The sequence below is a fragment of the Lipophrys pholis genome (assembly GCF_963383615.2).
Source record: "Lipophrys pholis genome assembly, chromosome: 18".
Taxonomy (NCBI): Eukaryota; Metazoa; Chordata; class Actinopteri; order Blenniiformes; family Blenniidae; genus Lipophrys; species Lipophrys pholis.
In genome coordinates, this window is record NC_137646.1 from 13036302 (window position 1) to 13286352 (window position 250051).

The 250051-nt window shown below is 42.3% G+C and overlaps 12 protein-coding genes and 1 long non-coding RNA gene across 24 annotated transcripts; 8 read left to right on the plus strand and 5 right to left on the minus strand.

Moving 5' to 3' along the window:
• The first annotated feature begins 6757 nt into the window (after window positions 1-6757).
• Window positions 6758-26469, plus strand: rbm4.3 (RNA binding motif protein 4.3). Its single transcript, XM_080486689.1, has 11 exons — window positions 6758-6796; window positions 7276-7704; window positions 9276-9854; window positions 15193-15320; window positions 15369-15593; window positions 20542-20843; window positions 21360-21508; window positions 23892-23955; window positions 24831-25249; window positions 25352-26004; window positions 26337-26469. Exons 2-10 carry the CDS (start codon window positions 7296-7298, stop codon window positions 25981-25983), a joined length of 2907 nt encoding a protein of 968 aa, XP_080342815.1. The 5' UTR covers window positions 6758-6796; window positions 7276-7295; the 3' UTR covers window positions 25984-26004; window positions 26337-26469.
• Window positions 14896-16347, minus strand: tifa (TRAF interacting protein with forkhead associated domain). Its single transcript, XM_080486319.1, has 2 exons — window positions 16225-16347; window positions 14896-15651 (listed from the first exon to the last, which is right to left on the minus strand). Exon 2 carries the CDS (start codon window positions 15642-15644, stop codon window positions 15072-15074), a length of 573 nt encoding a protein of 190 aa, XP_080342445.1. The 5' UTR covers window positions 15645-15651; window positions 16225-16347; the 3' UTR covers window positions 14896-15071.
• An 8799-nt stretch (window positions 26470-35268) lies between the features above and the next one.
• Window positions 35269-37855, plus strand: LOC308123942 (uncharacterized protein; the record flags this gene model as incomplete). Its single annotated transcript, XM_080486690.1, has 5 exons — window positions 35269-35365; window positions 35492-35605; window positions 35865-35981; window positions 36439-36552; window positions 37711-37855. The coding sequence occupies exons 1-5, from the start codon at window positions 35283-35285 to the stop codon at window positions 37853-37855; spliced, it is 573 nt and encodes a 190-aa protein (XP_080342816.1). The 5' UTR covers window positions 35269-35282.
• Window positions 37856-38007: 152 nt separating this feature from the next.
• Window positions 38008-45529, plus strand: LOC308123426 (NLR family CARD domain-containing protein 3-like). Its single transcript, XM_080485926.1, has 6 exons — window positions 38008-38114; window positions 38766-40557; window positions 40790-40963; window positions 41971-42144; window positions 42244-42290; window positions 42381-45529. The coding sequence occupies exons 1-6, from the start codon at window positions 38057-38059 to the stop codon at window positions 42962-42964; spliced, it is 2829 nt and encodes a 942-aa protein (XP_080342052.1). The 5' UTR covers window positions 38008-38056; the 3' UTR covers window positions 42965-45529.
• Window positions 45530-63250: 17721 nt separating this feature from the next.
• Window positions 63251-66626, minus strand: LOC308123432. The gene is made up of 3 exons (XR_013936213.1): window positions 66505-66626; window positions 64169-64349; window positions 63251-64036 (listed from the first exon to the last, which is right to left on the minus strand). It is a non-coding gene; the product is annotated as an uncharacterized lncRNA (long non-coding RNA).
• A 685-nt stretch (window positions 66627-67311) lies between these two features.
• LOC308123431 (uncharacterized protein) lies at window positions 67312-75748 on the minus strand. 2 transcript variants are annotated; one of them, XM_080485934.1, is made up of 7 exons: window positions 75643-75748; window positions 74623-74809; window positions 74204-74490; window positions 71975-72240; window positions 70463-70530; window positions 68134-68314; window positions 67312-68001 (listed from the first exon to the last, which is right to left on the minus strand). In XM_080485934.1, exons 2-4 carry the CDS (start codon window positions 74802-74804, stop codon window positions 72191-72193), a joined length of 519 nt encoding a protein of 172 aa, XP_080342060.1. In that variant the 5' UTR covers window positions 74805-74809; window positions 75643-75748; the 3' UTR covers window positions 67312-68001; window positions 68134-68314; window positions 70463-70530; window positions 71975-72190. The 2 variants fall into 2 exon arrangements, with proteins under 2 accessions (XP_080342060.1, XP_080342059.1); XM_080485933.1 differs by having other exon boundaries at window positions 70463-72240.
• A 223-nt stretch (window positions 75749-75971) lies between these two features.
• Window positions 75972-85476, minus strand: LOC308123430 (uncharacterized protein). Its single transcript, XM_080485932.1, has 14 exons — window positions 85458-85476; window positions 82123-82274; window positions 81949-82018; window positions 81779-81855; window positions 81200-81278; window positions 81047-81126; window positions 80806-80875; window positions 80636-80712; window positions 79266-79361; window positions 78747-78850; window positions 78545-78653; window positions 78316-78439; window positions 78205-78231; window positions 75972-77334 (listed from the first exon to the last, which is right to left on the minus strand). The coding sequence occupies exons 2-14, from the start codon at window positions 82234-82236 to the stop codon at window positions 76805-76807; spliced, it is 1557 nt and encodes a 518-aa protein (XP_080342058.1). The 5' UTR covers window positions 82237-82274; window positions 85458-85476; the 3' UTR covers window positions 75972-76804.
• A 9116-nt stretch (window positions 85477-94592) lies between these two features.
• Window positions 94593-99496, minus strand: LOC308123945 (protein translocase subunit SecA-like; the record flags this gene model as incomplete). The annotated part of the gene is made up of 2 exons (XM_080486695.1): window positions 94593-98488; window positions 99427-99496. The coding sequence occupies 2 exons, from the start codon at window positions 99494-99496 to the stop codon at window positions 95427-95429; spliced, it is 3132 nt and encodes a 1043-aa protein (XP_080342821.1). The 3' UTR covers window positions 94593-95426.
• An 11532-nt stretch (window positions 99497-111028) lies between these two features.
• Window positions 111029-126636, plus strand: LOC308123425 (uncharacterized protein). 9 transcript variants are annotated; one of them, XM_080485921.1, is made up of 31 exons: window positions 111029-111246; window positions 111389-111451; window positions 112628-112693; window positions 114289-114342; window positions 114467-115456; window positions 115548-115625; window positions 115711-115803; window positions 115901-115960; window positions 116391-116450; window positions 116543-116578; window positions 116658-116720; window positions 116806-116853; window positions 116930-116995; window positions 117850-117915; window positions 117997-118095; window positions 118348-118407; window positions 119253-119306; window positions 119396-119461; window positions 119548-119601; window positions 119716-119778; window positions 120643-120738; window positions 120826-120897; window positions 120964-121053; window positions 121146-121190; window positions 121280-121354; window positions 121796-121870; window positions 121958-121997; window positions 122077-122134; window positions 123635-123980; window positions 125180-125604; window positions 126265-126629. In XM_080485921.1, the coding sequence occupies exons 1-30, from the start codon at window positions 111229-111231 to the stop codon at window positions 125582-125584; spliced, it is 3459 nt and encodes a 1152-aa protein (XP_080342047.1). In that variant the 5' UTR covers window positions 111029-111228; the 3' UTR covers window positions 125585-125604; window positions 126265-126629. The 9 variants fall into 9 exon arrangements, with proteins under 9 accessions (XP_080342047.1, XP_080342045.1, XP_080342050.1 ...); XM_080485924.1 differs by having other exon boundaries at window positions 111053-111246; window positions 114286-114342; window positions 114467-114605; window positions 114717-115456; window positions 125180-126636; XM_080485925.1 differs by having other exon boundaries at window positions 111068-111246; window positions 114467-114605; window positions 114717-115456; window positions 125180-126636.
• Window positions 126637-128520: 1884 nt separating this feature from the next.
• Window positions 128521-141530, plus strand: LOC308123427 (uncharacterized protein). 2 transcript variants are annotated; one of them, XM_080485927.1, is made up of 23 exons: window positions 128521-128836; window positions 129732-129804; window positions 129890-129949; window positions 130027-130071; window positions 130208-130264; window positions 130336-130395; window positions 131409-131468; window positions 131558-131617; window positions 131714-131773; window positions 132993-133064; window positions 133157-133219; window positions 133303-133371; window positions 134096-134158; window positions 134243-134287; window positions 134573-134644; window positions 135233-135322; window positions 135550-135603; window positions 135757-135789; window positions 137333-137410; window positions 137511-137550; window positions 137625-137670; window positions 139220-139634; window positions 140424-141530. In XM_080485927.1, the coding sequence occupies exons 2-23, from the start codon at window positions 129733-129735 to the stop codon at window positions 140901-140903; spliced, it is 2094 nt and encodes a 697-aa protein (XP_080342053.1). In that variant the 5' UTR covers window positions 128521-128836; window position 129732; the 3' UTR covers window positions 140904-141530. The 2 variants fall into 2 exon arrangements, with proteins under 2 accessions (XP_080342053.1, XP_080342054.1); XM_080485928.1 differs by lacking the exon at window positions 131409-131468 and having other exon boundaries at window positions 128536-128836.
• A 17725-nt stretch (window positions 141531-159255) lies between these two features.
• Window positions 159256-168877, plus strand: LOC308123422 (uncharacterized protein). Its single transcript, XM_080485914.1, has 22 exons — window positions 159256-159371; window positions 159463-159654; window positions 159779-159874; window positions 159982-160126; window positions 160250-160830; window positions 160922-161113; window positions 161238-161333; window positions 161441-161585; window positions 161709-162145; window positions 162237-162428; window positions 162553-162648; window positions 162756-162900; window positions 163024-163583; window positions 163675-163866; window positions 163991-164086; window positions 164194-164338; window positions 164462-164655; window positions 164747-164938; window positions 165063-165158; window positions 165266-165410; window positions 165531-165695; window positions 165804-168877. Exons 1-22 carry the CDS (start codon window positions 159261-159263, stop codon window positions 165845-165847), a joined length of 4257 nt encoding a protein of 1418 aa, XP_080342040.1. The 5' UTR covers window positions 159256-159260; the 3' UTR covers window positions 165848-168877.
• A 1360-nt stretch (window positions 168878-170237) lies between these two features.
• LOC308123428 (uncharacterized protein) lies at window positions 170238-175655 on the plus strand. The gene is made up of 7 exons (XM_080485929.1): window positions 170238-170378; window positions 172515-173650; window positions 173742-173933; window positions 174058-174153; window positions 174262-174406; window positions 174526-174690; window positions 174801-175655. Exons 2-7 carry the CDS (start codon window positions 172517-172519, stop codon window positions 174842-174844), a joined length of 1776 nt encoding a protein of 591 aa, XP_080342055.1. The 5' UTR covers window positions 170238-170378; window positions 172515-172516; the 3' UTR covers window positions 174845-175655.
• A 6428-nt stretch (window positions 175656-182083) lies between these two features.
• Window positions 182084-234641, plus strand: arhgef40 (Rho guanine nucleotide exchange factor (GEF) 40). 2 transcript variants are annotated; one of them, XM_080485912.1, is made up of 27 exons: window positions 182084-182377; window positions 196963-197052; window positions 198020-198127; window positions 202379-202664; window positions 203063-204218; window positions 204404-204642; window positions 204722-204910; window positions 206058-206172; window positions 207759-207852; window positions 207955-208044; window positions 208663-208779; window positions 209598-209696; window positions 209782-209933; window positions 211634-211772; window positions 213033-213152; window positions 213810-214001; window positions 214086-214598; window positions 214772-215142; window positions 215491-215740; window positions 216468-216557; window positions 219521-219727; window positions 222514-222693; window positions 222777-222957; window positions 224218-224328; window positions 228660-228769; window positions 231572-231615; window positions 231753-234641. In XM_080485912.1, exons 1-26 carry the CDS (start codon window positions 182375-182377, stop codon window positions 231596-231598), a joined length of 5229 nt encoding a protein of 1742 aa, XP_080342038.1. In that variant the 5' UTR covers window positions 182084-182374; the 3' UTR covers window positions 231599-231615; window positions 231753-234641. The 2 variants fall into 2 exon arrangements, with proteins under 2 accessions (XP_080342038.1, XP_080342039.1); XM_080485913.1 differs by having other exon boundaries at window positions 219578-219727.
• Window positions 234642-250051: the final 15410 nt, after the last annotated feature.

Sequence of the window (250051 nt, forward strand, 5' to 3'; positions counted from 1 at the left end):
TCGAGACGGCGATGGCTGAGGAGAGCCCACAGTTGGAACCCCTCCGCAAGTGAAGACCAATCAGTCTTCGCTGCCCGACTCAGGCGAGGTGTTCAGGTTAAGGGGTGAAACACCTGAGACCCTGAGATTCTTGCTGATGATGTGGAAGGGTTCCAATAATGTGGATGCTCCAAGAAACACCAGCTTGGAAGAAGATTTGCACCTTTAGTTAGGGTAGTTCCTGCAGTAGCAGCTTGTAGCAAAGCATCTCGGTTTACTTCACCTTCTCATGCATTTTGGATTATTAACTCATGAAAGTTTTACTGTTAAAGGGGTCATATTATCCAGCTTTTCAACACTTTAACATGGTCTGGTTGGTCCAAAAACGTCGTATTCAACATTTATAGCCCTAAATCCAGCTTTTCCTTGATTTTCATCCATTTAGATATTGGATCATAGGAGCTGCTTTCAGAATCTGCTGCGTCTGTGTGAGCTGGACTGGCTCCACCCACACAGGCCCATCTTGGGGAGAGGAGGAAGTACTTCCTCTGGTGGTGCCATGTGCCAGAGCAGAGTTCCCTAATTGTGGGAGGGTCAAAGGGAGGGCCTACCTTGATTGGGCTTGGCTAAACCCCCGTGGACACTATATAGGGTTTGATTTCTGATTGGCTGGTTGGAGCAACACACTTTTTTGAAACTGCAACCATCCAGAGACAGAGAGGACAGACTTTCTTCATTTCTGGGGCGTCACTCCAGGTATGGGGACGATTAGTACTGTTGGGAAACCATCAGTAAGTGAATTTTGGATAATGACAAAGATGTTTCTTTGGAGCAGCCAGATTGTAAAAATACAGATGATCAAGTCAGGAAGTAGCGCAGACACAAATCATTTATGATGGAAGTGGGGCACTCAAGTAGAAGAATGTGGTGGGGGTGTCCTCATCTTAAAGAATTTTCCTGAAACAAAAACAGTGGCGTGTGTACCACGACAAAACATTTTAATGTCTCAAGAACTTTTCAAGTGACGCTGAGCATCAATTCCAGCTTGACGACGTGTCCTGTTCATAAGTGGACTTATTGTCTGCTGAGGCATCCTACTGTTCTTGGAGGATGGCCGCCAGGTCACTGAGGTTTCTCGGTACAGAGTTATCAGCCTCTACACGGCCACGCAGCTGATCCCAGAGGTTTTCTGTGGGATGCAGGTCACTCCATTTCAGTCACCCCATCTCCAGCAGCCGTTCCCTGAGGATGCCACCTCCATGAGCTGGAGCTTTGTCATCCAGGAAGATGAAATGAGACCCGTTGTTCATGCACAAGTATGTACCATTCACAAAGTGCATTACAGTTCTGTAATGACTCGCCACACCTGCTCACGCTGAAACATCGTCCACCGCCAGTCTGCTGACAACAGTGGCTGATGCATAGCGTTCTGCTTTACATCTCCAGCATCGTTGGCGGCCATCATTTCTGCTGAGCATGAATGGACTTTCATCAGAAACCAGCGCACAGACAACATCATGAAGAGCTCATCAGTGTGGAATGTGGCCAAAGGACGTCCACTTCTATGTCTTTCTGTGAGTGTCTCTGGTCAACCTGCTGACGACACTCTGGACTCTTCAGTCTGAGGCCTTCCTGTTTGAGGTCCTCAATGTCGAAGTACTTTTGATCAGTTGTTTGGTGGCATGATGAGGAGGAACTCTTTAAATGCAGATTCTACTTGAACCAGGAACTTTAGTGGTTCATTCATCAAACACCTGTTGTGAATGTTGCCGTTAAGCTGCTTGTTAGAGAACAGCAAGGTGTACAAAAAGTACTGAAACACTGAGCAGGTGGACACGTGCGTTCAGGAGTTTAGAGAAGGTCACGTTAAGTTCTCCTGGAAAGGTCATGGTGTATTTAAGGGTCGTCCTGAAATTTCGCACGAAAGCTGAACATCCCTAACCTTTTGTGAGTATATACTTTATTCCCTGTGGCAGAGTTTATGAAAGCATCAATGAAACACTCATTGAAAAAAAGTGCTGATAATTCTCGTCAAAATCGCACGGCTTGCGGCCGCGTTAAAAACCGAACTGAGCCATTGAAGTTTCCCAAATTATACACTTGGGACACCACCGCAAAGGCAGCTTTTCTATTTTCACATGGAAATGCGAGTAACCCCAACCTCCAAGGCAACTAGAGCAGGAACCTATTCATACTTCTTCATTCTTCCCACACTGGAATCCTGAGAAGTTTCAGCATGGCAACATTGGCACAATGTAATACATGAGATCTAGTAATTTCCTTCGCCAACGAAATGTGTTCGTCTGCATGTATTTATTGATTGGTATGTATGTATGTATGTATTTTACCAACTTTCCACAAAAAATACTCACCCGAATTGCATGACATTTCAGGGATGATTTGTCATTATCTAAGGACCGATCGATTACATTTTATGAGGTTAATGACAAACTGTTTACTGATATATCTCAAAAAACTGCGAAACTATAAAAAAATGTCCCATTCATTTCCGTTCATCTCATCCAGTGATACCTGTAACGTGTTCACCACCTTTTTCAGTAACGAGTATTATAACGCGTCACTATTTTCGAACCAGTAATCAGATTACAGTTACTTCTCGAAGTCACTGCGTGTTACTATTGCAGCGACTCGCTTCATTAAATCACACACACACACACACACACACACACACACACACACACACACACACACACACACACACACACACACACACACACACACACACACACACACACACACACACACACACACACACACAGTGTCTGCACAATCACATAACCCGCCCCTTCTCCACTCTCAGCCAATCACAGGTCAACTCGCTCTAACGGTGCATTCAGGTGACACAAAACAATCGGAACCGACACTACGTCATCGTTAAACCTTATCATTGTATCAGTAACACAACTTCAGAAATGTTACACTATTTTTAGTTAGTTAAAAGATGTACTGGCAGGAAGCCCCTCCTTTTTTCAATCAATCAATCAATCAATCAATCAATCAATCAATCAATCAATCAATCAATCAATCAATCAATCAATCAATCCAAGACTATATTTGTGGGAGGCAATTGAAAGGTTGCATAGAAAAGGCAGTGAAAATAAATAAATAGATAAATAATGCAACAACAGGCAACAGCTATGTCACCTGATAAATAAGTACCAGTAATAGTAAAAATCAGACAATAAAACTGTGAGTCAGATATAAATACAACAAAGAATAAAGGCCTAAGGTTAAAATATGTATCAGCAGGAGGCCAGGCAGGGATAAGCACAGAGTATTTGGAAAAACCAGTTCTCATTTTCATGTTGAGACGGTGGGGAGTGTTGTCGCTGTTGTAAAATTGATTAATGCAATTATTTATAAAGTCGGTAAGGTTTTCCTCTCGCGGCCACACTTTGGGATACACTGTATTTGTTTAGTATTTAAGTACAGTTTGGGTATTAGTGAACAATAACTTGGACCATCGAATGACATGAGTAGCCTGGTTGAGTTCAAGAATCCTCTTTTAATTGATTGTACAAGCCTGAAAAAAATATCACTCATGTTCATATTTTTGACCGTGAAGATAAAATAATGTGGAAGCAAAAGCCATTAGTGTGTGTTACATGGGAAACAAAAAATTCCATATGAATGTCTCACAAAGAGACTGAAGCACTAATCAGGAGAGAAGAAGGGAAATATGACAGTAGTCGTCATACATCTTGGAAAGTAATTTAACAACTGATTAAAGAGGAAGACGGATTGCACATATTTAATCTGAATTAGTGACTCCACATTGGTTTGAGTATGTGAGAGAGTCTGTTTAACATTAGAAGAATTCATTTCCTTATTTTTATGAATAAGTTGGACATAATTGTTTGTTAGAAAAGAAAAAAATTCAAATCGTCTTTACAAAAAGTAAATATTCACTGGATCAGCAAGAAAGTAATATAATAATTGAACAATTACAAAGTCTTCATTCTTTATAGTAATCAAAGACTTTATATCACTTTTTGATGCTGCTTTTTTACTGAAGGTTCCACCTGAGTGTGCAACCCAATTCTGTTGATCCACCCCTGTTATATTGAGAAAAACAAGTATTATGAAGCAACATTAAAAATCTAAACCTTATTATGAATACCACAATTTAAAAAAAACAGGTTGTAGTTGTGTCCTTACTTTTATTGGTCTGTGTCTCCCCCTTATGGACATCTCATCAAAGTGTGTGTGTGTATGTGTGTGTGTGTGTGTGTGTGTGTGTGTGTGTGTGTGTGTGTGTGTGTGTGTGTGTGTGTGTGTGTGTGTGTGTGTGTGTGTGTGTGTGTGTCCATCCATCCATCCATCCATCCATCCATCCATCCATCCATCCATCCATTCATCCAGGTCAAAGATCATTATACAACATAAAATAACATTGTAAATAACGTGTCATTGTGACCAAACATGAAGATTATTCTTTTCCTCCCATGATGATCCTTGTCACTACAGCTGTGAATCTTCCACTTTGCGCTGTCTCCTCTCAGTACATGTCCAAAGCACCTGTGAAGTTCTTCAATCTGTCCATATACAGTGGGGCAAAAAAGTATTTAGTCAGCCACCGATTGTGCAAGTTCTCCCACTTAAAATGATGACAGAGGTCTGTAATTTTAATCATAGGTACACTTCAACTGTGAGAGACAGAATGTGAAAAAAGATCCAGGAATTCACATTGTAGGAATTTTAAAGAATTTATTTGTAAATTATGGTGGAAAATAAGTATTTGGTCACTTCAAACAAGAAAGATCTCTGGCTCTCACAGACCTGTAACTTCTTCTTTAAGAAGCTCTTCTGTCCTCCACTCGTTACCTGTATTAATGGAACCTGTTTGAACTCATTATCTGTATAAAAGACACCTGTCCACAACCTCAAACAGTCAGACTCCAGACTCCAGACTCCAGACTCCAGACTCCAGACTCCAGACTCCAGACTCCAGACTCCACTATGGCCAAGACCAAAGAGCTGTCGAAGGACACCAGGAAAAGAATTGTAGACCTGCACCAGACTGGGAAGAGTGAATCTACAATAGGCAAGCAGCTTGGTGTGAAAAAATCAACTGTGGGAGCAATTATCAGAAAATGGAAGACATACAAGACCACTGATAATCTCCCTCGATCTGGGGCTCCACGCAAGATCTCATCCCGTGGGGTCAAAATGATCATGAGAACGGTGAGCAAAAATCCCAGAACCACACGGGGGGACCTGGTGAATGACCTGCAGAGAGCTGGGACCAAAGTAACAAAGGTTACCATCAGTAACACACTACGCCGACAGGGAATCAAATCCTGCAGTGCCAGACGTGTCCCCCTGCTTAAGCCAGTGCATGTCCAGGCCCGTCTGAAGTTTGCCAGAGAGCACATGGATGATACAGCAGAGGATTGGGAGAATGTCATGTGGTCAGATGAAACCAAAATAGAACTTTTTGGTATAAACACAACTCGTCGTGTTTGGAGGAAGAAGAATACTGAGTTGCATCCCAAGAACACCATACCTACTGTGAAGCATGGGGGTGGAAACATCATGCTTTGGGGCTGTTTTTCTGCTAAGGGGACAGGACGACTGATCCGTGTTAAGGAAAGAATGAATGGGGCCATGTATCGTGAGATTTTGAGCCAAAACTTCCTTCCATCAGTGAGAGCTTTGAAGATGAAACGTGGCTGGGTCTTCCAGCATGACAATGATCCCAAACACACCGCCCGGGCAACGAAGGAGTGGCTCCGTAAGAAGCATTTGAAAGTCCTGGAGTGGCCTAGCCAGTCTCCAGACCTCAACCCCATAGAAAATCTGTGAAGGGAGTTGAAAGTCCGTGTTGCTCGGCGACAGCCCCAAAACATCACTGCTCTCGAGAAGATCTGCATGGAGGAATGGGCCAAAATACCAGCTACTGTGTGTGCAAACCTGGTAAAGACCTATAGTAATCGTTTGACCTCTGTTATTGCCAACAAAGGTTATATTACAAAGTATTGAGTTGAATTTTTGTTATTGACCAAATACTTATTTTCCACCATAATTTACAAATAAAATCCTACAATGTGAATTCCTGGATTTTTTTTCACATTCTGTCTCTCACAGTTGAAGTGTACCTATGATGAAAATTACAGACCTCTGTCATCATTTTAAGTGGGAGAACTTGCACAATCGGTGGCTGACTAAATACTTTTTTGTCCTACTGTATATGAATAAAATTCATAAATTCTATTCTATTCTAAAGGTTTTCGATGATTCTATATTTTGAAAAAAAAAATTTGTATACAGACTGCAACTGTTTTGCACCAACTAATTCCGTCATAAAGTGTGTGGTTCAGTGAAATGATCAGTAGTTTTACTCTGATTGCTTGTTTCTTTTATAATACGGGGAATAAAGCCTATAAAGCATGGAGGGAAAATAATCCTCCTGACCTCCTGACAACATTTAGCGGAAGAAACTGATCACAAAGGAAGACTTCTGTAAAATTACTCAACTTTGCATCCATTACTTATCAATTCAGAAATATGGCATTTGTGCAAATTAGATTCTTCAAATTACTTTTTTTTATTGTAAATACGTCAAATTAAAAAAAGAACGTGTTTTAATCTCAGTAAACATACTTTGTATTACACATGACGCAGCGACAGAAACCTCCGAATTTCTGTTCATTCCATCCAATGACAGCCGGGGATTATTGATTGACACTCCCCTTCACCAATCAAAGTCCAGTGATTATCCAAACCTCGGACCGTCATGGCATCTGACGTCACTCCCGTAGTTTGGACTCTGCTGTTTGCGCCGTTCACAAAGACGGTGAGTATTTATTTTAGGCTTTCGTCGATTTTCACAGCTTTTTCATCACTAGACCAAAACCGCTTCACTGTGGTAGTTTCAGTCACTCCCCCAGAGCAGGATAGGAGTTTCATCTGGCGTCTGATTTAGTCGTAGTGACAGCAGTGGTTGGTGGCTGGTGTTAGCATGCTACTAGCTCACCGACTTGCTGCTCCGCACACCGGAAGTCAAAACAAACTGAAGATTTTACCTGATTTAATTGTGCTTTACGGTGTTTTAGCTACAATAGCTCAACTTTCTTTTTTCACCGAGAGTTTATATATTCATGGTGTTGTTGTGTGACTCTGTTTGGCCGTGTACAGTAGTGTTTATGACGAGCTTTCTATTTCCTGACGCTCACGAGCTCGGGTCCGTCCTGCAGATCAAAGTGCTGGACGACCTTTGGTCTGCTTCTCTATGCCGCATTCTGCTCTGTACTATTCACCTCTTTCCCTTCACAGAGACACACACTGGAGCCAAAATGGTGAAGATCTTCATCGGGAACCTCTCTCAGAACACAGACACGGACGAGATCGAGGCTCTGTTCACCCCGTACGGCACGGTGACCGAGTGCGCGAAATACAAGAATTATGCCTTCGTCCACATGGATGATCGCAAGTCTGCGACCAAGGCGATCAGAGAGCTGCACCTGCACAAGCTGAACGGCAGGCCCATCAACGTGGAGCCCAGCAGGGGGAAGAATCAGGGCCCGGTCAAGCTGCACGTCGCCAACGTGGAGAAGGGCTTCGAGCAGGAGCTCCGGGATCTGTTCGAGGAGTACGGCACCGTCACCGAGTGCTCCATCGTCAAAAACTTTGCCTTCGTGCACATGGCCAACTCTGATGAGGCCATGGATGCCCTGCAGGGTCTGGATAACTCGGAGTTTCAGGGTAAGACTGGGTTTTTCGATCTAACTCAATTAGGAAAAGGTTCTGCAAGATCTTTGTGACTTCCAGTGGTTTTGAGACTTTTGTCAGTAAATATCAAATATGGATCTCTCCAACAATCACCGTTATGGTTGACCTGAACATGCAGTGGTGGAGGCTCTGGACTTACTGTTATAAAACAATATATATTTGACATGCCCCCACGTACCGCTAGAGGGAGCTCCAATTCCTTTCAACCTTGAATCCAGTTAAACGTTTATCAAATATGTTATCTTGAGACTCTTCGAAGAGATGAATTTCAGTTTTGACTCCACATTTTCACCATAGTTAAGATGAGATTAATGGAAAAGTGGAAAACACAAAGGTCTCGTTAGTTTAAGGGCTGATTGGTCAGTAACATGGTTTAGTCCAGCGGTCTCTAACCTGCTGCTCTGGAGCCACACGTGGCCCTTCAGCCGCCCTGGAGTGGCTCCCTGACATTTTCAGAAAATTATTTGTAAATAAATATTTGCTTACATTTTCTATTTTGTTTGCATACCACACTGATTTTCCATAATGGTTTCCATAATTTTTTCCATAATCCAGCCTGAAAACGGCCAAATAAAGTAAAACAGTGATAATAGCTGGAATTGTCCAAAAAATTATAACATAGTAAAAGTGCTCAAATAATAATAATTTAAAAAAAAACCCTGTAAAAATAGTTTAACTAAAATTATTGAAATGGATAGTACTGAGTTTTTTGGGGAAAAGAAAATAGATTGGAGGAAATTGGAAATGGCTCTATTCTAACCACGAGCAAACGCTAAAATAGCCAAGCTGCAAAGCTAAAAAAGAATTCATGAAAAAAAGAGGGGGGGGATGCAAAGAATTTAATAAAATATATCTAAATTGTACCTGACTTTTTCTCCATGCAACCTAAATTTTAGTTTGTTAAAAAAAGTATTTTAAGATGTTTTATTTGGTGGAAAATTGCTAAAACGGCTTTTTGCCATCAAGGTTGCAGACTTACCGCTCTGTTAAAATCTGCTTAACCACATACTGCAATGATATTAGATTAGGTGACTGCAATATTGCATTATTATATTTATTAATGGAGTATTTTGTCATTTAAAGATCCTGAACTAAAGCCGTCTGCAGAGAATAAAGCCGACAAACTGTTAATCAACCAGGCCAGGATAAACTATGTGAAGCGTCGCTCAATAATAAGAGCCTGATTGGTAAACCAGTCCTGACCGGCTGTTGATTGTGACGTTTTTAGACATTATGACGCAAATAATACAATACGAAAGATCATGACTTCAAAAATATTTTATTTTCAAAACATTTCCACAAGGTTGGCAAGAACAATAAGAAATGCAATGAAATATTACAGTTCCGTTGATGTATTAGTCTTGCATTACGCAAGGTTTATTGCCGTGCAGGTCGGGGGTCTGGAGCTGGTTTCAAATTTCAAAAGTTCGTGGTGTTTTGCAGCTGTGGGAAGTTTCTCTCTGCTCCTACAGCTTGGTGGTCTCGGTTCACTTCTGTTGGTATGAAGTTTTTATCCATGTTTGTTTTTTTTCTCTCTCTCTCAGGAAAGCGCATACATGTCCAGGTCTCAAAGAGCCGACCCAAAGGTGAAGCTGAGAACGAGGAATATCCGCCGCCTCCTGGCTTCTATCCTCCTTACTACCCCGGGGAGTACATGGAGCCCCCGTACCAAGGCCACATGTCTGCCTACCCCCCTCCGCCGCCGCCGCCCCCTCCCCCGAGACGAGCGTCCTATTCTGACGCGGGGTACGGCGAGCGGGATCCCTACGGAGTGGTGGACTACTACCAGAAGTACAGAGCCCATCCTTACGGCGCGGCGGCGTACGACGACAGGCGGGTGAGCGCCATCCCCCCTCCCCTGCCTCCCCCTGCAGGGATGTCCAGGGATCACCTCAGACTCGACCCGTACGAGCGGCGCTCGCTCCCGGCGCCTCCAGGTTACATGGTCCGGGACCGGAGCCCCATCAGGAGAGCGCCGCCCCCGCCTGCACCGTCGGCCGGTAACGGCTACTCCTACGAGCGGTCTCGACTCTCGCCAGGATCGAGGGCTCCCATGTACGCCCGTCCCCGGGATTCCTTCACAGAGAGGGTTCCGCCGCCGCCGCCGCTTCCTCGTTACACCGGCTATTAGTCGTCTTCGGGGAAATGCCAGGTGAGAATGAAGGTGGGGAGGTGTCTTGTCCTCATAACTGCAGGAAAACTAAGTGACTGAAAGTATTTGAAGCTCTGAAACGGTGACGTAGAAACTCGCTCTAAATCTCCACAGATCAATATTCAGCCTTCAGACTTTTCTGCTGTAACATCAGACATGAGTCTTGCGCGAAGCCTGAGGCGCTCCTTGACGTTCTGGTGTGCTCTCTTTCCAGGTTTAGAATATGACAAGATCGTCGTCGTCTGCGGATGCACGTGGCGCTATAAGCCCCTCCCCCCCTCTCCCCGCCCCCCCCCCTCTCTCTCTCGTCTATGGCGGATTGCGTTGCGTTCGCCTGAGACTTACTGGAAGATGCTGTTTTGCGGGACAGCCCTTTAAAAACACTCAATTCCACATCTGCCTCTTCTCTTCCTCTGCTTGTGTTACTGCTCGGATCCTTGAGGTGACTGTTAGGAAAGGTCATCGCCGTGTGACGCCGTACAGCGAGCTCCTCGCCGACCTCCAGGCTTTGCATATGGCCTCTGGAAATTTAAATTTCATAACGAGGGAATTCATTTAAATAGAAATATCTGCACATCTTTGTTGTTTGGGGGAATTTTGGGTTCCTCAGCTGCTCCTCAGGTTGTTTTTATTTTAATGATACTGGGAGTGGGCGGCTGTACCGTCGACATTAAATCCTGCGACACATGTTGGCATGACGTAAAACTTCCAGTGTGGTTTTCTTTTTTTTTTTCTTTTTTTTTTTTCACACTTTGTGTTAACTTTTCCTTGCGAAAGTAGTCTGCAGTATCGTTGTGTATGATTTTATTTACTTTACTCCCTGCTTTTTAATAAACAATATATAACCAAACCCAAGCGCTCCTAACTGTCGAGTTCTTCCTGGTTGCGTTGCCAGCCTGACGGACTTCTATCTCTCACAGCAGGTAGACTTTAGGCGCTTTTTGCCCTTCACACGCTTCTCCACAGCTCCGCTAGTTTTCCACCTGGGCGATAGTTCCCCTGCTGGACGACGTGTAATCTCCCCCCCCACCCCACCCCCCCCCAAGTTCTGCGCCCGATTTGCATCCCTGCGGAGCCCCCGGGGTCTTGTGTTCGTCTGAGTCCCGGATGAGTTCGCTTCGCAAGCGGCCGATCTCGAACCGACCGCCGCTGTCGTGAGTTGTCCACCAGTTCCAAGCCGCAAACGTTAAAAGGGGCATGTCTTGTCTTTTTTTTTTTTTTTTATATAAACTTTTAAATGGCGGTTGCTTTCCGACTCAAAAATGAAAACTCACTCCAGCTTTGGTTCTGCTCTTCACCTGCGTCTCCCGGCACATTCCGAGCTCCAGCCATAACCTGTCCTGTGTCGTTTTATTTTTAGCCACACTTTTCCATCGGCGCTCTTCTCCCGGGACACTCACGCCTTGTCGCTGTGCCACATGTTGCATGCTGCTTTTGGGATTCTCAGTATTTGTGCTCCCTGTAGGTTGTTAGGCCCTGTGCAGGAGGCGACGGCTCATGGTAAGTCCTTAAGGCCGCGTCGCGCCTCTCCGTCGCCGCGACGCTGGGGGGGGGGGGTCGTGCTCTGTCGTGGAAGCGTGTGCGATTTGTTTCAAATTGTTAGAAATACAAACCAAGACTTTCCGAGCAGTTTTACTTTCTCCTGTATTAAGAACAAACTGGGAAAGGTAGATGGCGGGATGTAGCAGAGCGGTCTGCGTCGCTTCCACGCGGAGCTACAAACGTTCGGAGATGCGATATTGCCGGCGTGGCGAGACGCAGGGCCTCATGCGGTGGTTCTGTCAGTTTAGGCTTTAGAAGAGGTCGAGCACTTGGAGAAATGAGGTAGATACTGTTTCGGTTTTCTTCAACTTGAATCTACTTGTAGCTCCAGTTTAGTCTTTTGGACTTTATTGGGAAACCATCAAGTCTAAAGTTTGCCTCATGTTTCCCTGAGTAAATTGTAATAAGACCTGATTTAGATCTTTTTTTTAATAGTTTTCCTTGGTGTCTCCGTCCACAGGACCTTTGTTCCTCTCCTGTAGGTGGATTTCTGAAGCGAATCCAAAACTGCTGAGCAGATGTGGTCCGAGCGTCTCGTGCTAGAAGGTAAACCAGGATCAATGTGCTTCGCGAAGCTCCTGATTTTCAAGACGCCTCTCTTGATTGAATTCTCGCTTCTTTTGCAGGCGATGATCGAGGCTCTGGTGAAGCTCGATGCTTGTGAGCTGGAGTGACTCCAGTCCCGGTTCCTGTGTTGTATGACTATACGGAACCTTTTTGCCCGATAGTTTAGCTCGGTGGTGCAGTGGTTGGCGCGCTCACCTCACAGCGAGAAGGTCGTCGGGGTCGAACACCGGCCGGGGACTTTCTGTGTGGAGTTTGCATGTTCTGCCCGTCTATGCGTGGGTTCTCCGGTTTCCTTCCACAGTCCAAAAACATGCCCGGGAGGATGGATCGATCTGGCTCTGTGATCCTCAAACTGTGGCGCTCCCTCTAGTGGAGGGGTCTGGAGCCTGCGGCTCTGTGGGCCCTTCTGTAGTGGCTCCCCGAAGCCTTCACTAAATTACACCTAAGCAAACATTTTGTCTTGTTTTCATTTTATTTACGCACACAGTCGTTCTCAAAAGGACTTTTAGCTCTTGGCTAAACGGGGCTTTTAAAAAAAAAAAAAAAAGGCATCGCGAAAATGGAGAAAAATGGCTAAAAACCCTGCGAAAACAGCTTTTAAAAAAGAAAATCTCTGATACCTAGGGTTTCCATCCATCTTCTCCCGCTTATCCGTTTCCAGGTTGCAGGTTGCAATAAAAAAAAACACAGAAAACGGATTTAAAAGAAGGTTGAAAACTCTAAAATCAGGTACAAAAACAGCTGGAAATGTAATGAAATCTTCATCCCAAATTGTCAAATGACATAAGACATGGTTTAGAGGTCAGACATGGATCGTGGCTTCAGTTAGATTTAATTTGATGGAAAGTGACAAAAAAAAAGATCTTTTTGATCATGTAGGACACAGGGAGCCTGTCATAAATACTTACTTTTATCATTTGAAAATATTGTCAAAATAGTAAAAAAATCTTAGGATAAATTATTTGAAGTAAGTATATACTCAATAATCCCAACGCTGACAGGGTAAATGTCCACTACTGGTTCTCCGAGATCCATATTTTCTCAGGTGGAAGTTGAAGAACCACTGATTGAGCTCCTATGTCCGGTTGTGGATTTAAAACCTGGACAAGATCTTTTTGCATTTCATTACAGTCCGTCTATCTGGAGGGAAGTGAAAGTAGAGTTGGTACTTCAGGGAAAGAAGGCGAACCCACAGTGAACCCAGAGTTCACGTTGGACCACCAGGGATTATTTCTGCAGGCGGGCCCGGGAAACCGCTCAGGATCTATCCAGATGAGCGACAGGAAGGAATAGTGAATTCTGTGTATCAAAATAAAGAATAAAGCCTTTTTCACACTCAATCCCAGCTGCTTTATTTCACACTGTTTTGAGATCCAGTTTTTTTTTTTTTGAGGTAACCAGAGAACTCTGCTCTTTCAGCCCCGAGCCTGATTCACAAATATCAAGTTCAGCCGTCATCGATTCTTTAAAAAGCTTCCAGCCCAGTGTGTCATATGATTTATTATAAACCCAGCTCGGTTATTTTATCTGCAGCTCACTAACAACACAATCAGACCATTGTTCTGACACAGTGGAAGTAGTTTAGATATTACCGCCGCGATGGGAGGTCATGATTCTGTTTTCACTGTGTAATCTGTCATTCTTGGTGAGATAACAGTGTTAGTGTTTCGCTGCCTTACTCCTCACAAAGCGGACACTGTGTTAAGTGAGATATTAGAAGTTGCTTCACTTGAAGAGAAGGCAAAGAAAAGAGAAGTGCCTTTTTTTTTTTTTTTCTTCTTTCTGTTTCCTTTACAAGAAGCCGAGTGCAGGATCCAGTTAGTGAAGGTGAAACCAGGCCTCCTTTAAAAAAACACTCACCTCCTGCTGGACTGTTGGGAAATCATGGGTGTTGGTTGTTTCACCTCATCCTATAAAACTCTTTTTACTGGATGAGTACCCTGCATTGACAGTAATCCAAATGTTTTATGGCGGTTATCACTTATCGTTGGTGATAAGCCACAATAACACGTACATGAAGCTGCACCTCCTGTTCATCAGTCAGTTTGTGTGATTAATCAACACCAGTGTCTTCAGCTAGAACTCTATTTCCTAACCCCGAGAGAAGCATCAGTTATTCAATTATATTTGTGTCGTCTCGCCTTTGCTTTTAGCAGCCCTCAGATTTTATTTTATATATTACAATTTACAGTTAATAAAATAAAACCACTGGTTTTAACAACCAGTGGTTTTAACGCGCCCTGGACCTGGTCATCTCCTACGGCCTGACCACTGGTGTGTCCTCTGTTGTGGACCTGGCTGTGTCTTTTTTAACATTACTAGTTTTAGTCACTTTGTGCAATATAAATAAAGTTTGATTTGATTTGATTAAATATAATCCAGACTTTTTTTTTTCTTGTTTTGAAAGTTTTGTTCGAGATTTTACAATTTCCTGTTTGACAAAAACCTTTGAATTTCAAGTTTTTTAACTTGAAGTTGCACTGAAGTTTGCATTTTGATCTTGTAGTGCCTGCAGTTCAAGTGTGGTTCAGATGGTGGGAGGTACGTGATGGAAGAACACTTTTCCCTTTTGAATTACACTCAAATAGTCTGATGGCTGACCATGGAACTGTCCCGATACTGGATTTACTGCACTGATAACGGCGTTCCATAAACCCGTTTCAGAATGTTAAAATTGATTATCCAAAGATAATCCATTTCTATGGAGTCACCGCCTCTTTAAAAAGTGTCTGTACTCTCACCCTTTAAAGAAAACTTCAAGACTTTGTCATCATACTTTAAGGTGTTATCAGTGTAACCTGAGCTCAGAATGTTGAGAGAAGGTCATCCTGAAAAACCTGTTTCTGCAGTATTCAATCCCCTAATGCATCGTTAGAATGTGGAACAAAAACACCATCAACAAAGAAGGTATAGAAAAAGTTTATTGAACTCGAGTTAAATATATAAAGTAGGAAACATGTTTTAAATACTTGCAAAAGAAAAGTGATCACAGTACAACACAGTGTTTGAGATGCAACACCTAGAAGGTAGAAAATATTCACATTACAGAGTGCAGGTAAAGGGAAGGCAGCAGTCTTCATCATGAGTAGCAGATCAGGGACTCGTCCACCTCCAGGGGTCCGGCTGACGTCAGAGCAGTCGGGTGGCTCGTCTCGCTGACGGGCGTCATGCTCGGCACGCCGGAGGTTGTCTCCCTGGAGGGGGGCACTGCCAGCACCTCGAATTCCACCTCGAAGCTGGCCCGGGCCTCGCCGGGCTCCCGGCGGACCAGGAGCTCGTACTCCCCGAAGCGGACCAGAGCCTTGTCCGGGAGGTCCAGCCGCTCCAGGTAGCCCAGCACCCTGCCGTTCACCGACATGCGGCCCTTCTGGCTCAGGTTCTGGATGCAGAACAGGAGGTCAGGGCTCTCCGGGCGGCGGTAGGCCTGCAGGGCCAGCTGCTTGCGGGACACCCGGGGGTCCAGCAGGACGTAACTGCAGACCTGGGCGTCCCGGCCCAGCCGCAGGGCGTCGTCGGCCGAGTGAGTGGCCCGACGGCCCACGGGGAGCAGACTGAACTGACCCTTAGTGCTCTGCTGGGGGTGGTGGAGCTGGAGGCGCAGGCAGGAGAGGAGGTCCTCCTCCGTCTCCAGGGTTTGACTCACGTTCATCATGAAACACCTGAAGAGGAGAAACACATGAAGAGAAACACATGAGGAGGAGAAACACAATAGGAAAAGAAAAACATGAAGACAAATGCACGAGAAGAAACACATGAAGAGGAGAAACACAAGAGGAGGAGAAACACATGAAGAGGAGAAACACTGGAGGAGAAACACATGAGGAGGAGAAACACCGGAGGAGGAGAAACACATGAGGAGGAGAAACACATGAGGAGGAACACAAGAGGAGGAGAAACACATGAGGAGAAGAAACACAAGAGGAGGAGAAACACATGAGGAGAAGAAACACAAGAGGAGGAGAAACACATGAAGAGGAGAAACACAAGGAGAAACACATGAGGAAGAGAAACACCGGAGGAGGAACACAAGAGGAGGAGAAACACATGAGGAGAAGAAACACAAGAGGAGGAGAAACACAAGAGGAGAAGAAACACCGGAGGAGAAACACATGAGGAGGAGAAACACATGAGGAGGAGAAACACATGAGGAAAAGAAAAACATGAAGACAGATGCTTGGGGAGAAACACACGTGACACACGCCATTAGAAAAACGTTGTTGTTGTTGTCTTACCTGAGGAAAACGGTCTCTGCTTACTCTGCTGGTCCGGAGAAGTAACGGAGGCTGTAAGTAACGGTGCAGCCGGAGAGTAAACAAGGTCTGACTTCCGAGCTTCTTTTTCACTCGTTGCAAAGTTTCGTCACCCTCTCACAAGACCTGATGCATTCATGAACAATCCGGAAAACACATACACGGAGCAGCAGATGAGTAAAAACAGCGGGGGTCGGGAGGAAAACTTCGCTGTACTCGTTTACATTTTAGTGCGTGGAGAAGTTATCAGTCGTAACCGTGGAGGTATCAGTGCTAAGACGTTGAGTCGCTGATCATTTGATTTATTGTCCGTGCCGTAGTATGAGTACCTGAACGCATCACAGTGCAGAAAATTCCCAGTTGATGTAACTGAAAATAAATCAGGAGTCATTGAATACTTTCATTATCTCCTCCACATCCTGAAGGTTCCCCAGCCCGACCGGAAAAACACATGACTGGTGTTAAACCACGAAACAAAGTACGGCTAGTTATTTAATGATCAAAGTTGGACCATTACCAGCATGTAATAGCTTTGTTTTTTTAATTTCATAATCATTAATGGGAGAGTGTGTATCCTCAATTAATGAATATGACAACTATACTATCCACCATACTTAAGTTTGATGAGCAAAATGCAGAAAAACGGGTTTTATTTCAAATAAATGAGGTTCTGATTATATATTAGATTATTGCTCACAGTTATTACATTTTACTACTATTTCAAATATTCTATTACACTGATGAAAAGTAAAAGTCCAATATTATTTCATTATTGTCTATTAGTACATTATTGGTTGTTACAGATCACTGTAGGCCTTTGATTACTTAGGTAAAACATTATTTCCAAGATATTGGAGTTGAGAATATTTGGATGTCTTACTTGTTTATATCTGTGGACAAATCCCCGTTAAAAACAAATGACTGGAGGGCAAAACTATGAAGAACTTAATTAAAACCATTTTTTTTATTACTCGGTGGGGTCAGGGATTTGAAGGGTGGACCCAAACGCAGCAAGTTCCATAAAAACCAGGTTTATTAAAACAAAGTCCAGGGAAGACGAGGAGAGGACCGACAAGGTGACAAGAGGCGAGATATGTTGACGAGGCAATCTGACAAGAACAACAGCGGGAGATGATTTTAAATACACAAGGAAGGGGTGGCCACAAGTGGAACATTGGATAATTGGAAACACGAGGTGAGACACACAGAGGCAGGCAGGTGAAGAGGCCACAGGAGAAGAGGCTGGACTGGAACAGGTCCCTGGGGAACAGGCAAGACGAAGGAAAATAAATTTGAACTGGTGGGTTATGTGTGTTCCTGATGGGTTGTGGGAGTGAGTTCCAGAGGGCGGGGGCGGCTCACAGCAGCACCAGGCCTGGACAACAAAGTGAGAGTTCAAAGTGGGATCGAGGTAACTTCAGGGTTAACTCTGGGTTTTCATACCGAGATAAATCACCATGGTAACTTACACTGAACGGCTAACCCGCTCCGGAGCAGGTCATGTTTTGGATAACATAAAAACTCTGCCTCCTGACCAATCAGATCCTCTTGGAAAAAAGGGTCTGAATCTCAAAACAACTCAATGAAAAATATAAACTAAAGGAAGGGCACTGAGGAAACTCTGCCCAAATAAAGTGAAACAGACAGATCATGTGCTGTCGGTTTATATTGTCTGTAAAATAGCATTGTATATTGAATGTCGAGAATATCCTGCGGCATTCCTTCCTGGCTTTTTCTGCGGCAACGGTATTGCTTTTTCCCTGGATGATGGGTTTGACTTCTTCATATTTAATAGTCTGCTGCTCCATCACATAACGGTTTGGTCAGATTGATCAGATGCTGCGAACTCCGCCCCTTTTAAGTGACCGTGCGCTGATCAAGACGGGAATAGCCTGGGTTGAATTAGCGAGATGATCACCAGCTTTGAACTTTTGCAGTTGCTTAGTGGCTTTTGCTTTTGCGTTGCGGGTTTTGCAAAGAGATGGTGGTGGACTTCAGGAGACCAAGGTGGCAGTGGTGCCCGTCACCGTTAGGGGGCACTGTGTGGACATTGTAAGATAAATGGAGTACAGTTGGACGACCGACTGGACTGAAAACACAGATGCTCTCTGCAGGAAAGCACAGAGACGTCTGTACTTCCTCAGAAGACTGTCGTCCTTCGATATTCTTCACAGAAACTTGAATGTCTCTATGCATCAATTGTTGCATGTCCACAAAATACTTTCTAATCCGATCTGGTAAACGTCTGTAAATAGTCGTAAACGTCTTGAACATCCAAGTCGAGAAAGGCGGGATGGAAACTGTATTTCACTCAATATAAAGAAAATGTGTTATTTTTCAATGCACATTACTTCTAAATTTCGAAATGGAGAGACGCTTTACAAATATTTCGGGAGTTCAGGGGATTTTAGTCTGCTCAGTAATAAAGATGCATATGGAAGCAGGAGACCAGACTGTTACAGTCGGACAGTAGATGGTTAAACCTTCACGCAGGACATAGGAGATTATTCCAAAGACATGGTTTTTTTTTTCTTCATGTTTTTATTCTTTCAAATGCTTGTTATATATGAAAAAACAACAAAACCACCTTGAATAAAAACATTAAAAATAAAACACAAGTTGTTTTCAGCATCTTTGAGGCATTAAGAGTGGCTTAACTTTGCTTCATTGAGTAAATGAGCAAATCATTTCACTCAGGTCGTCCTCGGTAGCTGGAGTTGGAGTATTCAGATTCGGAGGCGTTGGAATAGCCGAGTTGTAATAATAATAGATGGAGGAGTTGGACGGGTCACTGTCTTGTCACGGTTGATCCTCCTCCTCTTACTCGGTGGAGAGCGGCCAGGCGCCCTTCTGCAGAGCTCCTCCTCGGCAGTTTGAGGCGCAGAGCTTCATAAACAAGACAGCAAACAGTGAGTCTGTCCAAACATCATGCCGTTTGTTGAAGAACGACTGCAGGGAAAAAGTTGAAAGAAATACCTGTTGGCACACTCCTCGCTGTCCCTAGGCCGTTTCTTTCCTGAGGGCTTTGCGTCCTGAGCGGACGGCTGCTGGCTGGCAGCAGAGCAACGAGGAGCATCTTCCTCCTTATCGACACCCCAATGGGGACAGATCTCCATCAGCTTGATGGACTGTTGTACACTGGAAGACAACCAATCATTCTGTTCAACAACGCCCTCTGCCTGCACGCTGAGGAGATGAAGCACCAAACACCTGAGAGACTTACTATCTGCTGGAGCTGCTGTCCAGGTGACTGAGCGTCAGGAAAGGATGTTTTAACATATCGGAGGGTTTTATTCTACAATCAGGACTCAGCTTGAGCATCTCAGTCAACAAGTCAAAGAAGGTCCTTCGGTCAAGTTGCTCAGCAGGGACGTCTTCTGGTGGAGTCCCGGTATGATCCTTGCAGGTGCAGAAGTCAACAGAAGTTAGAAAACACTTAAACTTGTTTGGTCAAAACATTAGAAAACATGTTTTTCTCTGAGACATCGCTCACCTCCAAAAGACGATCCCCCCACTTGTTAAAATTCACTGCTGGGTCTTTATCAGGCTTCAACTAAAGAAACAAAGGCAATGCCATGGCTGTGAACACTCAGCTTGAGGAGGCACCAGAGAAATGTTTTTGTTTTTGTTAACGTAAGAGAGGAAAGACTGAGTTGATTCCAGATGATGGTTGTATGAAGGGAGGAAACTACAATCTACTCTGATCCGATACCTTTTTGATGAACGACACCTTCACAGAGCTGGACTCAGTTGAAGTTATTATCCTGAAATATTTTTTCGCGCGACGTCCATGTTCCACCATCACGTCTGGAGGCTGTCCGAGCAGCGATGTGATGAGTTTCACCTGCGGGCAAAACACAATGATGGGTTATATGTTTGAACAGAGGAGAGACTATTTCTTTACATGTTACTGCCGATTTATAAAAGCTCTCATTTCAATATGTTATTTACAACAACGTGTCTTTAGCTTGAAGACACACTGACTACGAGGTAATTAGTATGCCGGGCCACGGGAGGGTGCTCTCTGCAGGGGGGAATCCCACTCGTGGAAGAAAAGTCCCACCTTGGGAGCTGGTCTTAAAAAAGTGATGGATGCAGTGGATCTGTGTCGTGTTAACGGTTCCTCAGACATCGTCGGGTCAGCCCAACAATGGACCCCCTGCAGTTCGCCTCCAGAGCAGGGATTGGTGTAGCGGACGCTGTCGTGGACCTGCTGCATCAGTCCCTGTCTCACCTGGAGAACTCGGGGTGTCTGTGAGGGTCTTGAACTTTGATTTCTCCAGCTTCAACACCGTCTAGCCGTCTCTGCTCGGGGGTAAGATGGAGGGATTGGGCGCCGACAGCGCCCTGACTGCATGGACCATGGACTACCTCACCAACACACCGCGGTGTGTCTCTAATGTGGTAGTCTGCAGTACAGGAGTTCTCCAGGGCACTGTGTTCTCTCCCTTCCTCTTCTCCCTCTACACCTTCGACTTCCGCCACAACACGGACAGCTGCCACCTCCAGTTGTTGACTGATGATACAGCCATTGTTGGCTGTGTATCGACGGAACGATTTGGAGTACAAGGAGGTCATCGCCAACTTGCTGGACTGGTGTGGTCAGAACCACCTCCGGATCAACGCCAGCAAGATGAAGGAGATGGTGATAGACTTCTGAAGGACACACACTCCGGTGAACGTCCAGGGTTTGGACATAGAGACAGTGGACTCCAATAAATACCTGGGTGTTTGCCTCAACAATAAACTCACTTGGACCACCAACACAGGCGCCCTGAACAATAAGGACTCATCTCATCTCATCTCATCTCATCTCACCATATCCGCAAAACTTCTTCCAGGAAACAACATTTTTCTTGTCAGCATCTCTGTTGCGATGCAGCCCAGAGCCCACATGTCAATAGCCTGGTTAAAAGGTATTCCCAGCAGTACTTCTGGAGACCTGAGGACGACACAAACCCACTTTAGTTCACGATGACCTGGTCAGACATGAGCTGGACTAACAAACTGAGACCTGAGCTTACAAAGCTGATGCGGCTGTTCTCCATGTCCAGAACAGAGTGTGATTACTTACATGAAACAAAGAGTCCCGATGGTCTTGCCGGTGTGTCTCTCAGGGTCATTATGAGCCAAACCGAAGTCGATCAGTTTGACTCTGAGCGGCTGCTGGACATGGTCGACCATCATGATGTTGTCAGGCTTGAGGTCGGCGTGAACAAACTCAGCGCGCTTAAGGAAGGAAAGAGCTTCACCGAGCTGAAACAAGGTTCAGAACAACAAGAAAATCACCTGCTTGTCCCACACTTCTTTTTTTTTTTAAACTCATTTCAAAGATGTTTAATACCCTTGCTGCAACACTGTTCTCTGACTCCAAAAGAAGGAAATTTAAGCTTTTTAAAAAAAAAAAATGTAATTTTTTATTTCATTCAAAAGTAAAAACAACATAAAACTAAATTAAAGTCTTTGTTGCAAAACTTCCAGTTCTCATTTTGAACAAAAGGAGCAGAAAAGAAGATTTACTCTTATTAAATTTGCCCCTTAATATCTTCATATTTGCAGATATTTTAAGTATTCTATATACAGTATACACAAAACCAAACATAAAATAACACACAAAAAAAGAAAGATAACCATCATTTTCATGTTTGCCCAAATCAAATATCTAATATTTCATATCATCTCATATATATATATATATATATATATATATATATATATATTTGGAGTGAAAGCTGGGTTTGTTTTTTAAAGATGTCTGTTCCTTTCAAATAATAGTGACTCTCTCTTTTTTTTTTAAAACCTTTCTTGGATGTTCATTGGCAATGTTTTTTATTGGCTTTATAAAAAAGCTGAAGAATATTATAATCAACTATATCATTCAATTTTAGTGTGTTGGATCTCTGTATCTTATATTATATATTGTTTTCAGAGCCCTTTTCAGTAAAATGAACTGTAGCTGTGTATAAGTTTTACAGGTCGAGCCCCAATTTTCCACATAGTAAATGGTATAATGGTATAATCATTGTGTTATATAGAGTGAGTAAAGAAGTTAGATTTACAGACCATTTGACTATATGCAACACTTCGATGGATTTTGCTATTTTTTCCTTTATATAATATATATCTGACTTACATTTGACTTCCTCAGCAATGATGACTCTTAAGAATTAAATTTCTTTAACCCTTTGAATGTCCATCCCATCTATTTTTATTGATTCATCAACGGTGTCTCTTTTGTCATTGAATATTATATATTTTGTTGTTTTTTTAACATTTATTTTGATCAAATGCTATGTGTGCTTCTTTCTCTGCACTATCCTGCTGTACCACTGCAAATTTCTCCACATGCGAGATAAATAAAGGGATATCTTAGAAAAAAAACCAATGTTTTATTTTTTTGGAGTTCTTCATTGTTTCCTGTATCTCTTTCCCCAAGTAAAATAAGGTTGTGTCATCAGCAAATAAAATACTCTGTAATCTATCCAATGCTTTTGTAAAGTCATTCATGTATATTATAAACAATAATGGGTCAAGTATGGAAATTCAGATGGATGATGGATAGAGTTTCTTCTTCAACGCTTTTCTCATTGGATGCTTCTTCATTATAATATTCACAGGTATTTGCAGTATTAAATATAATTTCAGCGACATGTGTATCAATGTCATATATTTTGTCTTCCTGTTCCATGTTGTTTTTTTCTGAATCCATTTCAGTTTTTTGAATTTCTCTGACAATATGACCTTCATTCCTTTCTTTTTTTTCTCAGCAAACAAGGACATTATGTTACTGATCTTAAGTTTAATATTTTGTGAGATCGCTTATGCTTTTTACTTGTACTGCATTTGTTCCTTCTGTCACTCACTGTGAACTAACACACAATAAAGAAAGTCAAACCTGTTGGACAATCGGACGAATCTCCTTCAGTGTAAAATAATTTTCCTTTGTGTATTCTGATAGGCTGATGTCCAGCTTCTCAAACTCCAGGCAGCATAGCCCACCATCCATGAAGGAGTTGCTGAATCGCACAATGTTGAACTCCTCGGCACCCAAACCTGTCAGTATGTGCAGAGCCTTGGCCTAGAATCATAGCAGATCACACAAATCTGATGTCAGACAAAGTGTTTTGGGATGTGATTACAAGTGAAATGTGCAAGACTCTTTTTGTACGGCACCTCCTCAAGCACAGCAACCGAACGCTTGTTTTTATTAATCTTCAAAGCTACAAAGTCATTGGTGGGCTTTTTCTTGCAGAGAGCGACCACCCCGAAGGCTCCACTGCCCAGGATCTCTTCCACGAGATACTCCGAGGTGGAGGAGGAGATTATTCGTCCGATCAGGGGCATGTTGTTGTTTGTCAGACCTAAGAGAAGAGTTCATTGTATGGAAACTGTCACGTTCCGCAGGTGTATTCAGCTGGTTTTTCTTTTTTGTTTGTGTGTGTGGGCGTGTGTGCATAGGTGGAGCGGACGGAGTAAGATGCTCACCTGAAACCGATGAGTGAGGCCAGTGTTTCCAGGCTCTCAATGCCAGATCGTCACGATTACCCCCGTGGTACTTTGACTCGGCCCCTCAAGATTTTTTGTATGACCGTTTGTTTTTCGTGTTCTAAGATACTTGGAGTTATCTGTTTTTCTACTCTCCTGTGCAGTCCCCGTGTGCTCCGCTCTGTCCTGCTCGGGAGATCGCGTCCCGGTCCTCTCCGAGGATTGCCCGTCCGCTGGAAAGATCACCAAAATAAACAATTTTTTCCAATATAACTTCCTCGTCCTGTCGGCGCCTGAATCCTCCACACACCTCACATGACACAAACATCTCGGATCAAAATTAAACTGGAGTTAAAGTTGACCAAGGCTCAACTAGAAAATATTATTACTTAAAAAACAAACATGCTTTAAACTATACATGTTTTCAATCTAAATTCTCACTCTTTTCTTTTTCTTCCTCAGGCCTACACTGCTGTTTGTCAATAAGTTTACACACTGTCACAGTGACCACATTTTTATTCTTGAAGATATTGTAATGCGTCTTCCTGGACGCTCGGGGGCAGTTGTGCTCAGCACGCGTGAATGGTGAAGAAGAAGCAGACTAAGAAGAAGAGGAAGGCGGCATCCGGTTATTTGTAGTCTTTCATTTAGAGAAAATTATCGAGAAAAATCTCGACCAACATCTCCATTGTTTGTCCAGCTGACGGCTTGAAAGAGTAAGTAGATGCACACAGTTTTAAAATCACGCCTGTAAACGTTCTTGCTGGTGCGCTACTGAAATATAGTCTAAGCTTTCCGTTTCTACTGCGTTGCTTTGTTAGCACGCTGATGCTAACTCGGCTAACATCTTTCAGTCGGTAATCTGTAAAACTAATAAGGAATCACTCTGCTTAAGTGACTCCATTGTGATCAGTTGATAGTTGAAGAAGCATTTATATGTGCTAAGTTTGAATATTCTGTTCTATTTGTGGTTAAATTGTTGATCAAGGCTACATTGACTTCGGCCATGCTCAATGAACAGGCCTGTTAAGTTTACAGTCGTTAAAACATGTATTTAAAACATTCTGACGTTTTTCTTTTTCCCTTTCAGTACATTGAAGCAGCTCTGTAGCCATGGTGAAAATCTTTGTGGGCAATCTTCCCCGGGAAGCTGACGAGGAGGAAATCAAGGCTCTCTTCACTCAACATGGTACAGTCACAGAATGTGCCATCATCAAAAATTTCGCCTTCGTCCACATGGATGACCGAAAAGATGCCACCAAAGCCATCAAGAGCCTGCATCTCTTCAAGCTCCACGGCACACCAATCAACGTGGAGGCCAGCCATGGGAAGAACCAGGGATCGATCAAATTACACGTAGCCAATGTAGAGAAGGGTGCCGACGACGAGCTGCGTGCTCTGTTTGAGGAGTACGGCACGGTCACAGAGTGTGCTGTTGTCAAGAATTTTGCTTTTGTTCACATGTCCAACTCCGATGAAGCCATGGATGCCATCAAGGGGCTCGACAACACCGAATTTCAAGGTGTGAACCCGGTCTGGAAGTATTGTCAGAGGAATCTGTGCATAATTTAGTCTTAATTTTGTGTAATTTGACCATGTAATCTGCTTTTGTCTTCAAATTCAGGGAAGCGAATCCATGTGCAGATTTCCAAGAGCCGCCCCAGACATGAGGAAGGGGAAGAATACCTCCCTCCACCTCCTGAACATGGTGGCTACTGGCCCCCACGCTACCCAGGAGAGCGGCCTGAGCCTCCCCCACCCGGCTACATGAGGGGCCGTCTCGGCCACATGCCCCCCGGTTACCCCGCTCCTCCTCTGCCACCCCCTCCCCCTAGGCGATCTGTTTATCCTGAGCGACCCTATGAAGGCGAGCGGGACCGCTATGGCGTGGTAGATTACTATGAGAAGTACCGAGCCCGTCCGTATGGCATGCCCTCCTACGAGGACCAGCGTGTCGGCGCCCCTCCCCCGCCGCCGCCCCCGTCAGCCGTCGTCCGAGATCGTCTCATGAACTCGTCGCTCGACCCGTATGAGCGTCGGCCACTCCCCCCCCCTCCTCCGTCCTCGTACTATGGCCGAGATCGCAGCCCTCTCCGGAGAGCTAGCGCTCCTATGCCCCCCGCCAGTAACGGCTACTCCTACGAGCGCTCCCGACTCTCCCCGGTTTCCCGGGTCCCTGCATACGGAGTTCCACGTGCAAGGGACCCCTACGCCGAACGGCTGCCTCCGCCACCGCCTGCACGCTACGCTTATTAAGCAAGGCCTCAGCATGTGAAGGTGAGAATAGGTCTGAGGTAGACTGAGTTTCATGTTCCCTTGGTGGAGGCAGCTTGTCAACTGTCGCGCTCAATGCAGATCTTTTTGGGAGAAGCAGAGTTTTAAAGAAAGCATGCGTACAAAAATGCTGTTCCAAAAGTAATCTTATTGGTAATGCACGTCGAATCAATGGATCAAATCCAGTTTTAGATGTGACAGGCTGCAGAGTTTGAGCTCTGTCGGTCAAGGTCGTTCCTGGAGCTACAGAATCTGGAGGAAATGGAGGTGGAACAGCGTCCAGTGCATCTCGATTTATAGTTAGTTTATTTGTGTATTTGCTCTTTTCTTTCCAGGATTGTCGTCCCACTGCGTCACCGCTCGCCGCCTCCTGATGTGCGTCACACTATCCTCTTCCTGTCTGCGGCTGAGCGCGTTAACGTACTCCTGCGACGCTCACAGGAGGAAGCGAATTGCCGACGCCCTCGTCTGTTTTTGATTTTATTACTTTGGGACAGTTTTTACTCGCATTTTTTTTTCCTCCTGAGTGTCTTTAGTCTGTCATTGTGCTCTGTAGTGCAAGATAAGCGTTTTTGTTTTATTTTTGACTTTTCCGCTTAAATAATCCTGATGTGTGTAAATTGTAGAATGCTGATCTCGCAGCAGTTTGTAGGCGATCCTTGTGAACTGAATTGTTTGGTATAACTCCAGATCGTTTATGTAAAACGTTTCCACAGCAAAACAAACCTCCATGTTGCGTTCTTGTGAAACTGCTCAAGCGAATGGATCTGTTCAGTATTGTTCAAAGCTTTGCTCGTTGCCCAGCGCTGAATTTCCTCATTAATGCCGTTTGACCTGACCTAAATCCTCCTATCAACTGTTCATGCGTCTATTGTTGACGGAACGCAGCAGACTTGGTAAAATCGCCTCGCTCCTCACTGAAGCCTCTCTGTCATTGTCTAAAATACAACATCTCTCATTGATCGGCGAGCCGAACCCATCGCTCCTCAATGCCAAAACTGAACCTTCTTCGCTGTCTAGCTAAATAATCTAATGTGGGGGAGGGAGGGGAGGGGAGGGGTCACCAGAGGCTGCGGGAGACCTTCAGACTCGACAGGTAAGTGAAGGTCTTTCAGGTCTATTGAATTTTAACATCATGCAGACAGGATATTTCTGTCCAGGCTAGTTAGTCAGTTTGAGTAGGAAACACTTTTCACAGGTCCACATGTGTTCAGTCCAGCTCCAGCTTACTCTTCTGTCTCTTACACACACATTTTGAACACCAGCAGCAATGTTCACGTCAGGATTACTGTTTCTCATGCTTAAGGATGCTTTGTCAGCAGAACGGATCCTTTCATGTCGCGTCCCAAAGGGAAGCGGGTCTCTAGTACCTCACATTCACACCTCCGGCCAGGTTAAAGTCACCGTCTCTCCTCAGGTTGGTGTTAACACCCAATCACACTGAGACAATGAGAAGTGTAGCTTTTGTGTTTCATTATGGAGTAATTGAGCCTTGTTGTTTCATTTGTTATCAAAAACTTATGATGGAATCAGTATTAGGCCACTGGAAAAATAAAAAAAATGTAAAATTCATCCTGCACTTTGAGGAAAAAATTCTAAATTCAATGTTGAGATTCTTTGTTTTTCCATCAGCTTTAGCTCATAAACGCAGTGTAGTTCTCAGTATTCGACTTTGAAGAAACTGCAGCTCCCCGATCCCGCTGGGATTTAGAAAAGTGTTGCTGTTGAAATCAGATGTTCAGAAGCAGTGACCAAACCTGTGTCGTCAGAATTATGGGATTATTTGGGTTAGATTGGACCAGAGGAGGCCTTTCCAGTTTGTATTACATTATTTCGTTTCAAAGTGCACCGTGTTTAAAAAAAAAAAAAAAAAAATCTCTATTTTATTTTGACTTGTTTCTCAAACTGAAGAATATATATTTTTTTTACCTCCTATACTTTTTTCCCTTGAGTGGCGACAATACTTTTCCATACTAATCTAATGTAATGTTAAATTCAAACTATAATTGGCATGAAGTTGAAAGAGGTCAAATAAAAAAAGAAGCAGGTGAGATTTTTCTCCACTTTAAAGTTTTTGAAGTCTGAATATTTAAGTGTTAAAATGAAAGACGTCGATTGAAATGGACACTAAAAGGCTCCTTTAGTTCAAGTTTAAAATATTTTATGTCTGTTTTACATTCAACACATCAAAGTGCGAATCCATCCTGAATCTTCGAAAATGTCATGAAAAATAATCAACTCAGATTCATGTCCTCGGCCGTACGTGAAAGGATCCTCGAAGAATCCACTGCGTCCTTAAGCCGGAGAAACGAGCTCACTATTGAACTGTAGTAGAGAAGTGAGATCAGCGGCGGATGAAAGTGCAGATAGTTTCCACTCCCTTTGCTAACATGAAGCAGCCTGACAGGACAGTCGAATAGCTTCTTTTACACAGGATTTTTGATGGAATGGAAGTAAGTACAATACTTTGAATTGTATTGAAGTTTTTAAAGTTCTGACCTGCATGAATAAAATGTTTAAATCAAAAAAAACAACCTACGACCCCTCTCTTTATTGACCATTTGTCACTTGTAGAAGTTTACATTGCAGCTACAGTTTTTTAGTTCGGCGTGTTGAGTCTTTGATGGTGTAAAAATCACCTTTTATTTTGAACTTAATTTTGCAAATCTGTAGTATTACCAAGCTAATGTTACTCAAGCTTCAGGGTCTCTGCAGCTTCTTACATATTTACTGGAATAAAAAGGCTTTGATAACTATACTACCGCAGTAATGATGAAGGAGCTGCCGTTCTGGAGTGTTATTGTACTCGTGAAAAGTCAAAAGCTTTCCTTGACATGGTCTTTCTATGGACACTCAGGAGAGCTCAGGTTAAAATCTGTCTATCGTGTATGCGTTAGTTTCCATCTCTATTTGACAGAAAATATAAGCAGGCAGCTCCTAAATTATGAATTAATGAAAAAGTTAACTGTTTTGTCATTTATTCCAAATCTTAACTGATAATGGTTAAGAATGAACTAAAATTACATTTTAATACCATTTCTTATATTTACATATTAAGATTTTGCGTGAAAAGGCAAAGGTTATTATAGAAAACTATAAAATATATGGTTTAGAAGTCAAGTAAAAATCTATGTAATTTTACTGTGATTTAGCAGTTATAAACGAAGTACCAAAACAAACCAGCAGGGTATTATTCGTATTACTGTATAGACTGCAACTTCATTTCCTGGTATGGAGGATTCAGCTCCTGCATACAGCTCAGATTATCTGGAGTAAACATGGTTTTTGCCAAGAAGGAAGAGTTTTCTGTGCTTGTTCAGCGTTTTTTCACAAAACTTAAGTCACGTCAACGGAGTCCGCGGCTCTTTGTCGTGTGCAACCCGACTTCCTGTCGCTACAAGCTCCTGTTTCACCCGAACCCCCAAACAGGCAGACGATCTGAAATACACGCCTCGCATATTACACTGACGTCTACACACAGGTGTGTCAAGTTTTTCATGATTTGTAACCTACTGAGTCAAAGAGTCGATAGGACCGAGGGCAGCGCACGTGTGCCATAAAATCACCGACGATTTAAAAACGGATCCTATTTCATCACAATCCCGTCCACAGCGTCGGTCCAGTCCTGGATAAACGCTCTGGAGGTTGGTAAGCTACCACACACGCAACAATTATAGGAACTTCCTCTCAAAACGCTGCAGCTCCAAGTTGGAGCAGCGATCATCTGTCAGAGCGAACCTGCCGGAAGAGGAAACGGAGGCAAGGCACTGTACCTGTACCGCCGGTCCGACGGGAGCTGAGAAAGCCACGTCGGGCGGGAAGACGTTCCGAGAAAGGCGTGAGCTGACCGTCACGAAGCCCGGTTTCCGTCAAATGAACCCATATAATCCAACCTCCGTAGAGTGAAGTTGCGGTTCAGGACGAAGGTCTGGCTTCTTGTGTTTTATCAGAGCAACATGGCTGCCGTCCCAGCGGGCTGGAGGCGCAGCACGATCCCGGGGAAAGGATCGTGTCTCATCTCCCGCTGCTTCCATCCATCACTCCCTCCATCTTAGACACCACTTCATCCTGGCAGGGTCGCAGGGTGCTGCAGCCGATCCCAGCTCACGATGGGCGACGGCCGGACGCACCCTGGACAGGCCTCCGGTCCATCACAGGACAACACACACACACACACACACACGCACGCACGCACGCACGCGCAAACCCCACACAGAAAGGGCCCAGGAGAACTCGAACCCAGACCCTCTCGCCGTGAGCAGGGACAACTAACCACTGCGACACTTCAGTGATTCAAAAAACTTTATTCAAGCACTTGAAAAGCACAACATCATTTCCTTGTCCAGAGTTTTGGAGTCAGAGCAAATGTGACATAAGGAAAAAGGTTTAATAAACAAAAAGCCTCCAAAAAAAAAATATTCACCATTGTAGAGGAGGTTGTGCCAAGCAACATTGTATGAGCACAACAAAACCAGATCTCACTGTCTCTGAAAAAACAAAACAAAAGCCGGACTGGTTCTTCTAACAGTAGAAGCTTAAACCAAAAGTGAACACAGAAGTGGCACCAAACCGATAATGTGTATTCAACTTTTCTGTATAGGCTAGAAATTCAATTCAATTTATTTATTTATCAGGGACAGTGCAATATACATAGAAAGAAATCTGATGTGTTGCACATAGAGTATGTAGCTTGACACTAATTTGCCACTCTCGTCCCTGGAAGGGCTTTTCAGAGGGTAAAAGAGGAAACAACAGTACATACAACACCAAGATACATCAGACAAGCAGAAATACACAGAATACACAGAGTAAATATCTGATTCACAATTACCTGTTGCCATAAACACATTCCCCCCCTCCCTCATTCACTGGGGTAGGACACATTCCCTCCCTCTCTCCTTCCTTCCTTCCCTCATTCACTCCTTCACTACAGTAAAACACAGACCCTGTAGGCATAAAAGCATTTCATAAGTGGGTACATTCTTGTCTTGTTTTCAGCCAGTTTTTTTATACTCTCTCTCACACACACACACACACACACACACACACACACACACACACACACACACACACACACACACACACACACACACACACACACACACAGACACACACACACACACACAAACACACACTACTATTATATATCTACTACTACTATATATCGTCACACCTTCAAAAACAGATGATCTATTCCAATCATGCTTATTAAAGTAAACATGACGTCATAAATAGCAACAACATAAACGCATATGTAGTGCAGGTTTCTTGAATTTCCTAACCTGCTCGTCATTTTCATTTTGGATGCCCTGGAATCAACATAACATGAGAGTAAACAGATTACCTACCAGCTGGAAGGATCCATTACATGCCGACTATGGGGAGCAGTGACGTCATTGCTTACTTTCAGGAGCCATGAAACAATTTGGGGAAGAATGGAGATACTCAACATAAAATGGACGACTGCAGCTCTACAGCTGTTTACAGCTGTTGATCCCTAAACACACGCGCTGACAGACGACATCCTTCAGATGAAGCGCCAATAAAACAAAAATAAATCCAATCCTTCCATTTGCTGTGTATTTCGGGTGTTTCATTGATGAACCAGATAAAAAAAAAAAGTATTAAGTACTGTACCGAAACGCAGCGGACACTTTGACCATATCACAAACCGGATTAGACCGCACGGTTATGTCTAAAACCAATCTACCGAATGAGGGAGAACTTGATTAGATCTGACCGGAGTGATTTTCTGGCAAACAGATTCAAATCACGCGCCAAGCGCAGGCGTGCAGCGCCGCACGCCTGCGCGCACATCTGGGCGGGTGTTTAAACTCCACATCTGACGGGCTGACGGGCTGAAAGGTCGCGCGGAAGAAATAACTCGCCGCAAGTGAAAAACTATAACACGAGAAAATTCTGGAAGCTCAGACTTACCGTGATTAACGTCCCAAAAACACAAAACCACCGGAGATCTGTTAGAAGATGCAGCGCACGCGATCCACTGTCCGGCTGGAACGTGCAGTCGCCACGCCCAGTGAAGTAATAATATTATGGTCTGCATAACCGGAGACAGCACCGTGAGCAACCGCAGCGTGAGCACCTCTAGTCCTTCTCGTACCTTCTGGACAGCGCCACCTCCCGTAGAAAAACAAAACAACAACGAAACTAGTTATAGTCTAATAGACTAGAGAAGAGCGCCCCCCTTTTTCAAAGATGTGGAGCGCATGAAGAAAGAACAAACCTTGCTACTTGATGAAATATGATATTTTGCAGTGGGTGCAAAAATGCAGAAACAACATAAAATTTTCTTTCAATTTTTTTCTATTCTTAACACCACGAGACTTAACCCTTTATATACAGTCACTTTTCCATTAAAAAATATGTTTTTGAGTCAATTAAACCATATTAGATTAATCATATAGGTATTACAAAGTAGTACTTTACTCTTTAAATTGACCGTTAAAAGTTCTAGGTATGTTTTGAGTGAAATCATGACTTATAACAGTATGAATAACTCATCTTTTATTATTGTTTAAAATTAATTTAACAGAATCCAAATGGGAAACATGAAAAATTCTGGATCCAGTTTTAGCTGTTAATGTACATCTCTAATACGTCGTCAGTACCTTTCTGAAGGAAATTCATTACTACACTCTTACAAACACATGTTACTGGCATTTAAATTTCGCGGATCATTGCCGGTTTGTTGACATCTTGTGGTCAGGGAAACTCCGGAAGATTTCCGAGGCATTGAGTCACAAGCTCTCGTCTGAAAACAAATGCACCAGATATATAGTAATATGGGATAACTCAAAAATAAACAAACAATGTAAGAGATTGCACAAAAAGCAGTGCAGGATATCACACTGCCGTTCCTCACTCTGCAGGTTCACTTTTTGCAGTTCCCCAGTAGGTGGCGCTGTCTATAAAAAGCATCAGGGTCTCATTCTTACGGTAGTGTTTTCTCTATTTAGTAGTGTTTTTTGAAATTGTGTTTTCTGTATTTTGTAGAATTTTCTCTAATTAGTTGTGGTTTTTGGATTCGGCAGTGTTTTCTCTATTTTGTAGTGTTTTCTCTAATACGTGTTTTTTGTTGTGTTTTCTGAAGTTTGTATTGTTTTACATTTCCAGGCCACCGTAGGTCCAATGACGACATCATTTCAGCCATTAGAACGCCGATGCCAGATGCTGGTTATCGAAAGGTTCAAGGCCATTTGGTGTCACTGGGCCTTCGTGTTCAGTGGTGGAGGATGGTGGCCTCCATGCATCGAGTCGACGCCGCAGGCTCAGGAGTCCTTTAAAAAAGTTTTATGAATGTTATTTCTACATCTTCTCATCAGCAAGCCCTGTTGTATATACTGGCCACATTTCAGGCCTATTCAAGCCATTTGAGGCTTGAATAGGAATTTCAAATAATATTAAATTATTATTATTAATTATAATTATTATTATTAAATAGGAATTTCGCCTAATGCAAAATGGCGGACTTCCTGTCGGTTTTAGAGTCTGAGGGTGGATCCGAATAATCCCTCCTATCTCCTTTCCTACCTACTTTTCCTCAACCCCAGGAAACAGGAAGCTGTAAAAATAAACTAAAACCAATGAAATAATATAAACACATCAAAATAATCACAACCAAAAATCTAATTTACAACAAAATCAAATAAAATGTTCAAATGTTCAAATAGGATTTTTTTTTTCTTTTTAAAGATTGATTGGCGAAAACCTGGATTGTATTGTGTAATGTGACCCAATTTTTTTTTTTTTTTTTTTTGCCCTCATGTGGCACAGATCTGATCTGCTTTTGGACAATGTAAACAGGAAAAAGATGTGAGAATTCACATGTTTGAGATTGGACACAGGCCTCAAATGCAGAAATAAATCAGATAGATATCGAATGTGTGCCAATGTGATCACCAGGTAACCAGGCTGATCAGATTTTCTCAATATTGTGTCTCTGAGGACATAAAATCTGCAACCATCTAGTTTCTATTGTCACAGTGATGAAATGTGTGGATCCTTTTCATGACTTGAACTCCTGGTCCTCAAAAACCCTGAGCAAAACCCTGCTAGACGCAGATTAGATAATCTGGTTGTGCTGCAGTAAAGAGAGCGTGACGATCCAAAAGGAAGAAAAGTAGAACACTTGAATTTGTTTCCCTTAATTTGAAACTTCCAGATGTTGTAGCTTTAATAAACGATCCTGACGAGTTTACAGGAATTTGTCAGATATGATCTCATAAAAAAAACGGAGTCCAACCCCAAACATTCCAATCACGAGACTGAACCCGAGATTACTTTCACTTTCAGGTGCGCCGTGATGGAGATTGCCTTTTCTTTTTTAAAACTCTGGCTGAAGGTAAATAAACTATTTTCTTTCTTCGCTGTTTTGCCCCTGGTCTCGTCAGTAGTTCTTGCGTTCTCTCACTGCTGAAAGGCTCCCCTGAACTGAACCGCAGCGCCATTACGCATCCGCGCGTCATGGCGAGTCGATGTACCGCGGAAGAAATCTACAGTTACAAGCTTAACGCTTGTTCCTGTCGGCTTCATGGACGCTTTTAATGCTTCAGAGTGCTTAGAAACGATTGTAATGTGGATAGGATGGCGATAACTGCAGGAGTACAGTGAGATTTAATCAGAAAAGCGTTGGCATGAGGGCCCATGATAGTTTTGTGGATGAAATGAACCTGGAATAAGTGTAATTATGAAAAAAGCCTGCACAAAATTCTGATACCTCCCCAAAATAAATAGCTAGATAGATAGATGGATCGATCGATCGATCGATAGATAGATAAAATCTTGCTTGTGGCTTGACAATTTTGAGGATGTTAGTCTTTATTTGAACTTGTGCATTTTCACTGTAACTGTAGTAAAGTGTGAATTACTTAAGATGATAACTATTCTTTCAATGTTTGATGAACAAGTGGGGCGGAGACTTTTCTGGTGGAACCTGCCTCCACCCACACTCAGCTGGGACCCCCCTCCAGTAAACTCTAAGTTGGGTAAAGTGCTAGAAGACACATACATTGATGTTGAATCAGAAGATTACAGTTTGCAAGTTCTCCCTGAGCTGGCCATGGGTTTTCCAGCTCCATCAGTTTTAATGAACCTGTGGAGGAAGCCTGTGTGTGTCACTTCTCCTCCATAGTGCCATCTAAGTTGGCTGGTTGTATAAGTACAGCAAACGGAATAGTGCCAGTCAGCAGACGTTCTTACAGATTCTTTGTTTTTCTTTAACATGTAAACGTGTGAATTAGAGTTGATGTGGATGGGAGGGAATGGATGGCAGTGACGTCACACGGAAGGGGCTTTACCCCACCACAGCCTCTCCATTGGGGGAACAGGAGAGCAAGGCTCAGGGGTGAGCTGGAAGTCTTGGGCTTTGTTTGTATGTGTGTATGGCTCTGTTTCAAGCAGAACAGCAGCAACACACAATGCAATCCACACCTGGAACAGGATAAAATCCTGTTTATTATTTATTTTCCAGGATGAATCATCAGAGAGCAGTTTCTCCTGAGCCCAGCTGTCTGTCCTTCAAGAGCAACCAGTCGAAGCATGACGTTATCGATTTCAAAGGACAGAATCAATCTGTTGATCAGATGTAAGCTATATCAAGAGGGTTACTGGATTTGATTTGTGTCCATAAAGAGAGTTCATATTTAATTTTAAAGAAGCTTTTATGATAAAGATTTTTAACGTGATTAAGAACATCAATCAAAGTCCTTTTGCTTCTTGATATAAAGTCACCTGGTGACCTGGAGGGCTGCAATTTATTATGTACATGCATGAATTAATAGTTGGAAGAAACACTTTTTTTTTTTTTTTTAATTTACATTTCTATTATCTGTGTGTTTTTCCAGAAGTCACCACCAGAGGTCAGACTCTCCTGAGCCCAGCTGTCTGTCCTTCAGGAGCGACCAGTCGAAGCACGACATTATTGATTTCAAAGAAGGACAAATTCAATCTGCTGATCAGATGTGAGCTAAAGACATGTTCTTTCTATCTTTCTTTTTTTTTTGGAGCAGTGGGAATGGTATGGACTAGCTAGAACCAGCAGATGGCGGTAGTGCAACTGCACGGACGCCGACAGCTGTTGAACCCAAGTGAAGAAAAAGAAGAAGGGAAACAGTCATTAGGGACGAAAAGAGTGGTGGGAAACAATGCAGATAAATAGAACCAGCAGATGGCGGTAATGCAACTTTATGGGTGCAAACTGCTGTTGAACCCTGAAGAAGAAGAAGATGTGCGCTAAAACTGATTGCTAGAAGCATCCCAAAGTCTTCAATATGAGCACTTCAAGATGTTATAGAAAGTCAAGAAAGTCCAGTTGCTTCTTGTTATGACATGAGCTGGAAAACCAAATAACTTTTTGAAGACATTTTCTCTCACAATTTTTTTACCTTCATTCATATTTATTGTTTTTCTTCTTCCTAGCGTTAACCACCAGAGGTCAGACTCTCCTGAGCCCAGCTGCCTGTCCTTCAGGAGCGACCAGTCGAAGCACGACATCATTGATTTCAAAGGACAAAATCAATCCGCTGATCAGATGTGAGCTGGACTCGATACGTACAGAAGGAGGATGAAGGCATTTAGACTCAAACTGTTTTGTTTGAAGACACTTTTGGAACTGAAGAACCTTTTTGGATCAGTGGTCAATCATTTTAAAGAGCTTTAATCAAATTGAGTTGACCTTGCGATACTGTTTACAAGTCAACGTTTGCAAGTGAAAACCTTTGTCGCGTTTTCGATGAAATTTGTGAGGAATTTCGACACTAATTGCAATACATTTATTCTACCACCCGAGGCGCACTTTAATTTGTATTTTATGGCTAGTCCGTTCAGGTGATGAGGATTACTACACAGACGTAATGATCATTTCTAGGATTTGAAACAGCTGTTTGGCCTTCAGTCGCGACTGGTCAAAACGTGACGGCGTTAATTTCACCGCTCAAAGTTCATCCCCTCATCAGATGTAAGCTGGTAGAAATGATCATTGCACTTTGACACCTGAGTTGGTTCAACTTCTTATTGACTTTTATTGCTCTTTTGTGAGTGTTTTTTTATTTACTTCCATTGGGTTTATTGCTGATATTTGAAGTGTTTTATGTTTTTGCTTCAGCTCATATTGTTTCGAGCACTTTGAGATTTACTAATGTAAAGTGCAATACAAAACAATTTCATTATTATTATTATTATTATTATTATTATTATTATTATTATTATTATTATTATTATTATTATTATTATTATTATTATGTTTTGACAATCTAAAAATGTATTATTTGAAGTTGTTAAGCAAAATGACCAAGATCATGCAAAGCCACATTCTGTAAGTGTCTGGATGATAACCTGAGCACGATGCAATTGAAATGTGTTTTAGCAGGATCGGTCCTGTTCACCTCAGGATCCCAGCTTCTTGGAAATGTCTTTCTGGTGTCATTATCGAAGGTTTTTAATTTCAGGATTTCACATGTGGTCAATTGGCAATTGATTATCAGTTTTGAAATATTATTTAATAAGAAAATCCAAGCTTTCATAGTATTTTGTTGACAGAGAGGAAGAAAGTATACTCTATTAATTTACCTTGCTGATGTTTTATTGTGTATGGGGTATAGTTGTAGAGCGCTCCGACACTCTTTTTGCCAGTCATATGCCAAAAGTAGAAAGTGACATCTGTGTCTCTTTGTTTCATGACTCCCCGAACAGAGCCAACCAGAAGACGGAACAGAAACCCAGTCCTTTGTCCTCCCAGCAGCAGCCAACAGACTGGAACATCGTATTTAGGGTCTGTTCCCTTCACGGTCCTTCGTATCCTGCACCTTGTAAACCAGTCGAGCGTTGGTCTGTCTGACGCTCGCTTCGTCGTTTGGTGTTTCTGTTCCAGCGACTGGAGGAGGAAATAGTCACTTATGTGAAGAAAGGGCTGACTGACGCGCAGAAGATTCTGAGTCGGGATGATCCCAAACATTTTGAGAGTCAGATGGAGGGTGAGGAGTCGTTGGAGGGTGAGGATGAAGAGCAGAGGGGCTGTCGTGAGGCGTTTCAGAAGATCATGTTGTACCTCCTGAGGAGGATGAAGCAGGGGGAACTGGCCGACACTCTGCAGAGCAGTAAGAAGGCTTCTCCACATGATTGTCAAACACTTGTATAGTTTCTTCTTTCATAGTCGGACCCATTCCTAAAATGTCTGGTGAGCTTGACTGTCGTTTGACTTTCTCACTAAATGTTGTATTTTGCATTTTTACTTAAGAATTAGGATTATAACACTATCACCTACATCACTGTAGGATTTTTAAGGTAATAGTTAAGCAATTCAGTGACCTAATACTGGTATTGGTATCAGTGCACCCTTAATTCAAACCACCCACCGACACTGAAAAAATTAAAAAAGTTGGACCAACTTAACTGAATTTCTTCAAATGCTAACATCCAAATGAATTAAGTTCTTTAAACTTAATCTAATTCATCAACCCAAGTAAGGTTAATGAAGTTAATTATTCATAATCATAATCATAGTTCTTGATTTTCATACAATTCTGGGGAATTTTCCATGATATGATGCATAACACGACAAAAATGGAATTGGCTGCTATGGGTCCACTTTAAAAGTTTAGGTTCCCTCACACAACCTCTGCAGTCTTCAATGGACAGAAATATATTGTTATACACACACATAAACAGATACAGAAAGACCATTTCTTTTCCAGAATCTATATTAACGTATTCGATGATCTTATATGTTGTTGTTTATTTTCACTCAGAACTACCTGCTGTCTTTCAACGCCAACTCAAATCTCAGCTCAAGAAGAAGTTTCAGTGTGTATTTGAGGGAATCGCTCAAGCAGGAAACCCAACTCTTCTGAATGAGATCTACACGGAGCTGTACATCACAGAGGGAGGGACTGGAGAGGTCAATGAGGAGCACGAGATGAGACAGATAGAGAGTGCGGCCAGGAAACAGGCCAGAGCAGAAACAACAATCAGACGGCAAGACATCTTTAGAGGCCCACCTGGGCGGAGTGAACCAGTCAGAACAGTGATGACAAAGGGCGTGGCTGGAATTGGGAAAACAGTCCTGGTGCAGAAATTCACCTTGGACTGGGCAGAGGACAAAACCAACGAAGACATCCGGTTCATCTTTCCATTCAGCTTCAGAGAACTGAATGTTTTGAAGGGGAAACACTTCAGCTTGGTGGAACTTGTCAATCTGTTTTTCGCCGGAGCCAAACAAATTGGAATCTGCAGGTCCGAAGAGTCCAACGTGCTGTTCGTCTTTGACGGTCTGGATGAGTGTCGACTTCCTCTGGACTTTAATAACAATGAGATCTTGACTGACGTTACAGAGTCCACTTCACTGGATGTACTGCTGACAAATCTCATCTGGGGGTCGCTGCTTCCCTCTGCCCGCCTGTGGATCACCACACGGCCTGCAGCAGCCAATCAGATCCCCCCGGAGTGTGTTGACATGGTGACAGAGGTCAGAGGGTTCACTGACCCACAGAAGGAAGAGTACTTCAATAAGAGATTCAAAAATGAGGCGCAGGCCAGTAGGATCATCTCGCATGTGAAGAAGTCCAGAAGCCTCCACATCATGTGCCACATCCCCGTCTTCTCCTGGATCACTGCCACGGTTCTAGATCATGTGTTGAGAAGCGGCGCTGGACAAGAGCTGCCCAAGTCCCTGACTGAGATGTACATCTTCTTCCTGGTGGTCCAATCCAAACGAAAGACGATCAAGTACTACGGAGGGTCTGGGACAGATCAACACTGGAGTCGAGAGAGCAGAAAGATGATCGAGTGTTTGGGAAAGTTAGCATTCGAGCAGCTGCAGAATGGCAACCTGATCTTCTACGACCTCGACCTAATGGAGTGTGGCATTGATATCGAAGCCGCCTCCATTTATTCAGGAATTTTTACACAGATCTTCAAAGAGGAAAAAGGTCTCTTTCAGGAGAAGGTGTTCTGTTTCATCCACCAGAGTGTTCAGGAGTTTCTGGCGGCTCTTTATGTCCATCTGACATTCGTCAACTCTGGTGTCAATCTGCTGGCAGAACAACAGCCAGTTCCCTGGTGGCATAAATATTGGTACAAACCAAATCTCTATTGTCTTCATCAGTTGGCACTGGACAAAGCCGTGCAGAGTCCAAATGGGCACCTGGATTTGTTCCTACGCTTCCTTCTTGGTCTTTCACTGCAGAGCAATCAGGTTCTCCTGCGGGGTCTGAAGGCTGATTGTACTTCCAGGACCGACAAGGAAACAATCCAGTGCATCAAGAAGAAGATCAGTGAGAATTTGTCCACAGAGAAAAACATCAATCTGTTCCACTGTCTGAACGAACTCAACGATCAGTCTCTGATGGAGGAGATCCAACAATCACTGAGCTCAGGAAGTCTGTCCACAGATCAGCTGTCTCCTGCGCAGTGGTCAGCCCTTGTCTTCATCTTACTGACATCAGATGAAGACCTGGAGGTGTTCGACCTGAAAAAATACTCTGCCTCCGAGGACGCTCTTCTGAAGCTGCTGCCAGTCGTCAAAGCCTCCAAAAAAGCTCTGTAAGTATTCAAAACAGTTGGATCTGCATGGATATATTTCCAACTTTAGTTGATCCATCCATCCATTCTTCTATCACCACTTTAAGTTATGGTAGTAGTCCCTGGAGTAAATCACATCTGACATCGGGTGAAGGCCAGTGTACACCCTGGACAGGTCAGATGATAAGAGTGGACGTTGTTTCAATCTTCACATCATCTTAATTGATATATTTTTTTTTTCTTGTCTCTACAGGCTTTCCAACTGTAATCTTTCAGAAAAAAGCTGCGCAGGGTTGTCCTCGGTTCTCAGCTGCCAGTCCTCCAGCCTGAGAGAGCTGGACCTGAGTGACAACGACCTGCTTGATTCTGGAGTGAAGGCGCTCTCTGCGGGGCTGGAGAGTCCACACTGTGTGCTGCAAACTCTCAGGTCGGGATTCTGCAACCGTTTTCATCTGCTTGTCTTTTAAGTCTTACCGTCATGGATAATCATTTACAAATGTGGTCTCTCAGATCATTTTCACTCGGTTGTTTTGAGAGTCCATTTGTGTTCCTCCTGGAACAGTTTATTTCACATTGGTTCTGCCTATGCTCTTCAAATTGATTTAGAAGTGTGTTACTGCAGCTCTTGACAAAAGAAACACTTACTGTCAATGTTATGGATAATGTGTAACACATTATTTTTACACTCCTACCTCTTCGTCAAAATAAATGTATGATTTTGTTTTCATTTCGGAAAACTCTCCCTTTTTAATGTACGGTCACGCATGGGTGTGGTTGGTTTTTTGTAATCATGAACAGTACCAAACGTTAACAATGGGAGTACAGGGACGTTCGTATGGACAGACGACCAAGTTGGATCTGGGTGACTCTGAACCAACAAGTCCCAGGAGAATATGGACTGGGAGTCATGACGCCATTGTTGTTGTTGTCCATCTACTCGCACACGTGTAAAAGAACTATTTACTAAGGCTGTGGTGTGCATGCGCAGTAGCAGCATTGCGTTTTCCCCTCATTGCCACGGAGACGGAGCCAAAGCGTTTTCGAGAAGTTCCACCTTGGGAGCTGTTTTCAAAAAGTTGTGTTTTCAATGTCTCCTTTGCCATATTAACGAACTCCCAAAAACACAACGAAAGTTTTCCGTTTTCACGGTCACTCTTGGAAAGTGGTCAGAATTGCTACTTATCTTCTGCATACCCAGCCAACTGTTAGCATTAGCATTTCCATCCCCCGTAGGAGCAGCTTTTACCAACATAGTATTAGAATAGCAATAGCATGTATATACGTTTATATGCAAAAGACACCACTTCCTCCTTTTAGACTCCTAACTCTGCTATTTGAGAAAATACACATTCCAAGACCAAACTCATATGGTACACTCGATTATTAAAGAAATCACAGTGTTCTTCTGTAACTTGGGTTCTTGTGGGTTAACAGGCTGTCAGGATGTCTGATCACAAAGGAAGGTTTTGCTTCTCTGGACTCAGCTTTGGACTGCAACCCCTCCCACCTGAGAGAGCTGGACCTGAGCTACAATCATCCAGAAGACTCTGCAGAGAAGCTGCTGGTTGGCAGACTGAAGGATCCACACCAGAGGCTGGACACTCTAAGGTAAGGAGAGGAAACTCACATTGAACACCTCAAACAAGAAGGAGGCCATGTTCTTAGAAACGGTCACAGAAATGTTATCTCGTTCATGTTGCTCTGAAGAGTCGACCCTTGTGGAGCCCGCTGGCTGAAACCAGGTCTGAGGAAATGTGAGTTTTCAGTTCGCCTCAAGAAAAACATATCAGCACACTTTTGAGCACCTTCCAACGGCTCCTTCTCTGCCTTGTTCTCTCCGTCAGATACCTGTAAGCTCACCCTGGACACCAACACAGCAAACAGAGCCATCAAAGTGTTGGACGACGGCAGGACGGCGATGTACTTGGAGACAGATCATGCGTATCCTGACCATGCAGACAGGTTCGACTACTGGCCACAGCTGCTTTGTACTGAAGGTCTGACGGGCCGCTGCTACTGGGAGGTGGAATGGAGGCAAGAGGTTCTTGTATCTGTGAGTTACTCAACCATTAGAAGAGAAGGAGACAGAAATGACTGTTTGTTTGGGAGGAACCTCCAGTCCTGGACTCTGATCTGCTCGGGCGACGGTGAATTCTCTGTCTGTCACAATGGAAGAGAGGTCTCCAGCTCTTCCTCGTCCTCCTCCCTATGCCCCCCCCCCTCCGTCTCCAAGAGAGTAGCTGTGTATCTGGACCATCCTGCTGGCACTTTGTCCTTCTACACAGTCACCTCCTACACTCTCATCCACCTCTACACCTTCAACACCACCTTCACCCAGCCTCTCTACCCTGGCTTTGGGTTCTGGCACACCTCCGGTTGGTTTGGTTCGTTGGTGCATCTGTGTTCTGTGAAAGAGGAAGACTTCTAGGTTTGGTTTGTGTTTTAGGCTCCTTGTGGATTCCTACGATGTTTCGTTGATGAGCAGTTTTCAGAAAGCTGAATGAAGACGCAACCTTGGATTTGATGCAAGGGAATATATTCAAGGGAACAGATATCTACTACACTACACACAATTTAAGAACTTAAAAAGTACAACAAATGTATTCAAAACAACTAACTGTGTTATTGGGTCGGCTCCTTAAGGTGACATGAGGCTTTCAGCACGCATGCCCGACTCAGCTCGAAACTTGAAAGAGTCGTTCACCTCCTCTGAATCGGACAGAACGTAGAGGTGACGGTGGAAAAAAACCCCACACATTGTTTGTTTCACAAAGCTTGTAGAAATAGTTTGTGACGCAGTTCAGCTGAGCCTCCAGGTCCTGGATTGGGTGGAAATGGTGCGCATGCGCAACTGAATCAAATGACTCAAATGACTCTGAAAACCGGTTCACTTGGATGAACGACTCAAAAACCCTTGAGGGTCAGTTTAAGGAGTCAGGTTTCTCATCACTAGTCCTTAGATTCATTGTGGTCAGTTTATCTGTCTTTACAGTTCATTTGACTCCCAGGTGTTTTGAAACCTGTTTCTGATTGCTGTAATTATTGGTTTGTGTCTCTTTTAAGAATTTTTGCACATCTCTTTATTTTTTAAAATTTTTGTGTGTGGATATTTTAGCATTTGAATAATGATATCTCTTGCTGTTTTAAGTTGCATTTTGATAGTTTTGAGCCTCATTGCGACTGTTTTGAGGATTTTGTACTTTATTTGGTTTTCGCTGATTGGTTTGTGTTTCTGTATTTAGTTTGAGGTTTTTTTTTGGTGTATTTTCTGCATCTTAGCACTCATTTCATATCTGACATTTTGATGTGACTTTTTGATGTCTCATTAAGATTTATTTAATGTATTTGTTGCCTATTGTGTTAATTTTTAATCCATTGTTGGATGTCTTCAGTATATTTGCTTCTGTTTTTGATCCATCAGTAGACGTGTGTCTCATTGTTTTGAGTTGTGGATTTATTTAATCTTTTGCATGCTGCAGTTGTATTTCATTGAGTCTCATCATTGTATTGTGTCTTTGTGGCCCTTAGTGTTATTATTCAGGAGGAATGAGGGGTACGACGACCATTACCACCAGCAGAGGGAGACAAATAATTCTTCTTTCCAGAAACTGTAGAATCAACTCTCCAAGCTGTTTTCAGTGTTTCACAGTCTTGAAGCTGATTCCAATCATTTCAGTTCACTTTTTTTATATGGTGCCTGAGACAACGTGGCTATCTCACTGCACTTTTACAGTTACAAAGCCAACAATTACAAGCAGATTTGACATTTGAAAGGAAAAAAAATGCAATTTTAACAGGAAGACACCTGCAGAACCAGACTCAGAGGAGGAGACTTCCTGCTGTTCCGGGAGGAGGAAAGAAAGAGGAAGTGAATCACAAACAAACAGTGAGTGAGATTTTCAAGAAGAGGTTTCATCACTGCACCCTTAAAGCCCTGTAGTACACAGCCTGTTATTAGAGATAAATACTACTGATCTAGTATTGATGTGCCTAGGAGGAAATATTCACTTTTGTGTGTTCGAAATGGCAGGCTTTTTACTCTTGTACTCTTTTATAGTGTTATGCTCATGTAACCTTACATTTGACAGGTTTTGCTGGATCATGTGAAAGTCGGGGTGGAACGATTGTGTATGAGCCTTTCGATGGACACAGAAATGACATGAGGAAAGAAGGACTTTGCCCTTCTCACCTTAACACATCTCATCCTTATCGTGTGAAGAGAAACAGACTAATTATTTTTGGAACAAGGCTTAGAGACGTTGGTCCACAGATGGAATTGAAGTAAATATTGATGAATTATTTCCTTAAATTTGGTCCCAGCTTTGTCCCAACAAATATTTCCCATATATTAATTTCTTCCCAGGAGCTGTAAAGCCAGTTAATGTAAATTCAAATGATATCAGGAAGTGGTCTGACAACAGAGGGTTGTGAGGAAAAGCTACCAATCGATCAATGTCGATTCTATAAGTGAGAAGAACATAAAAGTTGTGATTAAAATAACGACTGGGTTCATTCAAGTTCTGCCAAAGACAATTGTCTCTAATACTGAATTAAATGAAGTATTTTTTACGGTCAGTCTCTTCATGTGGATGTTTCATGTTTTCTTATGTCTTTGATGCACATCTGTATTTCTGTGGCAGTGATACAGCGCCACTGTACAAGTACGTATGAAAAGTACAATGTTTTCTGTGGTTCCGTGAGAACAGAAAACTTTTTATGGACAGAAATGTCTCATCTCCAGGTGGACGCTGTCTTTCGTGATCAGTACATTGCACATGTCAAATCCCATTGTTAACTCATTGAGTGCCATTTTGTTTCTCTTCAACACTTTCAGTGATTTCAAAGATTTCATTTAATAAAATGCAGATCTCACGTTGGTATATTTCATGTGGAGCTGGTGCCTTTGTAAACTGTACTAGCGAGAAGCTTGCCTGCTTCTGAAAAATCGCTCTCCCCCCCATTAATAAAAAATCTATACCGCTACCAGGACTTTATACTGAAAAGAAATAAAAGAATAAACAAAAATCTGAGTGTTTTTTTTTTTTTATAATGTCACCTCTACTATGAGATGCAATTTAATAGACTTTTCTTGATGGCTTCTTTTGGAGGGGTTTGTGGGCCAGAAACATCCCCCAGAAAATTTTCTATTTGGTCAAAAAGAAACAAAATCACTGTAAATATTTAGTTTTTAACTCTTATTTTGGGGTTTTTGATTGATTCACTGGGGATTACGTTGTTCCTGACAACAGACCCCACAGCTGAGATCTTGTTAGCAAAGTAGCATTAGTGTTGAAGAATTGCAGTTACTGTGAATTTGTGAGAACGTGCACGCTGGAGGATTCAGGTTTTGCAAAAACAGATTTCATGACTGCACTTGTAACATGTAAACACAGATTGCCAAACCATTTTGTCGTCCATAACGACTTTTGGACCTCAGAGCAGGAGAAGCAGAGTTTGTGTTGCTCAGTCAGCAGGATTCCAACTGTGACTTTCAGCATGTGTGTGAAATAATGAAGCATTAACATCAATGAACTTCACAGCCTTGTTTTATCTCTGGTCTTGGACTGTATGAAATTGGCCTGAGCAGTCCAGCTTTAGATGTTTTGTATAACAGGCATCAGAGTAAATATAATGCAACAACTTTACATTTCATGCTTGTTTCAACTAAACTGGAGAAACTGGAGAAATTTCCTAGAAGAAAATCTGAAAGTAGTTAGAAAGTAGGGATGCACGAGTACAAGTAGAGTACTAACGTCTAGCTACTTGCTGATACTCTGCACCGACACAAGTACTCATTAATGCCATCAAGCTTAAGTCATATTCAATACATAAACGATACTGGTACCGTTATTGGTGCATCCTTATTGAAAGGGAGACATTGTGAATAAAGAATAGTAACTTATTTTGGATTTGATGGTTGTTAAATCCAAATGGTTGAACTGCTACTCCCCTTTGAACTGCTACCTTATGGTGGTGGGGGAGTTTGAGCACCTGAATGATCCTAGGAGCTACGTTGTCGGGTTTCTTTTTTTGCCCCCTAGTAGGGTATCCCAAGGCAAACAGGTCCTTGGTGACAGGTCAGACTAAAAGCAGTTCAAAAAGCCCAGATGGACAAACAACAAAAGAGAAGCGTGATGTCACCCAGTAAGGCTCAGCTGGGGCCTCACCCTGGAGCCAGGCCTGGGGTAGGGGCTCGAATGAGAGCGCCTGGTGGCCGGGCCTTTGCCCGTGGGGCCTGGCCGGGCCCAGCCCGAAGGGACGACGTGGGCCCCTCCTCTTCCTCCTGTGAGCCCACCACCCACAAAGGCTACTGTAGGGGTCGAGTGGAGTGTGGATTGGGTGGCAGGGGCCTCGACGACTCGATCCCCGGACACAGAATCTGGTTTTGGGACATGGAACATGACCTCACTGGGCGGGGGAGAGAAGCCTGAGCTTGTGCGGGAGGTTGAGAGATACCGTCTAGAATAGATACTATGGTCGGGCTCATCTCCACGCACAGCTTGGACTCTGGAACCCAGCTCCTCCACTCTTCCACTCCTCCCTGGTGACTGAACTCCTCACCCTATCTCTGAGGGTGCGCCCAGCCACCCTATGGGGGAAACTCATTTCAGCCGCTTGTATCCGGGATCTCGTTCTTTCGGTCATGACCCAAAGCTCATGACCATAGGTGAGGGTGGGAACGAAGATCGACCGGTAAATCGAGAGCCTCGCCTTTTGGCTTAGCTCCTTCTTCACCACGACGGTCGAATAAGAGCCCCAACTTCAGGCCTGGCTCCAGGGTGGGGCCCCACCTGCACCTTACCGGGCGGCGTCACGCAAAATTCCTTTGTTGTCAACAGCAGTCTGTTACAAACTGCCAAGCACAAGATTTTTCATATGTTTGAAAAGAAGTGTTGTTTTTTCACTCCATATAGCTGTGGCTTAAATCTCCAGTCTTTCCAGGTGTCCTCTGCCCTCTGTGACATGTGAGCCCCTGATCGTGAACATCTCTTCAGCCGATCACAGACGAGGAGGCGGGACTATCCCTGAAAACCTTTGCACCAATGTAAACACGGCGATGCAGGCTGGTCTGATGTCACTGCAGCTCCAAAGTCCTGGAGGATGTGTGTCTCTGCTGCTCAGTAATGGTAGACTCTGATCGGGTTGTTATCGTCCAGGCCCAGCTGGACCAGGCCGCTCTCGGAGGAGAGAGCCCCTTAGTGAGCGAAGAGAGGTCTGGGAGGTCAAAGTTAAAGACAAGAGCAACGCTGACCTCTGACCCTGAGTCCAGGATGTCCAATCTGACCCAAAGAACCATCTCATAACATTGCACAAATGAAATAGAAGAATATCTTAATAAAAGTAACTGTTTAACCCTGTTTTTTAAAGATGAATAAATACAACTGAGTGTGTGTGTCAATATACCTGCACCAAATGAACGATACACTGGCTTTTGACAAGAAACCAGATTTAGATTAGAGTCAAACCTTTATGAAGTTATTGCCTCATCATCACAATTGTAACTCAAATTAAGAGGTTTTCTAGTCACTTGTCAAGAGGCAAAGCACGTTCGAGTGTTCTTATATTTCACAGAAATCAATGTTATGTGATTTGAGATATTCTGATTAAAATGAGACTTCAGATGTGAGTGATTGCGGTGGATTCAGTGACAAAAGGATACATGCTGGTGTCTTTCTTGCGCATCGCTAACCACCTCTTGTTGCTGTTGATGAGGCTCTGCAGCCTCTGGCCGTCCGTCTCCTGTGATTTCTTTGAGGACCACACGCCATGTTCACTTTAACACACACACACGCACACACCCTGAGTGTTAGAGCTGTCACAAGCACAATTTAAACGGCGCATTCTGAATGAAAGATGTATTGGAGGAAGCGGTACCTGACAGGAGTGTAAGAGGAGTAAGTGGGTCTGGTCCTTTCTATGCCGGAGGGGACTGGGTCAATTGATGCTCCTGGGGAGTAGAAATGATTGAAGTAGATGCAACAACGATATCGGAGCTTTGATGATTCAGTGACGCAGCTACCTGGAAATATGCTGCTCCACCGGCTGTTGCTGAGCTGGTCCGAGGCTCTCAGCCCGCCGCTGATAGGCTTGCTGAAGAACGGCGTGGCTGTGGAGTGGCTGTGAGGTGGCCAAGCACAGGACGGCTGTGAGACCCGGACTGCGACTGCAGGAGGAGGACCTGAGGAGCCGGGGCTCAGGCGCCGCATGTTAGGAAGGAGTGGAGCATAAGTGGAGAAGGTAGAGTCTGCGGCTCCCCGCCCCTGAGGCAGCGCCCTCACAGCACCCAGGACGGTGTTGATCTGGTTGGAGATCTGCTGGAGAGAATCGCCCAATTGCCGGACTTCACCGGACTTCACTTGCACCGGACCAGTGGGATGACCCACTGCGGAGAAGATAAACATGTGCAGAGAAAATACAAGACAGCAGGTTAGGATGCCACTTTTCAGCGAGGTCGTACAGAGTTGTGCTGGGGCGGTGAGATAACGATTTACAAGAGAAGAACAAAAACACATTCAAACAAAGTGAAAAATAAAACAAATCAGGAATGGCTCGGTGTGTATCCGTGCGTTGAGTGTTACCTGCAGCGTCTGCTGCATATGGAGACAGACCCTCAGAAAGAGGCTGAAACAACACAGAAATCCAGAGCGACAGTCAATAGCAACATCTTAGTTACACACCAAATATAAAGCAGAAATGCAAAAGTAGACATTTAGTCACTCCTCTGCCTCTTTCTCCTCAATGAGATGAATTTCCATTTCACAGTGAAGTGCTCCTTCACAAGCACAGGCTGAGGTTTCCTCCTCACCTCTTCTGCCATGGAGCTCCCCAGCTGCTGTTGCTGCTCCTCCACACTCCTCAGGAGACGCTTCGCTCTCCTAACGCTCTGCTGCAGCTCCGCCACCTTTCTGGCCTCCTGCCCCAACAGAAGGAGAACAAATGAGCTCCAAACCAAACATATGAGATCGTGGGTCACCTCCTTCTTCCCTACCTGCCGGGGGTTTCTGATCATCTCCTGGGTTATGTCTCCCTGAGAGGAGCCGCTCTGGGCTGCAGCCTGCAGAGCTGCCTGCCTCCCCCGCAGCCGGCTGCTCTCTCTCTCCACCAGCACTTTGCTCTTTTGGATAGTTGCACCATGTGAGGAGACGTAATGCCGAAACCTGACGCATCCAGGAAGAGAGAAGAAGAGAGAGGTTTTTTTTTTGGTAATGCATTGTCAATATAAGCAGATTAAAATGCATTAAATCAAGTGGTTTAAACAATTCAAACAAAAGTCATGAGATGATTAGCTGATGATTACCGACACCAACACTTGCAGCCTGACACAATGTGAGCTCAATTTAGTTTAAGCCTTAAAACCCATGATGAGTAAAATTAATTGTGATTTATTTTATTTTTCCTATACGAGCATATAAATCAGTTGAATGACATCACATTAAGTCAAAAGTGAGAACTAAAGTGGAAAAATGTCATGTTCCAGTTAGTATGTAAAAAGACCCACTATTTGTGGTTGTGATTGAAATACAAAAGTTTTCATTGATGCAGAACGAACGACTACAGCTTTATTGGATGTGTCCAGCGTGCTTTCTTTTTTAAAATGTTTCAATCAACTGCAGGCTAAAATGTGTTTTTACAGAAAACAGAACTGAACTCATTAAAGTGTTTCTGCTGTAATTTCCATGTTACGTCTGTTCTTCAAGAACCAATCACCAATCTGAGGCAAGTAGCAAACTAAAGAACTTCTAAATAACTTGTAAATACAGAAGTTGTGCTTTATGAGCCCTAATAGTGACTCTGAGTGTGAGTCTGTTCTTACTCGTCCAAGCTGCCGTGGCTGTCGGCCACGGGAGAGGAAGGCGACCCGTCCAGGTCCTCCACGTGCAGCGACGGTTCCTTGCGATCACCGGGGGGCGCCGTCTCCTGTTGCTTCCGTTTGTCCAGCTCAGACCTGTGTGAGGAGCTCACTTCTGCAGCTTGATCCAGCGCACTGACAGAACAAGAGCAGAACATTTGTGAATTCCCAAAAACACGGCGAATTGTGCTCCACCTTCAAGCTGCTGCAGCCGATTCCGTACCTGAATTTGCGGCTGAGACGATCGCGTCTCTCCTGCAGCAGGGCTTCCTGGCTCTTCAGCTCTTTCTCTCTCAGCTCCAGCTGATCTGCCAGATCCCTCAGCTCTGACTCCTAAAGAAAAGACATTCATCCTCCCACTTTCTGTGAAAGAGGTGGCTATTTAATGTGTTGGGAAACTTTCTAACCTTGCGCGAGTGTGCCAGCTGAGTCTTCTGGATCTGTGTGTCCAGCTGGAGGCCAAGTTTCTCCAGCTCAAGAGTGTGTGAGGCCTGAAGACGCCCCCTGTCGTCCTGCAGAGCGGACTGCATCTGCTCCCTCTGAGCAGTCTCCTGGAGTACACACACAATTTCACACCATCACCACCAGTGGGAATTAATATCTGGAGCTATTGTCACACCCAACCAGTCCGACAATGTTATTTTTTAACAGGTTTAACACAAAGTAAAACCAAATCCAGCTGGAAAACAAACTCAGAATCTTTGATATTTTATATAGCATTGTATTGAGCCTACAGTTCTCTTAACCAATTCTGATATTTTAATGATCCTGTAAGTATTACAACAAAGGGTTAATGCATCATCTACGTTCCACATTTTACAAAAGTACAAATAAGAGAAAAAAGTTATTTTGTCATACTGCAATATGAAAAACGAGCAATATACATATTCATTCACTGAACAGCGATCAAGTAGTTTTCATTCATGCTCTGCAAAGTATAAATTAAATTTCTTGTCTTAACAACTGTTGAAAAAAACTCTGAGCTTTAAACCTCAATTTTTCAAGTATTCTTACTTTTACGAATTTAATTTAAAATTTGAATTTGTTGTTTTGTTGGTATTGAGGTTGTAATTGTCTGACCTCGTCCAGGTACTTCTCTCTGATGTTGTTCATCTCTCTCCTGTGGTCGTCCTTCAGCTGCTCCAGCTTCCGCTCATGGTCACGCTGCAGCTCCTCACGCACTTCCTGGAGCTCCTCACCCAGCTGGGGGGGGGGGGGGGGGGGGGGGGGGGGTAGGAGAAGCTGGTTAGTGTACAAAGTACCCCCCCCCCCCCCCCCCCCCCCCCCCCCCCACACACACACACACACACAAAAAAAAAACGTTGGATATTCAAACTGAATGCACATGTCGCTGATGTCATTTTGTACATGTGTGCATGTGTGTTCAGGCCGTGGTCTCATCATCAGCTCCCTCCTCCTCTCTGAGCTTTAGACTGCCAAACAAACACTGATGAGCACTAATCCGCTCCAACACCGACAGGACAAACACAAACTGCTGTTGAAGAGTTCTGATGACGTCACAACTTTCCAGGACGGGACGTCACAGGGTTGCGAGTTCACTGGAACAAAACACAGAAAATGTCCAAGATGCCAGGTCACCTCCTGTTTGATGGAGTTGACTTTGTCCTGGCGCTCTTCTTGCAGCCTCCTCCTCTCAGCCTGCAGCTCCTCCTCTGACTCCTCCTTCAGACGTTCCAACCCTCGGCGCTTCTCCTCCTCCAGTCGGCCGCGTGCCGCCGCTCGCTCCTCATCTATGCTGACCTGCAGCTCCTCGACCATGGCTTTGCTTTGCTCCCTGTGCAAACACGTGTCATCACACTCCTTCATTCACTCGGAGCACCTATTTGTTTTAAAAGGTCTTATTTTTCCTGTTGTGATTCTCACCGGATCTGCTGCTGCTGCACCGCTCTCTCTCTCTCGGCAGATCGCTTGAGCTCTTCCAGCTTCTCATCAGACTCCCTGCTCAGCCGGGCTTCCTCCTCTGTCCTCATGAAGAGGAGGTGATGTCGCAGAATCCTGCAGAAACACACACACACACACACACACACACACACACACACACACACACACACACACACACACACACACACACACACACACACACACCATTCAAAATATATACAATGGAATAAATATACTAATAAGCTCACAAAAGCCCCTAAATACGGTGGAATCCTATTGGTTTAGCTCAATTCACTCTTCCACATGAAACCAACTGGACAAAAAGTAAACAATTCATTACGATCAAATAGTTTAGGACAGGGGTCTCCAACCTTTATGACCAAAACAGCCATTTTTGTCACTTTTCACCAAATAAAACCTGTGTAGAGTCTCACCAAAAAAATGCTCAACCTTTAAAAGGACAAAAACACTATTCATAGATTTGTACAGTTTTACCAAATATATTAAACTTGTTAACAGTTTTGTTAAATTTCATAACAATATTTTTTGTCATCTTGCTTCTTTTGTCTTATTTCACGTTTAGTTGTGGCTTGAATCATTTCAGCTATTTTAACTTTTAGGACATTTTTAGCCAGAAGAACATGTGTCTGGTGTACTAATAAAATAAAGAACCATATTACCTGTGTGACAACTAATAAGGAGATCATTTTGGCCATTCTGAACGTAATAAAGCCAACAATGTAATATCTTTCCAATAATAGAATATTATTTACAACAATGATTGAGTGTGTTGCAGAATATCCTCAATGAATGAATGCAACGACTATCCCATGCAATATCCCTATTTTTCACAAGCAAACTCCACATCATTGGCTGTAGTTATGACATTTAGAAAGCATTTTCTTAATGCTACCTCAATCATGTATTTACATGACAGGCAAAATGTTATTTTGATAATGGGGCAAACATGCTATTACACTACTGGCAGGTTATTACATTCTGGGTTTTATTACACTGCAAAATGCCAAAATTATAACATTACTGGTTGTTACGACGTCAAATTTAGCGAACACCTCATGGAGCCACTCCAGCGAGGCTAAAGAGCCACATGTGGCTCCAGAGCTGCAGGTTGCAGACCCCCCGGTTTAGGAGTTTAAAGGAATTTGGGGGCTTATTCAGGTTTACATTATAAATTCAGTGTGATCTAAAGTCTGATGCTCGTCTACGTACCTCAATCTTTCTTCACTCTGCTCCTTCAACCATCTCTCCTCCTGCTCCTCTTCTTTATGCAGCTGCTCCTGGAGAAAATCAATCCTTCTTTCTTCATCTTCCAACATGGACTCCCTCTCTCCTTCCAGCTCTCGTTTAGAATTTCTCTTCACCGGGTAATCGTCACTTTCCAGAGCGATCTCTTCTGAGTGGTAGGAGCCAGAGAACGAGTGCGAAGGGCTGACTCTGTCAAATTCATGGACCAGACGCTTGTCTTCATTTTTGGCCTCAACATGCCTGTAGAGAGCATGGTGACAGTGTGTGACCATCATTGTTGAAAGAACTTTTGAGCTGCTGGAAACATGACGTTTGGTGAATAACGATAACAGGTTCTGAGAATCAGGAAAAGTGTCTGTATGTACTGAACATGTCTGAAACCCCATCTACAAACACTCTCTAAGGGAAGGTTTCTACCATTTAAAGAAGGAAAGGGTCACTGTTGTGCCGGGAAGCGACGCGGCAGCAATACTGTAGTACTCATCAAGAGTTGAAAATGGTGCAGAAGGTAAGCTTTGTGCTTTTCTTTTTGGTGACGCGTTTGCTCAAGATGTTCTGGATACTTCAGGCTGCAGTTCCTATCACACATGCAGCTTTATTTCTCTCCATCGGGTTTAGTGTCTGAGCACCAGGACTGGCTAAGAACATGCTATGAATCTTGTGAGGCCGTGTAGAATAAACAGTGTTCAGTATTTTTTGGATGGGATAAAACGTAATGTAACAATTGGGTTGTTTTTTTCTATAACAGGAATAGAATTATGTGTATTTCTCTAACAAAAGGCCTATTTACAGAGTAGATTCATGTTTTTTCACTGATTCAAATGAATAACAAACCGTTTGTCGGCGTCAGAGTCTGTCTCGTCTTTTTCTTCAGAATTCTCCATCACACTGACACTGTCATACACGTCCTGAAACTCCAGTGATTCCTCTGACAGCTAAAAGACACACAAGCAGAACCGTTACAGGTCAGGCAGATGGAGAATAGTTCAATGAGGGAATGAGTGCACGATGAGTGCACAAGAGAAATGCACACGTATAAAGACACACACAAACAGAACCGGCTGTAGATGAGCTAAATGTCAGATTATATCACCAGTGGCGCAAGGATTTCACAGCATTTTAAGTGATTATCGAGGTCAAAAGTCTCTCTCAAAATGATGAAAATTTGTCATTTCTAATATAATTTTGGTTAAATAAAATGAAAAGTGACAGCATCGCCCTTCCACTGAGCGATTCGCCATGTGGTTATAATGAAATGAGCTCGTTTCAGTCCTTTCTGAAAACTCAGACATAGTATATAAACAGGAAAGTACAACAAAAAGTAATGTTTCACTAAAGTAATGACAGTAAATACGGAACATGTGGAGAATATGATGAGCAGGTGAAGGAAGAGCATTAAATTGAAGTGAGGAAACAATTGTAATTGTAGCAGTGCAGGTTTGAGGGATTGTACTTGTTGAGAAGGCAGTTCAAGGCTCTGGTCACCGGACATAACCAAGTCCTGCAACTCTGGTTCCGTCGTCTCCTCAATAGGGGCCAAACGGCTTCCTTCACTGTCCTACAACCAAACATTCACACAAGGCTGTGAGTCCCACCAAACCAAGCAACATGTTCATATCTGAATATTCTAACGGAATCAAAATGAAGCATTGAGAAGGTTTCCACCTCATACTGCGGGCCTCCTGTGAGCTCCTCCATATCGAAGAGGAGATTCTTCAGCCGTGTATCTGAATCAGTAGAATCGGGCTAAAAAAAACAAATATCCGGTTACATTTATAGACACTCAAGAGGTATTTCATTCTTTAAGCTCCAAGGTGATAAAATAGCCTAATTTTCAGAGCCGGGCAAGCAAGGGAAAACGTTCTCCTTTTGTCTGCGTCCCAGAACACTGAGAGCACCGCTGCCCCGGAGACCCTGAAGCGGTGTGGTTATCATCACGGCACAGTATAGTAGAGAGAATAACAGCTGATGAAGTCATGGGATGTTACCTTGGAGGATGTCCTGATAGGTTCCAGCTTGCGAGGACACCCCCAGAGAGCGGTGGCAGATCCAAAGACGGGGTCCTGTGACGGTGCCTGAGTCTCTCTGATAGGAGGCAATCTGCCAAGTGAGGGCAGTAAGAGTTCCAATGTGGAACTCAGACCCTGGAAGAAAAAGACACACAGTCAGTGAGCCAGGGGGTCAGCTTTAATCTAAGGATCAGCTTTAATCGCCACTTCAATTTTGCTTCTATGTCATTGCTTCTGTTTGTGCGTCATTCTTGGAGTAAACCGGTGAAGACGAGTCGACTGGGAATTACTTTAAATACACTGAGAATCCCTCTCACATTACAAACCAAGATTCAGAATGTTAGTTCGCCGTGTTGGGAGCCGTGGCGGGGTTGGATTAGGCAGCAGGCTCTAGATGCTTTGTTTACTTTTGGTTACATGTGAGATACATTTATAAGCCACGCAGATTAGATCTCTCTATGTGCAACCATTCTCCTGACCTCCCTTCATTTACATTTTGTTGTACTAATTTCATACTATATTAACCATTCGATACACTTTCTTTCTTCAACCCTGCAATATACAATTCCTACAAGCCTTTTTCTGTATTTTTGACGCGTCGTTAACATTGAAACCGAACAGAGGTCCAACTGTGGAGTATAGGTCTTTACTCATAGGTATGGATATTCTTTGTACTACAGGCTAATTTACAGTGGCCCGACAGATTTTATTATATCATAAAACCTTTACACACGCGTCTCATATCAGCTTTAAAAAAAATCGAGTCCCTCCTGATTTTACCCATTAGGCAAGAGAAGTGACAGAAAAGATGAGAACAAAATGAACCATCACTCACTCCAGGTGTCTTGAGTGGCTCCTTCTTCTTCTTCTTCTTCTTCTTTTTCTCTTTCTCTTTCTCTTCTTTCTTTGTCTTCTTTTTCCCCTTCTTCTTGTCTCCTGGGGCCCCGGCGGTGGCAGCCAGCTGGGCGCACTCTCGCTCCTGCTCCACCAAGCGGCGATACCGCTCGTCGACAGGGTGATCATAGGTGGACTCGTCGGTGGAGAAGTTGAAGTAGTAGATGTCTCCTTCCTCACTCTGGCTGTGGTCAGGAGGAGGAGGAGGAGGGGAGGAGCGGTCACGTGAGCAGCGCGAAAAGAAAATACAGTTGATGGTTGGTGTACTTGTGAATTAACTTCTGTCAAATATTTGTGTAGCCAACAGTGACATGTGATTACTTGGACAGTAAAAATGAAATGACGTTTATCAGCTCGGTTCATTGTTTGATACAATGAAGACCACTGATTGGCTATTCAGACTCTGTAACCCTTCATCACTGCTTCATATTAATCTGAATACATCACAGTAAGAAACCAAAAAGTGTCTTGATGTGTTAGTGAGCTGTGAGGGTGTGCAGGAAATGACCACTTCTCTGCGGCTGACGTCTCCATGGACCTGTCCTCATAAGCCATTCAGAAGGTGGGTCTCAACTCACCAAGGACTCCACTCAGGAGGCAGCTGGGTAACAATGCCCTCCCTGGCCAGCCACAGGAGCTCCGGCTCGGTGTCGGGGTCAATGCCGATTTGTTGGGCATACTGCAAGACCTCTGATCAGACAGGCGGCCAAACAACAAGAAAGATAGAAACAAAAACACACAAAAATAACGTAAGAGACTGAGGTCAGATCCAAAACCCAACAACTGATGCTGATGGGATCAGATCATTTTGTCTCAATTTCCCTCCTCGATCTTTCCCCGTGGAAAAATATACATCTGAATGAAGTTTCTGTTCATCTGGATCGTTTTTATTCCAAAAGTAGGAAGTTTCAAAGACCTAAGTGAAGCTGGTCCAACGCCAAGTAACATGGCGATGAAAGCTTCCAGAAATCCTGGACTAAATACATAGAAAAGCATAACTTAAAAAAAACGGACCTAAGGCATCCAGTGTGGGGAAAAAGTAGATGCAATTCAAATAAAATGATTGATCACCTCACTTTGCTGCACACAAATAAGTTTTCTTCATGTGGCTAATGCTTGTACTTAGAGGCATTCAATTCATCACTCCCTTTCGCCACTTCAGTGAAATAGACTCAGCATTCATAAAGCTCTGGAGTAATAGTTATGACAAAGCAATGGCTGGACAGCAAATATGCCAAAACACGGATATCTTAAGCTTAATCTTAAGATCAATATCATATCCTCTTCTTGTGAAGGTGATGCTATTTTCTGGACTTTGCCAACAGCTAGAAAGCAGCACTTCGGGGAGCAGTCATGTGACTTGTTTGTTTTTCCCTTGGTAATGTTGTGAAGTGGGAAATGTGACCTTCCTGACTGGTAATTATCCCAGTTGCAGCTTTGTGGGGGCAGTTAGAAAAAGCATGGTTTGTATCAGCTGGCAAAAATAGGTCCTATCAAAAGGATCATTTCAATGGGTGATGGTTTAATTACAATAAATATTCATTCAAATGGATCCAAATAGATAATTCTCCTTGGGCCTGGAGAGCCTATATCTAATAATATAGTTGCTGCTGCCAATTAAGCATATTGTGCTGATCCCAGCACTATTATTAGTGTCATTACTATTCCAAGATACCTTGCTCAGATGGTAGGCTGTTCTCGTTAAAGATTTCCTCAAGGATCAGCTGGCCTCCGATTTGGGAATCTGCACTCATGGCTGCTGCAGGATCAAGTGAAGAATACAGGTGAGCGACACGAGACACAGTGGAAGCACAGTTTGTCACAGTAGCAGCAATTTAAGTGATTTGCAGTGGTGTAAAGGAACGAAGTGAAACTACTTTGTTACAGTACTTAAGTAGTTTTTCGGAGTATCTGTACTTTACTTGAGTTTTTATATGTATTGCGACTTTCACTTTTACTTGGCTACATTAAAAAGAAAACAAATGATACTTTTACTTCGCTACATTTATACAGGACACCGTCGTTACCTGTTAACGACTGTGAACGACTATTTAGCATTGCAGGACTTGTCTTCAGCCCAGGAAGCCTGAACCCTCGCAATTTTGAAAATCAACTTCTGCTGAAGATGAACAGCAAATTTGTGGATTTTAATTAAGGAAAGGAGGGAGAGAGGGAGCAAGATGTGAAGGGAGTTGAGGGAGGGAGGGAGAGTTGAGCTTAATAAAGCCTGTGAGAGAAAAGAATATTTCTAGCTGTTTTGTCTCTTTGCACTTTTACTTTTGATACTTAAGTACGTTTCATATGACCTACTTTAAGACTTTTACTCAAGTGATTATTTTATGGGTGACTTTTACTTTTACATAAGTAGATTTCAAGCAAGGTATCTGTACTTTTACTCAAGTATGACTTTCAACTAGTTTTTACAGCACTGGTGATTTGTAACGCGCATCAATAGAGAAACGTGACATTAATATTACATTTTGAACCATTGTCATCATCTTCTTGAACCTGTAATCCAAACCAACCTGCAGGGTTAATATTAATAAATGTGAATTACTTCCCATTCACTCCTGCACAGATAAAGAAATTTCCTCAATTAAAGTTGAAACAGAAGGAAAGTATTTGGGGATTGTGATGTCCACAAATGTGTTAAGAAGAAAACAATAACAATATCGTAGTAGAAATGAAAGAATCACTTGGTGGCTGGCTGTGTAGAGATCTTACCATCCTTGGGACAGTACTTTTATCAAAGGCAGATGGTGTTTCTACACTAATTTATCCATGTCAACAAGATTTCCATCAAGTTTTCTGACTTTTATAAACAGATTTTACTTTTCTGGAAAATGATATTTTCCCACAATTTTTCGCCTCACAACTCAACTCTATGGAATAACAGGATGGTAACAATAAATAGAAAATCTATATTCAAGGGAACTTGATGAGGGTATGAGAAGGGTCTATACTTTGTGACTGATTTGCTTGAAGAGAGAGGACATTTCATTGATTTACAAACCTTTATCATTAAGCGTAAATTTAGTTGTTCCTTGTCAGAATTTACCAAAGTATGTAAAGCAATTCCATCACCACTGATTCATTTGATTCAAAACATCTTACAATATTCTAATGTGTTTCCAGTATTACCAGAACTATCTATTGGAGGATGTAATTAAAGACAAACGGATGTAACTACAGGTTTATTAGAGAAGTAGTTAAAACAAAACATGTTTGCCACTGCGAAAGACAAATTTATCAACATTTGACTTTTCATCGGATGCGTTAGAAACAATAAACAATATCAAATCAATTCTTTTGATTTGATCCATACTAAAGAGTTCACAGACCTCCTGTTGCTGTGTGGACAGGTACCAACACCAACTTCACACACTTTATTAAATATAACCTCCTAAACAATGTTGACAACTGCTGGTTCTATCTACCTACATTGTCTCTCATCGCTATCATCATCTATGATGACTTTTTCCCTCATTGTTCTCATGCGCTGTTCCATCGCTAATGACTGTTTCTCTTCTTCTTCACTTGGGTTCAATGGCAATTGGGATCCGTGACGTTGCACTACTGCCATCTGCTGGTTCTAGCTCGTCCGTACCATTTCCACCGCTCCAAAAAACATCAAAGAAGATGAATGGTATGTTCCTCTTGAAACATCAAAGACAAAGTTATTTTATGGGAATTTAGCCCCATTTTGTGATGTCATATATATTAAGCCACACCCTGTCACGAAATATGCAAATTGGGACACGCCCACAACAGAATGTATATATATATTAAAAAGAAAAAAAAAAAAAGCATAATTACTTTCCAGTCTTCTTTGTGTTTTTTTGGCTCAATTTTCCTACAGTTTTCATCCAATTTTCACCATTCTAGTAACAAAACGTGCGACAGGATGCCTTTCTGTATCATTCTAAGCTCTGGAAATAAGATTGTGCTCTGACACATGGCACCACGAGAGGAAGTACTTCCTCCTCTTCCCAAGATGGGCCTGTGTGGGCGGAGCCAGTCCAACTCACGCAGACACAGCAGATTCTGGATGCATCTCCTATGGTCCAATATTCAAAATGGATGAAAATCAACTAAAAGCTGGATTTGGGGCAATAAACTTTAAATATAACATTTTTGGACCAACGAGGCCATGTGAAAGTGTTAAACAGCTGTATAATATGACCCCTTTAAATTAATCCAGGCTCTTCTTTTTGCAAACTGGAGAGGAAAACTCACCCATGTGCAGACAGCTATTAAATGTTCATAAAGGAGTTCTCCTGAATTACTGTACTTATTCGTTCCACAACATTGAAGTAGATTTTATTGCTGAACTGTGTCGGGACAGTCAGTAGCGATTCCTAACCTTTTAAAGAGCTTAGTGTTCATAATTTATAAATAGATAAATCATTGTTTCCTCTGCATTCATGTAGGAGTGGCGGGCCAGTCCGAAGTACAGCAGCCTTCAGTGGGAACACTTTGCATTATAATGGCTACACTACTATACACCGGTACGCCAGATGGCCAGTCCACCCCTGCATACGAAACACACTCTGTTGACTTTAAGTGCATCCAGTTTTTCCCTGCGTGACATCCTGTCAAGCTGTGGGCACTTCTGAGTGTTTCCTCTGACATACGCAGCATGACGGTGCGTTACCCCTCTGGTACGTCGGCCCGTCGTGTTGTGGATGCTGACGTGTTGAGGGAGTTCGCACTATGGTTGTGTCAGCAGCTGCGGCAGTAACTCTGTCCCTTGATGTGAAGCAATAACACCATCTCTATTCTATCACCGCGTCAGTTTTCAGGACATTTGGAATTACCCCCTCGGGCTATAAAAGCAGACAAGAACACTCAGAAGGAGGACGTCAAAACAATCTCCCTCTTATGTCTCTCTTCTCCTCATCAATCTATTAATCCAGTATTTCAAATAAGCATATCATTCTTTATAAATCCTGTCTGCTCCACTGTTCCATTGCAGCTCATTGCTGCATGCAAGTGTTAAAAGACTTCACCAAACCTGCTCTCTTCCTTCACTTGCTGGCTGAGCAGTCACATATGAAGCTTTATCTCACCAGGACCGAAGCAACCTTAGCTTTAATTGACTAATCGCTGCCGGCTCACTCGTATGGAGGCTGGACTTCACGCTAAGATTCTGACCGTTGTGTTTTGTTGTTGTTGTTTTTGTGCTTCACCAAAAACGGGGAACATGAAGAGAATCAGACAAGCTTTCATATTTTCTGAAAGCGTTCTGTCCGAAAGTGATTTTCCTCATCGTGTGACTCGTCCCCGTAAGCTTAAGTCCGGTGGACTCGATCTGTGACATCCACGACATGAATAACTCGGAAGAACAAAGTAAAGACTTGTAGTGTTCTTATCTCGCCTTACACTACCCACGCAGTACACATGTTCTCAGTTGACTGCTTTTTTCCAGGTCCGCATGTTAACTCTCACGAATGTCTTAATCACCCCATGACCTGTACCAAACCGGAAGTGGCATAGACTACACTAACCGTCTACCAATACATCCTTTACAAATAGTGTAACGTCTCTGCAATTGTGTTCTTGTTGCAATGTTAAGGTTCACTGACAATGTTCTGTTTGTTCCTATTCTGTTGTGTTACTTGAACGCACCATTAGAGTGAGTAAGCCTATGTATGTGTGTGTGTGTGTGTGTGTGTGTGTGTGTGTGTGTGTGTGTGTGTGTGCCCGGTTGGAGAAGAAGCAATGAAGGAGCAGTCAGTTATTCTAATAAAGCGACTTTACACACAGACCCGTCTTCCTTTCCAGCGTCCTGCGGGACGCGACAATAGTAACGCACAGTAACTTGGACACGTAACTTTAATCTGATTTCTGGTTCGAACGCATGAGATTACTCGTTACTGAAAAAAGCTGTCACGCGTTACTAAGTAAGATGTTACCGCCGTCCCTGCTGGTCATGGGAGTGTGTCTGCTCAAACGTGTTGAGCGACATCTTAAGAGTTGAGTGGTGATGTGGACTGTTTTATAGGAGGAGTGACATTTGGTAAAGACAGTAGTGATGCATTATAACAAGCACATAAAAGTTAAACGTGAGAAATAAAAAAGGAGAAAAAAATCAAATTCCACTACAAGTGAGACTGGCAGTGAGGTGACGAGTGCATTTCCCTCCCAGAGCCAACTGGACAAGTCAAGGATAATTATTACCTTAGAACTAACAACTTTGCTAAAACCATGTCTATTAATGACATGATCTTAATTAGCTTTGGCGTTGTTGCACGTTAGTCATTGTCCTTACTGATTGGGCCTGAGCGAGGGATTGAACAATGTGTCTCCATGTCTTACCATCAGCTGAAATCTCCACAGCAAGCAGGTTGTGGTCTGATACTGAACTCCTGACGTCAGACCCCTACAGCTGAGGTCTTGTTAGCAAAGTAGCATTAGTGTTGAAGAATTGCAGTTACTGTGAATTTGTGAGAACGTGCACACTGGAGGATTCAGGTTTATGCATAAATAGATTTCATGCTTCACAGCCTTGTTTTATCTCTGGTCTTGGGCTGTATGATGTTGGCCTGAGCAGTCCAGCTTTAAATGTTGTGTATAACAGGCATCAGAGTAAATATGACGCAACTTTAGATTTCATGCTTGTTTCAACTAAACTGGAGAAATTTCCTCTAAGAAAATCTGAGATCTGAACCTTCACAGTTTCTCTCAGTGCAGTCGATGCTGCAAAACACCAATGCATTTAAAATCTTTAGAAATACGGTTTAATTTATAAAAGAGTTTCAGAGATTTATAAATAAAAACAGGGTTCCATCACTGACACTTTTCAAAAATGTATTTTATTGACAGCTGGATATCAACAATACATCACACACAATGAGATGTTAGAAAGTAGGGATGAACCGATTCCACTTTTTAAAGGACGAGTACAAGTAGAGTACTAACCTTTAGCTATTTGCTGATACTGAGTACTTAACAAATGCCATCAAGCCTATTTCATACTTCAAACATAGATTGTTGGTGCATCCTTATTAGAAAGTCAGACATTGTTAATTAAGACAGTAACTTATTTTAGATTTGATTGTTGATAAAAATCACCAAACAATAAAAAGACAGCAAAGCAAATTCTAAGCAAATCTAAATGAACTCAATCAAGTCATGAATATCTCAGAGGTGGCAGGTGTCAAGGGTTGTTATTTGACGAGAATAAAGATTCAGAAATTTGAGAAGAAACAAATTGATGTTAAGGCCATTCTTTTTCAAAGCAAATCGAAGTGAATTTAAGAATTATTTTTAAGGTAAGCAGGGAACCAGAGTTGCTCTTTGGCCTATGTATCTCTGGTAGTGGACGGGAAGGCAGCGGTTTTCAACCTTGTCACAAGCCACAATCACACGCGTCTGTCTCGGACTGACTTGAATGCTGCAGCCGATGTTGCTCTGGGTGGTTCTGACATCATAGACCTTCATGTTTGACCGGCTGATACACAGGTTACCGCCGTTCTCCACCAGCAGGCCAGTGGTGCAGATGCTCTGCACATTCTGGTTGGCCTCCATGAAGGTCTGGGTGGGGGTTCGGCACCACAGCTGCTGCTTCTTCAAATAGCTTCATGAGGAGATCAACAATTAGTTTTGCACACGTTGTCGTGACGAGACACTGAACAAAGACATCAATGTAATCTGTGACTGCCAGCTCCTGCTGGATCAGGCGTTCAAAATGAAACAAAAGTATTTTCACCTTTTCCATGCTGGTAAGGAATTTCTGTCAAAAACAGTTTGGAGAACATGCTTATGGACAAATTGTTTGTAGTTGGACAGCGAGTTTCTGTTGGTGCACGGGTCAGAGGCTGACACATGGATTCCAGCGAGGAAGATCACTACAGTGAAGATGTTGGCCAGCTTGATGATGTTCATTATGTCTACAAAGAAAGAGAGAAATAAGTCAGGACACGGCCTTTACGCATGGAAATATGCATCAACACATATCCCGAATGTTATCTTACAACCAAAACTTTTACGAAGAGCTGAGTCTGTACTCTCCCAGAAAGGATGGCTTTTTTGCACAGGACCAGAATGTATGTGTGGCACCCTGGATAATTCATTAGTTGATATAATGTCCACAATTATTAGCTCATTTGATTTGTTTGGTCCACCATTATCATTTTTCTGATTAATATAATAAAAGGCATTGCGTCACAAGGAAAATTAACTTGCTTTTGTTTAAGTATTTTCATGGTGATCCCCACTTTCGCCGCTCGGGGTCAGTATTCTGCCTTTTTTACTGTAGGAAACTGCTGTTAATTGACAAACGAGGAAGAAAGCCCACGAAGTTAGTCTGTACTGCAGAGGAGTGAGTCAATATTAACAATATTCTGTGTTTCATCTGTATTTACAAGTGAGTAAAGTGGAGAAGCGCCATGTATATTCTTTTCTTCCACCCATCTTTCATTTGTGGTGCCATGTTTCGTGTTCGTCGTCTGTTAATTATAAGAAAAGACGGAAGCGACCGCTAGCATCGGATGCTAATATATGTTCACAACCAGTACTAGTAACCTTATGTAATTGTTTCGTTATACTATTTGTTTTTATGTATCTTCAATGTGTTAAACAGTTGGAAATGTATCGGTAAATATAAGCCACCATTAGCAGTTGTGTTTTTTGTGTTTAATATCTAGTAATATATGTTCAACAGTACTTCTACAATAGTAGTTACAGAAAGGGTGGAAGAAAGCCCAGCTAAATATTCAGTACAACAGTGGAGTGAATCAATACTGACAATATACTGTGCTGCATCTGTATTTACCGACTGAATTTGTTTCAAGTACCTTTATTGGCAGTGGATGGACTCCCTCACCATTGTGTGCAGGTAACATATGTTCCATGTGCCTGCAGAGTCTCAATGTTTTTGTGCTTTTGTTTGAGGTATAATGAAGTATGTGAGTATCAAGAGTGATTGAGGTTTGGATGTGTTACTGCCATAAGCCAATACAAAGAATTTTATGACAGGATGTGATCTGTCCTCTTGTATATTTACATTTCTGATATAATAAATCACTCATTTATCTAAAGAAGTCCTGATTCATAAGATCATGTTCAGTTTTTACTTCTTGAAAGATGTTAATTTCCTCTTTCTTGATAATCGCGCATGAGGAAGTTCACCGCTTCCTGTCCACTGTTTAAATGCTGAGTCCAGTTGTTCTGGTTCAAAATTCCCATCATCAACAATCAATTTAATGAACCCGGTTTCCTTTCTGATTATTAACTGTTTTATCTTCATGTGTAATATTTTTAAGGGGACTGACATGATAGGGTTTAAATTTGCATCATAGGCATTTTTCTCAGAAATATTTATTTCCAGATTTTGATAATAATTTCTGGACACAGACATTTTCTGATGAAAACAGGATTGTGAAAGATTTTTGAAGACATCCAGTGAGAGTTTTAGCCTCTTTTCTTACTATAAGTTGTCTAACAAGATGTCATTTTACTCACTTTCTGCCACATTTTTATCACAGAGGAAAAAACACTGTTGTAGTTAACTATTGGCACTACAACGTGTAATTAATCTTTAACAAAACTGGAGTGTTTAAATTCTCCCCTGTGCAAATATTTTAATGAGTGACTCATGGAGGATTAATAATAGTTTCCTATGTGTACAGACATGTACACTGTACATAATGTAGAAAATGTACACAATGATCCTTAAAGTCATAACAAGACAAAAGTCTCAGGAAGCCTTTAAAAGAAAACAGTTTGCCAGGAAAGTGAAAAGTTGAAGTTTCAGTGGTACTTGACACAAGTGCGAGTAATTCTACTTCAGTAAAGAACTCAGTATTACCATTACTACATTAAATTACCGCAGTGAGATAAACGTCTGAATACATTAATGCACATTTATTGTTTTGACAAAGTTCAAACTATTTGCTAAAGCAGTTAAATTCGTCCAGTAGAATCTACAAAGTGAGTACTTTCACTTTGCAGAGTGCATTTTGTAAACTACACATTCCTACAGAATACGAGCAGAACAAAAAGAGTGTTTCTATGATTATTAGTGAGAATGAAAAACAAACAAACCTGTTAAACCGGAGAGAGTGATGAGGAAGTTGTCTTGGAGGTTTCTTTACATCAAATGTCAAAAACTGCGACACAAACATATTCAAGGAACGTGCAGCCATATGCTGCCCCCTACTGGCAGGACAGTTGTACACGCGTAACACAGCAGCCATGAACAGAATCAACAGAAGGTAAAATAAATAAATAAATAAATAAAAAGAGCCAGTATTTGATGTTGATTTTTTTCGTGATTTGTTTTTAGCCCTATTTTCAATGAATTGTCAAAGAGTTTTTCTTCCTCCAAAGTCAAACTTTCAAACTAAACTACAAGCTCTGAGAGATCCCCTTCAGTCCAAAGAGATCATGTAAACTCCACAACGAAGGGCCCCGAGGGCCATTTGAACCCTCAACCTTCTCACTGTGAGGCGAGAGCACTAACCACTGCTCCACCGTGCGGCCCGTTGATCATGAGACCTCTGAATGCGTCTCGTACTCACGCCAACATACAGCAGGATCGTCTGTCTCCCTCGTCCTCTGACCTCCGTGCCACCGCCTGCACGCAGGTCACCTCAGTGGAGCCTCCATGCTGATGATGGGCTTTACCACAGTGGAGAGCGCGCTGCTGCGGGTCCACTCCTCTGTGTGCCACCGAGCAGCCGTCACACCACAAACCTTGTGTTTCCAGAGCCTGCTTTGATGAGCAGCTTCGGTACCGTCGCTGCCGCAGCGTCAGGATTCACAACACAAACACCAATGAATTTAAAATCTCTGGAAATTAGGCTGCATTTGTAAAGAGTTTGGATAGGAAATAAAAATGGTTCCATGATTCACAAGTTTCAAATATTCCTTTTATTCACAGCAGGATATCAACAATAAATCACACAATGAGATGTTAGAGAGTAGGGATGCACCGATTCCACTTTTTAAAGGACGAGTACAAGTAGAGTACTAACCTTTAGCTACTTGCCGATACAGAGTACTCAACAAATGCCATAAAACTTCATTCATGCTGGTAATGGTGTTGGTGCATCCTTATTGGAAATTGAGAAATTGTTGATAAAGAATACTAACTTATTTTGGAATTGATGATCGATACTAATCACCAATCAGAAAATAAATGAATAGACAGTAAAGTATGTTAATACATTTCTTTTTCAGAGCAAATCTAACTGACCTCAATGAAATCCTGGATTTCTCCGAGGTAAGCAGCGATCACGAGTTGCTCTTTGGCCTATGTATCTCTGGTAGTGGACAGGACGGCAGCAGGAATTATTGGCCTTGATAACCATGTTACAAGCCACAATCACACGCGTCTGTCTCGGTATGACTTGAATTCTGCAGCGGTTGTTGCGCCTCGTGGTTTTCACATCATAGACCTTCATGTTTGACCGGCTGATACACAGGTTACGCCCGTTCTTCACCCGCAGGCCCCTGGTGCAGATGCTCTCCACATTCTGGTTGGCCTCCATGAAGGACTGGGTGGAGGTTCGGCACCACAGCTTCTGCTTCTTCAAATAGCTTCATGAGGAGATCAACAATTAGTTTTGCACACGTTGTCGTGACGAGACACTGAACAAAGACATCAATGTAATCTGTGACTGCCAGCTCCTGCTGGATCAGGCGTTCAAAATGAAACAAAAGTATTTTCACCTTTCCCATGCTGGTAAGGAATTTCTGTCAAAAACAGTTTGGAGAACATGCTTATGGACAAATTGTTTGTAGTTGGACAGCGAGCTTCTGTTGGTGCACGGGTCAGAGGCTGACACATGGATTCCAGCGAGGAAGATCACTACAGTGAAGATGTTTGCTAGCTTGAGGATGTTCATTATGTCTACAAAGAAAGAGGCGAAATAAGTCAGGACACGGCCTTTACGCATAGAAATATACATCAACACATATCCCGAATGTTATCTTACAACCAAAACTTTTACGAAGAGCTGAGTCTGTACTCTCCCAGAAAGGATGGCTTTTTTGCACAGGACCAGAATGTATGTGTGGCACCCTGGATAATTCATTAGTTGATATAATGTCCACAATTATTAGCTCATTTGATTTGTTTGGTCCACCATTATCATTTTTCTGATTAATATAATAAAAGGCATTGCGTCACAAGGAAAATTAACTTGCTTTTGTTTAAGTATTTTCATGGTGATCCCCACTTTCGCCGCTCGGGGTCAGTATTCTGCCTTTTTTACTGTAGGAAACTGCTGTTAATTGACAAACGAGGAAGAAAGCCCACGAAGTTAGTCTGTACTACAGAGGAGTGAGTCAATATTAACAATATTCTGTGTTTCATCTGTATTTACAAGTGAGTAAAGTGGAGAAGCGCCATGTATATTCTTTTCTTCCACCCATCTTTCATTTGTGGTGCCATGTTTCGTGTTCGTCGTCTGTTAATTATAAGAAAAGACGGAAGCGACCGCTAGCATCGGATGCTAATATATGTTCACAACCAGTACTAGTAACCTTATGTAATTGTTTCGTTATACTATTTGTTTTTATGTATCTTCAATGTGTTAAACAGTTGGAAATGTATCGGTAAATATAAGCCACCATTAGCAGTTGTGTTTTTTGTGTTTAATATCTAGTAATATATGTTCAACAGTACTTCTACAATAGTAGTTACAGAAAGGGTGGAAGAAAGCCCAGCTAAATATTCAGTACAACAGTGGAGTGAATCAATACTGACAATATACTGTGCTGCATCTGTATTTACCGACTGAATTTGTTTCAAGTACCTTTATTGGCAGTGGATGGACTCCCTCACCATTGTGTGCAGGTAACATATGTTCCATGTGCCTGCAGAGTCTCAATGTTTTTGTGCTTTTGTTTGAGGTATAATGAAGTATGTGAGTATCAAGAGTGATTGAGGTTTGGATGTGTTACTGCCATAAGCCAATACAAAGAATTTTATGACAGGATGTGATCTGTCCTCTTGTATATTTACAGTTCTGATATAATAAATCACTCATTTATCTAAAGAAGTCCTGATTCATAAGATCATGTTCAGTTTTTACTTCTTGAAAGATGTTAATTTCCTCTTTCTTGATAATCGCGCATGAGGAAGTTCACCGCTTCCTGTCCACTGTTTAAATGCTGAGTCCAGTTGTTCTGGTTCAAAATTCCCATCATCAACAATCAATTTAATGAACCCGGTTTCCTTTCTGATTATTAACTGTTTTATCTTCATGTGTAATATTTTTAAGGGGACTGACATGATAGGGTTTAAATTTGCATCATAGGCATTTTTCTCAGAAATATTTATTTCCAGATTTTGATAATAATTTCTGGACACAGACATTTTCTGATGAAAACAGGATTGTGAAAGATTTTTGAAGACATCCAGTGAGAGTTTTAGCCTCTTTTCTTACTATAAGTTGTCTAACAAGATGTCATTTTACTCACTTTCTGCCACATTTTTATCACAGAGAAAAAAACACTGTTGTAGTTAACTATTGGCACTACAACGTGTAATTAATCTTTAACAAAACTGGAGTGTTTAAATTCTCCCCTGTGCAAATATTTTAATGAGTGACTCATGGAGGATTAACAATAGTTTCCTATGTGTACAGACATGTACACTGTACATAATGTAGAAAATGTACACAATGATCCTTAAAGTCATAACAAGACAAAAGTCTCAGGAAGCCTTTAAAAGAACACAGTTTGCCAGGAAAGTGAAAAGTTGAAGTTTCAGTGGTACTTGACACAAGTACAAGTAGTTCTACCAATACTACATTAAATTACTGCAGTGAGATAAAAACGTCTGCATACATTAATGCACATTTAGAGTCCAAACTTATAAACTATTTGCTAAAGTTAAAACTTCTGAAGAAGCTTTGAGTTCGTCTCTTTGAGTATAATCTACAAAGTCAATATTTTGCAGAGTGGATTTGATCAAGTACACATTCATACAGAATAAATGCCGAACAAAAAGAATATTTCTAGGATTATTAGTGAGTTTGAAAAGCAAACAAACCTGTTAAACCGGAGAGACTGACGAGGAAGTTGTCTCTGATCACTTTGACAACAATCAGCCCCCAACATCTGTAAGACACAAACATTTATACACAGTGTCGGCTGGTGATAAGTATCTTAGGTGGGGCTCTTCATTATTACTCATTCAGCCAATGTTAACTTCATTTGAAGAAAATGCCTTTATAAACCACATGACAACAATCTTCCATTTTTTAGATTGAGAGGCCTCAGTGATGAAAGTTATCGTCCTTTTAAACTGCTCGTGACTCGAGAGCACTAATTAAAAGGACTTTTATTAACACACTCGGAAACCAATACAAGCAGAAGCTTCATTAGTCCCTTTTAGTAAATGAATGTGTTTTGGGGCTGGTTGACTGGAAATGACAGTTAGTCTGAGTTTAGGATAAACAAAAGGTATATCAGGTATATTTTCAAACAACACGTCAGTCACAACATTTTAGAATGCTTTGAAAGAAACCTCAAAAGAACAAAGTGCAAAATAAACTGCTTTTTTAAGCTCTTAGATTTCCAGTTATTAATAAATGTGAGCATGTCTAAACATTTATAAACATTTACAAACCTGGACACGTTTCTGTTTGTTTGTAATTATAAGTAACTCTCCTGAAGAAAGTTGAACCTGACCTGCAGCTTTTCAGCCAAATTTCTCCTTTCAAACCGGTAAATTAGAAGAGATGTGACAGTTAATAATCAGAGATTAATCGCTTGTCGTCTTCATCTCAACATCTCTAGAACACGGGAGAACAGATCAGAACTGACTTTAAGTTAATCACTGAACCAGGGGGGATTTAAACGGCGCCCCAAGACTCGAACATCAAATGCCACTGATCAGTCACTGGTGTTAATCGGTTACTGGTCCGATCGCTACTAAACTGTATAGTTGGCCTGGTTGTTTATGTTGGTGCACTGGTCAGAGGCTGACACTGGGATCTGTCCTCTTGTATTTTTACATTTCTGATATAATAAATCACATAAATCTTATAAATTAACCCCTTCCTCTCCACTGTTTAAATGGTGAGTCCAGTTGTTCTGATTCAAAATTCTCATCATCAACAATCAATTTAATTAACCTGGTTTCCTTTATGGATTTCAACTGTTTTACCTTCATGTGCAATATATCAGATCCGGGAGTTTTAGTAAGAAAGTAGGGATGAACTGATACCACTTTTTAAACGAGTACAAGCATAGTACTAACCTTTCACTGCTTGCAGATACAGAGTACCGATACGAGTACTTATTAAAGGCCTTCGAGCTTAATTCATACTCCATACACAAACGGTACCAAAGAAAAGTCGCTTATTTTAGTTTTGAGGGTCGTTAAAAATCAGTAAACAGTAATTGATTAGAAACAAGTTGATGTTAATACATTTCTCTTTCAACGCAAATCTAAATGAACTCAATCACTTCATGGAATTCTCTAAGGGAAGCAGGGAACACGAGTTGCTTTTTGCCGTCTGTATCTCAGGTAGTGGACGGGACGGCAGCGGTTTACAACCTTGTCACAAACCACGATCACACGCGTCTGTATCAGTCTGACTTGAATGCTGCAGCCGCTGTTCTCATCCGTGGTTATGACATCATAGACGCTCATTTCTGACCGGCTGATACACAGGTTACCGCCGTTTTCCGCCCGCAGGCCCCTGGTGCAGATGCTCTCCACATTCTGGTTTTCCTCCATGAAGGACTGGGTGGGGGTTCGGCTCCACAGATCCTACACTACAGTGAAGGAGATGCCGGCCAGTTTGGTGATGATCATTATGTCTTCACAGAAAGAGAGAAAGAGAACAGGACACGACCTTTATACATTGAAATATACATCAACACATATGATGTTCACAATAATCCTTAAAGCCACAACCATGACAAAAGGTTCAGGAAGCCTTTTAAAAGACACAGTTTAAAAATAATGTCAAAACTATAAGTTTAAATTGTACTTGACACAAGTACATGTACTTCTACTTCAATGAAGAACTGAGTTTTGCCATTATTACATAAAGACATTTTACACAGTGTTCAAACTATTTGCTAAAGTAGTTAAATTCGTCTTGTAGAATCTACAAAGTGAGTACTTTCACTTTGCAGAGTGGATCTTGTGAACTACACATTCCTACAGAGTACGAGCAGAACAAAAAGAGTGTTTCTAAGATTATTAGTGAGTCTGAAAAGAAAAAAACAAGCCTGTTAAACTGGAGAGACTGATGAGGAAGTTGTCTTGGAGCGTTTTCGCTCAACATCTGCAAGGCACCAACACTTGTGGAGGGAATGGCGGCCATGCTGCCCCCTACTGGCAGGACAGGTGTACACGTGTAACACAGCAGCCATGAACAGATTTAATGAAAAGGTTAAAAAAAAATTTGTTGATTTTTTTTTTAAGCCTCATTTTCCATAAAATATCAAATAGTTTTGCTTTCTCTCAAGTTATAGATGAGCTTCCAAATGACTCTACAAGCTGTGAGAGATGTTTCAGCCTGGGCAGAACATTTAAACTCCACAAAGGAAGGCCGTGTCGGGGCATTTGTCGCCGTCCCACCCACACCTTGTTTCCAGAGCCTGCTCTGATGAGCCAGCCTCAGTACAGCCACGGCTGCAGTGTCAGGATTAACAACACAAACACCAATAGATTTAAACTCTTTCGAAATACGGTTGCATTTTTTACAAAGGTTGGATAGATTTATAAATAAAAACAAGAGTTCCATGATTCACAATTCTCAAATATTCATTTTATTCAGTCGTAAATCAACAACAACTGTGACGTAGGCAGGATTCTGTAAAGGGGCGGGATCTGAAGCAACCATGCCAAGTTTTGAGGATTCAATTTTGGGTCGCGAGTCGCGGCCGGCGGTGTGCGGCCCCAGAAGCCGAAGAATCTTCGACCATCAAGAGATGAATTTGGAGGTTATTTTACATTAATCATGGTAACTTATCAGGTCAACTTTTGACTTTTACGTGACACTTTCCGTGGAGTTTGAGGGCTTTGCATCACTTTGTATAATTCCTTTTAATTCATATAATGTGATATGTAATAGGGACCCATTGTCCTTGAATATATAAGCTATATATGTAATATATACCTCTTCGTGCTTTGCACACTTTCCTGCAGCCGAGGTGTGACGAACACAAAGAGTTCAGCAATGCAGAGGTTAGAATGTCAGAGTTGGTCAACATCCTCGTCTAAAGTGCATGGCAGTGCCAGTCCTGCATCCTTAAAGAGTGTGGAGACTCACAATTCCCCCCCTGATAGAGATGGTTTGATCCGTTTAGGTGTTAGATTCACCGGAATGAATATCGTTGGCTTCTTTTTCAGGCCTAGACATTGGAGCTCCTCTAAACACATATACGGTGTTGAAATGTCTAAAAGGATTGTTGAAAAGTTTTTCAAAGTATAAAAACAGATAAGGGTTTGTATATTTCCTGTAAAACACAAGTTCTGCATTTTTACATTAAGTTCATGTTACGTGACGGGTTGTAGCGGGGAGTACAGGTGCAGTATCGGACTGGTACCGTTATCGGTGCATCCTTATTAGACAGTGAGACAGTGTTCATGAAGTGAAGAAACTTATTTTAGATTTGATGGTCGATATAAATCACCAAACAATCAGAAAACAATGAAAATGCAACACAAAGCATTTGATAAGGAACAAGTTGATGTTAATACATTTCTCTTTCAAAGCAAATCAAACTCAGTCAAATCATGGATATGTCTTAGGTAAGCAGGGAACCTTACTCGCTTGTAGGGTTCTGTTTCCCTCGTAGTGAACGGGAAGGCAGCGGTTTCCAACCTTGTCACAAGCCACAATCACATTGATCGATTCTACACTGACGTTGATTCTGCAGCCGTTGTTGTCCTTCGTGGTTCTGACATCATAGACCTTCATCTTTGACCGGCTGATACACAGGTTACCGCTGTTCTTCACCCGCAGGCCGCTGGTGCAGATGCTCTCCACATTCTGGTTGGCCTCCATGAAGGACTGGGTGGAGGTTCGGCACCACAGCTGCTGCTTCTTCAAATAGCTTCATGAGGAGATCAACAATTAGTTTTGCACACGTTGTCGTGACGAGACACTGAACAAAGACATCAATGTAATCTGTGACTGCCAGCTCCTGCTGGATCAGGCGTTCAAAATGAAACAAGAGTATTTTCACCTTTCCCATGCTGGTTCCGAATTTCTGTCGAAATCAGTTTGGAGAACATGCTTATGGACAAATTTGTTGTACTTGGCCAGGCAGGTCTTGGTGGTGCACGGGTCAGAGGCTGACACAGGGATCCTGGCAATGAGGAAGATCACTACAGTGAGGAAGATGTTGGCCAGTTCGGTGATGATCATTATGTCTTCACGGAAAGAGAGAAGGAAAGCAGGACACAACTTTTATCCATGGAAATATACATCAATACATATCCCGAATGTTATCTTACAACCAAAACTTTCACCAAGCGCTGAGTCGGTACTCTCCCAGAAAGGATGGATTTTTTGCACAGGACCAGAATGTATGTGTGGCACCCTGGATAATTCATTAGTTGATATAATGTCCACAATTATTAGCGCATTTGATTTGTTTGGTCCCCCATTATTCTTATTGTGATTAATAGAATCGAAGTTCTAAGTTGTAGCATATTGCTTTACTTGAAATATCGCGATTTATGATGAAAGCAGAGAGAATCTGGACGAACTCATGATAACTGAGCAAAAACTAGAAGATAAATGCACGATTTGTTTGATCAAAACAGATTTGCAATTAAATTAATATAATGTAGACATTAATATTATGACTGAGTGGGACTTTTAGCCTCTTTTCATGCTGTAGGATTTGTAACATGATGCCACATTTTTATTACAGAGGAAAAACACTGGTGGTGTTAACTATGGACACAAAACAATTACCGGTAATTCATCTTTAACACAACCTGAGTGTTTGAATCCTCCATGTGCACATATTTTTAAGCTAAAAGGTTTAACACAGACATGTACACTGTACATATTGTACGCGATGATCCCTGAAGCCATCAAAACGACTGCATACCTTACTGCGCATTTGTAGTACAAAGGGAGCGCTTTCACTTTCACTTTGCTGGGAGCCTTTTGTGATCTACACATTCATACAGAATATATGCAGAACAAAACGAGTGTTTCTATGGTTATTAGTGAGTTTGAAAAGTGAACAAACCTGTTCAATCAAAGAGACTGTGATGAGGAAGATGTCTTGGAGCGTTTCAAGAGTATCGAGCTGCAGACAGCTGCCGCACACACTTGTAAGGTACAAACACTTATACAAGGAATGTGCTGCCCCCTGCTGGCAGCCTTGAACATCCGTTCATCCATCCTCACATTCACACACATGCTTGTGGACTGCGGGAGGAAAACCGGAGAAGAAATCCACTCTCACAAAGGGGGGAGAACATGCAAACTCCACACAGAAAGGCCTGGCTGGTGTTTGAACCCAGAACCGGTGCATTGTCAGCCCTTATTGATAAGAATACACCAAAAGTTTTGTTTGCACAACATCTCATTTATTCTGAAAAATAAAGAATAAGTACAAAAGCAAAGGGAGAGCTGTTATAGGCAACAGAAATGTTGACATTAAAGTGTTTGTCTTAAAAAAAGAACCTTGCTAAATGAAGCACAGACCATCCTCAAATCACACTTTATTCTCACTACTAGTAATATCTCACTCAGTAATGGAGGGTTTTTGTTTTTATTGAATAATGACATTATCTACATGATTTTTTTAAATTGATATTAATTAACAAAGCTCCAGTAATCATGTGTTTTCACATTTTTATGATCGTAGGGATGCACTGATGCATGACATTAACCCTTTAGCAACTGGCTGATACCGAGTACTTTAAGTCTAATTTATACTCCGTACACAAACAATATGCAAAGGATATGCGTTTCCTCAAACCACCTCTGCACAGTCTCTGCTTTGATCTCAATACATTACACATTAAAGGTAACCTAAAATCTGCAATAAACCCATGAAATTAAAACACAATTTACCAAAATTCCCTTGCAATTATTTAGCACCACCCTCAACAGAAAAAAAAACCTAATCTACAAAAAAACCTGTAATTTTTTTTCATGTTAATAAGTGATTCCATGACTATTGTCGAAGAGGCACCAGTGTGTTTTTTTTTATCTTCTTTTCTTTTTTTATAAGACAGTGTATTTACAATAGACATCCTGAGAAATTCAACCACAAAAAAGTCTGACTAAAAGCAGTAACGACAACAAGTCACTCAATCCTGGAGCAGAACAAACATATCAAATGTTTTAAGCCCTTTGAAATTTCACAGCGCGAAGCTGTACTTGTTTAACTCCTCCAGCAGCTACGCAGCACAGATAACCAGAGGATTTTGGTTTTTCTCATTTTGATGATGTGGACTGAAATAGGGACGGATCTCATCGGCGAAGGAGCACTCGGTGAACGAGTAGACGTGAGACTGAGTTGTGACGTCGTAGAAGGACACGAGGCCTTCCTCGTAATCTACAAACACTCCCACTTTCTTCGGTTTCTCCTTCAGGCAGATTCTGACGGGCGGTGCCGTCATGGCCGCGTACTTTTTATCTTCGTAATGCACAGCGACCCAGTAACCGTTATCAGGGTTCAGCACCAACTTGCCCGTACGGTTTGCGCTGCGTCGCGTCACACCAAGGTCCCATCCGGACTTGTTGGCGACCTCCACCTCCCAGTAAGCCCTTCCAGAAATCAGGCTGTTGAGGCCCAGGACACAGCCAAACATGTCGAACCTCTCGGCAGTGTTGGCAACTTCGGTGTTGTTTCCGCTTTGCACTTTCTTCCCGTCGGGAGAAAGAAGGAGGCTCCGATGGGCAGTGGCCGGATCCAGCTTCACATCCACTGCAGGTTGACAATATAAACCCATCAAGGAAAAAAAAGAAATCATGGTTAAGGCTCCATTTACACAACATTTCAAATGAAAACAGAAACGTTTTGGTTTACATGACAATGATTCTCTGAGTCACTGAAATCACAACTTTTCGAAAACGACTCCCAAGGTGAAACTTTATGAAAACACTCAGGCTCTATTCTGCATGAAGACGGCGGAAACGTTGCTACTGTGCATGTGCACATTAACTATAGCAAAAAGTTCTCCTGCAGATGTGCGAGTTGATGGACAACAACAACGCTTGCCTCCAGAGTGTCATGACTCCAAGTCCATATTAACCCGAGACTTGGTAGTTTTATTGTTGACAGTCACCTGTACTGTAATAACTTGGTCATGTGTCCATATGAATATCTATGTACTCCCATTGTTAATGTTTATAGTGTCTTGTTCTCTGTGCGCATGTATGTGTGTGGTTTGTTTGTAAAAACAAACAGCAGCAGGGGAAGAAAGAGGAAAAAAATGGGAAAAACCCTCCACAAAAAACAAACAGCGCCCACTAGTGGCTGGACATGCCTACTACATCGTTTTCAGCATACCTGCTGTTTTCGTGCAAACAGACATAGCTTTCAAAAGGCTTTGTAAATGTAAAAGTTTTCTGAAACAGAAACACACAGTAGCAGGGTTTACGAAGGTTAGCATTTCCCCCAGTTTCCACAGGAGTAGAATCGGTGCATTTTCAAAAAGTGATGTCTGGCTCCCCCGACAAAATCTCCGATCCCAGGTTGGAAGTAACTTCACTACGTAGTATTAATTTGAATTTGTCTCTCTGTAAATATGCAGTTTTGTTTCCGGCTTGCATACATACAAATGTAAACACGCACCTGCAAAGGTCGGAATCCTCCTCAGTTCTGGAGAAACAAAAATTTCAGAAAGATATAAATACGAATGATCCTAAACTTTTGGAGCAACCTGTGGCAAACATGAAAACGCACCAACTAAAGTGAGCTTTTCCAGTTCCTGTTGAATCTCACTCATCATGGTTGAAGTTGCAGCTCTCAGGGTACCGAAGGAGAGCGAAGTATCAATGTTAGTCTCCAGGCTTGTTAGAGAGGAAACCTGCGGGCAAGAGAAGAGTGTCACTAAGAGGAGGCCTGGTTCATTTTACACACAGGAAATGCTGTTTGAAAAGTAGAACTAAACAGTTTTGAGTGTTTCGTTCACCTGGAACCCTGAGTTGTTGTTCAACTCTCCAATGGCCTGCTCCAGTGTAGCAATTTCTCTCTGTAGATTCTGAACAAGACTTTCAGCTTCTCTTTCCACTTCCCTTCTTCTACAAATTAAAGCACGTTCGCATGTTAGTTCGGATAAAATCAAGGCTCGGTAACTGTGCTCTGTCAGTGTTCCTGAGCCACTTTGGACCGACCTGTCCTCCAGCGGTTGAAGCGCTTTCTGACAAGCGTCCCGCACAAGTTTCATCACACTTGAGAACACGTCGTTGATCTGCAGCCATTCGGCATCCAGACAGTTCTGAAAGAAATGATGGATGAGGACGTCATTGGTATGTTTTACCGCCGTGAATCATGTGAGGCGCATGTTTGATTTAACGGTTTGGAGTTGGTTAACTTCATTCAAGGGTACTCATTGAAATACTTACATTAACGTGTATAATTTTTTATATACAAAAATCTCTTAAAAACTGAGCAAACATCACACACATATCAGTAGTATTCTATAATATGTGAAATTTGACTCACTGGAACTGCTCAACACAGGAAAAATTGCTAAATTTACCATGGTCTGTTTTCAAAATAAAGCTGTACATGCCTTGCTCATGGACTCTCATTGCTGATCAGTGGGATTTTAATCGTTGAGCCTCCAGTTTCATAATTTCTTACCTAAGATCAAGAACATCCACAAAGTCATAACGTTCATGGCAGCTCACCCGACAAGCTCTTTCTGATGATCTGACTTCCACCATCCTGTCCTGTCTGACGTCAATCTCCTGCTGTAAATCAGCCTTCATCCTTTCTTGCGTTCCCTTGAAGAAAATACATAAATCCCAGTTAAATACATAACAAGATGATCTAGTAAAGCTGGGGCTTATCAACTGGATCAAGACTTCCATGCTCTCCTGGCTTGCAAACTTTTGTAGTTTTTGATCCCGCTTTTTTTTATTTAATTTTTTATTTACTTTAGTTTTGCCTCTGGTATAAGCTCCATGTAGCTGTCATGTTGGACATTTCTGCTTCATCTGTTTCCTCATTTTATTTTCAAATCTCATGTTTCAGGCTCCTTCACTTCCCCTCCCTGTGTCTGATTGCCGTTCCCTGCCCTGATGTGTTTCACCTGCGCCTGAGTGTGTGATTGTCTTCACCTGGTAACATCAGTTAACATTGGATTTCATTTCTGTGTCATGGGGGCCAGTTTGTCTGTGATCTTTGTTCTCGTCATTTCTAACATTCTGCTCTTGGGAGTCGGTGCACCTACACTCTTTTCTCTCACCATCTGCTGTGTTTGGCATTTTGAGACCTGTGACGTCAGCTGTAAGGCGAGTTTAGATGGAGCGGGTGAAGAAGATCAGTGGTTTACTTTCTTTAGCATTCATTTAAGGGCGTGTTCACTTTCCCCTGTTTGGTCTGGACCAGAGTTCTCTTACGTAAACTCGCCCACAAACCAGAGCAAACAAGCGATCTCTGATCCCCTTCAAAAGCTCGGTCTCACTTCCTTTACAAATTAGCATTCTAGCGGGCGAGGTGAGAAGACGTTGGCATAGTGTGCAATGCATTCTGGGTAGTAAACAATCAAAGCTAACCGCACAAATCAGAAGAAGCAGATAGAGAAATAAAAAGTTGGACAATATCTTGTCGGCAGACATGGAGTAGTGAGGAAGAAGTAGTGAAAAAGGCGCTTATCTGGTCTGATGACTATATATCGGGGTTGTTTGTGGCTACCTAATAGCCATGAGCTAACTAGCCTAAAGCAGAAGGACTTCCAGTTTCAGTCCGGACCAATCAATGAGCTGTGTTTCTTTTTTTACTTCCTCTCTGGTCAGTATTTGTTTTGGGCGACAGCGCCCCCAAACCAGCAGCTGGTGAAATTGAGTGACATTTTCCAGGCGGTTTGATCCGGTCTCAAAAGTAAATGTGAACGCCAGCTGAATCAAAATGAAGGTGTGAAAATTCTCGGCTCCCTTTCCTCCCAAGTGAACTGAGTCAGTTAGACATTATTTGTAACTTGTTCCTTTCAATATCTGGGCTAAATGGGTTCAAGCTCAACAAACAAACATTCAAATGAGTCAGACATTTGCCATACTGTGGTGAAATTAGGATATCCTAGTGTTTTGTCCAAGTTTGTTCCCATCTGTGAAGCCTTCCGTTCAGTTTTAACCCCTGAAGAAAACAAGATTTTTACATTACATTCGATTATTATTGGGAAAAATTGCTTTGTTTGCATGTGAGAAACTGACGAAAGATAATTCTTACGTGCACCCATGAGCTGCGTCCCATCTGGAGTGTTGGTCTGGGGGACGAGGTTTGGAGACCCGAGCACATTCTGTTGGAAAGATTAAAGAAAGAAAATGGATCTTTTACCTACGACAATCTGTAAGAAATGGAAGTGTCTTGCCTTAGTCAATTCACCGTTGTCTATAAAAGTACCTCCTGCTTGACAGCAGTATCTGGCCTGTAGTTTTGATGAAGTGGTTGAATAGGACATTATTTGTACCTGCTGTTCCCAAGTAGAAAAGTCCAGTGCTCGACGAGATTTACTGGTGGTTTGTTGAAAACACTGCGGAGTCTGAAAAACTGCAGAGAAATAATGAATCGCTAAAAGAAGGTAAGCAAGAAATTCATGAAGTAACAAAGGATTGATACATACATGAGTCACTTCTCTCATTCACTGTAGGTTGTGGAGATGGAAGGTTCATTTGTGTGGTGACGGTGGGCGTCAAGGAAGACTGGAAGAGAAATGTTGATTTCGTTAACTACTTGAACTGAGCAATGCATTTCCTCAGTTTCTGTCAACAGCTAATTGTTCCCTTTTCTCTTTTTAAAAAATGGCATCAATAATGTGACTTGCGCTGCACCCAACATTGCATCTAATGATAATAGTTGGTTGGGTTTCTAAGCTCCGCCCCCTCAACTCTGTCTAATTAGCTACATAACAACTACATATTTGTTAGTGTTTCCGACATCGTTTTCAAAATGCTGCCATGTAAAAGCAAAACGTCTCTGTAACAAAAATGCAAAACTGTCGCTTTTTCAATGGAAACATCATGCAAACGGGGCCTGAGACATATTCTAACATCACTGCCTTTCACATCCTCTGCTTTTATAACTGTATTCCCTACTTTGATGTGTGATTTTCAGTTTCAAGGTGCTCATAACAAAGAACTTGTTCCTTTCTATACCTGGGCAAAATGGGTTCAAGTTCAACAAAGTCAGAAATTTGACATACTGTGGTGAAATCAGAATATCCTAGTGTTTTGTCCAAGTTTGTTCCCATCTGTGAAGCCTTCCGTTCAGTTTTAACCCCTGAAGAAAACAAGATTTTTACATTACATTCGATTATTATTGGGAAAAATTGCTTTGTTTGCATGTGAGAAACTGACGAAAGATAATTCTTACGTGCACCCATGAGCTGCGTCACTGCTGGAGTGTTGGTCTGGGGGACGAGGTTTGGAGACCCGAGCACATTCTGTTGGAAAGATTAAAGAAAGAAAATGGATCTTTTACCTACGACAATCTGTAAGAAATGGAAGTGTCTTGCCTTAGTCAATTCATCGTTGTCTATAAAAGTACCTCCTGCTTGACAGCAGTATTTGGCCTGTAGTTTTGATGAATTGGTTGAATATGGTTTTTGCTGAGGGAATCGTCCACCTCCCCGGCCCTCAATCCCTGTAATGCGTACCTCATCAGGTCCTGGGGAATTGTCAGGGCAATGTCCAATGTGTCTGAAAACATTTGGAAGAATCAGTTCATGTTGCTACATATATAAATATATTTCTTTACTAATATCTATGAAGGATCAATGAGTTCACGTTGTCAAGCCACTATCAATAGTCGGGCAGAAGATTGTCATGTCGATGTTAGGTGGCAGTGTGTCTCTTCATTTTGGTTGGTTGTGCTCCACATTGTGTGCAGTAGGAACGTTGTGCATAATTACTTATTATGAAGGCTGCATTACAACAGCCACAGTTGTGTTAGCCATTCCACTCAATACATCATCTTCATCAAGATGAGTGAATCAGGCAATGTGGAAAACTTGCTGGTTTTTGTAGTTATTTCGTGAATTTTTTTTTAAAATCATTAAAGTGTCATTGAAATGATTTGAGGACAATAACATTTTCTAAAATGTATTTTTTTATAGGTATGAATTGAATTTAAAGGTCCCATATTATACCATTTTCCAACAATATCACATAGTTGTCAGAGGTCCAACAACATTGTATTCAAAGTGCATTTCCCCAAATCCAGCCTTGGTCCTGAATTTCACCCAGTCTAATTGTCCTTCTAGTGAATTCAGCGGAGAACAGGCTGTTTCTGTGTCTGTGGAATGAGCTGTGTCTGTGAGCATGTGTCTTGGGGAGAAGAACTTTCCAGTGTTGCAGATTAACGGGTTTCCCTGTTAACTGGTGACCGTTTAGTGTTCCTTGTTGGTGCTAATAACCGATGTTAAAAACCCAACAGAAGTCCACAGCTGTTCTGACAGAACACTATTTATTTACAAACTTAATTTACAATTAAGATTTGAAGTGTTGTACCTTTCACGAGTCTTATTTTGATATATGCTGTTACTAGCAGCAACGATGGATGCTAAAGGATGTCAGTCACCATTCAACAGGGAAACGAGTCAATCCAATTAAAGTGGCACTGTAGAATGGGATTCCGCTGGGTTCTGGTAATCTCCGGATATAAGCCCATAATGTACATAATGATAAATTCATCCGTTGTTTTGTGCTTATTTGTGTTCAGCATATCAATGTTGTTATCAACACAGATAAAAATATCTTTTTCATTGACTTTTGAAAACATTTCTTCCACCCAGTCCTTAAATGCCTCCTGATTTGACCCTGGTGCTCTAAATATACAACTTATTAGCACTTTTTCTTTTCTTTTTAATCACAGATTTCAATTGTTATACATTCTAATAAGTTGTCTATAACAGCTGTCATATTTTCTACTATCTTTTAATTTAAATAATTCCCCACACGTAAAGCCACTCCTCTTCCACTCTTGTTCTTTCTGTTTGTACAATTAAATTCATAACCATTTAGTTGAAAGTCTACTCCTTTCTCATCATTAATCCATGGTTCTGATATTGTGATTTTTTTGGAACGGTTTTATGAATTTGCCTGAATATTCTTTGATGCCACTGTGGTTTGCATAGAGGTTCCTGCTATTGAAGTGAACCACTGATAATTTGCCATAATTTGTGGTTGTATTGTTCATCTGTATAGTAGCAGCAGGTGTCTTTGATATTATAGGAAAAGAATATGTCACGTTCCATATCCATTAGTAGATGGTTGATCTGAAGCTGGTGCTTGTGTCTGTAAGTGTCTTTCTCTGTGCTTTGTTCCTTTACAAGCTGATAAAAGGATTAAAATGGCCAAACCAGCTTACATCATACACAGTTTTGAGTTTTAAGGGTAATACTACAGATGATTTTGCCGGACTTACCAGACTTATGATAGGGTTTACTGATGAAAGGCTCCTCTATTTTGATTGGTGGTCCCGGATATGTAATTCTATGGAAGCCAGTAAATTGTTGATCCTCAGGGATCCTCATTCCTTTCACCGTGCATCCCATCTTCCCCTGGTGAGTTCTCAGGCCATGGTAAGTTGTTATTTTGGACCAACCACAGTGGCAAACCTGAAGACTGTTGTTGAACATGATGATTTCTGTAGAAGACAGAGACTGATGACATGAATGCACCATTTGTTTTGTGAGGCTGCATGAATATGTGAATGAGCTGCCTGTGTGTCTCCTCGGCAGCCGATTGCAAATCTGCAGATTTGAAGCCGTTTCAGAAGAGGATAAAAAGCTGGAGGCACTTTCGCTCACGCTGCACGGCCGCACCTACTGTACTTCTGGTTTGTTCTGTATTTCCATGTCAACACCGCGTGAGTCATTTGCATGGTCACGACAGCCGCAATAATGCGTTCACGATTACTTATGAAACAAACATTTCTGGTTCATGTTCAGGATTCAAGCACTTTAAATTCATTATAGGACTTTTCTCTCTCAGCAATCCACATTTCCGTCCTCTGGCCTGCTTTGAAATGTATTTGTTCCACTTCAATTAGCAGTAGTTAGACATACAGTGACAACATGGATGTCCAGGACTTTGTCATGCTGATTTTCTATTTGAACCACGTAGATATAAAATGACCCAGAAGTTTAAAAAAATAAAAAATAAAAAATACAGACAATTAAATAATCCTGAAATTTGGTGTTCAGACAGTTACATATTTGTGGCTCTTACAAAGTTGTCCAATTCTTTTGGGGACAATGAACAATTTCTTAGAAACGGATCACTTTTTCAACAGCAAGAATACACTCGCAAATGATTTCCACTAAAGTTTGTTTAAAGTCATTGTATTCAAATACAGAACTACAAACACAGCCGGTAAATTGTGCCATCTTTTCGTGCACATATTTTTTAACCTGTCAAGTTCTGTTTGTTCATACAGAAGTAAAAATGTCCTCAACCGTCAGTAACATATCAGTTTTGTCCCCGACTGGAAATGCAAGTGATCTCTTGTTGTGGAAACCTTCCAAGTTTTCCAGATAATGTGGCAAAAGCATTTAGTAACTGGACATTTTCTGATCTTTTTATAGTCACATTTGGCAAAATACTTTCAGGCAACACAACAGCACTGCTAAAATTACTATGAAAAAAAACAAAAACAATGAAATAATGTACACAATGCACACATTATAAAAATGTACTTGTAATATAATAATAATTATTATTATGAATAGTACTATATTATTAGTATTAGTTATTATTATTATTATTATTATTATTATTATTATCATTATGTATACAATGTATCGTTATTATTATTATAAAAACATTTTTGAACAGCCAATAAGTTTGATAAAAAGCATGAAGTTAGAAGGAGCTGCTTACCCGTCTCTCTGCTGACTCGATACTAAACTGTCCTTATCTCTGGGATCCAAACACTCAGTCACAGTTACAGTTTCAGTTTCACTTCATCCAAAACAGGACAGAAACCGAATTGGAAGTTGTTATGGCTTCATTACATTTGAAATGGAAACAGTTACGATGTTATTGGCTGTTATAATCATAACTGGTTGCTCCAGCCTCCCTTCAGGATACTGACATGGTACTGAAAATGACTCAGAGATGATTTTAATACAATGAAACGGAGTCTCCTCTGCTTGGATAGAAGTTCATTATAGGCTTGGTTCCTTATTTCAGTTGCGAGGTGGGGCAGGTTTCACTCAGTTTGTTATACAAGCCTGTACAGAGTGTAGCCTGTGTAATCATCAAGGCAAGGCAGGTTTATTTTTATTGCACTGTTCATACACAAGCCAATTCCAAGTGTGTCACTAAGGCAAAGACATACATCAAACTTGATTAAAATCATAGAAATAAAATAAGATAGCGAGAAAATAAAATAGCATTCAAAAGACAATTAAAAGAGGAATAACAGGAAATCCATGCTTCCTGAACACACTTTGAAGCAGAACCCGAGCCAGAGGGGGGGTGTTGGGAAGGGTGACAAATCGAACCATTTTGGAGACGCGATCAACACTGGTGAGTATTAACAAGTTTCAGATCGGATCCAGGTTGGCCAGTGACAAAGTCCAGGATGATATTAGACCAAGGGTGTTGTGGGACCGGTAACGGATGAGGGGGTATGATAAGGGGGCGCTTGGTACCCGGGTGGCAGAAAAGCGCTTTGGCATGGGCCCAGTGGACCTGCGGTCAGAGAATCTCAGGCACAAAGAGGCAGTTGGTAGAGCAGCCCCCTCTTTCTCACCCTCTACTGCACCTCCCAAGTGACGGCTCCTACAAAAAAGGAAGCAGGTAGAATAGTATCGGGAGCCTGGTCCTCAGGAGTACAGTCAAACAGTCTGCTTTTATGTCTTTGTTTTTACATGGGTGATATAACAGGGTGAAACTGAAGCGATTGAGGGCCCATCTGGCTTGACGGTAGTTCAGTCGTTGAGCCGTGTGCATGTGATCAAGGTTCTTATGGCCAATCCAGACCAGGAAGGGATTCTCCGTGTCCTCCAGCCAGTACCCCCACTCCTCCAGAGCCACCTTCACCGCCAGCAAGTCTCGATCTCCCACCGATCTCCCATGATGGAGTTGCGCTCCGAGGGGGACAGTTTCCGTGAGAGGAAATATTCTGGAAAACGGTGGGTGAAGACAGTGGAGGGAGCTGAAAGGAGCAGCAGTGACTTGGTGAGGAGATTCGTTCAGGTAAGGAAGTTGGATGTGAACAGTCGAAGTTGAAAATACACCTAAAAAAGAGGATATTTCAACAAAAAATACTAAATACTAAATTGGCTTTATGTTGAGATTGTTGTAGTTTTTGGTTTTAATTGTTTGGTTTTTGCAAAAATATGGACATTGTCATCACGTATACTCTGCGTCACTACAAAGAAACTGTTTAAATTAGAAGATTATTTTGTCAGCATTTTACCAGTCTGGCCCACTCAAGAGGAAATTGGGCTGCATGTGATCCTGGAACTGAAATGTGTTTAACCCCCCCCCAGATTTCTATCCTCTTTGAAACTGTTCCATTTCTCATTATGTTGAATATTTGGCTGGTTATAATCTATATTTCTGTTAAAATGTTGAACTGGTTAAAACAGTCCACTTGTTAATCCATACAATTCATTCAGGTCAGCACGGTTGTCGATACTCAAAGTGTAAAGCAACATGTAGTCATGACATGCTGTGGTAAAGACTTTGCTGACAAATATTGTTTATTTGACAGATATGTCAATTGAAAGTGTGTTTATCAGATTAATAAATGAGATACGTTTCATTAATGTTGCAAAAAAGGTTTAATGATATGTTAAGTGAGAAATGAGCTCTGTTTGGCCAAAGTAAATAAATGTTTAATAGGTTAATGAAGAAGCAGTCAATGTACTCTCTGTCTTTATACAGTATATGTATATGTATATGTGTGTGTGTGTGTGTGTGTGTGTGTGTGTGTGTGTGTGTGTGTGTGTGTGTGTATATATATATATATATATATATATATATATATATATATATATATATATATATATATATATATATATATATTGTCAGGTTTAGGCTACGGACATTTATTAAATCTGCAAGAAAGAAGAAGACAACAAGAATGAGCTTTTGATTACTCGAGGAGAAATGGCTAGGAGTGTGCCCAAGTACACCTCCTCCTGCGTTTTTATTCCATTCAACAAAGGGGAGGGTTTACAGGATACATATCATAGAAACAAACATTCTGTGAGCTTTAACAGTTTTATCAACTATGAGTACAATCAAAGGCCATCCCCTGCGCATGGGACCTCGAGAAGGCGGCTGTGTGGATAGCGCGGCTCATCCTGCTTATCAGCCTTGGTTGACCTGCTCAGAACATATGATTAGTGGGCAGCGCCTCAGAGGCGCTGTTTAAGAAAGAACACAAGGAATATAACTGAACTTGAACATGAATATAATTAAGCACGGATATGGCAACTATATATAAAATTACTCTAACATATCCCCCCTGTTTGTCATATCTGTGCCTACATTCTCACATCACTTGTAACCAGCCACTTCAATATTGATTTTCAGCTGCAAGATCATTTTCGCAAGAACACAAATATTTACACTCGGGTTTGTAATGTTTTACTGTTTACTCATAATCTCCAGGGTCTGGGAAAAGGTCGGGCAAGGATGGAAAGTCATCACCCTCGCTAATTTCAGAGTCATGTTCAGCATCCCCCAACAACGGATAAGCCTGCGCCAGGTCCTGTGTCATGGGAGAAATAGCAGTGTTGATTAGGCGGGTGAGGAGGGCGCGTATACATGGGATACAGCAGCAGCCACACAGGGTGAGGATGGCAGTGAAGACAGCAAGGGAGATCAAAACAGACATTACTAGAGCTTTGTATCTCCCAAACATATCAGCCCATCCATCCCACATAGAAGTGTCGATGCCAGAGTGATCGTTCATCCTTTTATTCAAAGTACGAAGACCCTCCAAGGCCCGTGTGAGCGTTCCATCTGCTGCTGTGTTGTTTGGAATAAAGGTACAACATTTGTCCCCAAACATTGAGCACACCCCCCCCCTTCTCCGCCAGCAACATATCCACCGCTATACGTATCTGAAAAGCCATTGTCGATGTTGCTGAAAGCTGCCCATGAACTGCTGAAAAACCCCTTTCTGTCCAATTTCCCAAACGCTGAACATTGTAATTAATATAGTTTATTCTGTCAACATTTTTATTAGGAGTGATAGGAAAAATCATGGAAATGACTGGTATATTCTCGAAGCCTGCTGCAACTTGATCTGCTAGTTTATACTCATCAGGAACACCACGTGGTACACGATTGCATCGATGTATGTTGGATCGGCTTCTCCTCCTTTCCAGCTTCTTTTCTGTCGTCTCACCATCTCCGTCCTGTAAACATCAGTCTGCAACATTCTCTCAGAGATTAGAGTCACATCCAGGGGAAGAACGTCTACTGGAATGAGGGTGCACGGGGTGCAACTACTATTGCGGGGTTGGCTGTTGACACAGGCATTTTGGTACATATGTAGCGATCAGTCCGATTAGTCCCTCTCGCTGTGAATTCAGCGAAGCGGTACCATACATTAGTTTGATACTTATTCTTGAATGAATGAATGCTTTATTTCGGTTAAAAATAAAAAATGAAAACAAAATCATGTTTTTACAAAATAAACAGACAGCAACCGAAAAAGGAATAGGCTGAAGCCTCAAGGCTTATTTGTGCCTATCCTGTACCATCATAGGATTAACTGAATAATTCACAATCAAACATCACTAATACTCCATTACTACTGAAAAATCAAATTCAATCAAATTTCATTGTAACCTTTGATAATTTTAGACTTTAAAGTCTTCTTGAAAACATACATAGAATTACACATCTTTATTTCATCATTAAGTCCATTCCATAATTTTACACCCAAAACTGACTCACATCTGTACCTGATATTAGTTCTTACTTTGTGAGTGTCAAACATTAGCAAACCCCTTAGGTTATAAATCCCCTGCCTTAGTTTAAACAATTTTTGAATACAACCTGGAATTGTCTTATTTACCACTCTAAACATAATTTCTAATGTTTTTGAATATACAATGTCCATAAATTTTATTGTATGTGATCTTATAAACAGCTGATTTGTGGAATCACGATATCCAACTTCATTTATTATCCTAATAGCTCTTTTTTGCAGTTTGATTATTGGATCTAGGTTTGTTTTATATGTATTACCCCAAATGTCAACACAATATGTCATGTACGGCATCACAAGTGAAAAGTACAGCAAATGTAGGCAGTTCTTATTCAGTAAATGTCTTGTTCTGTAAAGAATAGAAATAGATTTAGATCAGTACTTTGCCACCATTTGTTGCTAGATTTAGTTCTAACTACTTTGGTCTCTGGAATGTACATCATGAGGATCCAGGCTAGTGAGAGAAGCACGATTACGGTTGCAGCAGCCATAACATGGTGACGGTTGGGGGTAAATATCATTGCTGCAGAGTCTTGTCCTCTAATCAAACGTTGTGGCTTGAAACAGCTTCTGCTGACCTTCAGGCCTACCCAAACTCTACTCGTCTGAGTCCACCCTATTATCAGACTTTAGCTCACTCGGTTTATCAGGTGGCTCTGCACCAATGATCTTTTTACCGTGGGACAGATGTATCCACGAGGGTCTTTCAGCTATTTTCCTCATATAGTCTGCTAAATTAGCTTCCTCATCTGGTTTCCAATAATTTTTAAAGGTTGGTATTCTGTAAGGTCGTCCAAATAACATTTCATATGGCGTTAAGCCATTCGTACTGGTGATGTTAATGTACATTTTTACCAAATCTAAGCATTTTGTCCACGGTCTATTTGTTTCTTCCATGCACTTCTTTAATCTATTTTTTATTGTTCCATTCATTCGCTCTACTAGACCTGCACTCTGCGGATGATATGAACAATGATTTTTTAGATCTATGTGAACCAAAGTTCCTATATGTTTAATCACTGCATTTACAAAATGTCTAGCATTATCGCTTCTGATTACCTCTGGAATTGTTTATTATTATGTCTTTACATAATCCTTTGGCTACTGTCAAGGAATCTGGTGCCCTTGTCGGAAATAACTATCCATTTAGTGAATGCGTCGATTATCGCTAGGCAGTATTCATAACCTTCACTTTTGTTTAATTCTATGTAATCCATGTGTATTACTTGAAATGGATATTGTGGTTCTGGGAATTTCCCTCTCTTTGGTCTTATGTTCCCTTGCGGATTATGTTTAGCGCATGTTAAACATGTCCTACAAAAATTTTTGAGTAAGAATTAAAGCCATAGGTTGTATATATTTTGTGTATTTGTCCTACCCTCCCTCCTGTTTGAGCCATGTGACATGTGACATGTGACATGGCTCAATATTGCTGCCCATTTGTATAGGTTTTTTGGTAGGATTGGTTTGTTTTCTGGTCAGAAATAGATGCTATCTTTTAGTTTAGCACCTTGTTTTTTTTTTTTCCCAATAATCTTGTTCTATTGGTGGACTTTGTTTTTGCATAGTTCTAAGTAAGTCTTGATCTAAGTGGTCGTGTTTTTGTATTGATGCAGCAAGAATTCTCCCTGTTGCTGCATCTTTTGCTGTTGATATCTTATCAGTGCCTCATCAAATTCTTCCATCACTCTGTCACACTTCTCATTTACTCTGTCTAGTCATGCTTGCTGTCCCTTCATTCCACCTGGATTTGATCTCTTTGTGCAGTTTCTAGCTATGTGACCTAGCTGTCCACAAGTCCAACATCCATCTTCTCTACTTCCTGGTTGTCCTCTGCCCCTGTCTCTTTGTCCTCTGAATGGCTTATGCCCTCTTCCTCTGAACCTTCCCCTGTGGGGCCCTTGGTAAAACACTTCCTCTATCCCTCTGTCATCTTCCTGGTAATATGTTCCTGCAGCTGTCTGCCTGCCTGCTTCTTTAGCTCTCTTCTTTTGCTTTGTAACCTTTTTTGTGCTATTTCCATCCATTCTCTAGTATGATCAAAACCTTCTTTTTTCATCTTTTTAGGATCCTTTTTAGTTTTTTCTTTAATCGCATCTTGTAAAACTGTTATTTTTTGTGTATTGAGGCTCCCGTCGAAGCCGTATTTTGCGATCCAATTATCCAAATGTTTTACATTTTCTTCGCTGCAGCGTTCTACATATTTCCAGTCTTTACAAGTTAATTTATCGCGCGGTTTAGGTTTTTTGGTGTTCCCTTGTCCCATTTTGTTTTTAAATTTGGACGGACCCTACTACCTGGGGTAGTCTATGGTTCCGCTTTGTTACTTCTTCAACAGGGTAGTGGTTAATCTGTAACTGAACGTGGTAATTCTCGCTTCAGCCCTCTCAGGTGGAGAATTCTTGCCTGTGCATCCACGTCAGCCCACTACTTACTTTCCTGTTGTTTTAAATGATGGCTGTAACCTAGTGGTTCACAGGCCACCCACTCATTCAACGTGCACACTTTTATTTTCTTTCTCGCGGATTTTTTGGTAGACGCTCAACCGTGGACTCCGTCGCCCGTTTAACATGAACTATTCTCAGGCGTTCATTACCTCAGCGTCTTTCTATTTTACCTGTTAGAGTCTAGAATTCACAGGGTTTTATTATCCTGCAACCCTCAGTTGCACATTTTTCCTTTTTAACCCAAAACAATGCTCACCCTTCGGAGTCCTTTTCCTCTCGCCGTTGGATGCCGTCAACCTGTGGGTCCCAGCACACGAAATAGTGTCAGTTCCTGGAAAAGGTGCTGGGCCTCACCTAGTGAGGCCCGCCACGGCCGTGGGCTTGCTGGCGACTACCGCGCCCGCTGGGACCACCAGGCGTTGTTGGCATCCGGCTCGAAGGACCAAGTTAATGTCAGGTTTAGGCTACGGACATTTATTAAATCTGCAAGAAAGAAGAAGACAACAAGAATGAGCTTTTGATTACTCGAGGAGAAATGGCTAGGAGTGTGCCCAAGTACACCTCCTATCCACTCTGCTCCCAGGCCATTTCTCCTGCGTTTTTATTCCATTCAACAAAGGGGAGGGTTTACAGGATACATATCATAGAAACAAACATTCTGTGAGCTTTAACAGTTTTATCAACTATGAGTACAATCAAAGGACATCCCCTGCGCATGGGACCTCGAGAAGGCGGCTGTGTGGATAGCGCGGCTCATCCTGCTTATCAGCCTTGGTCAGGTTGACCTGCTCAGAACATATGATTAGTGGGCAGCGCCTCAGAGGCGCTGTTTAAGAAAGAACACAAGGAATATAACTGAACTTGAACATGAATATAATTAAGCACGGATATGGCAACTATATATATATATATATATATATATATATATATATATATATATACATATATGTATATATACTCACTGCGTCCTCTTATTATATCAAATTTTACCAACAAATGTGTGTACCTCAAACACTGTTTTCACATTAATACTCTCCACTGATATACTGTGTCCCGACAAAAGGGCTCAATATCACATATTACCATATCATGGCAGTGTTGTTGTTGTTATGAAATGTCCCTGCTCCGGCCTTTTCTCGGCTTGGCGGCTTGGGTCGGGACCTGGGGCCCTGTGCCCTTTATCCCTCTCTTGTGGGCTCCTCTTGCCTGGGGGGGATTCCTCTCTGCATTCTCCGTCGGGTGCTTTTTGGGCAGGGGCGTGGCTCTCTGGGTTGGTTCGCTGGGGTCTCCCCGGCCCTGGGGGGCTGCCGTCTGCCGGGGTGGCGGTGTCCGGGCCCGATGGCCTCGGACCCCGGGGTGTCGCTACGGGTCCCCCCACAACAGTTCCGGTCACACCCAGTGGACAAGCCACACACACACACACACACACACACACACACACACACACACACACACACACACACACACACACACACTCCTCACGAAAGGTGCTTCTGAAGTTGCTTGTTCTCTGTCATCATTTGCTCAAACTTTAAAAATCATGTTCCTCTTTTGTTGTTTCCTCTTTGTTAATTCATGTTCCTGCTTCGTGTTGCTGTCTAGATAGAGCTGCTCAGGCTGGTTAATCTAAGAAATCATTTTACTGTCTGGATAGAGCTGCTCAGGCTGGTTTAATCCAAAAACAGTTGGAAAGTATTTGGATCAGTGTGATAACTGCAAATAATATATGTAGCACAACAAGGATATTGTATGTTAATCCCCCCCCCTCAACTTCTCTTCTCTCTCTCTTTGTGCGTTCCCCCCCGGTCGTGTACGGCAGCCATGCCAACTTCTGACGGAGGAGGCAACAGGAGGAGACTCCAGGTCTCTCCCTGTTGCAAGACCAAAAAGTGTTCTGACTCCGAGAAGGCTCTCAATCACATCATATTGTTGGCCCAAGCTGCCGAACAGGACAAGGGAAAAAAAATATATAAAAAAATGAAATGTCCCTGACAGTGAAAGTAAATGATCTCTGTATACATGGTACAAACAGTTAATCAAAATGAATTCGGTCCATTATTTACGAGTACGAGTTTGAAACTCTTACTTTAACAGAGAAACTTAAAGTGGTAAACTGTGTGACGCCAGGAGCAAAATCTTTAAAGAATCTTTTGAAATTGTAGCTTTACCGGTGGTCGATTGTTTCAGCTACCGTCTTTGAATCAGTATTACCTGGTTCCAATCCTGTCATTGACCTTTTTTTTTTTCTTCTTTTGATCAGCCAGCTTCAAGGCTCAACATTTGTATGGGATCAGCACCTATATGGTTGTTATAATGTTGTGGCTAAAAGGTTGTGCACACACTTTACTTTGGAATTCAGTGGCGTCACGAGACCTGAATAACAAGCTTGCCCCACCAAGTATTTACATCTAGAAACGGCACTGTACATGGATATATGTTTTCTATGTTCAGACAAGTAGTCAATAAACAAAGCCACAGCTTGAGTTTCCTACTTTGGATTATAATGGAGATATGTATCTTATACATTTTTAAAATCTTATACATTTTTAAAATTTATCAACATGTTTCATAAAAATGTATCACATATTGTTGTGGTTTTTATTTAAACACATGCTATTAGAAATAAATTCTATTGCAGAAAGAAACATGGGAATTATTCATCGTCTTGACAACAAACAATAAAAAGAAAACATACGTTCTGTTGTTTACTCTTCAGAATAATACATGAAAAAAAAAGCCTCTTTTTTTGAACAAGTGATTTGTGGTTTTATTCAAAACTTGCAGTGACGAAACCAAAACAAAGAAAAGTCAAACCCACAATATTTTTGCAAAGTTTCTTACTCCTCCAAACTTGGTCCTTCACAATATAGTAAATGAAAATCATCAGTTATCAAAAAACTGCTGAAAACAAATATTAAAAGTTATTATGCAAATAATATACTAGTTACATGACGGACACTCACTTTGTTTAGTTAAGATCACATCATTCTTTGAAAACATTTTAAGAGGAAATATCTTTTTAAACCAAAAATAACAGGAGATGTGCAGTATTCTTTAATTCCTGGTTGGGAGGAGATGGAGTTCAGTTTTCAAGGGACAAAATATAATCTAAAAACTATGAGACTTTAAGAAAGTTCCAAGAAGCAGGTTTTACTATTGGTGTGACTTGTTTGTTCTGTCTTGTGGTGAACTCAAGTGACACTTTCCCAACTAGAAACCATCTGAGGTTGCGTCTGCATGAGAAGGAGTGATGTAACATTCAATCTCATTTCACAAAAAGAATAGAATACACTTCTGAATTAATTCTGACACTTTAAGAAATAAAACAATTGTCACATCCCACTGAAACTTGGAATGTGATGAATTTCTCAGTACATGGAAATCTTTGACTGACGGTTTCTACTTGTTCGGATTCATTTCCGCTGCTCACGGAATGGCTGCCATTTAATCAGAAATGGCCCTGTGTATCTTTGAGAAAAAGCCGCCCACAGAGAAACTCGTGTCCAAACTATAGACATGAGTCAGGCCCAGAGAGCTGAGGCTCCAGAGGTCATGTAAAATGTCCATTGTAGGATCACTGTTGAGCCGGAGGATCCTCAGGATGTCTCTTGAATGAACTGCGGACAGTGATTCCATTTGATGGACTAGCAAGGGCAGAAGAAACCGTCCTGGAGCCATGGAGTACACCTTTCTCTTCTCCACTTGAACTGTCCCCCCAAAGTCATTGACCCTGTCCAACTTTCTGATAGCCATCTCGACATTTGACTTGAAAAGCAGCAGTACTTCCTTCCTGGCTGCAAGCTGTATGTCAAATCTGCTCACTGCTCTGCCGGAGCGTTTGGATTGTGTGTAGTAAACGTCAGTGACGTCAGTTTGCTCACGGTAGAGCTCAACAGACTTGAACGCGTTTCGCAAATCCTCCAGAGCTTGCATGATGCAGACATGATCCTGTTTCCCATTCTGCTGGGTTAGGTATGCAAATGCACGGTTGTAAAGTGCAATGGCGGCCCATCGGTGGTCCTCTTGTGTGGCTTTTGTGTACATTTCAATGCTTTCTTTGAAATTCTTTTTTTTGCGAAGTTCATTGCCGAAGACAGTGTAGTGGTGCAGGTTGGATGAAGGTGATTGTCTCTGGCTGAGTTTTTGCCTGGCGGAGCTCAGCTCTTCAGCAAGCTTGGCTTTCATGGATTCTATGCAGCCAGAGTCTTTGTAGTCTGTGATCAGCCACATTGCCCAGAATTCATTGAGTGCAGCTAAATCCGAAGGAGCTGGTTTGTTGTTGGCGCTTCGATACAGATCATCGACTACATCCAGATACTGACTGAAGAGCTCCTCCTTGTTCTTTATTTTTAGAACTACACTCTTCAAGTGGGTGGATAGACTTTCAGCTGCTAAGGTGTCCCTGATTTCTTTACCAACTTTAATTTCCGAAACTGAGCTCTCTTTTAAACTGAGCAGCAGCGTCCGTGTAAACAGACTTGGATTTTGTATAGAATTATTTTGATATTGCCTCATTAGTACTGCAAACCTATTCTGAGCAATTGAAGTGAGGTCAATAATATTTCCCAATAGAGACTGTAATTTCATCATCATAAGTGGTAGCTGCAGTAACGGTGACAGATGTTCGATGCAGACGATGAGCTGAGCAGACCCAGGAGATCCCTGCCTCGCAGTGCGGCCGAATGCCTGAGCCTCCACACGGGCGTTTATTGGGAGGAAAGTCTGTACAACAAACAAACCTCCTGCTGCCTTGACTGAGTCTGAAACCTGGAGGTCTGTTCCTCGACCTGCAAGGTTGGTGGCTAGGATGACCTCTCCTGCTTCAAGCTTTTTCTTTAGGGTTGCTTCATTGTCCATGTTGTTGTTTATGTAAAGTTTGTTGCCACTCCCGGTGTTTTTAAGAGCTTTCTTCAGAGCTTCAGCATGATTGATGGTATTACAGATGACCAGTGCAGCTCTTTTACCTCTAAACGATGTGGAGCTGGTTTGTTCAATCACAACGTCACATATGGTTTCAATCCACTCCTCTTCGATGCTTACGATCTTGGCTTCAACTTCAAACAGTTTTCTCCGTCTGAATGAAGGAATCCTACAGGTGTTGATGCCTTTGTAGATTTCCTGCAAAGCTTCAGTGTCTGCCTGTTGGCCAAGAGTCCCAGACATCCCATAGATCTGATTTCCATACATTTGAAGCAAACCAACATTTGACATGTAGTTAGTGATGATAGTCATTGGATTCATCTTGGACCCGTGTTTCATTTCAAGAAACTGATGCAGTCCATTTGCCCATTGTCTGCTGTTTTCAACAACCCCTGTGTTGCTGTAGTCCACAGGAACTATTCCATGTGTCTCTATGACATATTCATCATTCTCTGTCATGGTTTGTGCCTCAAATGCATTTTCAACCCAAACTTTAAGTTGTGAATTCACCAGCTTTGACAGAAAGTTTGGTATGTGACAGGTATGTTTATCATGGCTTAGTTCACATGGTGTGAAGCATATTGATGGTTTGACTTCTTCTTCTGCAGCCTTCAGTACACTGGCTTCATCAGAATACATGTACTGACAGAGGCCGCCGCTGCGTAACAGCAATTGCACTTTTTTCCCTTCACTGTCTTGTTCTGGAGGTCTTTTGTTCAACTCCTCGATTTGGCCATTTTCGTTGCAATGCAAAGAAAACCTGCAAAATGGGAATCTTGTCTCTACGGTCTCAAAGAACTTAGCCAGCTGGGGAACTGTCACATTTTGCAGCTTTTGAGTCACAAGTCTTGAGTCTCTTCGTATTTGATTTGCAGACCCTTTTGCCAGTAGTCCTGTGTCTTCAGCGATTTGAAGAATACTGAACTCATCAAGATGTGGGCTCTGTATGTTCTCAAGCAGAACTTGAGGGAAGAGAAGTTTCTTCCCCACATTTATCTCTGAGTTAATCTTACTGTACTGATTAGCAGTAGCCCATAGAAGTGCCAAGAGTGGGTCTAAATGCTGTAAAGCCGGCATGTCAGTACTCAGATAAACCACATGATGACTTTTGTCAAGCATCAGGGAATCAGCTTCATCCACGATTGCACACTGGAACTTCCTCTGGCCAAATATCTCCATCTTGTGGAAGCGCTGCTTAAGCCAGTCTCCAGCAAACTGCTCCACAGTCCCATAAACAACCGGACACTCGTAGCATTGTTTCAAGTCTCCATCAAGTTTCATGACGTTGCAATCAGCTTTGATTCCCAGTTTTTCAAAAAATGGTTTCCAGTCCTTCAGATCTCTGTTTGCAAGAACTGCTGAACTCGACATGATGTCTACTTTTTCTCCTTTCAGAACCCGAAAAGCTGCAAACATTGCCACTATGCAAGACTTTCCTTCTCCCGTGCCCACTTGAATCAGCCGGCCTGTTTTCGAGAGAGCCAGAAGACACCAGCTCACCAGCTGCGTCAGTCGTGGTGAGTATCCCACTGTTGATTCCACAGCTTTACAGATCTTCTGCAAGACTTTTTTCAGGGGCTTCAACTCTGACCCATCAGCATGGAACGGAAGCTGTTTATCAACTGCAACTGATGATACAACGTATCTCACCTTTTCTAAAAGCTCTTCATCTACTTGATTTAGTGGTTCTTGGCGAATTTCATGAAGAATTTCATCCAGTTGTTTGTCTTTCTCTTCCTCTAAATAATCTTTGAGCTTTTCCTCTGTTACAGTTTGGTCTCGTATCAGATTGAAAAGTGTTTTTCCCGTTTCCAGTCTCCAAGTGGGAGTGATATAATTAATCTCCATCAAGTGCAATATCTTTATCATCCAGTCAGAGAATTGTGACCTGTCATTTGTTGGGGTTGATTTAAAACGATTTTCAAGAGCATCAAACAGGTCAGTGACACCTCTTGGAGTCCATTTGATGTTTGTTACGAGACTCTGCAGTTTCTTGAAGACCTCATCTATTGGGGATGAAAAACTACCTGTCACAAGTCTCTCAAGTAGTCTTTGGAATGTGGGATCTTGGTTTGATTCATCCATATTGTGGGGGAATCTGATCAAAAAGACAAATAGAGATGAATTAGAGATTGTTTCACACAAACTATATTGCTGTGGACAAGTAACACACTCTGACTAGTTTCATCTACCACACTGGTAGAATATTGTTATAATAACCTTTAAATTCACATTTCAAAGTTTTTCTTTGTTGTGGTCACAGTGTATGTAATGAAATTGTCTATATTTTTGCAAGATCAGTTCCTGAAAATGATTACAATCTCAATATATAGTCAATTTTATTGAAACATTCTGGTGCAAAATACAATAGAATGTCAATAAAAAAACTTGTATAAATCCTATAGAACCACCTTGCTTGGTGGGTTTGTGGGACAAGATTAGAGCTCCTTGTGGTCTCTTTGGCCCACGGGCCTTCGGTTCTCTGCTGTCAAGGGAAAGTGAAACCTTCATGTGCGCAGAGTACGCGTGACGCTGAGCTTGCAATTTGCCAGGAAAACCTGTCTGTTGTCCACGTTCGCCAGGTTGTTGCTCATAAAGTTAACAGTTAAATATGTGTCGGTGCACAGTGACGTGTCCGCCCAGTACAGGGTGTCCACTCTTACCGGGTCCACTTGTCAGAGGTTTTACTGTACCAGTAATTGTAAAAATCTGATGATAAAACTGTGAGTCAGATATAAATACAACAAAGAATGTAGGTCACAGATTAGAATATGTATCAGCACGGTGCAGGAGAACAGGCAGTGATCAGCAGAGTTTTTGGAAAAAACAGTTGTCATTTTTATTTTGAGATGGTGTGTGGCGGGGGGGGGGGGGGGGGGGGGGGTGTTGATAGCGACTGAAAGTAACCAAAAAGTTACTTGGAATCTAACTTAGTTACTTTTTAAAGTAGTAATCAGTAATCAGATTACTTTTTCAAGGCAATACTGGATTCGATTAAAAGATGTTAAGGATTATTCCATTGATGCACAGTGTGCATACTACATCTTTTATTAATAACATTAATCTCAGTAACATTTGACTTTTTTTTTCTTATATTAGCACAATAATCATATAAAGAGCTTTCATCACACACATTCCTTACTTGATACAGATGTCATCAACTTCTTTACCATATGGTGTGCACTATGGGAGAGGGTGTCACATTAGCAGGGGGCTGGGTTCAGGTGATGTAAGGGGGAAGTAAAGAGGTGTGTGCAGTGATGTGAGGGTTAAAAAGGGGAAAACAGGAGCGCACAGGGCTGGAATGTTTGGCACCACAGTCAGTTTGTGTTGGATGGATATAGATTGTCAACTCGACTCACTCATTGAGCTTCTCCTTCGCAACTTCCACAGCCAATTAATTTTCACTTAAATCAGTCCTTTAAACATTATTTATTTACTTTTTCAATCAACAAATTTTAAATTTTTTTATTTTACAGCTTTTATCTTAATAGCTAAGTTGAATTATCATATCTTTCTGAATCGGTTTGTTTGACCACATTTGCTTTATTTCCTTGTAAAGCGTGTGTGTGTGTGTGTGTGTGTGTGTGTGTGTGTGTGTGTGTGTGTGTGTGTGTGGGTGTAGTTAGATAGATAGATTCTTATTAGTGTAAATAGTTGTTCTTTTTCTCTTTTTTCTCACACTAACAGTGATTAAAGTGAGTTAACTTATTTTCTTAATCACACTATAAATTCTATTTAAAATATTTAAGCTTGATAATTGTTTTTAGAAATAAATAATAGTATTTTAGATTAGATTTCTTTAAACAGAAACTGCCTTTTACCGTAATTGAAGTAACTTGATCTCTTCAGGTTGGATAGATGTCCAGGACAAATGTTTCCTTCAAATGAAAGGAGAAGAGTAAGAAGATCTCATAAAGAGTAAAGTACAGCGGTAACTTAAATATTTAATTTGTTTCAACACACTCAATGGTATTATTGTGATTATATCACGGCTTTTCAATATGTTTACACAGAAGACAAATTCACAGTACTGTACACTAGTAAACTGAGATGCAACTAAAACACAGGTAAGAGCACATCTTTGAGGTCTGTAGCAAACTACTGAATTTGACTTACCTCTGAACAAGCTGAGGAAACCGAGAGCCGCCCGGTGTCTGAGGAGATCTGAGTCAATCCTACATACAAGGTGCCGTTTTATTCCTTTTACTGTCACGCTTCATGGGAGCACTGCCCAAACCGGGACTTTTCTTGACTTTCACTTTCTATATGTGGCTTAATATTTGATACGGCCTACATGCCATCTAGTAATAATTTATTTAAATGTGTAAATCCACAGAATTTCGGAAAAATAAACTGTCATCAAGTTTCGTCGCCTGAGTTTAGATTCAGGTCCCATTTACACCAGTGTTTTCGAGTGAAAACGTGAAACTTTCGTTGCGTATTTGGTGTGTGTCTGAACAAAAACTTTTTGAAAACGGCTCCCAATGTGGAACTTATCAAAAACACTCTGAATCTCTCTCCATGGACTCGCCATTGTTAATGTTAAAAGTGTATTGTTCTCGGCGCACGTTTGTGTGTGTGTATGTGTGTGTGTGTGTGTGTGTATGTGTGCGTGTGTGAGAGAGAGAGAGAGAGAGAGAGAGAGGTGTACCACCTCACCTGTACTTTCCCAGATAGCTGAGCTGTTTATGCAGGTACCGTCACGCCATGTTATGGTTTGATGTTCACCTTCTTCACAATTGTATGATTTCTTGTAAGAGAAAGATTCTTGAGGAACATCTGAGGATGAATGAAGACCAACAAAGTATCTAATTATGAAATGTTTCGTTTTGACTCAACTCCTCTTTGAAATACAGTCCGAACTTTCAACACTTCATTCTTCCTTCTGTATATTAATCTGTTCTACGGACTTATTCATCATTTACTAAAATTTTGTGTCTTAAATGGTGACGTATACCTTGTTGTAATGGTGATTCATTTTGTCCAGATTTAAAGTGCAAATTCTAATGGATTTCTGTTCTTTATCATGGGTCAAAGGGTTTTTTAAGGCCCGAGCAGAGCTGAGCGAGACCCTATTGGAATGTAAGGTTTATTATTACTGCTGCATTTTTGGTGGTCTAATTATGCTGAAACATTTGTTAAAACAATTTCACACAAGTCAGTGATGTGTAGCATTACATGCTACGTGCAGAGCTGTCTTAAAAACTGGATCATAAGGGGAAAGCAGTTGAAACAACAAGGTTCTAAACATAAAGAGGAGAGACAGGACTGTTGTGGAGCAGCATACGACCTGTGGATTTATGCGGCGCTGTGTAACCTTTAAAGAAAAATAATCTCAGATGCAGAAGATGACTGAGTGCAGGGTTGTCCATGTCTCACTGTGTAAATATCATAGTTGTAATAAAGAATAACAACTGTGAAAGAATTCCATCTTGGCTTATTTCATATAATTAGATTCAAACTATGTTTTCATATACCATGGCCACAAGCTTTGTGATCCCATCCTTGAGATTGGTAGGAATGTGAAGCATACCATAACACACCCCAGAAGAAGTACTCCATTTGTGAATCAATTATGTAACTAATATGTAGACGAGAGATAGATGCCACAAAATTTTTTAAATTGTAATGGATTAAGAAACACAGTACTGTTGTACAATGTTTAAGTAATATTGAATTTGAATGTGTTCAATATACACAGAGATTATCACTTGGCCTTCGCAGTGGAGTAGTGGTTTGCACTCTTGTCTCTTCCTGTTCCTTCAAGGAGTTGAGTTCATGTGAAAATTACATAACATTTAATAATATGATACTATGGCGGCCTTTCTTTATTCTTAAAACCAAATCCATTTACAAGAAATCAGATGACTGAAGAAATGAAAGGAAAACTTCAGCTGGTCTATTTAACCAAAACAACGTGACTTGGCACACAGTGGCACAGGTGTTTTGACAACGCAGCAAAGGTTGAAAAAAGTTGATGAATGTTATCGTTTCTTCAATGTATTAACATTATGAAGCTTTGAATCTGCGTGACTGACAGACACTGAATAATTTACTCAGGCCATTTACACAGAAAAAGCAGAAATTCAGAAAATGATTTATACATTGAAATGTATTAGATGACATATTGGCTGCTTCCAAGTATTAGGCCGTGCAACTTCAGAAAATTAAGTAGTTTGCACAGTTTCTCTAGCGAAAAGGACACAGGTGAATTCTGCAGTACCTGCAGGTACAGTTCTTTCATTTACACATGGAATGTGAAAGTAAAGAAAATTCCCAGATGGGCCCCGATGAAGCTTAACAAAAGTAAGGAATGGAACGGCGCCTCGTGTAAAAGAATTTGAATCAGATAGTTTCCCAGACAGTATTCAGCTCCTCAGCCTTTTCAAAGGTGAGTAAAAGTCAATAGTTTGCTACTTTGTTTTACCCTTACCTGTGTTTTAGTTGCATCTTAATTTATTTGTGTGCAATACTGTGAATTTGTACTGTGTATATATTCTGATTTAATGACATAGTGCAAAGCCGTGATATAGTCATAATAATATCACTGAGTATGTTGAAACAAATTGAATTTTTATTTTTGAAGTCTTCTACTCTCCTCTCCTTTCATTTGAAGGAAACATTTTTACTGGACATCTATCCAACCTGTAGAGATCAAGTTACTTCAATTATGATGAAAGACTGTCTAAAATACTATTGTTATTCTTTATTAATAATGATTTTTAAGCATACATATTTTAAATAGAATTCATAGTGTTTTTGATTTGGAAAATTAGTTAATAAATTTTTTTTTCTGTGGCAGTAGTTTGTTCCGGAGACATCGCAACCATCATATGTAAACTGACAAAAAAGCGAAAAAGAAAAAGTATTTACACTAATAAAGAATTTATCTAACTATACACTCACCCACGTGCACGCATAAGCATTCACATACTGGTTTCTATGTCTTTTGGGGACCACAGTTGCAATTCTCATTTGTGGGGACACCCGTTTTTGAAGGTTCTGAAAGCCTCCAAAAATCAGCTGACACAACAAAAAAGGGGTGTAACATATGCACGCCTTTAAACTTTTAAAAAAATGACTTTTTTTTTTTAAAGACATGTATTCTTTGAGCGATAGCAATACCAACACGGACACCAGACAATTCAATGTGCTTTACAAGTAAATAAAGGAAATACCATACAAATAAACAATTCACAATGGCATACTAAGTAAAAAATAAGTGTAAAATGTTTTTTTAAAGAACCTTAATAAAATAATTATAATAAAATAGGTAAAACCCATAGTTTATTAGAAAGTGTTATCACATAATAATGTTTTAAGGCCTGATTCAGGTGAAGAAATGAATTGGTAAAGAAGTTATTTGGAGCTGTACTTCTTATCAAGTAAGGAATGTGTGCGATTAAATCTCTTTATATGATTCTCGTGCTACTATTATTTCATATATATTAATTGATTTGAATGGGCCAGTGCATATTAAAGAACAGACAACCAGTGCTGTAAATATGCCAGATTTAGCTCAGCGCTAATTTCCATCCGCAGTCCTATGAGGTAAAAACACAGAACTAAGTAAGTACTACAATTCATGTAAGACATAACAAACTCACCACATTACGAAACATATAATATAACACACAGAAGAAAACACACCACATTACAAAATAAATAATTTACCATTTAGAAAACACTACTATGTCTATCCCTCTAGTGCTTTAGTTAAGGTTCCTTTTCATACATTCCAAGTATTACCCTATACTCTCCTCCCTCCCCCCCTCACACTCATGCAAACAGACCTACTCATGTTTAAAAATAAATGTACCTGTGTACTAAAGCACCCCCTAGTGGTCAAAAGTTTGCTGACCAAGAAGACATGCTTTTAGTTGCCTCTTAAATGAGGCATAAGTGGTGCTTTCTCTAACTATCGTTGGCAGAGTGCTCCAATGAGAACAGCCCTCGATTGAAAGCACATTCTGTGCACACCTGGACTTCTGAAACTGCACTTCACAGTCCCCCTCACATGTGGATGGAGTACTAGTGACACTATTTCTTTTTTAATGAATTAATTTAGAGGTGGTGGGGCCAGACCGTTCAACTCTATACTCAAGACAATTAGTTTTAAAGATTTTTAGCTTAAAGAAAATGTTTTTAATGAAATTTTTCCATCAAAGCACATATAGGAAAAGACTGAGACTTTGATCAAATATCTTTATAGCATTTTTTATACAACTGTTCAATTGGCTTAATGCAGTGATGCCATACACTGTGAAGCAGTATTCTATGTGGGAGAATTTCATACAGTGACGTAGACCTTTGCTGCTTCCATTAAGATGAAAGGTCCAATTTGTTTGAAGATTTCTAAGTTCAATTTAATTGTACTTGTGGCCTTTTAAATGTGTTTTTTGAAAATGAAGTTGGACTCCAGCATGACCCAGAAATATTCTAACTGGCTTACCAACTCCAATTCACCTTCCAAGAACACAAACGATCTGCCTTGCGTTGATAGTTCACTATTGTTTTGCTGAACATCATGCAGGCTGTCTTTTTTGAGTTGAGCATGAGAGAATTTTGTTTAAGCCAGTCATGCACTTTGGTCAGGCCATTTGTGAGATGAGCAGCAATTGTCTTAACATCCGCGCCCTGGGTGAACAGCACAGCATCATCCGCATACATTAATATAGTAAGCTCAGTGTAGGCATCCGGTAGGTCATTGATATAAATCAGGAAAAGCAAAAGCCCCAGCATGGAATATAAGAAAAACAAAGTCAAATGTTACTAAAATTAAAGTTATGAATAAAAGATACAGTATGCACACTGTGCATGTATACGATTGTGCCGAATGGCAAAATGACTATAGTTACTATTTTATCATGGTAAATAACACATTTCTCCAAAACAATGTATCTTTAAAGACTGAAATTGATACACAAAGCTGAATGAGATGATGGTTCAATATTTATTTTGGATTTGAAGCTTTTTTCATTGCATGCGCTGATATTTTTGGACAGCACGTTACTACAGTCCTACCTTGATTATCCACATCCACTCTGTGCATCATGTGATAACCGTAGGTAGTCAGGTGCCTCCGGACCTGGTCCCAGATTTTATCCTGGAGGTGTTACAGAGCAGAGCTCCCCAACCTTTTCTGTAGCGCGGACGGTTTTAAAGAACATGATTTTTCCACAGACTGTCTATACTGGAAAAAGTCTGTAATGATGCTTAATGATGTATAAAAAAAACAAAATGGCAGCGTTATGCAGTGGATACTCACCATGACTGACACAGCTGGTGAGCTGGTGTCTTCTGGCTCTCTCTAAAACAGGCTGGCTGATTCAAGTGGGCACGGGAGAGGGAAAGTCTTGCATAGTGGCAATGTTTGCAGCTTTTCGGGTTCTAGAAGGACAAAAAGTAGACATCATGTCGAGTTCAGCAGTTCTTGCAAACAGAGATCTGAAGGACTGGAAACCATTTTTTGAAAAACTGGGAATCAAAGCTGATTGCAACGTCATGAAACTTGAGGGAGACTTGAAACAATGCTACGAGTGTCCGGTTGTTTATGGGACTGTGGAGCAGTTTGCTGGAGACTGGCTTAAGCAGCGCTTCCACAAGATGGAGATATTTGGCCAGAGGAAGTTCCAGTGTGCAATCGTGGATGAAGCTGATTCCCTGATGCTCGACAAAAGTCATCATGTGGTTTATCTGAGTACTGACATGCCGGCTTTACAGCATTTAGACCCACTCTTGGCACTTCTATGGGCTACTGCTAATCAGTACAGTAAGATTAACTCAGAGATAAGTGTGGGGAAGAAACTTCTCTTCCCTCAAGTTCTGCTTGAGAACATACAGAGCCCACATCTTGATGAGTTCAGTATTCTTCAAATCGCTGAAGACACAGGACTACTGGCAAAAGGGTCTGCAAATCAAATACGAAGAGACTCAAGACTTGTGACTCAAAAGCTGCAAAATGTGACAGTTCACCAGCTGGCTAAGTTCTTTGAGACCGTAGAGACAAGATTCCCATTTTGCAGGTTTTCTTTGCATTGCAACGAAAATGGCCAAATCGAGGAGTTGAACAAAAGACCTCCAGAACAAGACAGTGAAGGGAAAAAAGTGCAATTGCTGTCACGCAGCGGCGGCCTCTGTCAGTACATGTATTCTGATGAAGCCAGTGTACTGAAGGCTGCAGAAGAAGAAGTCAAACCATCAATATGCTTCACACCATGTGAACTAAGCCATGATAAACATACCTGTCACATACCAAACTTTCTGTCAAAGCTGGTGAATTCACAACTTAAAGTTTGGGTTGAAAATGCATTTAAGGCACAAAGAATGACAAAGAATGATGAATATGTCATAGAGACAGGTTTGCAGTACTAATGAGGCAATATCAAAATAATTCTATACAAAATCCAAGTCTGTTGACACAGACGCTGCTGCTCAGTTTAAAAGAGAGCTCAGTTTAGGAAATTAAAGTAGGTAAAGAAATCAGGGACACCTGAGCAGCTGAAAGTCTATCCACCTACTTGAAGAGTGTAGTTCTAAAAATAAAGAAGAAGGAGGAGCTCTTCAGTCTGTATCTGGATGTAGTCGTATTTTTTTGGTACACGAGAATTTATTTTTAATAACGTGTTTAATAAAAAAAACAATGACACTAAGTGGTACATTTTTTGAAACACATTGAAAAAACTGTTTAGTTTAGTGTCACAACAGTATCATTCAGGTGGTGTTTTTGGAAAACGTTGAAGCGACATTGTGATACGTTTTGAAAGAATTTATAATATATATGTATCCATTAAAATCCAAAGTTGAAAACTCCAGCTGTGCCTTTGTTTATCGATGAATGATCTGAACATTTCACAATGTGAAATTCAAAGTCCTTCACAGGAAGTTGTAATTGGAAGTTACCCTGGGGAAATTTTAAATGCCCCCAAGGCCAAATTTGAGGGTAAAGCAATGAAATTATCAAAGAACACAGAGGTGTACATCATATTACAGATTTTATTTCTATCCTTGACATCTTACATATTTTATCCCCATGTATTTTACATACTAAATTAACCATGCATCATCCTTTCCATCTTTATTCCCACAGATTAAATCATGCACATCAATTACATATTTCTTTGACAATGGTTTACCTATTTTATCTTCATGGATACTATTATACAGTATTTTTTAAGAAGCATATCAATACACATATTTGTTCGTTCACATACTATTTCACATGCTTTATTTATCATGCATGTTACTTGACATATTTCATTACGTTTATTTTGTATAGTCAAATAAGTTGAACTTGGTAAGAACTCGTAAATTGTAATTACTCAGTCCTTCAAAATCATTTCAAATTCCCCCATGTTATCAGTGTCGCCCATGACAAATACATGGCCACGCCTGTCTGTGTGACTCAGTCATAAAACTACCAAGTCACTGTGAATGTGGACTGGGAGTCATGACGTTTTTTGGAGGCCGCCATTGTTGTTATTGTCCATTTGCGTGTGCATGTGCAGAAGAGGTATTCACTGTGGCCATGGTGCACATGGACAGTAGCAATGTTTTAGAAAATTTGTCTTTTCCTCCATTGAAATGGAGCGTTTCACAGAAGTTGGTTTTTACATGGAGTCGGAGCGTTTTCAAAAAGTTCCATGTCGGGAGCCGTTTTCAAAAAGTTGTCTTTTCAGTGGCTCCGAGCACCGTTGTCATATAAAAATCTAATTTGCGAAATGTTTTTGCTTTTATTTAAAACAGGGCCTTACATTTTCTTCAAACTTATTTTTAGTATTTCCTCTTAAGTAAACCATAATTGCATTAACTAAGTTATGATAACGTGAATATTCTAAGTAAGCAGCACTTAAGCAAATCTGGTTCTGGTTACATTAATATTGTAAGTTCACACAGATTTAAAGCAATGCTTTATGATGAAGTAGAATTTTGTTTTCACTTTATTTATAACTTCCTCTTTAACAAAGTGATTCCAAAAAGTTTGAATTACAACAATAAGAAACAATGAATAAAAACATGGAGTCAATGAACTGAAATGGAATCAGACTTGGATTACATAAAGAAAAATGAAATAAAAATAAAAGACGTTTCTCTATAGTGTTTGTGCACTAGTTGCTTTCACTCTGTTTATTTGCTGTGCAACGTCAGAACAATGAAAACGTTTACTGTTTCAGTCTCTTCTGTTTTGATAAGTTGATTTTATAATAATAATTTATGATAAATAATATATGAACATGATTGAATTATGTTGTTCCCCTCTTTTGTTTTGGGCCAAAAGGGATTTAGAATTTAGTGTTCTTTCAAAATGAGTAAATGAAAATAAACAAATAAATAAATAAATGAATGAATAAATAAATAAATGAATGAATAAATAAATATACAAATAAAAACAATACAATTTATTTTTACACCAACCAAACATGGATGAGGAGATTAAAGTGTGTGTCTTCAATATAAACATGATTGAAAGATTCCTCTGTCATCGTGGGACACTCCGCCCGGTTTGGCCGGGAAGGGCAACCGGTCCGTCCGCATTGAGAGCGCAGTGAGGGGCAAAGGTGAGGTGGCGCATGTCAACCTGGTAGAACCAGAAAACACTGAAACCGCGTCACAAAAGTTCACCTTCACAATAATGGAGAAAGTGATCAATAAAGAAAATAAAACATGTTTGGTTAATCTTTTGTAACCACGACACTTTTAAATGTTGATTAAAGTCAGCTAAGAAAACTACAACCATCTGATCTTTGATTATTGAATAATACCGGTTTTAGCATTATTTATTGTAATTGGTCTGATTTATGTAAACATCACTTGAGATCAAGTACCTTATGATTTGAACTGACAGTGTGAGATGACATCATAGAAGGCAGGCGAAACCTTGGATCTTGTTTACATTGCAGCTATAAAAGACCCAAGACACGTATCAAACTGGAAGCATATCTCGCATTCATGATTGACGTTTACACAACATTTTAGGGTGAAAACTGAAAGATGTCATCGATTTTTGGGCGCTCGGAGCCACTGAAGACGTATCTTTTCGAAAACGGCACTCAAGTTGGAACATTTTGCACATCACAGACATCTTTGTGTAAACGGAACCCGAAGTGGTATAATAGTGTCATCTGAGTGGGACAATTACATCATGTGAAGCCTCCCATCTGGAAAGTGGTATATTCCCAACAACAATTGTATTTAGTGACACATCTCTCAAAATGATTCTGCATTCTGTAATTGCCACTATTTCCACACTGTTTTAAAGTGAAAGACAAATTGGGAAGTTCTTTCACTGCACTAACACCTCAAGAAGAATCAAGAGCAATTAAGTGAATAATAGTGATGAATCAGAGTTAACTGTATCAACTATAAATCACAGTTGGCTTGTGGCTAACTGCTAACTTGGCGCACCTGCACATTCCATTTTAAGACGGGTGTGACCAGTATCCATCCATCCATTTTCTCCTACTTATCCGTGAAATTGCACCGATTAAGAACCTCCCTGCAGGTGGTGAGCCCACAAAAGTGTGACAAGTATGGTGTTTACAAATAAACTTCTTTCACAGTAAAAATTCAATATCAAAACTCAGAAATACAAAGGCCAGGAAAATAACAGGAAATGTCCAGTTGAGTAATTATTGACAGCAGGGAAACTTTTTATTCATTTTATTCATAATTTGATGAATGGAGAAACTATGGCAAGAGATACTTATTCTCATAGTTTTTTTTTTTATGATTTTTTTTTATTTACAGAAGACAAATATGAAAATATTTAGATATTTTTTCCTCATAATAAATATTCTAATGTCAGATTTCGGACTTTTTTTGGGTCCACATCAAAAAGTGTCTTCATTTTATAATTTAATAAAAAAGATATTTTTTTGAGGTGGCTCTTATCTTCTACTGAGCCTTTTTCTGTATTTTCAATTTAAATTAGTTTTAATGTTTCCACATATGTGTTATTATTATTGTTATGGGAAATGTTCTTGTATATTCGGGATACCTAATTTATAAATAATTTAATCATAAATAATCCTAAATTGTTTAAAAAAAAAAAAACACGATACAGTACATTGCCTGTCACCTCACCTCACGTTGCTTGGATTTGGATGAACCCGCAGTGCGCATGCGCACTCCTGGGTTTTATTCTCCTCACGCCCAGCCGGGACGCGCTCAGGTGTGATCACGGGAAACTTAACACAGGTGAATCAATCCGGGAGGTAACTGCAAACGTGAGCGCTTCTGACTGCGGTTTTCGTTTTCATGCACCTGCGCTGGAACTAACGAGACAGATATATTTTTCTGCGTTTTGAAGCGAGTTTTCGGCAGCATGAGGGAAGACGCCATGGTGAGTAATATAATGTGTCTGATCTGACTCTCCTGCTCTCCGACGTTTAACTGTTTTAGCCTTGCGTAATGAAATCACTGATTATTTGTACATTCGAAAGTAGTTTTTTCGCTCCCCCCAATTATTTATTTAATGTTACTAGGAGGATGGTTTGAGGGCAGATCAACATGTGGAGACAGAAACTGCATCTGGGGAGAGAAAATCTGTGAGTACTTTATTTTTATTTTATTTTTTTTAAAACCTTTCATGAATTTTCTCTGCAAACATAAATAATTAGTTGATGTTTAGATGTTGTTTATTTCCCCCCCCCCAAAATAGATCACAAACTGGCTTTGTGGTATGTAGGACAGTGTTTTTCCTTGTTGGCACGCTCATGGCTTTAACTCTCTGACATGTTTTGGTGACGAAGGAACCAGACTGGGTAGAGAAACTCTGCCAAAGTGCATCTATAAACTTTTGTGTTGACACAATGAAAACAATCCGTTCTCGTCACGGCACTTTCAATGAAACAACTCCACAATGAACTAACTTTCCAGTTTTTTATTCTGGTTAGTTGCATGGATTAAATGAGTGATTGCAATATTAACGCGTTTAATCACAGTTTCATATATATATTTATCTTTGGCTTCCTTATTTTCCACTGTCTGAATCATTATGTACTAATGATAGTGGATCACTGTATTTATTATATTTAATTTCTTGCGTAAGACTGAAGCAGAATGATTATAAAATGTGATTATTGAGTATCGTGGTAGGATTAAATGATTTTGACCTATTTTTCCCCCTTTTTCAGACATGTTGAACTCGATGTGTTGTGTGTTTCTATGCGTATATATGGGATTATTTGTGTTCAGATAGGTGTGTGTGTAAAATGGATATACATTTTGTTTTACGTGTGTGATAGACAGACGGAGATTGATAGATTAATCTTAGTGTAAATGTATTGTATGTGTGTTTTGTATGTTTTGACATGTCTGAAACGAATAATACATATGAAATTTACATGACATAACCCCTTATGGCTTATTATATACTTGCATAAAAATGGACACAGTTAATATTTCAATGGCTTGAAAATAAGACTGAAAAAACAACATGCTTTTATGTGGATTAATAATTTCAGTCTTTTATAATTGCACATAAACATGATGAATCATATATAAACATGAAACCACCGCTTGTTTTGTCAATAATACTTTATAATGTATTTTGAATTAATCAGCATTACATCCAAAGAGAATTCTATAAAAACACGTCGACAGTTCTTCCCTCCTCATATCAATAAATGCAGGATATGATGCAAAATATTAAAGGATTCACATTTTATCTAACTTCAAATAATGGCTGGATTTTTTTTCTTCTTTTTTTTTTTTTTTTTTAGAGTGTGACAACTCTAGAAAATATGTTGAAGAAGGTTTCGCCGAGCCCTCTCCAAAATCGGCACACGGTGAGTAGATCACGTCTCTGTGACATTAATGTTTTATTTACACTCCAGTCATTCTTTAAAGAATTCTAAGTGAAAACTGGAGGAGAAAAGGCAACGGCGCCGTCTCGTTTAGTTTCCTCAGTAATGGCACCCTGCCTACAACCTCGTCTGTCTCTGGAGAAAGACGAAAACAGATTTAAAAACGAATCAATATTTCAACAAAAAGTTAACTGCAAAAAGGGTGGCGGTGCGTGTTTGTAGGCGGATGTTTTGTTCCGCTTTTGTTTACATTTCTACTGACTGGTTGAGATTACAGATTAGGAACACACAAACGAGTGTCACATGCTTTTCGCTGTGTTTGTGCTGTCACAGAGATTCTCACATGTGATGATGAGGAAGTGACACTAAAGGCATTTGGAACATTGTTGACTTTTCTGTCGGTGTGTAAAAGCTCCTTTGACCTAATTCCTTCAAATTTGTAGAGAAAGCACTTATTTATGTCTGCTAATTTACTCCTAATCTGAAGATCCATTTATATTCCTTGGCTTTTAATCCCAGTTTGAGTTTCTGCTCAAATTACATTTTTTTGAAGTGTTATCTTTTATTTATTGATCGCAACTCATATTATTAGGTTTTTATGTCTATTTATATGCAGCGCTTTGGTTCCGCTGTGGTTGTTTTTAAAGTGCCCTCGAAATAAAGCGGAGTTGAATTGTCTTTCTACAAACTATTTATCGGTGTGTTTTAGAAAAGTTGTGATTTCAGTGGCTCCGAGCACCGTTGTCATGGAAACGGGCACCGTCCACATAGAACTATAGTCACTTACAATGTTTCCAGAAACAATCTACTCCTGTGGCTCCGCAGGTTCAAAATGCTTCAAAATAAGTGAAATTCATTTACATTTCTGTTTGTCACCCCTGTTCTGGGTATTTTTTTTAAATAAAAAACGTAATCCCGACAACTGGTATTACAACCTACTGACAAGAAAACGCTCATCAGCCATCAGCACAATTCAACTCAACACAGTGTGCAACTAACAACTTGTTGTTTTGGGCAGCGGCGGCCGGGAGGTTTGAGAAGCAGATCAAAAGTTCCCCGTTTCAATTTCCACAGTGGACGGGTCACCAGAGTGGATTCCTGAGCATGCAGCCGCCCACTGTGTCCTAAAAATAGAATGGGTCAATGTGGGTAAAGGAATTTCGCCAAAGGGGATTAATAAAGTATGATTAGTTTAATTGTTTTAGTTTATTCTGTTCCTCTTTGATTTCCTCTTGTCAGTTGGCGTTAAGTGCCTTGACTGTTGTTATCAGCTTTCTATAACTGAAACTGAAGACAGTTCGGTGTGCGCTCAGCTCCGTCCCTCACGGTGACTTTCAACTTTCAGATGTCACCTGACCGGAATTGTTAGACAGGTTTTATCGGCTGTTATTTCAACCAAGTTCTAGAAAATACTCGTTTCTTTTGAGGTGAAAGTGTCTCAGTTGGTGTTCTTGCTGTGTGGTTTGCCAGAAGAGCTGCAGTGAAGCCTTCAGCTGTAATTAGATGTTTACTGGACCCAGTTTCAGAAATTCATATCATTAACACAGTTTCCGTCTTTCCTTTTACTCAATCAGCAGGATGGAGACAATGGCGCTCCTACCAGAATGAACCCCTTTTATGATTACTACTTGGTAAGTAGATACCAGCTTTTTAGATTTTTAATTTTTTTTTTTGTATGAAAATGTGACTGTGCTCATTTGGACTAGTTATGATAAATACTAATTAATCCTGAATGGCTTTGTGTTCTACTGTCAGCAGTCGGGCAGCAATGGTCACGACGGCGGGGCAACAACAACAACAACACCACCACCAGATGTGGACGTCGATAACATCTTCGCTCCTCCTCCTGAATTTGAAAGCTCCTCTCTTCCATCGGCCAGTCAGACTCTAGCAAGTATGTTTTCTGAGGCCGGGACTTTGACTTCGGGCCAGAAAGTGATTGCAAATCCGAGTCAAACGCGTCTCGCCCAAACCTCGCAGTCTGAAAGATCGGATCTCTTTAAAGGTGATGTGGAGGATTTACCCCAAACTGCTGGTGCCGAGGAGGAGGCGGACTTCTTCGCTAAGATGGACCCGTTTAAAAGTCCTTTAAGTAACGCAGACGATCTCTTCGGGTCGATGCAACCGGCCATGGGAAACCCGTTTCACGCCGCCACCGCCACAGGAGCAGATTTGTTCCAATCATCTCCGACTAAAAGTGGGCAACTGGACCTCGGCAAGGGAAGCAAACCAGACCCCCCAACTCGGGAGAGGGATCTATTTGAACCGTTTCTTGGGAAGAAAGTGGATGTTTTTTCAACTTCATCCACAGATACAGTCGATCCGTTCCAAAGCCCAATCACTAAGAATTTATTCCAGGACGTTTCCAGTTTGGATGACCCGTTTGGTTCCGCTTCCTCGAAGCCACATACCCCTTTTGACCAGAACGTTTCAAGAGGGACCTCAGACATCTTCCAACCACGGTCGTCAAACAGTGTTTATGAGATGACGCCCGGCAGTACTGCCTCTGAGGCCGCGTACTCGTCACCCTCCGTCAGCAGTCCAGCGGAACTGGAATCGGAGACGTCCTCGCCAGATATATTCAAGAAAAAGCCGATCATGCCTCCTCCGGTTCCTCCGAAGTCTTCGAAAAACGTCCCTGCGACTTTGTTGACGACGCCCGGAGGAACGGAACACCAGATCAATCAGCCGACGCCCTTCAGCCGAGCCAGGAATCTGAGCCGTTCTCCAGCCAGCATGATGCTTGTATGCAACACTGGACACCAACAAAGACAGATTTACTTTTGAATAATTTAACATCTGCCTATTTTTTCTTCCCACGCCATCAACATTGTAGGTGAAGACTGACAAACGTCCACCAAAGCCGCTACCTCGAGCTAAACCACCAAAACCAGAAAAGCCGCCACAGCCCACAGTAGGATTCATGACTTTGCTCTTTACCTCGATAACATTCTAAAATATGACCTCTGATGATAATTACCTCTCTGACTTCTGGATAGATGGAACCTGAACCGAATGAACCAAAAGGTTCGCCCAAGCCGCTCTTCAAACCACTTCCAAAGCCAGTGATGCGACTGAAAACGAAAACTTCGGTACGCTTCCTGTTTGAATTATGTGATTAATGATTCGATCACCAATGATTTGGTATTAGTGAATCTGTCTAATATTTTTTATTATTTATCGTTTCAGGAAAGTAAAGTGCAGTCGGAGAACTTTGTCGTCTTCGAAGACATCCTGCTCATTGGGCAGGTGCGTTTCAACAATGTTGGCATCGAAAGTTGTGGCGTTGAACCACGGCAAAGAGAGACGGTCAATTACCACGACTGGCTACACCTGACGCAGAGAGCATATTGGCCAAAATAAACAGTTTGTTGATGAGCTCATTACCAGGAGAGTGTTAAAATGCAATTAAACGGCAGTAAAAACGTAATCCAGTCATTAAAACCAAATGCCTTCGTGCCATTAACGTGCTCATGAAATGGCAAAGCAGTTTATCGATCGGATAATGAGGCATTCTGTATGCATCTTCGATGTCCTGGTCTGAGGGTGATGTGAGAGCGACTGAAAATTTAAAATTCAGCAGTGAATATGGTTTAGTGTCTCTTTAATACTGTATTGTCTCGAGACTTAATGAAGCACGTTTTATCCTGAGATAATTCCACTTAACATTTTCCAACAGGAACGGTGTGTGGAGGACTGGCCTGAGGACAGCCCCGAGGTTCAACCCGACTTTAAGCCAGTAAGAATCTCTCAATATGTTGGTTTTGTTTCCTCAAACCCACACCAATGTTCTTCCCAACATAATTCACGGCCTTGTTTTGTCACTTTAAGTCTGGAAAGCTCAAACTGCGGCGGGAGTCGATGAAGGTCAGAGACGGTTTGCTTTTCTTAACATTGACAGTTTTTAAATGGGACAGACGAGCTAAAGTGGAACTTTTTCATCCAGTCACAGCTGGACCTTGAAGGAGTGAATGGCGAAGAGCAGGACGACTCTGGGAGCTACTACAAGGTATAATTGACTCTCAGACGCCCCGCGCTGCTTTCAGTCCAACTTTTACATGTAACTTCACGTCCGACGTGGACGTCTGTTGCAGAAAAAGAAGAAGTTCAGTATGTCCCGGCTCTCCAGAAGAGACTCGAAGGTACGCGAAGGCTGCTCGTCTGCTTCGTGTTTATAAATGTTTCTACTCCTTGTAATCGGAATTGTTTTCATTTTAGGAGAAGCTTTCTGACGACATGGAGGCTCGAAGCAGGACGCTTCCCATCCCCCGGAAATCCTCCAAGGTAACAACTGTGAGCCATGCGTAAGACTGGAAGGATGGACTCAAACCGTCCTTTAGTTTATGTCCAGCATGTAGTCAGCATGTCACAATGGTTTGAAGCCAAATCGCTTCCTACTGAGTCACTGCAATGTCTGTTTCAGGGCGTCATACACATTTTAGTTCAGGGGCATTTTGAGTGGGCGAGACCGGTAAAATAGTTCATAATAACCTTTTTATATTGAAACTTTACGTTTTTTCTTTGGTGTGATGCAGAGTATACTTAAAGAAAATGTCAATAGTTTCACAATTACTCTGGGGGAAAAAATGGCTACGATCTCAACATAAAGCCAATTTTCATGAAACCTTCTGGTGCAAAATGCAGTTAAATGTCCCCTCCCAAAAAAATTCTCCTCTAGCTGTTGCACTATGGATGTTTCTACAAACTCACACTGACAGCATGGCTTTGAGACTAGTACTCATTTTCTAGTTTTCATGGCAGTGTCAACTTATATCTCAGCTCGAGTCTCAGTGTTGTGTCTGCTACTCTTAAGAAATTTGTTTAAAAAATCTGTGGTTTCTTTGAGATCTTTCCAATTTGCTTGGTGGTTTGACTGGATTGAAGCCTCTTGTGGGCCGGTTTTGGCCCACGGGCCTTACATTTGACATCTCTGGTCTAGTATGGCCTCATTTCACTATGTGGACACTTCTGGTAGACGTAATGGTGAACGCACCCGTTCACCTTCAAGTTTCAATGTGCAACAGGAAGGGCACACGTCACGTTCACACTTCAGAGGCACCAAATAACTGATCTGCCCACATGCACCGGGATTATTTCAACTGATTATTCCGTACAATAAAGAGGATTTGTGTTTCCAGGATTACCTGTCAGACTTCCAGACGTCTTTACGAGATACTGAGGATGGAGAACAGATGGACTACAAGGTAGGTTTTTATCTATTAACCAATGAATGAGAAAGACCGAGATGGACACATCTGCTTTATGTTTTTATGTTTCCTCTGTAGAAAAAACCCCTGAAGACTAAAGTCAATCAGCTCCTCCGAAGAGCTTCCACTAACTCCTTTGGGCTCGGGGGAAAGAACGGGAATGGAGATTCACCTCAGGTGGGATGCAAAATAAATCCCTTAAAACTAATTCACACCTTTACGAAGAGAATGAGAGGCAATCCTCTTGAGTGGTATGTTTAGATCAATCTCACTTTATTAACAAAGAGCTGGAATCCGTGACTCAATCCACTTCCTGCATGATGGCAAATCCTCTGATACGAATCTATTGCATCAGCAAAGTTAATGAAAGTATTAGTCCGTCTAAGAAAGGTAATTATCTTGCGCTCATGACTCTTTCCTCTGTGACAGGACGATGGGATTGATAAGAAAAGCATCAGCAAGAAAGACTCCATCCGCAGATGGTCCGAGGTGAAGTACCTCCCTGTCGGCTCTCAAACCAACACTTAACTACTACAGATTAAAGAAAAGCTTTCAGGAAGCTTTTAGAATTCAGTTTGACTTGATATCCTCCCAGAATGAAATACCTTCATTTGTATGTACTGTGACAATAACAAACCGCGTGCATGTGTAGTCTAAGAAGCACAAATTTATATCAAACTCGGCACTCAGACAAGAGGTTGATTTTTTTATTTCTTTTTATTTCGTCGTCTTGTAATTGTATTAAAACACAGTCACAGAACAGCATGTTTAAATAATTATTAATGCAACAAGGGTAATAGAGAGAAGTTTAAAAATGCATTTAACATGTTCTAATGTAAAACTGTTGCTTGCAGATCTTGGCAAATGATCCTCTGCTTCATATATGCCTTATAATTTTGATAAATTCGAAGTATACCTCCAGTTCTATAACTTTATATCTCTATAACCAGGAATAAGCTTTTAGAATGTTCTTCAAAATGACTCAATATATTTCATATTATTCATATATTTCATTTACTGTAACGCACTTTGTGAAAAACTTTTCTTAAAAGTACTACCTAAATAGTTATTATTAAGAGATTACAGGTGCTACACCCATATTAACAGTAAACAAATTGGTGTTATATATATATAATGACATTCAGTGGCACCAAAATAGCTTGATGAGATGAAATAACAATTTCCTGTGAGCTCTGCGGTCTCTGTGCAGGTATTTGCTCCGCCTGGGGCAGGAAATCTGGAGTTTCTTTTAATGCAACTTGTACTAGAAAAAAAGAGAGAGTTTGTATGTTTTTACACGTCTGGAACGAATTATTAATGAAACGCTTGAACAGGGAACGGCGTTGGAAGCGAGCACCGGGGAAGACGAGGACGGCCATCTGGACGAGGTCATCAGCCCGTTTGTTATTTCTTCCTCTAATGTCGGAGACTCTAAAGTGAGCGTCGCATTTCTAACACGCTTTGATTTCCTCCCTAGAAACGACAGAAGAAGCTGAAAATCAAGTTTGTTCCACGCAGAGGATTCACCATCTCTGCAGACAAGGTACCAAACTCCTGCTGGACTGGGGTGTTTTTTTTATTTTATTTTTTTTTTTTTAAATGTGTTTATTAAAACCCTTTTCTCTCCAGACGAGCAACGAACCGAAAGGAGCGAGTGGATACACGCCTCGCAAAAGCTCAAAGGTAAGCGCTTCATTGAGCAGCGCCGCGCCACTTCCCACCGTGTGCTGCGGTGTGAGAACGTCAGGGCACCGTCACACGTCTGCGCTTTTCTTTTTTTTTTTTTTACACCCTCAGGACAAAGCGCATGACGAAAGTTTTGGTGCGCACGGCATGTACACGCCTCGAAAGAAATCCCAGGTAACGCTCTGCTGCGTCAACGTTTACATGCTCAGTTTGTGTTGACGAATTCCCAAACGGTTCAAAATATATATATATATTTATTTTTTTAAAGTGGATGTCAGTATAATGCCACTACGAATGCAAACCTGGTGGCATTAGTCACTGTTAATGTGACTGAAATTACTGTGAGCTTACTCTTCAGCATTTATTCCGAGACTTTATTAAGACGGTATCCCCCTGGTATTAATCTAATTGCTCTGCACAGAATTTAAAATTTACAGTTTGTAGAATGAATTTCAATGAGTGACTAGGTGTGAAGGCTTTACTGTCAATAAATGTTAAAAGCATCCGCAGTAACATGAAGTCAAGGAGGCTCCAATCCGGCCAACAAAACAAGCAAATTGTGAAAGTTTCAGAGAAAATGTTGATTTGTTTAAAAAAAAAAAACATAATGGAACAGCTATAGAAGTTTTGTGGATATTTCACTGGATTTTGCACCAGAAGTGTCATTAAAAGTGGATTCAAGTTGATATTGTTGTAATTTTCCTTAGTAATTGTGAATATATATATATATATAAATACACATTTTTAATACGCTGCACCACAACAAAGAAAAAGTTCACGTTTCAACGTTATTATGGCATTATTTTACCCGATCGGCCCACTCAGAATGAAATTAGGTTGTTTGTAGCATCTTAAATCTTCAAATAATCGGTGAATAAACACAGCTCAACTACCAGCAACACTATTATAGTTCAGCTCAAAGTAGAGCGAGAAATCACAAGTCGCTTCTTTAATCATTCATTGGATATGAATCTTCAAAACCATAAGATGGCCTCCACATGTCCAACCTGCAATTAATTCCTCCATCCTTGACTTTAGGACGTCATGCTGGATGATGCAGTCGCCCAGAAGATGAAGAGCACCTCCTCTGGCGAGGATGATGAAGAGCTGTGGCTGGAGGAAGACTACAAACTGGTATTTATACAGGAAATCATTGAATCTCTTCTGGAAAAAACGATTCTGATTGTTTCGTCTTGTTTTTTTTTTCTTTTTTCCTCTCAGAGCAAATCCAAACACAAAGCAAAGGGATCAAGTGGAGCGGATGGATTCAGCGACACCAGTCCTCAGTGTGCAGTGAGTCCACGTTCACTCGCGGTTCAACACAGGATGTCTGGTTTTGACCTGCGCTGCTCTTGACAGGACGGGTTCGCTGAGGACGAGCTGGCGGGAAAAGATTTCTCAAGAGAGATGGATGATAGTGAACAAGATGAACTGGAAAGCTGCAAACCGGTATTCATCCACCTTTCAATTCATCCACCTTTCAAACGTTGTTCAGCTCAGCTTGTGCTCATCACACATGGATTCGTTCTTTCTCCCGACAGAAGAAGCACTCGAAGCTCAAAGGCTTCAAAAAGCGCAAGTCAAAGGTGAGTGTGTGCGTGGACGAGACACGCGCCGAGGATTTTCACATTAAGTGCTGTCGGATCGTTTAAAACGTGTTCAGTTTGTCCCCCAGGGGAGCGCCATGGACGTGGAGTGTGACTTTCCTCCAGGAGCCACGTCCAGTGACTACCTGTCGGAGGCCGCCAGGGTGAGTGGACAGCCTTTTAAATACTCTGACGCGGCAGCAGGACACCAGCGCCGCTTTGCACAACGGGCCTTGGTATCAATTCTTTCCTTTCTGATGAGGCTGTTACACATTAACGGTGATCGTTTTATTCTTTTCTTCTTAAAATAAAGTCAGGGCCACCGAGGCCATTTCGAGGTTCACCGAGTGTCGCTCCTTGTTTATTCGAGCCAACAATCCGAGGACAGGTTGTTTTCCACTGTCAGAGTTTCTATGTGTAATCCTCTGAGGAACTTCGCCATGTGACCAAACCGGTCCGGCTGCATAGCGTCGAGTCGCAACACAACTAGAACCAGAAGCACAAAAGACGAGTCCTGATCCAGTGTGTCTGTACCGAGCTGCCAAAGCTTATTGACGCAGTCTTGCTGCTGTTGTTCTCACGTCCGCCTCTCCCTTTTCATTCAGGCGGAGTGGTACGCCGCTCAGATGGACGAGCGTGCTAAAGAAGGAATGGAGGACGGAGAGGAGGAAGAGGAAGGGGTCAGTTTCTCACGCTGATCATGAAACTAATGCAGTTTTCCCGATTCTGTTAATCGCGAGCCGCCGCGATTTTGTTTTGTTTTCCAGGACACCGATAGTCTGATGGAGTGGTGGTACACTGTGGAGCGTGAGTCGCAAACACACCGCAAAGACTGAAACCGCGCTCATGCTCGTTACGTTTTATTAAAAACGTGACTGTGTTTCAGAATGGGACGAGGTGCCGTCGGATGAGGAGGATCAAATCCTCAAAGAGGACGAGTCAAAGTACGTGTCTGTCTTTTCTGAATGGTCGCATTAAAAATGGACATGGTTTTGCATTGTAGGAGAACGCCAGGACGCCTACATCCAGATCACTGAACGGTTCAGGGGCCTCATTTATAAAACATTGCGCGGGATTTCTACTAAGTACGTGCGCCCAAAAGCTGTATATGGCGTGTGCCTATCTATTAAACCGTGCGTACGCACGTCTGCACGCACTTTCTTTTAATAGATCAGTCCACCTGGAAAGTTGACGGTTCATATCCCGCCCTCAACACGCCCTCTTTCTACCATAAATGATCAATGCAAAGTACTTCATGAATATTTCTGCGTCTCATTCGGCCTGTTGATCGCTGGCATCTGATGCTGCATCCTGGCAGAAGAGATGAAGAAAAGGAACTTTACGGAGAGAGACATAGTTATGGAGGAGGTGGAGGTCAGGAAAATGATATTACTTGGTGGTCACAAGGTGAAATCACGAATAAAATAAGTGATCGCTGGAGCGTCGTCGCTGCTGTAGATAGTGTGAGAGCCTCTGAGGGATCAGGGACTGCAGAGGTGGAGAAGAAGAATCTGGTGTGAAGGTGGAGGCCAGAGGAGACTGACATCATGGAGGGCAGCACCCGAGCTCACCGCTGGGCGCAGAAACAGCCCCCCATGGTTTATGACATCCACCGTGTGCGCCAGAGAGGGAAGGAGACATTTTGGTGGAGACACAGCAGACCGACAAAGTTCAGTTTTATCTGTTTATGAGATAAATCTGGCTTCAGTTCTCCACCTCACCATGCGTGCGCAAGTTCCAAAGCTTGCTCCCGAAAAGTTCCGTTTTTTTAGATCACAAACTTTGCGTGGGAAGTGGCGTACGCGTCTTTCAGGACCCGTTGGTAAGTAACCTTACTAAATAAACGAGGCGCCAGGAGCGCCATAGAGGAGGAATCCACAGCCTGTGTCGGTTCATAGCGGCTCCATGAAGCGTTTCTGAAACTACAGTATCTCAGAAAAGCGACCACACCCCCCAGCATTTCTGCAAAAAGTTTAGTTCAATTCGTTTGATGGGACAAAACTGAGGAGATTAAACTTTGATGGGATGTAAAGCAGTCGGTGTGCAGCTTGAACGGCTGGAATTCACTGTCCCCTCAACACTCGCAATGTCCGCTCTGCTTCCTTGCGTCACTGCACATGTTGGAATTCATGGTTCCTCCAAAACAGAAAGATTGGCCCGTGAAAGTGGATGAGAGTTTGGTGACAAATACAAAATGGAGGTCGTACACAAAATTTTGGGATTTTCAAGTTGCGGTTAATTCTTGTTTACTTCGGTAATCACTGTGCTGCAGCGTCGCCTCACAATCAGAAGACCCCTGGTTCGATTCTGTAGGGAAAAAACAATTACCAGGACGAGCCTATGAGTTTTAATTACTGGAAGGTGTGACTGTCTGGTAATCGGTCCGGCGTGTATTCCGTCTTTCATCAGTTTGTCCGGTACTCACTCTTGGGTTTAACTCTCAGGTCGTTCAGCATCCTGGCGGACAAAGTCTTGCGCGGCCTGCGCGTCTTCAACAAGGTCTTCACCGAGCGAGCCGAGGTCCTCTGGCAGTCCATCATCACCCTCTCCACCATCGCCGACGACATCAGCGAGTTTCACCAGAAGGCCAAGATCGCCGGCATCACGGGCGGCACCACCACGGCCGTCGGCGGCGTGACGGCCATCGCCGGCCTGGCTCTGGCGCCGTTCACCCTCGGCGTGTCCCTGGTGATCACAGCCGTGGGCGTGGGCGTGGCGACCGCCGGCGGGATCGCCTCGGCCTCGGCGGCCATCTCCGACAACGTCAACAACTCCAACGACAGGAAGAAGGTCAGCCGCCGCTCCTCCGGGACGGAAGCACGCATATTCAAACCAGTGATCAGGATTCCACAAAGATTTAATTTCAATTTGGCAAAAACATCGAGGCGTCGCCATGAAAATGTTTGACTTGAACGGTATTTTAGGGGGGGAAAAAAATAATGAACCAAATTAAAATGTTTTGAATGAAGATAAATAAACAGAATTTTGTCAAATATTCTAGAATAAAGTCAAACTTCATTTAGAACTTTTTAATTCAGTGTCTTAAACTTAACATTTTTTGCATTCAGTTCAATTTAGACGTGAAAAATAAAAATAATCTCAACATGCCTTACATTTATATACAGTGAATTTATTTCACTGCTTCTATAGAGATTTATTTTATTAAGTCAAACAGTAAAATCCAATAACCTCCAGTAAAAATCAATGATTGCAGCCTAACGAGCCAACGCCACTCCATGATGCTTTCCCCGTCTTAATAATTGCTGGATTATTGTGCGGATTGACGCCATAATAAGTAACAAGCAAGCTGAAACTGTGACGAAGTAATTCATGTCATTAAAGTGGATTTCTGAGACATAATTGCCAAACAAAATTAGTTTATGGTTACGAGTGATTCTGAACGCTGCCAGTGAAGCCAAGTCAAAGGGACACAGTTCACATGCTTTATAAGGAAATACAGTCAAACTTCTGTGCATAAGAAGGGTATAAAGGTAATAAAATAAGTCAAATCTATCGTTTAATAGAAAGCCTGGGCAAATAAGTGTTTCATTTCCTGATTTAAAGGAAGTGAGTGTGTCTGCAGGACGTTTGTTCCACAGGTGAAGAGGGTAGGAACTAAAAGCTGCTTCGTCTCGTTTCTTCTGACTCGGTCCGCAGGAAGAGTTTTACTAAATGTCTGGGGTCTGGATGTTTCCTGTAGTAAATCTGAGACGTATTTACGCTCGAGACCATTCAAAGCTTTGATCACACAATTTTCTGTAATTGATCTCGATAAATCAATTTTCTTTTCGACTGAAGCATGTGATGCTTCTTTATTCATGTCAAACCACAGGATGAATGTAGACTCAATACACAATCTGTATTTAAATTAAAATACAATTTTTTTTTTTAATAACTTTCTTTTAGCTTTGCGTGAATGCAGTTTGCTTAACTCGCTCTCGCTCTCACTCTCACTCTCTCTTTTTCCTTCTCCCCCCCCCCCCCATCAGATGGAGGCCGTCCTGCAGGACTACGAAGGCCACCTGCTGGACATCGGGAAGATCCTCCACTTCATCAACCACGGCGTGTACAAACTGCGCGGCCATCCCTTCCTGAGGTCGGGCACGCAGCACTACTCCGAGGACTGGGAGACCCGCCGGGCCGTGCAGATGATCAGCCTGGTGGACGCGCCCGTCATGCGGGCCACGGAGATCACGGACGCCGCCATCGCCCTGCTGCAGGGCCTCTTCAAAGGCATGGAGAAGTACTTCCTGAAGGACTCGCGCGAGCTGAAGAAAGGCTGCAGGAAGGAGGTCGTGGCTCAGATCAGAGAGGTGGCCAACGTGCTCAACGTCACCATCGTGGACCTTAACGGCATCAGGGAAGAGCTTCAGGAATCCACAGGGAACATCTGAAGCACTTTGAACACATTGAGGTGACTGCTGCCATCTACTAGTTGAATTTGTGAACTGCACCTGCTCTAATTCAAACTGTAAATTAACTCTGAGCTGCGATCGGCTATGAAAGTGCAGGTCAGTGGCAGTAATGCAGTGAGAAAACATTAGAGCCCAATAAATCATGACACGAATCCAACCTTTTAACTTTATACCTCTTAATGTGGCAGAAGTGCTTGAATCACAAGACGTTTAGTGAAGACGAAGTGCACGGTTTCCACTCTTCTGGTTCCAAAAGTGAATCAAGAGGTTTAATTCATAATGTCTTCACTTCATTTCTAGATATGATGCAAATATTACAATGATGTACAGAAAATGATGGGTTTTGTTGTCCAGCTGTGGTTTATTGGTTAAAGACCTCCTGGAAATGAGGTTTAATGGTGGGAAATATAAAAGGGGAAAAAGAGTTGCTTCAAAAGGTTTTTAGGAAGTAATATATATTTGTCGTACCGGTATTTTTTCATGGCATATAGTGTAGTTGGTTCAAGCTAAGGCTATAAATAATCAGCATTTGAAATCTTCCATTGTTTTAAATGTCTGTGATTTATGTATTCACTTCAAAAATAACTTTGTCGTATATTTGGAACGTTTTCCTTCAGCTATTTTAAATGTATCTGACAGCATTTTTCATGTGGCTGCAGGAGACAGAAGATGAAAAATGAGGCCAGTTTGGACTTCTGTGAGGCAGCTTTGACTCTCATTGTAAAGTATAAAAGTGCTGACACTATAGTTTAGAGGCCATTATTGGTGTGAACAGGTGCTGCTTGTGCCACGTGGAGTCCTTGTGAATGTGCACGTGTGAAGATGAACTCGCCTGAATGATTCTAACCAGTGCGTCTTTATTTTAATTACAAATGCACATTTTGAACCCAGAAAGCCTTTCGCCACGGCACTCTCCCTGCCATCATCTTGTGTATATGCCTTTATAATTTAAATGGGATGTATCTGTAAAGATTTTAACACTGTGATGCTAAACTTGTAAATAAAGACTATTTGTAAATGTTGTAGATTTGGCCATTGGTTTTTGTAACTGTTGTTGGTTCAGGATGTGGCTTCTGTCTCCATGTTGTAACTACAACTGGAAGGAAAACTGTTTCGACACTAAGACTCTCAATCATGCAATATTGTACACACACACACACACACACAGAAAACCGTCCATTTATATGAGCAGCGAGACGTGTCATAAAATGGTTAATAGAACAAACTTAAATGACAGTTAAAACCGGCTGAATTAAAAGACTTAAACATTTTATAAAAGCATCTAACTTTCAATGGAAGAGTTTTGTTTTTATTCAGTTGATCCTGACAGCTGTTAACGTCTTTATTACGTTAACATAGTTTTTACTTGCTTTGTTACATTATACCTGCTTGTCTGCTATTGAAGACCATCTATTTCCTCGTTACCTTTACACTGTACTATGGCAGTGCAATCTGATATTGTATTTACTAATAACTGAAACCTGATAAATGTCTCACTTCCCTGTTGAAAACACTGTTGGAACAGAGGTCAAAATGTGTAATCTCTCAGAATCTGAGCTGCAGGTAAAATAATGTACTTGATTTACACATTATTTTATGTTTGCTTACCCCCTTTATGCATGAATTAAGACGCTTCAGTATAATAGAGTGGCAGTTTGTAACTGTAAAGCATAATTGTGCAGTATATTTTAACTTTACAAAACAAAGTGACTGCTGCACCACAGATTCAAGCATGCTGCTTGTTTCTTATTCTCATGTGAACATTGTGAACTGGTAAATGGGACCTTCCCAACTGGTACCTAACCCACTTCCCAGCTGATGGAAAGCAGCGCAAGCTTCTCGGTGCGTCTCTGAAACTTCCCACCTTTGTTGTGGGATCCTCCCAGTTTGAGAGAATATTCCCACTTGGAACTAACTCCTTTCCAACTTCATATTTACTGGTTGGTGTTTCATGTTTCTTTCTGTTTCTGATTTCCTGTGAGTTTGTAGGCGTTTATTAAGTTGTCAGTGCAGTGATTCTTCAACTGTGGTGGTGGGATGGCTCCCTCTTGTGGTAGATAGAGGGAAGTGATCACCCAGCGAGCTAATATATTAAAGTACTGCTGGAATAAAAACATAAAATTCATGAGAGTTGCGGACTGGTAAAATAATTCCAAATAACCTTTAAATTTGAACTTTAGAGGTGCAGATTATACGTGATGAAAATGACAATCTCAACATAAAGCCAATTTTAATGAAACCTTCTGGTGCAAAACAATGAAATGTCAATAAAAGCTGCTGCATTATGCATGTTTTTACAAACTCACTTGAACAGCATGCCTTTGAGGCTAACGCTATTTTTTTTCCTGATGGCATCACCGTCACCTCAGCTTGTTTTCTTTGAGATTTTTTACAATTTGCTTGGCAGTTTGACCAGATTGGAGCCTCTTTGCTGGCTATTTTTGGCCCACAGGCCTTGTGTTTGACACCCCTAGTATACAATAAGGAAAAAAAAAAAAAAAGGTTTAGCATGTAAGATTACTTAATCTTACTCCTTTCAGCCTTTTTAATCTAAACAAGGAGGATAAACTTTGGTGGCCTTGAAAAATCAAAGTAGAAGCACAGCAGAAACATGGTGGGCTTCTATAAAAGCTTCATACTCTGCATTTCTTCTGATCGCACGTGTTAATCACTTAAATGACAAGTAATCCACTATTTTCTTAATTCATCTAAAGTTTTGTTGTGTCCACTATTTTTAAGAAAAAAAATTAAATCTGTTTTCCTTAAAATTTTTACAAATTTCTTGACGGTTTTCTTTGCCGGATTGGAGTTTCTAACTTCCTAGTTTCGACCCATAAACCTTATGTTTGCCACTGATTCATCATCTCTATAAAAGAAGACGAGCGTGGTTTTAATCGAACGAAGCCACGCCCCCTACAGGTGACACAGGTAACACAGGTGACACAGATAAAGCATCTTTATTCACAGATTTGAGGGCGTGGACCGACCCGATGTATTGTTCTTCTTTCAAACTCAAACTTCTGTGAAATCGGAGCAGAAAGAGTCGTATTGTTGGCGGCAGCCGAGCCGCGGAGCGTCCCCGTCAGGTGCCTTGAAAACCGGTTTGACTCCTCCGCCTCGTGACGGGGAAGTGAGAGACCCGGCTCTACAAACTTCACTTTTTTTTTTTTTTAATCCTCCGCTGTGTGTGTTGTTTTTCTCGTTGTCTCGTTTCTCCGGCCACACACCGAGGTAGGCTTCCTGTTTTGATTCGTTGTCCTGCTTGTTGTGTTTTCTGCTGCGGTTTGTCAAACATTCCTCCGGGCGCAAAAAGAAGAAGCGTGACGCTGTTTCGGCGAGAGCGACTCGCGCCAAACCGCATTCAACTTTCAGACGACTTTGGTTAAACGTGCTGGTGTCAATATCCCGTGCCAGTAAAAAGGCAGTTTATGACATTAAACAACTCCTCTAGACCCGTTCAATCAATCGGCGTTAGTTACTTTAACAACAGAACCACAGTAAAACTTGTGTAAAGACTTTAGTTGATGACATTTCAGGCTTATTGTGGTTATAAACGTTTGGAGTTCGGTGCGTTCATGTACACAAAAGGAAGCTCGGATATTTGTATACTCCTGAAGAGCCGAGTTTTCTAACGCACTTCCCATTATGAGATGTACTTGATCATTACAGAGGGACTATATAAGAAATGTAACTTTGCCAGTTAGACTTTTTTAAAAAAAAAAATAGGAAATTTTGTTGGTTATATCGACCAATCTTTTATCTGTGAAGCACATTTCATACTTTAAAAGGCAACAAAGTTTAGATGTTGGAAAACTGTTTCTCCCACCCCTCTCTCTCTTTCTCTATTGTGCATAAAAGCTTATGTTATAATTCAAATTATTCCCCGTTATTTACAAGAATAATGGAAACGTGTGCTCTTTCAAAATAGTTTTAAGCCCCTCTGGGTTTGAAAGGTAAAACGTTGTACTTCTTCCTCCCCCCACGCTATAAAATTCAAAGTAAAAAATACAAATATAAACATCAAGTTTGTGGACGTGACTCAACACTGAGTCCAGAATCGAGCAGCGGTTGACGACACTGTTCAGGGATGCAATGTACATGTTCCATGTTTTTACTTGTATTTCAGAATGAACATGTTCAGAAGAGAAAAGGCCTCCACAGCGCCGACCCCAGAGCTCCCACCTCGACCCAATAAACAGGTATCACAATGCAGAATCGAAAGATACATTTTGTGTATGTCTACATATATATTTACTAGGTTTTCTTTGTTTGTTTTATCACCAGGATGTTGACAGTACTGCCACACAGAACACACCGGATGCAGGGATGACGGAAGCATCACAGGTAAATGCTCAGATTAATGAGCCTCCAGGATTATACTCACTACAGTCACAATTCAACATTGTGTTTTTTAAATCCAGGAAAACAACAATGGAGTTTCTAGTGAGACGAGCCCAAGAAAAAAGGTTGGAAGAAGTAGATTATTGTGATTCATTTCAGGGATTTTTAAACACTATTCTTTATTGAAACGCTTATGTCCATTAATAATCTGAAAGATTTATTAAAAATTAAATGTATTGAAACTCGTGGTTTCTGCACCAGAGGACAGGAGTGATGAGGGTTATGAACAAGGTCAATCCGTTCAAGTCTACGTCGCAGGTAGAGTCATGGACAAAATTAATAAAGAAAAATAATTCAATGTAAAGTTCATCTAATGTCTTTTTATTCAGGCGTCCCCCTCGGTCAACCCAGCGTCCTCAGAGCCACAGGAGCAGACAGACGCCACACAGGTGAGATTATATTTGCACTAGAAGTTTATAACCTAGAGTGCAACTAAATTGACTAAAATATGAAACGATGTAATGATTTTGTTGGAAAAAAAATCAGTTCTGACAAGTTTTGTCGATACAAGATGTTTTGCAGACGTGTCCATTAAGTCTCTGACATCACGTTTCCGAAACGTTGCGTCTAATCATGCTTATGGAAGGACATTATTCAAAAATAAATACAGTTTCTATAATGTTTACTAAGATTGCCACACTTGTGCAGAGATTTTGGGGGTAATACCTTCAAAAATACACTCCATTCACTGTCTACACTGCAAACAAAGGCCGTAAGGATCATAGAGACCAAACTAATCCACTATTCTTACCGTCCAAAACATTTACAGCATCACATAGCTCAGTCCCAGGAAACATCCAGAAACTGTTTGTTAAAAGAGACGGGGGAGTATAATTTAAGAAGAAACAACTTTTTTTTTTTTTCAAACATCCATCTGCACATGGGACTTTAAAACATTTAGTATTTCAGTCTGTGGAGCAGAGCAGCTCGGGCAGAGTCGCACCATGAAGCCGCTCAAACAAGCGTTGGTCAGCAGGTACGGAGAAGAAGAAAGTGGAACAACCACAAGGTGTTTTCACATTGCTGGTTGCTTTCTTTGCTTTTTGTGTTTGTTTCTAAGTATGTGATTGGTTGTAAAAATAAAAATGACAGGACGCAAACAGGCTGGCATCCTTTTCAAACGTGTTGATTTTTCATTTAATTGTCTCCATTATTTTGATATATATATATATGAAAGTTAAAAAAAAAAAAAAAAGTGTTATTCCACAATATGACCAATTTCTCGATTTGCTTCATTATTCTATTGACGGGCCCATTTCCACTTCCATCTTTGATATGTTGATAGAAACCCTGAAAATAAATCATAACAACGTACAGTATTACAGTTAAATGTACTGCTGCGATGTGAACTCCTTACACTTGCATATATTTGTGGCATTGCCGACCCTGGCACGTCTTTCAGAACCCCGGCGTGTTTAAAGGGGTCATGCAGAAGGTCAACCCATTCAAGTCGACCTCGCAGGTAAAGCAGTGACGCTGCGGCAGTGTGACTCCAACAATGGAGGTTTAGTGTCAGTCGGTCGCCTCCTCATGTGATTCCACCTCTCTCAGGTCACTAAAGCTGCTTCATCAGAGTCGCTGGATCAGGGGAAAGTTCCCGATCTCACTCAGGTATGAAAAGGCTCAGAGTTTTATACTATCCAAGAAACAATAAGGTCAAGTTTGTGTTCCTGGTCTTTATTTTCTCTGGGTTTTCTTGATTTTCAGAACCCGGGTATGTTGAAGGGGATGATGCAGAAAGTCAACCCCTTCAAGTCCACTGCAAAGGTACAGTGTCTGTTCAGTGTTCAGACCAGAGGCGTCCAAACTGCTGCCCGCCTCCATTTTTAAGTTGCTCTAAAACACGCGATGTGAACTTCATTTAGTTATTTGCGAACATGTACAATAAGAAACGAGAAACAAACGGAGTGAATAAAAAAAAGTGAGTCACCCAGAGATCAACTCGACACACACGACAATTTTACATTTTGTGTCGCATGTTCAAAAAGGCGGTAGGAAGAAGTATCGCTTTTGAGTCCTGCCCCCTTTACAGCTTCGCAAATCACACACAAGATTTATTTTTTATTTATTTCTTAATATATCAATGTCGTTGACACCCAAATAACAAAAACAGTGATGATTTGTACAGATTGTAGCCCCGCCACCATTTGACAGTGCAACACCGTAACCCACAAGCCCTTGCTCTCTAAAATATTAAGTTTGAGAATTATTTAATCTCATGAGCTCAGGAGCCACTTACAGACGAGTGACGACTGATAAAATCATCCCTCAATACCTTTTTCAATTTAAACATATTACAAGTCCAACAAGTTTTAATGAAACTTTCTGGTGCAGAATACAGTGAAATGACCAGAAAACCTCACCTATCGCTGTGGGCGTCCATTTTTTCCCCATAATTTTTCGAGAATTCAGGCACAAATCAAAATCGTTGTTGTATATGTGAAATTGTGGAAAAATGAATGAGCGTGTGCGTGTGCGTGTGCGTGTGCGTGTGCGCGTGCGCGTGCGTGTGCGTGTGTGTGTGTGTGTGTGTGTGTGTGTGTGTGTGTGTGTGTGTGTGTGTGTGTGTGTGTGTGTGTGTGTGTGTGTGTGTGTGTGTGTGTGTGTGTGTGTGTGTGTGTGTGTGTGTGTGTGTGTGTGTGTGTGTGTGTGTGTGTGCTCGCATATTATAGCGTTTTGTTCTGTATCTGGTTTCATTACAAAACAACCAACAGCGCTAACTCGTGGCCTGCCATGCTAACTGCATTGTTTGAATATAAATAGTTTTCTAATGTTGCTGTTTAAATGCAAAACTTTTCTGAGGCGAAAATGCAAAAACGAATAGAATTATATTAGAATAAACAATCTGAATTCATTACCCAGTCTCGTCTAGCCTATTTGTCATGCCTTTGTTTCTGTGAGTTTAATGATTTAGTGTAACATTGAAATTATTCTGTTTATTTCATATTTTGAACATTTTTATTTTTAAATAGTTTTTTATTTTTAGGTTCCAAAAAATGAACTCCAAGAAGATCCTACAGATCCAGAAGAGATTGAAAAAGAAGCTCAAGACAAACAGGTAACCACAGTCTTCATCTGCTTGACACGCTGATTTTAAATCAGAATTTTCTCGCTCGTGTTGATTTATTTATTTTTTTCCACCTTTTTAAGAACCCCGGTATGATGACAGGAATGATTCAGAAGGTCAACCCCTTCAGATTGTCACACCCAAAGGTAACGTGTGTTACAACGAGGCTTATTTACTTCTATACTTGTTTAGAAATGACTACAACAACTGCGGTTTTGTCTGCTTTCAGGACGCCCGGCCTTTAGACGACGAGCTCTCCTCCAGCAGTGGAAGCTTAACAGACTTACCAGAGAAGCAGGTGGCTTTGGGTTTGACGGTGTCATTAAATAAAAAAAAAATTATTTTCCAACAGAACGTTAAGTGGACCACAAATATGAAGTGGGAAGATGCATAGAGAGGGAATCTATTTTTCTCTCTCTCGTGTGTTTGACCGGGTGGTCAAACACATTTTAGTTCAGGGTTCCATATACAGCCCATCTTTCACCTCCAGTGAGCCGGACTGGTAAAATGGAGCAATAATTAGCCTTAAATTTACACTTGAGCAGAGTATACATCATGCAAATGTTTATATTTTTACAAATTACCGCCTTGTAAACTAGCTTCGGCCTCAGAGCCGTGTTGTCAGGGTGAGTTTGTAAAAACACCCATAATGCAACGCCGATGGGAGAAGTTTTTTGTGACATAATGTGGACATTTTCTTTGGACTATTCTTGGTAGTAATTGTGAAAATGTAGACATTTTCATCACGTATTCTCTGCGTCACAACAAAGATGAACTCTAAAATTAAAATTTAAAGGTTATTAATTACCACTAATGGCACTGACCCATCCTATTTCTGGGGTCCGCTGGAGCCACGTTAAGGCGCTGGTAGTTAATGGATGCAATTCTTCTAACCACCACTAGATGGTGCCAAAGAAAACATTTTCAGCCTCTGCGTTGATTGAGGCTGTGCTTATGGATTCATTGCCTTCAGCTTCATAGCCACACAATGATTATATCAATGCCTGCGTCTCTTTCCTTAGACCCACTCGGGGGGGTTCAGAGGCATGATGCAGAAAGTTAACCCCTTCAGATCCGTCGCACAGGTATCATAAAAACGACGGACGTCTCGACTCTTCATTACAAACTTCGCCTCTTGATGTTGAGTTGTTAATTCTGTCGTGCTGCAGGTGGCAGACGAGACGGACTCTGCAGTTTCCTCCACCGCCACAGAGGTGAGTGTGCATGAGGAATGTGAACCATCTCTTTTATATTTCTAATTTATTGTAATGCTCCGAGCAGTGACGCACATGCACTGATCGCCGGCTCATGTTGACGAATGGCTGACAGGTTTGGTAAGCTCGGTTCTCACAGCTGCTCTTTGAAATCCCCGCCGTGACGTTCTCCTGTGCCAAACCAAACATGACATTTACACACAGCATGGCACTGTGTCCGATTGTCTGAGAGGACGTCACATAAACAAACTCATAATCCTTTATTTTCTTTCCTTCTTCCCTCAGGCAAGCGACGCGATTCACAGTGAGAGCTCCTCCAGTTCTGAAAGTTTGGACGACAACACGATAGAAAGACACGTGAGCTTCGGTGTCTTTATTCTGATTTCCTCGCTGTTAAAAAGAGACGAAGTGATGAAAAGATGTCGTCCAGCCCAGGAAAAAGCCTCATCTTCTGTTAATGTTGCTCAGTGAACAGCAGTTGTCCAAACATTTATCAAGATAAATCAAAACCGCCAAAGTTTTTCTTTCCGGGAAGTTGTGATGGATAAAGCAAATTAGTCACGTGAAAGTGTCAAGATTTATATAAAAGAATCTGTTCCATTCCTGTAACTCTAGTGTTCGTGTCTCACCGTCTAACATGAGAACTAGGTTACCTAAATGTTTTAATGACTCAAATACTCCAGTTAGGTTCACCAGGATGTTTTAACGGACCTGACGTGGAGTTTTGTGAATCATCAGGACTAAGAAAAAAGTTTCTTTTAACTTTCAACACAAATCAAAGTCTTCGATTGGCCGAAATGTGACAGATATGGGCAATGTGACAAGGTTTAATACCATTCAGTATTTTCTTATGCAATCTTCTGGAACAGTTGATCACTTGTGTAAATCCTTCTCGGAGGTAGAAGTTCTCTGAAATTTCCCCCCCCAAAAATGTCTCCTTCCCAGTCGGTTTGGTATGTCGACGCCATCGCAGAGGCAGACGCCATCGCAGAGCCGCAGTCCCGGCCGACTGTGGCGCCGAAGAAGAGAACTATGGTACGTAACCCACGTCTTATTGACATTCCTGCAGCAGAGCGAGCGTGTCCTCATGAGACCGGTCACCTGTGGAAAACGATGTAATCCAAAGTGTCATAAGGACACATGAGGAGCAAAGCAAACGCATTTGAAAGATTTAGTTTTGGTTTTGTTATGTCATTATATCGTTATTTGTCTGTGCGTGCATGCAAATTGTGAAGAATATTTGTATTTTCTTTCTCCTGTAGACATTCAAATTAAAGCGGATTCTTCCTTCTGCATTATTTGGCTCAGGAACCAAGGTGAGTTTGGCGTATATATAGATTTACCTTTTTATTTTTAACTTATTTTCTGTACGGGAGTGTAAAGTGTTCATCGTTTTTCAGTGTTCTCTCTCCGCTCATTTAATTTGAGATGTTTCCAGATGTTCTTTCATTGTGTGTTTGACTCAACAGGACTCCACTTCTGACAGCCAAGCACCGCCACAGGTTGGTCGTCTGCACAGGCACAATGTACATCACCTAAAGCGACGGAAATGATATACGCACTCATAAATAGGTCTGCCTTTTATTACAATTGTTCTTAAAGACGTTGTTTAAAGAGTAACCCCTTTGGTGGAGCTGAAAATGAAGCCTGCAGACGTTGAGCTGTTTGAACATGCAGTTTCCTCCAATCACCTGGGAAAGCCAATATCTTTACAGTAAACTGTGAGAACAGCTTTTACCTTTACGTGACGTATTAGGGACAATCAATGGGGGAAAAATACATATATATGAGAAAAAATTAATTCTTATCATGCAAAAAGTGTAATTACAAAGTGGAAATGTCTCATCTGGTCGAGCCCAATTCATTTGCCCAAATAATCTCATTAAATCACATAATTCTGACGATATAGGTTTTGCCCACTGTTTTACACAGAATTTCCCTGTTTTCTAATAATCCACTATATATAACCGATGTGGTGACAGAAGTCTTGTAAAGCTTATTTATTTGTGTGTAATTATGGTTTTCTCGTGGTAGAATTCTAGACTCCAAATATTCGATTCGATTCCCGACAAATTCAGCATAGTTTTAAAAACGTCATTCAGTAATGCAGTCTTGTTAATTCTTTAATGAGCGGCTATTCCAGCAGAGGCTGCTCAACCTATTTTTAGCTTTTGTTTTTCTTGAAGTACATGATTATATAATTTAGTTTCTCATGAGTGGCCCTGATGCTCTTCTGTACATAACCGACTGCGATTACTCATCATAATTCAGCCGCTTTTCTTCGCCACGCCTGCCTGCGTTTCCTGTCCATAACAGCTTCTGATCACATGACTCATCACGATGAGTTATTGATGAAATCTTCTTGTCAAAAGATGCTGGAATGAAAAAACAGATGGACTACAGGCACGTCTCCAAAAACTAGAATATCATGAAAAAGTTCAATGTATTTCTGAAAGTGAAACTGTTATTTCCTATAGATTCGTGACACATAGAGTGAACAGCTCCTTGCCTAATACATCATCACCGGACAGTGATGATGCAGTCAGATTTGAAATCCTGGAATAATTAGATCAAATTCTGCCATCTGATCGATGAAGATGCACGGTTTTCTTGCTCCCTCCCTCCGTGGAACCAAGAAAAATGCAGTGGAACATGAAGTGACACTCAAAGCGGCAGATTTCCAGTGCAGAAGCTTCTTTTTACCCGCACAGATTCAGTTTGCTTTATAACGTCCTGGAGGCGGCACCAGCGTAATTTATTTTATGTTCGACTATATACTGCTTCTTCCACACAATTTCTGATAAAAGTATCTGGAAATGGTCAAATGTTCTCCCTTCAATTTATGTCCTTATAACAAGTGTTTGGAACTATATCTTGGCCATCAAAAACAGGTTTTCCTTTTTCTTTTTTTCTTTAAAAATGGGAACATTTAATCTGTCGTCAAAATTTTGTACTCCCTGGTATTTGAATCAGTAAAACTCTGTGGGGTCCTAATCATCAGGCATGAAGGTTTTCCCTCCAGTCAGTGTGTGTCTTCTCTTTTAGGAGGTGGTGGAGGTTCAGACCTTGGAGATGGCAGAAGTCCCCATACCCAGTGAAGGAACTTTCCAGGACCCTCTGGACGTACGCTCCACTCCACATGTTTCATTGACGATGTGTGCTGACCCGCTGTAATCTCTGGACTCTCTAATAACCTAATACGTCTCAAACTCCTCGATTCCAGGACGAAGACGGTCTTCTGTCGTGGTGGAGATCCGTGGAAGGTACACGTCATATCCTACTGGCCAGCGAGTTTACTGGAGCTTGTAAATATACTCACTTCCTGTTTGTGTCTCAGGATGGGACGAGTGGAACGAGGCAATTAAAAACGATGAAGCTGAAGAGTGAGTATTTTATGATGGAATCAAATTTGAGCACAACACTGTTTAATATTCGCAAAAACAAATGCTTAAAAAGAGCCTCTGACAGTACGGACATTTTAAAATCCCTGATATTTCAATTGTTTTGATGATGATGTTTTAATCTTGTAAAATCCTGAAGTCTATTCTTATTGGCTTGAATTCACACCTGTGAGGAAGTGTAAGAATAGGTCGTCATGTTGTGCAATTTCCTTTTGTACTCAGAAAGCATCTGAACAGCAGTTTTCAAACCTGTATTACATAATCTACACGTCACAGCTCAAAGAAAGCACAACCCGAACCGTACAGGAATTATTTTTAACCACTTAATCACCCCTCTTGTGTTTTCCAACTCGGTATTCCTATTCTGAAATAACCCCCCCAAAATGGAGAAAACGCAATTTTTTTTTGTCTTGGTTTTTATGTCCTGACATCATAACTGATGTTTTAATGAAATGTGAGCGTCTCAAAACTCCCAAAATAACTTTCCCCTGCTATCTAAAGCGTTCGTAAGGGATTAATCATCCATTTGTATAACCAGTTTGCCTAGTCTTTTCTTTCCAATTGTGTTTTTAAAGGATGTTGTTAACCTCGTTCACAAAGGAAAGACGTCATGTAGGCGTGAACAGCACGTGAGGGTTAAACGTATGAAGATGAAAACTTGTTTGTTCATCAGCTATTTATTGGTTTTATTCATGCACAGTGTTTAGCTTTATACTCCTTGTATTTCACCAGAACTTTCTATGGCTTTATTTTTAAATATCCTACAAGGAATTTGTAGCCTTGAATGAATAAATAATGGCTTCCTGTCATCTCAGCTGTTTTCCTTTGATTCATTCTTGTAACTTCATATTAAGTTAATAGCCAGCGGTACTGAATACTAAAGATATGTGTTCATTAGTGAAGCAAGCCGGAGGGTGACGACGAAAAGAAACCCACTAACTACTTTTAAAAAGTAACTCATTGTTTACCAATTTTTACTCGGTCAGATGTCACTGGTCAAAGTTGCAAATGTGCATTTATTGCTCCAACTGTGGAAACTGGGAAAAATGCTTCAAAATCATCTCCATGGAAACGGGGGGGGGGGAAGCAACTTTTAAAAAATCCTCCATTTGCCTCCATGGATAATGAAGGAAAACACAACTTTTTAAAAATGCTCCCATCACTCTAGAGAGAGGAAAAACTGGAAAATTAAATTTTTAAAAAAATACTGTCTCCGTAGAAACGGCGGCGGTGCCCTGCATAAAAAATTTTCCAGCTCCATCTACTCTTAAATAAGTTAGTGTGTTAACATTTATAATGTGTTGTTTTATATCCGCATATTTGTGGTTTCATTACAAAAGCAACAAACAGCGCCCACTCCTGGCCTAACATGAACACGACATCATTTTCAGCGTTCCTGCCGTTTTCGTGTTTACGGTCAGAAATAAAGTCGCACAAATTCTGCTTATTCACCTGAAACTAAATTTGACCGTGGTTAAAATTCACACTTCAGTTTCGTCTCGACCTGAATTTCTGCGTTTTCTTCCGTCAGAGTGGTGGAAGAAGCGGCCGACCGAGTCTTCATGGCGGCCCGTCTCTTCGTGCGCTTCTTCAACCAGCGCGGCGCCTCCCTGCAGCAGCGCATCCTGGAGCTGCTGGCCTTGGCCGACGCGGCGGACAACTTCCACAAGAAGACGGTCACGGCCAGCGTGGGCGGCGGCGTGGCCAGCGTGGCGGGCTCGATCACCACCATCACCGGCCTCATCCTGGCGCCCTTCACCGCGGGGACTTCGCTCATCGTCACGGCTGTGGGCATCGGCATCGCCACGGCGGGCGGCGTGGCGTCCGCCTCAGCCAACATCACGGACACGGTCCACTCCAAGACGGACCGCAAGAAGGTGGAGAAGATGATCCAGGATTACCAGGATGAGATTCAGGATATCAAGGATTGCCTGGAGTTTTTGCAGGTGAGAACTTGAGCAGGTTTTTCATGTCCTCCAGGAAAACTGAATTTAAAATAACGGATACAGAATGTATTCTGGCGGTTTTGAGCTGCTCTGACTGAGTTGAAGCAGATCGAAGTTTGGATTTTTGCAGTGGTTTGGAAAGAAAGTAACAGAAGACTTGTAACGACCAATAACGTAACAACCTGCCTATAATGTCATAAAATAGTAATAGATCTTTTACAGCTATAATTGAAAGTGTTAGTTTGTATCCTCAACGAATGAGTATGACTCTCCCATCCATCTATATTTGAAAAAAACCCAGTCATTAAGATATAGGACAGGATTTCTTCAAAATAAAAGGTTTTTTTTCAAGTTTTGTGGGATTTTCTCAATTTACATCAATATATAATATACTTATGGAAAGTTATGTTAGGCCTTTTATTACATGAAGAAAAAACCAAAATGATTACATTATTGTGGAGTTTTTTTATTATTAGGTAAAGTACGAGTGTTTGGGATTGTATGATTGATTGCCGGAGAAGACTTATGAATGGAGGTGACCAAAGTCCTGTTTCCATGACGACGCTTCGAGTGAAAACTCATCGATTTGTGTTGTCGTTACACCTTTACACAGCAAATATTTTAAAAATGCTTAAACATGTAGTTGGCATGTTTGGCCAGTAGTGGGGGCTCCAGGTGTCAAAACGCGTTCCACTTTGAATCGTTGTAAACGGCGCCCGAATGTTTTTAAAGACCGCTGAAGCGGTGAAGCCACAACTTCTAAGTCCTTCCCTGATTTCTGGCCAACAGGAAGGCATGGAGACGCTGGAGGAGTGGAACTTCGAGCAGTACGCCGAGAGCATCGCCAAGAAGCACCTGAACCAAAACGTCAAGCACGTGATGAAGGAGGGCGGCCGGGCCGGCAAAGCTTTGGTCATCAACACCGAGAGCCTGATCAACACGGTCCAGGTGCTCACCGTGGCCGGCGGCGCCGCCAAGGCCGCCCAGGTGATGAGCGTCACCACCGGAGTCATGTCGGGCCTCTTCCTCGCTCTCGACGTGTTCTTCCTCGCCAAGGACTCCATGGAGCTGAGGAAAGGCGCCAAGACGGAGTTCGCCGGGAAGATCCGCGACGTGTGCAAGGACCTGCAGGACGGACTGCTGGAGCTGAACCGCATCAAGGAGCAGCTGCAGAAGACGATGGACGGCATCGAGGTGGAGGTCGAGGAGGAGGAGGACGAAGAGGTGTTGAAGTCAGATCTGAAGAAACTTTACGAGCTCGAAGAGTAAAGCTCAGTTTTAGTAGGAAGGAGAGGAAGTAGCTTTTAGGATTATTTATTACAGCACTTTAGTGAACTCTCCATTTTTAGGTTTTGATTATAATGAATATTTAAATTAATTGATTGAAAACCAGAAGTGTATTTTGTCTTTACAGCTAATGTGAGTTTCATTAATAAAAGCTTTCTGTTTGTCTCGGTCGCTCTGTCTTTGTAACTTGATTCTCTGTTTTTTTTTTCTCACAAAGCTGCGGCCGGTCGGAGTGTGAGCTCTTTGTTTACGGGCAGTGATGCACGACCCGGATTCGGTCTGGTTTTAAATTCTGGTTTTGATGTTATCAGTCTATTGATGCAGACAGGGTTTACTCCTTCTGTCAAAGCTGCTTTCATTGGGTGTTTAATAGCTCCTATCTAAAACATGGGATTATCAGCTTAAGTCATTTGTATCTGGATTTTGTGATTATTTTGTTCTATATTTTAACTCTAAGCCCAAGAGTTAGTTTATTGACGGTTTTCCTTGTTTAAGAATCAATCGGATATTATTAGAAAAACAATGTTCATGTATGAAATTCAAACTTGATAGATGAACAACTAAGTGGAATAATGATGGAACAAGGAAGGAATAAATATAAACGTATTAAAACTCATGCAATTTAATTTAAAAAAAACTATTTCCCCTCCAACCCGGGATGTCTGAAAAGTCACTTTTTGTCAATAGTGCAAAAAGTATTACAATGATCTTGATGAAGTGGGAAATGGAAAATTTGACTGAATTTCAAAAACTGACAAATTAAGATGACACTAAATAATAAAAGGATCCTCTACAGTAGAACATCTTAACTACTTCAGAAAAATGATATTTTAGTGTCAAACATAAGGCCTGTCGGACAAAACCGGCCTGCAAGAGGCTTTAATCCGGTCAAACCAATTAAATTGAAAACATTTTAAAGAAAAAATCTATATATATATTAAGAAATTTCTTAGATTTGGAAACACTGAAACCCACGCTGACATAGAAAGCTAGCATTCGCCTCAAAGCCATATTGTCAGTTTGACTTTGTAAAAACTCCCATAATGCAACAGCTGTAGATGTTTAATGAACATTTCACAGTATTTTGTACCGGAAAGTTTCATTAAAATTGGCTTCATGTTGAGATCGTAGTCATTCCCAGTAGTAATTGTGAAAATACAGACAAACTTTTGTTTCGTTTTGCACAACTTTTTGAAAACACTCAATGTCCGTGGAAATGGGGTGGAAAAACTTTTTAAACACATTAACATTGTCACATGATGTCATGTGACATTTTATTTAGTCATCACTGGATATTGGAAACAACGCGGCACTAAAAATTCCCCCACATTCTGTTTACTGATGGTTCTGTCAGATTATGCTGACAGCTCATGTTGTAACTTCCTCTGGTGGAAGATGATCGGTTTAACGCGGTGGTTTCTCATATCTTTAAAAGTTACAACAGGTGCACCAGAGACTCATATTGCCTCCTTCTTTTAGTAAGTTAGTATATCAATATGTGACTCAGAAGAATGTCAGTAATGCATGACTACATGTTTTATGCAGATGACGCTGTGGTTTACAGTCCGGTAAGAAGATGCTGTAAAGACACTGAAAGTCACACCAAGAGAGTTTGACATTCCTGGCATGCCTATTAAATACAAGTTGTCTCATCGCTGAGACACAGACCTCATTTTTGTGCGGTTTTTGCGAAAAGAAGGTATACAGGTAGAACCTCTGGCGAGGGTACCCGATAAGAGTGGACGCCCTGTACTGAGCGAACGAATCAGCGTTTTGAGGGGACAATATGACAAACGCGGGCAACGGACATGTTTTCCTGGCAAATTTCAAACCAAGCACCGACACTGAAACAGTCAAAATGCTACAAGTTTCAATGGTCAATGTACAAGTGCCTCCCGATGTCCGCCATCTTGGAAAGATGATGATTACCGTACGCATACAGAAAGTCTTACAGCAGGCAGAGACATCAGTTATCTATGACAACATTGTGGTCCAAATGCTTTGTTTTGCACATTTCTTTTCCTTTCCAGATTTACTTTGTATAACACTGTCTTCTTTTCAGGTGTAAAAATGGTGCATATATTATTCTTTGAATATTTCTTTCTTTTTTTAATCTTTATTATGTATATTATGTGTATTTATTTTGTATACATTTCTTTATATTGGTTCAGTTGTGTGTTCAATATCAACTGGTCCTACAATTTGCTGTTGGATTTTATGATATCCCTACACCAGAGGTGTATTAAAGTATTACACATATATCTACATATATGTTCCTGGCCCTGTTGCTTTGTCTTTTGTAACAGATGAAAAATTTGCTCCGGCCTGTTTATGGCGCTGCAAGATCACCTCACAAGTTCAAATCATACCCTTTATTCTCTACATAAACAAATGGTTTGTGAGTGATTCAGCAACTCCCAAAGCATTTCTCCTGCCGTGCTGCTCAATGCAAACCAGTCTCTAGTCCCTTGGTACACGGATGCGGTGAAATCATGTATTTACTTTTTTACTGGAGCTCTATTGACACGTACGTTATGCAATATATGAAGTGTGGATGCACACCGAAACCCCGAACTCATGTGGCACCACTCCCCTGTCAAGGGTCTTTTTTAAATTTATTTTTGTAGTTTTGTTTACGTCAATAAACAAATTCCAGCCGACATGTTGGTCCTGTATTTGTTTTGTTACTTTGCCAGGACAAACAGCTGCTGGCAGCTCACACAGATGCGTGCTTTCCTCGGTGGGAACGTGCAGTCACTACGAGGATTATTTAATAAGTACACAATGAGATAAAGCACCGTGTGTTAGCATTGCTGCCTACTACATTCAAACAGAATATTTTACATGCAACGCTGTGTTTTTTTTTTTTTTGCTTCCATTTTAGAAATAGAATAAAATAGAATAGAAATACTTGAATGACTCTAGAAGGAATTTCTTGAGGAAAAAAAAAAAACCCCACCACACTTGCCAAAAATATTTTCCTGTAATCAAAACAAGGAAGCTCAACACAGAGCTGCACTTATGTGGATGAACAAGCTGGGCTGGATTTCCATGGTTTTAAATATGGTTGACCCCCAACCTTGAGCAAATAGGAAGAGATCTCATGTTTCTGCTGTGACACTGAATGACATGAAGACAGAGCGATCACTTTCTTAAAGCACAATGATGACGGCCGGTGCTGTGCAGGTCATTAGGTTCAGCTGAACTTACATCAGTTAAAGTCGAATGGTGGCACATACTCCTAATTTGGATCAGTTAGTTTCTCAGTTTCAAGTGAAAACGGAAAACTTTCATTGTGTTTTGGGCTTCCGTTTACATGACAATGGTAAATGAAAATACAAATTTTTGAAAACAACTCCCAGGTGTAACTTTTTGAAAATGCTTCAACTCTGTGTCAATGGAAACTGGGTAAAACACAACTTTTCTGAAACACTGCCACTGCACATGCACACCTCAGCAGTAGTCAATAGTTCTGCACATGCCCGGTTAGATGGACAAAGACAACAATGGCCATGTTCTTCTGGGACTTGGTAGTTTAATAGTTGAGAGTCACCGTAACAACAATCCAACTTTGTCATCTGTCCAACAAATGTCTGTTTACTCCCTTTTTTTTTTTGTCATACAATTTCAAATTTTTGGTTATTCGAGAGCACCACACAACTAAACAACATCTCAAGCTACTTTATACTGGATGAGAATGTTTGTATATGACCGTGTTATCAGCTCAGAAGCAAAACTTAGGGTGTGCCCCATTTTTATCCAAAAAGTGCGTATATATTGTAAAGACAAGTGGAACCAGGGTTGAGCCGTGGGGGGACTCCTTTAGTTAAAAGAAGCCTTTGCTTGTGCTCTGATGGAGAACTTTTTAAGAGCAGTAAGACGGACAATAACAGCAATGGTGGCCTCCAGAGTCACATGACTCCATTACCACTTGGTGGATGTTTGGTTGACAATCACCTGCAATAACAATCCAATTCGGTCGTCTGTCCATACGAAGGTCCCTGTACTCACCATTGTTAACGTTCACATAGTTCTTTGCACTCGTGTGTGTGTGTGTGTGTGTGTGTGTGTGTGTGTGTGTGTGTGTGTGTGTGTGTGTGTGGTTTCATTATAAAATCAAACAACATTGCCAACTTGTGGCCTTTGCACGCTACATACACCTTTTTCAGCATTTTTTTAAATTTCCGTGGAAATGGACATTGTTTTTACTTTAAACGTCCTGTAAACGGGGCCTGGATTTATTTATTTTTTTAACTGTACATACTCCTGTCGTTTTAGTGGAGATGCAGAAATGGGCCTAACAGCAGTTCTTGATAGAAACTGATTTTTGAACGAACAAAACTATTGACACGAATGACTAATACACCTTAAAGGTAAGCCAGCGCCTCTAATGCTAACTTCATGGAGCTACTGTGGATAATGTTTCCAAATGTTTCATGTTGTACCCACTCACCCCCTTGCTTTTTGATATATATAGATAGCACAGGCAATAATGCACAAGGCCTTAATATCTGGTATCTTTAGGGAGCATACAATTACATTATATACAGATGACATACTAATTCATTTGTCCAACCCCAAAATCTCCATTCCATGTCTGATCAAAGTAATTTTAACTTTGGGAACCTTTTCAGGATATAAAATTAACTTGGAAAAATCTGAAGACATGCCCCTTGGGTCATTGACATGTGCCTCCAGTAAAGCTACATCCTCCTGCAGGTTTTCTTTACCTGAGAAATTGGATCATACCTGTATTGGATCAATCCAACTTTCCTCCCCTATTGAACACTATAAAAGCTTACCTAGACCGCTGTTGCCCCACCTTTACCTTTCTTGGGTAGGTAAGGTTGCCCTTATTAAAATAAATATCCTACTCAGACTATTATGACCCTTTGCAAATGATTCCTATTTTACTATCAAATAAGGTCGTAAAGTTGCTTTGCTTGACATTGAATCTTCCCTTTCTGAGTGTCCTTTACCAAATCTGTTATTCCTGAAGAACCCTGTTTCTATCATTGACTTTTGCACTAATCCTGTTACTTTAGAGTATGAGCGTGGAGTTTTGTCCGTGCTATTGAAGGCCACGCTCAGCCAACGTCCCCTCTCACCCCTACATCAAGTAATCCAGACTTCCCGCCAGGTTGGGATGACCTTGGGTTTAAAGAGCTTACAAGACGAGGTGATTTGTTTAGCGGCGCGACACTGTTTTGCAAGGGAGAGTTTTTCAGGTTCCTACAGATTCAGGATTTAGAGACCATAGGCACTACATTAAAGGTCAATAACACCACTTCACGTGTTGAAAAAGCTCTTTCTCTCTCCAAAGGTAGGAAACATGTCACAATTTTTTACGGAGCCGTTAACGTAAACTCACTTATGACATCACAGCCTACAGAGGAAGCATGGGAGAGGGGTTTAAACATTCCAAGTTGATTCAGAGTGGCAAAAGGACTGGTCCGACGTTATGAACGTATCTGTATGTAATCAGACCAAGTCAATACAGTTCCGAATTGTGCACCCCAGTCATAGAGAACAAAATGGACCCCAATGTTTCACCACTCAGCTGGAAATGTAAATCTAAGACTATGTTGACAGTATGTGGTCTCGTTTTTAAATTGCAGTGTTGTTGGTCTAGCACTGTAAATGTATTGGCCATTATTTTTAATTCAGCTGGATCCTAAGCTAAACAGATGATGGTATGACCAACAGAAATCACTTGTCGCTTTATAACATCCTAACTAGGAAAAACATGTTATAATTTTGGATTTATGCTGCTGCTCCGACTATAAAGTCACGGCACAACATAATCGGGGACTGCATTCCATGTGTGGGAGTCTGGGATCTTTACAGTATTTACAAAATGTTAGAGCCACAATATCATCAACTGTTATGCATTGATTCCCAAAATGAACCTCTTTTTGTCTGTGTCCCCCCCCCCCTTGTTTGTCTTAACTAGGGTGGATGTATTTTAGGCCGATGCCTTATATATTTATTAACAAGGATTGACATAGATTTGAGCCTACATGAAGATTATATTATTATTATACTAAAATGTATAAAAAATATTGTTAAAGAAAAAAATCATTCAAACTGCTGAGAAAAGACTAATAGAAACACAAAATCTGGGTGTCATTTCTCGCTCCGCATCTCTTGATTCTATGCACACAACAAAAAAAAAACAAGTTTCATGTTGTGTTTCAGGATGACTGAGTAAACATGAGATTAGTGCATGAGCTCATACACTAAAAACCCAGACGACAACTCCTTTGAGGAACTTCATTATTATCTTGTGATCAGTTACGAGCGTCTTACTGGCAAAAGTGGCAACAAGTTTTTTCCAAGACTGATGGAGGCAGATGAAAATGCCAACAGTTGTTCCTTGTACTGCAAGATCTCACAGAAATCTACTGACGTCCCTCACCGAGTGCTCTGAACTTGAGTAATTGATTACCAATTACTCTCTAGTTGCCTCTCTCAGTTTGTTCTGAGGTGTTTGAAATGTCCTAGCCACATCATCAGCATACAAAGGAGGGGCAAAATATCACAAAGTCTTCTCCGTATAATATAGTCCTGCTCAACACTGCAAACAAACCTCCAAAAAAATTAAGTTCCTTGATGATTTTAATCCAAATTGGACATCATTAGCTCTGTAAAGGCACACTGTGGAGCTGCTTCCATTACATTTCTTTCATTATCTATACCAGTGCAGATTAAATATATTTTCCTTTCTTGGCCGCCATGAAGATAACTGTCTGTTTACACTGTGCTCACGTCTCCAAGTGCATACAAAAGATCCCAAGACAAATATTAACCTGCTCTTAACTTTTCTCTTGTGGGACTCCCTCAGAAATACTTCAATAGTCACAACATGTTGCAAGGACTACTGTGTAAGACTCGGTATTAGAAAGCAATCAAGCAGAGCCATCTGTGAGCTTTGGAGCTTGACTATCACACTAAAATGTCTCAGCAACATGACAGACGTCCATCTGCAAAGGAACGGCACATTAAGCCTGTATCCAACGTGAGGTAAACAATGTACACCCACCGATCTGCTTTACAACAGAGCTCTGTAGCTTGTAATAACAAGACAACCTCGTCCATACGGATGACGAGTGTATGCACCATAATGACAGTGTCATCAGCATAGAAGCAAAACTTAGGATATACCACAGTTTCATCCAAAAACTATATATATTATTAAGAGTAGGCCCAGGGTTGAGCCTGTTCAGACTCCCTTAATTAACTGAAGCCTCTGTTTGTGATCTGATACGTAACGTCTTAAGAGGCCTAATATGGACCATAACAATCAATTGGGACTTGATGGTTTTGGCATGTGAACTACATTGTTCTCAGCAATTTCTTAATACCTTGACCTGTAAAAGCACAACTTTTCTGAAACTTTATTGTATAAATGATGCATCTTTCACTTGTGTAAACGGAGCCTAAATGCAACTTCAGCTAATGTGTCGTAGCTAAACTACAATATCACAGCCATGTGCCCCTTATTAAGACAAACCGAGGGTAAAGTAACTCTACCACCTTCACTGTTGTAGTTTTTGCCATTCAGACTTTTTCCATGAAGATTCCTTCATTGCACTAAGGCCAAATCTAGTAATCCAACCTATCTTTACTGATTTGGAGCATTTACGGTCTGTTAATGGTAACAGGCAGTTCGTTCCTGATTTAAGCACTCGCAGCACTTTATTCCAGCACTTTGAATGTTCACCAGCACTTTGAGCAGCACACAGCACTTTTAGATCAGGCTGTTTGCACATATAAATAAGTTTGCACACAATTGTTGTTTTCAATTTATTTATTGAATTTTCTGTCGTCCGTAGATCCAGCCATCTGTGGAGGCAACACAACAATTAATTGCTGAATTGAGCATTGTGCAATATATGTGTATTTAAGAATGGCTGATTCTTTTAGTTGTTGATGTGTGTGCTGTGAAATGGTTTAAGATGTGGGTGAGAGAGTTGTGTGTTGTGTGAGGAGAGCTTCACTTACCTTCTTCTCATGTGTTCCGGTCCGTTGTCCAGGCAAAAGATTCCCCCTTGCACAGACACTGCTAAAGAAGGTTCCGGGCTGAACCGAGAGGAGGAGCAAGTTTTAAACATAGTTTTTAGAAGGATTTAGGATTTAGTTTAGTATTTAGGTGTTTGGTTTTTAGATGTATTTGCTAATATGGGTTTTCTTGTATTAACTTATATTTAGGGTTTTGGTTGAGGATTTTAACTTCGTTTTGAGACACGAAGGTTAACTTTTATTACCTATGGAGTTTTAATGGTTTCACCCAGTTGATTGAACAGTATTTAAGGCGCCATTTTCCATCATTCAGGGTTCTGCTGCTGGAGAAGCCACACTCCCGAATCCGCCAATGCACTTTTGTGCACTTTTGGAAAATATAAAACAAAAAGACGTGGACCACCCAAAAAGCTGACTTGTTTTCTCACTGCTCAAACCGCTCTCCGGCCAGTCTGAGGCCATATCGGGGATCCGAGGCTAACAATGATGCTCTTTTGTTTATTTTCTATCATAATGCATGCTTGTCGTGACTGTATCATCACATAAGCATGCTGACACACAATAAAGGGCGTCCGAGGATGCAAAAGACAGCTTAGGTTTGACGTCATGTCTCCTCTTTAGTCACCGTGAACGGCCCAGGGATTAAATGGGACTGATATCACACAGCAAAGGTTGAAAGGAATTTAAGGAAAATATGAGCAACACCCAATGTATGTATTTCACAATGTTGTGAGAACTACTTACTTGCACAACTCTGTTATTTATAGAAATAATCAATAAGTTGTGTTCTCACATTGTAAAATAGCTTGTCGAGTGGGTTTGTTTATCAATTCAATCGTACTTTTTGATTATTTTCTACAGAAATGTAGAACAGCACATCTCAGAAATCTAAAATGTGGAGGTATCAATGGTACGGCGGCGCTAAATTTAGCCCCATGCATGTTTGGAAATCGGTCCGTTACCCACTCAACACCGGCGCCCAAGTGCAGAATCTGTTTGTGTAGCAACCGTTTCCTCCATTGTCGTCTGCATGAGCACCGACAACGGGGAATTTATTCGAGAGGCACATGACAATGTGAAAGCTGCCTCCACTATAATGACAAACGATCATTCCTTTGTGGTGTGCCAAAACCGGTACGGCAAAATACATGGAACGAGGTTGTAATCCTCATCGCAGCGCGCTGCCAAACTGCATCTCAGTTAAATGTGTTCTTTATACTCATTCCGCTGATTCATCACATGAGAACACGAAACACCACGAGACCAGTTTCATGAATAAAACACGCCAAACAGGTTTCACGGCTCAGCGTTCACTCCCATGTCGACACATGATTCACGGTCAGTGCTGCTCTTCGGCAGCTTTTGCATTGGCCGTTGCTTTTTAAATACGTGTAATTATCAGTGAAAATAAACACAACCAATGTTATTTTTAATCTTCTAACAATGACTAACCATGTAAAGTGGAATTTCCCTCTTTCGTCAAAAGGTATTCTGCCAGAAACCGACTTTATGATTGTGTCTGACACGCGGAAATAACTCGCAGAAGGTCGGAAAATTTATTTTAATCACCCAGAGCCCAGATTAGATGGAGTCTTTATTGGTCATCTTAAAGTTGGCAAAGCACCAAGAACTGAAACGGAAATGCAAATGCAAAGAACACAATAAAGAATCAAAAAACAATGATCGTAAACAACAGCTTATGTGCAGGACTTTCCATTGTAAACTGTCTTTCACAAAAAGTGTGAAATAATTCAAATATGAAGATGAAATAAATCCATATTACACCGTTTTATTCCTACATTAGCTTATTCTGGTTTCCACTCATGGTGCAATCCTTCAGCCTTCATCACGTCCTCACATGAAACCAACAACCTCAAGCTCGTTACTGCCACTATTACTGATACCTAATAGATACTTTTTAACTATTATTTATGCTTTATTGATAGTTTTCAACTATTACTAGTACTATATTGAGACTTTTCAACCAATACTGATACTTAATAGATACTTTTGAAACTATTCCAGTTAGTTTGATTATACTTTTTTTTAACTATTACTAGTACTTTATTGATAGTTTTCAACTATTACTAGTACTATATTGAGAATTTTCAACCAATACTGATTCTTAATAGACACTTTTGAAACTATTCCAGTTAGTTTGATTATACTTTTTTAACTATTACTAGTACTTTATTGATAGTTTTCAACTATTACTAGTACTATATTGAGACTTTTCAACCAATACTGATACTTAATAGATACCTTTGAAACTATTCCAGTTAGTTTGATTATACTTTTTTTTAACTATTACTAGTACTTTATTGATAGTTTTCAACTATTACTAGTACTATATTGAGAATTTTCAACCAATACTGATTCTTAATAGACACTTTTGAAACTATTCCAGTTAGTTTGATTATACTTTTTTAACTATTACTAGTATTTTATTGATAGTTTTCAACTATTACTAGTACTATATTGAGACTTTTCAACCAATACTGATACTTAATAGATACTTTTGAAACTATTCCAGTTAGTTTGATTATACTTTTTTTAACTATTACTAGTGCTTTATTGATATTTTCTAACTATTACTGGTAATTTATTGATACTTTTCAACTATTACTAGTAATGTATTGAAACGTTTGACTACTCCTGGTACTTGAATTACACATTTCAACTCTTGCTGGTGCTATTTTAATACACGTTAGCTGTTGTTACTTTATTGATACTTTGTAACTATTACTGATACTTTGGTGATTCTTTTTAACTATTGTTGGTTGTTTATACTATTTAACTATCACTATCACTGATTTTCATACTTTTATACTATTACTGTTATCATTCTAAATACCTAATATCCTCCCCCCCCCCCCAGAGACACTCATTCACACAATGACAGCGCTATTGCTTTGTGAGTTTACTTAGAAATGGCAGTATGCAGGCGGATTTCATGCAAAGTTTTCTAGTTACCGATTATAATCTCCAGCCATTGACCTGAGCTATGTTCTAAACATTTTAAATTTTTCTTTTTGAACTCCTCTTCTCAGGTGAAGCTGCCGTTACTGGTGGCGTTGCATAAATCGGCTTGTTGTTTCTGTGAACTGGTTTTCACATCAACACCAGTGCTTTCATCAGGAAACTGTACCAACTCCTGAGCCGGCTGCATTCCAGCCAAGACCAACCCAGACCAGCCATCAATACTGACCTGATGTCACACATCCCTCATGGCTACTTCATGTCGGCTCATGCAAATGACATGGTTACAATCTTGTCAACTTTTTCCTGACATGTTCAAGATATTATCATGTTTCTCATGAAATAGTGATTAAAATATAACTTTTTTAGTGATATGTGACCTGTTTTATCATAGAGGAAATATTGGTTCACAGGATTTGAGATCATCATCTTGTTTTACGCATTATGTAAACTTTATGAGAATTTGGGTTGTACTTCTACTGGCTTTGGATGAAGATTAAGTGCGTGATCTTTAATACATCAAACAAATGTACAAACAATGCAAATTATATATGAATATTTCCTATTGTTAAATGTATTTTAAAGTAGAAATATAAAAATGTTAAAGCGACCACAGGAAATGGTTGTTTGGATTAACGTACACAAGTCCTTTATAATGTGTGCAGCTAGTTCCCATAATTAACTCGCCCATCATTATAGAGGGACTGTTCAGAGCTGTTGAGACTTGCCTGTTGGATTATTGGAGTCAGGTAAACGTTAAAAGCAGAAGAAGACAATAGATATTGACACCAAGCAGAGTGCTTTCACTGCTGCTGACAAACCTGTTATTGGGGTAACGAGTCTTGTGCCTTGTATTGAGTTCAGACCTACTGCAGCTTACACCCACTAACACACACTGTGACATGTTTTGATGCAGTTTAATGCAAAAAGGATGTATTGTCAACTGATAGAGCGGTCGACACCAGACATTGATAAGTGTTTTTAGTCAGATTATAACAAGTAATAACAATCTTAAATTTCTTTGTCATTTTCTATGCAAATGAAATGCTCCGTCACATGGCCTTACTGCTCCTCACTGTTCCTTTACATGGCCTCACTGTTCCTCACTGCTCTTGTACATCACTGCATGCCTCGCCGTATTCCTTCGGTTTAATGTCTTGTTCACTGAGATAATGCAAACTCATGGGCCTCCGAAGTGTATGAGGAAGTAATGCTTTTGAAAGCCACACTACCTAATGACAGGCCTGGTTTTATTTGTACACACCCTGGCCTTTAAAAAATTGCCCTGCCGGAAAAAACAAGATATTTTCTATTCTATGGTCTTTTACTGTGATACATTCAATCTCCTGTCTTTTTTAAATAGTGACACTGTTCCTTTACATGACCTCACTGTTCCTTTACATGGCCTCACTGTTCCTCACCATTCCTTTACATGACCTCACTGTTCCTTTACATGGCCTCACTGTTCCTCGCCATTCCTTTACATGGCTTCGCTGCTCCTCGTCGTTCTTTTACATGACCGCACTGTTCCTTTACATGACCGCACAGTTCCTTTACATGGCGTCACTGTTCCTTTACATGACCGCACTGTTCCTTTACATGACCGCACTGTTCCTTTACATGACCGCACTGTTCCTTTACATGGCGTCACTGTTCCTTTGCATGGCCTCACTGTTCCTCATTGCTCCTTTACATGTCCTCACTGTTCCTTTACATGGCCTCACTGTTCCTCACCGTTCCTTTACATGGCCTCACTGTTCCTCACTGTTTCATTGCATGGCCTCACTGTTCCTTTATATGGCCTCACTGTTCCTCACTGTTCCTCACTGTTTCATTACATGGCCTCACTGTTCCTCACTGTTCCTCTATATGGCCTCACTGTTCCTTTACATGGCCTCACTGCTCCTCACTGTTCCTTTACATGGCCTCACTGTTCCTTTACATGGCCTCAATGCTCCTCACTGTTCCTTTACATGGCCTCACTGCTCCTCACTGTTCCTTTGCATGGCCTCACTGTTCCTTTACATGGCCTCAATGCTCCTCACTGTTCCTTTACATGGCCTCACTGCTCCTCACTGTTCCTTTGCATGGCCTCACTGTTCCTTTACATGGCCTCACTGCTCATCACTGTTCCTTTACATGGCCTCACTGCTCCTCACTGTTCCTTTGCATGGCCTCGCTGTTCCTTCACATGGCCTCACTGTTCCTCACTGTTCCTGTACATGGCCTCACTGCTCATCACTGTTCCTTTACATGGCCTCACTGCTTTTTGCTGCTCAGTTGTCCATCCCTGCATGCCTCGCTGTATTCCTTCTATTTATTTGTTTGGTTCATTGAGATCATGCCAGCACCTGGGTTTTTGAAGTGCATGAGGAAGTAATGTTTTTGAAGCAACACTGCCTAACCTGGTTTACTTTGTACACACCCTGACTTTTAAAGAATGGCTGTGTGGGAATCATAAAATATTTTCTCCTCTGTTTTCTTTAATCACGATATGTTGAACCATCCCTCTTTGTTAAATAGTGGCACTTAAACTGCTTTCATGACTTGAACGTCAAGCCTGTCACGGACAAAACCCACATCAGCCATTAAAGCTCCCTACACAACACCAAGGAGGGAACTACTCTTCTTCTTTGTTTTTTGATCTTTTTTGGCTTTCAACCTAAACGTTTTTACAGAGTTTTGCATAACAATATCAGTAAGTAGTTTCTTTTAAAGATTAATTTCCATGTAGTATTTCTGTCTTAATGTACTTCATATACATAAACGTGTTAATGTGCTTGATCCAACTTTAATTGAAGGTGATCTGATTATAATATCTTAATTTAGCAAATCATCGTTATTCCTTCTTTGTCATTCTAAGCAATACCAAAAATACATTGTTTGTTTTGTGTGTTTGTTTTTTTTGTATATTCTGTAAATACATTTTACAACAACAAGCAAAACTACAAAAGAAGATAAATTCTTCTGAACTAATGGAAAGATTTTCTATTTGTAAAAACAGTTTCGGCCACATTGTGCTTGACCGGTTTGTGTTGCGCTTGCATTTTGTGTGTGGGTTTTCTCCCACTTACATGTGAGGTTAATTGGAGCCCATGAATGCAAATAGGTGTGAATGTGAGTGTGTGTGGTCGTCCCGTCATAGACTGGAGACCCGTTCAGGGTGAATCCTGCCCTCGCCCATAGCGAGCTGGCATCGGCTCCATCTCCCCTGCAAACCCTGCACATGATAAAGGAATATAGAACACGGATGGAAAATCAAACTTTCACACCTTATGTCGGAGGGAATATGACAGTAAGCAACATGACAACAAAGCATTTTTTTTTTTCAATGTACTTTTACCATTATTGTTAATAGGATGTGTATAATACCACACTTGATCAGAAAAACTACACATATTAAATATTAAGTAAACAATAATGTGAAAGATCAAGGTGTTTATGTCTGTAGATATGTATGAATGGACGTGTATGTATATATATTCTATGTACTGCACAGGACACGTGTGTGTGTGTGTATCTATGTATGTATGTAAGAGATGGAAGGAAGTAATTATATTATTTACTTGTGACAAGGGGTGAGAGTAAATAAGTTTTTACTTCTTCTCACTCCTTTTCGAATACTCATCTGACAATGTTTTTCTTGATTTATATTATATTATTATTACTGTTATTCATTTATTTATTTACTGAGAGGAAAACTTTGTTGTTAATTTTCTTTTCTTTTTTTATTATTGTTTTTGTACCTTATTCGAAATAAACATTTCAATCAATCAATCAATCAATCATCCACAGTGGAAATATTTAAATTGCTACAAAGTCCGTGTAGAAGGAAACAATGTATACAAACTGTTTATGACCGAATTTTGTCGACCAGCGCTCTATAAATTCAATAAGATCAACGAGAGTTGCTTCTTTGCACGATTGCATTATACCAATCCGCTGTTCCACTTTTGGACAGTCAGCTTTTGCAGTGAAGGCCACTACACAGTGGAACAAGCTGCCCCACGCTATAAGGACATGTTCCACCAACAAGGGCTTTAAAGCTGAGATTAAGAAACATCTGAAAAGTAGCCAGCACTGCACTCACTGATCAATGCCATGTTTCTCTTTGATCCAGTACTGGCCATATTTTAGTATTTCTAATGTTGTCTTGTCTGGTTGATGTGGGGGGTGGGCAGGGATAAGTCAGGGTAATTTTATTTTTTAGTGTTGTTTCATGTCTTGGTATGCGTCTCTGTGTCTTAAACATTGTCCTGTGAATGTCTTTATGTATGGCTTGTCTTTTACTTGCCACGGGACTGCAGATGCGAAAAAGCCTCCGGCTAAATCTGGTACAATGCATAAAATGGCAACATTTATGTTTAAATTTTACATTATCCCTTTTAAATCAATAAATGAAATGAAAAAAACCTAGAGTTAAACAATTGGAAGTTAAATATTGTCCATATCGGACCAGAATGAACAGAGAAGGAATGTTTCAGTTTTAGTCGGGACTTTTGAAAAAGTTGTTTCCTCATCTATACAGAATTCACTGTGTTTGTTCACAACTGAGCAGACTGCGAGGCAGAGTATTCCTGCATTTTAACATACAGTACACCAGGCCAGACTGAAGCAAAGGACAGAGGAATAAGATAAAAATGTGATTGAATTCAGGAGCTTGTCGTCCTCGCCAATGGTACTACAGAGGCCCATCAAAGGATTATAATCAAGACCTGGAGGATTTATGTTCATTTGAAAGTTTGATAACTTAAACCCTTCCATCCAGAACCAAAGTAACTCACTTGTGAATGACTTATTACCATGAAATCATGTTGGATACTGGACATCAGTCATTTCTTTCCTTATTACAAATTGTTTTCTATCACTACACAGCTACTTACAGCTTAATTAACTCCATGATTTCAATCTCTCTAGACATGGATAGGAGACTGGTCCTCACGGTCCTGTTGGCAATGCTCTCCTGGGGGTTCCTGGGTACCTACGGTCAAAACAGCACATCAACCGGAGCACAGAACATCACCAACACCACTTCAGGGAACATGACATCAGGCAACATGACAGCGGGAAACATGACAGCGGGAAACATGACTGCAGGAAACATGACAGGTGGAAACATGACAGTTGGAAACATGACAGGTGGAAACATGACAGAGGGAAACATGACAGCGGGGAACATGACAGTGGGGAACATGACAGCGGGCAACATGACTGCGGGGAACATGACTGCAGGGAACACGACAGGTGGGAACACGACAGCAGGAGGGAACATGACAGGTGGGAACATGACAGGTGGAAACATGACAGGTGGGAACATGACAGCGGGGAACATGACAGCGGGGAACATGACAGCAGGAGGCAACATGACAGCAGGAGGCAACATGACAGCGGGGAACATGACTGCTGGGAACATGACAGGTGGAAACATGACAGTTGGAAACATGACAGGTGGAAACATGACAGAGGGAAACATGACAGCGGGGAACATGACAGCGGGGAACATGACTGCGGGGAACATGACTGCGGGGAACATGACTGCAGGGAACACGACAGGTGGGAACACGACAGCAGGAGGGAACATGACAGGTGGGAACATGACAGGTGGAAACATGACAGCGGGGAACATGACAGCAGGAGGCAACATGACAGCAGGAGGCAACATGACAGCGGGGAACATGACTGCTGGGAACATGACTGCTGGGAACATGACTGCTGGGAACATGACAGCGGGGAACATGACAGAGGGGAACATGACAGCAGGAGGCAACATGACAGCGGGGAACATGACAGCAGGAGGGAACATGACAGCAGGGAACATGACCGCAGGAGGCAACATGACAGCAGGAGGCAACATGACAGCAGGGACCATGACAGCAGGAGGCAATATGACAGCGGGGAACATGACAGCGGGGAACATGACAGCAGGAGGGAACATGACAGTAGGAGGGAACATGACAGCAGGGGGCAACATGACAGCAGGAGGCAACATGACAGCAGGGGGCAACATGACAGCAGGGGGCAACATGACAGCAGGGAACATGACAGCAGGGGGGAACATGACAGCAGGAGGGAATAACACAACCCCCACAATGGCACCATTTGTAGCCAACACCACAGTGGAAAATCTAACAGTGAGTGATAAAAAGCCCCACAAACAGTTCAATATACTATTGCAAAGTTACTTCACCATAATCAAAGTATCCCATACTCTCTTTCTTGTAGGCGGCTCCCTCAAGATCTGGTTGTGGATCCAGCCGACTCTGTGCGTCTGAACCCAGCGACTGCGACCCGTCCACACCAGGATCATGTTTCTTTGTTTCTGCCAATCAGCAGAATGGTCAAGACTTTGAATTTGAGCTTTCAGGAGAGTCAGACGGCTTCCTCGGTACCGTGCTGTCACTCGACACTATGCTGGTATGTCAAGTTATTTCTTCTAGTCTTGGCCAAGAAATGACCATGAGCCAAACCTCACATATAGTTCACTTAAAAGTTGAAATTAAATCATAGAGGAATTGTCATTTCTGGTTTTGCACTACAGGGAGGCAACGACACAGCCTACATCTGCGCAAACAACAACGGTGCGGTTCAGTTCTTCAGCACTTTGTTAAACAATGACATGTTGACTAGAACACCGGTGAGTTCTGATGACCTGCTGCAGGACAAATCTCCATCAAAGCCACCAGCATTTACATTTAATTCCAAGATTTGAAGACTCACCATCTCCCATGTGGTCTTTTGCAGCTGGATGTGAACAATGTGAGGGGAAGAATCAATGGAAGAACACTCCAGTGCACCTTTTCGGCCAGAATCCCATCGTCTGCTATGACCAGTATGACAACAACAACAAGCTTCTCAACCTCGATCATTACTGGGTCTTTCAATGCCTGTAAGTTAAAATGAAATAGTTTTTCATTGGTTTGTCACAGGAGGGATCACAGAGAATACATGAATGGTTTGAAATGTGCTTGAAACAGTCTTGTGATCTTTTCTACCTTGTTTGATTTCACAGCTTCTGGGGATCTGGGAGCCCCGATGGCCAGAGTCACAACTAATGTTGTAAACCTTGCTAATGCGAGCGCAACTGTGACATCAGGGAACATGACTGCTGGGAACATGACAGCGGGGAACATGACAGCAGGAGGCAACATAACAGCAGGGAACATGACAGCAGGAGGCAACATGACAGCGGGGAACATGACAGCAGGGAACATGACAGCAGGGAACATGACAGCAGGAGGGAACATGACAGCGGGGAACATGACAGCAGGGGGCAACATGACAGCAGGGGGGAACATGACAGCAGGGAACATGACAGCTGGGAACATGACAGCTGGGAACATGACAGCAGGGGGGAACATGACAACAGGAGGGAACATGACAACAGGAGGGAACAACACAACCCCCACAATGGCACCATTTGTAGCCAACACCACAGTGGAAAATCTAACAGTGAGAGATAAAAAAACCCACAAACAGTTCAGAGTACTATAGTAAAGTTACTTCACTATAATCAAAGTATCCCATACTCTCTTTCTTGTAGGCGGCTCCCTCAAGGTCTGGTTGTGGATCCAGCCGACTCTGTGCGTCTGAACCCAGCGACTGCGACCCGTCCACACCAGGATCATGTTTCTTTGTTTCTGCCAATCAGCAGAATGGTCAAGACTTTGAATTTGAGCTTTCAGGAGAGTCAGACGGCTTCCTCGGTACCGTGCTGTCACTCGACACTATGCTGGTATGTCAAGTTATTTCTTCTAGTCTTGGCCAAGAAATGACCATGAGCCAAACCTCACATATAGTTCACTTAAAAGTTGAAATTAAATCATAGAGGAATTGTCGTTTCTGGTTTTGCACTACAGGGAGGCAACGACACAGCCTACATCTGCGCAAACAACAACGGTGCGGTTCAGTTCTTCAGCGCTTTGTTAAACAATGACATGTTGACTAGAACACCGGTGAGTTCTGATGACCTGCTGCAGGACAAATCTCCATCAAAGCCACCAGCATTTACATTTAATTCCAAGATTTGAAGACTCACCATCTCCCATGTGGTCTTTTGCAGCTGGATGTGAACAATGTGAGGGGAAGAATCAATGGAAGAACAATCCAGTGCACCTTTTCGGCCAGAATCCCATCGTCTGCTATGACCAGTATGACAACAACAACAAGCTTCTCAACCTCGATCATTACTGGGTCTTTCAATGCCTGTAAGTTAAAATGAAATAGTTTTTCATTGGTTTGTCACAGGAGCGATCACAGAGAATACATGAATGGTTTGAAATGTGCTTGAAACATTCTTGTGATCTTTTCTACCTTGTTTGATTTCACAGCTTCTGGGGATCTGGGAGCCCCGATGGCCAGAGTCACAACTAATGTTGTAAACCTTGCTAATGCGAGCGCAACTGTGACATCAGGGAACATGACTGCTGGGAACATGACAGCGGGGAACATGACTGCTGGGAACATGACAGCAGGAGGCAACATGACATCAGGGAACATGACTGCTGGGAACATGACAGCGGGGAACATGACTGCTGGGAACATGACAGCAGGAGGCAACATGACATCAGGGAACATGACTGCTGGGAACATGACAGCGGGGAACATGACTGCTGGGAACATGACAGCAGGAGGCAACATGACAGCAGGGAACATGACAGCAGGAGGCAACATGACAGCGGGGAACATGACAGCAGGAGGGAACATGACAGCAGGGGGCAACATGACAGCAGGGGGCAACATGACAGCTGGGAACATGACAGCAGGGAACATGACAGCTGGGAACATGACAGCTGGGAACATGACAGCAGGGGGGAACATGACAACAGGAGGGAACATGACAACAGGAGGGAACAACACAACCCCCACAATGGCACCATTTGTAGCCAACACCACAGTGGAAAATCTAACAGTGAGAGATAAAAAAACCCACAAACAGTTCAGAATACTATAGTAAAGTTACTTCACTATAATCAAAGTATCCCATACTCTCTTTCTTGTAGGCGGCTCCCTCAACGTCTGGTTGTGGATCCAGCCGACTCTGTGCGTCTGAACCCAGCGACTGCGACCCGTCCACACCAGGATCATGTTTCTTTGTTTCTGCCAATCAGCAGAATGGTCAAGACTTTGAATTTGAGCTTTCAGGAGAGTCAGACGGCTTCCTCGGTACCGTGCTGTCACTCGACACTATGCTGGTATGTCAAGTTATTTCTTCTAGTCTTGGCCAAGAAATGACCATGAGCCAAACCTCACATATAGTTCACTTAAAAGTTGAAATTAAATCATAGAAGAATTGTTGTTTCTGGTTTTGCACTACAGGGAGGCAACGACACAGCCTACATCTGCGCAAACAACAACGGTGCGGTTCAGTTCTTCAGCGCTTTGTTGAACAATGACATGTTGACTAGAACACCGGTGAGTTCTGATGACCTGCTGCAGGACAAATCTCCATCAAAGCCACCAGCATTTACATTTAATTCCAAGATTTGAAGACTCACCATCTCCCATGTGGTCTTTTGCAGCTGGATGTGAACAATGTGAGGGGAAGAATCAATGGAAGAACAATCCAGTGCACCTTTTCGGCCAGAATCCCATCGTCTGCTATGACCAGTATGACAACAACAACAAGCTTCTCAACCTCGATCATTACTGGGTCTTTCAATGCCTGTAAGTTAAAATGAAATAGTTTTTCATTGGTTTGTCACAGGAGCGATCACAGAGAATACATGAATGGTTTGAAATGTGCTTGAAACATTCTTGTGATCTTTTCTACCTTGTTTGATTTCACAGCTTCTGGGGATCTGGGAGCCCCGATGGCCAGAGTCACAACTAATGTTGTAAACCTTGCTAATGCGAGCGCAACTGTGACATCAGGGAACATGACTGCTGGGAACATGACAGCGGGGAACATGACTGCTGGGAACATGACAGCAGGAGGCAACATGACATCAGGGAACATGACTGCTGGGAACATGACTGCTGGGAACATGACAGCAGGAGGCAACATGACATCAGGGAACATGACAGCGGGGAACATGACTGCTGGGAACATGACAGCAGGAGGCAACATGACAGCAGGGGGCAACATGACAGCTGGGAACATGACAGCAGGAGGGAACATGACAGCAGGAGGCAACATGACAGCAGGGAACATGACAGCAGGAGGCAACAACACAACCCCCACGATGGCACCATTTGTAGCCAACACCACAGTGGAAAATCTTACAGTGAGTGATAAAAAACCCTACAAACAATTCAGAATACAATAGTAAAGTTACTTCACTATAATCAAAGTATCCCATACTCTCTTTCTTGTAGGCGGCTCCCTCAAGGTCTGGTTGTGGATCCAGCCGACTCTGTGCGTCTGAACCCAGCGACTGCGACCCGTCCACACCAGGATCATGTTTCTTTGTTTCTGCCAATCAGCAGAATGGTCAAGACTTTGAATTTGAGCTTTCAGGAGAGTCAGACGGCTTCCTCGGTACCGTGCTGTCACTCGACACTATGCTGGTATGTCAAGTTATTTCTTCTAGTCTTGGCCAAGAAATGACCATGAGCCAAACCTCACATATAGTTCACTTAAAAGTTGAAATTAAATCATAGAGGAATTGTCATTTCTGGTTTTGCACTACAGGGAGGCAACGACACAGCCTACATCTGCGCAAACAACAACGGTGCGGTTCAGTTCTTCAGCACTTTGTTAAACAATGACATGTTGACTAGAACACCGGTGAGTTCTGATGACCTGCTGCAAGACAAATCTCACCCAAAGCCACCAGCATTTACATTTAATTCCAAGATTTGAAGACTCACCATCTCCCATGTGGTCTTTTGCAGCTGGATGTGAACAATGTGAGGGGAAGAATCAATGGAAGAACACTCCAGTGCACCTTTTCGGCCAGAATCCCATCGTCTGCTATGACCAGTATGACAACAACAACAAGCTTCTCAACCTCGATCATTACTGGGTCTTTCAATGCCTGTAAGTTAAAATGAAATAGTTTTTCATTGGTTTGTCACAGGAGGGATCACAGAGAATACATGAATGGTTTGAAATGTGCTTGAAACAGTCTTGTGATCTTTTCTACCTTGTTTGATTTCACAGCTTCTGGGGATCTGGGAGCCCCGATGGCCAGAGTCACAACTAATGTTGTAAACCTTGCTAATGCGAGCGCAACTGTGACATCAGGGAACATGACTGCTGGGAACATGACTGCTGGGAACATGACTGCTGGGAACATGACAGCAGGAGGCAACATGACAGCAGGGAACATGACAGCAGGAGGCAATATGACAGCGGGGAACTTGACAGCGGGGAACTTGACAGCAGGAGGGAACATGACAGCAGGAGGCAACATGACAGCAGGAGGCAACATGACAGCAGGGGGCAACATGACAGCAGGGGGGAACATGACAGCAGGGAACATGACAGCTGGGAACATGACAGCTGGGAACATGACAGCAGGAGGCAACATGACAGCAGGGGGGAACATGACAGCAGGGAACATGACAGCTGGGAACATGACAGCTGGGAACATGACAGCAGGAGGCAACATGACAGCAGGAGGCAACATGACAGCAGGGGGGAACATGACAACAGGAGGGAACAACACAACCCCCACGATGGCACCATTTGTAGCCAACACCACAGTGGAAAATCTAACAGTGAGAGATAAAAAACCCCACAAACAGTTCAGAGTACTATAGTAAAGTTACTTCACTATAATCAAAGTATCCCATACTCTCTTTCTTGTAGGCGGCTCCCTCAAGGTCTGGTTGTGGATCCAGCCGACTCTGTGCGTCTGAACCCAGCGACTGCGACCCGTCCACACCAGGATCATGTTTCTTTGTTTCTGCCAATCAGCAGAATGGTCAAGACTTTGAATTTGAGCTTTCAGGAGAGTCAGACGGCTTCCTCGGTACCGTGCTGTCACTCGACACTATGCTGGTATGTCAAGTTATTTCTTCTAGTCTTGGCCAAGAAATGACCATGAGCCAAACCTCACATATAGTTCACTTAAAAGTTGAAATTAAATCATAGAGGAATTGTCGTTTCTGGTTTTGCACTACAGGGAGGCAACGACACAGCCTACATCTGCGCAAACAACAACGGTGCGGTTCAGTTCTTCAGCGCTTTGTTAAACAATGACATGTTGACTAGAACACCGGTGAGTTCTGATGACCTGCTGCAGGACAAATCTCCATCAAAGCCACCAGCATTTACATTTAATTCCAAGATTTGAAGACTCACCATCTCCCATGTGGTCTTTTGCAGCTGGATGTGAACAATGTGAGGGGAAGAATCAATGGAAGAACAATCCAGTGCACCTTTTCGGCCAGAATCCCATCGTCTGCTATGACCAGTATGACAACAACAACAAGCTTCTCAACCTCGATCATTACTGGGTCTTTCAATGCCTGTAAGTTAAAATGAAATAGTTTTTCATTGCTACCTCACAGGAGCGATCACAGAGAATACATGAATGGTTTGAAATGTGCTTGAAACATTCCTATGATCTTTTCTACCTTGTTTGATTTCACAGCTTCTGGGGATCTGGGAGCCCCGATGGCCAGAGTCACAACTAATGTTGCAAACCTTGCTGATGCGAACACAACTGTGACATCAGGGAACATGACATCAGGGAACATGACAGCGGGGAACATGACAACAGGAGGGAACAACACAACCCCCACAATGGCACCATTTGTAGCCAACACCACAGTGGAAAATCTTACAGTGAGTGATAAAAAACCCCACAAACAATTCAGAATACAATAGTAAAGTTACTTCACTATAATCAAAGTATCCCATACTCTCTTTCTTGTAGGCGGCTCCCTCAAGGTCTGGTTGTGGATCCAGCCGACTCTGTGCGTCTGAACCCAGCGACTGCGACCCGTCCACACCAGGATCATGTTTCTTTGTTTCTGCCAATCAGCAGAATGGTCAAGACTTTGAATTTGAGCTTTCAGGAGAGTCAGACGGCTTCCTTGGTACCGTGCTGTCACTCGACACTATGCTGGTATGTCAAGTTATTTCTCCTAGTCTTGGCCAAGAAATGACCATGAACCCAACCTCACATATAGTTCACTTAAAAGTTGAAATTAAATCATAGAGGAATTGTCATTTCTGGTTTTGCACTACAGGGAGGCAACGACACAGCCTACATCTGCGCAAACAACAACGGTGCGGTTCAGTTCTTCGGCGCTTTGTTAAACAATGACATGTTGACTAGAACACCGGTGAGTTCTGATGACCTGCTGCAGGACAAATCTCCATCAAAGCTACCAGAATTTACATTTAATTCCAAGATTTGAAGACTCACCATCTCCCATGTGGTCTTTTGCAGCTGGACGTGAACAATGTGAGGGGAAGAATCAATGGAAGAACAATCCAGTGCACCTTTTCGGCCAGAATCCCATCATCTATAACAACCAGAATGACAAGAACAACAAGCTTCTCAACCTCGATCATTACTGGGTCTTTCAATGCCTGTAAGTTAAAAAGTAGTTTTTCATTGGTTTGTCACAGGAGCGATCACAGATAATACATGAATGGTTTGAGATGTACTTGAAACGTTCTTGTGAGCTTTTCTACCTTGTTTGATTTCACAGCTTCTGGGGATCTGGGAGCCCCAACGGCCAGAGTCACAACCAATATTGTAAACCTTGCTAATGCAAATGCAACTGTGACCAACATGGTTAACAACTCTACCAATACCACCGCCTCCCCAGCAACCACTGCTCATGGAGTTACTGTCCACTATTCACTCATGCAATGTAAGCATTAGACACAAGATTACTTTACCAGTTGTATGAAAAAATGGCCTCACGTTGGAAAATGTTAAGTGTGCGATTTCTCATATTCTGCTCTTTCTTCCCTTTTAGCTCTGCTCATCACTTTGGTTGTCGTGGGTTTGGCCATGCTCTGAGGAGAATGAAAGCCGTCATGCATCATGGACAAATAATAACCTTATTTCTACACATGTCCAACTGAATTCAAACTCCCACAAATTGAAAAAGAGGTTTACTTTACCAGTATGAGCACGATTGGTAGGATTAATGTTGAATTGAGATGCCAACACAGTGAATGATGTACTGCTGAATAATGAAGTGAGACATTTTTTGTGTGTGCACTATATCTGCTATCTTGTCTTTTCAGACAAACTGTTCACGCTGTTCCTTGTAATGTTGTCTCGAAAAGTCAGACATGAATTTTAACATTATATCTTATTGTAGTATTTTTTTGTTGTGTATTTTGTTACTTTGCTGTGACTCTACAATGAAGCCATCACTGGCTAATATTTATGAAGTGTGTAGTTGTGCAAGAATAAATGCAGAAGGACAGGGACACATAAAGTGCTCCATATGAAACCAAATATTACTAAAGCTCATTTTTGCACACAGCATTCTGAAACAATGAAGATTTTGTTACTTTAAAAAAAAAAAAATTAAGTTATTAAACAAAGTCAATTTTGTGCTGCGACTATATTGTCTGATCATATGTATTGCGATTTTAACATGCCAATCCTGTACCAAGCATTTAGAATTTTTTGTGTGTGCAATTTTGGGGTCATAGGTGTTACAGCACACATATTACTGTCATGTCTGTGTCCTGTTTTATTTTCAATCCTCACACTCTTATTTCAACCTCCTTGACTTCCCCTATTCATGTCTAATGATTGTTCCCTGCCTTGATGTGTTTCATCAGCCTGAGTGTCTTCACCTGGTGAAAGCAGTGGTTCTTGGGCTTGAGTTCTGCGTCTTGTTCTACTGTGTTCTTTCCTGTGTTGAGGGTACTTGTCACGATTCACACTCAGAGACTCAGGTGCGGACCGAGACACGGTACAAGGCGTTCTCTCAAGAGTACTTCAATAAATAAAAGGTTTCAAGGGACTCAACTCAAAAAACAAGATAGCTTAGCTGTTACAAGAAGATAAGTAAGAAGACGGAGAACAAAAAGAGGGGAAGGGGTGACTGAAGTACTGAGCAAACACTAACAAACTAAGAAACTGCCAAACTAATCAAATACTCCAAGATGGGAAAAAATCGGAACCAAAGTACAACACAGAAACTATACCACTCCTAAGGTAATGCTCAAAAGTAACTATTCAGGCCCACAGGGAATTGAAAAACACTGGCACGAGGTAGAGCCAGAGGTGGCGGTCATGACAGTACGCTCCCCTCTATGTGCACCTCCAGGTGCACCAGTAAAACGTTCTGGACATCGTCTTCTCAGGTCCCGGATCAGCTTTGGGCCCAGAATTTGGCGACGGGGAACCCAACTGCGTTCTTCAGGACCATATCCCTCCTAATCCACCACAAACTGAAGTCCACGTCCCCGTTGGCACACATCCAATAGGTGTCTTACTGTGTAAGCTGGTGCATCATCCACCATCCTGGGTGGTGGAGGGGGACAGACAGGAGGGACCAGAGTGCTCTCTATAACAGGTTTGATTTGGGATACATGGAAGATCGGATGGATCTTCATGGAAGCAGAAAGTTTGAGCCGCACAGAACTGGAGTTGACGGTCCTCTGCACCGCAAATGGTCCCACAAAACGTGGTGCTAGCTTCCTGGATTCCACCTTCAGAGGAAGATCTTTTGCTCAGAGCCAAGCCTTTTGACCTGGCGTATACACTGGCGCGGGAGTGCGTCTGCGATTAGCCTGCTGTTCCATCCTCTGAGTAGACCGGATCAGAGATGCCCTAGCCCTCTTCCAAGTCGTCTCACATCTTCTGATGAAGGCCTGAATAGATGGAACCGCAATCTCCTCTTCCTGAGATGGAAAAAATGGTGGCTGGTACCCCAGGGTGCACTGGAAGGGCGACAAGCCAGAGGAATAGTTAGTCAATGAGTTGTGTGCATATTCTACCCATGGAAGCTGAGAACTCCAGGCTTTGGGATTTTCTGCTGTGACACATCTCAGCATGGTTTCCAGGGACTGGTTCTGTCTGACCATTCGACTGTGGATGAAACCCAGATGTCAGACTGACGGTGGCACCCAGAGCCTTGCAGAAAAGCCTCCACACTTCTGACGTGAACTGAGGTCCTCGGTCCGACACTATGTCCACAGGTATTCCATGGATCCTGAAAACCTGAGAGACCAATATCTCAGCAGTCTTCTTAGCAGAGGGAAGTTTAGGTTGGGCAATAAAATGTGCAGTCTTAGAGAAACGATCAACCACATTTAAGATTGTAGTATTAACGTCGGATGGAGGCTGGGCTTGTTCGAGGGCTTTTGACGAGCACAGACAGGGCAGGCTGCGACGAACTCCCGAGTGTCGTTCGCCATGATGTCCCACCAGAACCTCTGCCTTAGGACACCCCGGGTACGGGCAGCTGCAGGATGGCAGGTCAAGCGAGATGAGTGAGCCCATTGGAGAAGCTGAAAGGGGGAACAGATTTAGGGACAAAGAGGGTCTTGGGTGGACCAGTACCTGGATTGTCCGACTGGTCAGGCGCACTCTGTACGAGGTTCTCGATTTCCCATGTCAGAGTGGCTACTAGGCAGGTCTTGGGCAGGATGGTCTCAGGTTCTCTGGAAGGCTCTTCCTTGGAGTGCAGGCGGGACAGGGCCTTAGGCTTCACATTCCTAGATCCAGGGCAATAGGGGAGTGTGAACTTGAACCGACCAAAAAATAGTGCCCAGCGAGCCTGTCTGGAATTCAGCCTCCTGGTGGAGCAAACATACTCAAGGTTCTTGTGGTCGGTCCAAACCACAAACGGTTGTTCAGCCCCTTCCAACTAATGTCGCCACTCCTCGAGGGCCATCTTCACTGCAAGCAACTCATGGTTCCCGACATCATAGTAGGAGCTTGATTTCTGTGTCTTGCTGCCACTTTGTCTGTATTTTTCCCTCTGTTCACTGTTCATGTGATCCTGTTTCTTTGACTTCCTCGGGTTCATGTGTTTCCGAGTGTTCCCTGATCTTTAATAAAAGCAGTGTTTGTCTTGACACCTGCTCTGTCTGGCTTTTTTGAGTCCCTCCTCCATTAGTGACGTTTGGGAAAATTACATTACACGAGGGAAAAAACATATAAGCACCAAGAGAACATGCAAACACCACAGAGAAAGGACCCCAAACCTGAAGCCTGACTGAAGATTCAATGTGAGGAAGATTGCCATCGAATAAACTAGTGGTTCCCAATCTTTTTTTTTCCCCAACAGGATGTTCACATTCAACACGACCGCATCCTTGCAACACTTGAAAACTTTTGAATAGTAAATTTTTTAAATATTTTGAAATGGCTGATGCGCCTTTAATGTAATTGCTTAAAATGTGCAGCTTTGTGACTTAAATAAATTAAATGCTGACTCGTGTATTTCTGAGACATTGAAAACCACTGTGTGCCCTGCACGTGAACATATCTGAACAGTTAGTTCAGGGCAAAAAATGTCTCAAGCAAAAAATGGATAAACCCTCCGACCACTCAGCATCAGCAATCAGCTGAAGAAATCATAGAGTCAAACACACTGAAACAGATTAAGTAATACCTTAAGCTTCCTTTGTGTTTGAGAACTCTTAATAACTTTGAAATATATTTTCAGGGTTTCTCTAAAGTTTGACGTCCTGCCTATTTATGTCCAAAGCTAAATGTTTTTCCACTCCTGTTCTGACTGTCAAACCTGTATGCTTCTCAAAATGGCAATTTTTAAAAATACTTTCATTGTGCCATCTTGGGTATAATTAAGAGAGAGTTGGTTTTGTAAAAGCTACACTCGCTCATAATGTCTTTGATTTTATGTGTTGTCTCTCTAAACAATACGTGGCTTGTTCAGGACTGAGGGAAAATCACCTGGACCACATTAACGCTACACATGTACCTGCCATTTTATTAAACGATAGAAATATTTTTTTGTGTTTAATGCAATATTTAGAAAGAATTTATCCACCTGATGACAGGGTGTCCACATTTAAATGACCAGAAAATACTAAATTAGTCAATTTATCACAAATAAATCCATTTGCTAATCATTGGGGGCAAACTAGGAGCAAATCTAAATTTCTCGAAACCCTTCATGATGTCAACTTCTAAAAAAACAGAGAACAACAACAACTCCTTTAGTTGACCGTGCTGCATTCCTTCCGTTTCCTAGTCTCTTTCATGCAGATCACGCAACTTGAATGGCATTGTCAAGGAAGTAGAGTATTAGGCAGCGAAACTCTCTGATTACATGTGCGATGACTTGTCAAGATGCATGCATGGTTTCCATTGCACACACCCTAAATCCTGTCTGCCCACCCCATCCTGTGGAACCATCATCAGTGAGGTGTGGCTTGACTCTGATCCCTTGAAGCTTCCCTCCCTCTGTTTAAATAGTGACACTGAGTGAACAGGTACCACAGCTTCACCTGGGGTAAAACTACGCACACAACCACAAGGAGGGAACTACACATCCTCTTTTCCGTCTGGATTTCAACCAATTAAATTTTTGGATCAAAGACGAAACTATCAATAGGTAAGTTTTTATTATTTAAAATGATTGGGTTGCATGTAGTATTTCTTTTTTAAATGACTTTTTATATGAAGGTGATCATATGCCTGATCCAACTGGAATTCAAAGCAATCCTATGCTTATTACTAGGGATGTCCCGATCACACTTTGTTGCCCCCGATACCGATCAGATTTTTCAGAAATGAGTACCGGTTGATATCGATACTTTCCCGATCCGATACTTACATTGCTATTGCAAATATACTCAATAGTCTATTTTTGGAGCAACTAAGATGTCTGAAGCTAAAAGCACTATTGGCAGAAGCTTTGTTTAGCTAGAAATTATTGTTAAACTCACTTATTGAATCAAAATTCTTTTCAGAATGACTTAAGAACTTATTTAAACTTTATTCAGTCATAACAACAAAAAAAACCCAATTACACTCTGCAGTCTTGTATCTCTTATTTATGATAACTTAAACAACTTCACCTGGATTTTGTGGCAAATAAAAATAAATTTTAAATGAAACCCAGTGAATCAGTTTGACTAACATTTAAACTATAAAAAACTACAACATAAACGGTATTCAGTAAAACCAATCAGAAGAACCCAATTCTTCCCCCCTCCTCGCCCCACCGCGGTCCGCAATGTCACCTAATAACCACAACAATCACGGGGTGATTACGTCGTCTTATTTCCACGGGTGATCGTCTTTGCTGAGCGTATTCCGCCGCATGTTTATTTTTTAGATGTCTTATCAAATTAGTTGTGTTAAATGAAGCTCTGGTGTTCCCACCTCTCGGGACTGTGGTGAAGCAAATAGTACAACTGGCCGCTGGACTAGTTTTGTTGTCAACATTAAAATACCTCCAGACTACTGACATTTTATCCACTCAATGGCTTTAGGCTGCTAATGGCAGTTTACGGCAGGTCGCAAACGGGGCTTGCTTTACAGCAGCTGACGTGAAAAAAATGTATTTTTATTTTTTTAGATCGGCGGGGTGATCGGCTGGATTTGCCGATTCCCGATCAGTCACAAATCACCAATATCGGCCCCGATCCGATACCTACCGATCTGATCGGGACATCCCTAATTATTATAATTATAATTATATTTATAATTTTTCCTTGTTGTTGCTTTTCACGGCACATTATTATTATTATTATTATTATTATTATTATTCACAAGGTGCCGTGAAAAGCAACATCAGGGAAAAATATTATATGACCTTACAGAATTCCTCAAAATACTGATAAGAACTTGTGATTCTATGCAATACAGAAAACATTTCTTTCTTTCTTTCTTTCTTTCTTTATTTCTTTCTTTCTTTCTTTCTTTCTTTCTTTCTTTCTTTCCTTCTTTCTTTCTTTCTTTTCATTTTGTAAAAAAAATGCGATTACAAAATATCCTAGAAGATGAACTTAGGACCAACTGTTTTGTGCTAATGCCAAAAATCGAAATTAATACAAACATTTTCTCACATCAACCAATCTATTATTAATTCACAATAGTGTTTTAAATTGTTTATTTGTATCTTTTACATTGTTGTTTTTAATAATGCTGCATTTGATGAGATGAAAGTATCAAATATTAATGACACAATAAAGTAAAAACACATACACAGTGGACATATTTGAGTTGCTCTAAATTCCATGTGGAATGGAAACAATATGTAAAAAGTGTTTATGACAGTAGGACAAACACTGATAAAAACTGGAATACAAATATTGTCCATATCAAAGCAGAATGAACAGAGATGGAAGGTTTGAAAAAAAGTTGTTTGTTCACAACTGAGCAGACTGCGAGGCAGAGTATTCCTGCATTTTAACATACAGTACACCAGGCCAGACTGAAGCTAAGGACAGAGGAATAAGATAAAAAATATGATTGAATTCAGGAGCTTGCCGTCCTCTCCAATGGTACTACAGAGGCCCATCAAAGGATTACAATCAAGACCTGGAGGATTTATGTTCATTTGAAAGTTTGATAACTTAAACCCTTCCCTCTAGAACCCGAGTAACTCACTTGTGAATGACTTATTACCATGAAATCATGTTGGATACTGGACATCAGTCATTTCTTTCCTCATTACAAATTGTTTTCTATCACTACACAGCTACTTACAGCTTAATTAACTCCATGATTTCAATCTCTCTAGACATGGATAGCAGACTGGTCCTTGCGGTCCTGTTGGCAATGCTGTCCTGGGGGTTCCTGGGTACCTACGGTCAAAACAGCACATCAACCGGAGCACAGAACATCACCAACACCACTTCAGGGAACATGACATCAGGGAACATGACAGCAGGAGGGAACATGACAGCAGGGAACATGACAGCAGGAGGGAACATGACAGCAGGGGACATGACAGCAGGAGGCAACATGACAGCAGGAGGACACATGACAGCAGGGAACATGACAGCAGGAGGGAACATGACAGCAGGAGGCAACATGACAGCAGGAGGACACATGACAGCAGGAGGGAACATGACAACAGGAGGCAACATGACAGCAGGGAACATGACAGCAGGAGGCAACATGACAGCAGGAGGCAACATGACAGCAGGAGGACACATGACAGCAGGAGGGAACATGACAACAGGAGGCAACATGACAGCAGGAGGACACATGACAGCAGGGAACATGACAGCAGGAGGCAACATGACAGCAGGAGGACACATGACAGCAGGAGGGAACATGACAGCAGGGAACATGACAACAGGAGGCAACATGACAGCAGGAGGCAACATGACAACAGGAGGGAACATGACAGCAGGGAACATGACAACAGGGAACATGACAACAGGAGGGAACATGACAGCAGGAGGCAACATGACAGCAGGAGGCAACATGACAACAGGAGGCAACATGACAGCAGGAGGCAACATGACAGCAGGAGGGAACATGACAGCAGGAGGCAACATGACAGCAGGAGGGAACATGACAGCAGGGAACATGACAACAGGAGGCAACATGACAACAGGAGGCCACATGACAACAGGAGGCCACATGACAACAGGAGGCCACATGACAACAGGAGGCCACATGACAGCAGGAGGCCACATGACAACAGGAGGCCACATGACAACAGGAGGCCACATGACAACAGGAGGCCACATGACATCAGGAGGCCACATGACAGCAGGTGGGAACATGACAACAGGAGGGAACATGACAGCAGGTGGGAACATGACAACAGGAGGCAACATGACAGCAGGGAACATGACAACAGGAGGGAACACAACCCCCACAATGGCACCATTTGTAGCCAACACCACAGTGGAAAATCTTACAGTGAGTGATAAAAAACCCTACAAACAATTCAGAATACAATAGTAAAGTTACTTCACTATAATCAAAGTATCCCATACTCTCTTTCTTGTAGGCGGCTCCCTCAAGGTCTGGTTGTGGATCCAGCCGACTCTGTGCGTCTGAACCCAGCGACTGCGACCCGTCCACACCAGGATCATGTTTCTTTGTTTCTGCCAATCAGCAGAATGGTCAAGACTTTGAATTTGAGCTTTCAGGAGAGTCAGACGGCTTCCTCGGTACCGTGCTGTCACTCGACACGATGCTGGTATGTCAAGTTATTTCTTCTAGTCTTGGCCAAGAAATGACCATGAACCCAACCTCACATATAGTTCACTTAAAAGTTGAAATTAAATCATAGAGGAATTGTCATTTCTGCTTTTGCACTACAGGGAGGCAACGACACAGCCTACATCTGCGCAAACAACAACGGTTCGGTTCGGTTCTTCAGCGCTTTGTTAAACAATGGCATGTTGACTAGAACACCGGTGAGTTCTGATGACCTGCTGCAAGACAAATCTCACTCAAAGCCACCAGCATTTACATTTAATTCCAAGATTTGAAGACTCACCATCTCCCATGTGGTCTTTTTGTAGCTGGATGTGAACAATGTGAGGGGAAGAATCAATGGAAGAACAATCCAGTGCACCTTTTCGGCCAGAATCCCATCATCTATAACAACCAGAATGACAAGAACAACAAGCTTCTCAACCTCGATCATTACTGGGTCTTTCAATCCCTGTAAGTTAAAATGAAATAGTTTTTCATTGGTACCTTGAGCGATCACAGATAATACATGAATGGTTTGAAATGTGCTTGAAACGTTCTTGTGATCTTTTCTACCTTGTTTGATTTCACAGCTTCTGGGGATCTGGGAGCCCCGACGGCCAGAGTCACAACCAATATTGTAAACCTTGCTAATGCGGGCGCAACTGTGACCAACACGGGTAACAACTCTACCAATACCACCGCCTCCCCAGCAAACACTGCTCATGGAGTTACTGTCCACTATTCACTCATGCAATGTAAGCATTAGACACAAGATTACTTTTCACCAGTTGTATGAAAAAATGGCCTCACGTTGGAAAATGTTAAGTGTGCGATGTCTCATGTTCTCCTCTTTCCTCCCTTTTAGCTCTGCTCATCACTTTGGTTGTCGTGGGTTTGGCCATGCTCTGAGGAGAATGAAAGCCGTCATGCATCATAGACAAATAATAACCTTCTTATTTCTACACATGTCCAACTGAATTCAAACTCCCGCAAATCGTAAAAGAGGTTTACTTTACCAGTATGAGCACGATTGGTAGGATTAATGTTGAATCAACTCAGCTGAGGAGATATTGTGGAAAGACCTACATTTTACAGGTTTTTTGGCTGCTGTTAAAATAAAAGGCCAAAAATCACCAAAATGGCCAACTGACATGCCGACACAATTTCTGTACGTGATTTTTAACAGCATCTACATGCCAAAACTTGAACCTTTTCTATAATCTTTCATATCATTTCGTAAATATCAGCAGTCAATGGTGTACTGCTGAAAAATGAAGTCAGGCATTTTCTTTTTTTGGTGCAATATATCTAATATTTGCCTCTTAATTTAATGTCTTTGTCACTTACACAAGACAAGCAAAGAAACAGCTTTCCCTATTCATGCTGTTCCCTGTAAGACATGCATTTTAACTTTATAATCTTTATTGTGTATTTTGTTTTTGTTTTTGTTGTTACTTCGCTTTGACCCTACAATGAAGCCATCACTGGCTGATGTTCTTAAATGTGTAGTTGTGCAAGAGTAAATGGACAGGGGTACATAGAGATGCTTCACATAAACCAAATATTAATAAAGCTAATTTTGCACACAGCATTCTGAAACAATGAAGATTTTACTCCATATTTTTTTTTAAATAAAGTTATTCAACAAAGTGTCCTTTTTGTGCGGTGAATATATTGTCTCAAAATATTTACTGTGTTGCTAAGATGCTTATCTCATACCAAGCATTTTGTATTTTCCTTTTTTTCCCCTGGCTTTTTGCAAAGATGGGGTCATTGGGAGTTGAAGCATTTTTCAAATATAGTACACTTTATAGTACACCTTAAACAGTTAGGTCAAGGCAAAAGATGTCAAGAACAACAAATTATGTAATATATTCCACACTTTAGCAGTAAGTGCTCTGCAACAGAATTTCACAACAAATATTTAACAGTTGAAAAAGAGTTGCAGTTTGTTTACAGTACATTTAGTGTGTGGGAAAGTTGGCATCCATCCATCCATCCATCCATCCATCCATTCATCCATCCATCCATCCATCCATCCATCCATCCATCCATCAGTATAGAGAGCAATGAAGCCCCGACATATTTGTCCCCTGCAACTTCCTCCAGCTCTCCAGGGGGATCCACTCTCAGACCAAGTCATAGATGTCATTTCTCCAATGAGTCCCGGGCTGACAATTGGACGTGCCTGGTGAACCTTTATTGGACGGCGACCAGGAGGCATCCTCATCAGTTAACTGAACCACCTCAACTGGCTCCTCTCAATGTGCAGGAGGAACGGCTCGACTTTGAGTCTCCCTCGATGGCTGAGCTCCTCACTCTATCACGAAGAGTGACGCCCGCCACCCTGTGGAGAAAACTCATTTCTGCTGCGTGTATCTGCAATCTCATTTGATCCCATTCAGTCGTGACCGAAAGAACGAGATCGACTGGTAAATAGAGAGCTTTGATTCACAGCTCAGCCCCGTCTTCACCACCACAGTCTGGTACAGTGACTGCATCACTGCAGCCGCCTGCCTGAAACTGTGGCTGAGCTCGCGGTCCCTCCTCGTATAACTGGTGAATAAGACCTTGAGATACTTGTACTCCTCCACCTGGGTAAGGTACTCCTCCTCTTCCTGGAGAGGGCATGCCATCCTTTTTCAAGAGAGGACTATGAACTCAGATTTGGCGCTGCTGATCCGCATCGCATTCTCTTCACACTCAGCAGTAATCTTCCAGTAAACGCTGGATCATTCATAAGCATTATCCGAGAGATGCCATCCTCGGGCCGCCCCCCACATGATGCCTTCATTTCCTTGGCTGTCCATGACAGTCACAAACAAAAGAGGTGACAAGATACAACCTTCGAGTCCAGAACCCACCTTGAAAAACTCCAACTTGATGAACACAGTTCTCACACCAGAAATACAAAGACCGGATAGTTTGCAGTCACAGGAGCAGCTCCAGTACTCCATACTCCTTAATCACCTCCCACAAGACATCTCAGGGGACACAGTCGTAGGCCTATTCCAAGTCCACAAAAGACATGTAGACTGGACTGGAGAACAGCCATGCTCCCTCGATAAACTGTCAGAGGGTGAAAAGCTGGTTCTTGGTCCACGGCCAGGATGGAATCCGCACGGTTCATCCTGTATCTGAGCTTCCACTATCGGTCGGACTCTCCTTTCCAGTACTCCTCCATAGACTTCCCCGTAGACTTCCCTGTTCCCAGGGAAGCTAAGAAGTGTGATACCCCGATAACTGCCACACACTCTTCAGTCCCCCTTTTTGAAATTAGGGACCACCACTCCAGTCGGCCAGTCTGAAAGGACAGTACCTGAAGCTCATGGGACACCGTCGAGGCGTGGCAACCAGGACAGCCCCACGGGGGCTATGGAATGATTGGTAGAGTGGTCGTCTTTCGATTACAAGGTTGCAGGTTTGATTTTAGAGACTTTAGAGAAAAAAAGGGAGAAGTTTATAAGTTGAAGAGTTAAATTTTATTTTTTTTTATCGGGTTGAGTGTAAAAGGGAATATTTGCATCTCTGACATGGCCTTTGCATAGTTATTGTGGATTAACATTAAACTGGAGTTATTCTATTGTAAAATCTCAGGTTCAAACAATATTTTCATTCTGTTAAGAGGAGTTTGGTTCACGGTTCATCATTACACTTTATTTTCCCCACTCAGTTTGGTTGAAAACCTTTTCAGTCACAAATTTTTGGGGAAAACTGAAATGCTGTTGCAAACCACCTAAAGCAATATCTATTTATTTATTTATTTATTTATTTATTTATTTATTTGTTTATTTATTTATTTATTTATTTATTTATTTATTTATTTGTACCCTCACCAGGAAAAAAAAAAACTGCAAAAAAGTCTGCCGACAAACAAAATACCAGATTAACATGAGTTTGTACATTAAATCTAATACGAAAGACGTGAATCAGCATGGAGGAAAAATGACTTTAATCGATAGATGGCATGACGTTACGTAAAAACAAACACAACTTCTAACTAAAAACTGCCTGCATTCTTTGACACAATCCATCCATCTATCTTCTAAACCACCTGAGGCTTGTGCTGGACGAGATCACAGCTGACAGTAAAATGGAAGCATGTATAAACACACCCTAACGGTTAAGAGGTGTGGGATAACTGGTTCTGCTTGTCCTGTGGCTCTGTCATTTATTTCTTCACTCTGTAAACTAAACCACCCTTCCCTCCCAATTCTCTTTCTCTGAAATATCACATTCACACCTCAGCCAATTTAAATTCACCAGTCCGTTTCAAACTTGTGCTTTTGAACTGGGAAACGTCATGGTGCAAATATGCAAAACTCCAGGGGAAACTCACACGGGAATAATTTCAAGTGAATACGCAAAACTTTTGGTATGTTTTGTGTGTCAGTTTGCACGAAAGCAATGCTTGGAGCCACTGAAAACCGAAACCTTTTTGAAAACGCTGTGGCTCCATTGCCGTGCTACGGTGCATGCACACCCATGGTAAATAGTGCTTCTGCACATAGCACAGAGTACACTGTAGATGGACAATAAGAACAATGTTTGCCTCTAGAGTGTCTTGACTCCCAGTCCATATTCTCCTGGGACTTGGTACTTTGACAGTCATCTGTGATAACAATCCAACTTCATTATCTGTCCGTACCAATATCTGTGTACTCCCATTGTTAATGTTTATAGCGTATTGTTCTCTGCACGCATGTGTGAGTGGCTTTGTTACGAAAACCAACTCGGGCCCGTGTACATCTGCCGTTAACGTGCGTCGGCTGATCAGATCACATGTGGCGTGCCCTGACTGTTTACATTTGTGGGCATCGTGCATTTCGGGTTAACCACTTGAGGTCGGATTGTATCACTACCCTATGTTACTTCCGCTAAATGGCCCGGATGTGATATGAGTCATGCTGCTTGCGCTGGACGGTATCCCAGCCCGTGCCGCTTTAAGGCACGGACGTCCATGTTCTTTCCCATAGTTTCTTTGGAGGGTTGGAGAGTTTTAATGACTGTATAACTCAGACCGGAGCATTCTCTTAAAAGAAAACACGACACGTACACTGAAGCTTTACTGAAACGAAAACACAAAATCGATGTGTTTTAACGTTTTAACGTTTTAACAATGTCATGCCAACGGGGCTCCACACAGACTCAATGCCCCGACTGACTCCACCCACAAATATTGTCACTGCATTGCATGTTTGAACGCATCTTAACAGTTCGGCGTGAACCTGCTGTGGAGTCTGCAGGTCCTGCTTGTCCTTCTGGCCCGGTGGCTTTTGTCGGCGTTGAGTCACGCTGTACTTAAACTAAACCCCGACATCATCTGGTTTCTCTTGTTCTCACATGTGATGTAAGGTTTTCATAACGACTCTATTAAACACATCAAGGTAAAAATAGATAATGGGGGTCAGTATAGCAGTATAGCGTCATAGTGGTTAATAGAGAGAACGTCAGGTCTGCTTGCTGTGTGTCGTTTGCATATTCTTCTTGAGAATTATTCCACCTGCTGCTGCACTTTAGGTGAATTTAAATTGTGTGTGTGGTGGAAAGTACTTCGGCACCTTGACCCCCACCAACTCCCTGGAGCAGTGCAATGTGGCAGCCCACAGCTCCTATAGACAGTATGTATACTCAAGGTTAACTATGAGTAAGATGGGTTATATGCAGAAAGTATAACTCTTCCCAAGTGGATTAATAAAGTATGCCTTCTTTCATCTGACTACATTTTGGGGCTATTTGAACAATTCTCCAGTGACTCTTCAAAGAACGTATCAAGTTTCATGCAAACACGATAAATGACATTGTAAAGTCACCAAACAACTTGAAATCCATGTTTTTTTTTACTGTGGGAGGAAACCGGCACACACACTGGCTGAACTTACCGCAGTCCAGACTCGATCCCATCACTCCTCACTGTGAGACAGGACTGCTGACCACTACTCCACCATGCACACATTCATTTGTAACCTCCTACTTTTAATTCTCTAATTTTAGATACTCTTGGTACAGTTTCAAGCACTGACACATAGCACACAGAGTTTTATCCACTCACATCCACAGGGTTGAATGATGTTCCACATCACACACTAGATGGCGGTGTCTGACTGCAGCAGCAGAGGACCCAAAGTGTCCAGTTTACTACAGTGGTATGAACACAAACGTTCCAGGATACATTTAGCTGTGGCCTACCAGTGTGGCACCATGTTTGGAGAAATAAAGCCATAAAAACAAAACAAAAACAAAACAAAACAGTGTGAGTCATCCCAACAGGAGCCGGAAAACCTGCTGCTTCATCCAGATTATATTTCCAAATACCTTATGTTTGGGTAAAGTAAAGCCCAGAATAACATGGTGGCACACCTCCACACTTATTAAACAAACTGGAGAGCTCATGAATGGATATTGCATCCGAGTAGAGCGAGGTGATCAAATTACATTTAATTACCTTTAATTAACTTTATAGTCAGTGCTGCATGACAAACCATGAAAACGTACAATCCCACAAATGATGAGATGTATATTCCAAGTTTAAATCATACCCACCTGTGTGCACACTTTAGTTCGGGGACCATTAAAGTGTACAAATGTTTAGTTTCTTTTTAAGAGCCCTAATTGTGTGCACGGTTGGAAAGGTAAAACAAAAGATTGTTGTGTATAACAGCATGTTTTCATGACTGTGTTGTCGTAAGAATAGAATGAACCGTCTTTAGAAAATATCAGAAGTAGTTGTTATGACTCTCTTTGATACTGAAGTGAATAGTGTAACCAAAGGTGAACACACACATTAAAAAACAACAACAAAAAAACACACTTGAAAGTTATTTAAGCCAATTTTAAGTTTCAGGATGTGAACTATAATCGTCATACGTCATGTATTTATTCATACGTTTGTTGGAAAGTGTAAATATGAACAAAAGCATGAATATTTCACCAATTCTTAGTAGGAATGCTTTCACCGGCTTTACAACTATACACAGTACATCGGTGGTCAAATTGCAAGACTAAAGTTTATTCAAACTGCCGCTTATCTTCGTTGACAAGAGTGTGTCGTACCGATTACATGTGGTAGATGTTGTGAAAGGAAAGCCTTGTCTGAAAGATCTGCGGAAGCCACAGGTTGACTGTAAACAATGGCTCGCACTGTAGTGATGATAAAACGTGTGGCGAAGACCTGTGGTGATGACGTTAATTTGATTGAGGAGAATGACAGAAGCATGGCGGTAAAAGGATTCTCTCTGGATTTGGTAAACTAAAGCTGCTGGTAGCCTCTAGTACGTAATCACACTTTACCAGGTAAAAAGATGATATGTACTATTACTAAATACTGTATTTATATTCCTCTTTTGTTTGTAATCACTGCTTGCAGGATCTCTGACAGTGGAAGTTTGTGGTCTGATTCTGCAGAAAGTCTCCACCTCACAGTTTGATTCTGCAGGATTCTTCTTGTTAAAAGAGTTTTTCCTTTCCACCGCCTCCTCTGCTTGCTCATGTGGAATTGTTGTTGTTTTTTTCTCTCTGTAGAGTGACTGTGTTGTATTTGTTGCTAAAGAAATAATATTGAATTTGAATTTTATTGTAATTTGCATATGTTGGCTTTGTTGGAATATTTATTTAGACATTATAAAACATGCATTATTTTCAATCCATTTATATTTACTTCTTAATTTTTTTAATTGAGTGACATTTACCCACCATCACCACCAATAGAGTCTCTGGATCCGCCCCTGAACTGAGTACAATTGAAGCAATGTTAAGAGTAGTTTAGTTTTCAGTCCTCGCTCTCTCTCTCTCTCTCTCTCTCTCTCTCTCTCTCTCTCTCTCTCTCTCTCTCTCTGCTTAGATCTTATAATCCCTCCTCTTGGAATAAACCACGCGTAATTTAGCCAGAAACTCAAACAAATAAAACATTAGAGGTTTTTTTCCCCCCACTTTTTATTTACTTATTTATTTTATTTTTTTGCAGTTCCTTTTTGGGTGGGGTAACGGTTTTTCATTGTCTATTCATTTAAGATGCTCTGAATGGAGGAAAAAAACGGAAAGTTTGAGTGCGTTCCGAGGGGGAACTGTAGTGCTCTTGTTAGGTGAGAGGGGGAGGAGAGAGAGAGAGAGAGAGAGAGAGAGAGAGAGAGAGAGAGAGAGAGAGAGAGAGAGAGAGAGAGAGATTCCCATGCTGGGAAAACGCACAGGAGAGAGAGAGAGAGAGAGAGAGAGAGAGAGAGAGAGAGAGAGAGAGGAGGGAGGGGAGGAAGAAGAAGAGGGGATCGCAGTGTTTTCGCAGTTTTCTCTGAAAAACTTCCACCAAACACTGGACTCGGGGACAGAAATCAGATCACAGAAGACGATGGAGGCTGTCTGATGAGAAGTTTCGCAGGGATTTGCGCTCAGGAAGCGACGCCAGCAGAGCAGCCGAGGACTATGTAGGAATTCCTCACCGAAGTCATGGTAAGTCCCCGCTCTTCATGGGAATTTTCTCCACAAATGTAGCTTTTATTACCGTGAAGGCGGGGGTTGGGGTAGTTTGCAGTAAATATAAACTGCTATAAGCGTGCTTGTTTGCTGACTTTTGAATTCTATTAAAGAAGTTGTTTTATGGATCACTTTTACGCACATTTTCTCCGTGCGTAAACAGCACCGAGTGCTGAGTCTGAGCATTTTTTTTTCCAGTTTGTTTGTCATTAATAGTATAGTGGTTTGCACCTACTTCTCACATGAAAAGAGCCCCAGTTCGAATCCGATCTATGTGGAGTTTGCATGTTCTCTCTGTGCGTCTGAGGTTAAATGGTGACCTCTATAGGTGTGCATGCGACTGTCGTATTTGGATCAAAAGCATGGGAAATGGATGAAGTTTCATTTTGTTGTGAACATAGCACACACCAGCACATACTAAAAGATTTATTTGTTCTAGATGTGCGAGTGAATCCAGCAAACACGCGTCAACATGCATCGCCAGAAGGAGATTTGGAGCCACATTCCCACAAATGTATGCTCCCTCCTTATTTGTAAAAGGGGAATGAAACAGGCTGTTGGGTTCATTGTTAAGGATCGTGGTTGCAATACAAGACGCACATATTTTCTTTGTTGTCTGCATGATGGATGTCCACACTACTGGATCAGTAATGTTACGTGATGAAGACTTACCCTAACATGCACAGCTCTAATGTATCTCTCTTCAATCCAAATGCATGTAATTTAGTTTACTGAGCAGATCCCAAGTTGCAAAGATTATAAAGCAAACTATTTATATTGACATGGTTACGACCGAGGAATAAGTGATGTCTCAACACCTCCTCTGCTGCATCTTCTGGGAATTTGTTTACAATCCCATCCCACTCACGGTCTGATCGTCGACACTCGGAGGCAGGGAGCGCGGGAGACGGCTGACACTTGGAAAAGTACGCGGACATCGTTTGAATCGGCTGGAAAAACCAAAACGAACACAGAAAAAGATCATATTCCCACTTGTGTGATGGGTGGAGCAGTTTGGCAGAGTGAGGGAGAGAAAAACAGAAAGAGCTGGAGAGGGAAAGGGCAGAATAAAAGAGGAGCGGAGGGTTGTTTTTTTTATTTTATTTTAGGAGACTTGGACGGCGGTGCTGGTGGTTTCGGTGATGCCGCATTTTCCACATTGGACCCGGGAGAAAAGGGAAGGGGGGGGGGGGGGGGGAAAGAAAAAGAACGGGGAACAAGAGATGGCTTGGACTTTCAGGCGGAGGCCGAAACATGTGCTGCAGAGCTTCTCTGTCCACAGTATACCCAGTTTGGGAAAGTTTAAAGTGGAAAACTGTAACAGATGTCGGGTCACAGTGAAGTTATGAGAGCTATATCTGCCTCCTGTTAACACTCCTTCCGTGAGGGTTAATTTAACTCTTTCGCAGAGCCATGTGAGGTCGATGAGCCGGACAAACAACCCGTCCAACAACTGTTCTGAAAACCCGACACAAGAGAGATGATTGTGCACATTCAGCGCATGCACGTAGGTGCTAAAACGCATCAGCAAACAGTTATGCAGGCGTACACAGGGCACGCAGTCACACACATGCACTCACTCTTGCCAGGAGTGGTGTGGCAGGGAGGGTATTTCCATTCCCTCCGCCTGGCAGCCGCTGGCTTTTCAAACTAAAAGGATGTTCCAGTCCTTAAGCCTGGCTACCTAAAGAAGAAAAAAGTCTGGTGAAAGTGAGTGCAAACTATTTCTGTGTTTGTTTAAGCGTGCGGGTCAGGTGGAGATAGCCCTGCGCGGCCAGACGGGATCAGAATCACATTGTCAATCACAGGAATCTTTTTTCATCAGAGTTTCCTGTGATTGTCCGGAGAGCCCACAGATGGAGGACTGTGACTTTTTAGTGCCTGTGGCTGTTCAAACGCTTTTTTTAAAATTTAGCATACATGCAGCTCCAGAACTTCCTTCTTGCATTTTTGCCCTATATCCATGATATCAGTATGAGCTTAATCTTCAAGCTTTATAATAGCACATTCAGACCAACATTAAAGCGATGGAGTAGTTGGAGGAATGTAGGGTAGTAGGAAATGTCACCAGTTGGTTTTCAATTTAAAGATAGATGGATTGTTTCTTTGATTTGGATTGATTTCTATGATTTTCAGATTGTTATTCTGGTTTTTAATAGCTACCACGATACTTCTTTAGTCCCTGGTGTAGACAACAGTACCTGGGCTCTGAAGTTGCATGTTCTCCCTGGGCGCTCTCAGGTTTGAAGTCATCTCAAGGCACTTTCACAGAGACAAACACAACAATTCTACACGAACAAGCAGGTGGTGGAAATCTGCAGAACCAGACGCAACGGTGGAGACTTTCTACTGTTCCCGTTGGGGTTTGGGGATAAAAAGAGAGAAAAGGAAAGAACCGACAGACAGATTGTGGGGAGAGATTCAAACCCTGGTTCGGGTCGGTGGGTAACACAAGCGATTGTCATAACAAAGTCATGAATCACAATCCAAAACTCTGAGTGTGAGCGGGGGTAAACGTCTGCGTTGGCCACGTGACGGAGGGGTGGCAGTGCCGTTAACTCGTGTCAGCATCGACATTCTGCAACTAATCCACATGAGCACATCAGTGACGGTGGAAAGGAAAAAAACGTCTGAATCTAGATCTGATCAACCGATGGCTTTAGCCCCGTGCCTAAAGTTTTACCATTAACTTGCCTCCAAAATGTCCATTCTGCAATAAGTCTTCAGGGTGCAACCTTCAGTTCAGAGTCACTCATTAACCTTACAAGCATTTCTTGGTCATGTGAGAGGAAGGAAGAACTTGGGGCCACGAGGAAAACAAGTAAACTCCACATTGCTGAATGGGATTGAACTGTCAAAAGTCCCGACATGTGGCAACAGTGCTAACCACTCCACCTTCCTTCACTTTTGATTAAATTCATTTGTTCACAACTCTCCGTAATATTTGATCATCATCGCCATATTTTTGGACAATGTCAGATTAAAAGCAGATCTTATCCCATGCCTTCCTGTTTCTAGTTCCCGGTTTACATGACAAGGTTTCGAATGTAAACGTCGTCGTGTAAACGCGAAACTTCTCTGAAGCAAAAAAACATTGGTGCTGTTGCTTGTGTTTGCAATGAAAGCACAAACATGACGCAGAAAGCAATACGCTAGAAACATCAACAATGGGAGTACAGGGACATTCGTATGGACAGACAATGAAGTTGGATTGTTATTACAGTGACTGTCAACTTTAAAACTACCAAATCCCAGGAGATTATGGACTGGGAGTCATGACACTCTGGAGGAAAACATTGATGTTATTGTACATCTACTCAGCATGTGCAGAATAAGTATTTTTCAGAAAGTTCCACCATGGGAGCCATTTTACACTAGTTGTGTTTTGAGTTGCTCTGAGTTGTGTTGTCACATAAACAGACACTCAAAACACGACCAAAGTTTTCAATTTGGACGTGAAAATGTGTAACCGAGGCCTTAAGGTAGTCTTCCTTTGCATTGACCTGTGAAGTATTCTCCACTCTGCTCCTCTAGGGTTCACTGTGCTGAATGACGCCTCCGCCGTTACAACACTTCAGTTGTGATGAAAGCAACTGTTGTTTTAGTCTGGCGTGGAAACCCCTTCTCTTTGTCAGCGCACTGTTGTGGAAACTTTCAAACAGAAGAAGTTTTCCATCCATATTTTCAGTTCCAGCCGCCGTCTGCAAGCGACCGGCCGTGTTCGCTTAAAGGTCAGCAGGGGTCAAAGTTCACCAAACGTGAACTCTTGGCACATATCTGCCCTGTGAACCGAAAACAAGCTGCGCAGACTGGTGCAAAGATGCACGGATAACAAGAGCAGCGTTTCCCAGAGGAAGACCCGCCGCATTTAGCCTCCTGTGACAAACTGCTAAAATAATCCCCCCGTTTTCCTCATTGTGCAGGTTTGAAACGACGCAGATCTAAATGTGGACAGTTCCCAGCGTATGTTAAACCTGCATTGGCTCTATGCAGAACATCCATAACAGTGTAGAGAATCCCAGGAAGCCGTTTGACCCACTGCATGTCGGGTTAGATCATAGACGCTGATTTAAGAGAGGAAATCACTGTCAGGCCTCTCCCTTTTTTTTTTCTTTCTTTTTTTCTTTCTTTCTTTCTTTCTTTCTGTCACGTGTGGACGTGTGTTTGAGAGAGAGCGAGTTGAGAGCGAATTGTTGCTGAAAACAAACGTGTTTGCTTGTTTGTGTTTTTCTTTTTCTGACTGTGTGTTTTTGTATGATCCCTTTATGTGTTGTTAGTGGAGTTTAAACTTAGTTTGCTGGTGTTTTTGTGTGTTTTTCCGTGTCTCGTGGCCGGGATGGCGTCCTCCGAGACGACTCCCGTGTCTCTGAGACATGGAGTTCGGTTGGTGCCTCAGCCCCGCTCCACCGTGGAGCAGGTGCTGCAGGTGGTTGGGGAGAAGGTCGGATTTGAGAGCATCACCTACGCATCCCGCATGAATAAGGCAGTGGTGGTCTTTTTTAAGGACCCAAAGTTTGTGGCGGATTTAATTGAAAGCGGAGTTGTGATCAACGATGAGTTCATCCAGGTGTCACCACTGGCTGTACCGTCCACGCGGATCACCGTGTCCGGTGTTCCTCCGTTCATTTCGAACGAGGCTCTGGAACGAGAACTGAGGAGGTTCGGTAAGTTTGCAAGTGGGTTCCGTACTGTTGGTCTGGGCTGCAAGGACGCGAAACTGAAGCATGTCCAGTCTCTGCGGAGGCAGGTCTTCATGTTCCTGGACTCTCCGACTCAGACACTGGATGTGTCTTTCCGGGTGAAACATGAGGAGGGTGTGTATATGGTTTATGCAAACTCTGGGAATTTTAAATGTTTTGAGTGTGGAGAGCTGGGCCACAAAATGATCGCCTGTCCGCGGAAGCAAAACGCTGCGAGAAACGGCAGCACTGACAGCGGAGAGCCGGGCGCTGAGGCCGCGCCGGCGGAATGCACGGGCGGATCCGCGGTCGCGGCTGGGGGCTCCGGAGTGGCGGGGGCCCCCGCGGCTCCGGGAGGTTCCGGGGCGGCGGGTCGCCCTGCCGGCCCCGCACCCGCCCCCGCGGGCGCGTGGGGTCCTCAAGGTTCTGCTGCTACTGACTCTGGTGTCTCTGAACCTAAGTTGGTGCAGAATGAGAGAATGGCAGAGGTAGTGAAGGAGATAACGGTGGTGAGGGAAGAGGATGACAACAAAACTGACAGTGTGGAAAAAAATGAAGAACTAGAAAAAGCTAAGGCTGGTGCCGATGAACAGGTGACTGATGTACAGGTGAGGACTGATATGGAGCAGTGTGTTGAGATGGCGGAGGCACTGCAGACCCTGAATGGTCAGGCAGCAGAGCAGCAGGCTGCTCCAGTGGCTGGACAACTGGACTCAGAGGAGGAGATTGACTCGGATACTACATCGCTTGTAGGCAGTGCCTCTCAAAATACCGATATTTATTCGGTGGATGAAATCAATGAGTTCCTGGAGGATTCCTTTGGCCGGCCAGTTGATGTGGGGAGTTATTTCCCTAACGCAGAGAAGTTCATCCGGACGGTCAGCGCGCTTCAAAAATCGGTCAGCACAGAAGTACTGGATGAGAAAAAGCGCTATCGTCTAAAAAAACATGTTACTACAGTTAAAAGGTCTCTAAGGGGCCGAAAAAGGGCCAAAAAGATGAAATTATCGAAATAATTTGACAATGATCATACTTCACGGGGTGTCTCTCTATCTGTTGGTTCTCTTTGTCTGTTCTATGTCTTCCTCTCCTCCTTTGATGGCTCTGACGGTCGCCTCTCTAAATATGAATGGGGGTAGAAGCGCACACAAAAGGGGTTTGGTGATGGAGACAATCAGACAGAAAAAGATAGATGTAGTGTTTTTGCAGGAGACTCACAGTGACGCCCTGATGGAAACAGACTGGGGTTTGTGGTGGAAAGGCCAGCATGTAATGAGCCATGGCTCTAATCTTAGTGCTGGAGTTGCCATCTGTTTTTCTCCTAATCTTAATGTTAAGATTTTATCAAGTTCAGAAATAGAAAACGGCAGAATTTTAGTAGTCACAGCGAAAATTCATGATCTCAGTTTTTGCCTCATTAATGTGTATGCACCAAATGGTGGTGCAGAGCGTCTGGCTCTTTTTAAGAAATTGAAGGCCGTAGTAGAAAACGTTAGTCGTGGTGAGATTGTAGTGATGGGAGGAGACTGGAACTGTTGTCCGGATGACAGTGTGGACAGGACAGGAGCAGAACCCCACCTTCAATCCTCCCGTTTCCTCTCTCAGTTGGTGACGGAGGCTGACCTGGTGGATGTGTGGAGGAATAAACACTCCTCTGATATACAATTCACATGGGTCAAGGTGGTGGATGGTCAAATCAGCGCAGCCAGGCTGGATAGATTTTACATGTCGGCCTCTTTTGTCACTCGTGTTGCAAACTGCCCCATTGTCCCTGTTGGTTTTACGGATCACCACTTAGTTTTAGCAGAGCTGTTTTTATCTGGCAATGGAAAATCAGGCTCTTTTTGGCATTTTAATGTTAAACTTTTAAATGATCTAAATTTTTGTGAGAATTTTAACTGGTTCTGGCAGTACTGGGCATCACAAAAAGGGTGTTTTTCTTCCCTCAGTCAGTGGTGGGAGGTGGGGAAGGGCCAGATCAGAAGTTTCTGCCAGCAGTACACCTCCTTCTCCACAGCTAAGATTCGGAGGGCTGTTGAAGAGTTGGAAGCGGAAATCAGTGGACTACAGAGTGGTTCTGATTCTGACACTGGTTCGCTGCTCTCCAAGCAGCACCAGCTGAAGGCTTTTCTTCAGGAGAGGGCAAAAGGAGCCTTGGTCCGAGCCAGGCTCAGAACGCTAAGGGACATGGATGCTCCTACCTCCTTCTTCTTTTCTTTGGAGAGATCGGAGGCTCAGCGGAGGCAGATGGTGTGTCTCCGGCTGCCGGATGGGCGGCTGACCTCTGACCCAGCTGAGATGAGGAGGCATGCTGTGGCCTTCTACGCAGACCTGTTTGGAGCGGAGGACTGTGATGGGGATGCTGCTGCTGAGCTGCTGCAAGATCTCCCCCAGCTGAGTCCAGAGGACCGTCTCGTCCTGAGCTCAGACCTCTCTTTGGAGGAACTGAGTGCTGCAGTGTCGCAGATGGCCTCTGGGAAGTCTCCAGGCCTTGATGGACTCCCCCCAGAGTTCTATAAACATTTCTGGAGCCTGCTCGGAGGTGACCTGTTGGACGTTTATAGAGACTCTTTCAAGAATGGGACCCTTCCTGCTTCCTGTCGCCGTGCGGTGATCTCCCTGCTGCCTAAGAAGGGGGATGTGACCCTGCTTAAGAACTGGAGACCTGTCGCTCTTTTATGCACAGACTATAAAATATTATCAAAAGCTCTGTCAAACAAACTAAAAGTTTTTGTTGACCTTTTAATTGGCAGAGAACAATCTTACTGTGTCCCCGACAGGTCAATACATGATAATTTGTTTTTAATGAGAGACATTTTTGAGTGCTGTAAACTGTATAACCTGAACACTGCCATTATTTCTATTGATCAAGAGAAGGCCTTTGATCGTGTTGATCACTCTTTTTTGTTTTCGACACTGCAGGCTTTTGGTGTTGGAAAAACGTTTGTGTCATGGATTAAGTTGTTGTACAGTCAGGCATCATGTGTGGTTAAGGTGGGGGGAGGGCTGAGCTGTCCTGTAGCTGTCCGTAGAGGCATCCGGCAGGGTTGTCCTATATCAGGCCAGCTGTACAGTATGGCTATTGAGCCACTACTGTGCAGACTGAGGAACCGGCTGACGGGTCTGTGTTTGCCAACGCCAGCTGCTGAGTCCAAGGTGGTTGTGTCGGCTTACGCGGACGACATAAATGTTTTTGTTGAGGGACAAGAAGACGTGCTGGCGTTGCAGGACAGTTTAGCCCTGTATGAGAAAGCCTCTTCAGCCAGGGTGAACTGGGAGAAAAGTGAGGCGTGTTTGGTGGGACGCTGGAGTCCTGAGGACACTCCTGACCTCCCTGGACGTCTCAAGTGGGGGACCACAGGCATAAAAGCCTTGGGTCTGTGGTTGGGAAATGAGGACAGAGAGAAGCAGAACTGGGAGGGGGTGCTGGATCAGGTGCGGGCCAGGTTGTCTAAATGGAAATGGGTGCTACCACAGCTGTCCTACAGGGGACGAACTCTTATAACCAACAATCTGGTCGCCTCGGCTCTGTGGCACAAACTCAAAGTCCTGGTCCCTCCACCAGGCCTCCTGGAAAGAGTGCAGAGAGTTCTGGTGGACTTTTTTTGGTCTGGCCGGCACTGGGTGCGAGCGTCGGTCCTGTATCTCCCTTTGGCAGAGGGGGGGCAGGGCCTCATAGACACCGTCTCCAGAACTATGGCCTTCAGACTGCAGGCTTTACAGAGACTGCTCTATGGCTCTTCTGTCTGGACGCCACTTGCACAGCTGCTACTCAGGAAGGCTGGGAGACTCGGACTGGACAAACAATTATTTCTGACACAAACATCTCAGGGTGACCTGTCGGGGCTGACTCCCTTCTACACATCAATGATGGAGGCATGGAGGACACTGGACATCTCCCGTCCGGACGCCAAGCCTGGGCTGTGGGTCTTTGAAGAACCTCTGCTCCACAACTGCCTGATCTCCACCGCGGCCTTCTCCTCAGCCACTTTGAGAAGCCAGCTCACTGACGCAGGGATCACAAAGGTGGGCCATCTAGCTCGGACAGACACACAGCAGCTAACAGAGATGATGGGGGTCCGGTCCAGCAGAGTGGTCCAGCATCTGGTGGAAGAGGTGTGGCAGTCGCTTCCTGCTCCTCTTCGCTCCTTTGCGCAGGATAAATATCATGCAGACCAGTGGAGTAGAGGAGAAGATTATGCTTTCCCCTCCCTGAAGGTTCGTCCTGCTGTGGGAGAATGGGAGGAGGAGGAGGGGAAACTACTGACTATTAAAACACCAAGACTGGGCCTCTTCCAATCCTGCCCTGGGAAGGAGTTGTACAGCAGCTGTGTGAAGGTCCTGAATCTGCAGTCGCTGGCTGGAGTGAGTGAGTCGAGGTGGACTGGTTTGTTTGGTGGTGATTCGTCCCCTAAGGGGAGCTGGCGGGTCCTGTACAAACCCCCCGTGGAAAAGCGGATGGGTGACCTCCAGTGGAGGGTAATACATGGAGCTGTAGCTACGAACAGATACAGAGCCCGCCTTGACCCAAGCACTGGGGAGAACTGCTCTGTTTGTTCAGAGCCGGAAACCTTAGAACATCTAGTGGTGTCCTGTCCCAGGCTGACTGGCCTTTACAGGCTTCTACGAAGGCTGGTGGAGGCTCTGGGAGAGGTTTTTTCTGTCCCCCTTTTTATTTTTGGTCCCAAGTACACAAAACAAAAAAAGGCAACATTGGTCTTATTGAATTTTATCTTTGCATGTGCAAAACTTGGGATTTGGCGAAGCAGGAGGAACCAGGTTTCAGGTGACGGTTTTACTGATCCTCTGCATGTTTTTAAAGGTCTGATCGCAGCTCGCCTGAGAGTGGAACACAGTTTTTATAAACTTACAAAGAATGTGACTGGTTTTATTTCAGTGTGGGGTATCAGGCAGGTCCTGTGCTCCCTTGGTGAGGGGGACTGTCTTATCGTGAACTTTTAATATTGTATGTGATCTTGTGTTGACTTTATAGCTGACAGTGTGTGACCTGCTTGTGGTTCCACACTGTGTTTGTTCTCTTTTGTGAGGAGGATAAGCATGTAAATTATTGATTTTTTGTGTTTTTTGAATAAAGGGTTTTTCAAGTCAAGTCTTTCTTTCTTTCTTTCTTTCTTTCTTTCTTTCTTTCTTCATCATTTCCCCTTTGTCTGTCTCCCCCCTTTTCTCAACCTTCTTCACCTTCCTTCTCCCTCTTTGTTCCCTCCTTCCCCGTCGGCATCCTTTCCCCTCGTCACCCCTCCGTTCTCTTCCTCTCGCTCCCTCTCTCTGTCCTTCGTCTGCATCTGGTTTCCATCATGGTCTCTGCTGCTCTGGTTTCCCATCGATCTATCCCACCGGTCAGCCTCCTCCTCCTCCTCCTCCTCCTCCTCCTCCTTTCTTTTGGCTTTTCCTTTTTCTGTCTGAGCCCCCCAGTCTCTCTAAAACTGTCTGGTTTTCTTAACGTCTCTCTTCTCAGTCTGTCTGTCTCCCTTTTGGGTCTCAATTCCCTCGGAAGAGTTCGAGTGCAACGGAGGTTTCCACAAACAATGCTCAGGTTGAACTTTTCTTCTTTTCCTCTTTCCTGCTTCAGTCTCTATTTTCTAAACCTCTTCATGCATCTCTCCATTGTTCTTTATTTTTCCTTCCAATCGTTGGTGTGGGAGACAACACTCGCCTTTTCCATTTCTGTCCGTGCACCGGAGAAAGAGAGAGAGGGAGAGAGGGAGAGACAGGAAATCTGACGCAAGAATGACATACTGCAGTTCATATTCATCACACAGACATGAGGATATACACCCGTGCACATTGTCCTCAGTGCCACACACACACTCACACACTCAGACGTTTTTTCCGGTGAATTAGCGATCACAGGCTGCAAATTACCGGACGAAGTCTTCAAAATGTCACGCATTGGTTAGTTTATAAGGGAGTTGCAGTTATTTTCCAGTGTCTACACTACACAGTGACTGCAAAACATCCACAAAATAGCACTGTTGATGATTTGTGACACTGAAAATCCATCTTCTTTTGATGAATTCAGCTTGTATAAGCGACAAGACTCAATCCTGCATGTTCTCCCTGTGTGTGTGAGTTTCTCTGGGCGCTCTGACGAACTGATGATGCAAAATCAACCATGAGGATTTTGAGTGATTGTCTCCATGTGCTGGTGTGTCTGTAATATCCGCTGGGATCATATTCGACCCCTCGCAACCCTAAAGCTGTTTTCAAAAGTTGGAATCACATCGGAGGTTTCTCAACATGCTGAACAAATGCGAGTACACTCATGTGATCTTTGTCTTTGCGGTAACTTCTCTTCACCAAAAGACTTTGGATATCTTCCTTTAGTATTAAGAAAACCGTGGTCTATTGCATTACATCATGTGGCGCACGCACAATCAGGTTTAAATATCAGCTATAGCTAATTTAAGTGCTGGCATTCAGGTTACAGATTTTATCAGTTTCGAGTAGATTTTATATCAAAAGTCTAGTAGAGTGACAATAACAAAGATGGCAGCCTCCAGAGTGTCATGACTCCCAGTCCGCGTTCTCCTGGGACTGAGTGGAGAGTCACCTGGAATAGCAGTCAAACTTCATCATTCATCCGACTTCATCATATTCACCGTGAACATATGTGTCTGTGTAGTCAGAAACAACCAACAGTGCCAACTCATGGCCTGGCATGCTAACTACATCGTTTTCATCATTTCTGCGTAAACGAACATCATTTTCAATATGCTGCTATGTAAAGGCAAAACTTTTCTCAAACTAAAATGCAAAAAAAAACAATCCACTTCGACTTTGACTGTAAATTGGTCCTTGAGTGAAGAATGTGTGTGTCTCCACCTACTTTCTCACCTGGCGAGCAGACTGCGGGGCCAATTGTCTGTGTTAATGTCCAGATTATTGTCAAATGCTGAATTCCTTCTCTTTGAGTTGTGTCACAGTTGTTTGTTATCAGTCCTCCTATAGTAACATCATCAGAGAGGTATAGTGTTACAGAGGTCCATGACTGAATGACTGTTTTCATTCTTTGAATGGTAACGTGGGTATGTCCTCTTGAAGGCAGCCATGTGAACACAAAGTCCACGCGGATGGAAAATGAAAGAAGAGTTGCCATTAAAAAAGTTTCAGAGTTTCAGCATGACAAGAGATGAAGATAGTAATATAAATATAGCCCCCTCCCCTTACAAGTCCCGATATACTGTATGTGAATGTACATTGTGATGTGACTGATTCCATTCATACAAGTTATGTGAAGCTCTGCTGAGCAAGACGGAGAATTATGTCTGTCAAGTAGTAATTAAAGAGAGCAGAAGCTTTGCACGGATATTTAAATTCAACATTTAAGCTCAATCAGGTGGCACACAAACAGTAGTGCCTTTGAAGGCAGCGTCAGAGTGTCCACTGTCATTGTTTCCCACTTTAATTGAAGCTTGTGTCGAATTAACTCTTGAGGGACACTTTTAACGGGCCTCAGTCTGAGAGGAAGCTCCTGCTGTCTCGCTTTGCGAGCCCCCGAACCCCCTGCTGTGCTTTTACTAGGCTCAATATGTTCTGTCAGTGAGCCAGAAGGCGGTCTGAAGCTCCGTTACACCTTTTACAACCTGCTCTCTGACAGACTCGAGTCAACAGTTAACCACTTTGGTTCAATTCTGGGCTGAACCAACATGAATAGAAATTGTTAAGAATGTTACTCTGTTGGTAAATCTTCAGTATTTGTAACTAGTTTGAGTTCCAGCTTTGGGGGGGATTGTTGTGTGGAGTTTGCATGTTATCGCTGGGTGTGTTGTGATCCAGTTTCCTCACCTCCAAAAAGATGCTTTTAATCATTTTGGTGCATGTTCAAGTGAAAACGAAAAACTTTCCTTGAGTTCTGGGCGTCTGTTTGCACCACAACGGTGCTCAGAGCCGCCAAACATGCAAATGGCCCCCAAGGTGGAACTTTTTGGAAATGCTCCGTCTCTGTGGAAACGGGGGGGAAAAAACACAAGTTTTTGAAAACACTCCCACTCCGTCTCCATGGAAACAGAAGAAAATGCAACTTTAGGATGGATGGAGGAGGTGGAAGTACCTGGAGACATGCAAAACCAACAAGTGAAGAAGGGATCTTCCCCTAGAGTGCAAGGAACTCTGGCAGTGTTTTTTATTCACCTACTGTATTGAGTGTTAATTTAGGATTTAGGATTTGAAAAAAAACACCAAGTCTTTTGCGGGTGATCTCATGTGACCCCTTCGCTGCTTTGCATGAACGTCTTGCACTCTTTCCTTCCTCATTTCCAGTTCTTTATTCAGAATCGACTCGTTTTCTGTGGCTTTTCCTCAGTTTCAATGTCTGGTTGAAAAGAAAAAAAAGAAAATGCAAACGAGGCCCAACCAAGTCATTTTTTCAGAACATTTTTGTCCAATGTTACGCAAGTACTTACTTTTTTACATAAAACTTTCCTGCTTGGAGGATTCATTCTGTCCTCTTCTGTGGCTAACCCCAACTCCTCTTTGTATACAGGAACAAACCCAAAGAAGTAATTCTTAAACGCTGTTGAACTCCAGGTCTTCCTCCACCGCTTCACCACCGACTCATTCTGTCCTGGCCGCCTCTCACGAGTCCCTCTTCTCTTTTTCCGTACACCGTGTTCTCCTTCTCACTAGAACTTTTTTATTTTTTTGAAATTTTGTCCTGATTGCTCTCTGTCTATCCCCATGATTGTTACTCAAAACAAAATACCAGCGATCGAGGAGAATCCCACTGTAATTGTTGTCAGATGACATTCAAGCATTTGAAGGGATGTGAAGCGAAGAAAATCTGGTGATGAAAAGAGCGAGAGTAGCAGATGGGGGATTTGAGGAAACGTAAAAGTTGGAAAAGAGCGACAAAAAGAAAGACGGGGAGGAGGAAAAAAGAAATGCTGCGGGTTGCCGTGACGACCGGCAATGTAGAAAAATAAACATTGCTATGTGTTGCGTGCTCTGCTCTGTCACCCTCTGGCCAGCCCGGTGTTATGATGTGTGTGTGTGTGTGGGAATGTTCATGCTGCTGTGTGTGTGAGCTTGTGTGTGTTTGTGTGTGTGTGTGTGTGTGTGTGTGTGTGTGTGTGTGTGTGTGTGTGTGTGTGTGTGTGTGTGTGTGTGTGTGTGTGTGTGTGTGTGTGTGTGTGTGTGTGTGTGTGTGTGTGTGTGTGTGTGTGTGTGTGTGTGTGTCATGGTTTCTGGGCTCTTTTGTTCAGAGGGGGAGGGCTCTGCCTCTACTGGGCTTTGGAGGAAATGTTTGACGCTCCCCAGGCCATACAACAGGAAGGCGAAAGTAAAGTATACTTGTATACGTGTGTGTGTGTGTGTGTGTGTGTGTGTGTGTGTGTGTGTGTGTGTGTGTGTGTGTGTGTGTGTGTGTGTGTGTGTGTGTGTGTGTGTGTGTCTGTGTGTGTGTGTGTGAGCAAAAAGCGCCGGCTCTCAAACACAAGCACTCACATTGGAGTCGATTAAGTGTCCGGTTATAGTTTAACCCTTTGTGGAGCACTTGAGCATATTTGGTAACTTTCTTCCAACTCCAGAATATCTGATTGAAAATCATTGAAATGCACAATACTTTTGTTTTGCACTTCAACTGCAAGCAGAGTTGGGATTGGAAGTTTGCAGGTTTGATTCCCACAGCGGACAGGTCACCACTGTGGGTCCCTGAGCATGACCCTTGAACTCCCCCCCATACAGAAGCGCTTACATACATACATACATACATACATACATACATACATACATACATACATATACACAAATAATGTTTATTTCAGAAGTCGATGTTACCTTTCAATGATTCCAAAGTAATTGTTAAGGGACTGTGAAAAGACGCGTCTCGAGCCTTTGGTAACATCTTTTCTTGTTCCCTTTCAGGGTTCAGAGGCGATGGAGGACTGTGTCCAGGGGGCGCTGTCCTCACTTTATCCCCCGTTTGAGAGCACGGCACCGCCGCTCCTCTCTCAGGTGAACTTTAGCTCACACACCTTTCTTCTCGTGTGCATCAGGTATCCTGGAAAGACGTTGTAGATATTTCAACTATAGGTAACAATATTTGGTTTTCTGTTCATTCATTGCCAAATATTTTCACTCTCACAGTCACTTAAACATACTGATTACTGAAGTAGAAATGGAAAGGTGACTTTTCAGTAACGCTGCTGCTCTTGTCCACGTTCTTTATTCACCTCAGTTATCCTCTTTAATATTGAGTTTCTTTTATGTTTTATGTTTCCAGGATTTATGTTGACTTGCACTGATGGATAATCATTCCTGGGCTTTACTTACTGTTACTTAACATTGAATCCAGTCGTGATAGTGGAAAAATGTAATCTGAACAACACATAATTACTTGTAAATACTTCAGGAAAAAATTTATTAGAATCCAGTGACGCTTTGGGAATAGCTCGACGTTTGTTCCCACTTTTAATGTAGCCGCCAATCAGCTGTTTTGTTGCTTTGGAAACTCCAGGTTTGTACTTGTTTATTTTACTTTTTTATATGTTTACTCATTTATTTTTTTATCAGTTTTATTTAGTTGAAAACAATTCATTTCAGACATGTCAAAAACACATTACAAAATATAACAAAATACAGATACATACAAAAGAATAAAAATATAATGAAATAATTAAATCTATATTCACACACAAATAAATAATCTATATCTAAGTATACACATCTATATATACTTATATACATACACATATATCTAATTCAACATGTCTGAAAAGCGCTCGGAGGTTTAATAGAAATTGAGATAAAATTGCAGTAAGTCCGTTGATATTTTTTTAGAAATGCACGAGGGGAAACCAAGACGGCGTGAACTTGTGAAGCTGGCGTTTCCAAGTAGAATTGCTTTACCTATCCATCCATTGGATGTGATATCCAACATTTCTTCTTGGGAGCCCACTCAGATTTTTCTTCTTCTGTCCAGGTCTTCTCGGTCTTGGAGTCGACGTATCAACACGACAGTCTTCGCTACCTCCTGGATTACTTCGTACCGGCCAAGCACCTCCTGCACAAGCTCCAGCAGCACGCCTGCGTGAGTCCCGAGCGGCAGACACACACTGCGTGCGGAGGAGAACACACACAAGGCTGTATAATCAGAAACAGAGTCGAAGTCTGCTGTGAGAAAGTTGTCTGGAGTTGCTGTGTGGAGGAGCTGGTCTGGATGAAGTTAGGATCTCAAATCAAGAAACTAACATGAAATGGACGAGCGAAGGACTCAGATTTTTAGAGATGCTGTCAAAAACCATCAAATATGTGTTTTTAAATCTCTCCGTCTACTTGAGTGTCAGTCTTGATTCAGCTCAGTGGGCTGGCTGTGGCTCAGTGGTTAGAGCAGGTCACACTCCGATACCCCCGGTTGGCAGTCCCACCCTCCTCTATGTCTCTACATGTGTTGAAGTGCAGGACACTGGGCCCTCGAGTGGCTTCCTGAGGTGGGCGAGCGCCTTCAAAGGCAACTGTCCAGGATAATCTTGTTAAGCACTTTAAGTGCTGAAGCTGTAAAAAAAAAAACCAAAAAAACCTGAGCCTTTGAAACATTTCATTTAGCATTGAAATCAAGCCTGAAGTTGAACGATCTGGTGTCGACGGTCCGGGGGCCTCCTGCGCAGCCGCCATCGCCGCACGCTGCGGCCCGTTAGCCAATTTCCAAAAATGATATGATTATTGCTTTCACAGGTAAAATGAGGATAATGGTTGTTTTAAGCACAGTTGAACCAGATGTTAATTGAAATTACTTCAAATTACTACATTGCTGAGTAAAGGTAAAAAAAAAAAAGAATAATAATTTGATTAAAATCAGGGGCACATAATTAGTCCTTTTCTTTTTTTTTTGAATTGCCTTCCGTAATACCCAGAAACCCTCGTGATAGAGCGGCTTGATTACTGGTGCGTCTTTGTAAGAAGAGGTTCAGATTACAGCGTCTTGATTTGGTGCAGTGGAAAGCTGTGGCTGTGTTTTTGAAGAAGGATGGCAATCATTGAAATGAAGCGCTGAAGTTCTCAAAATATGCTATTTTCAATTGTCAATAATAAAACGAATTTTAATGATTGAAATAGAATGGCTGAGTGAGAGATGAGTGCATTGGGGTGTCAAATATAAGGCCTGTGGGCCAAAACAAGCCCGCAAGAAGCTCCAATTAGGCCAAATCACCAAGCAACTTGTAAAAAAGAAAAATAATAATAATCTTTTTTAACAAATGTCTTGAGAACACAACACTGAGACCCGAGCAGAGACGTTAGTGATACTGTCATGAAAGCTGGCAAACTAGAATTAGTCTCAAAGCCATGCTGTCAGGGTGAGTTTGTAAAAACACCCATAATAAAAAAGACATTTCACTGTATTTTGCACCAGAACGTTTCATTAAAATTGGCTTTATGTTGAGATTGTGGTAATTTTCAGTAGTAATTGTGAAAATATGAACATTTTCATTACGTAAACTCTGCACTTAAGCAAAGGAATATTTCATCTTTGATTAAAAGGTTATTATGGCACTATTTCACAGGTCCGGCCCACTCAAGATGAAATTGGGCCCCTGAACTACAATGTGTTTGACACCACTGAACTAGTGTCAAGTCAAGTTTTATATTTTGCTGGATAAGTTAAGGACCGTTTTACAAACATGTCCCTGTGGTCCTACATTTTTTTTTTTTTTTGAGTAATTTTGTCAAGTCGGGTCTGGTATGATTTTCGTTTCAGGTATACAGTGAATATCCACTTCATTTTATACACGTATACAGTCCTGCTTTGAAGACTACTTTATCCGTAGTTCACCTATATGTTTCATTTGACCTCTACTTATTTGTAAGTGTAAAGAGGCCTCATTTATAGCTGCTTTGCTATACATGCACCACTTGTATATGCAAATACAGCCTCTCACAGCAGATCTTCCCATCTATACGGTATTTATGGTGTAGAGTCATGCATACACTATATTCAAACTTTAACTTTCTCTTCACATCGCGATCATTGGTCATTGGCCCACTTAGGACTTGAAACATAGACCTCATATCTGAGTTTGATACAGGCTGCTGAATAAATAAATAAACTGCACTCAGGCATCATTTTATTAGCCACACGTGTACAATTTAAAAGTAATCATAAATTCTACCTCCATAAAGATCATCATGTCCAAATTAACAAGAGTGTCTAATATTTTGGTCACAGCATTAAGGCATAGAGGGACTATATTAGGAGCGCCTCCCAATGACCGTCTCAAAAATAGACAAAAAATTTGATTTCAAAGAACAAATGGATATCAAAGATGGAGCTCTTGCACTCGACCACATTAGATTGCGATTGCACAAAGGTTAAAGCGTGCATCATTTGCTCAACGCATGACCCCATGCCAGGTTCTCACTCCTCTACAGAAGCCTCAATCTGCTCTAAAAGTCTGCCTGGCTAGTAAAATTAGAGAAAGTGGCTGGTGAAATTTGAGATTTACTATTTGCTTTGACCCGCAGACAAAAGGAGCGGCGTTCTGCCTGGGAAGTGCCGAGAGCAAGAAGCCACATGAAATGTAGACAAGAGAGAGAATGATTAAATTAATTAAAGAAAAAATAAAACTAAAAAGCTCTGGTTACAATTTCCAAACTCCCACCCACACATACACCCACACACACACATAGAAGCGAATGCATGGAAACAGTGTGATTCAGGAGAAGTTTGCGAGCGCCGAGCCAACACGCAGTTTCCACTTTCTGTCCTCACATCACTCTGCTGCTCTTTCTGCCTCACACACATAAACCAAGACAAACAAAAGGCGACGCAGCGTGTACTTAACTCCGGTCTCTGATGTTTAAACTCGACGGCATTCCTTTTATTTGAACCTTCAGACACGCAGTGATAAACAGTGCACTCTTGTTTAGCGCGAGCTCGGGAGATGAAGAGCTTTCTCATATTCCCCTCTGCAGTTTCCCCGGACTTAAACCCACACATGCACAGAGATTGTGAGAAAGCTATGTTTTCATTGTCGCTGAGCAGAGCTGCCCGGGACGGGAGTTAGACTGTGAGTCATGACAGTAATTCCTTCCATATGTTACTGCTAAGCGAGAGACGGGCTGAGCGGCAGAGAAAAAAAAAAAAAAGGTGGGAGTCCGAGGAGAGAAGGAACATGGCTCCCATTCACCCTGCTCTCATGAAGAAGATGCTGGAGATTCGCAGACGATAGTAGACTGAGGAGGTTTTGAGAAATGGGAGGCGGCGAGGGAGGGAGGGAGGGAGCAAACACTGGGGTACTTTGAGGAAGGAGAAGGAGGAGGGCCGGAGCACACAGAGGGTTACAGAATGCAGACTGACTCAAAACAGACAAACTTTTTATGAGGAGGAAAAGTCACGCATGCTTTTTAATGCTGATATCCACCCTGACAGATATGGGGCTTTCACTTCCCCTCCTTAAATCGCCGCCGCAGCAAGGCAGAGAGGAAAAGACAGGAGACAGACGGCAGGCTCAAGGGGAAGAAATTGAATAAAGGTAGAAAAAGGCAGATGAAGGAGAGGTTGGGTAAAGAATTTAATTTGATCACATCTCGTGAGTCTGGAGGGCATGGAGAGAGGAGGGAGCAGCGCTGTGTCAGTCGATTAGACTGCGAACTGAAGAGGGAGATTTCTGGATGGCTTTCTTTGCTCTTCAAGAGCGGGGATATAGATCTGATACGGAATTGATTAAGGTAGGAATAGCTCTCGGATTATGGCGTATTGAGTGGCTCGCTTGATTAATGTTACGCGGGATGTCAACGAAGGCCGAAAAATCCTCTGCCTGAATTCGGACATCTTGGGTAGACGCTTCCTTCATGGGGAGGTTTTCTGTACCTTGAACTGGTGTTGTGCTCGATATAGATCGATGGAGCTGCCCGCTGTGTTTTTACACTCATGAAACACAGTGGCGGCTTGTTGTTAGGAGTCGGTCAACTGTAAGTTTCCCTCTGACTCACACTGGCTCTCTGCAGCCATCCAGAGTCTTCTGACTGTGTCATGCAAGCTAAGCGGTTTTACACTTCAGAAAACACTGACTGAGTCACATGTCTGACATTTGTCTGTGGCACTGGCCCGGGGCCAGCGCAGCCGGTGAAAAGTGTTGTCGTGTGCTATTGGTTCTGGAAACACCTTCTGAATAGCTCATATGTGGGCTGTGGTTTGTGAACGAGAGTTTGATGCTGCATTAAATGGTTGTTTTTGGCTCGAGAAGACCATAAAGGTTAGAAACATAAACTGTAGACAAACGTGAAAAACTGAACTTTTCTACATGTCTTTACGCTCTGCCTCTCCCTTCTGCTCTCTTCTCAGTCTCAGTACCTGGGTTGCTTGTTCCTCCACTCCGGCTGGCCTCTCTGTCTGGGAGAAAAGGTGGTCGTCCAGCTCTCCACCTTGGATTGGAGGCTTCTGCGCAGTAATGACTTCTACCTGCAGGTGGTGCCTTTCTCCACGCGATGCCCCAGGTTGGCCCTGAAGTGTCTGGCCCCTGGTGGACGCACGGTTCAGGAAATCTTGGTGCCGGAGTCACAGCATCCGCTTGTGTTCACCAGTGAGTGGCTGCACAGTGTCAACAGAGAACGGGGTCACAAGAGGGAAGGTACGAAACAATCGCCCAATGTGAAGAAGTTGTATTTTTTCTGGGGGGGGGGGGGTAGGAAAGAGGATGACCAAGGAACTGCATGTCAAAGAGCAATCGCATTTGTAAAACAGATTGTAGTTGGGATGCACTGATACTAATATACAAGGGTCCGATACCTGACATCACTCATCAGCAAAATCAGCCAATTCAAGGCATCCTGGGCAAAGAAATGTGCAGATGCACCAGTTCACCCACCCCATGTCAGAAGTACCCTACAATGAGTTCTTCCCTAATCATATCCTGTATACGAACAAAGAACAGTATGGCTTCTGATGTTTGTCATATTCAAGTAGGAAGATCTTATTGCCTGATTTTACCCTCAATAAACACAGTTTCCCTCTTTTTTAAATCCACAGTTGGAGGAGGACTTGACACCTGCCTGGTTAGTACATGTGACGGTGTGGTTCGGCTTCCTTGGAAAGAGGTTGTTTATCCAAAATTCATCCACGACCCTTCTGAGGCGCTGGGCCTCATGTCCAACAATAAAGACCTCATTTCGAAACGCCTGCCCAGCGAAGGAGGCAGCAGCAGCCTCGGAGGCTGGGGAGGATCATCCTCTGGAGAGCTGGACTCCTGGTCCTGGGATGAGGAAGAAGACGAGGACCTACCACCAGACGGTTTGGACTGCAATCCCGCCCTCCACCGACGAAGGCGCAGTGAAGACGGGCTTGGGCGGACAGCGAGGCACCCTCAGCTTGACGGGGATTATGTGGAGCTTTTGGAGCCCAGGGGCGGTCCTGATGGAGGGGTGGACCCAAGGCAGAGGTACCTCGAGATGCACGCCATCTGTAAGACCAAGACGTTGCCATTGTGCAGGAGAAGTAAGGCCATCAAGCTTCGTAAGGGTAAAGCTTGGGGATATGGAAAAACGGAACGGTCCGGGAGCTTTCGGAATCTCCTCGGGACCAAAGGGGATGGGGTGACTCCTAAGGGTGATGTGGTGCCACCGCGGCCCCTTCCAGGACCTCCTGAACCCAGCAGAGGGCGGCGGTCTTACTCCTCCTCCGTTCATGACTCTGATGACGGAGATAAACTGAGCAAAGACTCTGACGGAATAGAAAGCCGACTCTATGGTGACGGACTGTTCAAAGAGCGGAGGCCCGGTGTGGGAAGGGAGCGGGATAGCAACGGCCTCACGCAGCCATGTAGGGATGATCAGAGAAGTAAAGACCTCAAAGTTAGCGGGAGCTCGGTCGCAACTGAATCCCATGACTCAGCCAACCCCAAAGTCGGACATGTAATAGAGGGCCACTCAGATCACGGGTCTCATTCAGATTCTGTCTTTGAAGACACTGATAAACCACTGAGTGGAGACAGTGATGCCACCACCCCGACGTCAGACGCACCAGAGCGACCATTCACTGGCGTCTCAGAAGAATGTACGAACAAAGAGTCTAAAATGAAGAGTTCATTAAATCAAAAGAGTCCAGATGCGAAAGAGGAAGGAAAGACGGAGGAGAGAGCGTGTCCCAGAGGAAAAGAAGTGAAAACAGCAGGATTCAGAGCACCACGGTACACATTATTTCAGTCTTTCTTCATTCCTCCACACTTTTATCTACCTTGGAGCTACAAGTTCTTCACATGCACACATGTATAGATAAGAGTGACCCGGGTGACACCACCTCAACATGTCTGAAAAACATCAATATTAACTTTCTTCCCCACCTCATTAAGGCCTTCCTGTGCTTTGTGTTCAGGAGGAAAAGGAAGGGAAAGGGGGCCAAAGGGAGGGCTCGGTCTGGTGGCCGTGCGAACCAGAAGGGCTCCAAGCCACAGGGTAAGGGTCCTCCTCCGAGCCCCACCACCTCCTCTGCTCCGTCGAAGCTGGCGACCACTGAGGAGAACGAGTCGGAGAAAACGTGTCCAGCCGATGAACCTGACGGAGCATCCACAACGGCTAATCAGAGCACTGACAACACCAAGAACGGCAAGACAGGTCTGATGGAACGTTTTTTTGCGATGGCAGCAAATCCAACGTCTTTCAAATGTTAAAGATATTTTCTCTCCTTTAACAGAAACAGAAGTCGAATCTTTGCCGGTGTGTAACGGTCAGACAAGCACGGCCGTCTTTAACCACTCTAATGAGGAAGCTGGCTCAGCGGAGAGCGGCCCCGACCATCCGAACGGTCTCCTAGCTACAGAGCCTGCCCTGCTGCGGGAGCTCGACACAAACCTTCTTCAGTCGGGAAAACTGAAGTTGACAGGTAAAGTCAGCGGATTTCAGCAGCCGGAATATAAACGCTCAACATTTTCAACTTTGTTTTAAAAATATTCACGAGCATTAAAATCTTTTTTACTTTCTTTATTACTGCAGTAGTATACTGTAATGTCCGGACTATAAGCCGCTACTTTTTTCACATGCTTTAAACTCTATGGATTCTTATGGGTTAACGGGCTTCATGCCGCCAGATTCTACTTCCGCATGTAGCTACACGCTGTTTTGAGCGCCTCTGCTTCAACAAAGCAGCCCATTTGCTTCTCATTTTCAGAGTTTCTGCTTTTTCCATATTCTTGAAACAAAAATGATGAGTTTTCACTTGAAACAGTAAACCGGCCTTTAATCTTACTTACTTACAGGCCTTCATACAGGTTGGGAATTTGGATGTACCACTCGAGATTTTTCCCAGTTCAGAGCATTTCAGGAGTCAGACACAATAAATGACAATGTTCTGAATTAATTCATAACATACAGATAAAATTACGCTTGTAAAGTCCATTTGCTTTAAAGGTTGTTTCAATAAGTGAAATACATAGTTGTTTGCAGCATGTGAACAAAGACTTTAAAAACTAAATGAAAGTTAACAATAAAGGATAAGCTCAGAAATAATTTCTGCCTCTATGAGTTTTCTGATCCTGATTAACTGAAACAATGTCACCTCCACTTTAACTGCAGAACAAGTTTGCATAAACGTTTCAAGTCTTCACACTTGGACTGAATTAGAGTGACAAAAGTGAAACTGACAGGAAACACAAACTTTACAGATTAACTTATTTTGTGTCTAAAATAATAAAGTAGTTCCCCTTTGTACTTTAAAAACTGGAACTGCTCACAGCTATTTTTGACTTGTGCTGTATAAATGACTCCGTGCAACTAAGAAACTTAAGAGTGTTTTCATTGATTTAAAGTCTTTAAACAACTGCCAACCCTGCGCCTTTGCATTGAGATCGTATTCAAGCTTCTTAATATTATCTTTTAAAAATGATCAGATTACTTCCTTTGAGGTTTAACTGCATATTTTAAGCTACTGTATGGTGTATTTACAGCTGACATATAAAAACAGAACACTTTAGTTTGAGTTTCTACATGTTGAAACACTCCTAAATATATTTCTCGGTTCTCCCTGACCACAGGTACGGTGGACCGGCTGGGGCGAGGGCTGGTTTTCACAGAGACCGAGGCATCAGAGGAGGGTTTCAGCGCGGAGGAGATGGCCCGGGTCCTGGCCTGCTACCACAGAATCACTCGGTAAGGCTGCGTCGCTTCTACACCCACATGCAGGGCGAGCAGCTGCAGAGGTTTAAGTCTTCCCTTGAGAATACGTGTGTCGATATCAGGGGAGCTCACGGCGCACATTTACCTCCTTTGGAACCATCGAATGTCACTTGTTGGCTCTGATTCACCTTTCGCTTGCTCGATATTTATATTTGGGGACTCCGAATCAACCCGCTAAGTCAAAAAGTGCCTCGCAATTGCATGTGACTTGACAGGCCTTTAGTGGACGTTGCTAAATAGAGTGCAGGCGGTGGAATCAGGGAGCTGCAGCAAGTGAGTCAATCTAACCAACATCTGTGCTCCATACATTAAATATAAGACTACATATAGACAAATTTAATTATAGGTGATTTGGCATTCATGGTTTTAAAACTATAACTCTGGGATTATTTAGCATATCTAGAAAAAATTTACATTTCCAGGTGGAAGAAATATATAGCTATGAGCTGAGGAGCTGAATTTCTTTGTCACGGTAGTAGAATTGAAGTACAATAAGTGTAATTAGTTTGATTCTTCTTATAGTTCTAAGGTTTTTTTTTTCTTCATGCACTGTGTGTCTGGTGAACGTGATTAACAGAATAACTGGCTTTCAGGCCAGTTAAAAACCACTGAGGATGAATTTTAGAGAACTAACGATTAGCAGAATTTTGTTTATATTTTTTTGTGGGGAATTTTCAGACTTACCACTGCATAGGCTCTGGATGAATGATAGAAATGTCTTGTCTATGAACACAGCAATTTAAATCTGTTTCATGCAAAGAAGCCAAATACAAACCACGGAACATTTTTTGGAAACGAGCCAGAAGAGTGACCATAAATAAAGCAGCTTCCATTGTGGGGGATTGCGTTACGGTCTACACTTTGTTGAGGTTATGAGTACAACATCTGCTCGTCATCTTCACAGCGTCCCTTTGAGGACTGTTAATCCAGCTGTTGAATTTATCCAAGCATGCAGAAAGCAGCTATAATGTGTTGCAGCATGATGAGGCTGATGATGAATATATAGGTGAGATTATAGGTGTTGTTACATGATGAGTGGATGCTACACAATATAAGCTATTCACCTATGACAAACTTTTTGAGATATTATTTCCATCTGAATGAGCTCATATTTTCCAGGAATTTCATATTCTACTGTGAATAAGATATGGGCTTATAGGATTTATATTGAGTATCTTGGGATCTCTCTCACCGATGGATGGATGGATGGATGGATGGATGGATGGATGGATGGATGGATGGATGGATGGATGGAGTATTTGTGATTCATTGCATCCTGGTCTTATTCACATTTTACACGTCGCCCCAATTCTTCTTCTTATTATTATTATTATTTATAATTATTATTATTATTTCTGCTGTTGTTATTATTGTTAGACTTTTTTTTTTTTTTTTTACCTTGCAATAAACTCAGCAATACAATCATGTGGTTTGGCTGGATTACAGCCTCTTGTTGAGCCAATTATAGCCCACCGGCCTTATGTTGGACACCCCTGGTCTAACATCTGTGTGCTCCTGTGGTAATCCTGCATCCTCCTCTCTTAATCCGTGCTCATCAGGCCCGCAGCCAAAGAAAAGGGTCTGACGGTGTTAATAGACAGCAGGCGCTCTCCGCCCTCCGATCTCTGCCTCTCCGCACTTAAACTGTTCCAGGTGAGGGCGACACACACTGTTTATCCAAACGTGTTAAATGGTTGCCGGAGCACTGTGATTTTTTCCCGATCGGAGCTGAAACACATGTGTTTGTGGTTGCAGGTGTTGGTTCCCGGCGGCCTGGGATCGGTTCTGGTCTTGGTGGAGGAGCAGCAGCAGGAGTCCCTCCCTCACGCTCTGGAAGGCGCAGAGGTGACGTCGTAGTTCACACACTAACACCCCCCCCCCGCTGGCTCAATAACTTATTTTTTAGTTCAACTTATTTTATTTGCGAGTCTGATCGTTAAAGCACAGGTGGAACACCCACGAGTTTGTGAGAAAAAAAACATTAGTGAAATGCCTTCTTATCATACCAACAGGCACAACTGTATGCAAATTGTGCATGAGGAAATAAGGTTTTCTGAATGCTTCCACTCCTGGCTGCAATGCGATCAGTGTCAGTCGCTCTCAGTAGGACCGCGCAGAATCTAATAAAGCCGATTTCCATGAATCTTGCAGGAGTTTTCACGTAACCTCGGCTCAGTTGCTAATTTCAGGCATCGCTTTGCACCGATCAGCACGGTGCATGATCCTCCCAAGGCACGTGGTTTATATTTGGAGCTGGCAGCACTACAACTTTGCATGTTAAAAGGGAAATTCTGCTCAGGAGTGAAACAAGTCAGGTGGAGTGAACCAGGCAGAATACGGTTTATGTTATTTATTCCTATAGAGTTGTTTTTGGGTTTTTTTACATTCATGATCCCCAGTGCTTCATCGTTTTTGCCCGAGTTTTCATTATTGAACTTCTCTGCTGTGTTTTCCTGTCCTCAGGTCCACACCGTGCGAGGAACTGCTGTCCTCCAGCAGCATGTGGACAAACAGCAGCTGCCCAAAGAGACGGAGGGAGATTTCACCCACTGCCACTCAGACTGGCTGGCCTTCAGGCTGGTGAGACTCTGGCTATTTACATCAAATATTCCCAGACTTTTCTCTCTGATGTTTACTTTCATCTCGTTTGAAAAATTCTGCCACTGTCCAGCAGACAACACCATGAACGTCACCAGGCTGTAGCTACAGCAGCTGGGATGTATTCCCAGCCTTAGATAAATATTAACTTCCCGTTAGAATCAACCGTCTTGGTAGTTTATCGCAGTTGTTTTGTTGCTGCTGCTTGTCTCTTTCAAGAAAGCAACTTCCTTCAACTAACTGATGGGATTTCTGCTACATCTAATAACTCAATAGAATTAAGTGATTTGAATCAGGGGCGATAAACTCATTTAACTTCAGGGGCCACATCCAGCACAGTTTGAGCTGGCCGATTCTGGCCCGCAGAGCTGTAGGTTTGACTTAAAGCCTCCAGATTTCAGAAACTTTCAGGCAAATCCAACACAGTTTGTCATCTTAACTCGGCTTAGTTTTGACTCAAGCTTTGAAGTAGGGATATTCTATCTATGTAAAGTAAACACAACAAGGACACTGACCGGGGAGACGCTGTATCTGGTGGCGGTCTGTGATCTCAGACGGCCGTGATGAACTGGGTGTGGGGAGGATTACTCAACGCAAGAAGGGACGCCGTTCATAAGAGTCTCAAGGACTCTTAATGGCTTTTCCTCCCCAGAAAGTTTATGTTGCTTCATCCAAACAGATGAAAGCATTCTCCTTCTCTCCCGTCTTCCTCTGACCTTTCTCACAGACGTAAAACAAGAGAAGGGACTGAATCGCTGTCACAAAATTCAATTCTTCCACCTTTAATGTTAACTTTTCAGAGTCTGGAGAGTCTAACAGAGCGCTGTGAGAGCGCCCTCTCACTGCTCGGAGAGGCGCTGCATTCGATGGACGCCGAGCCGATGCCAGACAACATAAAGGTGCTTCAAGCGCTCGACTTGTAGCTTCAGAAAATTAGGAGGGGGTGAATAAAATAGCACTAATATGCACGTTGATGTTCCTCAGGCTGTCCCCCAGAGCATCGACAAACACAGGCAGCTCATGGCGAGCGTGCTGGCCGATCAACGCCTAACAGAACCGCAGCAGAGGGGCGGTGCCTGGCTCGCTGGACTGACCAATAGTGCAACAGGACTCGCACAGAAGTCCCCAGACTGCAGGTTAATACACACAGTTACTCCAAGCATCCCGTCTGTCCATTCATCAGGGACAAACACTGCAGCGTTCACTTACAAGAAGAAAACCCTGCGTTTTTACAAAACAGATAAAAACATGTCTTTTTCAGGTCAAGTCAAGTCTTTTATTCATGACACACACACACCAATTATACATAGTATAATGTGCAGTGAAATTTTTTAAGTACATGTTTCGCACTGAAACAACATTTTTTATGGGGTGGAAGAATAAAAATAGATTTTAACACATATCTTAAGAGTAGCAGACACAACACTGAGACCTGAGCTGAAATATCTGTGATGCTGTCATGAAAGATAGCGAACTAGCATTAGCCTCAAAGCCATGCTGTCAGGGTGAGTTTGTAAAAACTCCCCGTAATGCAGCAGTTTTTTTGGGGACGTTTCACTGTATTTTGCACCAGAAGGTTTCATTAAAATTGGCTTCATGTTGAGATTGTAGTCATTTTCAGTAAAAAAAATGTTGGTTTTGTGAAAATAAAGACATTCTCATTACATTACATATACTCTGCGCCACAATGAAGAAAAACGTTCAAGTTTAAATGTAAAGGTTATTATGAGTCTATTCTCATAATATGGCCCACTGAAGATAAATTTGGGCTGCATGTGGCCCCTGAACTAAAATTACTTTGACACCTCTGGTATAGATTATGGTTGCTGTTTTCTCTGTCCCTCCATAATGGATCTTCCCTCTTTTCCAAAATTGGGGTGTGATTTTACTTCAAATTCACAATAAATGTCATTTTTAGTTTTCTGAGTGACGTTCAGGCATGTCTTCCTCAATCAAGTGAGTCATTTTTGAAAAAAGATTGTGAAATTGTGTCCGACTATCCAATTTCATAAAAGAATATTAGATTGGAATTGTTCCAGGTTGACTCGGAAATGCTTCTGACACACAAATGTGTGCTTTCTTCCAGTTTATTTTTTAATGATACTGACACCTTAAAGCTGTTGTGTCTTAGTAATTGGTGAATGCTCAGTTTTTCTGATTGATATGTGCTTAATTCTTTATTGAGACCCCCCACCGCCCCATTTCACAGCAAATAATATAATAAACTTGTGTGTTCACGTGTCCTTAAAATGCTTTAAATAATCCATGATAGAATCACACCCCAATAGTGATGGCTACGCTACTGGAATATCCATGATACAGATTGGACACGGTACAATTTTAACTCTGACGAAGTCACAACAAACACAACAGATCTAATTGGGTGAACATGGAGACAAACAGAAAGCAGCTCGGTCCCGAGAGGCACAAAAAAAGATTGTCATGTCCTCCTCTGTGTCTCGTGTTAGATTGAGGGAATATCAAGTCGAAACGAGTCGCGGGTTAAAAATACTCGTCGCCCTGAAAGCAGGATTGTCTGTTGGGGGAAAATGAAATGAGAACCAGCTGGAGGAGAAAAGGAACTTCACTTCAAATGGAGGATGCGGCGGTGCAGCTTGTTTGTTTGTGCACAACTGCAGCTTAAATTTGATCTGAAGACTGTTGTAGAGGTGATCTTACTCTGTAATGAGTTTTGGCTGATTCTCTGCAAGACTACTACAATGATTTCCTTTTTCACCAGCCAAAAATGCTGCCAGACTTTGTTTTTTCTTTTTCTTTTTTCTCTTCATCATTATTTTGTTTCTACCAGCAAAAATGTGAGCTTTGTTCCTCGCAGGGCCGCCCTCGCCGCGGCTTCTAAGCTCTACGACAGTGTGGATGACGCTCTTCATCGGCTGGTGCGGGTGTCCAACCAGAGGGGTCGTGACCTGGACGCTCTGGGACGACTCGCACGGCTGGTGGACAAACTGGAGAAGGTACGTACTGAAGGAAGACGAGTGTAGGAGCAGACTGTACATTTGTTTATCTATGGTGCACGGCGTGATGACTGTCACTTGGCAGGTCGACTGTGTTTGGGGGAACTTCTCTTTGAGGATAAACTCTTTGGGTTTACACTCCGCCTCGGGGGGTTTAGTGGTCTGGTGCCGCTTAAGCTTGCAAAGTTTCAAACTTTTATCCATTGTGTCTATGAAGTCATATTCTATGTAACGGTCTTGGCTCTTTTAGACCAAATTATCTTTCTCTTTAGCTTGAGGCACCGCCATTTTATTTCTCCCACTGCTTATACTTTTAACGAAAACATCTAAACTTAGTAGTTCTGTGACATAAATGAATTAAATGCTGACTCACCTATTTTTAAGACAAAAAAAACCTTGGCAACCCACCATGAATAGTTGAGAATCACAACATAATCCAAGTTTAAAGGTCCCACATTATTCAGCTTTTCAGCAATGTTACATAGTTATCAGAGGTCCAACAGCATTGTATTCAATGTGTATTTCCCTCTAGTGAAGTGGACAGAGAACACAGGAAAAAGTGGTGCTCGCTCATAATTTTACAAGGGAGAGCTCATCTACCTGTGGGAGGGTCAAAGAGAGTATTTCCCCGCATGACATCATGAAGGGAAAACCACTGATTCGCCTGTGTGAGCGTGCATTCGCGAGCAAGTGAGGGTAGTGACAGACTTTCTTTACTTCTGGGGCCTGACAGACAGGCTATGGAGACACATAATACTGTTAGAAAACCAGTAGAAAGTCCATTTATCATTATATGTGACTTTTAAAGCATTGGCTTGGCCTCCACAATGATTTTTGGGGATGTTATTGAATATTAGTTGATCACATGCATTTAAAAGGAAAGATTCAAATCTCTCCTACTTGTTTTACCAACTCTGTAAAATAAATGTAGTTTCTAAACAAGATTGAGGAAGATTGACTCTTCCGTTCCCACGTGGATTAAAACTCCCTGATTTACTGTCGGTCCGGACAGACAGGATATTACACACCATTCGCTACACTCGCAATACACACCCAGTTGAAGAAAATAAGGCCCTGACCTTCAGTCTGTCACCCATTTCTCTCTCTGCTTCGTGTGAATTTGTACCCTCCCCCCTCCACCTCCCTCGTACGCCCCCCAAAGTACAGTAAAATCTCTCTCTCTCTCTCTCTCTCTCTCTCTCTCTCTCTCTCTCTCTCTCTCTCTCTCTCTCTCTCTCTCTCTCTCTCTCTAATTCACAGTGTGATAAAGAGATCGAGCAGGTCCAGTCGCAGCTGGAAGACTACAAGGACCCTCCTCTCTCGCTCAGCAGACTCTCCCTCAAACAGCAGAAGTTTCGGACTTTTAAAGAGACGGCCAACGTGAGTGGTGCCAACGCATCACTTTCATACGTTTTATTTGCATTTCTTTCAAACTGATTGTTCTCATAGACCATTTAAGGAGGCAGCAAGGTGACATGTTTATTGTGAAACATCCCAAAATAGCCCTGTTAGCAGCATCTCAAAGGCTTAGCTCTGTTCATCTTGTGACATTTTACCATCAAAGGTCCAGATCTTGTGAGTCATCAAAGCCACTAAAAGCCAGAAACGTTAAACAAACAGTAACATTGCACTTTCAATCCACAAGGGCTGACGTGCTGTCAGGCATCGTTGTATTCCAGCATGAGATGGCCTCGCTGAAACTACAAACCTGCTGTCGTCCCACCTCAACAACCATAACTCTTATTGGCTTTGCAAGAACCAAAGCTGCATGCTATTTAAATGACTCACTAAAAGCTCTAGACGGTCGCTTAAAGAGTTAACTGTGAACAGATGTGTTTCCTGTGTTGCATTACTTACAATTAGTCTCCCCTTATCTTAACATTTACCTTTGAATGCCACTAGTTTTGGGGAATACGCACTACACCACTACACTAACTGATTGACCTCAACGTGAATTCATGAGTGAATCAGTTAAGCTGGTAGGTGTTATGGAGGTTTCAGGTTTGGGGTTTAACTGTGTTCTTCTGTGTCTGGCAGGATCTCCACAGTGAGACGCTGTCGGTGCTCAATGACTTAGAGGGCTGGTGCGAGCTGGACTGGGCAGGTCTGAGCGACGTTCAGATCCAACTTCCTCCGGTCAGAGAGAAGCTGAGAGACATGTCTCACTGCCTGTCCGACTGCTGGACCACGCTGGACAACACACAGCGGCTGCTGTCCACGTTAACCGAGGTAGCGCCTCACAGCAGCGCTCACAGACACGTTGGAAAACCTTCCCTGAAAGCAGACAGCACATGTGATTGCTCTTCTCTGCAGGCCACCCAGTGGTGCGATGCCGTCTCCTCCACCTCCTCCTCACCCTCTCCTTCCGCCACCACCTGCCCTCTCGCCTCGCTCCCTCCCATCCCGCCGTCACGTTTCCAGGACGCGCGCTCTTTAGCCATGGAGCTGGGCGGTGGGACGCTGCTGGATCTGTGGACCCAGACGGTGGAGCGCTACCAACGCACCGTAGCGCAGGTCAAACCGCGCTTCCTCCAGTCTGACAGGACTCAGAATCCGGGCCAGGGGAAGACCAAAACGCCGTCGGCCAGCAGCGTGTGGGACCTGATGGGTCCTGAGGGGGAGGGAGACTGGGGGCTGGGGGCTGCGGATGGAGGGATGCAGTCGTGGGGATCCCTCGCGTCGCTGTTTAGGCCACAGACGTGCTCCACGCTGAAGATAGGGGAGGACAGAGGGAATAAGAAAGACGGAGCTGGGGGGGGGAACGGAACGGGAGGAGCTGGAGGAGGGAAGTTTCTGCACAACCTGTTGAATCCTGCAAAGAAGAGTGTAAGTTTGTGTACTTGCTTCACCACATCAAAACAGTTGATTTGAACTGAACTGACAACGTGTGTTTGTCAGCCGAAATGATCTGTGCATGCGCAAGGAGAACATGCAATCTCCTGAAATTTTGTCTATAAAGCAGGTTTAACTTTTGTCATGTCGTGCCTTTCACCCCCCAGCCCACAGAGGCTGCCGTCCCCACCAAGCCACCGAGGAAGCGACACCCGAGCTTCGACCTGCAGGCCCTCCTGGCCCCCCGTCGGGGCACGGCCACCCCCAAACCCGACTCCCCAGTGGGCGGGGCCAGCCGTAGCTCGCCCATGTCTTGGCTGGGACGTCGAGCGCTGGCCGACCCAGTGATCACCACCGGCATGTCTGCGGCCGTGCCCGGGTGGGGGGGCACCGGGGGAAGCGGGGGCGTGCTGATCCGAGGAGTGGAGGTCAGCAGCAAGGAGGTGGTGGACCACACGGGGTCGCCGCGGCAACACGTCCTGCTCGGGAGGACGGAGAGGGAGACGGGAACGGATAGAACCGGTTCAACTGCACAGAGGTACATTTCTTTGGTTGTTTTTTTATTTTGTCTGTTGCTAATTGTTGTAAAATCCCTGGCAACGTTAGAAGTCAGTCTTTCAGCTGCAAAACAAGACCCACATTAGAAATCAGACTCTGAACAGGCCCGCCTGAGATGAAAGCCAATAAAGAGACGCCATCATTTGGGGATACAAGTGAAGTCTGTTTCACAACGATTTTTATCAGTCGGCATGCAATCTCAGATAATTTTTTCATTAGTAACTCTTTGATCTCTGCCCATTGCTGTGTGCTATCTCCACTCCCAGTTCCTCTTGGCTCACGCGGCTCCGCCGGCCTCCATGTTTGTTTCTCTGTTTGCTCCCTGCAGTAAACTGTACCTGCTCTGGTGTCGCATGCTGAGCTCGGAGAGGCAGTACGTCACCGTCCTGAAGGGGGTGGAGGAGACATTCCTGCCCTTACTGGAGCTCTCCGACACCCCGGCCTCCATCAGGGGGAAGGCGGATTCCATCTTTCCAAACTGGGCCAGCCTGTGCACGTTTCACTCGCAGAACCTGCTCCCAGCCATGGAGGGCGCTCTCGTGCAGAGTTTGTTGCAGCAAGACTGCTTCAGCAAATATGTAAGTTCAGAAAAAGTCTGTATTATAACTCATCTGTTGACTTTGTTCAGGTTTAATTCAAAACGTTGGCTGAATATATACAGCAAAGTCTGTTCTGTTAACATAAATCCACACTGTCAACCTTATTCTTTGGTGTTTTTAATGAAATGAAACAAAAGTAGCCGTGCAGGTTCACACCCTCACTACATGGATAAAGTGAGGCAAAAAAAGGAAGTAACATCATGACATACAACATGTAGATTTATTTAAAAAGTGCTTATGGTGCGTGTTTGGTTGAGCCAAGCTGATTGATTTGTATTTAGTCTCTGTACTGATTCCTTGTATTTGACTCCACGCCGATTTACAACTTTCATCATAAATGAGTAAAGAAATAAAGTGGAAGCTATATGTGGTTCTAGATCATTCTAGATACATGCAGCCCGATCTCATCTTGAGTGAGCTGGATCTGTAAAATAGTACCATGATAACCTTTAAATGCACAATTTGAAGTTGTGTTTTTTTTTTTTTCTTGTGGCAGAGAGTATATGTGATGAATGTTTGACATCCCTGTTCTCTGTCTTAATGGCTTCACCTGTCCTAGTTACTGTTAGTGGGAACAAACGTTTTGCATTGTAACAAAAACAAAAAAGGTAATACTTTTTACCTGTGTGTGTTTTTGAGATGGCATGCCTTCCATCTGTGTTCATATTGTTTCGTCCTCATGCTTTTTCTCTTTTTTCATCCCCAGCGGGAGCAATTCCTGCAATATTCCCACTACATCAGAACCAAACCAGAGCTGGATTCTCCACTCGTCACACAGGCTGCTGACTTCTTCAAGGTAGGATTCGGAGTCTCTTCTAAAGGTTGAACCTAACGTGTCTGGTCACTCGGTTCTCCATCCATCCATCCATCTATCCATCCTCTGCGGCTTTATCAGGCCATGGGGGTCACAGCCAGTTCCAGCTGACTATAGGTGAAGGCCCACTCAGGACAGAGCCACCAATTAACCTCAAGCCACTGTTTTTCAGACTGTGGGAGTACCTGGAAAAAAAACAACCAGGAATCCCAACTCCGACTCAAACCAGGGATTCTCCTGTAACGAGGCCAATCCTAACCACTTCACGCCCGTGTGGCCCCTTCTCAATTCTTTTTGCTTTATATTCTATTTTAAGACGAAATGTGTTTAATCACAACTTAAGAACAACATAATGAGTCATTTTTTTTGGAGCACATCACAGACACAAGCCAATTAAAGTTGCTTTATTTGTCGATAGTGGCAATTAAACAGGAGCTGTATACAGTAAAGCTAATTACCTGTTTAATGTACACCAGAAAAGCCAATTAAAGACGGATTATGGGGAAAGTAATTTGAGCTCTCCAGCTACAGTAAACTCAACTAATGCATCACAAGATTACTGCGAGGGCTTTCTGCACAGAGATCACAGTGCTTAATATCTACGAGTCGCTGCTCCAAGTTGTGAAGTGTCTCACAGTGGCCAGCAGGAGGCAGCGTGAGCTCGCCTCACCTCCTGCAGCAGCTTTTAAAAAACAGCTTGAACTCATTGTGGGTTATGGCTATGGGAGGGTTTATGGTTATGGGGATGCATGGCATGATGGTGATCATTCTGGGGATAGCGGTGATCATCGTTATAACAATAAAGATAAAAGTAGCACATGTACCTACTTTAATATGATTTCTGTCGTCAGCGGATGAGAGAAAAAAAGTGGAAGAAAACCAATTTGAATCCTTCAAAAATAAAAAAAAAAGCTTTACAATGTGATAACAAACAAGGTAATAATCCCGATTACATGTGCCTCCAGTTGTTATTGTGCCAAGCCAAAAGAGCTCTTCAACACAAATGCAAAAACAAAACACCAATTTTCTTTTAATTACACTGAGAGGCCATGTAACAATTTAAATCGAATAGTTGTACAATATCTGTCTGAAGAGTAGTTCCCGACCACAATCAACTTAATCTCAAGCAGCGTCTTAAGTTATGTAATAACAAGCAAATCCTTACAAAGTAGGTCACAACAACAGATGGCTATACAACACTGATTGGTATACTCCATATCACATGGTTTCTGTGGTATGTCAGAGAAGAAATGTGTTTAACAGCCATAAATAAGCACCTCATTTGCCTTCGAGCACATAACTGCAAAATCCAGGGAATTATTTTTCCCTTGACTCTATTCTTTGTCATGTTTGTGCTTTGCGTGATGTGAAATAAATCTCGACAATCCCCCGATGTGAGGTGTATACTGATCAGGCTCAATATTAAACTGCACTGCAAACACTGGTCCGGTCCAGTACAAAAGTGCCATAATAACCTTATAGTTTTTCTTTGTTGTTGCTGCACACAAAATCAAACAATTACTGTCAAAAATGACAACAATCTCAACATACAGTATATAGGTGTTTTTACAAATTCACCCTGACAGCATGGCTTTGAGGCGGCGTCAACGATATCTCAGCTTGTGTCTCAGGCCCTCGTTTACACGATAACATTTCAAGTGAAAACGCAGGAAAGGTTTCACATTTACACAGCACCGTTTTGAAAACAATGTCTGTTTACACGGAAACGGCAGAAACACTTGAAACGATGTCGGTAGGATGTGGGGTCACGAGTGGATGCTGTGGGTTGTTTTTCTAATGAAACCACACACACACACATACGCACAGACAACAATACGCTATAAACATTAACAGTGGGAGTGTTGGACGGACGACCAAGTTGGATTGTTATGTCGATGACCGTCAACTGTAAAACCTCCAAGTCCCAGTGTAGCATTGTGGTCCTTCATCTCTGCAATTTGCTCGGTGGTTTGGCAGCTGGATCGGAGCCTCTTGCAGGCTGGTTTTGGCCGACGGGCCTTACGTATGTCTGCCACCCCTGAGTTAGAGTCACCAGCGAAGCCCAAACACATGTTGAAGGAAACAGAAGTACCTGGAGAGAACATCTGGAGAGAACAGACTCCCAGCGGGGGTTTTCTTGAGACGGTGATTTTGCTCCATGTTTTAGATTCTAACAGCTGTGTCATTACGAAGATCACATCTAATCCCAGCTGACGTTTGGCAGAGTGGAGGTACAAGCTGGACATGTTGCCAGCACACTCACACCTACAACAGGAGTCACATCATGTTCAAACCCTCACTGCGAGGCGGAAGTGCTGAACCAGTGGCTGCGTCTGCAGCGGAATGATCGTCTTGATTGGTCCAGTGTATGTTTCAATGGTCCATTTACTGCAAATGACATTTCCTCAGCATTAGTGGGCGGTGCACTTCAACCTCCTGCGCAGGAGCCGGAGTGTCCCTGCAGGACTATATCACATCGTCCAGTGTATTAATTCCCAACGATACATCCTGCTAACGGCTTCCATGCAACACGCTCTCACTATTTGTGCTTCATCAACTCATCTGACGCCAACTACCCACAAGGCCGATGGTTTTGCGCGACGATCTGACTGAGTCGCCTCGCCGTCACTTTATTGGCTCTTTCCAGCTTCCAGCACGTCCACTTCCAGAACTTCCGAATCCATCCGTCGCCTGTCAGGTGCCATTGTAACAAGATAATTAGCAGTATTCACATCACCTGTCAGTGGTTTTTAATGCTGTGGCTGATCGCTGTATAATCACATTCGTCTCATATTTGGATTTGTTGCACACACCAGTGAACCGCTGCCCACGCAGCTCTGATCCGAATTATTTTCAGCTTTTGCTTTGACTGGATGTGAGACAGAAACACCAGCAGAGACTCACCCCTCCCGCCCCTCTCCCTCTCCTTCTTTCTCCCCCTCTAGTCTAAACTCCCCCAGGCCTCTCCGCTCTCCCCCATGGCCTTCCCTCATTGTCTGCAGGCTCCCATTCAGAGGCTGGAGCAGTACTGCGAGGCCCTGGAGGAGCTGGGGGGCATCAACCCCGCCTCCGACTCCGCCCTCTCCATCCTGAGACACGCCCAGCGGCACGGCGAGGACCTCCGGGCCAGCGACCTCATCGTCGGATGTCCGGTGAGATTGCGTGTCCCAGTTAACGACTCCACAAGTCCCACTTTCTTTTCTTAGAGGGAAAGAAACTCAATCATCTTGATGAGGTCAGGAGAGTGGAGCCATTGTTATGATCTGATGTTTGAGGCTGTAAAGTTTTTGAACCTCATTATAACTGAAGATGTTTCAAATGCCTTCAGTTTACTTTATATCATGATTATTATTATGAGTACAAATAGGATTTCATGAGTTCTTCCAGAAATGAGGAGATAAATTTGTCTTGAAACAATGTTTTTGCTCTATATTTCTACAATAACAGAGCATTTCTATTTTAACAAAACCTTTTTTTGGTTTTTCAAAACTAAACAAGACATTTTTTATTTGTTTCTCTATATTAACACTACATTTGGCTGTTTGTGTAAATAACAAAAGGTTTATTATTTAAAAAAAAAAATCACTGCTCATCTAACCCTAACCGAGTTAATAGATGGATAGATTTATTTACTTTTATTTAATTCAATTTAATTTATTTTATTTTATTTTTTATTTATTTGCTGTGTATGCCTAAACCTTGCGGACACGCGTATAAAGACACACTTTTAGACTCTTTTCCGAAATAGACACAATAAATGTATTTTCTAAAATATTCTGGTATTTGAAGATCGAGATTGGAGTTTCTTTATAGTAAATGGAATAAGAATGAATGATCTTTAAGATAATTGTTTATCTAAAAATGACCTCTAAGATAATAACTTTTTTGGGATTTATTTTCAAGTATCAATGTTTGGAGACCAGAAATGTATGACTAAAACTTAGTTTAGAGCGCTTCGTCCTCACTTCTGTCATGTTCTGTAGGATTAGGCTTTGCTCTGTGGAGCTGATAAGGGTCAAGGGTCACGCTTGGGGTCAGCTTTGGGAATCGAACCAGCGCACATCAGATCCCAAGCTCTGCAAGTAGGAAGTAATAAATGCTGAAAAATGCTGAAAATAGAAACTTTTCGTTGTTTTGGAATCTTTATTCTTCATGTTTTAAATAGTTAGACTTAATTCCGGCTCTAATCCTAAACACTGTGTTTGCTACTCTGACATGGCAGTATCACTCGAGGTAGTCGTGACAAGCGTTTCACTCCCACACACATAAACACACATTATCATATACATAACACACACACATATATACACAAACCTCCCCTCTCATCCCGCCTCCCCCCCTCTTCTGAGCGAGGGGAGAGATTACGGCAGCGCAAGCGCTCCCATCGAGCTACTTCAACCTGCAACAGCTCTCCAAGCAGAAGTGATTGTGAGTGTGTTGGTTGTGTGTGTGTGCATGTGGGTGTTCATAAAGTGCATGAAGCATCACTTATATCATGACCCACACGTACCTGGAGGTTTAAAAATAAAGTTCACAGTCTCTGGTTGCTTGTAAATTAACCATCCTTTTAATTTCGCTGTCAGATCGCTTATAGTTAAGAAAGCGTTGATTTACGACTGGCGTTGATCTGCTCACTGTTTGAGGGCCTTCGCACGCCAAGTATCGAGTCCTAAAGGAGCATTATGTAATTTTTCGAGGGACTTTTATGAGCTTCTATCTGTCTTTTGTAAAGAGTTGCAGCGGCATCACAACCCTGTAATTGACATGAACAATAAAGCTGCGTTTGTACAAAAGACCTGACTCAGCTGGCCAATTAGAGCAAAGATCCAACAGAAAGAGGCGTCCATGTGAAGAGGGAATATGTCACCATGCAAAGCGCTGTAATAATAATGCCGCTTTGTCCTTTTTCTTCATCCAATCGAAAATAAAGCTTTTCAGGCTTTGTAGTCGAAATGTCTTACAATTCTGAGTATGTGAAGGAGAGGGAAGGGGATTTTACTCTGAAACACAGAAAAATGTTCCATTATTTAATGCATGTTTCAGTTTGTATATAGAAACTTTCATGTGTCAGGGAACAAGCTGAACAATATCGGACATCGTAGAACCACCAGGTGATTAGATTGGATACAACCGTATTGATCATTTTGAGAAGGAAATATATCATGGAGGTTAATGTAAATGAACATAGAAATGATATATTACTAAAGAACTGCTTGGGTAGAACATGTTCTATATTAAAGTTGTGTTTTATAAGTCCTCAGATATGTTTTTTATAGTCAGATGGCTTTTAGAAAAAGTTACTCCACAAAAAAATAATTGTAATGAAGCAGATTTCTTCAGCGGGAGGGTCATTAATATCGTTATCAGTTATTGGCAAATAAAATGTGTGAGTGTGAGTGTGTGTGTGTGTGTGTGTGTGTGTGTGTGTGTGTGTGTGTGTGTGTGTGTGTGTGTGTGTGTGTGTGTGTGTGTGTGTGTGTGTGTGTGTGTGTGTGTGTGTGTGTGTGTACATTCACCTTACATAGACATATATAACTGGTAATTACCATACTCCTGTTTTTTTGTTGTCTTTTTGTATTTGTAAGAATTATTAGTCAAAATCACCTCCATCAATTATCTTTCCCCCTTAAAATCTCAGTGAAAAGTCCAAGATAATTTCATGTAAATGAATTCCCAGCGGAGGTGGCGAAAGCTCGCACATTAATCACTCAAACAGAAGTACAGATACAAAAAGTTTTAATTACTGATTTTGCATTTTTATGAGGTTTCATCACTCGTTTCACGATAATTTGCGAGTCATTTGAAATATGATTGGAAGCAAATGGAATTACTTCAACCCATTGACAGAGAAAAGGCACGGCCTGCTAAAACATGAATTAGAGGATTTCTTTGCAGGATGTGGTCGAGTTAACCCCTAATGTGTCGCGCGTGAACTCAGATCCCTGCGGCGGAGCGTGGCAAGCTGGTGCGGCACGGCGAGCTGACGGTGTGCGGCGGCGCCCGGAGGAAGCGGGCGGGCGTGAGGAGCGTCTTCCTCTACCAGCACGTCGTCGTTTTCGCCAAACAGAAGAGTCCGAGTCCGGGACGCACCGCCTACAGCTACAAACACAGCATCAAGGTACACAACACTCTGTGGATGATGGCGCCAACTTGTGTGATCCGATTTTCACGTTTGTTTTTTTTTCCTCTGTCTCCCTTCAGATGAGTGAAATGGGTCTGACTCAGAGTGTCGGTGAGGAGGGGGTGAAGTTCGAGGTTTGGGTCCGACAAGCTCCGCGGATCAAAGATTGCATCACACTGCAAGCCCGGAACAAGGAGGACAAGGAAGCCTGGACTCATGACGTCGCCCATCTGCTGTGGACACACGCCATCAACAACACCGGTACCGCATGACCTTTAACCCCAGTGGCATCAATCTGACTCAAGATGATGTAGTTCATATGCCAGGACTATAGGTGGTGCTGTAACCTTGCCACAGAAATACACCAAAAAAACGGAGAAGAAGACACAGAGTATGAAAAAACGAAGAAATCGACAAATCCGACATCTCGACTTATTAAGCCAAACCGAATCGGTCGATTCTGCAGCACAATCTGAAGACTAAGACTAAGACGATCTGAGACTAAGGCCCCTGTTAACGATTTCAAGCGAAAACACAAAACTATCGCTGTGTTTTGTGTGTCCGTTTAAACAAATATGATGCTCTAAGCCACTGAAAATGCAACTTTTTGAAAATGGCTCTGAAGGTGGAACGCTCGGGTTCCTTTGTCACGTAATCACCCCGACTTTGAATACTTACAACTCTACCAACGCTGTGATCAACTGGAACGCTACAACAAGCTTTCCAGTTCATCACAACAGCCTGGACGCTTCCAGGAAAGTTCCTCCTCCTCAGTTTGAATAAACGATCGCACTTCGTGAACGGCACATCATCACTGGCAGTGGCGAAACTGGACGTACAGATCGAACTTCTATGTGCTTTAAAAATGGTTTATGTTCATGTGGTGATCTGGGTTCAGCCACTAAAGCCCGTTTTGAAAAGTAAAGATTTACTGTCAGAATACCGACAAAAAAGGCTCAACTTCCAACCCTTGAGGCAACAGGAACGCAGCATGAGACAAAAACCATATATGACCAAGGTGCAGGATCAGTTATAGTCACCAGCAGGGATAAGCATGTTTATAACTGGGTCCAATTTAGATCCTTAAAAATATAATAAGCCTTACCTCTTTAAGACTTTGAGAGAGCCGCTTCAGTAACCTTATCTGAAATAATAAGTGCCTTTTCCTGTAAGTAGCAAGCATATAAAAATATCCCCAGCAGTCCAGTTTGCCATTTGATTTTTGCTCCTTTGTTTATGCCCGCCTTTCAAATCACAAGGAGCAGCTGGCTATCACATGTCTCCTTGTAGCCCTAAACCCCTGCATCTCTGCACCGCTTCCTGTAGGCCACTTAGATTACAGCCTCATCCCAGATAAAGATGCTCTCCTGCACAGAGAGGACTGACACATTTTCAATTCACCTGCTCTTCAGACGACATTCTTCTTGTTAACAATACTCTTGATAAGTACCTGTGATACGACTCAAAGTGCACGCCATCGGTCAACCTCTATATTTAACTCCTTCTCGTCTCCTTCACCAGAGTTGTGTCTGAAAGAGTCACTCTGCATGGGGATTTCCAGTAAACTTCTGCTGGATGCTACAGGAGCTCCGATCTCAGAGCTGGACTCCATCTACACTCTCAACGACAGAGGTAGGAACACGTCAACACGTCTGTACTTACCAAGGATGAGAATCCAAATTGTTTCGATTCCTTGGATTCGTTTGGCAAATTTGCAAACGCCGCCATGCACGTTGCGCAGCGTATACGCCTACGCAACACGAGTGGTGACGTCGTTCGTCAGTGCAGCCAGCAGGAAGGATGGCGCCCAAGCGGCACCAAAGCTCAAAAACACCAGGAACATTTCACGAGGAAAGATGGCGTCAGGGAAACTTGCAAAACTTGCAAAGTGGATATTTCATCAAAGGGAGGAAATACGACCAATATGCGCAAGCTCGTCCTCCGCTGTTAATGCTGCAGGTTTCACTTCTCTACGAGAATCGATAAGAGAATCGGTAAAGAGCCGAATCATTCTGGAGAATTAAAAATGAAATCCTCTCCTGAAGCTGAAACGACTATATGTTGCATTTTCACTTGAAAAGTGGTCCAGTAGACAGGACCTCAGTCTATAATCAAGTTCTAAACATCATGTGAGACCTTGTGTGCTCAAGTTGGAACATATTAATGATAATTACTGCCACCGCTGGTACAAACTTCTGGTGAACTTCAGTGGATCAAGGCTTTTTATCCCACCTTGAACCACAAGCATATTTTCTTTGCAGCTTTTTATGTTTGAATGATGGGTGTACTATTCTGTTTTTCATAGGATATAATGTAATGATGCAAAAAGGACTAAATTAATATTACAGATTGTGTTAAAACTGGATGCAACATTTGATTTAAAACTATAGAAAACAGCAGGAATAGACTCCGTGTTACAGCAACAACTTCACAGACACAGATCAGGTGTTTTATTATGATTGCAAATCCAACTTCACATGTTGTGTTACCAGAAGACAATTTGTTGTCCGTATTCATGATGCTCTATACAAACACAATTTAGTTCAGGGGCAACAAACTGCCCACTTTCATCTTGAGTGGGCCGGACTGCTAAAATATTAAATACCTTTAAATCTAAACTTTTCTTTGTTTCTTTGTGGTGCGATGTGATCTAAATGTCTATATTTTCACAATTACTACAGAAAATGACTACAATCTAATATAGTTTGTATGGAATACAATCAGATAAAGTGAAATGTCCAGAAAGCATCTCCTCTAGCTGTTGCATTATGGGTAGTTTGGCACCGTGGCAGCATGGCTTTGATGCTAATGCTAATTTGCTACCTTTCATAAACCAATGTATTCTTTGAAAAGTTTTACAATTTGCTTGGCCAAATTGGAGCCTCTGGCGGGCCTGTTTTGGGCCGCAGGCCTTATGTTTGACACCCCCTGCTCTTCATCGTCATATATATTAGGGGGCTTTGAGGGTTCAGGACCTGATTGCAGGTTGTAATTGGTTGTTGGTTGAAGGGGCGGGGACTGAACAGGTGGTTCATTCTCGACTTTCACTACGATGGGAGATAAAACCTCGCGACCCCGCAGAGAGGTCTGCGCCACATCCTGTTCTTTGTGTGCTGAGATGCCACCAGCATCTCACAGCAGTGGGAAACAATCACATGCGTGACTGATTTGGCATGGTAATGTCACATACTTTGTGGGATTTATGGTTCTCAGTTTTGGATTCTTTAAGGAATTATGTCCCCTGAACTCATCGTGAAGCTCCAGGTCCTCCAACGCTCCGAAATATGGGGAAATCCGTGGCTTGTGTTCATTCGACCCCCACCGCCAGCGTTACAGAGTCACAAGTTTTAAGCCACTCGTCGGTTCAGACCTCGCCGTCAGGAAGTTGACCGGTTTTGTGTGACGGGATTGGATTACCAGATTGTTCAAATGGACTTTCCGAGCCCAAAGTGATGTGGCCTTGAGATTACAGACAGGAAACAAAACAAGTACCAGGTGTATCTCCTCATATGACAAGGTAATAATGCAGTACATGTTGGGTTTTTCTTTTTTTTTTCTTTTCTTTTTTTTGTATTATTCCAATCTCATGCCCCTGGGCTATTCTATGAATTTTTGATATTTGTCGCACACTGAGAAATTTTGAAGAGCTGTGACATGCCTGCAGAGAATATAGCAAGCAGTCAAAAAGCTCAGCTGTGGAAACGCATTTTACATCTGCTCTGATCAAAAGCCATCACAGCCTTCAGTGTTGTCGGGTTCAAACATATTTAAAGGCAGCAGTGACACACTTCGTCTTACATTAGAAATCGTTCCTATAAAACACAACATGAATTCATCTGTATAGTTTTTCATGACCACATAGAGACATTCAGGTGTATTTTATAGGCTTAACTTTGTGGCTTCAGGTAGAGAAATTAGATGCATTAAGAAAAAGGGTTTAAAATCTGCCTGAAAGATGCTTTGACTTCCTGTTTGGACTCCGCTACACTGAAACTATAAGAGGAGGCTGATGTCAAATTACAACCTGGATTTGAGAGTGGCTTCCTGCAGCAGATGTTTTGATGATTTATTGTGTTTTGGTCCTGGATTTTGTTTTTGCAAATATAAAATTGCTGCAGTTTCTATTAATTGGGGCCAAAGTGGTACATGAATAATATTAAAAAGTGCACATTTAGGCTGCCCTTAACTCTTTGTGAGAACTGAAATCATCTGAAAATTAAGGTTTTTTTCATATCAACCAGCTGCAACCTTTAAGATGACGAGGCTGGTGTCACATTACAAGCACTTGATGCTACATCTGCCCACCATTCTGGCATCAGTCATTTTAAAGAAGACTTGCTTCACTGCAGTGGACACTGCAGTTCAAACCCCACTGATCATCTGATGCCTGTTATTTCATGGGCAATTACAGCTTATTCTGTATTGTTTCTGTACATTTCAGGAGTATATTGCACATTTCAGTTTTTTTTACTTCTATATACATTCTTGTTGCACTCGCCTTCTTACCTATATTTAAAATTTTCTTATTTTTGTCTTAGTTTGGGTGATATATTTTTTCTATATTCTCTATTTATTTATTTTTTATTCTGGGTAATATATGTCTACATATTAGGAGTTCAATGTGAGACAAAATGTCTATTTCAGCGTGTGTCTTGTATGTAACAGCAGAAATGGAGTTGAAGCCTAAACCTTAATGCTCCACAGACTTTTATGAGTTCAAATTTAACATAAACTATCTGCTTTCAAAGTGGAGTGAAATTGACTTGTTACGCTGTGTCTTGACTGTGTGTGAACGCCGGGCCCTCTTGACATGCGATGGAGACTGTTTACCCACGAGCTCCTAAACGTTGTTTACGTAAAACATTTTTGCCGTCTTGATTTATTGAAGCTGCTCTATATGTAGCCGGGAAATGTGTAGCAGTGACATGGAGGTCTGACTCCACTTCTTCCATTGAACCAGTAGAAAGTTTGCAGAATTGATGAGCTGCGTATGACAAACCCCTTTAATCATCAGTGGAAGTCACAGGTCAGCGTCGGTGGGGGGGGGGGGGGGGGGGGGGTATTGTCCCAACCCTCACCTTTGTGACTTCCTCCTGTTCAGATCATAAATATGTGTCTCTAATGTCTACATTTTATGCACATACGTGGGGGGATACAGCAAGTATGATGATACATCATGCTACAATGGGACTCTATCATTTGTCACATGTCCTGTATAAACTGTATAAACTCAGCCTTATTGCTGTATTACAATTCAATTTAACTGTAAATCCTCGTCAAGTAACACTGTTTTAGACAAGAAACATTTCAGATTCTGTCAGCTGATCTGTAAAATTAGGTTCACAAACGGTGCTGCTGAATCCACTCCTTCATTCATAAATCTCTCTTTTAAGAGGCAGGGTGAGGAAAGGTTACAATCACAAACTCGTACTTTGTGAAGCCATTTCCACATCTGTCGGTGGATTTCCCCTTTAAAAAAAAAAAAAAAGAAGCGAGGCCCGTCCACAGAGCGAAGCCATAAAAAATTCAAACACCTAATCTCGAGTCAGATTCCAGACCCTCCTCCAGGTCTCCGAAGGCTGTTGTTGCCCTAAAGCCGGAGTGATTTCCCATTCATGGCTGGGTTGTAATGCACATACTGCTCACCAGGTGTCTCATTGAGTGCGGCGGCTCAGGAGCTCAATGCATGAATTGTCCTGTGGGACAGGACACAGTGTTGGAAATTCATTGAACAGGATGAGGAGAAGGCCGTCTCACGCTCACTTCTCCTTTTCTTTGTCTCTTTCCTACAAGGTGCTTGTATGGAGGTTTTGGGATGTATATATAAAAAAAAAAAAAAATATATATATATATATATATATATAAAGTCAGTCTGTGCTTGAACCTTCAGTGGTGGCTGCATTTTCATGTATTAACCAGCAATCACCTCTCTCTCTCCCTGTCTCGCTCTCTGTCTCTGTCAGTCCACAGCAGCTGCTCGGACTCCTCCTCCGTCGGCAGCCAGAAGGAGGGGGGATCCCCGGGGTCGGGGAGGGACCCCCGGAGAAGTTCAGGATCAACCAGCTACTCGCAGGTGAGCTCAGGGTCTGCGTCCGTAATCACACCACCACGCAGTAAATGAAGCAGGGAGAATCTCTCACCGTGGTTAAATTTAGATGTGAGGTGAGAAATGTGACACGTCTCTCGTTTTTTGCTCCGATCAACAGGACCCTCTTCAGTAGCAGATGGTTTCCAACGAATGTGTCAGAGTGAAGTTTTAAATGCTCCGCATGGTCAAACACATAATCTCTGTAGGAGTTACCTCTTGGGTCCAAACTTTGAAGGTCTTGTTTGCCTTCTCTTACTGCAATGTGCAAACATAGTTTTGTAATTAGTGTTGTTCCACGGTGACACATTCAGGTGTGGCTGGCTTTTCTAACTTGTCACTGAATATTGGAAAAAAAAATAACCATACAAAGTGTAAAGCGATGACATGAAGGAGGCAAGAGAAGTGAGGATGTTTTCCAATGGAAGTTTTCTATCCAAACCTTTTTTTACCATAAATGTAATTTCACTTATAAAGGTGCAATTAAAGATATCAACTGCATGGAAAAATCTTAGTTTCGACTGATATTACCACAAATACATTTTTAGGACCTTTGCTTCACATTGGTCGCCTAAATAATGACCAAGCTGGTGTCAAATTACAAGCTCGACTTAAGCACGCTGGTCAAACTCGAGGCAGAAGCTAAAACAGCTTGTATTGGGTAAAAGTTGAACTTTAAAAGAGGATTTTTAGTCATGAAATGCCTTAAGAAGAATGCAGAAGGTCTCTTTTCAATTGGTAAGCATTAGAATATCTCTTTCTGGAAATGCAATCAGCCCACTCTGCGTCAGAGGTGTCCTGATCCTGAAGGGCCGCAGTGCTGCGTGCTTTCAATGCCTCCCTGATCCAAGACATCTGATTGTAATGAGTGGCTCCTTATCGGGCGTTCTGCAGACCTTGATGACACATTCAATCTATTCAGGTGTGTTGCAGCAGAGACGGTGAAAAACAAACAGCCCTGTGGCTCCGGTACCACAACTCCCAACACTTTCGGTCCAGTTAAAACACACATATGCACTGTAAAAAAGGATCATTTTCATGAATTCATAGTTACACCTGAATGTAACCGATGCATGATTATCGAGTCTATCTGATCATGAGCCGCTCGTCATAGCTGACAGAGTCGGGCACGCGTACTTTTCATAACCATGATGCCTGGAATATTTCTTATATCAGGAAAATCTACAACATACCAGAAAGTGTAGACGGAGCTTTGTATTAGTCAGTCCGAATATCAAATATATAGACACGGTTCTCCGGCGTGTCACATTTGTAACATGCAAACTCAAAAACACAATCATATTGAATAGTTCTGTTTATCATGAAAAATGAGGAATTTCTTGATCATTCTTGAGGAAGTCAAATCAGCATGACCAAGGTAACCAAGGACACCAGCGATGCTAGACGCTACATGCTACACGCTGCACGTGATTAAAGTATGACTGATTAGGCTTTAAGGGTCACAGTGGTGACCCGTCGGCTGCGGGATTCAAACCTACGAACTCCAGCATCTCTAACCCGTGGGCCACCAATGTACAATTGTGTCATAATAACTTTTAACTCTAAACATTTAGGTTTTTCTTTGTGGTGGCGCAGAGTAGACACAATGAAAATGTCTGTAATTTCACAAAACCAAACATTTACTACCAAAAAAAGACTACAATCTTAACATAGATCCAGTTTTGATAATACTTTCTGGTGTGAATACAGTGAAATGTCCAAAAAAAACAAAAATCTCCTCGAGCTGTTGCATTATGGGTATTTTTACAAACTCATCCTGGCAGCACAGCTTTGCTACTTTGCTAGCTCTCATGGCAGCATCACCGATATCTCAGCTCGGGTCTCAGTGTTGTATTGTGTCCAAAACTCTTAGGAAATGAGTTTTTTTATTTCAAAACCACGTTAAAAGTACAGTTATCTTCTAAATCCTCATGATTTAGGGGGAAACTTCAGCTTGATGCTGATGATGCTGATGATGCTCTCACAGACACATTATTCCTTCTGCTTTCATGTAACTCATTTGTTTTATATAAGTATATAAGTTTGTTTTTTTTGGAGCCATTTTCCATTTTTGTTATATGAAAAAATCCTTGAATTGTGAACTTCTCACCGGTATTCGCAGCGTTCAGTTACTTATTTCGTCTCGCAGGACGATTTGAACGAAAACATCTTTTCATTAAAAATGTATGGCCTCTGGATGAAATCTTCAGTCATTTGAATTGTGCACGTCTCTTAATATTGGTGACATTGTGATGAAAGCAATACAGTTTTCACTTAGGTGATTTTTTACCTTTAAAAAAAAAGTGTCCTTCAGGCAGTAAAAGCATTCATATATGTTTGTGAAGTGAAGACACAATGCATGCATCTCGCGGTGAGCAAACAGCAATGGCCCGCCGTCTCTGCAGTGGAGTTTAAATGAATTTGCTCGGCGTGCACGCACGTGTACCAGCGCGGCCGCGCGCGCGCACACACACGTTTTTCTCAATCTCCTTATCTAGCAAACAGAATATGACAGATTGGCAAACAGACTGCGCCGCGAACAGATTGACAGACAGACGGACACACGCAGCCCAAACAGATAGGGCAAACACGCAGACAGCGATATGCACATATTCAACAACAGAGGGAGGATTGCCTCGTGCGCGCGCACACCCACACACACACACACACACACACACACACACACACACACACACACACACACACACACACACACACACATACACACACATACTCACACGTGCACAGTTTAAGCGCAGCATATAAATGTGACTGTTTCTTCCTCCTCAGAGTCACTCTCCCTCCACGGCTGTGTGACTGTCATCCCAACATGGGTAAGTTTACTGTTTATTACACACTTCCTTCATGCGTTTTTTTTACCCCTCTCTCTCCTCACATTACCGTCATGTGTACATTATAATATCCCTCATTTTTATGTTTCTTCTCTCTCTCCATAACTTTTTCTCATCAGAAACTGGATCATATTGAAGCTGTAAAAACATCTCTCGGGGAGCCAAACTGGACCATGAAGAGCAAGAAGACTGGAAAAATAACCAAAAAACAAAAACACTATTTGAACTTGTTCCCCTCTCTGCCCCTCCAATCCCTTCACCTCCTCATAATAAATAAAATGCCAGCAGATTAAAAGCCAAACAGCACAAGCGCTGCTTTTGCCCCCCTTTTTCTCACAGCTCCGATGTGACCCCCCCCCCCCCCCACCCCCCACCTCCCAAAAAAAAAAAAAAGAAAAGCTGCATCCAAAAAGGATCAAAACTGCTCTGTTTACACAAATGACAAGCACCAGCAGGGCTCTCCGTGCTCCGCCATTTTGGATCTGCCAGTCTCAGTTGCTGGCAGAGTCATTGACACCAAAGGCACTTCAGCCACACAGTGCGGGCATTGTCTGCCCCACAGCTCCCCACTAGGCCAAACCACTTGGTCTGAACCACTGACTGCCTGGCTTGGCTGACTGTACGCGTCACATGCTCCAGCATCTGATAATAAACAGGAAGTAATATGCGGGGCGTAAATCCACCGTAGGATTGCAGATTTAGAATGTATTATGTACTTTGTCATTTTCATAACGCAGAATGGAGTACTGTCGGCTTTGGGTTTTTTTTGTTTTTTTCCCCCTTTTCCCTCCCGCCTGTGTAAAAATGTGTGGCATAGGCAAGGTGTGATTGCATCTATGTAAATTAGGCAAAGGGTGGCGTGAGCACACACACAATGTCCCTCAACGCATGCAGTCACTCTTATTGTTGTAAGACAGTGGAGCTCTGTTCACATTCACACTGCGGCCGGTTCAGAGCCTGGCACAGCGGCTAAATCAACCACAGGCAAGGTTGCATCTGAACCAGCACGGCGAGCGTTAATGACCAGCTACACTTTCTGTCCAAGTGTTTGTTTAAGCTGTCAGTATTGGTTGTTTTTTTTATTAACAGTGGCAAGGATTTATAGGCGACATGTATTTAATCTTCTTTATAACTTATATAAGCAACATCCTGGTGCCTTACAATGTTCCTGACAAAGGACTTAATGCAATACGTTGGTTTTTTTGTCATAGGACGCCATATTCTATATGCCAAAGGTATAAAATGGGTGCCTGTGCAATGAGAGTTTGTGTACAAAGAGATATTGTTCAGAATAGTTGAGGCTTTTCCTGATTGAAACGTGCTCTCCATAAGATGGAGAGAAGTGGATCTGTGCAGTGTGCGACATATTACTTGACTATTAATCCTTTTGCAAGAATACATCAACTACATGGGATTATATTTTTTAAAGAGGGTTTTTTCAATTGAAATGAGACTGTCGGCTCAAAGAATCTTAAAATATACACATTCGTATAATTTCAATTTCTGCTTCAGCTTTGAGGAAGAGCTTCCCTAATTATTGAAACGGGATAGAAAAGTGTTTCTGTATGGTAAATATAAAACCAAAGACACATTAAATAAGTGGAAATGGCCCCGAAAAACTCATTAATTAACATTCTGTTGCTTGTTTATTCGATGCATACACACTTAATTGTCTTTACCTCGCAGAGCTGAAAAGCACATGTTTGAAACTTACAATGGCTGAAACAGTTTGACACTTCTGGAAATGCATGTTTTTACCGGTTTATTGCAAGTTTGTGCATCTGTCCAAACTACAATGGGGTGCTTCTCATAGAACAAGTAACACTGTGGCTGTTAGTGAGCGGTGGAGTCGGCGAAACACTCTGTTTTCTCTTGTTCTCATGGATTTACAGGCTCAAGCGCTTTCTTCTGACGCCACAATAATCCACGAATGTTCACATGCGTCTTGACAAATTCTCTATCGTCTACAATCTGACTAAATGCAGAGCAAAGGTCAAGTTCAACGTGACCTCAATGTTATGCACTATGATTAAAGAATTAGGAAATCCGCCTCACACAAAGTCGCAGAGTCATTCAATTTTTGTGAGAAAACATCTTTTACGTCATAAATTATTTACCGAAGACACGGGGACAATATGGAGACAACTCATCCCCGCCAAACCGTGCACTTAATCGCCCCGGTCCCATGTTTCAACAATCACTATAAATGCCACATTAGTGCAGACGCGCTGCTGCGGTGAGCACATTCTTTGTGCTGAGGTCAGCTCACCCGCCGCTAAAGTTGCGTCTTTGTATTTACCATGCAGACTGTTTATCAATCTTATGTAACTAGCGACACGACAGAGAGCGAGAGAAGTTGTCTTCTGAGATCTTGTGCCTCAAAAACTATTGGATAAAAATAACTTCTCTCCTACTCGCTTTGCGAGTCCATTAATAGAAATGCTATGAGACGCTGCTGTTCTTTTTGAAAACTCTCAGAACTTGCATTGCGTGGAGAAAGAAAGTCCTATAATGTAGGAACATAAATGTGCATGGAGCAACGTGATGCTCGAGGTACAGCCTGCAGGTGAGGTGAGCCGGGCGGCGGCGAGGTCGAGACGCCGTTATCACATTTAGCACGTCTCATATCTGCATCCAAATTCAAAAAATTGCAAATGGCTATTGAGCCGTTTTTTCCGAATCAATATGTAATTTGTTGGCTCGCAGGAAATCTGTACACTTCATAGCCTTTAGCTGTTTGGTACATTGCGTTATATTGGGAGCGATGTAATGAACACCATCTTTCATTCTTACCGCAGTATAGATTGTCATATGCAAAAGAATCCATGTACGCCATACGGAGGCAGCATTACTGTGTAGAAACTTGTATGACACACACTGCCTGATGTTTACATTTGTTTGTTTGTTTTTTTTACATTTGAAATGCATGATATGCTCACTTGATAAGTGTATTGTTTAATTCTTCTGTGTTGAATTAAAGCCGGGATTAGATTTCCCCAAAGCGTTCCGGAGAGGAGAGACGGGGTGGTTGTGGGGGTGGGGGGTGGGGGGGGGGGGGGGGGTGGAGGGGTTTGTGGGTGGTTGTGCTTGAACCTTTTAGCAGGTCTAACCTCACACTGAGGCCTGCAACCTCGCAACCTTCCAACTTGCTCTAATGAGTGCGGGGTCTCGCCTCCGAAAGCCAGCTGTGCTGCTGCCTTCGGAGAAACCAGAATGATTAGATAACTACAGTGCAGCGCCACATATCAAATAGTTCCAGGGATCAAATTCTCTAAAGGAGGGAGGGCACTCCGAGAGCATGAGTGTGTGTCCATCTGTGCATGTGAAGGGGGACATGGAGAGAGGAATGAGAGATAAAGGGTGGGTAAAAAGAAAGAGGAGGAGGAGGAGGGGAGGGAGGGGGGGGCAGCAACAGGAAGGGGCAGAGCTGAGGGAGAGAGAAAGGGAGCGACAGAGGAGAAGGACAGGAGACAGTAGGTGGGAATGATGGGAAATGAGCGAGGGCGAAGGGGCAGACAGACAGAGAGGCACAGTCAAGGGGAGAGCAGGAGCACGAGGGGAGGAAGAAAAAAAAAGAGAGGAAGAATGGCGAGGGGGGCTTATAGAAAGAGGGAGACACAAAGTAGAGTTAGGAACTTTTTTTTCTTCTCTCTCGCTCTTCCCCTTAACGTGGGGAACTAAGGGAAGGCCGAGAGAGCTGCAGAATGGATGAAGGAGAGAGAGGGAGAGAGAGAGAGAGCGGGGTAAAAGGGGGGATGTTGACAAAGCAGCGAGACTGTGGCGAACAAAGAGAACGTGAAGAGAATGAGTCGGGGGAAACATCAAAGGGATTTTTCAGGCCCGGTTACCGGGACAACAGACATTTGCATGCGATTAGCTTTTTACATCATATTAAGAAGGGTTAGGGTGAGGAGGGGTGGGGGTGAGGAGAGGAGAGGAGGGAGGCAGGGAACTATAGATCATACACACACACACTGTATGAGATAGTGAGAGGGGGAGAAAAAAAAAGAGAAAGGAAAAAGAGGGACGTTGGTCATCTCACGCGGATAAACTGACTTATAGGCAGCCAGCCAAGCGTTCCTTTTGTAAATGAGAGTGCATGTTGGGGGGAGATACAGTAATATGCCAGCACAGACATTTTGGCGAAGGGAGGTCAGAGCAGTCAGTGTTGGGTTTTCTTTCTTTTTTTCTTTTTTTTTTTTTTTTTACTCAGTGTCAAATGTTTTTTCCTGCTTTGAATTCAAGTTTTGACACCAATGATTTAAAGCACACCGGAACCTATCCGCCACCAAAAAGGAGGAACGCAAACAGCCAAACACTGATTTCAGGTCCGCGGGATGATTTTCTTGTGGGCATTTTATTGTCACCGTGTGGCATCCAATTCATCACCTTTTCTTTTTTCTTTATTCCCGCCCACATTCTTCAACGACAACATGCGGTATAATGTGAAAATCGATGAAATTCCATTACAACAAACATAAAATTGTGTTGTCGCCGTTCACGTATCCTGAAATTCGCAGATAACCTGAAGGATGGCGTGTTCTTTTATGTGCTCTTCTTAAGTTGTGCGAATCATTTAAAGAGGGGAAGGGAAAAAAACAACAACATTAGATAAGAACAGAAATGCAAGAAATGTTTTTTATTTTTTCCTGAGCGAGTGAAAATGTCACATTTGGAAGATTTGCGTTTTTCAAGTAATATTTAAACTTTTTTCGGAAATCAGTGCATGAAATTAACATAAAATTTGAAAATACAAATATGTGTATGTGTATATATATGCACACACACACACAGTGTACATAAACACATTCAAAAATGTATGTGTATACATTCAGTATATACACTGGCTGAATCCTCCGCTGACCTGTGAGTTATATTTAATGTACTTGTGTCTAGACACTGTGTTTTCCTGTATATATGTGTGTAGATATAGGCCACACATACACATATACAGGTATGTACGTGCACGGACATACAAACATTTACGCTGTCTAGACATGGGTATATAGAAAAAGTGCCCACACATATAAGTGTGTGTACATACACACACATATATACATCAATGTATATATATACACAATAGACCGTCTAGACTGTAGGTATATATAACATTTAGCCTCATGAGTATCATATATTCAACCCGATTCCACATAAAACGTCCTGTTGTTTGCACACATGCACTGCATACATCACCCCGTCTGTAAACACACACACACACACACACACACACACACACACACACACACACACACACACACACACACACACACACACACACACACACACACACACACACACACACACACACACACCTCACACAACCTTCACTGCAATCATAAAAGCCATTAAACATGTTTCTATGGGCACACACCCTCCGGCATTTTACACATGTAATATTATCCCACCATATCTCTCCTCCACCTCCTCCCTCCTTCATTCCTTCCGTCCCTCCCTCCCTCACTCCTCCTGTCTCTCCATCAATCCATGTCCCTCCCTCCTTCCCTCCCTCTATCCTCTCCACCTCCATCACCATCTCCATTCTTCCCTCCCTCTCTCTCTTTTCTGTCCCTCCATCCATCTTCCTCCCCTCCTCTTAATCTCCACCTCTCCCTCCTTATATTTCTCCTCCCCCTTTTTCCTCCTTCCTTCCCTCCTCCTCTTTCTTTCTCTCTGGCCTCCAGTGTGTGTGTGTGTGTGTGTGTGTGTGTGTGTGTGTGTGTGTGTCTGTGTGTGTGTGTGTGTGTGTGTGTGTGTGTGTGTGAGATGCTTCAGTGCCCTCAGTATTGTGGCTGCATTGTGCCAGTAGGCGTCGCCGCGACAGCCATTGTGATGGGGGGTGAGGGGTGATGGTGTGTGTGTGTGTGTGGGGGGTGGGGGGTGGGGGTGGGGGGGTGTATTACAGTATCAATACCCTGACACTGCGACAAAAAGGACAGCAGCCGTAGCCACATATCACTCCACCTCTGCACTCCTCCGCCTCCTCCTCCTCCTTTACCTCCTTCTCTCCCTCCCTCCTTCCTTGTGACCCCACCTCCTCTTCCTCCCCCCAAATCAATTCCTCCACCCCTTTTTTCAATTGATTTCCCACCATATCTCACTGAATATGTACATATTGATCTCACACCCCCACCCCGCTCACCCCAGTCTCATCCCTCACTCTTTTCTTCTTTCTCTCTTTCCCTTGTTTCTCCTCAAACATCTATCAGATTTCATCCCCTCCATCTCTGCCCCAGCCCCTCCACCCTCGCCCCTTATCTCACTCAATCTCCCCCTCATGCGCTCTCTCTCTCTCTCTCTCCTTCACACACACATACTTTTCTCATCTTTCATTTCATCTCTCCAATTCTTTTCCTTTCTCTGTGCCATCTCTTCTGCCCCCCCCCCAACCCCCCCCCCCCCCCCACACACACACACACACACACACACTCCTTTCTCTATCACACCTCCCTCCTTGTCTCTCTCCCTCACGGCAGTTTTTTTGGGGGGTTTTGTTTTGTTTTCTGTGTGTGTGTGTGTGTGTGCATCTCTGTCTCACTCACTCTCTGCATATTAATTGGTGCATTTCTGCTGCGGCGGAGAAAACAATCAAAGCGTCAGGGGCGGGTGATGATGCCATTGTGGCAGCCGCAAACACGTACACATATGTACCGAGCTCAGGCACACAAACAGACAGGGGCACGGGCACGGGCACGAACACGAACACGAAAACACACACACACACACACACACACACACACACACACACACACACACACACACACACACACACACACACACACACACACACACACACACACACACACACAGATGGAGTACAGTTGCAGGAACATCAGGAGACCAAGCATGCATACATATATGCACTTGTATACACATATATAACCTGCTGACGTGCAAAATGTGCCCGCACACACACACACACACACACACACACACACACACACACACACACACACACACACACACACACACACACACACACACTGATTTACTATGTGCACACACTGAGACAAGCATGCACTGCACATATGCCACAGACTTAGTCAGTCACTCTCAGATACACAATAGCAGGCTTACAATGGCTGATCCAGGAGATATGTTCTGCGTCAGCAAAGACATTTGAATTTCCCAGCCAACATTTACCTTCACACACACACACACACACACACACACACACACACACACACACACACACACACACACACACACACACACACACACACACACACACACACACAGAGGGTGTGTGTGCATACACATCACATTTAGATGCTTAAACCCAGGCCTGTAACCTAGAGGCGTACACACTCATAATTATCTGATTTCTTCTATATGTTGGGGGGAAAACAAACACACTGAAGGAAAGGTTACCTCTGAACATTGTTTATACTAAACCTCCATTGTTAAGGGAAATCAAAACATTTAAAAATAAGACTGAAGTAAATAACACATAAGGATGAAAATTGCTATTCCCAGTGCTAAACAGTCTGATGCACATATTTAACACTGTAACGCCCTTTGATGAAGGCTGAAGGTAAAGATATCTGTCACTGTCATTTGACCTTAACTGTATACTCAACAAGCCAGGCCACAAACTGGCAGAAAAACCAAAGACTGTGTTTTAGGTAGCTTATATTCCAAATGCTGATGCAAACAGGGCAGATAAATGTGAGGGCATAGATTGAGAATTACAAGTCATTACTAATGACCAGTATGCAAGCCAGTGAAATGTAGGTGATCCAATTGAATCTTTAAAAGAAGCTTCACTTGAGTTACTTGTGTCACATTCAGTGAGGCCTGTCTATTTCTTTTTCACCGTTCAGCTCTCAGCACAGCCTATACAATGTCTGATTCATTCATTAACTTCAGCTAAAGTTACAGATTAAAGTAAGTTTATGGGAGAGAGATGAACTACAGACAGCTCTGATATAGGTAACATTTACTTAAGGCTGGTTTTACTGTTAGGAAGACTTCAGGATTATCTGACGCTCCTCAAGTGAGTTTAGTAAAATAGTAACCTTTAACTACTTTTGAAAATGTACTTATATATTGTGTAACAACCTTCCATGTGAAGTCTATTAATTGGTTCAATAAGCACAGCAGGGAGAGATAGCAGCTCTAAAAGTGCTTTTATGTACAAAAGCAAGGGCTATACCTAGCCCACTCAAAAAAACTAGCACTCCTCCTCAATGTTGTGGTTGTTAAATTCTCTACATTGTAAATGAGAGTTGAGAAAACGATGTGTACATATGATCAGGCTTACTTACACACTGTCGCAGCTGTGCTTTTATTGCCATCACTCCCCTTCAGCAACGTTCTCTGTTTTTATACTCAACTGCAGTTTGCTTGAACAAGAATTGGTGTGTTGCGCTCCATCCATCCATCCATCCATCCATCCATCCATCCATCCATCCATCCATCCATCCATCCATCCATCCAGAGTCTGGGATATCCTCACAACTGGATTCCCTGTGAATGAGACATTCCGTTTCAAATCCTCTCAGATTTTGTACAAGATCCTCAAAGTGCAAACAGATAGTCATCATATCCTAGTTGTGCAACCTTTCTTCATGCTGGTATCAGTGCCCCCCCCCCCCCCCCAAAAAAAAAAAGAAAACCCTTGCACATGGTGAGTGTATTCAGCTCTCACTCCTGGTAGGATTAGATGTTTGAACTTTAATTCTCCTTTCAATCTTACACTAGGGGAGAAGCCGTGGACTGAAACAACTGTGAAAAGGGGTCATTTATGACGGAAAGCCCACAGAGAGTAATCATTGTAGATTCATGGCTTGTTCAAGGTTGTTGCTTGAGCTCTAAAGGCTGGCAAAAGGATGTTTGTTTTCTTAACATTGTATAAGCTCTGAAACTGTAAACTAATTGAAATCAGTGAAGAATTTAGTATTGATCTACTGAAGAGGGCAAGGCAAGGCACATTTATTTATAGAGCACCATTCAAACACAATGCCAATCGCAGTGCTTTACAAAGAAATAAAATAAATATATTCATAAAAGAAATACATTAAGGCATCAAGAAATGAAAGAAATACATTTAAGCAAGCAATGAAGAATTTTAATCTCAATCTCCAGGTCTTAAAGTTTTTTACCGAGTGCTTCCACAACCACTGACAGTCACTTTGGGACCACGTAGATCCTTCAGTCAATTTCAATTGAGGGGAAAGTTTGAATAAACATCAATGAGATACAGTAAGGACAGTGTGACATCATGAAGGCCAATCATGGTCCAGTGTGTAGTTTACACAAAATCAATCGACCGACCCACCCACCCACCCACCCATCCATCCATCCATCCATCCATCCATCAATCAATTAACTACAACTAAATATCCAACCACAACCGACCGACCGATCATACACCCACGAACCCACCCAACCAACCAACCAACCAACCAACCAACCAACCAACCAACCAACCAACCAACCAACCAGCAATCCAGCCAGCCATCCATCCAGCCATCCATCCAGCCAGCCATCCAGCCAACTAACCAAGCAAGCAAGCAAGCAAGCAAGCAAGCAAGCAAGCAAGCAAGCAAGCAAGCAAGCAAGCAAGCAACCAAGCAAGCAACCAAGCAACCAACCAGCCAGCCAGCCAGCCAGCCAGCCAACCAAGCAACCAAGCAACCAGCCAGCCAGCCAGCCAGCCAGCCAGCCAGCCAGCCAACCAACCAACCAACCAACCAACCAACCAACCAACCAACCAACCAACCAGGCAGCCAGCCAGCCAGCCAGCCAGCCAGCCAGCCAACCAACCAACCAACCAACCAACCAATCACCCAGCCAGCCAGCCAACCAGTCACTCTCAGACCCACTAACAATCCAACTGACCAACTCACTAGCAGAAATAGCCTCAGATTTAAACTAAAGACATGAGTTCAATTGTGCAACAACTGTTTAAAACATTTCCATGTTTGAGGTTTAAGTTCACACAATGATTGACTTTATTTCCAACCAATAGCAATAGAGTGGGGGACCACTGTGAATCTGCCACCGATGGAAAAATATATATTTTGGAGTGGTCATTAAAGTAAAATGAAATAAAAAGTGAATCAAAACAATTCCAATCACAAAAGAATAGCAGATATGGAAATAGTGTGTGAACTTAAAAGTGAGCATAGGAAGAGAGTAAACGGCAATATTCCCATAGAGGTTATACGTTTTTTTTGTGTGGAGCCGTTCAGCTACAAAAAACTAAAATACATCTCTGATGCATCCCAGCCTGTCAGCCACTGTTGTCACACTAAAACTATTGCTATATCGCAATTAGCTGGAGTCATTGGTAGTTCCTGCATGACCATATAACAAAATGACCTTTATAACTTCATATAACCTCAATCGTATAGAAATAAAAATAGAATAACTACATACAAACTAGCAAAATACCTAATCACCGGACAAAACTCAGATAGATTAGTTGTGGACTCTCCATTGACCTCAGGTGTGACTGTGTGACCTCTAACCAGTCCAAGCTGTCACCTTCTTTTTGCTTGATGGAAGCTGGAAACTGTTCAACCTCCCCTACTTGAATAAAGCTGGTCGGCTTTTAAAAGATGGACGATAATAAAACAACTAGGTCAAAGACAATCAATGCCACGAATATCACAAGAATAGCTTCTTTTAGATCTCCAAATAAGCTTGACTTGCCTGGTCATTCTTTGTTCTCTTTTCCAGCTGAGTATAACTATAGGTACAGGATTTCCAGGCTCATCTGCAGGCCTGCAGATCATCATTCGATTGAGGCCTCCACATGACCGGTTATCAACAGGTCAGGAGGGCTGTTTCTGAAAAAACATAGTGAAAAGTCACTCTGTTCCAATCCTTCTTTGCACGTTGTTGTAGCATTAATGTGGCATGAATGTCTGCAAACATTTCTTTGGGCTAAATTGTGATTTATATTGGTTAAAGCTATACTGTATGCAACATTTCTTAGATTTTGTTGGGGGAAATAACTCTCCTTCCTGTCTTGTTAGCTGATGTATTCAGGCTTGTAGTTTGAACACCATCTGAGCTGACATTTGGGCACAAGAGCACCCTGGACAGCCCAAAATAACCCAGACTAATCAAGTGAATAGAAGGAAACGACGGTTGAGATTATCAGATTATCTTTCAAAAATAAATACGCATTGTTCTGTATGTCCATTTAAGTTAGCAAGCTTGACAATCAATCACTCTATAGGCTGCCATTGTTGTTATTGTCCTTCTACTGGAGCGAGTGCAGAACCACTGTCTACTCTGGCCATGGTGCGCATGCGTCGCTGCAGCGTTTCAAGAAAGCTGCACTTTCCCCCGTGTCCACAGGGGTGGAATTGGTGCATTTTTCCGCATTGGAGCGTTGTTAAAACATTCCTCCTTGGGAGCTGTTTTCAAAAAGTTGCGTTTCAGTGGTAACAATGTTTTCCCTTTTCACTTGAAAATGCCGAGGCCTTCAGAGGAAATGTCGTGTTCTTCCTGCCGCTTATCGGAACGACTCATTTCACCATCTTGTGGTACAAACATGTAAGTTTGTACCACAAGATTTGTACTGCAAGACTAAGCATAGAATCAAGGTGACTTAATTTATACCAGGATGCAATAGTTCTTGTTAAGCTCTTTGACAGCAGGAGAGGACATCTGCAAACATGAAGAAATTTCAAAAGACAGAACAAATGTGCAGAACAGATCTCATTAAAAAAACTAGAAAATGTGAAATATGTTGGGACTGGCTGGTAAAGTTCCTGATTTTGATGCACATATCAGTAGCACTCCAGAAGAACGGTCTCTGAGATGACACCAGGTTAGAGGAAAACAGTGACTTTTCACATTTTACACATTTAGAAACCGTTCACAGTCAAGGAGTTGAACGTGGGCCTGTTGAGGCAGACAGGTCAGTGTGTTTATATTTAGACTTAGATTATTGTGAAACTTTATCAGATTTTTCAGGTGTGTTTCTTCTCCACACGTTGCTATCTCCTCTCACAGTTTTAAATATAAGCATTTGTGGATTTATATTCATATCGAATGCATCTGCATTTAGTTTATCCACATGTATTTTACCAGGAAGTTGCATTGAGATCAAGGTCTATTTTGCAAGGAAGCATCACAGGATTAAGTTGCTAAATCCGATAAAACTTGTTTATGATAAAGCACACTCCAGGTATAATTGAGGCAATTCTGATGAAGAAAGTGTCAATTAAAACAATATTTATTGGTAACTAAAGAGTCTACAGAGCAGATCAGAGTTTATGTCCTGAGACAGGAGGTCACATACCAAATGAGACATAAATGTTGGCGCAATCCATCGCTGACAAAATGAGGATGAGGCTTATTAGATCGATCTGGGTGCAGCATTTGACACCATCCCCCACTCCACCCTCCTCCATAGATTGGGAAACATCAGATGACCTAACACACTTCTGGTACTAGTTTGAATTCATACCTCTCAGGTCACATTCAGTTCAGATCCTAGCCATCTTCTACGCTCTCCTCCGGTGTCCCCCTGAGCTCTGCCCTCGACACTATCCTATTCATTATTGGTCATATTTTTCGTAAAACCTTCCTCGGACCCCACCTCTGGAACTCCCTGGACTCAAATCTCATATTGACACTCATCGAAACAAGTGTATTCATGTTAACAATGTTGGAAATGCCTGAAAGTTTTTTTTATTTTTTTATAGCTATAAATATATAGCTATATATAGAATATATATATATATATATATATATATATATATATATATATATATATATATATATATATATATATATATATATTTTCTTTCTTACTTGTTTTTAACTGTATTTTGACATGTCCTTTTGGTACAGTGACCTTGGATGTCCTGATGACTATTATGCGTTATTACGATTATAAAAGTAGTTGGGTTGGATCTGTGCACTTGCCACTTTGAAATAAGTCAAACTTCTTTCTACTTTTGACTGCATGGGGCTTCACTTGAAGCGTGGTTTCCCATGTGACTTCACTTCCACTGGGGACCCCTTGGAGACCTCCCGAGGGACTCCTATTTGTCACAGAGCCTTACGTTGGGAACTCAGGACCCAGTTCCCATCCTGACCATGGCCATGCGCTTCCGGGTGGCACGCACATACACACCCCCACATCAGCCATCCAGGCAGCCTCTTGCCCCACTGTCACCACTTTAATCGCACTTCAATTGGCATGAAACTTTCTTCTTCCAATTCTTCTCTTTCTCCCCCCCCCCCCTAAAAAAAATGTCTTTTTAACTGTCAGCTCCCCGCCACCCCAGATGCCATATTTAGGATACAAATGTGAAGAGATGACAGCGTTGTAAAATGGTGCCCGTGCTGAGATTATAATTAACATTTCCAACCTACATCACTCTCCCTCCCACTTCTCCTTTGCTTTCTCCTCTATTCACTCACTCCTGTACAATAAATGGGGGGGAAAAGGCAAGAAGAAAGGGAGAGAAGGGAAAGAAGAGGGAGATGGAGGAGGAGAAGGAGGAGGAGAGAGGGAGAGAGAGAGAGAGAGAGAGAGAGAGAGAGAGAGAGAAGAGGGTGACCAAACGGAGGGAGGAGGGAGGGGGAAACGGCGTATGCTTGTATACAACCCTGATTTCCATTTTTTTCCCAACTCGTAATGTATTTAATTCAAGTGAAACGTAATCATGACGTGTCGTGTCATTAATCTCCTCGCCGCCTCTCCCGTAAGTACACTGAGTCTTTACTTTCAACATATATCCCATATCTTCATTTATCTACTTATATTTCTGGCCGACACTATGTTTACATGTGCACTTTTATGCGCCGTGGTGTGAAACACCGGGTGATGAAACATTTCCAAAAATTGAATTTGCTGCGACTGTTTTTGCCCTTCTTGTTTTTTTTTTTGTTTTGCACGAGCAACACTCGGGATAATGGCCAACATAGTTGTTGTTCTATTTCTCTCTTTTTTGGAATGTGATATCACTCTGTGTGCGTGCGCGCACGCGGCTGCGAGTGATTGGCATGAAGCACGTATGTAGCCGCGCGCTCCGGACACACTTTACGTGTGTGTCATGTATGTAAGCCGGTGCATGTATGCATGTATGTACGTATTAACGTATGGATTTGTGTGTGCGCGCATGGCCGACTTGTATGTAATCTTTTCCGCCTCCTTAAAAAGCCGTGACATGACAAAAAAAAAAAAGGAAAAAAAAGAAAAAAAGAAAATTATAAAAGCGGTGCTTTCCGCCTCACTCGTGAGGAAATGCTCGCTCCGACACTTGAAACAAGTCGATTCCGACATTAAACGCCACTTTAAAATGGTTGCAAGTGCACGAAAAGTCACTCCGAGTGGCCAAAAATGCGTTTCTGACATAAATCCACGTAACTTCAACCAAGTTCTCCCGTCAAACTAACCACTTTTATGTGCAGTTTGCTCATTTTGGCTGCTCTTCTTCTTCTTTACACCTCCCCGAATAAAAAGAAGCGACCCCCCCCCCCCAAAAAAAGTAGGTTTTATAAAAAAAAAAAAAACGGACAAGTTGTTGGTGCGTAACGGAGGATTTCGATAAGCCGCAGACATATTGTCCAGGCGTAAAAGTGGATTTTTGCATGTGAGCAAGTTGATTTACAAAGCGTAATTTGTAGGCAGATGCGATTAGCTTGACTAATTCTTTTGTTGGACACACATTAGGCATTGTGTTGTGCGTTGTTTTCGAGATAAGCGCCGCCACTTTCCATTCGGGATATGCGCAAAAGAAAGAAAAAAAAAGAAACGCATCCACGCGCCGCGCTATGGTGTTTATTTTATAAATCGTTAAGAGACTCGAGCCACCTTTCTTACTACAGTGTTTACTACAAAGCCGTTTCGATGTCCTAACATCACCTCCGGCGTCTACAAGCTCAGAAAGTAGCAATAAGCAAGTGTGCCGTGAAACCGAACGCGTGTTGCCAAATTGTGCTCCGCGAGGATAAGTTGCAGCTTTTTTTTCTTCTTGTGGGTGTAAAAAATGTGCGTTTTTTAAGGGGGCACGATGGCGCTTTTCACGGGACTGATGTCGGGTGGTGAGATTGGCAAGATGAAATCCATGATGGCACTTTTTTTTTTTTCCTCCTCTCCTTTCCTCCTCCCGTCCTCTCCCTGCTCGCTCACTCGTCTTTTTCCCCTCCCTTAATCTTTTGTATAGAAAATTTAAGAACAAAATGGAGCAGGGGAGAGAGCGATAGATAGGCTGACATGACACACACACGCCACCCTCCGACTTCTCCAAACTACATCCTCACTGTTTCTGCCTTTTAATCGCTCTTTTCTCTCCTTTTTTTTTTTTTTTTTTTTGGTCGAGCGGGATTTTGTGCGCAATCTGCGGGAGCGGGGTTTTAATCTCATTTCAGCGTGGGTGTTTATTAGTGCATTGTTTGTTGATGGTTATTTATTTCATTAATGTGCCTCTAATTGAGATGGCCGCGAGAGAGAAGAGGGGAAAGAGCGTACTGAAAATGGTTGCACGTTATTGACGCACATCATAGGGGCGAGGAGGAAATTCCTCTTGAGATAAGGCGCAGACGTGTCATCTGGGTTGACCAAAGACACTCCCGTCGCCTTTTCTATATCCAATGGAATATGTTTAGGGATCCTGAAATGCCCTATTTTTATATCCACCCAAAAATGTCACACTCTGGAGAGCACAGTGTGCACAGTGGAAGTAGGTTGACATTGCTCTGCTTGTCCTATAATCATGGATGTTTTTGGAGGATCCCTAAACTCAGTTGATTTGAAACAGTGCACACAGTAACTTAAAACAAAAAAAGAAGATAGAAAACAGAAAAAAATCATCTTTGAAAAAATGACAAGCAGAAAACTAGATTATGTCAAAATGTGTATTTTCCCTCAGGTCATTGGCCCCAAGTGACTTTCTCTTTCCTCTAGTTTGATCAAAAACTAATAACAGAACCATTCCTTCATATATATATATATATATATATATATATATATATATATATATATATATATATATATATATATATATATATATGTATAGAGATCTCATTTTCTTTACAACCTGACACTTAAATGTTAAAGAAGCATCCCTCAGTTGGAAAACTAGTGTCCTGCACCTCTACAGGTTGTCTGCATTCACATGTGACGAGTCTATGCAAAATAATAGAAACTCCTTTCAGATACTCAGCAGGAACCAGCTGTACTAATGAATATAAAAAAACTGGCCCAACATTAAAAAGGGTCTAATGGTTTTTTTTTTTTTTTTTGCTTCATTCAGACCTCTATCTGCTTGTTGTGCTCAAGTAGTATCCTCCTCCTCCTCCGCCACCATCAATGCCGCCTACTTTCCATCTTTGTACATACTGTACTGTACTTGAGGGGGCACATACACCCCATCCAGGTGGCTCTTGGGAACAAGATTGTATGTGAGGGAGACAGAGGGAGAGAGAGTAAAAGGGAAAGGAGTGTAGCACCAATCAAGGCTTCTGATTGATATAATTGGGTCATTAGTGCGCTGCGGGAGAGGCACCTGCTTGCCCTCAGTTAGGGAGAATCTACTGCATTGTGACATTTTGAGACTGTTGAGAGTTCTGCTGGCTGCTCAGGATTAGCGTGTATTTAGAGCATTAGGGTCTTACTTAAATAGTATGCCACTTTTTTTTTTTCTGCTTTTCTTCCCACTTGGGGTGAGTTTTGCAGGCCAGTCGTCGGCAGAAGCGGCCGGGTCGGTCACCCTGCGGGTTTGAGGATGCGCTGGAAGCAGGTGGCTCAAACAGTTGGACTTTTCGGAGGATATCCTCACCTACGAGCTCAAGTAGTGTCTCTGGTGTACACTTGAGCACACTCGGAGGTGTCAGTCTCAGTTTAGACACCCTGTATATAACAGCGTGTATTTATATCGCTGGTGTATCTAATGTGCTTTGAGAGAGGTGTTACAAAGAAAGAGAACGCACGTTCTGCAGATCTCCCTAATGTATACCCATTACTTTGCTATAGTATTTTGTTTTCCTCTGGAGTAAGACTCCAGGATGTGTGACGGGAGGGATGCACAAGTTCAGGTGCACGAGGAGGTCAAGATCACCAACGAGGTGCAGGCTGTCAGAGCTCTGCAGAAGCTCTTGACAGATATCCGAACATAATCCTGACGCTCAGCAAGGCCTTTTGTCCACCTTATTTAAGGCTGCAGCGTTGAATCGGACAGGTCATCTACTATACTCTTACCCGCGTGGGCTCGGATGAGGCAGCGCGGCCCGCATGACTCGGGAGTCAGACTTCGGTCTGGCTGCCGAGACGCTCTGATGTTTTCCAACCGTCAGATTTCGCCGGCTCAGATCTGGCAACTGCCGGTTGAACGGCGCCGCTCTGGAGAACCGCGAGTCCGTGTTCTCCACTGGCCAGAGGAGGAATTCACTCAGAGAAGAGATGGAGATGGAGAGGAAGAGAACGAGACGGGTTAAAAGCAAGAGGCAGTTCACAGAACTCATTCTCTATGTCAGAGGTCAAAGGGGAGCTTTGTTGCGGTCTCAGGGACAAACTTTATTTAACCGGCTCTTCTCCTGACACCTGTTTTAAAACGTCTTTCTAAAAGCTCACCCACGTGTCACTTCTTCAGTACTTGATGCTTCCCCGCAGTAAATCACTTGATAGTCGTTCTACTTCCATCCCCAGACCCCAACGATACATTAAAGATAGCTTCTTTTTTTTTTTTTTTTTCTTTCTTTTTTTTCTCTCTCTCTCTCTCTCTCTCCGCTCAACCAACTCACAAGTCACACTTGTGCAGTTGGGAGACGCCGTTCCCTCTTATCGCCGGTGGAGCCGAAGACGGGCGAGTCGGGAGCGCGCGAGCCAAGGCGAAGAAGTTGGAGTGAAGCGAGAGGGGTTCAGGGAAAGGTGAAGTAAAGGAAATGAATACCGTCTGTGGGGAAGTTCGCCACGTGACCGCGCGATAAAAACCACAGGGCCAAATTATAACGTACCGCACAGAGAGCGGACTCTCCTCGCTTCCTTCCCGCTCTCAGTCACACATCTTCTATTTTCTTTTTTTTTTTCTTCTTCTTCTTCTTACGGTCAGTCTCTCGTACACCCACCGGTCCCCGAGGGACACCTCACCTCTCGCAGGCGCTTCGTCACATGAGAGTTGGAGCGATACGGCGGGGAAGAAAGATGCACTTGTAAAGAAGGACGCTCACGGGGAGACATGCAGAGCCTCCAGATAGACTCTTTACTTTACGCCCTAAGGCCCAGGCCTGTGAACTTGCACTTGCCTATTTTTAGATACACGGAGGAGGACATGCAACCAAAAAAAGAAAGCGCACACACTCTCACACACACACACACACACACACACACACACACACACACACACACACACACACACACACACACACACACACACACACACACACACACACACACACACACACACACGCACACACACGCACACACACACAGGCTCCGTCTATAAAAAAA

Coding starts and splice junctions, on each gene's coding strand:
- tifa (XM_080486319.1), bottom strand. CDS start 15,644: ATGATGAACGTGAGTCAAACCCTGGAGACGGAGGAGGACCTCCTCTCC.
- rbm4.3 (XM_080486689.1), top strand. CDS start 7,296: ATGGTGAAGATCTTCATCGGGAACCTCTCTCAGAACACAGACACGGAC. Junction 21,509..23,891: donor CTTCACCGAGCTGAAACAAG/GTTCAGAACAAC, acceptor TCTCCTGTGCAG/TCCCCGTGTGCTCCGCTCTG. Junction 25,250..25,351: donor CGACAACACCGAATTTCAAG/GTGTGAACCCGG, acceptor CTTCAAATTCAG/GGAAGCGAATCCATGTGCAG.
- LOC308123426 (XM_080485926.1), top strand. CDS start 38,057: ATGTTGTACCTCCTGAGGAGGATGAAGCAGGGGGAACTGGCCGACACT. Junction 38,115..38,765: donor GGCCGACACTCTGCAGAGCA/GTAAGAAGGCTT, acceptor ATTTTCACTCAG/AACTACCTGCTGTCTTTCAA. Junction 42,291..42,380: donor GAAACCAGGTCTGAGGAAAT/GTGAGTTTTCAG, acceptor TCTCTCCGTCAG/ATACCTGTAAGCTCACCCTG.
- LOC308123428 (XM_080485929.1), top strand. CDS start 172,517: ATGGATAGCAGACTGGTCCTTGCGGTCCTGTTGGCAATGCTGTCCTGG. Junction 174,154..174,261: donor GCATGTTGACTAGAACACCG/GTGAGTTCTGAT, acceptor GTCTTTTTGTAG/CTGGATGTGAACAATGTGAG. Junction 174,691..174,800: donor CCACTATTCACTCATGCAAT/GTAAGCATTAGA, acceptor CCTCCCTTTTAG/CTCTGCTCATCACTTTGGTT.
- LOC308123427 (XM_080485927.1), top strand. CDS start 129,733: ATGAACATGTTCAGAAGAGAAAAGGCCTCCACAGCGCCGACCCCAGAG. Junction 134,288..134,572: donor TTTCCTCCACCGCCACAGAG/GTGAGTGTGCAT, acceptor TTCTTCCCTCAG/GCAAGCGACGCGATTCACAG. Junction 135,323..135,549: donor CGCCGAAGAAGAGAACTATG/GTACGTAACCCA, acceptor TTTCTCCTGTAG/ACATTCAAATTAAAGCGGAT.
- LOC308123430 (XM_080485932.1), bottom strand. CDS start 82,236: ATGAGGTACGCATTACAGGGATTGAGGGCCGGGGAGGTGGACGATTCC. Junction 80,876..81,046: donor TTTCTACTTGGGAACAGCAG/GTACAAATAATG, acceptor TCTTTCCAACAG/AATGTGCTCGGGTCTCCAAA. Junction 80,713..80,805: donor GACGCAGCTCATGGGTGCAC/GTAAGAATTATC, acceptor TGTTTTCTTCAG/GGGTTAAAACTGAACGGAAG.
- LOC308123431 (XM_080485934.1), bottom strand. CDS start 74,804: ATGATCATCACCGAACTGGCCAACATCTTCCTCACTGTAGTGATCTTC. Junction 74,491..74,622: donor TCGGAACCAGCATGGGAAAG/GTGAAAATACTC, acceptor CTCCTCATGAAG/CTATTTGAAGAAGCAGCAGC. Junction 72,241..74,203: donor AAACAGAACCCTACAAGCGA/GTAAGGTTCCCT, acceptor CTTTCTGTGAAG/ACATAATGATCATCACCAAA.
- LOC308123422 (XM_080485914.1), top strand. CDS start 159,261: ATGACAGCAGGGGGGAACATGACAACAGGAGGGAACATGACAACAGGA. Junction 164,339..164,461: donor TACTGGGTCTTTCAATGCCT/GTAAGTTAAAAT, acceptor TTGATTTCACAG/CTTCTGGGGATCTGGGAGCC. Junction 165,411..165,530: donor TACTGGGTCTTTCAATGCCT/GTAAGTTAAAAA, acceptor TTGATTTCACAG/CTTCTGGGGATCTGGGAGCC.
- LOC308123425 (XM_080485917.1), top strand. Junction 118,408..119,252: donor CCATCCGCAGATGGTCCGAG/GTGAAGTACCTC, acceptor ACGCTTGAACAG/GGAACGGCGTTGGAAGCGAG. Junction 121,355..121,795: donor ACCTGTCGGAGGCCGCCAGG/GTGAGTGGACAG, acceptor CTTTTCATTCAG/GCGGAGTGGTACGCCGCTCA.
- arhgef40 (XM_080485912.1), top strand. Junction 208,045..208,662: donor ACGCTCTGGAAGGCGCAGAG/GTGACGTCGTAG, acceptor TCCTGTCCTCAG/GTCCACACCGTGCGAGGAAC. Junction 214,599..214,771: donor TGAATCCTGCAAAGAAGAGT/GTAAGTTTGTGT, acceptor TTCACCCCCCAG/CCCACAGAGGCTGCCGTCCC.